Below are 288,358 nucleotides of genomic sequence, written 5' to 3' on the forward strand. Positions count from 1 at the left end.
TGCTATGCTGTGCTAGCGTGCCTGGATAGCCGAGTGGTTACGACGCTCGCGTTCGGATCGTGGGTACGCGGGTCCGAACCCCACCTCGCAAAGAAATTGTTTTCGCCGAAAATTTCTCTCCCTCTCGCTTTCTTTTACACTCTTTCTACTCGTTCTCTCGCCCGTCAGGGTTATGACATCCCACGCCGGACAAGTCGGCGCACGTGTTCCGGGAGCGAAGCAGAAGACGAAGAAGAGCACGCGGAGCGCGCGTGCCGGTTCGCGGCTATGATAGTTTTCTCTTCGCTCTTCACGGACTAACGGTCGGTTTAAGCAGTTCCGCTGTTTAAAAAAAAATTGTTGAAGTTCAGCGCTTGTCCCATGCGCTTCTTCTCTGTCTTCGTTCGTCGCGCTGCTAGCCACAATGAAGAATTATGGCTGAGCCCTTTGTAATGGGTGGGCAGCGTTAAGCCACCCACTCGTTACGCAGTTCGCACTGTGTGGCGTCTGGTGCTATTTTGTTCTTCTACCACGCTGTATTACATCTGTTGACGCGATTCCTCACCCGACATGACGCCTGTTTAGGGTCTTTTTGCGAAGGACTTTTAAGCACCGGCGTGGCAATGTGGTAGATCACTCGACTGCCACGCAGCGGGGCCCGGGCTCAAGTCGGGCTCGATCCTGCATTTTTTTTTTACTATGCGGGGTAGGTTACGGACACTGGCGGCGGCGGACCACTACGCCACCAAAATCGGCTGTTATGACCTCATAACAGCTTTCGCTCTTATGTGCATGGGCTGCTTTTACTGTACTCTTTCTTTTATCCTATAATTTGATGTGTTTGTCCTTAGTATGCAAGGATTGCTGGCACTCATTACAACACTGATGCTGGATGTGGACAGGGGTGTGAAAGCAGCAGAAGAAAAAGAACAAGAACACAAAGTCACAGTGTAGTGATCGGCGTAGCGATGCCACAGGAGACGCTGTAGCTAGTTTTCATTATCCTTGAACATTTGGAACGAAGGGAGTGAACTTTCTCCAACAACTGGAAGCTGCTCGCGCCTGTGAAACTTTTTGTAGCTTCTTACGGTCTGAGATTGGAGGCGTGTTTCAAAGAGTGCGATGACACGACTAGCACGGGTTTTATGCACCCGCCAGCAACAGGTTTTCTGGCTGCCAACCTAGAACGACAATCTTGTTGCTACAGATTTTATTTTGCTTGCACTCGGTTCTGGTATGCAGCTGCTTCGAATTCTCGCAGTACGGGACTGGTTTTTACATAAAACGGCGCGGTGCTTAAACGATGTTGGAAGTGCAACGGGATTAAAAGCGACGACACGAACGCGACTGTATCGTTGTGGAACAACAACAACCGCAACAAATTCGAAGACCCACGCTGAGTGCAGCGCGCGACAGGTACCATTAAACGCGTTCATCACATACGCGTTAAACGTCAGGACGATATCTGGTGCCCCCTGCATTCACAAAGCTTTTCGTTCGTGAGTCCTGCAATCCGCGGGCTGCTTTCGCTGATCACACCTTCAAAGTCACGATTGGCTGACATCTGATCACACACAAATTTCTGGCCTACAAATTTCTTTGTGAATGCGGGGTCTTATTGATTAAATAATCAACGAGAAACTAGAGTGATTTTCATTATCAAGCTCTTGTGTATACGTAGCAAAGATCGCCCTTAGTTCCACAAGGCCCCGACACCCAAAGGCGCTGTCAGTCAAGCAAGAAACAAAGCTCATCAAAGAAAATCAATGCAGCTCCTTGCCACCCTTTCAATGCTTCTTGCTTTCTTGCTCAGGGGGTGTCTTGCTTTCTGGACGTGTGTGCCCGAACAGAAGACGCCCTGAGGCAATGCCTTCCTTGAAACGTTCCTTGAAGTTTTATTCGTTTTGGAAAAACCTCAATATAGCACGTGGAGGTTTTTCCTTTTTTTCTTATGTGGGAATTTCGAGATCCACGGTGCCGGACAACACAGAGGCCTTCGCATGGAATACATATGTTCAAAAAATCGTGCACTTTTACTCACCGTCACGACCTGCACCTGTAACGCGGCGCGTCGCTTGGCCGATAAGCAGGATAGAACGACAGATAATTGGTCAGTACCGAGAAGGTCCGCAAGCCGAACACATATCGCGGGGCTCGTGATATATGCATAATATGAGGTCGGTGATAATATAACTTTATAGACAAAATCGAAAGTGTGAATTTATTGCACGCGTTACCGCCGGCATTGTTCCCGTACAGCTTAACAATATACCATTCTCATCGACTTGAGAATGAATGAAGTTTATGTAATAAAGACAGGCGTGCACGCTGGCGTTCTTAAAACAAAAAAAAATCGACTAGTCCCCACCCTTCTCTTTCTTTCTTCACCACAACCTCTGAGCCTTCGTCGTAATGTAGCATATATACTACCGGACTTTCTGATTGTTGCAGCGACACGTTTTAATTTTTTAGAGCGAATGGAGCTCTGGGTGGCGATCTGTCCTATATTAACGCCCATTTATTTTTAAGTTTGTACACAGATATGTTATTTTAATAAGAAGAGCTATATATGACACACTATTGACACTGATAGCCGTACACGCAAGACTGCTAAGAAATGAACCGTTTACAAAACGTGACTCGCTTAGGGTGGCAAGCCCGCGAATAACATTAATTGCATGTTTGTACTCTTAGTAGATGCGCTCACATCAGCTGGAATTAAATTCAGTTCACACCAGTCTACATCCACGCAAATGTAGACGACACAACTACAAGTAGCAACCCGCTTCTGAGAAATAGCCTTAAATTTGAAACCAGACGCAACGCCTCAGACGGGTAGTTAAATCTACTTAAATGAACTTGCTTTAATAGCATCGTTCCACACAAGATCCGCAACAACAGAACGAGAATAGGAGACTTGGTAAAAATAACTTCAAGACCATTGAAAGCATTTGAGAAGATTGCTGCTTTTCGAATACTTTCAATGATTCGTAAGAACACACATGTGGGGCATCGGAAAAAGGTTACGACTCAGTAAATGGTTACGGCCGAAAAACATCGAGTTAAACCGATCTGTAAGGTTAAATCATTGGCGGGTCAAATTTTATATATATATATATATATATATATATATATATATATATATATATATATATATATATATATATATATATATATATATATATATATATATACGTCAACGAGGGTGTCGTCGCACGAGAACCTGTCCCGTGAAAATAAGCTCATCTGATTGTGGTCATAAGGCGATACGCCACGGGGAGTTGTTTTTTCAAGGTCCTCTCGCCGCTAAGTCATAAAAATATCACAAGTGACTCTTATGTGGTTTTTACCCGCAAACGGAAGGCTCTAAAGCAGAGGTCATCCATTGAATACTGATGGCAGCATAATAAAAAAAAAACATGAAGCCGGTCGTAAGCTTTCTAAAAAATAAAACACCCCACGGGTGCTTTCTACCTCGGAAGATGTTGTCGAAATTAATTCGAGCGGCCAGAATTTTACTGTTTCCTTGCCCGATAAAATATGCTCGCGACGCCGGCCGTCGCGCACTTTTCGCTGCGCGCTCTCAATGTCGAAAGGATCTCTGGCGTAGTATGTCCCACGCACGCGTAGAAAAGTTTGCCGTTGTTCCGGTCCCAGTTGGGACCACGCTCGAGCAACAAACTTCCCGTCATTGCGTGCGCTTTTAGGGCGTTGACGTCGCCAGAAGACTTGATATTATTAATGACATACGGCAGAGAAACATGATCTAGAACAAAGGAAACACAAGCGATGCGGCTCGGTAGCCGCACTCTACCGGAGGAGGCTCTATAGCTTTTATATAAAGACATGAGCGGTCGAGTCAGGCTAACAACTGTCGTAACAATGACATAGTCAAGTCACTAATGAATGTTTTAGCACCACGAAGGAGCTCGTGATGCGAGTTTTATCAAAACGAGGATGCCACGAATGTGTCGGGCGGTGTGTTGACAGATGAAAGAGCCACGTACGCACCTTCTTTTTGTTCTTCAGGATGCCAGCGTCGCGGGCACCCTGGGCGTTGCCAGGTGACTTGCTCTCCTTGAGTTTGAGGCCCATGCGCGCGTACACGAAGCAGATGGTGAGCAGCGGGAAAAAGTACTGCAGACACACGAGCACGTGGTTATAGATGCGCCAGGCCTTGCGCGAGATGCCGACCTCGTGGCAGAACGGCTTGGTCAGGTTGAGCGCATGCGACTCGACCTGCGTCTCGACGCGCAGAGCGAGCGCGCACGGCAGCGCGGCCGCGACCGCGAGCGTCCAGATGCCGCAGATGATGAACTTGGCGCGCAGCTTGGTGGTGCGAGCCTTAAGGGGCGACATGACGGCGCGATAACGGTCCAGCGCGATGGCGGTCAGCGTGAATATGGACACGTTGACCGAGAGAACCTGTACGAAGGGGCAGAAGGCGCACATGAACTCGGGCAGCACCCAGCGCTGCAGCAGGGCCGCCTGGAACTGGAACGGGATGGAGAACAGTCCGATGATGATGTCGGCCACGGCCAGATTGGCGATGAAGAAGTTGGTGACGGTCTGCATGCGCCGCGAGGTGGCCACGATCCACATGACCATAAAGTTGCCGGCGACTGCCACCAGCGATATGATGCCGTAGAAGATGGAGAGGAGCACGATGAAGCCGACGGGAACCTGGTACAACTTGCCCGAGCTGACATTGGCAGCGGGCAACGATGGCAGCAACGACAGGTTGCCATAGTCCGGCGACGCGTACGGGCTGTCGAGCAACAGGGGCGGCGGAGCCGACGGGTCGTGGGTCATGCCGGGCAGCGAGGTCATTGTGGCACCATAGCGGAACGTACGTTCGTGGTGCGCGCGGAGTGCCGAGCGGCGCGCGAATGCTGCCGACCGCGCTTGGCGTGATGTCCCGACTGGCGCGTGCGGAGTGCCGGCTGCCGCCGCGCTTACTACCCTCCTCCCGCGAGGTCCATCCTCCTCCTGCTCCTCTTTCTCCGCCGTCGGATGATCGCCGCTCGACACAGCTGCGTGGCGCGGAGCCGCGGGGCCGCCCTCGGCTTGTTTGCTGCGCGTTCTTTTTTACCACAGGGACCGACGTCATAAATAGCGTACCACCTCAGCCTAGATGATTAAAACAAGAGGCTCGACACGCTCAGAAAGCCGTGCAGGACACAAAGAAACCGTTTGCGTGCGATGTTGCCGCCTTTATGATTGCTGATATAGCCTCTCTTTATTATTATTTTTTATACACTTTTGTGCCATGTTTTCTAGGCGCATGGGATAGAACGGGCTATCCGCGAGTTTTCTTGGCTGTTCGCGTAGTGTACACCCTATAATGGCAGAGCATCTGGCCAGTATTCTTATAGAAAAAAGTTCTTACGCCAGAACGGTTCATAAGTGCTGCAGCAGTCTCTGAAGATGCCGAACGAATAATTACCACAGGTACCCGCGCAGTAGGAAGAAGCATCTACGAACGAAAAACTTTGTGAACTCTGGCACAGTGGGGACGCGTTTTAGGAATTAAGGCCCTTCACAAAAACTTATTACGCTAGAATTGTTCGGGAAAAGAAATTTCAGGTGAATCATGATTCTGGGCATGGAATTAGCGATGCATATTATATATATATATATATATATATACTTTCGGCCCGTATATATATGGGGCGAAAGTCTCTTAAGTTTTCATATTCTGTTTGCACTTATCTAACCAAAAAGTTTTTACGCTATAGAAGTGCAACCGCGGTGGCATTGCATGTTGCTTGCAGCGGCGTGTGAGGGCGTCAAGTTGCGACTACTGGCTTTAAATGTTCAGAATAAACTTTAAAGAGAGAAAGAAGCGCTCTCACGCAGTCACCATATCTCAAGATAGCACAAGGATGCGCCTGTGCGAGAGGCTATATGCTCTGACCACCGATTCCTGTCCTGCACTGGTGACTTCCGTTGCCCTGGAGCTTCTGCAGAGTCGCGGAACACGAGCGTATGTAAATGCATACACTGTCGCCTTCCCTACGCTTTTGCAGCCAAACGCGTAACGCACCTCAACGCGTCTCTGGAGATGTTACAAAACGTGCACGCGTGGGCCGAGCATGCGCATCGATACTGTAACAGCACGACGGCGCCGGCAGCGTCGCCAACGGTGATGAATGTGCATAATCAGTGTCGTAATACGGCTCTTTATGCATTCAACCCATCGCGAGCGCGTTCTGCTACTAAGTTGCACGCATCATGCTAAAAAGGCTCTTTTTGTCAATTTCGTTTTTCGTCACATTTGCGTTGACAGATTCAAAAGGCTGGCTGACAACCGACTCTTAAAGGCACGTGGGCCGAAATAGCAGGGATAAATGTGGCAGCGGGAGCGATACGCGACTTCGTAACGCGCTGTCCGCATTTCCAAGACATAAATGCCGGGCGCGCGCATCTCACCAAAGAACATTATAATGGAGTCGAACATATCTTGTCGCTAAAAATTAGCATTGCAGTTCAAGAACGCGATGTAAACAGTACTTCATTCATGCTCATGCATAAAGATTTGGTTACTACGACCTTAGTGGGCGCTTTCTGTCGTATTGTACACAATGTAGACGCCTCATCAGTGAACACCGTAGCTGGCTTGCACGTAAGTGCATGCGAGGTGCGTCCACATTTCCGCAAGAAACATGAAACGATATCACCGCTGCCGGCCTCACAGTCCCCATTCACGCTCTAGGTTTGTTTCCTAAGCAAGCAGAGATTTATTTATTTATTTATTTATTTATTTATTTATTTATTTATTTATTTATTTATTTATTTATTTATTTATTTGTACGTACATACTGCAGCCCTGTTAGGGCTATGGAAGAAGTGGAGAATTAAGCAGTTTTACAGCATGCAAAAACGCAGATGTAAGCAACGCGAGAGGGAAAACATAAACGAACAAAAATAAATAAGTAGCATTAAAGTTTAAGCAAGAAATCGTCCTACGGAAGAAAACGAATAGTACGAGGCGACGAGTACCAACGTTCAATAGTAAAAGAAAAAAAACGTATGAGTTCGTGACCCCATAAGGTAGAGAGTATCGATATAATGAAACCTCCTTGAGGAGAAAGGCTCCGAAAATTTTAAGGCGGAAGCCTTAAGTGGCTCACGAGACGTTGTGACCATCTGGCGGTGTCCATTGTCGGCATGGGCCGGCAAACTCACTCATGAGTCGACTCACTCAGTCACTCAGACTCAGATTGGGCCGTGAGTCTAAGTCTGAGTGAGTTCGGGTGAGTAATATTAGGGTGAGTTTGAGTCCAAGTGAATCGGGCTGAGGAAAATTTAAGTGAGTCTCAGTTCGAATGAGTCCGGTTGAGGAAAATATTCGTGAGTCTGAGTCCGAGTGAGTCCTAAGCACAAAATATATTTCTTGAGGGAGTCTGAGTCCGAGTGAGTCCGGCTGAGGAAAATTTTGGTGAGTCTGAGTCCGAGTGAGCCCTCACTGCACCTTCTATTGCCGACCGATTTTCCTATCTACACAACTTCAGCATTACTATCGGTCTTACATCGGCTTACTTTTATGCTCAATTCTATTCACACATGTCAACGCACGGGCGTCCATCCGCCACCTCAATATTTATGGATGAAAGGCGTGAATTGAAAGGGCCAAGACCTTTCCCTGCAAACTCTTTCACGGAAAGTTCTTGATAAAATATCTTATGTGAGTCGTGTATTTCATAAATAAATGTCCTTACTGGAGTGAAACTACTGATAACTCATATTTGAAGGTTAAAAATCAAAAGGCGTATCGTAGCACCAATTATGTGAGATATCGGCGTTAAACAGCACTGACACCATGTTCGAAACAGCTAACAGACTCATCAGTCGACTCACTCAGACTCACTCAGACCCACTCAGACCCACTCAGACTCACTCAGACCCAGTTTGAGTGGGTCCGGCTGAGTAATATCTTGGTGAGTCTGAGTCCGAGTGAGTCCGGCTGAGGAAAATTTTGGTGAGTCTGAGTCCGAGTGAGCCCTCAGAGCAAAATATATTTCTTGAGTGAGTCTGAGTAAGCTCCAATTTTTTTTTTTGCCGACCTATGGTTGTCGGCTACAAGATATTCGGTACCAAAAGTAGCACGCGACCCCCGTGGCGCGAGCGGCGCGTTATCTTCGTTCACTTCGTCTTCGCGGCGTGCGCGTGCTTTAAAAAATTAAAAAAAAAACGACACTCGCGTGACATTTCGTCTTTGCGAAAAAGTGACGCCGAGGTGATAAAGAAGGTAAAATGGAGTTTTCGAACATAGGCCCAAAACGCTTTGGGGCCAGAAAGAAATAGCGTCCAGGCCAATGCGCATGCGCACTACCCAAACAACGTTTTGGTTTTGCGTTGGGGCCCAAAAAGTTTTGCCTGAAACAAACATGGCGGCACCCATTGAAGCGACAGCTCTCGGCCAAGAACAAACTGAACCCGATTTTTGAGCAATAGATGACATTATGAATTTAAAAAAATGCTCGCCATAGGCTATCGCTTTCTCGTATATCACACATACACCAAAAATTGGCCGAAAAATAGCGCCTGACTTTAAGATCAGTTGGGAATTTGAGAGCCCGTAGGCTTAATTGCAGCTATGGTGGGTAGAAGTTGGATTGCCTTGGCTGATGACGGCAAGAATGTGGAGCCGCTGAATCGATACAGGTTATCAGCGAATTCATTACCACTGCACCTTGCAAGTAACAACTTTAAGGGGCACGTGTGCCGAGTGCAATTTTCTGTACCAGCTTTTAAGGATTATTCATGGTATTTCGCCTTTCTGGCCGCCGTGGCGCTGCAAGCGCATGACACAAATTCTGAGCGTGAAACCCCATTCGAAAACTCTTACCTCCTGCTTGGCCCAAAGCCAGCTCGCAAAACACCTTGGGGCCCCAAACTTTCGGAGCCCCTATTTGAAAACTCCCTAAAAAAAGATGATCCCCTGCCCAGTGATTTCGCCTTGACGTCTCCTTAGCAAACTGCCCAAGGGACCCCTACGAACTTTCGTGTATGAACTCCGGCAAGCAGAGTTGGATTAGGTAATTAACAAGTGCATCAGATTCAGGGATTCTGTGTTGCGACGGCTGCTAAGAGTCGGTATAGGTTTGATGATGCCGCATGCAATCTTTCCTTAATAGAACTTTTTGTTGGGCTAGTTGGTACATGCTTACTGAAAAACCAAAAAGACGCGTACCATCAAGGAAAAAAGTAAGGACAGGACAGAAAGGGCGTCTTTACTCGCAACTAACTTTATTCCCAGAACATCAGCGTCATATATAACCACAGCGACCCTGCGCGCGCACATCGCCTCACAAGCTCGTCAAAAACCCGCGATAACAAGATTAACTAATCGAAAAATGAATCGATGAAACTAAATTCACCCCCACGCAGAGCAACAGATGTGTCACTAACACAGCATTCTTTCTTCTTTCTAATATAGTAGGCTTCCATAATTTCACGCGCTAAGACATCGTTACTCTTTCCAAGAACGGAAACACTGGCAAACCCAGGCTCACACTTGCAGGAACCACAATGCACAGGCAAATGTGCTGAAATTTTATTTTTCACCGAAAGTTCGTGCTCCCTCATCCTGTCGTTTATGCACCGGCCTGTTTGGCCGATATATACCCTACCGCAACTAAGCGGGATCTCGTACACCACGCCAACCGAGCAGGCGACAAAGGGCCTTGCGTGCCTCTTCCCACACGGGGAGGGCCTCGGTGCAGAAGAAGTTCGTGGGCACAGGCTAGCCAACTTGCGGGGCGCCGAGAACACCAAGGGTACCTTGTACTGTTGGCCACATTCTTAAGGTTGTGAGCAACCTTGTGCACATATGGCATAACCATGGGCCTTTTTTCCATCGGCTGCCTATTTCTTCTCGATCCCTTCAGTTTCTGAAGGAGGGTTTCCGAGACTGCAACAACGACAGAACCAGGGTAGCCGGCTGAATACAGCCTCGTGACCTGATTATTGAAACTTTCCTGCATTCGATGAGGACAAGATTTCACCAGTGCTCCTTCCAGGCACATGGAAGCAACGGCGCTCTTGACAAGTTTCGAATGCGAGGCATCATAAGGAAGAAGTGCCTTGCGTGAACGTGGGCAATATGCCCAACATATGTGCGTCTCCGAGAAAGTGAGACTCAGGTCTAAAAATTGCAGCACACCACCAACAGGAAGCTCATGCGTAAATAAAAGACCCTTGGCGTGTTGTCTAAAAACAGCTAAAACCTCATCCACTGAGTTAGTGGTTGTCAAAGAAGGGTTAGCTTTAAAAATGATTAAAAAGTCATGAACATACCTAAAAATCTTCACTTCAGCATCGTCAATAACCTGAGCCACTTCTCTGTCAAAATCCGCTAAAAATATGTTACATAACACAGGTGCCACGCATGAACCTATGCAGATTCCTTTTCTTTGAAAAGGAATCCCTTTCTGTCCTGTCCTTACTTTTTTCCTTGATGGTACGCGTATTTTTGGTTTTTCAGTAAGCAATCTTTCCTTGCACAGTCCACCATATCGCGGCAAACGCGGTCTATTATAAAAGAAAGCTCGCTGTTCTCGTTCACATCACATGGTTCGCCTCGGACAAGAAATTTGTCCAGTTGCAAAAGAAGAAAAGCCGCGGTATGCTATGTACTGTTTCGCAGCTCGATCGCTGCGCACCAGCGCGTATTGTGTATCTGTGCGGCCAGAAGAATGCTCTTGCTAATTTCATCTAACAACCATGAACGATAGAACGTTTCGCTCTTCATGCTCCAACCATTTATATTTTATTGTATATTAGTTTTCTTTTTAGTAATATTAGTTTTCCGTGCGTAGCGTATATTTCGCTTACTTGTATTACACTGGTACCATAGGTCGGCAAAAAATGTGGAGCTCACTCAGGCTCACCCGAGAAATATATCTTGCGCTTAGGGCTCACTCCGACTCAGACTCACCAACATTTTCCTCGGCCGGATTCACTCGGACTCAGAGTCACTAAAATTTTTCTCAACCGAACTCACTCGGGCTCAGACTGACGGTTCGATCCGAGTCTGAGTGAGTCTGCAGTCGACTCATGAGTGAGTTTGCCCATCTATGGCTGGCACTTCATATACTGTAAGCACTTTTCTTGTTTATGATTATAGCATAGTGTGCGCCGACGTGCGCCATTGCTATGTTGCTAATAATTTGTTAATTACTATATTGTAAATTACTCAAAGTGGGTCCCGCTGACAGCTTTGTAACTTTGGGATCTCTTTCTGTACTAATTGCGAATAATGAGGACTGAATGAATGAATAAATCGTAGCCGCTTTTTCCCAGTTAGACAAGACTCGACGTGGACAAGTGTTGCCACACACGTATACGCGGAACGTTTCGTCGATTTGTACTTTGCGCGACGCGACAACGATGTTTCCCGCGTGTGTGCGATGCGAGAGCTACGGAAAGGGTACGCCCGCATGAGAATAATCCCGATGATTTTAAACGGCGTTCCATTTCAAGCGGGTTGGTTACACATACAGTCCAGCCCGCATAAAAAAAGGCCGCAGTTATCACGAACGCTCTGTACTTAACTAACGAAGGAAGTGCTACAGTCAAAATTTGTATTACGGCGATTGTATACCGTGTTTGCTCTAGAGCGAACGCGAAGGCACCGTAAACTCGATCACGCTGTCTTAAAAAAACCCTAGGGGCTCTTCCCCTATTGGGAAAATGGGGGCAAGTGAAGTTTGGTGTGTGCGTGCCCCACCTGCTACTTTTATTTATTTATTTATTTATTTATTTATTTATTTATTTATTTATTTATTTATTTATTTATTTCTATCGAACTGCGCAATGTTCCCTCCTAACATTTTTCCGTTCTTCATGCCGGTAATCGGACCGTCATCCACGTGCTTATTAGCAGCGCAACACTTCAGTTGCTACAGGCAACAACGACGGTCATGCGTTAATATCCAGGCCACAATGAAATGTGGCAACGTAAAATGACAAGTCACCTCGATAAACGACCAGATTGCCGTATCAGAAACGGCTGATCGCCCACAAGCCCGCGACCGACAGATCATCAGTTATTGGGAAACGGCGCATACACATGCGACCGGCGCACCTTCGAGGGCCGCATTTATGTACTACACTCGCAGACGCCGGTTCTTTTTTTGTTTGTTTTTTTTTTCGCGTACGACGCGGCCACCACCGAAATCTGTAACTCATAACAAGCATCGCTTGATAATTCGCACCCCGCAGGCGCGGCGATCGAAGAGCTTCCCAGCTTCGTGACAGACGAACTCCCACCGGCCTTGATCGAGCAGATGCCGAAGTCCCATGGACTTCCGTTTTCTTTGTTCACCGCTTTGTAAACGCGTAAGGCTGCCTGGATTGAGCCAACTGCGGAGAGCGTAGCGAATTGCTTTCATAAAGCGGGTTCTACGGGCCCGGAAACAACGGACGAGGTTGTCGAACGGCCTCGTGATCCAACACAAGTGGAGCTGCGGCAACGCGTCGTTGACGCGCAACTGGCCGGATATGACTTTGCTCGTAATGACTCCGTGGGTGCGACGTTGACGCCAATGTAGCAGGTCCATGCACTGACGAAGGCATTGCTGGCTTACATGCGAGAAGGGGATTTTCTTATATCTGTCTCACTCTAACGTTATGCTCTCACTCGTTGTTTTTTCGTACTTCATTAATTTAAAATCCATATCTACATATCTTGCAATTCTCCGCCTTTTCTTTTTTCACTTGTACACGCTGTGGACATTGCTTATTTCAACGGCTCATCGCTGATTGCTTTCATCCGCATTGAATCCCAGCGCTGTTGTAAGCTGACGCCCCCCTCCCGCCTCTCAACTTCTAAACTCCATGCTCCTTTGAAATTGCCGCTTTGCTCCAGTTTGTTTTCACATACATATTTATCTTTAATCTAATCTCCCCACTTCGTTGGCACACTTCACAGAACACCTTCTGAAACATTCTGTCGCCCGCTCTCCCCCTATAGATCCCCGGCAATGGCACTGATACAATTGTAGCGCCGTATACTTCTGTTCCGTACTTGCGTCAACAGTAAGCGTAACTCAATTCACAGGACTTAAACGGGCCGTCGTAGCTGCGAAAGTAAGAAGAAAGCTCTACACAGGGGGGGGGGGGGGGTGTAACTAGTAAAAGCGCAGCCTTCATAGCGGCACTGATCGCCATCGGTTGAGCTGCTGGTGGTAAGTGATGGAACACGTCGTCACATGCGATTGGCTGAGTATCCGGGGCTGTTAGTTGAAGACAACAGGCGCTTTCTTGTTGCCGACAGGCGCTCTGTTAGAACCTATAAAAACCTGCAGCGAGCTTTCACAGCATGATTGAATTAGTCAGGATTGCTGGGGAAGGCAGTCTTAACACTCTCTGGGCTGGCAGATTGTTTCAGCTTCAGCTGATGCTCAATGTCACGCAGGCAAGCGTCGTTTGTCCACGTTATCCATACTCTATAGTCTTCTTTTACTCCTTGCGAATACACTCCTTTGCATCGTGCACGCTAGAAATGAAATGACCCCCATGAAGACCACCTAAGCTGGTCAGTGATAAGGCCTGTTTTCTCCACGCCTTGGCTGCGTTGATCGGTTCCATATTTCTTTTTCTTTTTTTGCGCGCTTATGATATTAAGCTTTTTAATCCCGTAAGAAACAGAGAGATGGGCAAAAATTTTTAATTATGAAGAGCTGTCACCGTCGGACGATTTTCTGCAGTTATTTTTTTAATTGAAGTTACTGATATGAGAAAGTGGCTCGTTCAGGGCGGCAGCTGGTTACTCCTTGTCGCTAAGCAAAGTCGCTAAGCAAACTAAATGTAAAAATTCGAAAAGAAAGGTAATATTGCGAGCTGTCATCATGCGACCATTATTATATCACCCGCGTATGCGTTGCAAAATTAATTTAGGCAGGCTTAACACATGGGTAATTTCACCCTAAAAAGACGTAAACGTGTGACCGTTCAAGAGATTGGCGATTATGACAAGGCCAACGGTGACCAAACAAATACGGACCTTGACGTAGCATCGATGATAATTGGATAATTAAAAAAAAAAACAGATACAATATTTAACAAATAAATACGCTCATTTATTCACAATAACTAAGGCTCCGTGTTTTCGAATAAATCCGAAAAAATGGGATAAACACTCGCCGGTAAGATTCTTGGCAATTCGGATTTATCCGATAAACTCCGATTTTAAAAGGGCATTTTCAACGTTCAAAGGGCATTTTCAAAGCTGAGAATCATCAATCGAAAGGAGCGCACCTCCATCAGCAGCAGCAACCTCGTAAAGTATCCTTGCGTCTATTACAGCAAGCTTTAAGGTTGTAGTACGAACAGACGTAGGTGCTTTGCATTCAAGTATTTGTGCTTGCATGTATATGTGCTTGTGCGCTCAAACCTTCCAGACATCTAAAATACACTTAGTGTGTTCGCATGTTTTCGTGTTGAGATATCTAAGATTTCGGTGTAATAATAATAATAATAATAATAATAATAATAATAATAATAATAATAATAATAATAATAATAATAATAATAATAATAATAATAATAATAATAATAATAATATGTCATTTATTTTTGATCAAGAAGATGACGAAGGCTGGGAGAAAAAGCTGAGAAGCAGCTTGACTACCTCCCCCCCCCCCAAGAAAAATAAAGTACACTTTGCCGAGTTTACCGCAGTGCACATCAACAGCCTTATTAACAGGGTATATGAACAGGACGTGAGAAAAAGTGAAAGGATGAAGAAACAGGATTATCAGCAAACATGCGATGCGTTTTAATTGGAAATGAAAATAAGAACATATTGCGACAACTTATTATGCAAAATCAAACACCGAATTTCGGAGAACTGGAGATTTACGTGAAATAAACTCCGATAAACGCCGAATTTCCTCCCAAAAAATAAACTCCGAAAGACAGCCTCCGGTTTTCAAGAAAAAATAAACTCCGAAAACTCGGAGCCCTAACAATAACTAATGCTAAATCTAAACATTGGTTTAAAAAAACCTGTTGGTACAGGGGTATTAACACGAGAAAGAAATCCTCGGGGGATAAAGACGGAGCCTAGTGACGTCAGCTCGCGAGGAGAATTCCCCACAAATGTCCCCCAATCACACGGACGAGGCAAACGGAGAGGGAGACCAGTGTTACCAGACTACTCTGGTGGCTTGTGCCGCACGTTTCGCCAGCTGCTGACGACTAGGTAGGCCAGCTGCAGACTGGACACCCGCTGCCGCTCTCTGCAGGAGCAAGTGCAACAATGTGGCCGAACAAGAGCCCGAAATTCCGCCATATCCCCCACTGCCGGGGGATTGTTTGTCATGTCGGCGAAAAGGTCCCCGTGTCCTCCGAGGAAGCGCGAGGGGGGCGCGGGGGTGGCACGCTTCCTCACTAGTTCGTGACGTCGCGGTCACGTGATCCGCAAGCCCCCCTCCTCGTGTCCCCCGCAGATTTCTCCCTCGTGTGAATACCCCTTATTACACGGTACACGAAAAAAAAGACAGTTACAGGGACTCGCGCAGTGCTAATATATGGGCTGATCATCCAACGTAGAAGAAGCTGGGGAGCTGCACCGATCGAAGCAAAATTGGATGAAAGAAGAGGCTTGGGCTCCCTCGTGACAGAATTGTTCGCAGATTGGAATTCCTTTTTTTCTTTTTTTGCCTCCGTGCAAGGCTCTCGAGTGGGAGACCGAAGCGGTTTCTTCTTTTTTTTTTTTCAAATTTGTGTTGGTAGACGTAGCTCCCAGTTTTTTTTTTTACCTCTAACAATGTTTCCTTCTGACAAGACGGGCTTCCATGAAATTTGAAGGGATGATAGGTTCTTTTTTTATTATTATTGAAATGATGAATAGGAGAGGTATGTGCCATGGTGGTGTCACCATCTACTCTTTCTCGCTTAGCAGAAAAAATATGTAGTAAATAATAATAATAATAATGAGGGCAAAAAGTGTTATACAGTCGAGCATAAGATAAGAAACATGGGAGGGGCTTTTGGCCTGCAGTGGGCGTAGTCAAACTGATGGGGATAATGAAATGAAAATAACTCAAGTGGACTGCACTGATGAAGAGAAGTTCACCCGCAATATTCCTTCTATTCTTACTTCTGGCCCTAAAATCATTGACAAAGAATTCCTCCACCTAGTGACATTCATCACATAGCGCTTCACTTTGGCGGCCAAATGCGCTGCCGGGTCAAGAGAGCTTGTCGGAATTAAATATGTTCTTTTCATCAACATTTACTGCTGAAGATTATTCAAAAGTGCCCGCTGTTTCTGATTACAAATTTCGCTTCACTGAACTAATTTACGTCACACTCGAAGAAATCACATGCCTCATTTTACCTCTGCTGGCCCCGATATGTCCCAAAATGTCTTAAAGTGGCCCTGCAACACCTTTTCTACATGGTTAAAAAACGCTGCCGATCGGTAGTCGAGGCTCCTGAGAACACGTGAGCCAAACAGTATAGCGCAGCACGCGGCCTTGAAATTGCAATTAATTCTCAAAGTCAGCTCGGAATCACTCGCTCTCTTCTCGACAAGTGATGCCATAAACCCAAAGTCTACGGCCATTGGCTGATTTGAGCATCGTGAGCTGCATAATTACCGCGGCCTCCGTGGGATGCCGCCGCGTGCCCGCGCGCGCGCTCGCGATCACACTGAAAGTAAGCCACGCTTTCGAACAAGAAAAATAAAAGAAAGCGCTCAATGTCATGACGCGCGCTGACGAAGGGACGTAGCTTCTTGTCCCATTGTCATCACCCCCCCCCCACCCGCCCCCCTTTGCGTAGCTTTCAGCACGCTCGCTGTTACGAAATGAGAGAGAAAGTGCTTAAAGGGACACTAAAGGCAAATATTAAGTCGACGTTGATTGTTGAAATAACGGTCTAGAAACATCGTAGTGCTACTTTTGCGCAAAGGAAGGGCTTATTTTAAAATAAGATCACGTTTTAGTGGTCCGCATCACGTTAGCGCACTTCAAATAACCCGCCTGAAAGCGGTTTTTTCCACGTCACTGTTGCCATGCCCAACGTTGCCCGCCTTTACTGTGCGGCGGCGTGCACTGGCGGCGTACACCATTCGGGCATCCGGCAACATCACATGCATGAGGCATTTTGTCAAACTTTCTGTCAGAGCGACTTTCCCGAGCGTGCAAAATACACGCGGCAGTACGCGATACCGAAACTACCACTGAGACGCGACCGGGTGAGCGAGGCAGGGCGCCGGGCGAAGCGGCAGTTCGGAGAAAACGGAACTTTTGAACCACGCGCGCCGTTCCCCATGGCAACACCAAATAGGTTCTTTTTTCCACGAATCAAGCAGAAACGAACAAGCAGCATTTTGTTACGTCTCTTGATGCACGGAACGTTCTTTTTTTATTGCAGCTGGTTTGATTCCTAGTGATGAATTGTAGTCGGACTCTCTCACATCATCGGGATCACTTCGAAAATGTTTCACTCGTGGCGCTCATCGTGTGATATATTTAAAGTGATACATTTAGCTTAATTTCCCGGTAAGTAGGGCACTGCTGTTGATAATATTGCCGTTTTAGGCGTTGTCATACATTGAGCTTTCACTCTGACATAAATTGTTATTTGCCTTTAGTGTCCCTTCAAAGCGTGCGACAAATCCCAGTAGTAACTCCGCTCGTACTTGGCGGTTTCTAAAAGTCTTTGCGGCATTTGATTCGTGAGGCAATAAACTCTCTCAGTGATGACATTCGATGATTACTTGGAAAAGTGTTGCAGGGTTCCTTAAAGGTACGCTGCATCCCCCATCCTTATTTTTTAGCCATATTTTTTATTATATCTGCAAACAATCCTTATGAACAATGCATATTTCACTTGACGGAAAAGTAATTGCATTGTTTAAAAGCAGCTTCGTACATTTGGCGGAGAACTATTACATGATTTAGCCAACCTGCAGATGTGAAATGCTCGAACGCATTATGGCATCTAACGTTCATGACCATCTTAAGAGGTCTACGTGGGTTTTTGTTTTAACAGCGGATCTCTTTAAGCTTGAGCTTCGCCCGTGTCTCGTTCGCCTCAGAACTACTCGGGCCAACGTTACTAATTAGGTACCCTAATCTAGTAACGTCGACTCGGGCAGTATGCACCACAGGAATTGGGCAAGCCCTACTACCGAGTACAGCAGGTGCGGGAAAAAGCCATGACATTACAGGGAGACAGCGGAGCGAAGGAGAGTGATGGATAGCGGTGGGGAAGGAGGTTGGAGCCTAGGGTGGGAGAGAGTAAAGCCTAGTAAAGCGAGGAGGGCAGGGGCAAGGAGCCGGGAAGGAGGAGGGAAGAGAGCGTTAAGCGAAAACTCTGCTCGGCGAAGTGGACATGAGGAAGGAAAGGAGGAGGAGAGGAGACAAGAAGTGGAGAGGAGAAGGAGACGAAGTAAGTAAAACGAAATTAAGTTTTTTGGGAAGGCGGCATTCGAACCCGGGTACCCACGGTACGGAGGCGAGCGTCGTAACCACTGGGCTATCCAGACACGGTAGCAAAACAAGCATCTATGGGTGCCATATGAGTGCGTTGTTGCGGGCGAAGAACGAGAAAAGATAGAGAGAAAGAGATAGTAACCCCCGAATGCAGAGGTGTTACTTGCCTCGTGCCTTCGACTTGACTTGAGCAAGTCGGCCCGAAGCAAGCAGCGGACTTGAAAACGCCCAAGTCGGCCTTCGACCAAGTCGGTCTTGCTTGGTCAAGAACGAGCTTCAATGCAGAAACACGTTGCTCGCCTGGTACCGAGGTTAATAATGAAGTAGTTGGCGTAAGGCACGTGTTACAGCAAGAAAAGTTCGTATATTTCAAAAGAACAATCACACCAAAGTGCTACAAGCATATTTTTGTCATTTTACTGCTAACGAGCGGCACGTGGTTCCTGCCGCCGCAGCGATGCGCAGTGTTACTTGTGTAAAGCGTCCGTTGCCCGCTGGTTTCAGTGGCCGCCCAAGCGCGGCGCGTTACTCCAAGCTTGCTTGTTTTGGCCTGCGCGCTAATAGAATTTCCCATAAAGATGCGAAACACGGCATGGTTTGCGTTGTGTTCTTTCATCGTTTTTTTTTTTCTTATCGAACGCGGAGTGTATATGCGCTGCCCTGGCTCGCAAGTTTAAAGCGAGGTATCGCGAATTTTCAAAGTACTAGCCTTTCTACTCGCCTATGGACATGCTTGTAGCGAGCTAGGTCGCAGTTGTATATGAAGAAATAAAAAAGCAACAAGTTCTGGGAACAAAGTGTACAAAGCCCTTGTTCAGGCCCATGTGGGTGCCGCCACCCGACAAAAAAGCTAAAGAATAGAACTGGAAATGTTAATTATTTGTCTACTTTCGTTGAACTTCTGATTCTTGGTAAACAAGACAAGAAGCGGGGGTTGAGATCACGGGCCTCGGCGGAATTTTACCTCGCGGGGTGCAACAATGCCGCGCTGCATGTTGGTGAGGGGGGGGGGGAATCCACATGATCAGGATATGTTATCTGCTGAAAGCTTTGTCGCGAACAACGAAAAAGACACAGGCCTGCCATGTGCGTCCTGCGAGGTGAACGAAGAGCTCATCCACCTGTTTGTACGAGAGCACCTGTTTGTAATACAAAGCTACGAGGAAGTCCCAAGAAATAGCCTTTGCGGTTACGAAACACTTCAGCGTCGTCACCACTGGGGTTATTAATGCGCACGTGTGTGCAGTCGACACATCCTGTAACGCCAGGGAATTCGGCCACTTCGTAAAATTCCCGCATAACTTTAGGAAATCCCGCCGGCTGCGGGAAGCGCACCAGCGAGCTTTGCGTAGGGTCACTTTTCCGACTGCGCGGCACACTGTCGACTGCAGAATGCGGACGAGATCCCCGGTGACTGTCTGGAATGTGCCAGCGCCGTAAAACCTGAGCGCCATCAGTAGCTGCAACATGGGAGGCACATGCTGTCCTCGGTTGTCCCCGCTTTCTTGGAGCGGCAACATAGCCAGAAGCTGCCGCACGGCGTTCTTGGTGAACCTGTAGCGAGCGTGGAAATGTTCCTCGTCGTACAACTCCATCGGATTGCCTCGGTCACGTAAAGCGGGTCGCCGAATCTTCGGCAGGCAAAGTACCTCGGAAATATCTACGCCCATAGCGTGGCAAGCAAACTCAAAAGCAGACAGCCTCCGCGCGACGTCCATTCGAGAGGCGGCCATGTTGGAATAACGCATCAAGACTGCTTCAAGCTAGCCCCGCAGCAGACTTGAAACTTGTCCTGACTTCGACCGAACCAAGTCGCCCGCAAGTCGACCGCAAGTTCGAGAACGATTTATGGCGAGCGGCAAAGCTGACTTGAGTCAAGTACGAGTCAAGTACGAGACAAGTAACATCTCTGCATTCAGGGGTTACTCTTCGTGATTTACGTTAATGGCTTACCTTTTATTATTTACACTTGCATGTGGCTTTTTGCCGACGATCGCATCATATGAAACACTACTAGGAAGTCCTGATGACCACCTCTGCCTTCAAAACGACATTAGTTTTAGCTGTTCTCTGTGTCATGGCTGGTTAATGATGTTTTATTCCCCCCCCTCCTCCCTTTAAATGTACAACAACTTCATTAACTCGTAAATCTAATCTATAACTATAAACCCATAATCTATAAACCACGATTCCTTACCTCCCGCGATCTAATATTAGTACTTGTACTTGCATCTTACATCCAAATTTTTGTGCAAGTTACATATTACTAACACCTGCGCAAAAGCGTCACACACACTGGGTTACCTACGTGGAAACTTAGGTCGATGTGAAGCCGTCGCGGTGGTACGGCAGTTACAGAGCCCCACAGCTTACCCTGTCGCATTTAGAGGCGAAATGCTAGTGACACGTGTGCTTAGATTTAGGTGCACGTTAAAGAACCCCGGGTGGGCTAAATTTTCGAAGCCATCCACAACAGTGTGCCTCAAGATCATATCGCGTTTTTGGCACGTAAAACAACAGAAATTATTATTACGTTGATGTAAGTAACCCGGAAAGAAATTTCCTAGTTTCATTAGGCAAAATAATTCTCTGCTGTCCTCGACTACGCTTCCCTTATCTTGATACATATTCTTTCATACTAATAGATTACCAATTGTCAGTCGTATATGCATCACTATGCCTGCCGAGCTGCATTTTCGTCTCTTCGTATCCACATGAGCATCGGCTACTTTCGTTTGTTCCTCAATCCGCAACGCTGTGACCTTTGACACTTTGACCGTATCTATCTATCTATCTATCTATCTATCTATCTATCTATCTATCTATCTATCTATCTATCTATCTATCTATCTATCTATCTATCTATCTATCTATCTATCTATCTATCTATCTATCTATCTATCTATCTATCTATCTATCTATCTATCTATCTATCTATCTATCTATCTATCTATCTATCTATCTATCTATCTATCTATCTATCTATCTATCTATCTATCTATCTATCTATCTATCTATCTATCTATCTATCTATCTATCTATCTATCTATCTATCTATCTATCTATCTATCTATCTATCTATCCGCCTACGTCTTGTCGCACTAGTGGTCGTCTGCTTAACTTGGCAGATGCCGAAATTGGCAGAAGAGGACTTCCCTGTCGCCCACGTCATGAAACCCTTTCCCCCAGTCACGTGTGGCGCATACCCGTAAACTGCTCCCCGTAGTATGCGGGTGTGCGCCACAGGTGTTTTACACTCCATATCAACCGAGAATTTGAAAATCTTAACACGATAGCGAGAAGGGACCCGTGTAGCGGAAAATGCGGTGCCGGCGTCAGTGGCGTTGTCAATGGGTAAATTTCTCGATGCAAGCAAAGAATAATAATCGAGACTCAGTCAGACAAGTATGCTACCACAGGCAGTCAAGTATACTACCACAGAACCAGGCCAGTGGTCCAAGCTGCTTCGGAAAAAGACCCTAGAGGCGTCGTGTCGGGACAACGCAAATATATGGTTGCAATTTTGGCTATCCGCTATTATAAGAATGTAATAAACATTAAATTTGTACACCTGTGACTCCACAAACTATTGTAAAGCGTTGCTCGAATAGACCGACGACCGCTACTTATGATATGCATATTGTAAAACCGTAGCGTGCACTTCGCTGCGGTAAACCTGACGTCTCTGCTCTAACGTGAGTGGCGACGTTACGTCGGACCATGAGCTACCCTATACTCGCCAGTGTAGTCGTCGTGCCTGGCAAGCCCACGATATGCGCAGTACTCCTTTTACACAAACACCACCTCGTAACGCTTGGTTAAAAACTGTAACGATCCACCTCTCCAAAACCACCACCAAAGCGGTAAGATCCAAAACGCAAAATCCACCAAAACGTAGAGGTCCGCCTCGTAACGCTTAGCTGAAACCAATTAAATACGGCAAAGGCTTCTAGTCGCTAACTGCTTCGTACGAAAGTGAGTCCCATAACACGTGCGATCTGCTGGTTTTTTCAGTTTCATAACGTTACGCCTAAAGTTTTTCATCAAGAGAGAGGGTGGGCGTGCCAACACGGACACAGGAGAAGAAGTTGACGACACAAACGCCTCTTATCAAGAGAAAGGGCGCACAGTGGGCGAAAGGAAATGAAATGCCTAAGCAGTTACCTCTCTCGTAATTCCGCACATGTGCCCGATTGACAGGTGGCGCTCTGTACCTGGGCATGGCCAGATTAGTTTTATGTCTACCTTCTTTTCCGCTATTGTGCGACTGTTGACAGTCTGTATTTACGTTGTCTCGTTCTTCTCCTGTGTTCGAGTTTGAACGCCCACCCTCTTTCGCGATGAATACTTACCAACTAGCGCAACTTGCTGTCGTTCTGAACTTTTCCTTCCTCAGCTCGTTGCATAGTCCTTGAGCTGTGTCGCTAGCTTTTCAGAAATGTCTTCACGTTTTTACCCTAAGCTGATTACCTTGCGTCTGCTTTACGAGTCCAGCTTTAAAACACACTTCAGATGTGTTATCTAGAATAAACTAAAACTCATTGAGACTTAATTACAAATATTATCCGAAATACGTACGCCCATCACGCCAGCAGTCATAACTACGGATCCTATCACACGAAACAAAAATGGCCTGGCAACCCCGTAGGTGCGTATGTAAGCTGTGCAATCAACTGGAATCTTTGCGCTGTCATCGATATTAAGTATCTTGGTGCCCCAAAATTAAAAACGTGTCTCTTTTATGTGGTTGCGTTTCAACTCAAATCCTACAAGATCAAAACTTACTCATCGTTTTTAATTACCCTAGTTCATCGCACAGCTTATGTTTAAGAAAGGAGCGTAAAAATCTTTATTGGAAAATGTTGGTTTATTCAAAAGTTACGAGCTTTCGCGTAAAGAAAAAAACACCCGACATTCGAGCTCCGAGAAAAACGGAAATTAAGATTTTCAAACGTACCGTTTTCGGTTTGAAGGCAGTTATGAAAAAGACCATAACGTTTGAACAGAACCCGATCGAGCCTTAATTTTTTTTTTTGAACCCCAGTTCTGAATGTCTGCACATTCTTAAAATATTAAAAGTAAAGATTCATTTTTTGGGGAAAAAATACGTCGCTACTGTTGCGACATACCTCAACTTCATCTCAAGTTTCTTTGTTAACATCCAAGTTTTCATATCATATATGTCTCATATGTTCCAACCGGTAGATTGTAATGATTGAATTTCCCTTTCTGAGGATAATAGCGGTAAGCTGCCGGTCGCGATTTGCTAATGCATGTACCATGTGTCATAGCCTATTTTTATTCACAAGCGTTTTTAGCTGGGCTAGTTGGTTAGCGTACATAATAGCGGAATAGCGAGGCCAAACGACGGGACGGTGGAATAGCACACAGGACAGGGAGCCGACTATCAACTGGTTCACATCAACAGGTTCACCTCAAATGGTCTACACTCAACTGGTTCAGGGCTATCAGTTGGGTCAAGTTGCCATGTTTACCATTGTCTAAATATTTATCATTCTCGGCCTTACAGTATATGCACTGCCCTTTCCAATGAAGAAACCAGTTGATAGTTAGCTCTTTGTCCTCGATGTTACTCCACTGTCCCGTCGTTCCCGCTGCTCCGCCATTATCTTTTTTTATTCTTCTTAATCTCTCCAATGAATCGAATGTTTTCACTGGGCTATTGCAGAGGCTGTGGAATTCGCTTCAGCGCAGGGCCGCAACGCGTGTCACTTGTCCCTTTAATAGTGTGGCAATCGCCGGGCAGATTCCAAGGGCTGACGTATCGGCCCCCCGAAACGCACCACGAGAGCGCGGACAATTTAGAGTAGGTCCTTTAGTGCGCCAGCAAACGCCGGTCGTGGTCCAGAGACCGAGTCAGAGTCAAGAGTTGATAACACAAACAAAATATATTCTCAGTTAAGGCAGTACAAGCATCACACAAACATGCACACTCGGCTGGTATCAACTAGCTCACAATAGAAATTAGATGTTGTCTGACACAATGGGAACAAACAGATCACGCGCTACAAATGCAATCTCATGCATTACGCAACAGTTCCCCTTCCCCAGCCAGTGCAGGGTAGCCTACCGGGCTCAGCCCTGGTTAACCTCCCCGCCTTTCTTTTATTCTTATTCTCTTTCTCTCTCTCTCTCTCATGCATTACAAACTATTCAAGAACAGTTAAAGTTCTGAATATTCAACAACGTATCCAGTCCACAATTCTTGGACGTAACTTGAATGCTTCTCTTCCAGGAAACACTCACTCAAACTCTAGCGCTGATCGTCGTTGTTCCCTTCCGTCGTCAACCCCGAACGTTTCTATTCCAGGAAACACTCACGTAACTTGTCACTGCTCACACGGCGTCATCATCCGATTCTTCCAGATCGACGATCGACTGACCACACAACATCATAAACACGTCTTCTTTGGCTGGCCGAGCCACAGTCACCATCTCTGGACCGACTGACTGACTGCTCGCTGGTCATCGGTGCACGCTTATATCCCCTCTTCCCCGGGTTCCAGAAGCGTCGGGAGCGTTCTTCGGCGTGTAGCACAGCCAAAGATAGGGAAGGGGCTAGATTCTTCTCGTTCCAATAGCGGCGGCGTCTCTCGGCGTTGCATCATCTTTCCTTCGCGATCTTTCGGGACTTTGCCAGGCGTTTGATGCGAGACTGCTGGTTACCAGCGGCCGTTTCGAGTAGGTGAGAAGGATGCGGCGCGCTAGCGTCTTTTGATACTTGTTTTTTCTGTTGCGCACGCTTGTTGAGAGAACGGCTGGCGCCGTGCTTTCCCGCTGTCGTTCTCTGAGAACGGCCGCGCGCGCCTTTATTAACGCGCTCGTTTGTGACAACGCCGTATTTCACTGGAGATTCAGTCAAATAGAAATAAAGGGCAATGGAGATGCAGACAGACTCGCCAGAAAATACTTGAATGAAGGATGTTGTAGTGAATGAACGAATGTATAAGAGAAAGTGCGTATTTTGTCAACATTCTGTGGAATTTAGAGGACTTTTGTGCGACTATGAAGACGACGGAGAAAAGGTGAGCCAGGGGCAGGCGGCACGCGCGGCGGCGGCACGAGAAGAAAAAGCAAGAAAAGACGACAAGGAAGAGAAGGAAGAGAAGCACGTGTGGAATTCAGGTTCTTCCAGTGGTAGAATATTTCACCGCAATCAGATACAGAAAATTGGCAATTCACACTGATAGGATGGAAACAATAACAACGTGGACGAAATACAAACATCTAAACTTCCCATGGAAGTCTCATTGGAGCCAATCTAGACAATCTGAAGTTACGATCACCAGATTTCGATGCCGTGTCCCCCCATTAAACCTATACTTACACAGAGCTGGTCTGACGATGTCGCCCCTTTGTCAATTCTGCGGAGAATTAGAAAATATTGCACATTTCTTTTTGTCATGCCGCAGATACTCAATTATTAGATCACGACTGCTCATTACTCCGCTGTTAAAAGTAGGCTTAAATTTAACTGAAGAAATTGTACTAAGCTTCGGAGCCTCAGTGTTGGGATACTGCCAAAGGGATGCCTTCAATGCCGTGTGTAATTTCATGCAAATCACTAAACGTGTACCATTTTAATCTTGTCTTCAAAAACGCTCTTTATTAAAATGCTGTTAAATCTATCTAATCTCATCAAAATTGTTCTGATCAGGTTAATACGGCTGTCTGGAATACGAGCTCAATAGCATAATTTTGAAGTCTTAATTTGATGTCTTAGTTATTATTGCCATTTTTACTCTTACTTTTTTTTACCATTTTACATTCTTCGAATGAGATTTTAAGCTTCAACTACATATTCTTGGCCCATCCCCCAGAGTGGGTACGTGAAATAGACCGGAAGGCAAAACAAAACAAAACAAAGAACGCGCAGAGGAACGAGGCTGGCCGAAGGACACGCCGGACCAGGGCGCTTGTCAGTGTAGCTCCTCCTGCATGTTCCTGTTGAGGCCCTGGAACCGAGGTACCTGCCTGGTGTTCCGGATACCGGGCGTGGTTCCTGCTGTGTCGGCGTGCGAGACAGGGACAACCGGTTCCTGATCGCCGCCGCTACCTGGGACGGCGCAAGGCCGTGTTCTGCTCGAGGCCTAACGGAGGCTTTGTCTTCGTGCTGAGGCCGCACGCGGGACGTGTGCAGCCTGCGTGCCTTGGCTCGCCTGCGACAAGGGTCGTCGCAGCACGTGACGATACGCCGCCTCCGGAAGACGTCATAGTCTACGAAATCATGAGACCTCGTTTTTCCTATAGGTCGCACATTCCGCCACTACGACTTTGAGTGTAGTTGTGTGTTTAACTCCGTGTCTGCTTGTTCTCCGTGATTGTCCCTTTAGTGTTTTTGTATTGATAAATGTTTCGAGCTCCTTCGTGCGTCTTCTTTCCTCGTTCACTCCGTTAGCCACGCACACGCACACGTGACGAACCACACTGTCGTTACAGATGTGATTGCGCAATCTCCATGACGAGGGTGCATATTGGAAATACACTCAAACCTCGGTATAACGAAGTAGCACGGGAACCATAAGTTAGTTCGTTATATCCGACATTCGTTGTAACAGTAGAGATATAAATCGGGAATCTGGCTCGCGCGAAAATCCTAGGTGCAAAAACAAATTCTATAAGTCACCTTGAACTCAACATTTTTTTTTTTTTTGCTCTGACCAGAATGGTTTCAGGAAAGGCTTTTCATGTGACATGCAGTCGTTTGAATTCACTACAGATCTACACTAACGCTAACGGCCGAACTGGCTGCCTCTTACTTGATTTCTCAAAAGCTTCCAATATTTTACCTCATTGCAGTTTGATTTGGAAGCTGTCTGTCCTATGCTTATATTGATTAACGCTGTCTTGGCTTAGTTACTTCCTGTCTCTGCTTACAATAGTATGAATTTAAGCTATGTCCGGTATTTCCCAAGGCAGTGTTGTCAGTATATTATTATATTTAATATGCATTAATGACTCAACCACTAGTATCTCATCCTCAGTTAGGTTCTTCTCCGACAACTGCATTATATGCAGGACTCGTAGATGTTTCGATGAACATTCTGCTGTCAAAATTGTCCTTAATATAGCCTATAGATGGTGCAAAATCTGACATGGCCCCTAACGCTTCTAAATGACACCTTTGTTTTTGCCAGAAACGCACTATTCGCTTCGCTATTCAGTTAAAAATACAGTTATTTGTAAATCCTCATCCTACAAATATCTTGCCTTCTACATTACGTCATATCTTTCCTGGGTTGCGCATGTAAAAACAATCTTTTCTAATTTGGGACGTTAAACCCGAGATATTATTATTATTAATCTTTTCTAAAGCTTCTGCGTGTCACAGTTATCTGCGTAGAAATCTGCGTAACAGAACTATATCAGCATGTCTAACCCCTGTCCATCGCAACCAGAATTTATTTCGATGATACGTTCATTTTATCAGGAGTAGCATATTCGCATGTTGGAAGCCGTTCAGAATAGAGCAGCAACATTCATCTCGCGTTACTATACTACAACCTTTCTAGCATCCCACCGACGGAAAGGATGATTTCTCGCCTACTTTAATTCATTTCAATTTAAATCTTTATTACTACACTAAAGTTAGAGACAATAATTAGTGGTCCTTATGCTTTTCCTGGCCTAATGGTCTGTTGGATTAATTTGCTTGTGTCTAACAAAGAAACGAGGCCCTCGCAAATATTCCCTTCTACCCAATAAAACAAGACACTTCACTTCAGTAATTCAAAATTTCTTGCGTCATTGCTCACCTATATCAGTTTCACGAGTACATTTAAATCAATAAATCTTACCATATAGACGTCAGACTCTGCCCAGGCGGCGCTGCGAAAAACACCGCCACCAGCGCCATCATCGCAGCTCTGGCGCTAACTGGGTAGTACAAAGAGAGCCGTTCGCAAGCGAATGTGCATAGGCCACAATATAACGCCCCTCTTTCGTTGGTGTGAAGGCGCGGTTTCGTAAAAATGAAGGACCTGGAAAGCTTCTTCCGCCAATCAATGCTTCAGAAACAAAGTAAGCTGATCAAAGCGAACTGCGAATACAATGCAAAACAAGTTTTAGTAATTCCGGCGCGCTGCAACTCGCAAGTATACAAGCGAGCATCGCACGACATATATATAGAGTTAGAGGCAAGCCATGCGACATCCGTTCTCTAGCGCCTAAATGCGTTAAGCTTAGAAGCACGGAAGCTTGGGCGAGTTTGTAAGACATCATGGAACAACTTCAAAACGTCAAACAAGAAGGACAGACGAAAAAGAGTAGACACAACGAGCGCTCGTTGTGTCCACTCTCTTTCATCTGTCCTTGTTGTTTGGCGCTTTGAAGTTGTTCCATGCGTTAAAATCAGGTATACGTAATGCCAAAGCGATGAAGTACATACACGATCGATTTACTTAACTATGCATCTTACGACCAGTGGTACAAAACTCGCTTTATCAGGGACGAATGGCCCCGGCGATTTTCGCCTTTTCAGTTGCACTCTCCCTTAATGCATCTCTCGCTTCCTGTACATTGGACTGTTTTATTACGCATCCTCAAATGGTGTCTTGATGGTCGTCTTCCGTTTGTATATACTGCAAATGGGGATACGTGCGTGTCGACTTTCGTGGGGCAAAGGCAAATCCGCGGCTTCCGAGATAGCTCCGGCAATTGCAGAGGTCACGGGCAAAACAAACCTGAAGGTGGTCACGACCAACATTTTGCGATTTACTTGTACGACGCACGTGTTAGCTAGTTAGAACCAGAACTCTGAGCCTTCAAAATGTACGTCCGCGATGCTGTGTGGTAACGACCAACTCCGGTTATAGGTTGCCACGGTGTGCGTATCACGCGTCTTCAGTCTGCCTCTAGCTGCTCACTTCGTATTAAACGGCACGCACAGAGGTCAGAGCCTCTGCTGAGCTTCATATTCAAGGTTACCACGGTTCTCCATCAGGGCTACGCAAAACAACAGCAGAGCCACATTATCACACTTTCTCATGCGACCTGCTGTGGAGAACGCGGGTACTTCGCTTACCCAACACGCTCGCAAGGGCCCATATCCAGCGCTCTCTCTTTTCTTCTTCCTACGACAACTGCGGAAATCGGTAAAACTGAACGTTGTTATGCAGTCCTTTAAGTCCGCGGCAATTAACAACGCAACAGTAGCGTCGATTGCAGCGTTTCTTCGTAGCGTGCCGAGCGGTCTCATCCGCTGTTGTTTTCGCCGTCGTTCTGGCGAGTGATCCAGCAAGCACTTCGTGACGGTTTGGTGGCGCGACCGACTACCGGGGAGAAATTCACAGCTCTCGTTCTGAGTGTTAAATGCGCAAAACACACGCGATATTAAGCTCAATCGTTGTTTCGCACTCGCTAGTGGCACCTGGTCCCACAGCAAACTGTGCGAGGGAGTCGGTCTTCGTACTACCCAATACTTCTCCGACAGGTGGCGCCACGCGTCTTGGAAACTCCAGAGTCTGATGACGTGTATGCCGACTCATGTAGTACCTCATATCTGCTTACGTCCCTACGCCTTCGCAGTACCACGGCCGCTCGATGTGTGGCAGTATACGTTGAGTTTCATGCTTATACATACGCAACCGCAAGCATTTAACTCATCATTATTTCCCCGCGCTATTACGCATTGGAACAGTCTTCAAGGGCGCATGACATTGATGTTTAATCGCGAGACTTTGTGATAACCTTAATACACTTTGATAATATTGTATAGTGATGTCTACTGTAGTATAGGAAACATTTGTGTTTTTTTTCTTTTTTTTACCATTTTATTCAATGTCAACTTTTTCCTGCTTTGTCGTAAGTGTCACCACCCTTACTCAATGCCCTTCAATGGGCCTGGAAGGTATTGGAAATAAATAAATAAATAAATAAATAAATAAATAAATAAATAAATAAATAAATACCCTGTAGATCTCAGTGGCCGATTCTCCAGCCTACATTTTGTCACTTTTGCGTTGAGGTCTCCGTGACGGCTAGAAAACATTGAGCCTGAGCCTTTATCATTTCTAAGCCAACATCCACATATAAATGATCCATCCCTTCATCATCACGGCTTTACTCGAAGCGTAGCCTTGTACTGCCTTTATTCTATATTTCCTATACACAGCTTTATTACGACGACCGCTACGTTTCGTCAGTTCAGCCGGTTGCGCCCTTATAGATTAGAAATTCTACCCCTAATTTACCCTCAACGGAAGACCTGGTGAAGTACAGACGTATCCATTAGTCAGCACATGCATAAGCCTCACCAATCCTATACTAACGTCACTAAGGCCAACGACATCTTAAGCAACGCCTGATAAATCTTGAAAGAGCTCTTGGTGCAACAGAGTGTCGTTAGCGTTGTTGGGTTCCGTTTCCACCAAGCGGTCTGCCGCAATGCAGAGATTCTTGAGCACCCTCTTCTGCGTCGCCAATCTCATCGCCGCCTTGGCAAAGTGCGGCCGCAGCCGCTGGGGAAATTCGCAGATCGGCGTTCCAACAGTCCCAAGAGTCGATCGGCAAACACCAAGTGCGCAGCTTTCCTTGATTCACCCTCGCCTATACTTTATCCCAATGGACTCATATCACCTAGATACCTTAAGTGGAACAAGCAGCGTGACCGTTATGACATTAGTAAATGTCACCCAACTCGCTGTTTCGCGCTGTATAACATTCAGCGTTGAATGTGGTGAGCACGAATGACGGCAATATTAGGCTACTTGCAATTGTTTCGATGCCACAAATTAGTGGAACGCGGGTTTTACGACAAAGTTGCTATCACGCGTATAGTCGGATCACGCGGAATGAAAATAGCCGCAAAATCTTCTTCGATCGCTCAACCATAAACAGTATATAACAAGTTCAAGCGTCGTTTCTGGGTCATGCCTGAAAGGAAACCTGAGCGCTTAGTAAGCGACGATGAGTACTAAAACCACTCTTTTTCACTGTTTCGGGCATATGTGCCAGTCTCACCTGTTAATACCTGTAAAGCAACTTATATAGTGCACCACTTGCAAGAAAAAACAAGAACAAAAAAGAACAAGGGCGAGCATGCAACTATCTACCTTACATATTAGCGACATATCCTACTTAGATGCTGGGTAAGTACTTCAAGGACACCACATTATTATTATTATTATTATTATTATTATTATTATTATTATTATTATTATTATTATTATTAATGTAACCATATTGTAACGACGTGGGATCGACAGGACGCGGAGCGCCACAAAGTAACGCACTTTATCAGTCGTCGAAAAGACAATGTCTACTTCGTCCCTGCCCTAGAAAAAATAAAAGAAAGAACACTCGTGCTGCTTTAACGCACAATATAATTGTTGGGGTTTTGCGTCCCAAAACCGTGACATGATTATGAAGGACTCCGCAGTGGAGTGTTCTGGAAATTTTGACATTCTGGTGTTCTTTAACGTGCGCCTAAATTTAAGTAAACATGTCTCTAGCATTTCGCCTCCACGGCCGCCGCGGTCGTGATTCGAACCCGCGACCTTCGGCACAGCAGACGAGCACCATAGCCACTACACCACCGTGGCGGGTGCTGCGACGGCGTCGTCCGGTCATTGCGACAAATGCGCGGCACTTTTCCCCTTTTAAAAAAGTAGCATCGTCCCGATGATAAACTTTTAGGAAGGAACGGGGTAAAAAAAAAAAGAAAGAAAGGACCGCACAGTTGGTCACTCAAAGGTTGTACGGTTTCATCCGAAGCACGTGAACAATTTCTGGCAAATGTCGTCGGCGCTTTGAACCCTGAGAGCAGTCCGGAACGACTTCGTTATTGACGTCACTGATGCGTCGAAGAACTGCGTCAGGTCTGAAGTGGCTTCGCAGGAGCTTTTCAGAGAGCCCGCGCGGACGACTGTCTGGCGTCATAGTCTGGTTGATCGCTGATTAGCAAACGCGCAAGCCGCCGAGCTTCCTTTTCTCGTTGTGGGAACTGTTCAGCGTCCGTCTCGTTGCCACCATTTTCGTAAGCGAGCATTGCGCCCACTGTTTCCTCTCTTCGAGGCCTTAAGCGAGATTGAAGGGTGTCATGAGAGCGGCCTCTTGACGAACCCATGTTCTATGCTCGACAATATAAACCTCTACAAAGAGAGAATGAATGAATGAAAAACTTTATTAGTGCAAAGGAATTCTACCGGCGAAGGTGGCGCCCTCAGTCCAGGGCCCCTGTGGCTTTTGCCATCTTGCGAGCTCTGTCGATCAGCTTGAGCTGTTCTTCAGGCTTCGAGCAGGACAGCACAGCCTCCCACTGCTCCAGTGTTGGTGCGTGGTTTATTGGCACAGCGTTTGAGCGTTGGCAGGCCCATGTAACGTGATAAAGCGTTGCGTGTTCCCCGCATAGCGGGCATTTGTTGTCGAATGTAGACGGATAGATTTTGTTAAGTAGACTGAGATTTGGGTATGCATTAGTCTGCAGCTGTCTCCAGGCAACCGACTGCTCTCTACCGTGGTCTTTGTGGGGAGGGGGTAAATCCTCCTCAGGGCTCTTTGATGTTCTAAAATTGACCCATAGCGTCTAGTGACTGTGTCTGGTTCCCCGTCGTTGTGCGCCCCCCGGTTGGCGTATGCTCGGGCATTGGCGTCAGCACGTTGGTTCCCAGTCGCAGTTTCATGGCCTGGTGTCCACGTAATGCAGCAGCACGAGAAGGTGATTTTTCTCGCCTTGAGTATGCGGATGGCAGCAGTGGATACGCGTCCGCTGCTGTATCGTCTGCACGCTTCTTGCAAGTGGGCTAGCAATTGTCTCCCAAAGAGAACACCATATGTACATCCGCTTGAAGAGAAAGAGAATAATGCATGGAGAGGGACATACGGAAACGAAAGAAGAAGAAAAACGAGAGGAAGTCACACTAAAACCCATCACATCACAGGCAAACGCTGTGCTTAGGTTCTGCAGTGACGAGCGTGTCTGCGAAGCATGGCGTCTATCCGCATAACCCGCCGAAGATTCAAAGGCCGCGGGCCCCTTCTTATGGCTTCCTATTTTCAACAGTGAAACTAAGAAGAAATTCATTGATCCATGGATTTTGTTTCTTGTTGTTGTCCTTTGACGACAATCGCCAGAAACGAAGCGATCCACCATACGCGTATGTAACCTACGAGCAGGGATCTGGGAGAATACACGTAAAAACATGGATGGCACGACGCCAGCGCATGTATAAGAGTGATCGCGTGGCTGCTTAGATTTGTATGCATCAGGCATCGTTCGGGAAACCAGGCTTTCGTGAAACGTTCGTCCTTTCAGCTGATTCGCTTCTAAATCTGATAAACACGCGGCTTGCTTCTGACACACAAAAAAAATGCGTACTCGGAGAACAAAACAAGAAAGAAAGAAAGAAAGAAAGAAAGAAAGAAAGAAAGAAAGAAAGAAAGAAAGAAAGAAAGAAAGAAAGAAAGAAAGAAAGAAAGAAAGAAAGAAAGAAAGAAAGAAAGAAAGAAAGAAAGAAAGAAAGAATCAGTTAAAGCGCGGCAGTCGCAGCGGCATTCAAAGCAACTCTGCAAAAAGAAATAACAGCTTCCTCATTATGCTTCAAAGACACCAAGACCTCTAAATGGCAGAAGATTAAGCTGCGATTACCTGAGAACATCTCGCTGCCTCTCGCGAAGTAGCTGTCACTTTATTTTTAGAAACATGTTCCTTTTTATTATTATTAGAGGCAACCGCTAAAGCGAAAGCAAAAACAGTTTCAAGTGTAATTAGAGGGCGAGGCCTTAGCTATTATCAGAGATGGCAAAATTACTCCTAAAAAGTAATTAAATTACATTGGCAATTATGTTTCAATTTCAAGTAATGAAATTACTTGAAATTATTTAAGAAAAAGTTCACCATTCATGCGCTAACTCGTGCACACTTTATTTACAGCACATATACATGAAAATCTCAAAGGTCTTTGTTCAGTTTCCCACGCTTGAGGTTTCGCACGCAGATTAACCTCTCTTTGTTTTCTTTCTTTCATTTTTTGTCAATTTCTTACGCCCTGAGGGAAGCGGACAGGCTATATTTTAGTCAAAAGTAAATGGAACAGTAATGAGCAATTTTCTTGAAAGCACTTGCCTTAAGTAATTATTTACACTACTAAATTACCAGACCAACGAATTAAATAATTGGATTACTCACTACATCATCACTATCATCATAATCATCATTATCATCAGCCTGTCTACGCCCACTGCAGGGAAAAGGCCTCTTCCATGTTCCGCCAATCAACCCGGTCCTGTGCTTTCTGCTGTCACGTTATGCCTACAAACTTCTTAATCTCATCTACCCACCTAATTTTCTGTCTCCCCCTCACACGTTTGCCATCTTTTGGAATCCAGTCAGTTACCCTTAATGACCACCAGTTATCCTGCCGACGTGCTACGTGCTCGGCCCATATCCATTTCTTCTTCTTGATTTCAACTATGATATCCTTAACCCCCGTTTGTTCCCTGACCCACTCTGCTCTCTTCCTGTCTCTTAAGGTTACACCTATCATTTTCCTCGCTCGCTGCGTCGTCCTCAATTTAAGTTGAACCTTCTTTGTAAGTCTCCAGTTTTCTGCTCCGTAGGTAAGTACCGGTAAGATGCAGCTGCTATATACCTTCCTCTTGAGGGATAGTGGTAGAGACGGTAACTATACATACATACCAACAATGCACATGTCATCGCTTGCCCCGTCTTCTCACCTTTCCTGTCCTTTGCACAATTGTCAGCACTTGATATTCATAGTGCCCCACCTTGACCTCGCCGTTGAGAAAAAGAAAGTGTCACAGTTTCGCCGCAAAGGTGAAGCAATGAATGCGATAGCAACAGATTGGAATGTCACACGAAAAACGCCGAGCAGCTCGAAACTTCCAGCGCACTGCTCAAACGCAAAACAGGACGCACGGAAAGAACACGCAGGTATGCACAGGACGAGTGCGAAATAACAGTCACAGCTGTTACTTCCAAGCCCCTCCTTTGGTTCTTCTAGCAAACGCGGCTGCTGCAGCAAACGAAGGCACCTTCGTGCACTCTGTAACTTCAACGCAAACTTTGCGGTGAAAGTACAAGACGTACAAACCTCCGCCCTCACGAGATAAGCGCGCGAGCACGGCCGACCACGCACTGTAGGTCATAGCACAGGTAGAAGGTGCGCGCGCCTCCCAGCTAGGGCGAAACACGAGTGCGTTGACGAGCTTTAAAGCGCACCCTTCGCGCCATTTGGCGGGGGTAGTGAACACGCCGAAGCACCTCCGACCTCTGCGTACCGCCAACGGTAAATGGTGTACATAAAGAGCTCGCCGTTAGTATTGCCGGAGGACGTATGCTGCATGGCGGAGTTGTCTAACGCGGCGCGCGGCGGAGTGTTAGACGACTTAGACAAACCCCGGTCGTGAGCTTGGGAAAGTAAATCTGATTTTTTTTCTTTATGGTTTACACACACACACACACACACACACACACACACACACACACACATATATATATATATATATATATATATATATATATATATATATATATATATATATATATATATATATATATCGTTTCGTCCACTTTATTTTCTTCACATTTATATTCTAAATACTACAGATAACACCCCCTATACTTTCCTTGGCGTTATTGTCTGTTAGTTCTCATTAATATTGTGTCTAACAAAGAAAAACGAGCCCTTAAGAGTCATCTTTCCTTCATTCATAGCAAGGGTCTCGTCCTGGCAGACTTGATGCCTTCAGGTTGTATGCGAGGGATTATTGGTCAGCTGCCAGCTCGTAAAAAGATCACGTGCTACGTGACGCCAGAAAGGCGGAAAAAGAGTGTTCCACACTCGCCCCCATGGTGCGATTGGCGCTGACTAACACTCCAAGGTTTAAATGCACATATATACCCCATAAAGTGGACGGGAGGATGACCGCCGCCGTAGCTCAGTGGTAGAGCATCGGACGCGTTATTCGAAGGTCGCAGGTTCGGTCCCTGCCGGCGGCAAGTTATCTTTTCGTCCACTTTACTTTCTTCACATTTATATTCTAAATACTACAGATAACACCCCCTATACTTTCCTTGGCGTTATTGTCTGTTAGTTCTCATTAATATTGTGTGTAACAAAGAAAAACGAGCCCTTAAGAGTCATCTTTCCTAAATATATATATATATATATATATATATATATATATATATATATATATATATATATATATATATATATATACAACGCGACGGCGACGGCAAACACCCGCTGCTGGTGCCCATATAATTACTGTCGCAATAAAAAAAAAAGTGGTACGATTATGAGAGCTAAATACGCTCGCTATGCAGTTGGGCGTGTTGGTACAGATCCACAATGAAACTTAAGCCCACAGAAAGGAACAGGGAACAAGACGAGGATATATATTATTGATGAGGGTGTATACCAGCAAGGTTTCTTTTGAATAAAGCTATTTGTTGGAAGTCAGCACACTCTAAGAAAAAAGAGGGTCACGGCACCATGACTCTCTTCGTGTATCCATTTGACCCCTTTTGTAAAGTAGAAGCGGGAAAGGAGAGTTAGCATTTCTGGAGGAGTCACTAGACTCTCATGAAGCGCGTTTCGATTGGCTTCCGTGATGAAGGCGCCGTCGTATACGCCCTACATATCGCGCGTTTGCCGTTCGGCGCCGTTGTGGCGCCATGGCTCACCGACGGAGACAAGCTGGCGCGGCGCCTCCGCCTCCTCTCTCAGTCTCCTCGGTCTTTTGGAATGCGTTGCGTCAGTTGCCTGTCTTGTAGTAGGTGCGGTATGCGTTCGAGCGAACATGCGCATTTTCTGTGGCGGTGACGCCAGGCTCCGTGCTCGAAGTGACGCTTGGAGGGCGAAATATTCACGGAGCTGCAGACACGGGCAACGCGTGCCTGTTAACGGTGAGTGTACTGCTTTCGTAGGTACTAATTATACAGCTTTAGCTGGGCGTTTGCAGCAGCTCTGCGGAAGTACGCTGCCAGCCATTTCCAACAGCAGCCTGCGTCCACGGGTCTGTTGTGGATGCCCAACTAGAACTGTTAGTTAACGAGTTGACACCGTTATGCACGTTGCTGTACAAGCTCCCTTAAAATGAGCGATGCAAACAGTTATCAAGGATCATTGCTTGCTGATCGCACATTGTGTCTGCGCTGCTGAAGGTGCAAGGTGTCGTTCTGAGATGCGCTTTAGTCTACTTCATAATAGCATTTCCATCGACATTAAGTGTGCAGCATGCTTCCGCGCGTGGGAACGTGAAAAAAAATCTGTGTGCGGAAAACTTAGACGCACTATATATAATGGTTTTTGTTGGCTTAAAAACGGTAGTTTAAGATGCATATATAGTACGATGTTTCCAGCGGGTACGCGGTAGTCACTTAGGTTGGACACGCCTCGCCGGTCTCGAGACTTTCGACGGCGCACGCTGTTGCACCGTGCACTCTTTTTCCCTCGTTTCTGTTTGCTGTTTTCGTGGTTTTCCTACATCTGCGATGACGTTTGACGCTATAACAGAATCCAGTGAGTGTACGTGTCTGTGAGAGCTATGTGCGGCAATTCTAGCATATGACATGTCTGATCTCGACGTAGACTGCGTCCGCGCGCGCTGGGTGTCGTTTGGGCGCTCGTACTCGCATGTGTTTACCTTAGTATTTAAGGATCGGTTACCTTTATAAAACACGCGGTCAGTAACCGCTCACGACGTGCACCTGACTGCTGGAGGATGCGCTTGGGTGTCGGAATATGCCGGCGCAAAGCCGGTCTGATTCAGAAAGCAAATTTTGAAGCGATTTCTCAGAAAAGAAGTGCTTTCATTCGTGCATAGCCAGTGGCTATTGCAAAACGAGGCTCCCGCCTTCTTTTACGCAAACATTTGTTTTCGTTACAAAATTATTTAAATTAAGGAAGCACACGTGTCAGATGTGTGTACAGTAACGGGGCATTGAACAAAGGGTGGTTTTAAATACAAATAATCAGTGTGTGTGTGTGTTCATTATTCTCAGAATCCCGGATCGCTTCTCCTGCCTTTTCACTCCAGTTGACAGCCACACTCGGAGAAACGAAGGTGTCGCTATGGTCTGGCGCCTCACCACTCGTGATGGGAAAATCAGCAGTGGCGTACACCCTGTCAACGGGGCAGTCGGTCCTACATTTCTTTTGGTTGGACAACACGACGTAGGAAAAGGAGTGGCACCCACGCAAAGGAGCCTAAACCAATTTCGTTTGTTGTTCAAAAAGAGGCTCACATCATCTTGTACGTGCTGCAAGTTTATCGCCAAGTGACGTGTTACAAAAGCTACTATCTGCAAGTTGTGTTTTACACGATAACGGCGAAAAACTTGGTCCCTTACCATGCCTGTTTGAATTTGTTGTTTTTTCTTTTGTGAGCCTTGTGTGTGTTGTGTGTTGTGTTTCAGTAGATACCAAGCCATTGCGGTATCTCCGGCAACGACCTCGCCGATGAAGCTGCCAGAAAAGCACATGTAGGGACGAACCTTGTTTCTATACCGTTATCTAGGATTGATGCGGCTCGATACCTAAGTAAGCTGGCGCAGAACATGACACTTCAAAAGTGGCAAACATCACAATTCACACACCATCGACTGTATTCTCTCGACCCATCTCTACGACTGCGGCTACTACCTGGTCTTTCCCGGGAGGAAGATACAGTGTTGTGCCGTTTGCGTCTGGGTGTAGCGTTCACCAACGCCTACTCATTTAAGATAGAGATGGCCGACAACGCCGAGTGCAACGACTGTGCCGCTGAGGAAACTATTGAGCACCTTCTGTGTTACTGCCCGACATACGCAAACGAGAGGCTTCATCTCAGCACTGCACTAAATCAAATGGACGGAAGCGCTTTCACTGTCGCGAAAATATTGGGACCATGGGGCTGCCCATCACAGTTCCAAAAGGCAACGAAAGCGCAGTTGCGTTTTCTGAAGGATACTGGACTGATTCGCCGTTTGTGATGTCAAACGCGGAACTGTTACGTCGGCTGAAAGAGTGACTTTTCTCTCCTCCTCTCTATCTTTCCTCCCCCCTCCCCCAGTGCAGGGTAGCCTACCGGGCTCAGCCCTGGTTAACCTCCCCGCCTTTCTTTTATTCTTATTCTCTCTCTCTCTTTGTGAGCCTTCATTATGTCTGTGTAAATCACTTATTGTGAATGGTTTTGCAAACTCTTACTGCAATTCCGTTTTCTCCTCATAATATCACGTTCTGCTTTTCAGTTACAATATTTCATGGCTGCTCCCGCTGAACAGGAGCGACAAATAGGAAGTCACAAGTCTGATGTCTCCAGCCATCACCACTTTTTGATTTAATCATAATCATAAGAATATGGAAACATGATGCCAATTTCTGCAGTTTATTTTGCACCATATAACACTATGCACGTCACAGTCACACATTTTAGTTGGCTGTACTCCTACAAGCATGTAAATAAGGAATACCTGAACTGTGTAATTGGAAATCACGATCGCGCTTTCTAGATTGCTCTGCTGGGTTGTTTTGACGAGTTTCATTAAGGTAATGCTAAAATTGAACTACTCTTTTTTGCAGTCGCTGGGCACAACGGCAAGTATTATTGGGCCTGCTTAAAATGAACACTTCACTATTTCCAACGGTAGACGCGCAAAAGTAGAGCACGGGTAAATTAAGTGACTTAAATAGTCGTGGAGTGGCTTGACGCTTCGGCTTGTGACATTTGACCCGGTGTGGGTTATTTGACCCACGCAGGAGTGTTACCGGCAAGAGTCGTCTGACTCCCTCAGAGTGGTAATGTGATCCTTGGGATTCCTTTCTGTGTGCTGAAGCTTCATTAGGCATCTTATACACGCTGTTCGCTCGCCAACATAACATTACACCGATTTCGTTGCGCTAAGTCCTGCTCAATTATTTCTCTCGTGCCTTATTAATAGCGGCAAAATGTCCGAAAAGTACGGGACACGCTGCTCGCGATTAGCTAAACACCACCGCGAACAGCTTGCGCAATTAGTACGGTCACGGAGCAGGCAATTACCGGAATTTTTCGATACATTTGTCTCACCGTTGGTGTCACGAGCGTGGGAACACAATGAGATGATACCTTTCGGATTTCAGGCGTTAATAGTAAAGAGCGGTAAAAAAAAAAAAAGATTCAGTCAGCTTCGCACTAGTGGTGCCAAGCCTGAAGGAATTGTGGAGCTGGGTGGCTTTCTTTGTTTTAGTTTTGTCTTTCTTTCTTCATTTCTTTCTTTTTTTCTCTCTCTCTTCTCTGTATGTTTTTCTCTGTCGTATTTGTCTCTGGTTATTTCCATTTCTTCATTTCTATTATATATATATATATACATATATATATATATATATATATATATATATATATATATATATATATATATATATATATATATATATATATATATATATTTCTAGGTCCTACTATCTATCTTTCTTCCCTCCCTTACAACAATATATGTAGACAGTCAATGGACTGCCTAAACCTATTTTTAGACAGTCTATAGATGCTTTACATACGTTTTTTGTAACGGCTGTCTCTCCCTCTCTATTTCTCGCGTTCTCTTTTTTTCTGTCTCTTCCTCTTTCTGTTTATACATTTCTTTCTCTTTCTGTTTTCTTCCATTTCTTTCTTCCTATGTATCTCTTTCTTTTTATGCTATACTTTACTCTCTCCACTCTTCCCTTTCCCACCCCCTTGGTATATTATACTGTACAAGGCTATGTTATGCTCTGCTAGCGTGCTAGGATAGCTGAGTGGTTACGACGCTCGCCTTCGGATCGTGGGTACGCAGGTTCGAATCCCATCTCGTCAAAAATTTCTTTCGCCGAGAATTCCGCTCTTTCTCTCTCTGTCGTCGTTCTCTCACCCATCAGAGTTATTCCATCCCACGCCGGACAAATCGGCGTACGTGTTCTGGGAGCGAAGCAGAAGAGAAGGAATATAGCGCGTGCCTGTTCATGGTGATGATAGTTTTCTGTTGGCGGATTACAACCGACGGCTGGCATAAACAGCTCCGCTCCTAATAACAAGTATACGCGGGAAGCGTTATCAAGACAACTGAAAACGGATTGTATTATGTTGCAGTTCATATTCATATCGAAAGTCACCTCCCAGATTATAAGATCAACTGTTGTATAATTTTTCTTGTCTGATTAGCCGAATAATTAGCCCGCTGATGTTATCCGTAGTGGACGAAGACTAACGACAGTCCCTGGGTCTCAGAATCTGATACTTTACCAGTTTTTGCGCAGATTGGCTAACGTTAGCTGTGGCATCCTGTACAATAGGTGTGCAGCCAGCCCAACAAGCGGCTCATCTAACCTCGGTCGCTCAACTTCAATGTTAGCTTTCGAGCGACTACGACGCGCATGCGGAAGCTCTTGTGGCACTGGCATTAAGCGGACTTATACTTCAGGCGCCTCATGTAAATTTAAAACTGGTGGATTGCCACGTAACCTTCATTTCCTTCAGTTGAGCGTCATTCCGTGAGCGAAGCATATTGCAGAATCTGATAAGCCGACCATCACGCGCTAAGGTTTAAGTTGAAGCCGCCGTTGTGCCGTGTCACCGCAGCCGAACAAGTTCCGAAATTTAATTGGTTTTGAATTCTGGCAATCTGACCCCATTAAAAAGGGGCACAGATGAGCGATTTCTGTAAGCAAAGAACTTGGATTCGCTGTTCTGAAGTCGGCATTATGCGGAGATAATGAGTTTCTCTAGCACAATGGTGGCTATAGGTATGTAGATGGAGAGAAAGAGAGAGGGGGGAGGGGTGTAGGCACGCTAGACACATTGTTCACATACCTGAATTTCTGAGGCCGTGCGGAGCGCTCACAGGTACACATGTAACACAATGCGAGTGGCTAAGGCCAGAGAGTGTCGCGTCTCTCGGTAATCCACAGTGCAGACCGTCCGGACTCCCTACCACCGAAAGGCATACATACGTTTCCAGACTGACAGGCGTGGTAGGTCTGAAGCCCGGTGTGAGTCAGGCATGAACAGCTTGGGGGGATCTGCCGGATTTTTGTTATTATTGCGATGGTAACTATATGGACACTCTTGGCGTGTTTTTGCCGTCGCCGTCGGAGTCGCCGTAGCCGTCATGTTCTGTATAAAGTCCAAATTGATAAGATCGCCCCGCGCAACCTATGTTTTATGTATAGAGTAAAAGCGCGCGAGCGCTGGGGACAAACGCGGTTGAAGCAGAGATGAAATCAACCCCCCATCTACGTCGCACTATGGGCGCAAGCGATAACATCGCACTGCGTGCGAGGCCTGCGTCAGTGGTTCCTCAAACAGATAGGAAACGACCCGCCCGTCATTCGTCGGGCGAAGGAGCATGAAGGTGCGCCGGCTTGGGCTGCGTCGCTCGAGCAGAAACTGCGAACGTTGATCAAAAGGTTGCGGTCGCGAGCGCTATCTCGACAGACATCAGTAGATGGCTTGTATAACCTTGTACTTGCTGTGCTCTCCCCGTTTACTTCGCGTTGACACGACAGACAGCAAGAAAATTGCTTCGCTCCCTGTAGCGGCCGTATTCCCTTATACCATGCAGCGTTTTGTAGAGTTAAGCGAGATCGGATCCAAAAGAGTTAGCTGCTAGTCTGGCTTCGTATAGACTTTACCCAAAATTGCTGCCATCTGTAGGAGGTTTCACAAAGCTACCGATCTGGCGCCGTGTTGAAGGCTTGTGTCCGAATCGCATTGCTGTCGCTGCTATAACTTCTTGCTTGTATCTGCTTTGACAGTGGGCAACCGGGGCATAAAAACGTCAGACGAGTGTGTAACGGCATGTATACATGTTACCCGCATTTCCTAGTTATCGTGTCGACGGTTATTACGTGTAAAGAACTGCCTCACAACGAGAACAAGGTACAAATAAGTTTGTCACCGGGTCACATGAAGGCCTGACGTCGTTGAGAATGAAGCTTTGCTCTAGGTTATAAATTTTGTCTGTGTTTTCAGTGTAACGAATAAAGCGTTGTTAGCTACCTGAATACCATGCGTGTAGTGTAGGATGGTTGTGGGGAGGCTTTGGCGCGCGACACAGCTAGGCACAGCGATGGCGTTAAGAAAGTGCTGTTGACCCATTTCAAAGCGGACATGTGCTCGTAAATAACACGATACGCCAAGAATATTCGCGTTCACGTCGTCACTTTCGGGGCCTACTGGCGCCTTACAACTTCAACCCGTTTCCGCAAGGCAGTTTTGCGTCGCCGACTGAACGCTTGAGAAACCACCTCAGAACGTAACCAACAGTAGCGCACACAGGGTCGAGTATAACGCATTTGCCGGAACAGCATTTTTTTTTTCAATTTCATACGAAAAGTTCCACACACAAGCATCTGTTAACATTTCATAGCAGACAGGGGTGGATACAGGATATTTTCGAAGGGGGAGCAGCTTCTGGGAGAGCCTGATATGAGCTCTTATTGGGGTATAAATTAAAGAATAAAGTAGGGGGGGGGGGGGGCGGTCAGGCCCTCCCGGCCGCCCCTGTGAATTTGGTAGTGATAGCACATGAAATGCTTGAAAATACGCATACTGAAGCAATGGGCGCGCAAAGCATCCCACCAAATGCTACCTTGTTAAACTCCACAATCAAAAACCAACTAGAAACAGCACGCTCTAGCACAATCGGTCCGTTCGCTGAGAAACTGTGACGCACACAGCGCCAACAGAAAACTCAGCCCTGCTTGCCTTTGCCGTGTTAAGTGAAGTTAAGCTTTGATGAGGCTAGTTGAGCCATGTATAGCCGACCCTAATTAAAGGGCCCCTCACCAGGCCACATGGCAAATTTTAGTTAGACGCTAGAAGTTGTTGTGTGCCGAATGAAGAACAGCATGCCGCAAGAATTTTTCAAATTGGTTCATTACGAGCTGAGAAAAACAATAATTTGTAGCGGCGCGAAACAATGATGCGAGAAGGCGAGATTCAAACCCTTGCCACTCGCCCCGTGTAGCCTTAGCAAGCCAAATCCCTTCCCTGCCCTCTTCACTTGACACATACGCATGAACACGTCATGCGCATGCATGGTCACGTGCCCGAGCCAGCCCGAGCACGCGAGCGGCGTTGCACGGCCGCTACCTTTGTTTTTATGCAGCGGCCGTGGGCGTTTTGTCGGCGTTCTCTGTGGTGTACTGCCTGTTTCTGCGGGACGGGCATGAAAGTTGAGACATTTGTACGGGCACGAGAGTGGCGGTATCACGAGCCAGTGCCGCATTAACGTTTACTTGGACGCGGTAGAATAAATGAACATAATGAGTGCTCGAACGCGCCAGAACATTACTTTCGTTTCAGGGCTGGCGTCTGCTCGATGCGCTACCCGCGGGGACACGAACGCATGGGAAAGGGAGGCACATGAGCCCCGCATCTCGCTGCAATTCACGAAAAAAAAAATGAAAAAGACGCACACATTCCCTTTGTGTGTCTCATTATTTCGCTGAAGTTTTATTAATATATTCAAGCAACAAATTACACAAACTACACATGTCGTGTCAAATAATTATCGTAGTGTCACGTGCTACTGTTGGCGACGTCAGAGCACAGTCGTCTACGTAGAGGAGCGACGTCACAGCACTACCATCTACGTAGGGCCATTTTCTCATGTACGTCATCCCCTCATTCTCAAAAGCGCGCGCCCGCGAGAGGAAGGGCAAGCAGCGTTCAACTTGAAATTTGACCCATTTCCGCGGCACGTAGCGTTGCAAATTTTGGCAGACGTGATCGTGAACGCCCAGTGTATGCATTGCGCTCGTTAGCTCAAAATTGTCAAACCTGGTGAGTGGCCCTTTAAGCCTAGTTAAGCATGATACCATCTAATAAAGCCAAGCATAAGTAAGTTTAATTAAGCTAATCCTAATCAAGCCTAGCGCAGCTTGCTGTTGCTATGTTAAGATTGGATGAGTTAAGTTGAGTCAAGGTAAGTATACCCAAATCTAATTAGGCATAGTTGAGCATGGTATCTTGTAATTAAGCCGAGCATAATCAAGTCAAAATCAGTCATACCTAACTGTGGCACATTAATCCAAGTTGAATTCCCCATGAGCCGAAGAAGCCAAGCTCAGGTAGACGCTAATTACTTCTGACCTAACTGAATCGAGCATAGTTTTAGCTCAATTAGGCTAATTATTGCTCATTAAGAATAAACCCAATAAGAATTTAATAAGTAGTGTGAGATCGAACGAAACCTACCCGAGATACTTGAGTTTCGTGAGGCATAATTATGCAAGTTAGCCTAATTAACCTAACTAAACTAGTCCGAGGTACGAATAGTTAAATCTGATTAGGCACCGTTGAGAATGGTATCACCTTATTATTCAGAGCATTTAAGCCAAACATAAATAATCCCGATTGCACCAAGAGAATCCCAGTCGAACGTTCAGTGAAGCTACTGAAGCCAAGCCAACGAAGATAATAATTACCACTGACCACGTCGAGCCTAATAAAGCTCAATAAAGTCTAAGTAGCGCGAATTCAGCCAAATTCTACTTAGGTGTGATTAAGTTGTCCGAGATCAAATGAAACACGCCAAAGACACCTGTTTTATGTGACAGACTTAGGCTAAATACACCTAGTGAAGCTAATTAGACGGATCCATGGTAATTACAGATAAATCTAAATAATTATACTTGAGAATAGTATCGCCAATTAATTCGAGCATATATAAAGCAAATTAAGCAAACCCTAAAGCCAATTAGCGCGAGAATAAGGCTTAGTAGCACTAATTAGACTTATTCGAGCTTAATTAGGTTCATCTTGGCCAGTGATAATCAGTATCTTTGCGAGCATGGCTTCACTAGCTTCATTGGGAGTTCGACTTGGATTGCTTGGACTAATTGGGATTAGTTAGGTTTGGCTTAATTAGATATCAATATATTCAGATTATTATATAATACCATACTCAACTATGCTTATCTATACTAAGCATGGCTCTACCTAAATGGCTTATTTGGGAGTAATTAGCATAACTATGCCGCATGAAACACATCCATCACGTGCAATTCCTGCGATATCACACAACTTAATCAGTCCTGATAAGACTGTCTTAATTAGCCAAAATGAAGTTTAATAGAGGCTAATTATGATCGACTCGTTCAGTCGATCATAATTAGCCATAATAATCATATAATAATCAAATCATAATAATCATAATCAAATACGTAAGCTTGGCTTCGCTGGGCTGATGAAGAACTCGACTTGGATTAATTAGCCACCATCAGATCTGGCTTATTTAGACTTAGTTATGCTCAGATTAATTAGGAGATATCATGCTCAACTATGCTTAATTAGATTTGACTATACTTACCTTGACTCAACTAATCCCAGCTTAACATAGCAACGGGAAGCTGGGTTAGGCTTGATTAGGATTAGCTTAATTAAACTTACTCATGCTTGGCTTATTAGGTGACACCATGCTTAACTAGGCTTAATTAGGGTCGGCTATACTTGACTTAACTTTGACTTAACTTGTTCATCTATGCTTAACTTCGCTTAACGCGGCAAAGGTAAGCAGGGCTGAGTTTTCTGGTGACGCCACACGGCGTCATCACAAAACCTAATTAAATATGCTTAGCTTTATTAGACTATAGGATGCTAGCTATGCTTAGTTAGGCTAATTAGCTGGTGTAAAAAAATTGGCCGCGTATCTGCGTGCTTCGCTGCAAATGTCGTGTAAAGACGATAGAAGAGGCGCTGTGTGACATATGGACGCCATCTGGCAATACGTCGGGAAACATGAGTGCTGTGTTGCGTGCTGGTAGTCCAGGCGCAGCAGCAGGCGAAGACCGGCGGTGACCAACGCGACCGGCGGGGACGCCAGCCAGCCCGAAAGCGCGGTTTGGCGCGAAGCGCTGAAGCAGAGAAACGTCCGCACTCAACGAGTACTCTCCACACACTCTTTTATTTACACGTCGCCTGGGTAAAACAGGAACGCCAGAGCGGCGCCCACAACCGGCAGCCTGAAGGCCGCCCACAACGCTGCTTTTTCATTTTTTTAATATTTTTTTTCACCTTCTTGGCCTTCTCAAAACTGAAGTTTTTCAACACCAACCCATGGCATTCGTACAGTGCAATACAGAACCGAAACCGAAACACAACAATGAGCTCGTGCGAAGGGCACGGAGGAAGGCAAATTTCAGCGCAGTCGCATTTTCAGCTTTGTTGAAACAGCGCTCACTAGACGACGACGAAGTAAAAGAAGGCACACGACAGGCAGCGCCTGTCCTGTGCCTTCTTTTACTTCGTCGTCGTCTAGTGAGCGCTGTTTCAACAAAGATGAACGCATACCAACTCGCTCAAGCTTCCATTCTTATGCATTTTCAGCGCAGCTTAAGAAACTAGGGTCCTTAAAATTACGTATGTATGCATTTTCTATTAAAGGAACACGCCACCTAATACTTACCTAGTGATGTTGCACCTCAGATATGCATGATATTTACTTTTTGATCGACAACGTTCACAATTATGAACAGCCATACCAGTTCAAGACGGCTGGCCCTTGGACAAGTGGTTCAACTTTGGCCGAGTGGCTGAATCGAGGGACGTGCCGACAAACAGAAAGACAGAAAGACAGACCAAAATTTCTGCGTTTAAGTTCCCCAAGAAAGACTATCGTCTTTAAAAGCGATGCGCGTCAGGCGCTCGAGCCGGCCCCGCCGCAGCCGCTACGTAAACCAACGGCAAAGATGCGATGGAGCAAGGAAAGAGACAGCCAGTTGATGTTTTGTCTACGAGCACCATAACCACGTCAGACAAAGCGACATGAGAGGCCACCTGATATGACAGGACGCACATGCGCACCGCAACTTTAGTGGTGCTCTCGACAGCATGCCCCGCGTCGGTAGACGGTGCGCACTGCGTTGATCCATCCCGTGGTCCGTACACTTATGCTCACGCCTGTACATACATTTATCAAGAGCTTAGTTTACAATATCAAGAAAGACATCATTCATAGGCCATTACTTTTCTCGAAATACGTTTATTTATTTGTTGTCTTACATCTGTACCACAGAATGTCAACAGCATCCCACAGTAGTGCGATGATCGAACCAACGATGGGTGTTTTGGCGACGTCGTGCGTATTTTTTTCCTTTTTTTTAGATTTTATGTCTTTACTAACAGCTGCGTGTGAATGCACGCCACGTCCTCCAAAATTATAAGGCCACACTTCACTTTGTTTTTAGCGGAAACCGTGTCAAATCTAGGCTGACTTGGGGACGTATTCTTCGAATTTAGTGAAATAAAAACTAAAAACATTTCGATGTGCCAGAAGTAAGCATGAACAAATACACACGTGAACAATTTTATCAAGTCAATCGAGAACGTATCTAAGGAAATGAAGCCTGTATGTCACCAGTGCGTGGCTGGCGAAGCGTCATGAATGAAATCGTAAGGAAATACGAGAATTAAAGGAGCATGAATGAACTGCGCAGGCCGACGATTCGACAGATCCGATGCAGACTGCTCTCACTTCGACAGGCGCAACCATGTCACCCCTCGTACGGCTCCCTTTCCGCACGTTAGCGTTGAAAGCTGAATTTCGTAAATAGCGTACGTACGTAAAGTACGTAAGAGCCCCAGCTGCTTTTACGTGCAGCGCATACAAAATGTGGATCACGCAACGTTAACGCTAAATCGTTGCGCTGGCTGAATTACGATATACTAACTAGATACATTACGAAGCACGCCGTAGTAGCACATACTCTTAGAAAAAGAGATGGCTCATCCCTCTGTCATATGGGAATCGGTATAACACGAAAGTGAAACATGTCGTCAAAGAAGTAGTTGATTTTTTTATAGTGCGTTGATATATGAGAGCTTGTACAATGTCTACTGTTGTTTGGCAGATACAGCACCGCTTGAAGGGGGCGCACCCACGTTGACGCCTAGTGGCACATCTCCATACCGACGACTAACGCCCTTGCGGTAGCTGAAGTTCTTAAGATATACGTGGACACCGCATATGGTGAATCCCTCGCAAAGATGAAATCAACAAGCACATAATAAACACTGATACTCGATATGCACTCCTTCAAAGCGTCGTGAAACGCGAAGAGAAACGCTACGCGCGTCGTGTCTTCCCTCTAGCCTGGCTGGTAATTCTCAGAGGGCGAGTGGGGAACGCGGTGCGACAGCCAGGCGAGTGTCGGAGAGCTATTCTTCGATATGGATGGATGCTATGAGCGAGGCTTGGGCTAAGGCCACTACCTCGCGGTGTGTTAAAGTGTTGACAAAATTACACTTCTATTGGAAACGCGTCGAATGGGACGGTCGTAGCAACGGCTCGTTTTGCTTTTTTTTTTCGAGCCTCATGACACACATGTCACCTCTCCGTTATAAAGGGGACGCTAGCATCAATTCATCCATCCATCCATCCATCCATCCATCCATCCATCCATCCAAGAGCACTGCGAGAGGAAAGTATGAAAGATAAAAGGCGCGTTCATGGTGACTATGTGTTTGGCGGTAACTCAGTTGGCTAAACGCCCGCCAGCCGTGACCGAGAGGTCATGGGTTCAATTCCTGTCAACGGAACTTTTCCTTATAGTTTTTAGGGGCGTAGCTCCTCTTAGTCTAACCTTGTCACGTCTCCGTTGTCCGGCGTAAACGGATCTCCCGTATGATGCAATAGATGGCGCTGTCTCATAGAAGTACATACAAACTGCAGTTCAGGGACGATATTCTAGATGGCGCTGTACACAATCTGTGTCGTCATCACCATTTCTCGTCTCATTTCCTAGATGGCGTTGGTCCAATAGAATTGTGTGCAATATGGCGCTTGTGTGAATCGACACTAGATGGCGCTGGAAGTGCCGCTGCTCTCCGATTGGCTGCTGCGCGGGGAGCGAGCGCCTCTCTCATTCTCCTGGATCGTCGCCGTACGTGTCGGATCGTTGGCGGAGCATGGACGATGCGCAGCGGCGGGCGCTCGCTTGGCGGCAGCCAGGCGGATCCCGTGACGGTGCGCGCCAAGGACGCCGCTGCGAAACGGGCTCAACGAGAAGCGAATCCCGAGACCATAATTGATTCAGGAGCTTCGCCCAAGCTCTTCATCATTCACCCGTGGATATGCTGTAATTTTTTTTGTCAACTGATGGCGCTCATTTTGCTGACGTATTTCCGTGACGGAAATAGGTCATGAACGTCTTGGTGGGCCCCGGCGTAAAACACTTTCGTGTTAAAAAAAGAGTATGTGTGACTCCTTTCGGTTAGTCCTGACTTGCCACGTATATGACTCTCTCTAAAGAGGCGCATGAACTCTCTTGTAGGTCACGCGACTCTCTGAAGAGAGTATAATGACCCCCAAAGAGAGTTGACGTGCCTCTTTAAACAGAGTCATATACGTGGCCAGCCAGAACTCTCCAAAAAGAGTCAAAGGTCTCTTTTTTTAAATGCGAAGCATTTCTTAGCGAACCTCAGGCACTTTGGGCGTTTCTATCTACGTATCTATCTATCTATCTATCTATCTATCTATCTAGCCGCCTACGTCTGGACGTTCTCCCGGTCGTCTCCATAGGGCGTTATATACCGAAATTTGCATAGCATAGGATGAGTGTATGACGATCACGATTCACTGATGTTTACATGAATATCGCAAAACACCTGTCGCGTACGTCATGAAACCCTTTCCCTCAGTCACGTGTGGCTCATACCCGCATACCAGAGTTCATGTTATGCGGGTATGTGCCACAGGTGATAACAGAGTCTCAATCAACGCAGTAACCGAGAACATACAGATTGACACGGAAGGAAAGGGATAATAATAATAATCATTGGGGTTTTACGTCCCAAAACCATTATATGATTATGAGAGACGCCACAGTGAAGGGCTCCGGAAATTTCGACCATCTGGTGTTCTTAAACGTGCACTGACATCGCACAGCACACGGGCCTCTAGCATTTCGCCTCCGCGACCGCCGCGGCCGGAATCGAACCCGCGACCTTCGGGTCAGCAGCCGAGCACTGTAACCACTACACCACAGTAGCCAACACAATGAATGTTAAGGAGCTGAAGACAGAGCACCTCTGGAAGATGCTGGACTATCATTCACTCGTCCACGTGCTCTGCAACGTCGACCACGTGGATTACGCAAAAACTGGGGTCAATGCTTCCTACAATAACACTACCGAGAGGAGGATGTCCCTCATGATTACCGGTGACTTGAATTCATTTATCAAAAGCCAACAACGCCTGGTTCTTAGACGGCATGAAATACGGCTTGGATGAGGACGGGGCATCACTTCGGTGCCACGTCCAGCACAGAAGGCATCATAGAGCATTTCTTCGTAAAAGCCGCGGTTTCCACCAGCTCTACTATACCTCGCACTTCACGTAGACCGTTCGTAGCCACGATCAGGAACAGATCCGATAACAAGTCCTGTCCAGCTGCTGGTGCTCACTGATCACGGTGATGATGACCTTATTCAAGAACTGCCAACAACCCCTCCCACACATGTACACGGGTTCGTGAAACGTGCGTGCGTTCTCCGTCATAACGGATAAGTACAAGCATAACAACTGTAATGCAACTCTAACAAATGCAACTGTGACTGTAACGTACGTTCAGTGCACGTGCCCCTCGGCTGCGTATATATCTAATGAAACTTTTCTGAATAAAGCTTAGTAGCGAGTAGCGCCTGTCCTGTGCATCTGTATTCCTACATTGTCCTATTCGAATTCGCGCTGTTCAGTATTGAAGAATATAAGCATTACACATCAGCTTACTGCGTTTGGTGTTGGTAACACCTATGTTGCTGTTGGCATCGTTAAGCAACTGTACACAACTGGTTACATAATACATGTGTGACTCTTCAAAATATGTGTGTGCGTATAACATTTCCACATTTGTCTCGCTTCATTATGTAAAGTTTCGCTCAATGTGAAAAATTGCGCCACAGTCACCTTCCTGCGCATGCTTCGCATAACATCGATTCCCACGATACGTGGGATCTGCCGAATTTTTTTCTTAGAGCGCACTCCGAATTAATTTGGACTACCTGGGGCTCTAAATATGCACATCAATTTTTGGGTACACTGGTGCTTTTCAATTGCGCCCCTATCTAAATGCAGCCGCCGTGGACGCGTACAGAACTCATGCTCTCAAACTTACCTTGCGCGCCTTTGAGTAAGATACACAGCGGGTGCGCAAAAACAATTCATGTCGCCAGCGTAACTTAGCAAAGCAACGTCGTCACTCATTCGCAGCGTTATTTAACGGCTCGCCCAAAAACGAAAATCGGGTCCAGCTGACGCAGGAGAAGGACGCCCCTAGCACGGCTCGGCGTCTCACCGCACGCGTCCGCCCTGGCGGAAATGCGCATCAAATCATGCGGCCGCGTGTGGCCAATAGCAGACGCAGAATTAGACCCACGCATTGTCGGCGGCATGTCGCAAAAATGCGCAACGCTGTGACATTTCACACTTTGACCGTATCTATCTATCTATCTATCTATCTATCTATCTATCTATCTATCTATCTATCTATCTATCTATCTATCTATCTATCTATCTATCTATCTATCTATCTATCTATCTATCTATCTATCTATCTATCTATCTATCTATCTATCTATCTATCTATCTATCTATCTATCTATCTGACCGCCTATGTGTTGTTAATAATAATAATAATATCTGGTGCTTAACGTCCCAAAACCACGATATGATTATGAGGGACGCCGTAGTGGAGGGCTCCGGAAATTTCAACCACCTGGGGTTCTTAAACGTGCACCTAAATCTAACTACACGGGCCTCAAACATTTTCGCCTCTATCGAATGCATTGTTGCTCTCCTGGTCGTTACATGCACTTCGTATATACCAAAATTTGCACGGCATGATGTCACGGTATGACGCACAAGAATCCCAGCACGGCATGCTTGTCATGTACACCATGACGTAACAACAAGATGCCATCACGATATCATAGCGGTCGTTTCATTGCCTTTCTATATACCAGAATGTGCATCACGTGACGTGCGTGTATGAATTACAGATTATGAATGAGAGCGTGTGTCACGAATGGCTTCACATGCCTGCCATATGTATATCATGAGATGAATGGCACAAATGACGTCATGAATACGTCGGGAAGACGTCGCGGTCGTTTAATTAACAAGGTATATAAAAAAGGCGTACATGCATGAGAAACATGTGGTAATGCATGACATGCCACGACATGAATGGCATGGATGGCATAAGTGACAAGCTGTCATTGCACTCTTTTCTTCAGCTGGGATGTCTCAATACGCAGGAGATAATGTAAAAGCCATGACATTCATATGCCACGACATTTACCATTTACTCACGTAAAACCAACATTGGTTGGCCAACTGTCGGCTAGTGTGGTACCTGGTGTTGGCTAACTGTTGACTAGCACAGGGAAATGTTGGCTGAATTCTGGCTAGTGTCGGTTAATGTTGGCTAGTGGTGCCTAACTGTTGGCTGGTGATGGCAAGTGTGTTCTAACTTTGGCTAGTGGTGGCTTAAGTCGCTTTAAGTCGATTCTCACAGGGAGGCGGACCTGCTGGAATTTCCCCTCTTCCGCGAATTTCTTTAAAATTAGTTAGTGTTCTGCGAGAGAGAGTAAAATATCTTTACTATTACTATTTCAATTGAGTGAAGAGCATTGGAGGAACCCCTAGTCCGGGGTCCCTAGGATGATTCCGGCGATGTGTCGTGCTCGTTGTATTATGGCTTGGAGGGCATCGGGAGGTCCCTCACAGAGGGCATCGTCTCACAGCTCTTTTTCCCGTAGCGGGCGGAGGAAAGTTCGCAATCGTGACATGGAATATTGAGGGCGACCTGCCACAGCCCGAGCAACGGTCAGCGTAACAGTGCGGGTAAAATTGGTTCAGAGAGACAAGATTAGGAAAAGTTACGGTTTGTAACTGACGTAGTGCCACTGCTTCCTCTCTCGTGAAGGAGGGCGGTGGCGCGCGGTGAGTGCAGCGAATGCGAGATATTTTGCAGAGATGCCACCTTTACTCATGGTTCAAAGAAAACCATTTTGATAGCGGAATTCGGGGACCGTTTGCGGACAGTACGCGACTGTGTCAGTGACTCCAGTAAGCGTATCTCTGTTAGCGCGCCTGAACATCGTAGTGCGCGAGCACGGAGGGAGTAATACATAACTCAGTCAACCTTCGCAGGCCAGCGGTCGGTGGAGCAATCGCTTCGCCTTTTGGTTGCGGAACAGTCGGCCCAGTATGTGCAACACAGCGTTGCCCGGACTACGGCCGTATGTGCTTGGTTCTCGGTAACCTTTAGTCAACGCATACTTGTTCGGGTGCTTTGCCAACAGCTCTGTGCAGTCTTTTTCTTTCCTCCGCGGTGCCCATTTTTCACCTGACATGCTTGCCCAAGTTTAGTCGTTTATTACAGCGGATACATTCATCGTATTCGTTACAGCCTGCGCTGTTGTCGTCGCAGCTGCTGTAGCGTGCGCAAGCTCAGCAATACGGAACATCGGCTACTGCAGCGAAGCCGACCATCAAGCGAAGCAGTCTGCGTAATTCTACTGGAAAAATCTTTTTTAAAACAGACTGCTTACCAATTCCCCGCTTTTTCTTTTTTTTCTTTTTTTTTCTTGTTTGGAAATGCGCTTAAAGCACTTAAGCTATAACGCTGTTACGCTATGTATTTCCCGTCTGGTTAAATTCCGCCAGCAAGATCTTTTTTCCTGGGATACATTTGAAGAAACGCTTGAAATGCATGGCGTGATATTTAAAAGTAATTTGCTGCGTCAATGAACATTCATTCGCTAATTGCCCTAAAGCGACATACATTCTAGGGCACTATCTCTCTGTGGGACAAAGTTGGTGTTATTTCAGTGGCTGAATGGTTTTCCTGGGACGCTTTTGTTGTACCACCAATGCGACGAAGCCGCGCTACAGGGGCAAAACCTTCACCTGTCGTTAAATTGACAAGAAGGGACTCGTTGACTACGTTAATGCTCAGGGACAGTATGTAGCATTGATCCAAGCTCGCGCCCTAATGTACAGGGTTTTATTAATCAATAGTAATTATGAATTCAGCTAAATATTTGAAACTAAGCGGTGAAAGTTCTTAGCATTGAAGGACACGTACGGAATATGTAGTGTTTCGATGTATACAGTTACGATACGATGATAGATGAAAGCATTACATCAGAAATGGGGATGGTTATTGTTAATTATTAACCAATCATAATTAGACGATAAAATAATTGCAACATGGGGGCGAGGACCGACAAATGAAAGGTATACAAGAGATGGCGACTATAGTGAGTGAAGACCATTATAGTTAATCAGCAAGTCGCTGAGAATATTCAACTAAAACATTGGTAGGATAAGGTTGTAATACATCACATGAAAGCGTTGAAGGAGAGGCCCCCGTAAATATAGCAACTATTAGCTGATAATTAGCATTAAGGAGTTATTTAGCCTAATGGCATTTTTATCTGGAAAGATGAGTATTTCTTCCACCACACAAAAAGCGCACCAAGCCACAGGCGATGACCCTTAGGATGCTACAAACTAATTGTTATCCGAATCTCGCTTTCATGCACTGTCTATTTCCAAGTGACTTCAGCTCGCAATGCCCTGGCTGCAGGGGAACGTGCGATTTAGAGCACATGCTTTGGCGGTGTCCCTCGTTACGTGGGGATAAGGACCTCACAGAGCAGAAATGGAGCTCGGCCCTCAAGAGCTCGGAATATCAGCATCAACTTTGGGCTGTCCAGAGAGCCTGCGATGCGGCGGTTAGGCTAGGTCTAACTGTCCCCACGTGGGAGCGACCCGCGGTGTCACCTTAAGGGGTGGCACTTCTCCGGATCTTTAAATAATGTTCTTCGTACCGTATGGCAAGTACTACAATAGTGAGAATGACTCAGCTGAATCCAATTGACTAAGAATTGGTCGGCAACTTTAAAAATGACAGCTGTAAAGTACCGCGGAAGTACCCACCCACCTTTCGCTGAAAATTGCGTTAATCTAGGTGTGGGCGCTTCTCCGCTCGAATCAGCGAAAACCAAAATGGCGGCCAACGAAAAGTTTCGAGGCAGCGCTGCGATGGCTACAGAATCGAATAAAGCATGTTTCTTTTGAAATTGTAAATGATGGGGTGCACCAATGCCTACTCACCTTCACTGAACCCAGAGAACGACTCTTACAAGTCGGTGCAAAATATGAGGTCAATGCATTGACCTGCTGATACTCGCGCGACTCAACAGGCCACGGGATCTCCGGTGCCTGCAAGCCGGCTATGCAAGTGACCGTCCTCGCTGATCCCACATCCCTTGAAGGATCGCGCGACCATCTCATCAGACATGGCAGCGCAAGCCGTCGACAACTAAGTTCAGCGCGTCTAGGCGCGAACGTTTTCGGAGATCGCCCCTAGCGGTCTCGTAACGGCCGCAATGGGGTGAATATTTCGGAATTCGGGGGAAAACTATTTCGGCTGATGCTGGAACTTTGGAGGGGTGCGTGCTTAACATGCAATTTTCAAAATTCTGAAGTTTCGGAAATGCTAATACTGGGCGCTTGCGCGAAACTAGGGGCTTCCGCGTTACTTTACGGTAAGAAGAATCGAGATTGACTGACACTTACTCAGGAACTTGAACATCTAGGCGAATTGGAGAACTTCTCGGCGGAAGTTAGATTGACTAAGTATGACTCCGCAACTTCGAGAATGAACAAGCAGAACTCAAGATGACTAAGACTGACTCAATGACACAGCAGATTTGACGATGGCAAAGCAGATATGAAATTGACTACAAGTGACTCACGAACGTCGGAAATGACAGAACAATTTAATCATGACTACACGAGGCAATCAGACTCACTAAGAAGGGCTGAGTAACACTGAGGATGATTAATAAGAATTCAAGGTTGCCAAGAATGACTCAGAAACCTCGAGAATGAATTAGCGTAATTGAGACTGACAATGACGTGGCAACTTTGATAATAACATGACTGGGTAACTGCAATAAATACACGTGGGTAGTGGTTTTTTTCCTTTTTTTTGTTTGTATTTAGTGTTAAGGCGCTGCATGACGCAAGCGAAGCGAGCGGATAGTTGATAGCGCGACCAATAGATAGCGCACTATCGAAATTCCGCACTAAGTTTAAGCTTCTTAGGTTAAGCTTCTTTCGAATCTCAAACTAATCCTTATTACGCGTGTCCTCGGCTCTTTATGAAGGAAAAAAAAAGCACTATACTTTGCGTGGCGCCGTCATTCGATAAATCGAGCTTTTTCACTTGAGTGCTTTTTGCTGGCCCACATCCAGGTGCTTCGATGCGGCAATGATGGCTCCATAGGTTTCTTGCTCACAGTCGTGTGTTAGAGCTGTTTGTTCTTCCTGCCTACTTTGACCGCATACATGTTTACACCGATGGCTCCACTAATTCCAACAGCTCTACTGGAGCGATGGTTGTTCCATACGGTAACGTATTGATACAGTTCAAGTTTTCTCACAACACAACGTGGACAGTAGCAGAACTCGCAGCGCTTCAAGGTGCGGTCAAATACATTCTTCAGCAGCCACCTAATCGATGAGCCATCTTTTGCGACGCGAGGTCAGCCTTACAAACACTACGGTTTGCTTTACGGCATGGATTACACGAACAATCAGTGTATGAGATAAGGCACGGCTAACCCCAAACGCTCGAGGAAGGACCAGATATTATATTTAATAATAATAATATCTGGGGTTTAACGTCCCAAAACCACATGATATTATATTTCAATGATTGCCGAGTCATTGCGGAATCGTTGGCAATGACCGCGCGGATGAAGCCGCACGATCGGCTATTGACCTATGACCAAGACCTGCGGACACCCATACCACTCTTGAGAACGGACGTCGCGCGGCGACTGCAATCACTTACACGCCGTATCACTCTTCTACAGTGAAATACGCAGGGTTTTTCCAACGCGCGCCTCTATTCGATTGACCCAAATTTGCAACTTCGTTTGCCATCCGGGCTCTCACGACGCGATGCAACTTTGCTGTGTCGCATGTGGTTGGGCGTGGCATTTACGAATGCGTATTCATGTCTCATTGGAATGGCCAGCATTGCGGCATGCAACATTTGCGCCTGCGAGGAGACGCTTGAACACATTCTACGCCACTGCCCATCATACCAGGCTCAACGACATAGTATGGAAGTCAAGCTCCGTCACCTGGACTCAAGACCACTGACAGAAAAGAAGCTCCTGGGACCTTGGCCTACGGTCTCGCATATGCACAAGGCCACGAAAGCCCTCTTGTGCTTCTTGAGGACCACCGGACTTCAGGAGCGACTGTGAACTAACAGCGCGAGTTCGTGTTGTGTAGTTTCAAGCTAGCTGTTCATCCATCTCTTTCTTACTCTTCTTCTCTACCCTTTCCTTTCTATTCTTCCCCCTTCCCCCACCCCAAGTGAGGGTAGCCAATCGAGCCAAAGCTTGGTTAACCTCCCTGCCTTTCCTCTTCGTTTCTCTCTCTCTCTCTCTCTCTCTGCAAATTACTTATAGAAGCAGCGGGATGCAGCAGCTTCCAATCTAGAAAGTGTGCATCAGGCCCGTAGCCAGCCCCCCCCCCCCCCGAAATTTTGGTGAAGTAGGTGTTTTTACCAGAAATAAATAATAAAAATAGGTGTTTTTCTCAAAAAGTCCGGGTTTTTAGCAAGTGCCCCCCCCCCCCCCCCCCCCCCGAAAAGAATTCCTGGCTGCGGGCCTGGTGTATATGGTTAGTCGTTAACATATATGGTAGCGTTAGGGCGCACACTGAGGTTATACCTTCCGGCAATCTTCCATCGATATCTATATACTGCTCTATTTTCTGTAGCGTGGGATGCTTAAGTCAGGTGTCGCGAAGGCGAGTATCAGAAGCTTTTGCGCAGTAGTTGTTTTCCTAAGAAACTCGCTTCATTTGATTCCTCTGCGGATGCGGTCGTTAATCGGACGATGTCCGCACTGCCGCTTTGTTATGTACCAAAAAACCGCCCCATTATCCATCAGTGAGTAGGTAGTGCCTTTTTAAGAGCGAGGAAGATTCGGAAACGCAGAGTGTGAGTCCAGCAACTGTTTTTCCTCTTTAGCTCTCAGCGCTTTCTGTTGTTCGAGCCCATGCTGCGGTATAGCAAAGCCGAAAAAATTGTTTATGTTTACAGTAAACATTTGTTTATTGTGAAGCTTTTCACGTTTTCGTCAGGATTCGCCTTGTTCTGCAAAATGAGCGGACAACTCGCATTCGCGCTAAGAAAAGCGCGCGTTCATATTTAAATGAACGGGCGGGTTCGATCCAGAATATTTATCTCACAGCGGTTAGATGAATCCGTGACGCTATTTGTGCGTGTGGCATGCTGCGTCTTAACGACATTTATTTCCATCTACCAGGTATGGCATCATTGCTGAAGTTGGCATATATCTGACCGTAGCTTATGTCATCCTGGCTTTCTATGTTTCTGTAGATTACACAGTCGCCAGCGAACAAGCGTAGCCGAGAAGTTGCGTAAGTTGATATATTATCAATACAGATTAAGAACAATAGGGAGCCTGGAATGGAACGTTCTCGTACTCCGGATATGACTCGTCTGCTTCTGCAAACTAGGCGGTTTATTTTATTTGACTGCGTTCGGTTAGTGACAAGTTCGATCCACTGAGTCGTCTAATCGTCTAACTGTGGAAATTCTGTGTCCTTATTTAGTGGGCGGTTGAGAGGCACACAGTCAAATGCTTTCGAAAAGTCGATGATTATCGCATGAATGGAAACAGACATGTTATTAGCATAACAAAAAAAGAGTCACTGTTTCGGCGCAAGGGCGAAGCAATTAATGCGACAGCAACAAAAATTGGAATGTTATGCGAACTTCAGGCTAGCAGCCAACTCCTTTAGCATTCGACCTGGCGTAACTCAACAAAACGCTTCAGTGAGCGATAAGACCTGCGTGCTGTCTATATCGCTTCAACACAAACAGAGGTGAAAACACAGCACGTACGAGTCGTCTGCTTATCCCTGTCAAGATAGGGTGTGCACGATCGCGCCCGGCTGATGAAATTGCGTAGTTCCTGGCGCAGCAATGCAGCCCCCCCCCCCCCCACCCCACTTCTGGGAACACCCCTGGGCAGTTTGCGCGACGATGCGTTTTTTTTTTTCCGCTTGCACGCTTTCACTCGCGCCTGGAACACACGATGCAGAACCTCATGGCGACCGCCGAAGGCAAAAATGCGCCAAGATTGTCCATATAATTGCTATGGCCAATAATATCCGCGACAAGTTCGAACGGATGTGTGCAATATCACCTCTGGCGCTGCAAACCGCGTTGATTTTCTAGAAGCTACTTTTCATTCACGTGCGTCATTATGTGCGTGTATATTACGCCTTTTAATACTTTACAACTCCTTCATGTTAGCGAAATGGGCCTGCAATTATTTGGATTGTCGCCATCTCCTCCTTAAACCTTTAATTTAAACCTTGATAGGGGTTGGGCCAGTCAATTTAGGGATTATGCCACGTCGATTTCGAACATGGGTCAACTCAATTTTCGAATTGAGCAATGTCAGTTTTTTGTGTGTGGGCCAGGTCAGCTTTCATTGACATTGAAAAGTGACGTCATAGCTTGGTCACGACGGTTTTGTTAACACCGGATGTTAACGCTGGACGCTGGCCGGCTTTACCGCTCCATGCGGCATTTAATGCTTTCGCATTAAAAAGTCATAAATGAAGAAAATGGGGACGCGGAATCAGCTCTTTTAAAGGAGTACTGACAGGAACTTTAAATATTTTCGGGTTGTTGCTCTAAATAAAACACGGGTGTTGAGAACCCTAAAAAGAGTGTCGTAGTGCATGGGAATACAGTGAATATATTTTTAATACCGCTACCTTAAAAAGGCAATTTTGGTTTCGGTATCGACGGGACGGCTTCGCAGTGACGCTTCAACACAAGTATGACGTCACGGGAAAACTGCAACTCGCGACATACTAGCAACAGCTGTCAGTTTGCTGTCAGTTGCACGCGGTTCACGTAAGCAACGACGAGTGAATTGTTGTCCGGAGACCCTTACAGTGATTTCTGCGATTTAGGCTGCGTGAAGGACGCAGATTTTGCAAACCCAGTGGACCGTGTTGACCTGTCCTGATGATGTCTATTGCGGTGGGGCTGGCTTGCAGATGCTGGGAGACGAAAACTTTAAAATCAAAGTAAAATATTTTATACGTGTTGTCTGGCTCCGGTGTGTGGAGAGCGTTGATAGTGCACAGAATGGAAACAAAATGTCCACACAGGTGCAACGTAACAAGAGTAGTGTATTTCAACATCAAAACGGCTCCATCCGTCGGAACAGGCCAGAAGCAGCGTCAGGACGAGCGCTCCACTTGGCTGCAGCTCCGCATGTGGCTCCAGATGTGATCACTGATAAACAAGCGACCAGCAAGCGCGACTCACTTTGCTCGCTGTCTGTCTGTGCTCTTTTCACTTCAGACAGCTGACGAGGTAAAGGAGAAAGTCAAGGTTAACAGAAAAAAAAAAAAACTTCGGGGACGCTTGAGCTTCGCCTTCAAGAGTAGAACGCGACAGCGTAATCGGGCCCTGTGCGCATCACCTTCTCTATTGCTAACCGAGCTTCGGTTCTCAGTGCATGCCTGAACCGTATCCTTAGAAAACGAACGACAGTGCGCGTAACATTGGCCGTTCCGAACTATCCTAGAATGCCTACTACGGGTACAGTTAAGTGCCCACTACGCCACCATTCCTTTTGCGAATCAGCGGATGATCTACTGCGCTTCCGTAAGGCAACACGCGAACCCACGCAGCTTCTCACTTTGTTGATGCTTTTGCAGGTGATGATAATTAAATATTCTGAGTGCTTTGTAATGGGTGGGCCTCTAAGACACCCACTCGTTGCGCAATTCACATGCCTGGTGCAACTCTACGCTTCTGCCACACAATATTACATGCGTTAAGGAGACAACAACATGACACTCATATAGTGTTTTTTTTTTCTTCAAGGCAGTTTCAAGAAATAGCGTGGCTCTGTGGTAGAACACCTGCTTGCCACGCAGAGGCCTGGGTTCGATTCTCACTCCAAACGAAGTTTTTTGCTAATTATTTTACTTGCGTCTTTTTCGATTTTTCGGTCACGGACAAAATGATGATTTTTTGCTCACAACCAACGACACCAACGCCGACACCAACACCGGAATTTCTGCGAAACGCGCTCTTTAACGCTATCGCGTTAAAATTAGCGCAGCTTGCGCAAGGTCGCACAAGGCCGGGTCAGAGCGGAGCTGGTGTACTAGAAGCAGAAGAGGAAGAAGAGGACGACGTTGAAGATAACGAAGAGTGCGTGCGCCGGTTCATGAAGACGATAGTTTTACAGCAGAGCTTGATGTAGTCGGGGTTCTGCCCAGAGGACCGGAGCCAGCCAGAGTCCCAGGGAGATGTCGAGGAGAGGAGCCCGGAGCTGTTAACAGTAACGTTTATTTACAGGTAGCGTGTTGCTACATGATGGGGTTAGCATCATGGAAGCTCTCGGAGCTCGTGAGAGCTTGAGAGAACTTGTGAGAGTTTGTCGGGAGCGCATCGGCGCTCGCATTTTATGTGCTGGCCTTCCCAGGGTTCCCTGTAGGAAAAAACAATGGAGGCCAGGACAGTCCAATGAAAGTTTCCATCTTCACCTCCGCCCCCAAAAGGGGAAGGTGAAACGCCGCCTCCTTCCCAACCCACGAAAGGAGAAAGAGGCACATCCAGTTCGTCCCATGGCGAGGGAAAAACACTGCCCACGGCGCACACACGGCACAGCACGAAGACGTTGAGTCTTACGTGGAAGTCAATTTCGTAGTCTGCTGCAATGATGGGTATGCGGCGCCAGGCAGGCCACGTGGTGGAAACAGCGGCAACAAGGCGCCACGGATAACGTGGGAAATGCATCCGCAGACGGTTCCCAGACGCTGGGTCCTTTGTCCGGGGCACCTTGACGACAAAACAAGCCGCCTCGACGGCCAACAACTCTTCCTAATCTGTCAGTCGGTCAGGCGTGCCCAAAGGGTTTTACGAGGGGCGCAGACAACCTGAGAATATTAGACGAACGACCTTCGTGTTGTCGCCGCTCTTGGGGCATCTCTGGAACCGCTGACCCGGAAGAAATCAGGGTAGTCTTAGCCGCAATGTCTCGCGCGTCAAAGCGGCGCCAAGCCAGGCAGGCCGATCATAACAAGCTGTGAAGGTGGAGGTTGGCCGTCTGTCGTAGATAGAAAATGATCGTCACGAACCGGCACGCGCCATCTTCGTCCTCTTCTTCATCGCGTTCCTCTTCTGCTTCGCAACCAGAAGACGTGCGCCAATTTGTCCGGCGAGGGATGCAATAACTCGATGGGCGAGAGAACGAGCACAGAGAGAGAGAAAGAAAGAAATAGAACGAAAGAGAAAGAGGGAATTGGTTGGCGAAGAAAATGTTTTGCCTAGGAGAGATTCGAACCCGCGTACCCCCAATCCAAATGCCAGCGTCCTAACCACTCGGCTATCCAGGCACGCTGGCAGAGCAAAGCCTTTTTCTCTCTTTCTCTTTCTTTTTGTGTGTTTGTTTCGATATCTCTATCTGTGTGTAGTCGATCTCTCACCTACTATCTTTTTATCTGTTTCTTACATTTGTTATTTCTTTCTCATCTATATCTCTATGTAGTCTGTCTCACGCCTTCCATCTATTTCTCTGTACTATCCGCTGCTTTCTAACTATTTCTTTCTCTGTCTTTTCATCTCTTTCTTTCTCCCTTTTTTTCTACTTCGTTCTGTGTCTTTGTTTCTCTCTCTCTCTCTCTGTAGTCGGTCTATCGCCTTCTATCTCATTCTCTGTTTCTCCCCTATCTTTAGATCACGGTGTAAGAATATACTCAGGTGATGACACTCTTCCCCCAATGCATGGGAAACCGCAATCCACGCGCGTCCAGATAATGTTCTGGTTCTTATCAGATGACTTGCAGAGGGTGCTACGAAAAGCGGGGCAGTCGTCTCCATAGCAACGCGCATGCTGCTGATAACGTGCATTTTTCTGTGCCATTTTGCTGGATAATGTGCATCCGCCAAGCGGCGTCGAGGGGTGAAATCGAGAGAGAAACAGGAGAGGGCACGGCGAGCACGGCGGCGATGACATAGCACCACCGTGATTCGGCCATTCGGCTACTCGCGGGCGCTCTCCGTCTCAAGCCATTAGATGGCGCACCGCTCAACGGGCCGACGACCGAACATTTTCTGGCCGCTTAGGCGAGCGCAGTGTCAACACCTGAATATTCTTACACCGTGCTTTAGATACATTTTTTTGTTCCTATTTCTATCTATCTATCTATCTATCTATCTATCTATCTATCTATCTATCTATCTATCTATCTATCTATCTATCTATCTATCTATCTATCTATCTATCTATCTATCTATCTATCTATCTATCTATCTATCTCCTTCTGTCTCTCTCCCTCTACTCGTTCTCCCCTCCTCCTTTACCTCCTCCTCACCCTCACAATTCCCGTTCCCCCCGCTCGCTGTACTATAGTACTATACACAAGGCCATGCTCTGCGATGCCAGCGTGTCCAGATAGCCGAGTGGTTAGGACGCGAGTTCGAATCCCGTCTTGGCGAAGGAATTTTTTTCGACAACTATTTCTCTTTCTTTCTGTTTATTTCTTTCTCTCTGTCTGTACTTGTTCTCTCGCCCATCAAGTTATTGCATCCCCTCGCCATACAAATCCGCGCACGTCTTCTGGCGGCGAGGAAGCCGAGGAAGCCAGGCGATGAAGAAGTGGACGAAGATGGCGCGTGCCGGTGCGCGATGATGATCATTTTCTATCTACGACGCACGGCCAACCTTCACCTTAACAGCTCTGCTGTAAAAGAACAGACACTCAAGACTTCAGAGCGCCGCAAGTGGTCAGCACTTCGTCAACTTGGTTCCCTCAACGTCACGCGAACACCCGTGTTCTGGGACGCCCCAATTATTATTATTATTATTATTATTATTATTATTATTATTATTATTATTATTATTATTATTATTATTATTATATTGCTGTTGATGACAATCGTTACTGGCACACAGTCAGAAATGCGGCAAGAGAGAAATAGATGAAAAGGAAGAGGCAGGGAGGTTAACCTGGTGCAAGCGACCGGTTTGCTACCCTGCACAGGGGTGGGGATATAGGGGTCGGAAAGAGGACAGAGAGAGAGGGAGATAAATTAAAAACAAAACAAAACATGCACACATGCACACACATGCAGGACGTCCTATCACAGCCGTTCTGATAGCCCGGTTGAACGCAGAAAGCGCATTAGCGCCTGCACAGCCTTCTTCTGAGTCCTGTCCTGTCGGTGGCGCAGGATTCTTTCTTCCGAAAGAGTTCGGTCGTCCAATTTGTCAAGCGCGTTGCAAAGCGACTGTCGCTGCGAACAGTACCGTGGACAGTCGCACAGAATATGCTTAATTGTTTCATCACTTCCGCAGTGGTCACAGGCTGCGGTGTCGGCCATTCCTATGCGGAACGCGTACGCACAGGTAAATGCGACACCCAACCATAACCTGCACAGAAGGGTAGCGTCACCTCGACGAAGTCCTGGGGGAATTTGAAGGCTGAGAGTTGGGTCTAGGGCATACAGTCGTGCGTGCTGGAAGTGTGGCTCGTTCCACTGCGACGTGGTGAGTTGGCGAGCAAGCACGCGGAGCTTCCGTGCAGCGTCAGTTCTGGAGAGCGGTATTAAGAGTTGATCGTTTTCAGTATGGGCGGAACGGGCAGCTTGATCGGCCCGTTCATTGCCGATAATCCCACAGTGACTTGGAAGCCACTGAAAAGTTATTTCATGCCCTTTCTCAGTTATATGGTGCGTCTCTTCTGCAATGTCAAATACAAGTTGTTCGTGCGGGCCGCGTCGTAAAGGTGACAGAAGAGACTGCAGTGCCGCCTTGGAGTCACTGAACATAGTCCATTTTTGTGCCCGTTCATCACTTATGAAATGTAATGCGACACGAAGTGCTGCGAGCTCTGCTGCCGTCGATGTCGTAAGGTGGGAGGTCTTGAATTTGATTGTTGTGGCTTTAATCGGTATCACAACTGCTGCAGTTGAGCTGTTTGGCAAAACGGATCCGTCAGTGTATACGTGTACATAGCCTTGGTACTTCTCATATAGCAGGAGTAAAGCGAGCTGTTTAAGGGCAGGTGACGACATTTCCGCTTTTTTCCGGATGCCAGGTATTGTTAGGCTGATGTTGGGCTGAGTCAGGCACCACGGAAGAATCGAAGGTCTCGCGGCGGGCATGAAGCATGTTGGTAAAGACTCGCGATACGCGGTTACCGTTTGGCAAAAAGATGCGCGTGGTCTGTCTGCTGGTAAAGAGGCTAGGTGGTGGCGGGGAGTCCGAGCCAGATGCCTTATATGTGCCCTGAGTGTTTCAACGTCAATGTGCGTCTTGATGAGACGGTCTCCGGCGATCGCTATAGAAGCCGCCGTCGATGCACTACGAGGCAAGCCTAGGCAAATCCGGAGTGCCTGGGCCTGAACACTTTGTAACGTTCGTAGGCTTGTTTTGCTTGCGTTGGTTAATGCAGGCAAGCTGTACCGCAGGAAGCCGAGAAAAAGTACCCTGTACAGCTGTAGCATGGCACTTGAGGACATTCCCCAAGTCTTCCCAGCGAAAAACTTCAACAGATGACAGATGCCAATCAACCGCTTTTTTTAGGTACGATACGTGATGGCTCCATGATATGTCTCTGTCAATTATGACACCCAGAAACTTGTGTGATCGAATATACGGTATAGCTTCACCATTGATTATTACGCTGTAGTTATTCATAGGCTTGCGCGTAAACGCCACGAGAGCACACTTCTCGGAAGAAATTTCCAAGCCTCTGTTACGGAGGTAATGGGCAGTTTGAGTGGCAGCTCTTTGAATTCTCGCTCGCAACTGTAGGCGTGTTACGGCGGACGTCCAAATGCAGAGATCATCCGCGTACATTGATAGCCTAACTGTGCTTGGCAGGTGCTCAAGGAGGGCAATCAGCGTAAGATTGAACAGCACAGGACTGAGTACGCCGCCCTGAGGTACGCCACGGTAGCTATAATGTGGAGATGTTTCGCCGTCCTCGGTGCTCACAAAAAAGGATCGCATTGAGAGATAGCTACGTATCCAACGTAACATCCGACCGCCTATTCCTACCTCTTCGAGTGCGGTGAGGATGGCTTCATGCGTAACGTTGTCATACGCCCCTTTGACGTCGAGGAACAAAGAAGCGCAGAGACGCTTTCGGCCTTTCTCGTGTTGAACGTAGGTGACCAGGTCGACTACGTTGTCAATCGATGATCGACCACGTCGAAATCCTGCCATGGCATCTGGGTAGGTATTGTTGCACTCCAAGTACCACTCCAGGCGTCCGAGGATCATCCTCTCCATGACTTTGCCTACACAACTGGCCAATGCGATGGGGCGGTAGGACGAGAGCTCCAACGGTGACTTGCCCGGTTTCAGCAGTGGAACCAGGCGACTAGTCTTCCAGCTTGTCGGGAGCGTGTCATCTTGCCAGGATTTGTTGTACAACTCCAGGAGAAGAGTTCTCGCGCGTTCGCCCAGATGACACAGGGCTCTGTACGAAATTCCGTCGGGCCCTGGTGCCGACGCGTGTCCACACAAAGCTAGTGCTGCCTTGAGTTCATGGATGGAAAATGGCAAATCCAAGCGGGGATCTCGTGGTTGTGGACAGATGCTCGAGGGTAATAGGCTGGTTTGTGCTGTGAGTTGCCCAGATAATCTGGCACAAAATTCTTCTGCCACGTCAATATCTGGGCGCTTTTGAGAGAGAGCTAGCGCCTTGAATGGTGACCGCTGAATGGGTTTTGTGCGCAGACCTCGTACCGTCCTCCACAATAGCGATAGAGGTTTACGAGGGTCAAGGGACTCGCAAAAAACAGTCCAACGTTGCGATTCGAGTTTATCTATGCGGCGCTGAATCTTCTTCTGTAGACGTCGAGCGGTCCGTAAGTCTTCCATTGCGGCTATCAGTAGTGACATAGCCTGATTTCTTTTTCTTTTTTTACAATAAGGTGTACTTTCATCTATTGCACACCAGGATTAGTGTCTCTAGTTATTTATTGCTTCTTTCCTGGTACAAGCTTTCGTTTCTATTATGTACTCTTATCGACGCCTTTAAAGAGTCCGGTTGCATCAATCTCCGCCATGATTTCTCTTCCGCCAGTATTCTCAACGTGTTCTGCATTATAAGAACCGCTGGCCATTTAATACTTTCATCCACTTTAGAACGCAGATCCTCTGAAAGATGCAGGCCTTCGACGGTTTTTGTTGGGAGAATACCGTGGTATTTTATTACAATGTATTGAGGAGCTTCCGATCTTGTGTTCCAATAATTGCTCCGGCTTTTTTTTTCTTTTTTCTTATGGGGCAACCAGCTCAAACTTCAAATATAGTGATGCCCCTCCCCCCCCCCCCCCCCTTTGTGTCATACAGATTTTTCCCTACTCCTTTCTCTTTGGCCCCTTTTATAAATTTTCCTATTATTTATCTTTCCATCCTTAATTTTGTCCCCAATTTGACGTCTCTGTCCCTCTTTATTTTTATAACAACGGGTTACCTGTTTACGTTTTAAATTAGCCTGCACTTGGTCGCCAGCTTTTTTTTTATCTTTTCCACTGTTCTGTGTCCACGCTTTTTTAGGTACTGGTATCAACACACCCTAGCCGTCTATTTATTCTCATTCATAATTCTAAGTCTTTCTCCAAAACTAATTTCACTCGGTAAGGGTACCCTTCCTTCAGTCGTCGGTGAATATGCAGTAATGATTTGCCTTTCCTAAATTGTCAAACAAATTTTACTTGGTAATCTTTGTGCACCATTTTCAGCAGTTCTATGAAAGCTTCATCAAAGGTCTCGTGCTTGACGATTTCGCACAGCATTTCCCTCTCCACCGTTCTAGTAAGCTCTCTTTAATATCTAGAGCAACAATATCTACAAATGCCATACATTACTGTCTGCATTAGCGTCTGCCTGGACTTAAACCATTCTGTAGTTCCCCTAAGATACCACGTTTTTTTTTTTTACCCACTTCGACAGTTCTAATTTCATGGCTCGTATTTTCATTCTGTATCCACAGACGTTACTGTAACTGGCATGTGCGAGTTTGTCTTACTCTTATATTCTTTGTCTTCGTAGATAAAATGCATCTTGCTTTTACGCCATTTCCCGGGAAATTTTTTTAATACTTTGCTCCCTATGAGACCATTCGTGATTTCATTTATTGTTGTTTCCATGTCGTTAGGGATATGCAATTCTGTTTTATTCCAGTACAAGTTCTCGATTAATCTTAAACGCTGAGCCCTCAAATTTCCTTGTTGAGGGATCTGGTTAAGTATAGACTACGCTTTTTTTATTACAGATGTTATCGCTCATAACGCCGTTCATGGAACGCTGTGCGTCGTCTCCTTCGAAGATTTTATCCTGTTTATCTCTTACAAAATGTTGCGAATTCGTAGGCACTAATCCTGGTGCTCTTACATTGTTCCAGAATCTTTTTTCGTTCGTCGCTATCCCTTCTGCGAATTCGCTACACTCACCGTTCTCTTGGGTATTTTTCATTTTTTCTTGCGTTAGCTCACTTGCTACTGTTTTCTTCTAGTGGGACTTGTTCCATCTAAGAAGCACCGCTTCTTCCTGTAATCCCCAACTTTTTAGCTCATCTGTGATCCCTGGGCGCTTTGTTGAGAGCTCACCTATAGCTTGCTTCATATCTTTATTCCTGTGTTTGCGTGGTTTTCCGTTTCAACAGCAACTATTCTTTACCTCTACTTCTCTTATCTCCTCCTGCACGACCTTTTTCCGTTTCCTCGTAATCCCAGCCTGCTCAGGAGATGCCTCCATTGCTTTCTCGGTGTATTTTGTGATCTCTGCTGTTTGCCCTTCGTTCAGCTGCAAGTATACTGGTGCGATTACTCGTGTATGGCTCCGGTATTTCTCCCAAAGTATAAGGTTGTAAGTCTTTGATTCCGATCTACCCGAGCTATATTTTCCGTGTTCATCGACCGTCATTTGGTCTATTCGTTCGTGAACCGTTTCTGAGAACAAAAGGCGACTCCTTGTAATCGCATTGCCATGTTATCTTTCCATGCCACCTATTCTCTCTGGTAATTACTACAAGATTGTTCCATCCCTCTCACAGATCCAGATAAGTGAGTCGTTGTAATCATGTATATGCGTCTAGATCCTTCATGTGCGCATTCATATATCCGACTAATATCTCTGGGTCCGACTGTCTGAACGCCTCAGGCGGGTATGCGCCGCAGGATTTGGGCAAGCTTCACTACCGTGTACAAAAGGTGCGAGTGTCAAACGAAAACGAACACGTAAAAAAGAGAGACAGAAAGAAAGCGATAGAAGAAAGAGGAAGCGAAAATAGAGAGAAATAAAAGGAATAAATACATACAAAGCGGAGCGACGGACGCGGCCGAAGCAGATATCAAACGAGCCGGCCCATTTCCGTCGCTCGGAGGGTGCATGCGATAGCATCACCCCGCTCGGGAGGCCTGCCGTCGAAGCAGGCAGGAAACGCCCCGCCCATCTTTAACGACCATGAAAAGACGCGAGGGGGGGGTGTCGCGCGAGCAGCAACTTTGAACTTCGAATCTAAGGGCGCGGTAGCGATCGCTGGCGCGCACGCGATCGACAGCCATCACAGCGGGCAGCTCGTATACCTTTCTACGTGCTGCGCTCTCAAGGCGAAGTAACTATGCGGAGAGCATCTCTCCCTGGAGCGGCCGTATTCTCTTACACCAGCGTTTTGTTGTTACGCGAGATCGGATAAAAAACAGTTAGCTGCCAGCCTCACTTCGTATAACACTACAATTTGTTGCTATCGCATTCATTGCTTCGCCCTTGCAGTGAAACAGTTTTGTTTTAGACGATACAGATTTTTTATAAAAATCCTATGACAGTAAGGCTCCTGCCGTTTGCGCACCCTAACTCCACGTCGAGGCGGAAATACTTTGCCGCCGTTAAAATGGCACTGTTGCGACCAATTGACAAAAACTTCTTAATTAACTTTTTAATTATTGACTTGAAGGCAGGTGTTTATATTACAAAGTTGTAGTGCGTGCCAATTCACGGCATACCTATTTTTTAGAAATCACGAAAGTTGCAAGTAGCCCCGCCACGGTGGTCTAGTGGTTATGGCGCTCGGCTGCTGACCCGAAGGTCGCGGGATCGAATCCCGGCCGCGGCGGCTGCATTTTCGAGGGAGGCGAAAATGTTTGAGGCCCGTGTACTTAGAGTTAGGTGCACGTTAAAGAACCCCAGGTGGTCGAAATTTCCGGAGCCCTCCACTACGGCGTCTCTCAATCATATCGTGGCTTTGGGACGTTAAACCCCAGATATTATTATTATTACTAAAGTTGCAAGTAGTTCGAGATATTCATCGTCGAATTTCAAGATCGAAATCGAAACTGATCGTGCCCGGCGCGCACGAAGCGCGCCTGTTCTGCTACGTCATGCAGACCGGAACTACCCGTCACAAGGGAGTGACGAACTTCGAATGACGGCGCGCCGCGGCCGTATGTTTCCGTGAAAAGCTGCAAAGTCATCTCGCCTATGCCCTCGCATTGCTTTGCTTTTGCGCGTAGTGTTTGGTGCTTATCTGCTTCTTTCGAACTGTGCACAAGAAAGCCGCAATATCAACCTCTTTTTCTGGGAAGCATAAAACTCAGGGGCGGCCACTGCGGCGCTTCTTCCAGAGAGGCAAAATAGTTTTACAGCGAAAGCTGTTATGAGATCATTTCACCGGCCGTTTTTGGCGCCGTAGTTGTCCGCCGCCGCCGCCGCCGCCGGTGTCCGTAACCAGTATCGCTCGAAATAAGAAAAAAAACTAAATAAGAAAAAAATTCCAGGATGGAACGAGGTTCGAACCTGGGCCCTCTGCGTGGGAGCCCAGTATTCAACCTCTGAGCCATGCCGGTGCTTGAAACTGCTTTGCAAAAAGGTCCTATACAGGCTTCATGTCGGGAAGGAACCACATTAGCATATGCAATATAGCGTGGTAGAAGAGTAAAATAAGCACCAAGTGTCGCACAATGCGAATTCTGTAAGCAGGCGTCACACAATGCGAATTGCGCAACGAGTAGGTTGTTGAAAGCTTCCAACCCATTACAAAGGCTTCTGCCATAATTCTTCATCGTCATCAGCCACAGCATCAACAAAGTGCGCATAATGCCTTACATGGGTTTAGCCGGTACCAACGCTCTCCGTAGAATGACGAAAAATGGCACAGTGCCTGCTGCCCTACTTCTCAAAAATTACAATGATTTATAGCGTAGTGGGTCCCTCGCAAGTGCACTTGTATTGGTTGCCAAGGAAGCCGATAAGCGCATGATCCACTTCTTCGGGGTCTCAGTAAAATTACAATGATTTATAGCGCAGTGGGTTCCTCGCAAGTGCACTTGTATTGGTTGTCAAGGAAGCCCATTAGCGCATGATCCATTTCCTCGGGGTCTCAGTAAACTTCTTCGCGCCCCACCCCCCCCGTCTCTTTCCCACGTCAACGTATGTTATACAGCATGACGGGAGAGGGAAATAGCGACCGGGCGTCACTCAATGCAAATTACATAACTGGTGGGCCGTTTAAAGATTCCAACCCATTACAAAGGGCTGAGCCATAATTCTTCATCGTCATCAGTCGTCGCGTCAACAAAGTGCACATAATGCCTTACAGAGCTGGTGCCTCGCTTCTCCGCAGAATGACGAATAATGGCTTAGTAGGTGCTTCCCAACTTCACAAAAATTGTGATTTATGACGTAGTGGGTACCTTTCTAGTGTACTTGTATTGTAGCCCCAAGAGAGCTTAACGGGCTCTAGAAACGCCGCTCTTCCAGCTTTCGCTGTGACTGTGCTGCGGTTTCAGCGCAGGCCTGGCGTTTTTTCGCGACTCTTTATAGTTGAAGAAAGAAACATATAGGCACCACCCATCGCACGCAAACATTAAGCTGTCTACTAGTGTATTTCAGAATGCTTGCCGATTTTTCTGACCAGATTCTGCTTTGGCGCGCCTTCATTCAGCTTTCATCACTTCCCTGTCACGTGTCATTCCAGTGTTCTGCCGCGCTTCGTGCGCGCCGGGTGCGATCAGTTTCGATTTTGCCCTTGAATTTCGATTATGAATATCTCGAACTACGTGCAACTTTTGTGATTTCTGAAAAAGATATATACAATAAATTGGCACGCACTACAACTTTGTGATATAAGCACCTGCCCCCAAGTCAATAATTAAAGAGATAATTAACGATTTTTTGTTAATTAGTCGCGTCAGCCTCCTTTTTGCTGCGGAAAAGTATTTCCGCCTTGACAGAGTCCATGTGCGAAAACGACAGGAGCCGGACTGTCATAGAATTTTTATAAAAAATCTGTATTGTCTAAAAAAAACATAATGGGCAAAAACAGCGCGCAGACGGACGGGACGAAGAAAAGGATGCACAGAACAAGCGCTGTTCTGTGTATCCAGCGGAAAAGGAAGGGTTTTTTTGTGCTCTTGACCGAGGGACAGTTTTCCGAGAAGGCCTCTGCAGCATTGACGAAAAACTTCCGGTTAGCGACAGGAGAGTCAAAAAAGGTTCAGGAAAGAGCAAAGGAATTTTTGCAGGAATTGATCCTGGAACGCCTGTCGAGAAGTGTAGCGAAAGCTCAGTGGTTATGCTTGGAACCGTTCTTCTCGATAAAGACCCACAAACCGGAGCAGCCTTTTCGCACTATCGTCTCTGAGAATGGCACGTGGCAGGTAGTTGATTCAACCTTTCTGCAGAAACAACTAGAAAAATCAGTAGTGCAAGATCCCTTCATAACACATGTCCAGGAATTCGGGACATCAGAGCCATATATACCCTTCGGGAGAGTTTGGCGATTGTTTCATCTCGCCGCTCTCCGAGCTCCGCCCCAGCGCCGCCCTCTTCTCGTGACGTAAACCCTCTCTCCTCGCCGGCGGCGGCGGGCGGCAGTGGCGACAGCGCGGCGCGGAGTCCGGCGCTGCCGCGATGGAGAGACGCTGGCGCGCCGCACATCGCTGAGGAGCGCGCGTAGGTTAAGAAACTCTTGTGCGAAGCCGCGCGTATTCATGGCGACTGCTCCTCGCATTCAAGCGTGAATTTGTTGCTTGAGATGGGCTGCTGTTGCTGCTGTTGCGCGGTTGGCTGTTCAAACAGCAGCGCGCAGGGTTTCCGCCTTTTTAGGCTTCCGATGGAAAAGAAGCGACGACGCCTTTAGATCAGAAACATCAAACGCAGCAAATGCACCCCGACCGACTGCTCCGTGCTATGCGAGATACGTACTTGAGTATTTAGCTTGAATATTGCTGGTATTATAAACAGCGTACCATTAACACAATCTTATTATTGGTTGTGCAATGGGGCCCTTTCAGGCGCACAAACTTTAAAAATAATTTTGTCACGCTGAAAAAAAAAGGAGTTTTATGGTTCGCGTTTCGATCGCTTGGGCAGACTGAAATTTTGCAGCGATCGCGCTATAAGTGTCAAGCGTGATGTGTTGCGTTTACGTAATTTATCGCGCGTTCTGAGCACGAGCTTGGGATGTTACCGTGATGTTGTGAGGGGAAGATTTATTTCGATATCGCAGGTTAGTGCCGCCGCGCGTCAGCTGCGGCGGTTACTTGGCATGTGCTGTGCGTTATGTGGTCTGCGTTTCTGTGGCTGTCAGCCTATGGTGTCATTTACCGCTGTGTTGCCGCTTGTGTACATGCTACCAGTTTCACGTTTAATTCGCGCATGTAAATTAATCTGTGCCTCTGCTAAGCGAATGTGCCTTGCGCTTTTTAGTCATGCACGTATAGTGCACGATGTCTGTGCTCGTGCAGGAAGCTCTTCCATTATAGCAAGGGGCCCTTATGTGCTCGATGAAATTTCGTGATTAGGAAGTATAGAGCGCGAAGAAGTTGAGCAGAAAAAAAGTAAACCAACAGGATGTCCGCTATCAGACTAGCCAAACGAGGTACTGTTTTCATTTAACACGCGCCTACTGGGGGCCCTGCACCTGCTCTGACGAAAACCTTAGATGCCACAGCAAACGCGAAAATTGACCGCCGGCGTCCGCGGCGTCGGCGTCCCGCGTCGGCGGCGTCAACATGAGGGATGTAAAAAATCATCACGTAATGACGTGACCATACGACCAAAGATTGTGACGTCATCATGACGCCGAATAACGTGACTTCACACGATGACGTCAGCCCATGACCAGATGTGGTGTAGAAAGCTTGCAGTGCCTCCGATCTTGGAGGCAGTGCAAAACAATGTTAAGTCACAAAGCTTTCAAGGGGAGGGGGGGAGGCGTGAGGAACAATACATCAACTGAAGAAAAGGAAGACGGCTTTCGCCTTCGAGTGGTCTTAGGCGAATGCATAAGGAACCCTGCGAGTTTTTCTCTCTTACTAGAGAGGTTTAATGCCGGGGACTCCAAGCCGCTTCCTTATTCACCCTCTTACGTTCCCTTGTACTCTCAGCCGCACCCATGACTATACAAAGAAACGTAAGGGGCTTACCTACGCAAGGCACTTTGGGGTCCCGCCACTAAAATTCTCTGAGAGGGAATTTTAGGGCTCGAGATCCCCAAGCCGCTTGTGTACGCCCGCTTTTGCGCTTTTGTGGCCTTAATACAATTACGTGCGCTGGTATCTGTTTCTTTTAAAAGCAGAGCTGTTTAAGCTTGGAGAATCCCCGTTAGTGGCGAATAAAAATTGTCATCATCATGAACCGGCACGCAATCCGTCCTCTTCTTTATCTTCTGCTTTGCTGCCAGAACACGTGCACAGACTTTTCCGGCGTGGTACGCAATGATTCTCACGTAACACTTATCACGTGACATGTTCCAAAAATCACACCTGTTATATATGCTCGTCACAGGGTCACATCACGCAACACCAATTTTTGTGTATATCAATCTGGCGGAACGGCCGCCATCGCACCATGAGCGTGGCACGTAAGTCATGCTGTACATGACACGCGTGTCATGATTTTTTGTCATGATTTTCGTATTAACTCCCTTTATTTATGTTCGTCATACAGTCATGTCACGCAATACCAATTTTGGTGTATATCAAGCTAGCGAAACGTCCGCCAGCGCACCATGAGCGTGGCACGTAAGTCATGCTGTACATGGCACGCGTGTCGTGATTTTCATAATAACTCCTGCTATTTATGTTCGCCATACACTCTTGTCAAGCCATACCAATTTTGGTATATATCAAATTAACGAAACGGCCGCAAGAGCACCAAGACTGTGGCATGTAAATCATGCTGTACATGACATGCATGTCATGATTTTCATGTTATGACCAGTCAATTATGTTTGTCATACAGTCACATTATGCCATACCAATTTTGGCATACACCCCATGAACGAAACGGCCAGGAGAGCACAAAGTCCTAGCCGGCTAGATAGTAGATAGACAGATAAATATGCTCAAAGTCGCAGATGTTCGCTAAGAAATGCTTCGCATTTCAAAAAACCAAGATAGACGCAATCCCAAAGGTCTCCATAGCTCGAAAAGTCACCGATGATCACGATACTCCGTCATACGAACTCTGAGCGCAGCTTTGTGTTGAGGTAACGCGAACTGTGAATTCCTGGCTATGCGCATTGGAACATTCGTTACATATTGCCACAGAAACTGCCAGTGCTCGAGTGCTACGCACGCCACTCTGTGCATTGCAGGCGTCATGCATCAACATCCCCGTCACGAGAAGCAAGACAGTAGCAGCGCACCCACCAGCCCTGCATGCGCACGAGCTCCGACCGAAGGGCCAGCACGCATGACGGAGGAAGAAAGCGATGTTAGAGGCCAGTGGCTCGTGATATCGACAGAATCCACGTTCGCTGTCTTTCGTCCTCGTTCGCTCTATCGGTTACGCCGACTACGCCAACGGCGATGCCGAACAACGCAGGAACAGACGCCTAACCGCTCTAAAGGCACAGTGCGGACTCGAATCGGCGTGCACAACTCGGTTTCACGATGATTTGGACACGTCTAATTCACTCCATATTCTTCATTAAACTTGTATAACAATGTTCTTGCAAAATTTCGCTTTCGCAATTTGTTTAGGAGCGCTAGATTTCACGAATGAACAGCGCGTACATAGCCTCAGCCGTGCGCCCGTCGCGCGGAAAGACTATATATGGCGGACGCCGCCGGAGCGGAGGCGTGGCGGTGACGTGAACAGCGTCATCGCCGCGCCGCGACGTCACTGCCCCGCCCATTCGCCAGACTCTCCCCATCGACGGCTCTGCGGAACATCGACAACTAGCGCCATCTGTTGTGTTGGCTGCTAAGTGGCACCGTCACTTAATGGGAACCGACCTTTGAACATTTATTGTTGTGTAACGCTTCAATGTACGCTTAAATCACTTCGTTCATATAATATGGGAGTCATTATGCCACAGTGCGAGAAGTTTTGCTTTATTCCCATTAACTTCCTGGGTTCGAGAGCCACTTTTATGTGCTATGTGTAACTCCGTAGGAGATAATTTAAAAATTTATGTAAAAACAATGCGCCCTCACCTGCTTAAATCACTGAAGGGACCTAATCTCGATGATTCAATATTCGTACCTGTGAAGTTTGGCGGATGTCGGCGAAGTTTCTGAGGTTCGACGGGAACTTTTGTCTAAGGTGCATTGCAGCGAAACCGCCTTATAGGGGTGCATACGCTTCATAGTGTTTACGGTTGCCCTAAAACAGGTGAAAATGTCAGTGTTTTTATATAACCTTGTTTTTCTTGAAGCTGCTAACGATATGGAGGGTATGAATACTGTGGAGGTCTTAAGTTGTTAATTAGCAATGAGAAGTCTTAGGTTAATTAGAGCAGATGGTAAAAAATGAGAATAGCTCCTCGTAATTCAAAGTAAGTAAGAATTGACAAGATATATTGATACGGATACGAATTTTGCTCCACTGCATGTAAGTAATCAAGGGTACTAATGAATTTAACAATTTACTTAAAACTTATTGGTGAAAGCGGTTAGTATAGAAGGACATGTATATTATATATATATATTTAGATATAGTATTGCAATGCAAGCCATTAATATTAGATGGCTGTCGCATGCAAGTAGCTAGCAGTAGATACTGTTATAGCTAATTAGTAATCAAAGGTATAAGAGATATGGTGATTGTACTCTGTCATTATTAATACTTACACCTTGAAGTAAATAGAAAAGGGGTCAATAAGAATCAACTAATCCGAGGATTGCGTTGTAATGTATCACATGGAAGTGGAGACGAAGAGGATCAAAGATATAAGAATCTTAGCTTGCTAATTAGTGATTAGGGCTCTTTTAGCTTAATTACAATGAAAAATTAACAGAGTTGACAATGACCCCCAAGAATTCACACTGAGTGAGATTTACTTAGCAACATTATGCACATTTGCACCCTGACCATATAAGTAATCACTTGTAATGAATTCACCAATTTTAAGGTTATAATAGAAATCTTTCAGTATATAAGGATATGTACATGATATATATAGGGTATTCAATGTATGAAATTAACATCCGAGATAGATAGTAACATGCAATTATCTTTAGTGATAGTAATCGATAATTAGTAATCAGGGATAATTTGGGGAAAATCTATGGAACCTAGCAATTAAAGATGACGATTATAGTTTATTAGTGATCGTTGTAGGCAGTTGCCAAGTGCGGGTATATGGTCAATAAATTAATAGGTCGACAACATAGTAATGCATCAAATGAAAGCATATAGGAAGAGGCTGAATACACTTGGAATGTGTGCTAATTGGCATTTAGGGGCTCTGGAGCGTAAATAATATTAATATTTTTTACAGCAGAGTTATGCCCACGCTTTGTACTACTCGCGATGTAGACAAAACACAATCATCATTATGCCGGCGCACTCAGCATAGCTGTGCCTAGTTAAGCCATGTTAATCATAGCCAATTGTAATTAAGTTTAGTTGAGCACGATGAAGACTAATTAGCCAAGCATAATACAGCCAGAAGGCTAATTAACCCTAATTAATCTGAGTTGAGATTCTAGTCTGCGTAGTCATGCCAAGCTCGGCAAGAGATGCCGAGTGATACCGATATATTAATTATCAATGAGTCTAATTAGCATTAATTACGTTAATTAACTCATTAGGTCTAGATTGACTTGTGGTGAAAGCTCGTCGAGATGAAGCCTCGAGTATGTAGATTATACTAATTAAGCTCATTAGCGTAATTAAGCTAATCAATATATAATTAATGATAGCTTTACTAGGGATGCAGGTTAAGCTAGACCACGTTCCAAATGTGCAAATTAGACCTATTATGCTAATTATTCCAATTAATCTGACTAAGCTAATTAACCTATTTGGTGTTGTGACTGCCGAGCGATACCCAATCGAACCCGATCAACGCCTAGTCTATACTCGCGATTACCAATGTGACCCCGTGAACACTTCGTGCATCGCCGTGTGAAGGCGCGTGTGTCTAGTCAAGCCAAGACCAGCGAAGTGCCGACCAGCTCTGCTCTAGCCAAGGTTTGCGCGACTCAGTGCAATAATAATACCTGAGGTTTAACGTCCCAAAACCACGATATGATTATGAGAGACGCCGTAGTGGAGGGCTCCGGAAATTTCGACCACCTGGGGTTCTTTAACGTGCACCTAAATCTAAGTACACGAAGCTCAAACATTTTCGCCTCCATCGAAAATGCAGCCGCCGCGGCCGGGATTCGATCCCGCAACCTTCGGGTCAGCAGTCGAGTGCCATAACCACTAGACCACCGTGGCGGGGCGCGCGACTCAGTGCAAGCTGCGCAAATTTTTTAAAATTAGGTCAGCTATGCAGAATTCACGGTAAGAGTATCTTACTAATGTTGATCTACATTCGCACCTTGGTACACAGTGCATTGCTAATGAATGGTGACAATGAATTCAACATATGTTCAATTTAGGGGTGAAAGCTGTCAGTGTAGGACATCAGTAAAATAGATAGATAGTATGTAATCTATGCAGCTATAGATCTCAATGTATGCAGTTACAGTACAGTGGTGGGAAGTAGTAGAATATCATTCATTATTAGCAGTCATAAATATCATTAATTCGTAAACAATTATAATTATTCGTTTAATATAGATACCATCTATCACCGACAAATGTCAAGAGAAATGTTTACGAGAGATAACGATTTAAAGGAGTACTGCGTTGAAAACGGCTCGAAAATTGGACGAAGGCTAAGGAAGAAATAACACAAGCGCTCGCACATTGATGAGTTATGCAAAACACTGGGTGCAAAAGAGCCTGATGTAAGGGAAACAATATGCAGAAGGGTGTCTTCAAGGACCAGTTGCTACATGTTACTGCACTCAAAACCGCGCGAAAACGGCAGGAAGGCTAACGAACAAAGGAACAGCGCTTCTGTTGTTTGTTCCTAAGCCTTCGCCCCGTTTTTGCGCTGTTTGAAACGCAGTAACATCTACCAACTGACCCTTCAAGACACCCTTCTGCAATTTAAAGGAGTAATTAAATCTACTGATAGTTTTAGGAAATTAATAATTAAGTGCAGATTGATAAAAATAAATTGAGGCATATGATTGCAAAGCATCAGATGATAGTCTAAAGAGAGACGGTGAAAAAATTGCGAGATTCTCTTGCTAATGAACCTTTTCAAGCATTCCCAGAAAGCCCCGCGGGAGCGTGGCGCACTATGGGAAAAGTTTGTACATACATCGAGCGAGCCGGCCGTTCGGTCGCCCGCGGCTCGTTGGTGCAGTGGGAGCACGAAACGAAAGGAAGGTACACGTCGCGGCTTGTTGAATATTCTTACATCGTAAAAGACTACACTTATCCAAACGCATCTGCCTGTATATCTACGCATGAAATGTGAAAGGAATAACACAGTCAGTGTAGGTATTACCGAGCGTATGTATATCGGACGTAGCAGTTAATCGATATGTGCGTTATCGCGTGCCGATGCCGTCACGACGTTCGTTTGTCAATAATGTGAGCGGAACACCGAATTCATGTTTAGTGTATGAATACTTGGAAGGTACTAATGCGAATGTGTCGTATTGAAATGCCATAGAATTTTCCGCCTCAGCATTTGGTGTCATGAACACTTTTGCGCTTGCTCACTGCGTTTAGCCGTTATGGCGTATTTCAAAGATAATTTCAGTGTTAGAGACTCATCTTGCGCACGACTACACATATCTACAGCATGCATTCACCTGCGAGCAAACAAAGCAAACACGTGAAAGTACAACCAGCGTTTCTAAAATGCAACAACTGCAGTTAGTATCAACGAAGGGCGCTAGAATCTTATTTTTTATATACATGTATATGCGGTGCGAGCGACGAGCACGCGGTCTAATCAGTCTCTCGAGTACTCTGTAAATATCACAGCCTCACCTTGCGCTCGTCGACAATGCCGATGGACGTTGATTCCAAGTGGATGCGCGAATTCTATAGACCGCTCCTGGACTTCATCTAGGAAGCCACGTTGTATCGTTTTATTTAATTTTTGCTGCAGGGCTGGGGTCTCAAACGTGACTCGCACGTGACTGACTTCGTCCCATCCTTTTATCGGTCATCTCTAGAACGGACGAAGCCTCAAAGGGGTCAAGAGGAAACTGCGCACAGGCAAAAACCGGACGTATGCACTAAGGGATGAGGAAGGCAAAGTCACTGTCAATATGGATAGGAAAGTTAAAATAGCTGATGAGCTTTACAAATATCTGTACAGTAGCCAGGACAACGAGGACGATAACGTAAGAAGTATATTAGTAGGCCAGAGGAATCGGACAACCCACCAGTAATGACATGGGAAGTAAAGAAATCCTTAGAGGGAACGCAAAGAGGCAATTGCCGCTGGTTAGGATCAGGTAACATCAGATCTGTTGAAAGACGGTGGACAGATTGTTTTAGAAAAACTGGCCACCATGTATAGAAGGTGTCTCTTGACGATGAAGGTACGAGAATCTTGGAATAATTTTAAAATCACCTTAATTCATAACAAAGACAACGTCAAGGGCTTGAAATATTACATGCCGATCTGCTTACTGTCCGTTGTCTACAAGCGATTTAAAAATATAGCAAGATTCCGTACAGGCTACTCGACAATAAACAGATTCACACGATCAATCAAGTGATAGAGAAATGCGCGGAATATAACCGACCCCTATATATAGCCGTCAGAGATTACGAGAAGGGATTTGATTCGGTCGAGATGGCAGCAGTCATTCAGGCACAACGGAATCAGGGCGTCGACGAACCGTATATAAAAATACTGGAAGAAATCTTAGATTTAGGTGCACGTTAAAGAACCCTAAGTGGTCAATAATTCTGCAGCACTCCAATACGGCGTCCCACATAATCATATCGTGGTTTTGGGACATTAAACGCCACTAGTACTACTACTACTGATAATAATAACAATTATTATTATTATTAATATTGTTATAATAATAATAATAATAATAATAATAATAATAATAATATAATAATAATAATAATAATAATAATAATAATAATAATAATAATTAGTAGTAGTAGTAGTAGTAGTAGTAGTAGTATTACTAAGGCGTGAAACTGGTAGAGTGTTGGTTTATGTAAATTGAATTACCACAAATGAAAGCTTGAAGCATTTATATTCAACCTGTTTTATTGTTTTCTCCACGGTGCATCGGTTTAAACCGCACTCGTATTAAGCGTCTAGTCGGGTTGTGGATATCACAACTTGCAATCTCACTGCAAAAAATATATATATACAGAGACCAGGAGGAGCCATTTCTTTACTTGTACACCGCCAAAATACAGACACCGCCAAAATACGGACACACTGCGCTGTAGCTTTTCAGATGCGCAGAAGATGGCCTAGCGAATAAAGCAAGCATGACTAGAGGAATATCATAGCCTTCTCCCTTTATATCTCGATTTTTTTTTATCCTGCGGCAAGAGCATGCGTAATTCCGAAGTATCCATGTGCGCATTCACATGGATACTTCCGAATTATTGATAAGCAGATGCTTGTGATGGAACATGCAGAATATTAATTTAGGCAGACCTCTGTGCGTGACACTCCCGCATTAATGATGACGCGTGTGTACGAGGTTGCTTTTCATGCATTATTTTTGTTGCCCCCAAGCGGCCTACGTAAACAATAATACTTTAAGGGTCTTTACGTGCCATAACCCCATTGTCATTATCGCCAAGCCGCAGTGGGAGATTCTGTGATAGGTTTAAACACCCGGGGGTCTAGAACGTGCATCTAACAGACCTAAGTAAGCATGTGTTCTTGCATTTCGTCCCCGCCGGAATACGACCGCCGTGGCAGGGAATAGAACACGCGACCTCGCTACTCAGCAGCGCCACACTTTATCAGCCAATTGCTTCCATAGTGTTGGCGGCGTCAACAAAAAATCATCACGTGATGACATCACGATGGGACGTTATTATGACGTCACACATTCCCAAGATCACGTAATTATGACGGCATGATGACGTCACATAACGTGACTTCATCACATGACATTGTCACATTACACTGCCTCTGTGATCGGTTGGCCAATCACAGAGGCAGTGCAAAACCACGTTAGGTGCAGAAAGCTTTTGCACGGGGGTGGGTCAGAACAGACACATCGAATGACGACAAGAAGAAAACTTTCACCTTCGAGTCGTCTTAGTCTAATGCATAAGGGGCCCAGTGCGTTTTCTTTATACGAATGATAGGCCTTGTCTACGAGAAGTTCTTCTCGCAAACGTAGTCACGAGGCGTGCGCTTTCGATCTTTCCTTAGCATGGCACGAGCCCACGCTTCCAAGCTCACCGGGTCACTAGGAGCTTCGAAAATCACAAGCCATACAACACTGCCCTCTTAATTAATGATATTACTTAGCACCCTCTAGTGTTTATTGGCATTACTGTACGATTGAGACGATGGCAATGAGTAATGCGAGGAAACCGAAGAATTTCATCATATAAGATTCTGACAATTCGGTCCGTCACTTAGCAGGCGAATATCGTGTCTACTAAGTATGAAAATAATCAAAAAGTAGGCCATGCCTTCAAGAGGGGGGTCACACTTTCTGCGAGATGTGAGTCGCGCACTGCAGCACACTGATTTCAGCGTCATTGACTGCAGCACGTGGCTTCAGTTAAGCTCCCATTGGCCGGTATTCGATCCCGCGACCTGCGGGTCAGTAGTTGAGCACCTTATTCACTAGACCACCCTGAAGGGTTGCAGATCAGCATAGGCAGTCAAACAAGAAGGCGGGTTTCACGATACTTTATATCAGTCTAATCTGTTTCATCCCTCTTTCACCAACACTTAGCGGAGAGGAAAACGCGGCCTGGGTAGCATGTCATGAGCATAATGAAGTCGGTGATTTCCGGCGTCTTTAGTTATCGACTAAAACGCGTTCTTGGGCTAGTTGGTGCATGGTCTGACAGAAATTTGGAGGCACAAAGGAACGAGGACAAGAAATGACAGGACTGGTGCCAAACTAAAAACTGTTTTATTGGAAAGAACATTGCATTCCAGGTAGCTTCACGCGCATGGGCGAGTCACATTGACAATCACGGTAACAGAATGACAACCTACTTTGAGTTATCAAGACTTGTCTAAAAATTGCAATTCGTTGCGATATAAATTCAGGGAAGGCACACTAACACATTGGGCACCCTTCTTATTTATGCAAAAAGCCTCCAACAATTCACAGGCCACCTGGTTTCGAATTTTCCCAAGCACCCTGCTTTCGAAAAACCTGGGCGCGCATGCGCAGGACTTGCAGTGCGAAGGCAAGTGTAAACCAGATACATTGTTAAGGGAGGCTTCATGTTCCATTAATCGGATATTTAAACATCGACCAGTGTGGCCGATGTATGTCCTACCACAGCTGAGGGGTATTTCGTAAACCACCCCAATTACGCATGGGAAATACGGTTTTACATGCTGTATGTCACAGGCGGCCTTATTGTTTTTCTCAGACACACGGGCGCATAGCCGCGAGAGCTTGTTAGGGGCGCTGTTGAAACTAAGGTGACTTTATTAAAATGATTCTTTTTAAGAAGATCATTGAACGATATTGTGCTTGCAAAGGTATTGTTGCTTTACCTCTGCTGGTAATTGAGCTTTAAAGAAAAATGACTGTGGGCAGCGAATATAACACGGCAAGACGTCTTGTAAAAGCGCAAAATATTGAATTCATAAATTGAGACCAATTGAAATTAGGGACGGCAAGCGTCTGTCTACACATTTTGAAACCCGCGATCGTCATCACCGCCTCACAAGCTTGTATTATTTTCTGGAAGTTAGGTTTTTTCGCACTACAAAAACAGCAGTGCTAAAGGACGTTCTTGCTTTAGAACTTTTAAGAAACCCGTGGGAGCCAACAACAATATAATCGGACGAAATATATTGAAGAGGCAGGGGATGCGAAGAAGGGCAGCACGCTCTTTCGAGAGCTCGTCGTTATCAAGCGCAGCCAAGCGACACGTAAGCCTCCTTTCATTGCAACAGAACTGCTGATTCATGGTCGAGCAGCCCAACCGGCCGCTCGTTGCATGCGCTGCGGTTATCAGTCGTCGATTTAGGTTCGCGCTCGCTGCTTGTAGCGGATATCGTCGTCGTGCTTTTTTTTATGTATTGTGGTTTTCTCGATTCGCGCGACTACGGCAAGCGTCATCGCGCGAATTTTGAACGTTGAAGGTCCGTACGCCACGTGGTGTGAAAAAAAGTGAACTAAAAGCGATGTCCCGAATTCCTGGGTATGAAGGAACTCGGAAGTAATTGTTGAAGATTTACGCCGTGGAAAGTTTGACGGATGTACTGTATTCAGTGTTGATGTTGTAGATTTGTATTATTCCCTTCCACAGCGGGAGCTACTGAATTGCGTGAAGGAATGCATTACAGAGAACAACGGTGAGCGAAAATTCCAAAGTGAGTGTCGTTTGAACGTGGATACGTTATTAATGTTTTATTTGCAATCGACCTTCATTGTGTGGGAAGGGAAAACGATGGTCCAAAAAACGCCAGGCCTGCGCTGAAACCGCAGCACAGTCACAGCGAAAGCTGGAAGAGCGGCGTTTCTAGAGCCCGTTAAGCTCTCTTGGGGCTACAATACAAGTACACTAGAAAGGTACCCACTACGCCACAAATCAAAATTTTTGTGAAGTTGGGAAGCACCCACTAAGCCATTATTCGTCACTCTATGGAGAAGCGAGGCACCAGCTACACGTCTGTAAGGCATTATGTGCACTTTGTTGACGTGACGACTGATGACGATGAAGAATTATGGCTCAGCCCTTTGTAATTTGTTGGAATCTTTAAACGGCCCACCAGTTATGCAATTTGCATTGGGTGACGCCCGGTCGCTATTTCCCTCTCCCGTCATGCTGTATACGTTGACGTGGAAGAGAGACAGGGAAGGGGGGGGGGGCGAAGAACTTTATTGAGACCCCGAGGTAATGGATCATGCGCTTATGGGCTTCCTTGGCAACCAATACAAGTGCACTTGCGAGGAACCCACTACGCTATAAATCATTGCAATCTTACTGAGACCCCGAGGAAGTGGATCATGCGCTTATGGGCTTCCTTGGCAACCAATACAAGTGCACTTGCGAGGAACCCGCTACGCTATAAATAATTGTAATTTTTTAGAAGTAGGGCAGCAGGCACTGTGCCATTTTTCGTCATTCTAGAGAGAGCGTTGGTACCTGCAAAACGCATGTAAGGGATTATGCGCACTTTGTTGATTCTGCGCCTGATGACGATGAAGAATTATGGCAGAGCCCTTTTGTAATGGGTTGGAAGCATTCAACAACCTACTCGTTGCGCAATTCGCAATTGTTTGACGCCTGGTTACAGAATTCGCGTTGTGCGACGCTTGGTGCTTATTTTAATCTTCTACCACGCTATATTGCATATGCTAATGTGGTTCCTTCCCGACATGAAGCCTGTATAGGACCTTTTTGCAAAGCAGTTTCAAGCACCGGCATGGCTCAGAGGTTGAATATTGGGCTCCCACGCAGAGGGCCCGGGTTCGAACCTCGTTCCATCCTGGAATTTTTTTCTTATTTAGTTTTTTTTTCTTATTTCGAGCGATACTGGTTACGGACACCAGCGGCGGCGGCGGCGGCGGCGGCGGCGGCGGCAGCGGCGGCAGCGGCGGCGGCGGCGGCGGCGGCGGCGGCGGCGGCAGCGGCGGCAGCGGCGACAGCGGCGGCGGACAACTACGGCGCCAAAAACGGCCGGAGAAATGATCTCATAACAGCTTTCGCTGTAAAAGCCGGGGTATGCATTGGGTCCAGGCGGAACCGGTACTGAGCGACATTTTTCTAGGAAAAGTCGACTCAAGCCTAGCAGAGAAGCTTGAAGGGAATGTTGTTGATGTCGCCCGATACGTGGATGATTACTTAATTGTAGTGTCCAAATATGAAGCGTCCCTGAATGTTGATAAGATTCTGGAGGTCTTTCGAAACACTGGAATGGGGCTTAAGTTCAGCACGGAAAAACCTTCACAACACGCAATACAGTTCCTAGACCTAAAGATAACCTTTTCTAACAACCACCCTTGTTGGGCGTATAACCCCAGATCTGTAAGACGACTCCTTAATTATAAGTCGGGCATTCGAAAATAGTGAAGAAGGGCATCGCTACGTCGAGCCCCGGCGCCGCGATTAGGAAGTCGTGTAGGCACCGGGGGGAAAAAAGCTTTTCTGAACAGGTGGGTCGCCTTCAGGCAGCGGGTTTCCCGACCGCTGTAATCACTTCCGTCTGCGAAGGACTGGTGCGTCAGATTAAGAAGGGAGAAAAAATTGTAAGAAAAGAGCGGCCAAAAAACGTGTGCCACCATGCCCTACAAGCACAGAATGGCACATGGGTTAAAAAATGTGGCGTCACGTTACGATGTTCAGGTACTATTTTCAGCCAAAAATAAGTTAGGAAAACTGTGCCCAATAGTGAACAAAAACCATGATAAATTGAGGTCTCGCCAAATTAAATGTGGTGTGAAACACAGGGACGCAGCAATGCCCTGTGCACAAGGGATAGTGTACAAAATACCCTTAACCTGTAAAAAAGTGTACATAGGGCAAACGGGGCGCTGCCTCTATGTACGGCTAAAAGAACAATCCGGAACCTTCGAGTCCTGCACGTATGCCAACCTGCCTTCGCATTGTAACACGTGTGGGTGCAAGCCATTGTTCAGCGATACGACAGTGCTCTTTAGACACAGTGATCAAATGACACGGAAACTTGTGGAATCTTTCTACATTAAAAAAAGACTTCAGGAGAGTTCTGCGTCAGCCAAACATCGGTTTCTTTACAAGAAAAAGAAGTAACCTAATCAGTGGTATGTTTGTTTGATATTTTGTCGCTCCTGCGCACTCTCTTCACGGTATAAAAGCCTTTTCTATTTTCCCTAGTTATGGTCCCTTGCCAGCTCCTCCGCGCATGCTTTTATGCTTATCGTTTGTGTATAAATAATGTGCACATGCCAATAAATCACATTTGAGAACAGCCCTTGTTCTGTTTATCCTTTTCTTCGTCCCGTCCGTCTGAGCGCTGTTTTTGCCCATTATGTACCACCAACTAGCCCAACTTTCAGTTTTGCTAAAAATACACCCTCTATATACCAGGCCTCAACCATTAAACGCGTTTCTTCATTCCTGAACTGGTACAAAATCGCGCATTCGTCGAATTTTGGCGTGCACTTACACTCTCGACAATGTAAAGACAAATTAGATTGTGAGCCTCCCGTTAGCGATCTCTTATGGTCCATTAATCTCTGATTAACACAGCGACCCGTTTGCCCTACGTAAAAGCGGCCTCAGCTAAACGGAATCTTATACCCCACACACGTACGGCAATCAGTAAATTTGTTGGTATGTTTCACAAAACAAATATCAGTCCGCTTCTTGTCTATCACCCGCTCATTCTTTCTCCGTAGTGCGGCACACATCTTACCTAGCTTATTGGCAGCCGTAAAAACAACATTAACGCCGTATCTACCCCCTACTTTCTTTAGCCTATGAGATACGCACTGATTATAAGGAATACCGACGACACGCTTTTTCCTATTGCTTTCTGCAACCATGCTTGGACTTGACAAAATGGATTTCTTCAAGCGTTCAGCGACAGTGGCCACTGCCACGTGAGGATAACGTACAGCTAAAAGACGCGTAACCTGTGCTTTAAAGCTGGCACTCATTTTGTGTTCACATGATTTAGCGAGAGAAGACTTAAGGAGTGACATGGCTAAACCATTTTTTACAATCTTGGAATGTTTCGACGAGAAGTTTAACAGCGGTTTTGAACATCTAGGAGAATATTGTCAGCAGACCTGGTTCTCCTGAAACGTTAAGGAAATGTCTAAAAATTTTATTCCATCATTCTGAGGCAATTCTTTCGTGAAGTTAAGCCCTCTTACGTTTAAGTCAAATTGTTCGCTCACTGATGTAACCACCGATTCAAAGTCACCACCACTACAGAAAATCAAGTAATCGTCCACGTACGGAAAAACCTTAGCAATACCTAAGCCGTCCTCTAAACGTTTGTCGATCTTGCTAAGGTATAAATCACTAAAAATCGGAGCAACCTTAGAGCCAATGAAAAGTCCTGATTTCAGCTAATAAATTCCTTCTTCCAATCTAACAACATCGACTTCAAATACGTGGAAAAGATTTCTAGAAAAGCCTCCGTAGACACACCACACTTATCAGTGAAAACCATTTCCTGCACTTGTTCATAAATACAATCTTAAACACATTTAAATAACCCTTCGTGCGGCAAGGAGTAATAAAGGTTTTCGATAACCATGCTAAAAGCTTTACAACCACCACGGTTCTCCTTTGAGAGGAGCTGAACTAGCACCTGAGAATTACCCATGCGAAAAGGGTATGAGAAACTCAGTAAGGTTAAGCAGTTCTGCAAGTAACTAGAAACAGCGATTTGCCAGATGCCTTTTTCAGAAACAATAGCTCGAAAAGGAATCTTGTTCTTATGTGCTTTCGCTAAAAAAAAAAACAATTCTAAAGTGAGCGATTCTGCCTTCTTGACATTACACGCTATTCTCTCAAGATTATGTCTTAACAAAAGATCAACAGCAAGGTTGCCTAACTACCGATGGTTTAAGTTTTGCCGTCCTAAAATTGTTCTTTATGGCGGTTAACGCTTTTTCTGAGAACATCCCGTCTGGCATAATTACGAAATACCTCCCCTTATCTGAAATTACAGGCCTGAGCTTCTTCTTCCCACAATACTTAACCAAAGGATGAATAGGATCTGGAATGCTAAGTTGCTTATTAGATCCCATGATAGTATAGCAATGCAGTCTGAAATGCAATGCGAGCGCTCTTCTTCCGCGGCTCGTCTAGTGATACTGCGCGGCAGGCTTAAGACGTCTGTTGGTTTTAGATTAGGTTTAAAGGGACACTAAAGAGCAAAACGATTTTTCTCATATTAGTAAAGTCCTCTTTCACGACACCAAAAACACCACGCTTGCTGCGAGAAGACGCTTAGTAAGCGAGAAAACGCGCAAAAACAAAATGTGGGTGGCGACGCCACCTTGGAGTTTCCGCACCATTCGCCGGGACGTCAGATGTTTTGACGGTGCCTACTAGGGACTACGTAGTTCCTAATCGGTAAAAATGAAGTACATTGTCCTCTGAGGGGGCCATAGACTTAACATACCAATTTTGGGGCAATTTTGTTGAGCCGATGGCGCCAAAATACGATGAATACACTTTGAAATTCGTTACGTCAAGCGGGGAGATTTTGGTGCGAAATTTAAAAATGAAACTTTGAACTTGATTTTCTCCTCTATTAATAAACCTATGATGGCGAAATTAACGACATTAGAGTTCTTAGAGCACAGTTTATCGATCTAAACCGATTCATTCTTCCTCTTTAGTGTCCCTTTAAATCAATATTTTGGACCCAAGGCTAGGGTTTTGCAGTGACTATCATCTACGACAGCTCCTCCAAGGACAAGTAAGTTATTTGGCGGTAAAATAGAAAAAAATCTTCCTCTTACATGGTTGAAGCTTCCGAAGTTTCACCCTCAGTTTCTCTTTACTGATTGCCGTACGTGCGTGGCGCATAAAATTCCGTTTAGCTGCGGCCGCTTCTACGTACGGCAAACGGGTCGCTGTGTTAACCGGAGATTAATGGAAGATAAGATATCGCTAACCGGAGGCTCACCATCTAATCTATTTTTACATTCTCGAGAGTGTAAGCGCACGCCAAATTTCGATGAATGTGTGATTTTGTACGGGCACAGGAATGAAGAAACGCGTTTAATGGTTGAGGCCTGGCATATCGATAATAGCGGTAGCGCATGCGTGAGCCAACCATCGATTAGCCTGCACAAAGAAGAAATCAAGTGTCTGAATAGTTATCTCTCACGTAGACCACCACGCGTGCCGGATTGATAGGTTCGCCTATTGCTTGGGCATGCGCAGATAAGTTTTCGTACCTTCTTTCTCTTCCGCCGTTGTGCGCCTTTTCAGTTGATAGTCAGCGTTTGTGGCGTCTTGAGTTCTCTCTTGTGTCCGTGTTTGCACGCCCTGTCTCTTTAACTTGAATACTTACCAACTAGCTCAGCTCTGTTATTCGATTCCTTGCTACCAATATTCCTTCATGTCTGTAATGACTTGGTGGTACTCTTTGGTATTTCGTTCGTGTCATGGACCACGTCACCTTTCCAAAGACCATTGGAGTATCCTCCCAGCTTCCATGCCATATTTCCAGAGACTTGTCCTAATTTATAGCGCTACCTGTCATCTTACAAAACGTTGTGGTCACTTCAACCGCCTTGATAACACTGGGCTTATATTTACAGAAAATGGCAATACTGTCCGCGTACGCCAAGGCCTTTATTTCGCTGTGTCTATCCAAAATCCTCTGATATCATTTCAGATCTCGCTTAGACAAAACCGCTCTAAAAGTACTGCAGAAGAAGAGGTGAAAGAGCAAACCTTTATTTTACACCAGTCATGATGCCATTATACAGGATCAGTGTTTCATTGACCACAATTTGAGTGGAGGCGTTACGGGAGCACATACTTACGCCTTCTAATACTATGAAACATGAATTGGCGTGTTCCCAGACTAGATGCAGAATTTCATGCGACAATGTGTAGAAAGCTTTTCGAGCTGTACCATGGCTACTTTTTTTGAGAAGGCGTCACAGTATTCGACGATTGTCCTTGCAGCACGAATACGTTTACAGGTCTGCGGTCTGCCCTTTATCCATAACGTTAAGCGCAGTACTGAATTGACGAGGACCGGACAGGGAGTGACACACACACAGGGAGTGACTCACTCCCTGTCCCGTCCTCGTCAATTCAGTACTGCGCTTAACGTTATGCATATGTCGCACCAACAAGGCCAAAGATCCACCCTTGCTATGCCCTTTATCCCCCACTTCTTTGGGGTCCTACCAGTTGTCGCACTGTATTTTGCAGCCTACTTGTTTGTAGCTTCGCAAAAATCTTGTAGCCCTTGTTCATCAGGCTGGATCAGGTGATACGTTCGTGCGGGTAATGTTTCAGGGTAGCTCGCCTTTAGGATTGGTACAGTACGATAGTATTGGGGGAAAAAAAGGTGGTAGCAGCTGCTTATCATACGCCGCTTTTATTACGTCCTGCAAGATACCAGCCATTTCTTGCTCGAAAATATTATAAGAGGTTGCTGTAAGACCATTTCGGCCTGGCGATATTCTTTTGCTCAATTTGTCGACTGCTTGTCCTATTTCCACAACACTATAGTGGGGGTCTCCAACTTCCCTCCCTCGACTTCGTCTAGCCTAGGGACTTGCTTGAAGAAATCCTCATTGAACGATTCGCAAACGGATATTACTTCGTAATATTCTTGATAAAGCACGCGCAACAGTTTCTTTCTCCCAAGTGGCATGATTCTGACATGTTGTGGCATTTATCTCGCTTAGTGCAGCAAGACACTTCTCGTCAGAAATTGACCGCTTCGTGGTTACCTCGCCACGCCAGAGCTTTCGCTGCGCGTGCGCGAAAATGGCTCCTTTGAATTTTTCAACGTCATAGCGTTCCATTTCAGCTCTTTCGTGCCGCACTGCTGCCGCTAAACTACCGGGATTGCTGCTTTCCGTGCTCAAAAGAAAATCTGAGCTTGAAGCTACTTGTCTTTTATTTTTTCTTTCTGTCTTAGGGTGCACGATCTCTCGATGGCATCTAACTGGATTGGTTCCTTAGAACATTACCACGCTTCAGCATAACTCGTATTAGGTGTTTCGTGGCATGCCTTCATATCCTCCTTTACTTTGCTAACGAATAATTGATCTTCAAGAAACTTAGAGTTAAGTTTCCATAGCTTCTAGTTAAACCTTGAAGATTTCTTGGGTCGCCTCGAAACTTGAACTACTCTGTGTTTACTAAATGACACACTTGAGACATCATATGCACTGTAATGTCACTGCAATCTGATAATATTTCTGCAAATTGATAAATGCGGTCTAACCTCGCGTGGTTGGCTGGTAGTGTGTAAATTTAGAAACACCAGTCTTTGCAAATACATAACCCAAATCTGCTAGTTATCACTCTTCTGCACTTCTAGAGTGAAACTTGGAACTAGCGTCATAACTAGGTGGCCCCCGCTTTCAATCCTCGACGTTACATACGCAGTTGAAGTCATCCACTATAACAATGCCCCTTCAACCCTTATACGATCCTAAGAGAATACATTTCGTTCATTCATACCATTCAACACGTGCAGGCAAATAATCCGCCAACTCAGGCACGTAGCCAGGATTTTTTTTTTTTCGGGGGAGGGCCCAAGGCCTAATTGTTCGAAAGAAAGTCGTCCCATGGCAAAAAGAAAAAAAAATCACGCCATATTCACGGAATGAATGATGATGAGTGGGGCGAAGCCCGAGAGGGGAGATCATCGGTAAAACCGTAACTCTCCCGTGTAAGTTCGCCCATTACATCATAAAGAAAGACGTAAGACTCGCAAGTTCACTTCATAGAACTCGCAACTCGTAAGACTCGCAAGTGCACTTCATAGAACTAGGCGGTCACGTACCACGAAAGACATGCATGTACAGATCCACGGCTTTAGGAAGTAGAGCGTAGTGGGTTCCTCGCATGTGCACTTAAAATTATGATGATTTATAGCGTAGTGGGTTCCTCGCAAATGCACTTCGCCCCTAAAATTATGATTTATAGCGTAGTGGGTTGCTCGCAAGTGCACTTCATAGAACTAGGCGGTCACGTACCACGAAATACATGCATGTACAGACCCACGGCTTTAGGAGCTTCGCCCCTAAAAAAGTTTCCCGGTAATATAGAAGGCTGAACGAATTTCGGGGGGGGGGGGCCTCTGCCCCTCCCCCCTCCTTGCCTACGTGCCTGCGCCAACTCACTAAGCAAAACATTACATCACGCACAATTACGGCCCCCATGCAATCCGTTGTAGCACTCATCTATTATGCCTAAGCTTTTCCCAATAAAGAGCGCACAACCGCCAGCTCTTCTAGCAGCATGAGACGCGCAAAGAAAATAGCGCGACATGAAAAGCTCTGCCATTCTGCCCGTCTCTCCTTCCTTTCATTCTTCGGTTCCAGCATTTCAGCAATGTCCAAATCTTTATTAATGCTAAGCCCTTGCAGTTGGTATTGCTTCCTACGTCCTGATAAGCCCATGATATTAATAGCGGCAATACGCAAGGCAAGCTGTTTCCGTAGTGATCATTGTCTTGTGACGAATAGACGGGCACAGCAAGACTCACTCACTCACGTTACGCAACAGTTGTACGCAAATTCATTACTCAATCAACAACAAAAAAAGCTATTCCACGCAATATGGCACAAGCTCGTTTGCGCCACCACTCTCAGATAACTTCTGCCACTTTTCCACACGGGCTTAGTGCCGCACAAACTTCCTCGTTATCAACAGGTTGTATAGCAGGAAAAAATGCTTGACGCGAACGCCCGGACTTCCCGAGTCCACCACAAGACGGCGTTGCTCCTTTATCTTGAAATCACCGAGAGACAAAAGTTTTTCCGTGACTTACGCAATTTTAAATGTCGCCAACCACACACGATTCATCTGGAACGCTCCTAGGGCAACGACCTCAGGAAGCAATCTCAGGAGGATCAACAGGTCACGTAAATCCTCCGCGCGGAACGGTCGAGCTTTTAAGACAGCGTGTAGAAAAACCACATCGAAAACACACAAACCAGTAGGCAATCGCGATGGAACGTTCCACTTGGTAATCTTCAAAAGAAGTACCATCCATCCCATTTCCGCGGCTTGGCACAGCCACTGTCACCGTCCCAACGTAGCACATGATAACACGTCCTTTCACTTGCGCGTCGCGAAATGAACGTTTCAATTTCAAGTAACTTTGGCATGTAGTCAGACAATTGTATGTCAACCGCAAAAGCTTCCGGGAGGCGCGAGCATGTGGCAAACAGCCTCTTAGAGACAATTCCGCTGCGTAAGCGGCGATCGACATCAGAGATATACGCTAGATATATCCCCAAGGCGCATCCTGCACTTCATCGAGGGCCTGTCTATTTTTTTCAATGGCAACAAACATTTTCTTGATCTCTTTAACGCGACACGCTCTTCGACAGCCATGGCTACGTGCAGTCTCCAGAGCAGCATTTCAATATAAATGCTTCAGTCGCAACAATTCGCACAAAGGGGGGAGTTATTCCTGAACCAAGGTTGCAATTTGGGCCTGTTGGTTTGCCATTAGTGGGTATACGAAACGTTGCGCATAAAGGACGCGGACACAAGAAGAGACGACGTAACGCACAGGGCGCAGACTTTCAACAATTTAGTTCTGGCATGTAGTCAGGCACTTGTGCATCTAAGCGATTTATTAAGAAAACCTATCAGGATAATTATGCAAAATGAACGACGAGGGTGGGACTCGAACCCACGCGGGTAGAGCCCAATGGATTAGTAGTCCATCGCCTCAACCGCTCAGCCACCTCACCGGTACTTCCATACGTTTTCGCATGTAGTCAGGCATTTGTACATCTAGGAGACTAAATAACAAAACATATCAGGAAAAATTAAGCAAAATGAATGACGAGGGTGGAACTCAAACCCACGTGGGCAGAGCCCAACGGATTAGTAGTCCATCGCCTCAAGCACTCGGCCACCTCACTCTTTTTTTTCTTTATTGCCTGCTTAGCAAACGAACTAGAAATCAACATATAAAAATTATACCATCTCCCGCTAAAGAAGACCATGAGGCGATGCGAAGCCGAAGCACTTGCACGATCGCGTTTCGTTGGCGTTCGTTGGGCATGCTACCGACCTCGCGTCGTGGAACGCGAAGAGGAACGCTACGCGCGTCGTGTCTTCCCTCTAGCCTGGCCCTTAATTCTCACAGGGCGAGCGGGGAACGCGGTCGACAGGCGCGCGAGGGGGGGGGGGGAGCATGGGAGAGGGGAGAGAGAGGGGAGGGGACGCGCATGCGCTGGCACTCATCGCGACGTTGCGCAGGAGATGGGGAGCGGAGATGGGAAGGGGAGAGGGCAGTGGGGAGGAGGTGTGTGGAGAGGGTTATGCGCATGCGCAGTAAGGGTGATCACGCCGCGCACCACCACCACCACCGGATTGAACTCCGCCATAAGATGCTTCGCATCTAAAAATATACTGCAGTGGCACATATAAAAGTGCTGCCCCAACTTTCAGCACATGGGAGTTAAATAGGCAGACGTTTCAGGCCAACCAATTCATCCAAGCAGGGGAACCACTCTGCTTATCATTTTGTGATTGGTATGCAGTCATCAAATATTGTACACTTTCAATAAAATGCTCTGGAGGAGGCCGGGGATTCACGTCTGCGTTTCGCACTGCCATCCGTGTTCTCCACAAGACTTGTGTTTGGGCAAGTTGGTTCATACATGATACGGACATACGAGCGCTATGGGACGGGGACATAGACAAGAGGCACACAGGACAGGCGCTCAACTTTCAACTGAGGTTTATTGAGCAGACATGTAAAATTTATACAAGCAACCAGCAAGGGCGATAACAATTGTGAATCATCCACCCGATAACAAAAGTGCCAAGACCTCACCAAAAAATCGCGTCATGGCCACGCACCACGCCGAATCAAGTTCCTACCGCTCAAAGGCGTTAGAAAACGTCCGATATTGAAGACCGCGACACACTTGCATTTAAAAAATATATACCTGGAAAGGCGCATGCGCACCCAAGAAACCTTAACATCAAAATCAACAAGCCTTAACATCGAAACCCAAAAGGAAGCAAGCGCCATCAAAACCGAACAGGCCGTCAACGAACCAGCCTAGCAATGTGGAAACAAACTACCCCACCATCGGACAAAAAAAAAGGAAATGTGGGCTACAGACTCTGCACATATGCTCAACGGAACTCCTAAAAAACCTAACCACGAGCCGCGTAAGTAAAATAAACAATTTTTCCCTAACACCATAAAAACCAAAAACAAAACTTGAACACATAAGATCCGCGTCAAAAACCATAAGAAAACAATAGGTCATTAACAATGCTTAAACAACAAGGAGCTGCGTCAGAAAACAGTGGTAAACGAAGTATTAAAAAAAAAATTACCCACTCAACCCTATAAACAAATACAACAGCACAAAACATCTACGCCAAAGAATGGAAGCTTATAAATAACCTTCTAGGAAGGCGACTTCCTTGTCACAGAGTGTGATAGAAGGTACACTGACACACTTATCACCAGACTTGTGAATATGGTATGCCTGCCCTGTCCTGGTATGCCTGAGCGCCTGTCCTGTGTGCCTCTTGTCTATGTCCCCGTCCCATAGCGCTCGTATGTCCGTATCGTGTTCTCCACACACTGTGGAGAACCAGTGCCATGAACGTATCGTAGGGCACACCCCTTACGCTTATGACATGCAGAAAACGGATGCCATACCTTTTTTTACAGCGAAAGCTGTTATGAGATCATTTCACCGGCCGTTTTTGGCGCCGTAGTTGTCCGCCGCCGCCGCCGCCGCCGCCGCCGCCGGTGTCCGTAACCAGTATCGCTCGAAATAAGAAAAAAAACTAAATAAGAAAAAATTCCAGGATGGAACGAGGTTCGAACCTGGGCCCTCTGCGTGGGAGCCCAGTATTCAACCTCTGAGCCATGCCGGTGCTTGAAACTGCTTTGCAAAAAGGTCCTATACAGGCTTCATGTCGGGAAGGAACCACATTAGCATATGCAATATAGCGTGGTAGAAGAGTAAAATAAGCACCAAGTGTCGCACAATGCGAATTCTGTAAGCAGGCGTCACACAATGCGAATTGCGCAACGAGTAGGTTGTTGAAAGCTTCCAACCCATTACAAAGGACTCTGCCATAATTCTTCATCGTCATCAGGCACAGCATCAACAAAGTGCGCATAATGCCTTACATGGGTTTAGCCGGTACCAACGCTCTCCGTAGAATGACGAAAAATGGCACAGTGCCTGCTGCCCTACTTCTCAAAAATTACAATGATTTATAGCGTAGTGGGTTCCTCGCAAGTGCACTTGTATTGGTTGCCAAGGAAGCCGATAAGCGCATGATCCACTTCTTCGGGGTCTCAGTAAAATTACAATGATTTATAGCGTAGTGGGTTCCTCGCAAGTGCACTTGTATTGGTTGTCAAGGAAGCCCATTAGCGCATGATCCATTTCCTCGGGGTCTCAGTAAACTTCTTCGCGCCCCACCCCCCCGTCTCTTTCCCACGTCAACGTATGTTATACAGCATGACGGGAGAGGGAAATAGCGACCGGGCGTCACTCAATGCAAATTACATAACTGGTGGGCCGTTTAAAGATTCCAACCCATTACAAAGGGCTGAGCCATAATTCTTGATGATGATATATGGTATTTAATGGCGCAAGGGCCAATGATGGCCAAAGAGCGCCAGGTCATAGGACAGACGATGTGATCAGTGATGGTGTTTAGTGGCTGTATAAGGGCCTAAAATTCTGCGCACTAAAGGTGCGTAAAAATATATAATCGTTAAAATCATGGAAGTGACGTGAAACATGCGTGATTAAGATGAGTGATAAGCGATCATGGTAATAAAGTGACAAAGCGTGGCATTAGCACTGCTACCTCGTCGATACCCTTGACTCCAAGGGCTGGGAGGTCAGTGCTTTCTCAATTTTACATACCGCAGCAGCAGCCTCTGCTGAGAGGCCGTGCTACGGAGTCCCTGGGCATATAACGTTAAAAGTTCCTACATCTTTTAGAAATTCTAATAGAGCTCCATGTTTGAAAAGAGGTTCATTTCCTATTAGCATTGATGGATGAAGTGGTATGCGTTGTTGGTATAATAACGCAAAGTGTTTTTTCCTGTAAGACTCCAGTCCTGAGCATTGTACGAGTATGTGCAGCACAGTTAGTGGCCCACCACATCTATCGCACCTCGGTGGGTCGCCTCCGAAGAGAAGGTGTGCGTGTGTGCTGTGTGTGTGTCCTATTCTAAGTCTGCAAAATGTGACATCTGTACGACGTGTTTTTGATATGGGTGGCCAGTGTCCTAGGTATGGCTTCACCAAGTGCAATTTATTTTGTGTTTCACTGTCCCATAAGCGTTGCCAGTAAGCTCTGAGCTTTCGTTTAGGAACGGTTTTAGGTCTAGAACAGGGACAGCTATAGATGTATCGGCAGCGTTGTCGTGGGCGGATGCAGCTAATTGGTCCGCCAACACGTTTCCTTGAATCTCGCGGTGCCCTGGCACCCAGCACACCACGACGTGCTGTCCGAGTGCATAGACAGTGCATAACAGTGAGAAAAGTGAGACTAGGACAGGATTTTTATGCCTTTTCAATGTTTTCAAAGCCTTTACGACGCTTAGGGAGTCCGTGTATATAACTGCATTTTGTAGTTTTAAATGTCTAATGCGTTTAACAGCCACACATATCGCATAAGCCTCAGCTGTAAAGATACTTGTATTCGGGTGCAAAGCGCCGGCATCCGAAAACGATGGGCCGACCGCTGCATAGGACACACCACTGTGAGACTTCGAAGCATCGGTGAAAAATTCCGGACAAGTGTACTTGTGCTGCAGTTCGAGGAAGTACGTTCGGATATGTGCGATAGGTGCGTGCTTTGTAACTTCCTCGAAGGATGTATCACAATCTAGAACCTGCCACTGCCCCGGCGGGAGATGCACAGCGGGAGCCATCAGACGGTGTTCAAGAAGTGGCACATCAATTTCCTCAGCCAGGCCCCTCACACGAAGTGAGTAGGGATGTCTCACCGCCGGACGATTCTTAAAGAGGGCACAACTGGACAGATCATTGATAGTGGAGTGTGAGGGGTGTTCGTTGTTCGCGTTCACCTTGAGAAAATATGCGAAAGTCATGTAGGATCTCTGCAAGTGGAGTGACCACTCATTGGATTCCACATACAGGCTTTCTACCGGGCTTGTCCGAAAAGCACCCGTCGAAAGGCGAATGCCCAGGTGGTGGACAGGATCAAGCATCTTCAATGCGCTTGGTGTCGCGGAGTGATAAACAACGGCCCCGTAATCGAGGCGCGTGCGGATGAGGCTTCTATAGAGATTCATCAGGCACTTCCTGTCACTACCCCACGCAGTGCGTGACAGTAGTTTTAGGATATTCATTGTTTTTATACATTTGTTTTTTATGTACTTGATGTGTGGTATAAATGTGAGCTTGTAGTCGAGTATTAGTCCTAGAAATTTATGCTCCGCCTCTACAGGTAGCTGTTGACCATGCAGGTCAATTTCGGGATTCGGGTGGAGGCCTCTAATTCTAGAGAAGAGAACACAGGTGCTCTTTTGTGGATTTAAGCGGAATCCGTTCTCATCTGCCCATTTCGACACCTTGTTCAGCCCAAGCTGGACCTGCCGCTCACAAATCGCTAAATTGCATGATCTGAATGCTATCTGGATATCGTCCACATATGTACAATAAAACATGGTTCTTGGGATGGAAAGATGTAACGAGTTCATTTTTATAATGAAAAGCGTACAGCTAAGCACACCACCTTGTGGTACGCCCGTTTCCTGCACGAACGGTCGTGACAGCGCATTGCCCACACGAACACGGAATGTGCGGTTCGACAAATAACTTTCGATTATATTTAACATCCGGCCACGTATGCCTAAGTGTGAGAGGTCTCTCAGTATTCCAAAGCGCCATGTCGTGTCATATGCCTTTTCCATGTCGAGGAATACTGAGAGAAAGAATTGTCTGTGGACAAAAGCCTCGCGAATTTGTGACTCAATACGTACGAGGTGGTCAGTGGTGGATCGACCTTCTCGGAAGCCGCACTGATATGGATCAAGCAGCTTGTTTGATTCTAAGAAATGTGTTAAGCGGCAGTTAATCATATTCTCAAACACTTTGCATAGGCAACTTGTTAATGCTATAGGTCGGTAGCTGGAAACACAGGATGGATCCTTTCCCTGTTTTAGGATTGGAATGACTATGGCCTCCTTCCAAGTAGAGGGCATCTCTCCAGAGGTCCATATAACATTGTATAAGGAAAGGAGGGTTTTCTGTGTTTCGGAGGGCAGGTGTTTCAGCATCTCATATATGACTCGATCGGAACCAGGAGCAGACTTAGTGCAGCTGTTTAGTGATGCCAGAAGTTCTGCTAAGCAGAATGGTTGATTATATGCTTCGTTTTTTGTACATTTTCGTTCTAACTTTTGTTGTTCCATTTGTGCTTTGTACCTTTGGAATGTATCAGAGTAGTGTGATGAACTGGATATGTGTTGGAAGTGTGCGCCCAGAAAATTAGCTTGGTCTTCCAAGCTTTCTCCTTGGGTGTTTACCAGGGGCAGTGAGCATGTTTGTTGGCCTTTAACTCTTTTTACCTTGTTCCATACTTTCCCCTCGTCTGTGTAGGAGTTGATACTTGTTATAAATTTTGCCCAACTCTCTCGCCGTGCTTGTCGGCGCGTTCTCCTTCCCTGTGATTTGACAAGCTTGAAGTGTTCGAGGTTTTCTGCTGTTGGAGATTCGCGTAGCATACCCCATGCTTTGTTTTGCTTTCTTCGCGCTTTTCTGCATTCATCGTTCCACCAAGGAACCCGGCGTCTTGATCCTGCACCGCTCGCTTCAGGAACACACTTGGAAGCGGCATCAACTAAAAAAGCTGTAAAGTACTTTACGGCGTCTTCTATGCTTAGAGCAGATATGTCAGCCCATGACAGGTGCGTCAGGGTTTGGTAAAGTTCCCAATCGGCTGAGTCAGCCTTCCACTGAGGCGCCTGCGGAATAGGTTCGTTTTCAGTTGGTGCACTCAGGATGATCGGGAAATGGTCACTTCCGTAAGGGTTTTTAAAAACATTCCATTTAAAATAGGTTAAAAGCGAGGGCGATGAAATGCTAAGGTCTATGGCGGAGTATGATTTGTTTGCGAGGCTAAAATACGTGGGCTCATTCGTGTTCAAGAGACATAATTTAGAGGTGAAAAGAAGCTGTTCAATAACACGTCCTCGGGCGTCACAGCGAGAGTCGCCCCACAGGACATTGTGTGCATTAAAGTCCCCAAGAATCAAATAGGGCTCTGGTAGCTCACCGATTAATAATTCTAGGTCCTGTTTGTGGAGCGGAAAGTGTGGTGGTATGTAGAGTGAGCAAATGGTCATTAGTTTATTTAAAAGGACGGCTCGGATGGCAACTGCCTCAATGGTTGTTTGAAGCTCTAGTTGTGCACACGCTACACTTCTGTCTACTATAATGGCTACGCCACCTGATGACGCCGCAGCATCATCGCGGTCCTTTCGGAAAATGGTGTAAGGGCGGAGAAAATTAGTGTGCTTAGATTTTAAGTGTGTCTCCTGTACACACAGCACTTTTGGACTAAGGTTGTGGATAAGTTCCTGTATATCATCGAGGTTTTTAAGAAGGCCTCTTATGTTCCATTGTATTATATGTGGCTCCATATTAAATATGAAATGGTGCTGCGTGTACTGTAAGAAAGTGGTGAGTGTTCACGTGCATTGTTTTCTCTTTCAAGAGGCAGGACCGCCGTCCGGCCCCCTGATGAGTTGTTTTGTTTTCTTGGCACGGTCGGAAGAACCGCGCCGTTCTTTAGGCACCTGAGGTGCCGACGTCGTGTCCATTGCCTCTTGCGAGGCACTGGATGCCCGCATCCGCGAGCTGGCAGTTCGGTTTTCGGGCCTCGCCTGGTGAGACGAGGCCTTGAGACCCGATGACCCTGGAGTCGCCGGGCTCTGTTCGCGAGTTGGCGGAGTAGCCTGAGCTACTGCCGCCTTGGGGGCAGGTGCCACAGCCGATGGTCCGCTCAGCGCGGGCAGGGCAAGTGGCGGAGGCCGGTGCGACGCTGCCCCCTGACGCGCCGCATCGGCATAAGTCGTGCCATGGAATGGTAAGCATCTCTTTCTGGCTTCCCTAAAAGAAATATTTTCTCTGACTTTCAATGAAATAATGTCTTTTTCTTTCTTCCACACAGCACAGGACCGTGAGTACGCTGGGTGGTCATCACCGCAGTTCACACAGTGAGCTGCAGCCTCACATTTGTCTGACATGTGGTCTTTAGAGGCACACCTGGCACAAGTGGGTTGTCCTTTGCAGGTTAGAGAGCTATGGCCGTACCTTTGACAGTTAAAACATCTTCGTGGGTTTGGAATGTATGGACGGACTCTCAGTTTTGTGTAGCCTGTTTCTATAGTTTCTGGAAGCTCGCTAGATCCGAATGTTAGTATTAGGTGCTTGGTTACCTTCTCTTGGTTGTCCCTTCTTATTTTAATTCTTTGTACATTGACGACGTTTTGCTGTTTCCATCCTTCAAGAAGTTCAGTTTCGGAGATGTTCAACAGATCCTCATCTGAGACGACACCACGAACGGTGTTCATGGACCTATGTGGGGTGACTGTTACAGGGATACTTCCAAATGATGTGAGCTGAGAGAGGTTTTCATATTGCTTTCTGTCTTTGAGCTCAAGGAGCAGATCGCCACTAGCCATCTTAGATGCCTTGTAACCAGGTCCCAGTTTTTCAGTTAAGCTTCTTGCCACCAAAAAGGGTGAGATCGTTCTCGCTTTTTCGTCTGACTGCTCACTGTGAATAACGTGGTACTTCGGAAAGTGTTCGTGTGTCTTTGAAAAGAGTTGGAGAGGTGCTTCGGTCCGTACCCTTTTCAGGGTACGATCGGATTTCGAAAAAGATGTGCTTAACATAGCATTCGCGTTATGTTTCGGCGGCGGTGCCAACCACCCACCACCGAGCCCAACAAGGGGACGCGACAGGAAATGTGCGAGGACAAGTCTGCCAGCGCCAGCTGTACACCACCGCTATAACCACATATGGTGAGCCAAGACTGGTCATCCACACAAGGTTAACCCTTGCCGCCATGAAAATTTGAAGTAAACAGAAGATAGGAGAGGACAGGACAGATGAAAAGTGTGAGGAAAAGACGAAGATGAGGGGAGAGAGAGACAGGAAAAGGCGACTGCCGATTTCCCCTGGGTGGGTCAGCCCAGGGGTGCCGTCTACGTGAAGCCGGGGCCAAAGGGGTGTGTTGCCTCTGCCGGGGGGCCTTAAAGGTCCAATCACCCGGCGTCGGCTCAACCCCCAGGATCCCCGTTTCCCCGGACACGGCAAAGCCACGCACGGCGAGGCGTGGGAGGGGGTCGAAACCCCCCCGTTAGCTCGGGTCCGTGGTGTCGCTACACACCAAACGCCTGCTTGCGCAGACGCCCCTGCGGGGGAGCCATAATTCTTCATCGTCATCAGTCGTCGCGTCAACAAAGTGCACATAATGCCTTACAGAGCTGGTGCCTCGCTTCTCCGCAGAATGACGAATAATGGCTTAGTAGGTGCTTCCCAACTTCACAAAAATTGTGATTTATGACGTAGTGGGTACCTTTCTAGTGTACTTGTATTGTAGCCCCAAGAGAGCTTAACGGGCTCTAGAAACGCCGCTCTTCCAGCTTTCGCTGTGACTGTGCTGCGGTTTCAGCGCAGGCCTGGCGTTTTTTATTGCCGGATTATCAATAATGCATAAAATTCATCATACTGTGGAGCCAACAGAACTAAGAATAATTAGCCTGCATATACAACCTCTACTTAACCATTAAAAAGGTTGTAACGTTACTAAAATATCCAATACAGGTAGCCAATCTGGTGATTGGCATTGTAATTTATACATATCTCGCTGATTCTCTGGCGGGCCTGGCATCTACATCAACATTTCGTACAGCCATACAAGTTTTCCATAAGCCGTGTAGGGTCGGAGCCATGATCATGTCGTAGCGTGCTCCATTTTCATTTTCTACAGGAAGAAAACGCATGCCGTAGGGCGATACAGGGAGCGCTTTTTTGAGGGCCGTCTGCAAGACATCCCGCAGGAATATTTCATTCCAGCAATCTAAAATAAACACGACCCGAGACATACAATGCACTTGAAGAACATACCAAACTTTAGCTACTAGAAAAACGTTGCAAACTGAAGCCCTAGTGAATAGAGAGAAGTCCCACCCACCCCATTTATCGTTTCATTCCTTAGCACGCTTTGTTTCCTCATTCCAGTGTTGCGTCGTATCACGATAGTGTTCTAAAGGCACGCCTAGATATCTGACCGGTGTGGTAGTACATGTCATCTTTGCATAGTAATGTGGCGTGTTTTCCCACGGTTCATGCCAGAAACCCATTATTTGATCCACTTGATATCACTTCCTGTAACTGTGCAATATAACCCAGCTCCTTTTACGCTTTAATTTATGCTTTCCTTATCGGCACAGAAAACAGCTATGTCATCAGCGTCACATAGCACTTTCACTTCGTTTGTTAACAATTTGAAGCCATGAATTCTCTCATTACCAAGTATTTTGAAACATAATGGCTCGAGAAAGATTTTGAACAATAATGATGACAAACGGCAGCCTCGTCTGATACTGCATTTAATCTTGAAACTTTCGGTAACAATATTGTTTACAATAAGGCTCGCTGAACGTTACTGTCGCACATTTTCACTCCATCGGTTACTACAGATTCCAGATTAAGATGTTCCAGAAGGCTGAAAAAGATTTCATGGGAAACGCGATCAAACGCTTTCTCCAGATCAAGCTGTAACATAGCTCGCCGTTCTGAACAATCATCACAGTATTCTAGTGCACTTCTTGTCACATGAATGTTAGTAAAAATCGAGTGTCCCTTATTTCCACGCGTTTGGTGCGTTCCCACCAAAGCTATGACAACAGTTCGCAATCTTCTGGCCAGCACTTTCATATATATTTTGTAATCGGCATTTCCTAAACATATTGGTCTGTAGAACGCAACTGACAGGAGCTCTGCTGGGTCGTCCGACATCGGGATTAGTACAGTATGCGGAGATTTAAAAGATGGTGGCCCTACATTTTCCTTGTACGCTTCAGTTATCACACGATGCAGGGCCTCTGCAAGTTGCCCTTTAAAGGCCTTATAAAAGGAACTTATCAGACCATCAGGGCCAGGAGATCTCCCTACTTTTAAATCATGGATTGCATCTTCAATTTCACGTACAGTAATAGGTGCGTATAGACAAGTCTTCGCATCATTTTCTAACGTAGGCACTAAATGAAAGTACTCATTTTCAAAGCCTGTTGCAGTGCTAATTTGATTCCCCAACAGGTTTTTGAAGTATTGCACAAAAGCGAGTTCAATTGTCCGTTTGTCGTTTGTAATAGCACCCCCATATTCTATTTCTTTTATTTCATGTTTAACAGCGCAACCCCCAACAAGAATCTTTCACTACGTGTACGAACAATGGCTCCTCTATATCTGTCAACATCTATGGCTTCCAGTTTACTCTTTACATCTTTAGTTTAATTACTTAATGCTCCTGGTTGTGTATCTTGTGAATTCAACAAATAGTCAAATTGTCTTCGAAGTGCGTATTCTTCTTTTCTTTCGTTTCGGCGCATTGTGCATGCTCTTTCGATGCCACATATTTTGGTCTCTTGCTTGAAGACGTCCCATTCAGCGACAAAACGATAGGTTTTAGACAGAAGTGTTTCGATGTTTCCTTTTGCTTTGCTCAGAAAATCATCGTCCTGTAGGAGCTTGCCGTTAAGTTTCCAAAGCGCCCAACTAAACGACGGGTCTTTGTGTTTTACTCCTAAGAAAAACATTACCAAGCTATGATCGCTAAAAGACTCATGCCTTACGTTGTAATCTTGGCACAACGGCACCATATATATTTACAGACACGTATACTCTCTCTAGGGGTGCTTGGCTTGCATCTAGGAAATGCGTGGACTGAGCTCGGCTTCCCTTAGCCAGAATGTCACCAATATCTTCTAAACCCTAAACAATATCTTTAACTATCGCGCTTAGTTTAGTGCTACTGCGGTCATGTACGTACAGGTTCGTTCTGCACTCTATCAGCTGCGGCACGTACACAATTGAAGTCACCAAGAAACAGAATGATTCTTTCACAATCTAAATATGATAAACGCTTTTGAAAAAAAGTAAGCTCTGAGCTTCTCTGTTCGGTGCGTACAAGCATATAGCCCACCACTTCAAATCAGAGTATGAAAAATAGTGCGCAACTAACCACCCACTTTTAAACACAATTACAGTTTCTACTGTTATGAGAAGGCAGCTGCGCAATAACAAGTCATACCCGCCAGATGACCTTACTGCGCGACATAAACATATGCGATATCGTGCGGTAAAGGGTTTCACCATGCGGTTCGTCTGAGCCTGGCTTTCCACTTTGGTTTGTTGAATCGCTAAGATATCAATATAATTTTCCAACAACAGCCTATTTACTTGATATTGTCGGCGTTTTGGAGATAGGCCTCGTACAATTAGCGTGTCTAGTCCTGCGCTGCCATGGTCCTCAAGTGCCGCAATTGCCTCAGGTCCCATGACGCTTCGTCAAATGACTGCCCCAAGAAACAGAAGGAAAAAGAGAACCTAAAACAGGTGGTGTGAGGCCGTTCGTCTCGTCGAGAAGCTGTTACTGTCGTCAGAAAACGACGCTCCCGAAGCCGTTCAAGGAACTCTGTGAAGCGCAGTTCACAGGTGACACCTCCCCCTTTGCTTCCTAGACAAGACACATCCGAGTCGATTCCTACACTGAAGCATGGCCGGCATTACCAAAGCTGCAGCTCTGGCTGCAAGGTTGCAGCCAGAGTCACAGCCAAAGCCCCTTTACAATCCACAGCAACTCCAATGGTCGCAGCAGACATTGACCGAGTCAACGACAGCTCTGGTTCCCCACGACTTGCCTGCGAAAGACTAGGACATTGCTGCAATATTTCGATCTCTTCTGGACACCATACTCATTGTGAAGAATAATTACAAATGTCTGGTCACATGTTTCGCGTTGCCTCTTGTGATTCAAGACAGCTCTGTTTAAAGTGCGGGCAAGGGCCCAGTGACTGTTGTGTGATCGCATTATACAAAGGACTGTGAGATGAACCCTTCGGCAAAGTGCGAACGTTTCTTGTATGTCAACATTGTTGCCGACACGTGGACATTATGCGTGACGTGAGAACATTCCTTAAAAAAAAAACATTGCCGTCAGTGATTTTTACAATACTGTACTCTTATTTATAAGTACGTGACGCTAATTAATAAGTAAGGGAAGAGGAGTAGTCGGAGCCATGTATAGGCGCCATCCTCTCCTTAAACACATTTAAAACACATTTAATAAAAAAAAAACCACCATACTCATGCTTTTGAATAAGCTGAATACTCCGACAGACCCAACAGCCCTACAACTGCTGGAGGTTTTTGATCCAGTGTTTTCAGGGCTTCAGTAATCACCGGCCCTCTCAAAGGCCGCGATTCCCCAATCGAATGTCAGAGCGCTGAAGCCATGCAGGTCAGAGAAGATCCAGCCTCAATAACTGACTGTACCCCTTTGTACGTGCAGTGCTCTCCTTCCGTCTGTTTTTCTCTTTCTAATCTCCACTTTATTGCCATGGTGCAGGGCAGCAAACCGGACGCTCATATGATTAACCTACCTACCTTTCCTCTTCTTGCTTTCTCTCTGTTTATCCTTAGCGTCATGTATAGAGAATAAAAATCGGACCGCATGGGGCTCACCTTGTCACTTAACACTTGGCGAAGAGTACATTGATAGCTGGCCCTTGTGGTTGTCACAGGCGCCTTGGGTTCAACCCAAGGCGCCTGTGACGGGTTCTGTGACGGGTTCTGTGACGCCTGTGAAGGCACTGGGGTTCAACCCCTTCCGCTTGGTCTTGCTCAGCTCTTGCGTGTGCAGCGCCGGCCATAGCACTAAAGGCCCGCTGAACCAGGAGGCTATGAGCCTCCCGAGGTATGGCGGCCCGGTGGTACGTTGGGTTTCGGCTTCAAGGACATGCGGCAGACTTGGGCTGCTTTTGGAGGTGGTTCGCCAGTGATGGACTCAGCTGGGATCCCGTATTCTATTGCTATTTCGTCGCGCGTCTCTTCCACACGGTGGTCTTCAAATCCACCATGTCATCCAAGTGATGATCAGGTTTCTCTGTGGGCGCTTGCCGACAGCTGGCAATGTTTTCCGTTGATTTGATACGCGTATTCTTTGACTGCACAGGAAGCGGAACACATTGTTTAACGAGCTTGCCAACAGGCTCTTCTGTTTTGTTGGTACTGGCCGATGGTATCGGAGGAAATTTAACAGCCTCAAGTTTCTTGACCTTGCAGTTGCAACTAGTACCACGGCTTCTGATTCATTCATTTGCAGCTCTGCTTTATCATCTTAGGCAGAGGGCCCCTTAACCTTCGCGTAGGATCTTACGCACTCCTCCTCAGCATGGGCAAAACATCTACATGATGCGCATCATGGTACTAGACATTCACGTCGGATATGGCCTGTCCGTTTACATCGCAAGCAGAGCAGAGCTATTCCAGGAGGCAGCAACCAAAGTCAGCTCCCCTGCCACACGCAGCTCATGCAGGATGTCTACCTTCGTGTAGCCTGCTTTGAGCTGAAGGCTTATCAGCCGCGTCGTTCACGCTTAATCGGAAACGCCTAGTATGCGGTATCACTGTCACTTCTGTCACGTTGCCGTACGGTGCGAACGCCGTCCGTACATCTTTTTCATCGACATGATGAACAACCCAGTGCATCTTTAGTCTACCCTGGTTGTTCGGATCAACCATGAGGCAACACCACTCCTTCACAGAGTCTTCAGTTGTCGAAAGTAGTTTCTTCTTGGCCTCGTTGTTCTTCAGCGTTGCGGCTGACACATGATTTATTTGGTATGCGCCTAACGCTTCAATGTCAGGTAGCATGCCCAAATATTAAAGTGCGTCACGTATATCCTATACACGATATCGCTTTCCATGAACATTCAAATGAAGAAAAATTACACCATCTCCCACTAAAGGGAACCACGTGTGGATTCGAAGCAGCGGGGAGATGGTTAGCTTGAGCGGGAGATGGTGTAATTTTATTGAGAGGACGAATGAGAATGCATAAGAGAAGAGAGACAACGCCGCTCGACGTTGACGTTTCGATTCGGCTTCGCGTTGCCGCGCCGCCTCGAGATCCGCCGCTCAAAGTTGACGTTTTGATTCGGCTTCCCGAGCCCGGAGTTCAGGGTCCGCTTGCCGCCGTTCACGTTTCCTTTCGGCTTCGCGAGCCCGAAGTTCCAGATCGCCACGTCGCCGCTCCCGTTTCGCGGCAGCGGCCCGAGCGCTCATCGCGGCACTGGACAGCAGAGAGAATGAGGCGCGCGCGCCCCGTCGTTTTCATACCGCGGAACTACCGTGGCACCCCCGGCGGAGTATGCAGCTGTCGCATCACCTGCCGTGCGCGCCGCTCCGTAGAGGATTCCTATAGGAGAGGGGGAAGCGTAGGAGAGGGGAGATGGGGGAGGGAACGCGCGCGCCACTCCGTATTTCATGAGGAGAGAGAGGGAGAGGGGACGCACAAGCGCAGTGGGGGTGGACGCCGCGGGACGCGGGAGTGAGGGACAAAGCCCCCGCCATAATGTGCTTCGCATCTAAAACAATATTTAAAATAATGCGACCAGTTGGAAGCATCCACAAAATAACTTAGCATTCTTGTTTCCACTAGCAGCATTCCGGTTACCGCGGCGGGACATGACCGCCGACGCTACCCCAGACGAGCGTAACATTCCCCAGCCGTTCACGACAGTGTCCAGAAGTAGAATCCCTACTCTGCCACCTGGCCGGTACTTGCAGCAGCATGTAGTCAGGCATTTTGTACATTTCGGCGACGATCTAAGAAAACCTATCCGGAAAAATTATGCAAAATGCACGACGCGGGTGGGACTCGAACCCCCGCGGGCAGAGGCCAATGGATTAGCAGCCCACACCCCCACTGCGCATGCTCGGCTCGTCTCGTCCCGGCAGCAAGCCTCTCCTCTCCCTCCCACCCTCCCCCCCTCCCCTCCTCCCTCCTTCCCTCCCTCCTCTTCCTCGAACGCGGGCGGTGTGTAAATAAGCGGCGGAGCGCGCGTTCGGAATTCAGTCAAGGGCGTCTTTACTTGGCTTTCGCTTGACTTGACGCTTTGCTTGACTCGAGTAGATGCGATGGAAGCAACAGTACCTTCAATCAGCGTCCCACCACTCGTTGAAGACAACGTTACCCCACCCTCAGCGTCGTCGGCGTCAACAACAGCAAGCAACGCACAAGACAAGGCTGCGAAGAGACGAGCATACGACGCTGAACGCAAGCATTTGAAGCGAGCTGCGGACCCGGAACTTCGTGCACGCTGGAGCCGTTCAAGTCGTACTTGGTGTGCGCATCGTGTAACAATTAAGCATTCCTAAACCATACCCAATTACGCAATATTCACGCGATACCCCCACCACTCTGCGACGCATTTACTCGAGTTCCCCCCGTGGGAAGATGCGGGCGACTTTTTGAATCCGCCCACATTAGTTTTTTGAAATGCAAAAAGTGATTGATAGTGTGCAAAAAAGGCGCGTTCGATAGTTTCATTATCGCTCACAGTAAGTGTCCCGTTGCAATAAATCATATTGACATGATTACGTCGACCTTGGGCTTTTTCTAGTCCAAGCGCTCTTTTAGTGGGCGTCTCTCCCGCCACCAGTTCTTTAGCACATGCGCGCACCAAGGCACCTTTGTAGCGCTCCTTGTCGTACTGTTCTAATTTTTCCTTTATATTGCGCACCTCGTCTTTACAGGTCCCCGGCTCATTGCTTTTGAGGGCTATCAGCTGCTGAAGTGTTTTATTCAGGCTTCTCTCTTTTATTTGCCCCTCGAATTTTAGAGTGCTCGATCTGTCCAGCGCTTTCCTTTTAACCGTCTGCTTTAAACATTCCCATTTCTCTGCTACAGTTTCAGTTTCTTCAGTAAGCATTTCCTTAATAGTTCTATGTACTGCTTCTATAAATTGTTCATCATTTAGTAATAAGTCGTTCAGTTTCCATAACTGCCACTTAAAAGACTTTCGCTGTTTCTTCATACCTAAGTGACATACAACCAAGCAATGATCCGAGAAAGACACTGGCACTAGAGTCACTGGAAAATCAGAGTACCGCAAAGGTAGGCTGCACGCGGGCAACATTGGGTGGCGGCGGCCATGTCCCTTCCAGACCGTCCGGCGCGTTGCTAGCGTGTGTTGAGAAGTGACCGATCTTTTAGCCTCAGTGCCGTGTTACGCTCGGCAGAACGGCATTATATGTGTGTGTTTCTTCAAGAGGATATTAGAAGTGATTTCGAGTCATCGACAGGTATGGATCGACTGCGCGGTTAGCGGTGTAACTAATGAAACGTACGGCGAACGTTGCCATGTGCTCGCGAACTCTCTTCATGGCTTCATCGGTCTCTTTTCGTGTCACGCCCGGGCTTGTTCGCTAGAGCTAGGTCTGGATCTGTAAACATCGTTGCATTAGCGCAGTGACATCGTGCGAGATGCCATTTACTTCGACATTTGGTGAATCTTGACTGTTTGCGCTAGCTTTGCAGTCGGTGTTCAGGTTCACTGCACTCGAGAACGTTATCGAACAACATCGAGAACATTCAACATTGCGTCCTTCGACTGATCGCTGACGCATAGCTTGCTTGCGCACCGTGCTTGCTGTTCAACTGGTTGATATGTGTAATAGAAGTTGTGTGTGTACGGTAATTGGAAGTTGTGCGCGACGTCTTGATTCGGCACGCCAGCAGCCGAACCCACGGGCGAATCGGCGTGCGGTAGGTAAGGTGCATCTTATCTTACGATACATAGAAAATAGGCCATCAAAAATGATTGACATCACTACTTTATTGTTTCATTTCCTATTTCTTGTCTCCTCAATATTCCCAACGTTGCAATGAATTTGCAAATATTTTGCTGTTTCCGACAAATAACATTTCTTTTTTTGGCGTTGCCAGTGCGTAAACAGCTGGGGTTCGGTTTCTGCACTGCTACACTTTTTTTTTCATAATGCACTCTTATTAAAACTTCCTCGGCACAGTGCTTTATGTTCTTTTGATCAGAAATAGCGCATCCCGGAATTTTTAAAGCGCATGCTACTGCAACACAGTATGTATATAGACCTAGGGCGCGCATAAAATCGACTCCCTCAATGGGTGGGATCTGATTTTTTTTTTTTTGCTCTGACCATTTCTCACCAACTATACAGTATTTTAAGGGTACGCTCGGTGCAATGCAGCATTAGCGGCATTTTTTTGCAACAAATTTAAAAATACGCTTGATAACATTGCCTTATACCAAGTTTATCAACGGAGTTCCACGCTTCTGTTCTGTGCAATGCCAAATATGCCACAATAGCCTTCAAGGTATACCAGTAAACAGTTATTATTTTATTAAATCTTCGATTTCGCTCTCGTGCGTGGCACGCTTAAAATTCCGATAGCATGCGTAATCCGTTCAACAGATCGAGATATAAACGGCCGAGGAAATAGAAAGGTATGTAGTTTGCAATATCGCTGACCATAGCGAACCGAAAAGGTGAAGTATCCTGTCGCATAAGATCTTTTCCAGCAAAATTAATGTAGTTCACTGCAGGAAGGAGTGTTATTCGAGGGGGGCGAATTCGTTCAGGCCAACTATGCAGCCACGTAGAACGGCGCTTTTTGACATTAACCTTTCCCACACGGCAAACGAGATTCCCAGAGTAGCTCACCAGTAACGTTCGATTGATGGTGAGCTACTCTTTTCTGGCATCTGCATGCAGTGGCGTAGCCAGGGGGTGGCACACCGAGCGGTGCCCCCCCCCCCCCGAAAAAAGTGTCTCCTTACGCCCTTGTCTGCATGATGCGTTTAAAAAAGCGACGAAGTACTTCTGGGGACCGCGGTACTGCTAAATGTCGGGCCACGCTCTGCATTGAACGCGCCTGCACCCAAAGCGCTTGGAAGGGATATGGCGGCGAGAGGTCACGTGATGCGAATAAGCCAATCGCGGCGGCGGCGGCGCGCGGAAAACAGATGCGATACTCTGAAATTTTTCCAGTGACTCTAACTGGCACAACATTGTAACCGTGACACAATGGTATAATGTCTAGCGATAAGTACATGCGGTCTAACCGCGCATGGCTATAGTGCCTTGAAATCGCGTGTCCGCTTCAACGCATTCGTACACATCGTCCAGGTAATTCTCGCTAATTAACTTATACAACACGTCACTCCTTTCGTCGCGAATGCCCATTCTGTTAACTCTATCCCATGCACTTAAAACACAATTGAAGTCTCCTAACAACACAACCCGCTTATCACAATTCGTCCACTGAAAAAGATTCGAAAAAAAAAGAGGGTACGCTCTTCCACACCATTCGGTGCGTATATGCCAATTACTCGGAATTCTGTTTCACAAAACACGAAATCACAATACACAACTCTTCCTGACTGATATGAATATACACTTTGAACAAGAAGGCCTTGCAGTTTTTTTTACAAAAAGAACACATCCCGCGGACGTCCCTATCGCATGGCTCACGACTGCATAGTGTCTGTCAGTGAAACGACACACCATGCTGCCGGTCTCCTCCCCGTCAACCTTAGTTTCCTGGACGGCTAGGACGTCGATACCTTGGTCGGTGACCAACCGTAGGAGCTGACTTTGCCTACGCCTAGCCGCCAACCCTCTCACGTTCAGCGTAGCTATGCTGAGGGGTGGAAATGGTGCCATTGTGACTTCTACGCTAAAAGGAGTAGGCCTGGAGCATGGCGCTTACCTTTCACGTCGAGCCTACGGCTAGCCGCCTCCAGGACCATCCTGCTTGCAGGCGTTCCTTTGCTTTGTCTTGTCCGCCGGTTTCTTGTCAGTTGGGATTTTTGGTTCGGGTCTCAGCGTGAACCGCCTCCCTTGAGTCCTTGCAGGCGGCTCCTCGCTGTTGGTAGACGACGTCTTGTCCATTTTCTCGGTCTCGTCGCGCGAACGCTTTAGTGTGGCAGTGGTGACACTCATCTCGTCCCCGCTTCCGGACGTCTCTCCTTGGAACTCTGCTGCCTCGTCCGCCTCCACTTGCACCGCTTCCTGCTCGACTTTTTCAGGTTCAGCTGCTGACGGGGTCATGACAGGTATGGTTAAATGCTGAGGAGCATCCGCCAACTTGTGTGTGTCTGTCGAGGCCGACTCCCCGGCTGTCGCCAGGACCACTGTGCTGCCGGCTCCTTCAGCGGCCTCCTCCATCTCGGCCGCGTCCATGACGAGCTCGGCAACCACCTCGCTCTTCGCTGGTCCTGTTGCAGAGGCATACGTCCTAACACAGTCGGCTTCCACGTGCCCGAAGCGTCTACAGCGGGAGCAACGTGGCACCTTGCACTCACGGCGGACATTCCCTGTGCCTTCGCAGCGCAAGCACTGCATCGGCCGTCCAGGCAAAACAACCAAGGCTAGGTCACCGTCCACGCGGATCTGGTGTGGAAGGTCTTCAACCATGAGACCACTCTTCAACTTCAGTAAGACTGTCCTTGTGGTTGAGCACTTGTCTGCCATGCCCGGGACCCGCCACCGCTCACGGCTCACTTCCACCACCTTTCCAAATGCTGCCAGTGAAGCCCGCGCATCTTCGTCGCTCACCCCGTGCAGCAGCCAGTGCAGCCTAAGCTTCACCTGCTGGTCCTGCGGGTCGACGACGACGCAACGCCTCCCCTTCACCTGGAGCTCTTTCAGTGCAAGTCGGCGTTTTATAGGAGCACCGTCATTGAAGGTCACCGCCCACAAGCAGTTTATCTGATACGCACCGAGGCTCACCACATCGGGCAGCAGGCCCGTCGGCGTCAGCGCATCCCGAAAATCTTCAACCTTGTAAGGCCTGGCTCTGACATCTCAGTGTAAAAACACGGTGTTATTAAATAAAAAAGTTTTCCTTTTAGCAGCGAAGGCAAAATAAACTGGTATTCCTTGTCATCCGTATTCCTGTTTCTGCGGCCCACAGTGGCCGCTATCGCCGCTCCGCTGGAGCCCATGACACTGCTATCCGATCAGCTCGGCTGCCGGAAGCATAATCCGGCCACCTCGCCGGTACTTCCTGCACCTCTCGCATGTTGTCAGGCATTTGTATACATCTAAGTGCTTATCTAAGAAAACGTATAAGGAAAAATTATGCAAAATAGACGACGAGGGTGGGACTTGAACCCACGCGGGCAGAGCCCAATGGATTAGCTGTCCATCGCCTTAACCACTCGGCCACCTCGCCGGTATATCCTGCAGTTATCGCATGTAGTCAGGCATTTGTACATCTAAGCGATTATCTAAGAAAACGTATAAGGAAAAATTATGCAAAATAACGACGAGGGTGAGACTCGAACCCACGCGGGCAGAGGAGCCCAATGGATTAGCAGTCCATCGCCTTAACCACTCGGCCACCTCGCCGGTACTTCCTGCACTTCTCGCATGTTGTCAGGCATTTGTACATCTAAGCGATTATCTAAGAAAACCTATAAGGAAAAATTATGCAAAATGGGCGACGAGGGTGGGACTCGAACCCACGCGGGCAGAGCCCAATGAATTAGCAGTCGATCGCCTTAGCCACTCGGCCACCTCGCCGGTATATCCTGCAGTTATCGCATGTAGTCAGGCATTTGTACATGTTTGTCGCGTGAAATTCTCGACGTAACACAGCGGCGGCGTTTCATGCGCGCCCGGCGCCCTCAGTTCCGATATCGCCTGGATCAGGACCTTCAATTTTGATTATTAATCTCAAATTACATGTGTCCTTCGGGGATTTCTAAAAAAATGGCATGCCATGGATTGTCATGTCCTACAACTTATCCGTATTAACAAATGCCCTCAAGTTAACCATTAAAAAGTTATTGAACGAGTTTTGTTAATTACGCATTCCAATCTAACTTTAGGTGCGGCAAAGTATTTCCACCTCGACGTAGAATTCACGTGCGAAGACGACATGTGCCTAACTGTTATAGTATTTTATAAAAAATTTGTATTTTCTCAAAAAAAATCCCTGTAGAATAAAAAGTAGGAGGAGTGCTTTACTTCGACCTATGCTCGCGTTGTTTAACTGATCAGTAACTTCTACCGAAACCTCGTGGCCATCTTGTATGGATGGCGCCGGAGGGTACTCGCAAGCGGAATCCCCTGTGACTATTTTCAGTACCTCATCTGTCACCGATGCTTTCGTTCAAGCGATTGCTATAGCGCACGTAACCCATGACAGGCCATCCCGTTCACCTTAAACCAACGTTCCCCTCGCTATCGGGATAATCCACGCGTCTCAACGCAAATTTCCGGGTGGGATTCAAAGGCCCGAAGCAATACACGTGTAACGAGTATGAGAGACGCCTTAGAGAAGGGCGGGGCTATAAGTTTATTAGGACCACCTGAGGTTCTTGAACGTTGATCCAAGGCACATCACACTTTCCTCTTTTTTTGCTTTCTTTTAATTCCGTACTCTTCCGAATCCGAGGGACAACCATGTACTCAGCATCAAAATTCAATAGTCATCAGAGCCTTCCTCAACATGAAGCGGCGCCGTAATCGAACGGATATTTCTCCCACATCTGGTTTACTGCGTGCGAGCTCTGCCAGCGTTGCGGAACCTTTGTCGACCAGTATTGCCTGTCTCAACAAATTCTCAGCCTAACCCTCATCCAGAGACATGCTTTGAACCGTGTTATACCCAATGTTATGTCTAATGTCACGATGTGTCATGTAGTCAAAGTCCATCATAAAATGGGTACGGACCACAAAAATTGGGGAAATCTTACTATATATTCGCCACCGGTCCACTAAAAATGAAGAAGGCAACAGTTAGCCCAACAAATAGCCGACGACGTTAGTGGAGCTGAAACACCCTTCCATGCCGCAAGGAACTGAATTCTGGCATTGTAGGGAAGAGGAAGAAGGATAATAATAATAACAATAATAATAATAATAAGAAGAAGAAGAAGAAGAAGAAGAAGCGCCATAGTGTAAGCTGCATTCCTACGCAGTTTTCCGAAGACGTTAGCGGAGCGGAAAAACCCTTCCCTACATGCCCAGTTTCAGGCTTAGTACCACACATCAAAGAAATCTCTCTCAAAACACTGCATGCTTCGCCTCTCCCCAGGTTGCACGTTAGTAGAGCTGAAACACCCTTGCCTACATGCTTCGCACCTCCCAAGTTTTTTTTCTGTCTTCCTCTTTCATCCCTTTCTTTTGCGCTCCATTAGCCGGTAATTTAAGCACCTGTTGTGTTGTGTCCCACATGTCTCTTCCAACAACACGGTTAAAGGTCATATAGGAATTCATTGTCTTGTTCGCGGTTGCGTGCCCTTTGAAAAAAAGCGAGGTTCTAGTTAAACACTATTCACAACTACCGCGTGAGGTCATTGAGGGAGGTTTCATCAGAAAGTTTGATAGCCTGTGAGTCAGTTCTCCGCCGATCTACAGAAATAGCATATCTAAATCACGTATGAATGGGAAACATTCCATGTGCACTGTCAACGTGTGCCTATTATTATCGCCACTGCGAAATTGTACATGATGTTTTTTTTTGTTTTTTTGTTGTTGACCATTCGTGTGTTTCGCTTGTCAGTGCAGTATATATCAACTTCATTTCATCAGCAATAAATTGTTGCAAGTCAGCGCTCTTTGTGTGTCGGTCTTTCTCTTCTCCCTGTTTATTTCGCGCTGTGCCGGCTTCGTAATGGTTTGCCAACACTCCCAAGCTTCCATGCTAAATTGCTTCATATCAGCACTGGTATCACAGACCGCCCCTCAATCCGCTCGCCTTCAGGAATTTTTGCCACGTATTTGTTGCCTTTTGAAGCAGCGCCATAGGGCGCTATGGCTCGAATATTTTGTTCGAATGTATTGGTTTTCCGTCTCGCATCGTTCAAAGCGGCGCGGAAGGCAATATTTCCATCACGGTGCCTGAAAAATCGATAGGCTGGGTAGTTCTGTCAATGCATGCACAATCCACACATGTACAGGCCGAGTGCCCGTATGCAAACAGGATGAATCCATTGTCGAGCGCGTTTTACCGCGGCCTTATTGTGCACTCCTGTAACAGCGACGCATATTGACAGCAACGCTCCGTGATTGTGTCTGTGGGAACTTCGCTTCTGCATTTCCTCCTCACGCTACCCCACGCGCCTTTCAAGCCATGAGGTACAAGCCATGTGTGCAAAGTTTGTCCAGCTTTGAACGCCAGGAGAGCGCTGGGACACTCCATGTCAGTTGGCGCGGCACGGGCACCGGAACTCGAAGCGGCGGGAAGTGTTAGCGGAAACGTCCTTTGAATGCTTTTCTCCGTTGGCTCTGAAATGTCTGCGCTGAACGACGGGTTATACGCCAAGCTACGTCATAACGTTTCCGCATAATGGTGCGGGGAGCGGGTTCACCAGGCTAAGCGGCCCCGACGATGTACGTGTGCACTCGCGCTGGGACAGCTGTGCGAGCTCCATCCGACTTCGCCTGCGCGTATCGCGATGCGTTGAAACGCGCTGTCCTGTTAGACCTTAACGTAGCCAATGCAAGAGCCATTCGTACTCACCGGCACTGCCTCGCTACTCGTTTCGCAGCTGGGTCAGGCGAGCGTCGCTGATAACATTCTTCGAAGCTGGAAGCATTATATACATCAAGTTTACGCAATGCCCAGCGCGTCCATTTTGGAGCGCGTCTAATCAGAGGCGAGAACGAGGAACAGATGACCTTGGAACAGATTGAAAGAACCACACTCAAACGAGGGACGGTGAAATGGCTCACGGCATGCAGTAACTTTTCAGAAAGCAGGAGAGTTTCAGTGCGAGTGCTCCTGAGGCCCCTTCACGTCCCTCAGTTCTTTCCGTTGTCCGCCGCTTTCGCGCCTGTAGGGAGTACACGTACTCGTCTGGAGCATCGCATGCCACGTGCGCCCGAAAGTAATATATGTATACCTGTATCTTTTAGTGCAGGAGCACGCGGCATCACTAGCGTTTCTCAAGTATAGTGGATACGTGCGCGTGTCGCGCATTCATGTCAGCCTTACAGACAGTACGCCTGTTTCGCAATTGCCTCGCTTTGCGTTAACGTAAATGTCGTAAATGTGATTAAGCTTGTTCCTAAGCGGGAATCTAACATGACCTTGGCGCGGCGCACGAACGTGTTCCTCTAGGGCTATTCTTCTTATGGTTCCCTAAAGCCAAATCTGTACAACGTGCCATGAAATCAACGATTTTCCTCTCGAGCGGCATTGTGAGCTGTATATTGCTTCTCTGTTGCGTATAGTCAGTCTAGTGCTCACATTTGTGACTCAGTTTTTGGTTATCCTCGGTTATTTTCCGCCATTGCAGGCACGTCTCGTCATTTCGTATATGCTTTTTTTTCTTTATTGTTACCTTCATAACTTTTTCTCAACTACCGCAGGATACCTTCTCTTTATGGGATATGCCTCACGTCTGCCTCTATGTACAAGGGGACAGGGTCTGTCTACGCGGTCATTTCTTTTCATCGTTAATGTTACATATGATAATAACGAATCGCAATAAGGCAATAGGTCAAATGAAGCAAATGACAATCATTATCATTTCTTGACAAGAATAACGGTCCGGCTGCACTACTAAAACGCTTTTAACAGTGAGCTTAAATAATATGATTCAGAATGTCAAGACACTGCAACTTCTGAATAATGGCGCCGCAAATGACATAGCTAAGTGTCAGGGATTGCGTATACGATACCTGTCAACGATACCTCGCAAAACCATGGATGCTATACATATCGGTGATGACTTAGCCGAGAATATGCGTCAATAAATCGGCTCTACATAGCCCGACAGGTCAAACGCATACTTTCCGGAGGGTAGCTGGTCACTGATGCACAGCGTTACGCACAGCAGCGATCACCTGCTGCAAAATAAGTAGTTCATGATGAATGAAAATAGCGCGAAAACACGTAGGACGAGACGAAGAAGGCTACAGCATAAACACATGTGCTGTAGCCTTCTGTATGCGCTTGTGCTGTAGCCTTCTTCGCCTCGTCCTACGTTTCTTCGCGCTATTTTCATTCATCATGAATTACCAGCTCGCCCAACAGTCTATTCTTCTAAGATAGAAATTTGTCGATTGAAAAAGCTAGCGTAGAAAATTGGACCATCTCCCCGAAGGGATCCCTGATGGGATGCGAAGCAGCAGCGTTGCGCACGGGTGGCGTCACGGGTTGAACGGCGCTAACGCGGCTGCTGCGGTGAGCGCTGGAAGATTCGTTTGAAGCGAAACTCGGTGTAGCGTTTACTGGTGTAAACGTTTGTTTGAAACGCAGAAACGGGAGGCGAGCGGGAGTTGGAGCCGGCAGCTGCGGGCGCTCCGGCGGGTGAGGGAGAGAGTGACGTACGCGCGCACCTGCGAGGGAAGCGTGCGAGGGGAGCGTGACGTCAACGCCCAGCTGCGGCGTGACCTACTTGGCACCGCTCCAACACCTGCGCCGAGGGAAGCGCGTTGCCTCGCGTTTGTGCGGACGGTGGGACAGCGTTACACAGGCTAGTCAAAGAGCTGCTTCGCATCTAAAAAAATGGTTGTGTTGCCGTAGGAATGTAAGTGATATTACTAAAACCCTGGGTGAACATAGCGAATTGGTCACCGTGTCGGGCGTCTGGAAAGCTCGCCGCTCTTGTGCTATGCAACGAGCAGCGTGAAGTCTGCACTAGGAGAAGTTCGCAGTTATGTATAAAGCTGAAAAGCACAGCACTGCATGACATAGACAGTCACGTGTCCATTGTGAGGTTTACAGCTATGAAGGGTCTCTGCCGTGCTTTCTAGAGCATCGTGTCAGAAATCGAACACCTACGCTATTGTATCGATTTTTAAAATATTTTTCTGCATCGCCGCACATAACTTGTGTACAGGGGCCGAGTACGAGTCTTTGGCAACAAAAACAAGCTGAAAAAAAAAGTCTTAACTTTGTAGAAAATTCTAAGCCTGAGTAGCAGCCATGAAATCTTTCCTCCGAGTTGATGTTGTTTAAAACAACGAAGTCACCGCCATTTCATTGTCTTTTTTGGGACGTTAAACCCCAGATATTATTATTATTATTTCATTGTCTTTACCTCCATAAACTTTAATGTAAGAGCAGACAAATTTGTGTGGCCGTGTTCTTTTTGGGTGGCCTCCTCAGTCCAGGAGGCCATTCGAACTGGCCGTCTGCCTTACCCTGTTCACCAGTTGATGCTCGGGTGACGGTTCGGGTGAGCAGTTGATGCTCGGGTGAGGGCTCGGCTGAGGGTATGGTGCGTTGGGTGTGGGGTTGGTGGGAGGAACAAATATTGTATAAGCTTCGCTTAATGTGTTATTATAGCCTGGTTGGCAATACGCTACCACTTTTATTTTTTTTTAATTTAGTTTTTGTGACACGCATTCTGTTGCTTCCTGCCGCTTTACTTCTCTTCTTCCTTTCTTCAGTTATTATTTCATTCGTTCCCTGCTAAAGAGAAGTGTTGTATGCGTTACCGAAAAAAAGTAAACTAAATACGTTACTCGTTATGCTAACAAAAAAGGAACGCGTTACCGCCCGGCGTTACCCATAAAAAAGTTAACGCGTTACCGTTACCGTTACCGAAAAAAAAGTAACGGGCGTTACTTCTGCCGTTACTCCATAATCAGAAATTTTAATCATTGCATCTTCGCTGCAGGAACACACAGTAAGCATTTTATAAAGCCCAACGTACTGATTTAACGAGAATAATTTGAACAAATGTGCCGTTCCTTGGCAATACTGTATATAGTGGCCTATAGAGTTGCCTGTGTACAGTTATATTTGGTGGCTTCTAACTCTGTGGCACATGGTAAGGCCATTATTCTCAATGTGACATTAAATATAAGACGATCGATGTCACCATCAACGCTCTCCGCAAAGAAAACATCACTGAACAAACTTGCAGTAATTATAACGGCGTGCTTCTACTAACAAAAATAATGCTCAAACTTTTAGCAACAAAAAATGCTTAAATGGCGTAAATCCGGCAAAAAGTACTTGCGCGCAATTTTTTTTAATCATTTTAACCTGCATAATTACTGCAAAAATTGCGACTGTGAATGTGAAGCTGTTCAGGGCCAGCCTCGCTTCCTCGGGAATTCAATAGCCAGAAAGCTAATCGCAGCTACAGATAGCAAGACGCAAAACTAATTTTGGAAACGAAGTTTACAAGCAGTGTCAAACTAATGCACAAGCAACTCCCTAATGTAACTGCAACTTTCTGAATGTAAGAAACAGTTGCATTTCAAAGCTGTTATCGGACAGCTTGCCTCGTTTCTTGGTGGATACGTCCGCACCTACGCTAAACAGGCGCTCGACGGACACGGTTTGTGGTACTCCTGTATTCACTTTAAGAAAAAGCTGGTGAACGGACGGGTTTTCCTTGAATCCACTCATCCTGCTGTAATGATGCACCAAAGGTACCGAGACAGTCGTTCATCGACAGTTGGCGATGTTGAGAATGCAAGTCATCGTTGAGCTAAGGCAGGCCGCTAAACCCATATCCACAAGCCAAGAAAATCTCGACAGCTCGCTTTTGACGGTTACGAGGACCGCATTTCGCTTCGATTCATCGACGATCGACGACAACTTGACTCTCGATAGAATGGTAGCCGAAACTAACATATCCATTTCAGAAATTTCGAAAATTTGCTCCCAAATCCAATCTTCCCCGCGCAACAAAGGACCCCGCGCGTAGTCGCATTGTCAACGGTTGGCGGGCCGACAGCAGTCCGCCACTGCGACGAAATAACATCGTGGAGAGCTCTGGTAAAGTAGCTCCTACGAGACGAAAAAAAGTTTGTCAAAAGTTCTTGTTATCATTGGAATAAAAAGTAATGAGTAACGTCACACCTCGCGTTACCGAAAAATGGTAACTTAAGTACGTTACCCGTTACAGTTCCGAAATAGTAACGAGTACGTTACTATGTTACTGAAAAAGTAACGCGTTACCGGTAACGCCGTTACTTATAACGCGTTACCTCCAACACTGCTAAAGAGTCGAAAGGCGGGATACCCCTCTCGGGGACAGTATTCAGTCGGCTCCCTCCCTATTCCCCTGTTTGTATATGGGCATCTTTGCATTTAATAATAATAATAATAATAATAATAATAATAATAATAATAATAATAATAATAATAATAATAATAATAATAATAATAATAATAATAATAATAATGCACTGTAAACCGCATGAGTCAAACCTTCGAATTAAAGTGTCGGCGTGAGCAACGCTTTCTTACATGAGTTTGTACATGTTAAGTAGCGGTAGCACGGACGATTTTGTTTACACGTGTGCTGTATTCAACAGTGCGATCGGACGTCGGTGTGAAAAACTACGCCATCCTCCTCTCCCTTCAGTGGAGCCCTCTCTCACAACTGGGAAAGGGTGTTGGGAGAAGAAGGAAGCCATTTCTTCCCGAGCTCTTCACCACGGCATCGAAGTTTTCAGACGCCCCAAATCTCTCGCGTGACAGCCCGTGTCGTCTCAATAAGCGATAAATGTATGCGTTCAGGCAACGAATGCACCCTGCCGTAGAGTTTCATAACAGTACAGTGGAGAGAAATCTGGCGCTACTGTCTATGTGGGCTGCAACGCATGGCGCTTCAGCCATCGTGGGAATGATGGGTAGTACATGGATTTACCTAAGCTTCGTTCTTTCGGCTTCGTGTGGCCTGCAGCCGCTTTGTCGCAACAGGACTCTCAGCAAAAGTTCACCACTCCCACTTCACCAGCTTGACTTTTGTAGGCTCACCAATTCAAATCAGCTCACTAGTTTTACAACGAGCCATTCTCTTATCCGAAGCAGAAGCCAGGCCACTACAATAAACAAAGCCACAAGTGCGTTCGAAGTCACAAGTACGAAGAATATAGGCAAATCTATGTACTACCCATCATTCCCATGGTGACTGGATGATCGCAGCGCCGCAGTTCCCTCTAGAAAATACTGTGGTAAATACCCACACCATGCGCCCTGCAGCTCGGTTGCATGGAGGCAGCGCCCTTTCGGAGAGCCACCTTAGTATGGGCAATGAAAGGCGGACCCCCACGAAAGCTTAATGAAAAAAAAACAACAAATAAATAAATTCGCATTAAGAATTGATACGCGTATTTCCCAACCTGGAGCTTGCTTCTAAACTGCGTGCCGAAAAATAAAGCGCTTCTGTCGAGCACTTAGAATAGATAAATAATCCGAAAGCGGGGTGCGGGTGCTACGGCAGCCATATGCTTGCGGCAATTTGCAATGCGATGCCCCTTTAAGTATAAAGATGCACTCGGGTATTGGGACACATTCGTTCTGGCATAAAGGCTTCGGGCTCTGAAAACATTTTAAATGATCCCGACGCATTCTCTTTTCAGCCCACCCGCCTTACCTCATCAAGGCTTATCGGTTTGGTGGTGCAGATTCGGGGCTTCGATCTGGCATCGCAATTCTTTCAAACTCACTCTCGCGTTGTAACGGATGGCGTGGTTAAATCCATCTTTCGATTTACCGTCATATTACCAAGGGCTAGATAAGCAGAAACATAAAAATTCCTTCAACACAACAGGTCCCTGACACTTTATGTCCTTGACTGGCGCTGTGGACCAATAGAGACTTTCGTGTAGTGTCATCCAGCGAACAAGCTTAATGCGATCTTTAGAGAAACGAAGTTTCAGGACAACTTCACCCAACTTAATTCAGACCAACTTAATTCCTTGAGATTTCTCGTCGTTCCTCTAAGTGAAGCAGCAAAGAAAAATAAAGTTGGATTCGGCGTTTCTGCTGCAATATCATTTTTTTAACATTGTTTTTAAGCGTCCGTTGTAAAGCTTATTAAATTTGGTGCGGTCTCACTCATGTCGGAGAAAGATACTGCAATACAGATGTATTTCATCGGCCTTGCAACACCACGAAGAAGCCCGAGGTGTTTCATTTTTTTTTCTGCTTGTCTTGCTTCATGAGCTGACTTACAACTCTCACTTTGAAAGCCCGCTGTTCAAATAACGAATACACCAGCGTAAGATATCAGATTTCAATGTATAGAAGTTGGTTTGATGAAGAAACTATAAGCGTTGCTCACGCTATTTGCTCTCGAAATCGTACGCAGCAGCATGAACCATTTTTAAGTTATGCTGCGCTTCTCTTCTTTACGTATATTACTAATACAGTGAGTTTAAACGCCCTCAGTGAAACGTGCGTTGTACACCGTGAGACAAATGTTTCAGCAGGCAGCTACGAATAATTTCGCCCACGTGAAGTTATTTAAACTGCACCCTTAACGCTGTATACGAAGGCTTTTGTATATTTTCGCTTATCGGAATGCGAACCTCGCACGTCGACGCGGCGTCGCGCTCAACTCGAAACGCGAAAGCCGTGCACTGAGCCGCCGTAAGGTGCCATTCGCGCATATTCCATAAGCTCTTGTATACAGCTGTGTACAGTCCCACCACTATAGTGGGGACCAGTACCTTAGCAAGAAATTTGTTTTACTCTGTCTGCGCTAGTTGTCGTCATGCACGAGGTATGAGACGTCTCGGGTTCGTGTGCGGTATATAGTCATGCACGTTCACACCAACTCCTTATTTTGTGGAACTCCATTCGCAGCTGATACAGCCCCTGGCGATGCCTCATAATCGCTTCATGTGTGAGCGCGACCATGACACCTTCCTGCTTCTTCATAATGAGACATTCCTGGTAGCAATAAGCAAAACGAAAAAGAAAAAAGAAGCCTGAGCTGCTAACTCTAAATGCACTCTAGTGGCACAAAACACAACAGATGTTGCGAGTCGGGGCCTGTCCTGTTTTCTTTTCAACCTATCCCTCGTATTTATGCGCTGTCTTTCTTGATGAATTTGGGTTATGGGCTGCGACTACACGATCAGCTTGTTCGGCGCTGAAGCATTCCTTCTTTGTGACGAAGGCACACCCGCAATCACAGCACATACAGACGCCGTCCTTCTACCAGCTGGTGTGTCTCGACTGGCTGTGCGCATATCCCGCTCCCACCCTCACCTGTATGTAGCGGCACAAGAATGAAGCAGGCCAAAAATAATAAAAAATGCAAGGAAGGCGTTGAGTATTATGCGCTTTTCCATTAAGAGGTCCGTGTGCATTCAAGATACGCGTAAGCGGGGATTATATGCTAAGTTTCGCGCCCTGATTTATTGTCGCCTATGAGCTGACATTATGGGTGCGACTTTTATGTCGGGATTGAGTGTTTCGTTACGCAGAACGTTGCACCCACCGGCACTTTCAGTTCGAAATAATCACGCAATTGTACCATCGACCTGAGTAAAACTTTATATTCAGACGCAACCGTTTTGTGCCATCGACCATTTGGTACGCAGTGGCAGTAGAATCATAGTCTGTTTTGAGGTGCAGTTAGAAAAGCAGTGTGAACAGGAGCACGCTTCTACACCGGAGCTGTTATTGGCCGCGAGATCGACCTATAGGTGACAGCACCGTCGCCGCGTTAGTGTGGAGAGGCCGTCGGCGGCGCGTATACAAATACACACAGCGGCGCTTCGTTGTGAGCGGTTTGAGACGATTGTCGGCGAATTATATGCGTTGATAGCAGCTTACTGGTAATATATACGCTCTTCATTGTTGAATTGATGCACGAATATCATCCAACGTTACTATTACTAGTGAGAGAAGCAAAATCTCCCGATGAAAGGGATGCTCGGCCTGGATGACAGTCTTCGCTTACGCACTATATGACATATTTTGTTGTTTTCTCTGTACGTGTTGGGCTTGTGGTCTGTGTACTACGCACTGCTGTAGCACGACTGAACTACTTAAGTGTTTGCTTCTTGTTCATTTGTATACCAGCCAAGGGCGTAACCAAAAAATTTCTTCGGGGGGTTGAACCATACTTTGTGTGTTCGCGCGTGCGTTTGTATGGTGCGTGTATATATACAAATGCAATATTCCTCAGCGATGTGAACGAGCACTGCTCGCGCGAATACGCATTTTTTCCATGAAATTTAGGCCAGTTGATAAGTTTAGTCAGGAGATCTACGTGATCGACAGCGCTTTAGCGGCACGGAGACGTTCAACGCGTACGCACTTATTCTTGATCTAGTAAAAGAATAAAAAAGTTAAAGTGTTGCTCAGAGCTTTCATCGATTGATTACATGCACGACAGCGATGCAATAAAGGTGCGGTTATTTTATGGAATAAATGTCTTTTTCTTTTTCAAACAAATAATGTCCGCTGCCTTCCATCACTTTATAATAACTCCACACAAACGCTCGAGATAATGTAAAAAAAGGATGAGGTTTTGCGTGAAATTATACGACAGAAATGTAAGGCACGCCGTCGGGAATAATTTTGAACACCTGGGTTCTTCAATGCATACCTAAATCAAAGCACACGGGTGGTTCTGCGTAAATGTCGCCCCAAGTTAAAATTGCGTGCGGCAACTCCGTTTTATCACTGCCGTGTCATTCCATTGTCTATTTTTTTAGGGGACAGTTTGAGTACCAAAGCGTCAGACTTCACTTGATAGAAAATTTCGCTGTAGCGGGACCACGACCGTACAATAAAAGGACAGCTTAAGCACAACTACAGCCCATCGCATAACTGATGAACTACAGTGCCGCAGTTATACACCTTACAACAACGCGAAAGTGCATGGCCTAGAGCCTAGCTTTTGTTTACCAACGAGTCGCTAAAACGCTGCCTTCACACACTATTTAATGCTCCTGATGATTGGGACTATGCCAAGTGCACTTTAGGGCGTGCTTGAACCAGAAAGCAGCACCAACACTGAAATGATCCTGGCGAACGAAGGGTACGACACTAATACACAGCCCTCGCGAAAGTCACACTCACTGATCTTATTACAATGCGCATGCAGCCGACCAAGCCCATTTGCTTCTGTACACCATGTCAGGTATACGTACGAGCAGTTCAACTCGCGCTAACACAACAGAACAAACCGCCCTTTGAGAACGTGCATGACATACGCGCACATGCAAACACGACGTGGCTAGCAGACGACGCAGGGAGCAATCCACACTAGGCGCGCTTCAGCCAGTAGCCGCCAGGAGGCGACTCCGCTCGATCTCGCGGCCAATACGCTGGTTTCTACCGGATCGCTGCGTGCGTAGACAAAAAAAAAATATCACACCATCTCCCGCTAAAGGGGACCATGAGGCGATGCGAAGCAGCGTTTCGGCATGTCGAGCCCGCGTTTCATAGGGGGAGTGGAGAGGGGTAGTGGAGAGGGGAAGTGGAGATGATGATGGGAGGGGAGAGAGGGGGAGGGGAGAGGGAGAATAGGGAGGAGGAGGGAAGAGGGGACTGGAAAGGAGGTGTCTGGAGAGGGTGTTTGCAAATGCGCAGTAAGGGTGGTCACGCCGCACACCACCACCACAACCCCCACCGGTTTGAACTCCGCCATAAGATGCTTCGCATCTAAAACAACATCGGTTGCCGTCTCGTCAGTGGCTGCTGCCGCGGCGCGCCTGTTACGGCTGCGGCCCGTTCTTGTATAGTGCTCTACTGGTGTTGGAATAAAAGCCCTCTCCAGGGTAACATGTAAAGCCGACATGGAGATTTGCACACATCAGGAAAATTCTGGCTTTTCGAAAATTGGGTGCCACACGTGCGTTTCGCCATGCGCTCTTTATGGGGCAGCCCAAGATGCTGACGAACGCTAGAAAAAGCCATTCCCACCCCAAGTAACTGAACGAACTGCGGAGCACTGACTCGCCTTTGTTTACCTTGTGTTTATGTTGTGTTAATCTTCTATTTTCTGTTCTTTTCGCGTGATTATGTGATATTTTCTACCCTTCCCTGTTCTTCTCTAGTGATTATCTGATTTGTTTTGCGATTGTCTATTTTCTGCTCTATCGTCTCCTTTTTACTGTTTTTCTACTGCTTGCGGCCCCAAGCGCGGCGCATATAACTCCCGGCGCTGGCGTTTCACCTCCTCGTCTCTCTTCCGTAGATCTATGTCTAACACCCGACGCTGGCATTTCGCTGACTCGGACCGACGAATTAGCCCTTAGTGAAGCTGGCGTTCCAAACGTGCAGCCTGCTCAACTTATGTCCATCAAACGTGGGACCTGCGTGACGCCAACGCGAGACATGAGACGGCGACAGGGCGGTCCCTTAAACTGCTCCGCAGTTAAGAGGGCTCAATGCCGATGCCTTTCGAAAACAGCGTTTTAGGGAAGGCTGCAGTTTGCAACAACATTTACGCTTGCGCATCCCTTATATAGACAACTACCAAAGGAGATATTACACCCGTCAGCTACGCTGGTCACTCACCTTCACCGAGGGAAATGGTCTCGATTTTTTTTATGCTTCAGACCTTCGACTGTTTAGATTCATACCGTCATTGCATTAATTTATATTCATGCTTTCATTCTTTCTTTCCCTAACCGCTCTTCCTTTTTGCTTGCTTTGAGCTACGGTCGTCAAAGTGCATGAGGGTCGACGACGCGGGCGCGTGGTCTCGTGGTTCCCTTTATTGCCTCACAGCAGTGCTGCGGCTGCAAAATGTCGCCGTCGTAGTCGCAAGCCTTGCAAAAGGCGCCGCGAGCGCACGTGAAAACCAGCGATCGCTTTGATATGAAGACACGAGACGTTTGTATGCAAATCGTGGCCCCAAATTATGGTCTGCGCGTAGCGCATGCATTTGCACGTCATTTTGCGTCGTGTTTTTGACAATACACACGTAAGTGGTCAACAAGCGCTAGACGCGAACCTTGAAACGATAGCAAGAAACTTCCCAGTTGTTCGTTTTTGTTTTCTCTCAGTATTTTTTCAAGACACGTCCATTAGATGAAATAAGTTAACAGAAGGACCTCGAAGAGCACTTGATAGAGCGGGCGCTGCCGGCGCTGTTACATCTTTCCCGGCCACTTAACGGTCGACGATTACGTTGCCTGGAAGCTTCAAAATCCAGCACATGCAGGAGCATTGTTGTATACACTCACGTTTTTTGCAATCACACAATCGGTCAACGTTATGAGTGCACAGGACATATGTACATCTCTATCCATACATTCTATATTATGAAATGCGCTCATAATAAAAATTTGCAGTGGCTTAGCTCGGCTATGCCAGGATATACGTAGCGTTAGCAAAGGTTCAGCTGATTATTCTTAGCTTTCCAGATTATCTAGGATTATTAGCCTTCTTCTGATTAATTCATACGCTGAACCGCTAATTGCCAGGCAACTACTTCGGGATCCGATGAGATAAGCTTCTCGCCTCTTCTGCGCCGTTGAGCAGCATTTGCGCTCTCCTTCTCCATGGCGTTACCCACCTGCAAACGCCAGTCAGAGGCGCTATCACGCGGCTCCAGAGCAGTGTCAGACGGCGACTGCACAGCGAAGGCGAATAGCTGCGCGCGCGCCGGCGCCAGTGTGTCTACCATGGCTACGATGTCACTCCTCTCGAATGCGCAGACCAGCAGCGGCGAGTCGCGCGCGGCGGTGGCGGAGAGCGCGTGAGATCGCGGTGGCAGAGAGAGCGGAGGGCCAGCTGTGTGACATCACTGATCCTTGCGCATGAGCAGCACGGCTCATGAGGATCCACGCGAAATCGGCTCCGGCTAGGCAAGTGTAGCCAACGCTACAAAAACCGAAGCGGTCTTTTCTGATTCGGGGCTGTTGGATTTAACAAAAAGTCACAGTTTCACCGCAAGGGCGAAGCAATGAATGCCATAGCAACAAATTGTAGTGTTACACGAAGTGAGGCTGGCAGCTAACTGTTTTGTATCCGATCACGCGTAACTACAAAACGCTGGTGTAAGAGAATACGGCCGCTCCAGGGAGCGATGCTCTCCGCATAGTCACTTCGCGTTGAGAGCGCAGCACGTAGAAGGGTATACGAGCCGCCCGCTGTGATGGCTTTCGAGAGATCGCGCGCGCCAGCGATCGCGACCGCGCCTTAACATTCAAAGTTCAAAGTTACTCCTCGCGCGACACCCCCCCCCCCTACACACATCGTCTTCGCGTCTTCTAAGGCTCGTTAAAGACGGGCGGTGCGTGTCCTGTCTGCTTCGACGGCAGGCTTCCCGAGCGGGGTGATGTTATCGCATGCACCCTGCGAGCGACTGAAATGGGCCGGCTCGTTTGAACTCTGCTTCGGCAGCATCGTCGCTCCCGCTCGCGCGCTTTTACCCGCGGTAGAACATACAATGCGCGGGGGGATCTAATCAATTTGGACTTCATACCGGAAGGACATGACGGCAACGGCGACGGCAAAAACCCGTCTAGATTGTACATATAATTGCTATCGCATTAAAATGCCACAATTTCGCCGCAAGGGCGAAGCAATGAATGCGGCATCAACAAGTTGGAATGTTATACGAAGTAAGGCTAGAAGTTCACTCCTTAGCATGCGACCTGGCGTAAGGAAACGCGGCCGCTGCGGAGAGCGATGCGTACTTGGTGATGTCTATGGCTTCAACGCGAACTTTGCGATGAGAACACAACACGTAGAAAGGTATCAGCCGCCTGCTGATCCCTCTCAAGATATGCCGCGCGCGACCGCGGGAGACGCCCGGCCAGTCAAAGTACGAAGGTCCTGCCATAGCCAGACAGCATACCCCCCCACCCAACCACTCCATGCACCTTTCTCACGGAGATGGCCGGCGCGTTTCTTCGCCGTTTCAGCCGCGATCGTCGGGAGCCCTCACATGCTTCACTCGCAGAGCATACTATGCGCGCGGGGCGATCTTATTGATTTGGAATTTATAAGGCACCTCACGTCGGCACCGACGCCGACGGCGACGTCAAAAGTGCGCCGGGAGTGTCCATATAATTGATAAAAACACATGTCATCAGCGAAGTAGCGTCCACTCAAGAATGCATGGCAAATAACGCCAGAACGCATCTATATATAATACGCTATTTTAGCATGTTGATGCCATACATTACTTGAGAATAAGCTTGAGTAGGCACCGCATATACAGCCTATAAGATAAATTCTAAACATGAAAATATCTTCGAGTGCAGGAAACGTAGCGGGGACGCACCTACATAAACGCTTGGTTGTTTGCATGCGCTTGCTATTACACAAAAATGTTGTGTTTTAAATGACCGTGGTTAGTGAGCGGAAGAACGTGATCTCAAAGCATCCGGAGTGCATCACACGTGAGCGAACTCAGACACGTGAAAGGAAAACTGCCAGTCAGTGTATAGTGGAATCTCAAGCGGGACTTTGTCAGACTAGATTCATGAAGATTTTTGTTCAGACTGTCGTTGGCTAAACGCTCATAGATTATGGGCATGATTGAGCGAAATCCTATTTCGACACGAACGCATTAATGACGCCACTTCCATTCGTGGGAAGAGAGAGGGTGCGGTGGTCTGAAATTTAAGGAGGACTTCCGCGGCTGCCACTTCATTTTTTTCGCAAAATAATTGACTTGTTTTATGCTAGATACTCCTCATCTGTTAGCTAAACACTACCATGGTAAAATATGTAGAATGCATATAGCAACATTATTATCAATAGCGAAGAACGTCAAAGGTTTATGCTGACGCTGATCGTGACTCTGCGATGTGCAGCCCATCACTTCAGAAGCAGGAAAATGTTCAGCAATTTGCTTCAAGGCGCGAACGACCCATACGCCACCGCAGGGCGTGCACAATGTTTCTAAATGGGCTTCTATGTTCTTCGGCTGACCGTTGCAACATACTAACGATAGTGCCGGCCCTCACATATCGAAATGTGCCCTGATTGAGGCCTGCGTTTTCTACGAATAAATTTCAATTTTCAATCTTGGTTCATCATCACTGTCATCCCTATAGTATAGTGGCCGATCCCGAAGACCACAGCCACGTGCGGTGGCGTCCGAATAATGAGGAAGGGCGAAAATAATGAGAAATGAAATCGGTTGCAACAAATGCAGTGCCTATGTTGGTGTGGCGTATTCCATGGGTTCTTGAAGCAAAAGCGTCGAGTGATAGATGTACGCTGCCTGTACAGCAAATAGGTAAATTCTGACTTGCGCTTATGGGGAGAAAAGGAAAATTCCCTTTCGAAGTTTTTTGTGCGGCATACTGCAGCGTGTCGCGCTTGCTGATTCTGTAAACAAGCCCGTCTGATGAAGCGCGAGCTCTGCCATTATATCCTTCCCGGAATTTTCTCTTTTATTTACTTACTTTATCGCAACTACCCTGCATACGGTTCCGGGGCGCTGCAGATGGTTGTTCGAACGAATCCTGGCTCTAATGAACCGGCATCCTCGTAAATGGAAAGTCCAAGTAGAAGTGTGCAAGTCCTTCTTTCGACTCCTAACTCGACCGTTGGTCTAAAGTTTTGCTCAACGCGCATCGCTTTTATTTGACATGGCAAGACGGTGATCTCAGCAGAAGCCAAGAGCCTTATCAATGCTTTGGGGAGATCAGCAATGCTCGGGAAGAGTTCACGATAGTTGTTTTGAAGCGACTGGGCAACGTTCTGGAATACTCTCTTTCATTTTTAAATATTTCGTGGCTCTTGTAAGCGGTATCGGCCATTTGGCACAACCAATGGCAGCTCCTGGTCAACGTCTCCGGCAAGTATTTCGTTATTATCGTGCTGTGCGTTTAGTGTGCAGCGCTGTAGCGTGACAGTGTATCTATTCGTTGGCATGTAGAATGCGCGTCCTAGCAATATATGGACGACTGTAAAGAGGTGGACTAGCACAGAAGCTCCGACACGGTGTGAACGCTTTGACACTTCTTTGCCAAGGCCTGGGGAGGGGGTTTCCACTCTCGGTAGTAAGGAAAGCTGCATTGCGTTTTCCGTCACGCCCACTGATTTACGAAAGGGTAAAGGTGGTGGCTTCGGAGTGCGAGTTTTTCGGAAAGAGCGTGACGGACAGAGGAGGGGAGGGGCCTTGTGTTGATGAGAGGGCGGCTCAACTCTTCATATACGAAACTTGCGCAAACTTTCTTCGCTTCTGTCACCGCTCTCCCTCGGCAAGCGAGGCAAGCGCGACTTGCAACGCTATCGAGCGCCCCGCCCTCAGGGAGCGGAGCCTAATATAACCCCGGCCAGGGATCACTGTCGTCGCCCCGATGAAGACAAATTGTCACGACAGAACGTTGGCAGAAAGTTTCACGACAGAAAGTTTCCGTCGTGTTATTCTATACGTCTTTTTCCAACGGAACTCCACTCCTTCCGGCGACATATTTGTTTACTCCCAATTTCCCCGGGGTTCCCGATTGGCGCACCTCGTATCGTGGAAAACGTGCGCGATGCCACAGTCAGTATTGCCGGTGGTTGCCGCCTTGCGCCAAATGCTTGAACCTAGATTTTTTTTTCACAGTGGGCGTAAAATAATTCGCAAAAGTTGGTGGCTTTTGAGCCGAGAAACCGACGCTCTATCCTTTCTTGACTGCTTGATGCCGGCGCACATGACTCAACTACGTAGCAGTGCTGAGACCTGTTATGACTGGTTGGTTTTTAAGTGGTAGCGTTCATAACTGTCGTGGGCATGTAGACGTGTACTGCGAACCACTGGCCTAAGCCTCCGTAGTATAAATTGTACCTAAAGCCTTTTGTCATTATGCAACCTACCGACAAGAACATAACGGTACAGAGAAAGAGAGAAAGTGTCTGAATAAAGGAACTTCTGAAAGGGCGATATGCATATATAAAAATGGTTGAACGCAAGGGAATGGAAGATAATTAGTCTGTGATTTATTCAAGCCTCGAGAGGTCAGGCGTCGTGATAGGAGGGCGCACCCGTGAGATTGGCGCCACCGTAATTTGGGTCCCAAGGGAACGAAGGTATCGCCTAATAACGCATTCACGGTGAAAAAGTGGACGTTATACTTAGATAGTACGCCATTAAGCAGGTGAATGAAAGCAAACGCGATTAAATATGCCATAACTGGCGGTAACCTGTTTTAATGCTGAGTATGAAAGATTCGCGGAAAAAGTAATGCGAGCAAGAAGGTAGAAACTGTAGATGAACCAGCCTAGCATGGTACCGTAGGTTAGTAACTTGTAGTATATTTTAAAAAGGATGAAAGCCAGGATGCAGGGAGGTCGTATTCCGTCCATCCATCTTAGGCGCACGAGAATGAGGTAAGGACAATTTTAGATTTGCAACAAAGCTAAAAAAAAAACAATACATGCAAGAAAAAGGAATCTCATTCCTATAGCTGAAGGAAACGACGTTCGGACGGAATTCAGAAACCAACAAATCTCGGCATGTTTTTAGTTTAGATTGCGGAGTAAGCTGGCAGAGCCTCAATATGCCACTGGCGTTAAAAAAAACATGAAACAATGTGCAAATATGTATTGCCGTCCCTATATAAATCCAAACTGCGTTCACCAACTCGACGTGAAAACCTCGTGACCTGATCATTTGAGTGTACATACAGCATACCTCGGCACTAAAAGGTAACCAGGAAATGTATTTATTTATTTATTTATTTATTTATTTATTTATTTATTTATTTACTTATTCGGGGTGAAGCCCCTTAAGGTCTCGGCGTGTCGGCGTGCATCGTCATCTGCTTTCCATTTGCTTGAGTGCAAGAGAGGGCGCGCCACCGCCTCCGCGCTCGCCTTGTGGCGAGAGAGAGCGAACGGCGCGCGTTAACTATGGAAACGCTCTTTCTGCGATGAACGCTGAACTACCAGCTCGCAAGGAACGAGAACGCACCCTCGCCCGCGAGAGACAACGCCGATGCAGGTCGCACCTGCTAGCGAGTTTCTTGATTGAAAAAACCGACTGCTAGCGCTGCACAACCGTTCCCCGGCCACCCCGTATATATATATAAGCACTGGATTTTGACCTGCAATGTAGTGCCGGTGGGAGATATCTCTTGTGCGTAGTTGAATAATAAAGATTCGCAGCGTGCACGTTAACTAAAAGCGTACTGCGGGTCTCTCTGTCGAATCTTTCTTCTGTCGCTCATTGCCCATTAGCAGTGATTTTGCTGTGGGAAACATCGGCGCACACAGCACGCTTCGCCTCTCCGCAGGTTTCACGTTAGTGGAGCTGAAACACCCTCCCCTATGCTTCACCCCTCCCCACTATATTCATTCATTCATTCATTCATTCATTCATTCATTCATTCATTCATTCATTCATTTTGAAGGGCTCTTCTTTGACCACCGTGAGGTGGGTGCTTGGCAATCGGGTGTTGCCGTGTCATTGTATGCTAAGCACATAAGCGTACACACACAGAAAAGATCGAGCAAAATGGGCGCCTTTTTGTCCCACAAAAATAATCGTCATCTGGCTTGCTTGCGTTTCCTTTCTTGAAAACTCGGCGCTGGCCACTTTCCTACCAAGAATGCTGTGTCACGCTGATACCGCACATGCCGTTCGTGATCAGAAAGTGCCGGGCGCGCGGCGATAATGCAAGGAAATAAGGGCGGCAAAATAAATGACGATTATTGTTGTGGGACAAAAAGACGCCCTTTCTACTGCATCTTTTCTGTGAGTGTAGACAAAAATTTGGAGAGGGTCACGTGCCTGGTGTGCCACTCCCTGATTACGCCCTTGCCTATGCAACATGTTTAAGCATCACTGAACGCAGTTATATTCGAAGAGCCTACCTGCCCTCCCAAGTTTAATGCACCCACGGATCCACCCGTAGATCGCTCTATAGATAGGTTCTCTATGTATACTTTGCTGACATATTGGTATCACGGGGGGTGTTACGCACACTTTGTGGAAGCCTCTTGGTCGATGCTTGGAGAATTCGCCTTCCTCCTGGTGCCACGGCGCATACGCACTTCCCCTGGCGGGAAGTCGCGAAACGTTGTGCTTGGGTCTCCGCAAGCCTTTCGATCTCGGAGGCCTTTGTTCTGGCGATTCGGTTGTCCCAGATCAACCCGTGAAGCTCCGCCCCCCTGCCAAGACAGCAGAGGGCAGCACAGGAAAATAAAAAAAGGCGGATTATCGCCAATTGCGCGTGACACGTGGCTTAAGCAACAGCACTGCACGCGGAAGAGTGCCCAGTAATTATATGGCATTAATACCTTTTGTTACTTTGCTAGAGAACAATCTATGTGCCTTGGAATTTTTTGTACAATGAAGGAAAAAAGATATAAATATAAAACGACAATATGCCTATAAAATGAGCCAATTCTATTGTCTTTTTTTTTAAACCAGGAATACCATATACGAAAATACGAGTCCCATCATTGACACTCAAGGTGTTAAACATACATTTCAGTCAAACTAAGGGACTCAGATTGCAAACGTAATGAACTCTGAACACGTGGTTCTGGCAAACACCGCTGTCCGCAGGCTGAATGCGAATAAAGAGAAGCAACAGCAGACATTCAATATGCCCAGCATGCACATATGCAAAAATAACAAGTCCTGAGCTTCATATCTGCCGATTCAACGTTTTGATTATGTAGCTATTAAGGCTTTCCATGTGAATGTGACAAAGGTAACGAGGCATGTGAGGACGAAAAGTGCCCGTATATTAACAAATATGCGTTGCACCTTTTCAGTTGTGTCCTAAAGGAGAACGCTTATGCTCTGTAGCGATAAATTTTCGAGTTTACTAAAAACCAAACATTGAAACAATCCGAAGAAGCAGCAAGGAACACCATAAGTTTATACGGCATACAAAACCAAGAACGCTAAAAGGAGATCTCACGGTACCGTTAACGTTCTCACTTGATTTCACGTTACTATTTCAAATGGACATTGATTTGTTTAACAGATTGTGAGAATTAACTTGATGGACAGCTCCTTTGTCGCCAAAGTGAGTACATCGTAATATTGATTCACACGAGGAGCCATGATCTCTCAGTTCGCAGACGAGCGTTACGCAGATTGAGCGGCACCGAATCGATACAGCCTTCCTGCTTTACATGGCATGTCACAAACCAACATACAAGCGCTGACTGGAGCTCAAGCGAAAGCCCTGAGAGTGTTCCTTGGCCTACCAAAAAACACATCAAGTATTGGAACCCTTGCCGAAAGCAGACGCCTATCAGCTGCAGTGCTTCTGCAGCAGGAGTTTCTTCGAGTTCACTTGCGTTATGCCACCAGGGTGCCGGGTCATCCGCTTGCTTCAGACAGCGGTCTTGTGGTGCGGAGCTTGCTCCCGCTGCATTATCAAAGCGCATCAATGCCTACGGAGCCATCGTGGAAAATTCCTTCGTGGTCAATAATCACTTTTGTGCCTGGGTTCAAGAACAAGAGACGTACACCCGGACCAGCACTAACATATTTCACCCTACAGCACGTGGAAAACAATTACAGGGCTCACCGTCATATTTACACTGATGGCTCTGTTACACCTACATCGTCTGCAATTGGTGTCTGGATTCCATCTGCCAATGTCACCATCTCTGCCACTCTTAGTCACCGTACTTCATCTACAGCGACTGAACTGGCTGCACTACGGGCTGCTTTTAATTACATTGTAGATCAGACAGCTGAGTCTTGGGTCATCTTCACCGACTCAAGAGCGGCGCTGCAGTCTCTGAAGTCTCCACGCCCGCAGGACCAACTCGTCATGGACATCAAATATCTATGCAACAAAGCCTGCGACCTCCATCACCGCATTGCTCTGCAGTGGATACTTGCCCACTGTGGAATACAAGGCAACGTCCAGGCTGATGACGCTGCCAAAGCTGGACATGACGCCTCGATAGAAATCATCGAGATACCTTTCTCGAGAAAAGATGCCGCGACACTCGTATCGGCACACGCTTGGGGGCTCCAGCGATCTCTCTGGACAGATGCTAATCACCAGTATGGACCACTTTACAAGATCGACCCATCGTGTAACTTCGATATGCCGCGAGACCTAAACAGACAAGATGAAAAATGCTTGCACCGCATCAGGCTAAACGTCGCATACACCAACTACTTCAGGAGCAAGATTAAGCTGTCGTACTCACCAATGTGCGTCCAATGTAACGTCCAAGAAGATCTACATCATGTTCGTTGTGAATGCAAGCGATACGCATCAGAGAGACAGTCTCTGAAGGCGGCCTTGCATCTTCAACGGGGATCGTGCTTAGAGTTGCGACATGTTCTGGGACCATGGCAAAGCAGCACCTGTGCGCTACGCGCCACGAAAGCGCTGTTGACTTTCTTGCGGGCCACGAGCCTGAACGAAACTTTGTAAACTTGTGTGACTGTATGTGTTATGTGGTTATCACTGTATATATCATAATCGTCACCCAGCACCTGGAGTAGCATGTCAGGCGAACAGCCAGGCAAACATCTCCAGCTTCATTAAACTGTTTATCTCTCTCTCTCGCACCGGCAGAAAACCTTCGGCCTCATTGTGCGTGGCGTGATTTAGCCGGCACGGAGCCACGTGACGCTCATTCGCATGATTCCGCCCATACAGTGAAACCAGCCTTCAAAATCTATTTCGCGGTCGAAAAAAAAAATACGCGGTAAAAATATATGGCACGTGGCAATCACTACAAAGAGTGATTCACTTGCTGTCCCCAACGATAATGAAGAAAAGAAACAATTTTGAACTCCGTGTATTATACCGCACGACAGGCAAGTCGACAGCGGGAACAAATCTAAGCCGTGTTGCACCGCAGAGTGCAGCGATGGAAAGACGCGGAGCAAGCGCATTTCGACAGATTATAGTTTCACGCTCCACGCTTCGCCGGATTGGCTACCCCGAGAGCCGCCCTTTGGGAACACGATCACCGAATCAAGAGCGGAACGACTTGCGACCATCAAACGAAGCACGTTGCTTCATTTATCCGGCACTTTTGGATTTATATACATTCTTCGCGTGCTCTATCTAGGCCCTCAGGTTTGACTCTAGGTATCGCACATTGTGCGACGGGGACACGAAAAACAAACCAAAGCGAGTGGGCTTCTATGTTTGAAACGAAAGAGTCTCGGTCGTAGAGGAAGGGTTGGAACTTTTTCTTCAGTTACTCCCTCGAAACCGCGTAGACACCGAAGCTCCTTTCAGAGCGATTTTACTGAGTGCCTTTAAACTATGGTCGTGTAGTTTATACGCGAATTTATCATAATGGTCGACTGGCCTGGAGAGTAAACCTCTGAATAACCTAATGGCCCGAGGAGCGCAATGAGAACACGGAAAAATAAAATAAATAAAGAAGACAGGCAAATACCGTTGGGGTCTCGGAGCCACAGACCGGGTCGTTATCTTCTTCGAACGTATTTTAAGAGTCGCAATTTTTTTGCTCGTTAAACACGCATTGACGCTTGTGTCTCGAAAGCTTTTCGGTAGAATCCTGAATAAGCCGTACGAGTTTTATTTTTCGGGGAAAGCCTCTTCACATTCCTAATGGGGCGCATTTTTATTTTTGTTTTCTTTTTCCAATTCATACAATGGCGCTTACAAAAAAAAGCACTGTGACGGTATACGAAGCATGACGTTCACAGTTTCGCAAAAAGGTTTTTAAGGGATCTTGTAGACCACAGCAACAAAAACGCAAGAAAAACCGGTAAGCTGGGTCTCTTCTGAAGACAATTCCTAAGCAATATTGGAGTTGAAAACCGTCCTTGCACAAGAACGAGCCTTACTCTGCTGCCGTCTTACTACACATCATAGGTTATAATTTTGTGCAGTCTTGTTCCACAGGATCACTGAGGGCTCGGAAAAATCTCCTGGAATTGTAAGGTTATGGGATGACATGGTCTTACCAGGTTATTTGAACGTCGAGATTACCCAGACTGCAAGGGGTGTTTTTGTTGGAAATGTCTTGTCCCGTCACAATTGCGAAGCCACCAAGCGCCAGCAGCAGAAATTATTTATACGACAGAGGGCTGAGCGACGGGCCTTTGAACCTAATTGATTATTTCATATATTTCTTTATTTCTCCAAAATTCGGAGTTTAACTTTGCATTATTCTCAATACTCCGAAATCTTAGATGAAATGATACCTGAACACGACGACATCAGAACACACGAAGCGTTTTTTAGATGCCTGGAAGGTTTCTAAAAGCCAAACATATATATAAACCAAACATATACAAATATATATGCACACAAGCAAAAATACTTGGATAGCCCCACCACGGTGGTCTAGTGGCTATGGCACTCGACTGCTGACCCGAAGGTCGCGGGATCGAATCCCGGCAGCGGCGGCTGCATTTTCGATAGAGGCGAAAATGTTTCTGGCCCGTTTACTTATGTTTAGGTGCGTGTTAAAGAACCCCAGATGGTCGAAATTTCCGGAGCCCTCCACTACAGCGTCTCTCATAATCATATCGTGGTTTTGGGACGTTAAGCCCCAGATATTATAATATTATTACCATAGAAATACTTGGATGCAAGACACCCACGTTTGTGCGTATTAGAATCTTAAAGCTTGTTCTAATACACGCAAGCACAATTTACGAAGTTGCTGTCACTGAAGCGCGCCCATTTCGATTGATGATTCTCAGATTTGAAAATGTCCTTTCAACGTTTGCGCTAGAAACAGGGCGAGCTAGAATAAGACTGAGCGCGCAGCGAGAAGGCGCTGGCGACTGGACTGCGCAAAGTATCCCAAAATGACAAGTGTTCAACGATGTTACAGATTTCACGGCTCTGATAGTTCGCAATATCGCTCATGAGCTGGCTAGCGTCGTCAGTTTCCAGAAACACTAACTTCAAAACGGCACATACCTGTAGGTTTCGAATGAGCGGGGTATCTCATGCTTCACCTTTGGATTCTCAATTTGAACGCTGTACCAAAACGAATCACTGGTGTACTGCAGTGCACCGCAAAGGTTCCTCTCTGTCTTCACTTTTCCGCGACAGCTGCGCAGTATACATGAAGGTCGGCGACAGTCGTTGAGCGGTCATTCTCGTCAAGGAGATCCAACAGACTTGCGACATCGGATGTGAAAGCCTCAGATGGGTCACACCACTGACTAAGGAGAGCCTGCAGATGAACCTCCGAGACAGGGTAAACCTGGTGCAACAGGGTACCCTCTGCCTAAAGTTCCTGAATCATTGAGAGCACAGCACAGTACATAGAGCTGTCTAAACGAAACCTCAGCTTAACCAGTATGTCGTGCACAACTTCAGGCGATAAAACAAAAGTTTTGAGCTTCTCACGCTTTCTTCCTTTGACGGCTTCGTTTCTCAAGAAAGACAAAACGGTACGCCAATTGTCCAGAACATCTTGTAAAGCTTCGTAAAAGGAGAACCACCTAGACATGCCCTTGCCCATGGCCATGCACACAAGAGCAAACTTACGGCGCAGCTCCCGGGGACCGCTTTATTCGATTTCGTCTGGCGCGTCCCAGTGCCGCCAGGGGATCGTATATCAAGTGTCGTCTCGCGCTCCCGGGTTCCCTACATACGTTGACGTCTCTCGCTCTGTGCTCGACGAGCCCGTTGTTAAGTGTGCGATGGGTGCGGTCTACGAGATACTGTTGACGTGGGGTAAAGTTTATATCGGCTAAACCGGCCGACGTGTCAGTAACCGCTTAGAACATGCCCTTTCGATAAAGAACAGAAGAGGGTCATATTGGCCGTTAAAATTGGAATTTATCGGATAAATCCGAATTGTCGAAAATTTTCTTGGCGAGTGTTTATCATATTTTTTCGGATTTATCCGAAAATACGGAGTCCTACCGATCGTCCAGTCGTCGCAGTGCATTGGAAAGTACTTGCCTTTCCGACTAACTTGCCTCTCCACGAGTTTGTCACGGCTGAAGATACGAGAGACGCTTGTTCAGGTAGCGCTCGGCTTTTTGTCGTTATTCCAGCCATCTTAATCCAGCTGCAGAACTTTCAGCTTCGCCACGCTAGAGTGTACTAGAACAGGGGAGTTCTCGGAACGAGCTTCGAAAAGTGAAGCCCAAACAGGGTCAATCCGCTTGTGGCGCTGCGATCGGTAGTCTGCAATTTGTCGTCGTTTAAGAGTTGCGCGCGGTTCCGCCGAACTTGTGCAGGGGTAGAATACCCGTTTCCCGCTCAATAGGCCCGGGTTCGAATCACAGCGGTAGATGTTGGGTTTTTATTCTTAGTGTCACCTTCTATAGTTGTATTCGTTTTCCTTTGTTTCTTAAAACTAGCTTCAGTTGCTACGTGTTGCTTGAAATGGTAACGCAGAATGTGACATCAAATAAAAGAAATCTGACAGTGAGCGTAGTTATTTGCAGCGCCACCGCCCGGGATTCAACGAAAACGTAGAGCATGGCGTCCGAGATTTTTGGGAATACGAGACTCGAAACGAGATTTCACATTTTACGTTGCTTTTTGTAGCAACGCGTAGCAACAGAAGCTAGTTTTAAGAAACAAAGGAAAACCAACACGGCTATATCATAATCATCATCATCATCACCATAATCATCAGCCTGTCTACGCCCACTGCAGGGCAAAGGCCTCTCCCATCTTCCGCCAATCAACCCGGTCCTGTGCTTTCTGCTGCCACGTTATACCTGCAAACTTCTTAATCTCATCTACCCACCTAATTTTCTGTCTCCCCCTCACACGTTTGCCATCTCTTGGAATCCAGTCAGTTACCCTTAATGACCACCGGTTATCCTGCCGACGTGCTACGTGCCCGGCCCATATCCATTTCTTCTTCTTGATTTCAACTATGATATCCTTAACCCCCGTTTGTTCCCTGACCCACTCTGCTTTCTTCCTGTCTGTTAAGGTTACACCTATCATTTTCCTTTCCATCGCTCGCTGCGTCGTCTTCAATTTAAGTTGAACCCTCTTTGTAAGTCTCCAGGTTTCTGCTCAGTAGGTAAGTACCGGTAAGATGTAGCTGTTATATACCTTCTTCTTGAGGGACAGTGGTAGACTACCATTTATGATTTGATAATGCTTGCCGAATGAGCCCCATCCCATCCTTATTCTTCTAGTTATTTCACTCTCATGGTTCGGCTCCGCGGTTACTACCTGTCCTAAGTAGACGTACTCCTTTACAACTTCCAGTGTCTCGCCACCTATCGCAAAGCGCTGTTCTCTGCCAAGATTGTTCCACATTACTTTAGTTTTATGCATATTAATTTTCAGACGTACTCTTCTACTTTCCGTATCTAGTTCAGTAATCATGAGCTGTAATTCGTCTCCCGCGTTACTCATCAATGCAATGTCATCAGCGAATCGCAGGTTACTGAGATACTCTCCATTAACTCTTATCCCTAATTCTTGCCAATCTTGGGCCCTGAAAACCTCCTGTAAACACGCGGTGAATAGCATTGGAGAGATCGTGTCTCCCTGCCGTACGCCCTTGTTTATTGGGATTCTGTCGCTTTCTTTATGGGGGACTATAGTGGCTGTGGATCCGCTGTAGATTTCTTCCATTATGTTTATATAGGCTTCGTCGATGCCCTGACTCCGCAGTGCCTGCATGACTACTGATGTCTCCACCGAATCAAATGCCTTCTCGTAATCTATGAAGGCTATGTATAGGGGTTGGTTGTATTCCGCGCATTTCTCTATCACCTGATTAATAGTATGAATATGGTCTATTGTTGAGAAGCCTGTACGAAATCCTGCCTGGTCCTTTGGTTGATTGAACTCTAATGTCGTATTAATTCTGTTAGCAATTTGTAAATAGCTTGTAGACAACGGACAGTAAGCTGAAGGGCCTGTAATTTTTCAGGTCCTTGACGTCCCCTTTCTTATGGATCAAGATGATGTTGGCATTCTTCCAAGATTCTGGTATCCTCCCTGTCGAGAGACACTTCATATACAGGGTGGCCAGTTTTTCTAACATAATCTCTCCACCGTCTTTCAACATGTATGATGTTACCTGATCCTCATCAGCGGCTTTGCCTCTTTGCATTCCCTTTAGGGCTTTCTTTACTTCTCCTGTCAATACTGGTGGGATGTCAGATTCCTCTGGGCTATTACTGTTTCTTACGTTATCATCCTGACTGCCTCGGCTGCTGTACAAATCTCTGTAGAACTCTTCCGCTACCTCAACTATTCTATCCATATTGGTTGTGACCTTGCCTTCCTTGTCCCTTAATGCATACATCTGATTTTTGCCTATGCACAGTTTTGTCTTCATAGCTTTGAGGCTTCTTCGGTTCTTTAGAGCATGCTCAATTCTCTCCATATTATACTTTCTTATGTCGGCTACTTTACACAGCTATATAAGGTGAGACTAAGAATAAAAACCCACCATCTACAGCTGCGATTCGAACCCGGGCCTTTTAAGTGGGAAGTGAGCATTTTACCCTTGCGCCACTTTGGCGGAGCCGCGCGCAACCTTAAACGAAGACACGTTGCAGACTACCGACCACAACGCGACAAGCGGATTGATCCTGTTTGGGCTTCACTTTCTGTACATTGGTGCTGAGGCCGCTCCGAGCACTCCCTTCTTCTAGTACACTTTAGCTACACTTACTTGTGCCTTTGTCACATAAACAACGCTCTCGCGGTTCGGATCAGTGAGCGACGGGAATCTTCCGTCGGAGTGCATCACAGCTTCGCCAAAGGAACCGAAGATGACGTAGGTTTCCACGCCCACACTTTCGGCGTGCTCGCGTGGGGGCAGCAAGACAAACTTTTCGTTCGCGTATTTTCAGAGGCTGTTTAGGGGCCCTTTTCTAAAAAAGTCGGCAGATCCAACGTACCGTGGGAATCGATGTTATGCGAAGCATGTGCAGGAACATGACTGTGTCGCAATTTTTCACATTGAGTGAAACGTTACGGAATAACGCTAGAGAAATGTGCAAATGGTATACGCACACATATGTTGAAGAGTCGCACATGTGTTATATAACCAGTTGTTTACAGTTGCTTAACGATGCCAACAGCAACATAGGTGTTACCAACACCAAACGCAGTAAGCTGATATGTAGTGCTTATATTCTTGAATACTAGATAGCGCGAATTCGAATAGGCCAACGAAGGAACACAGATGCACAGGACAGGCGCTACTCGCAACTAAGCTTTATTCAGAAAAGTTTCCCTAGATATACACAGCCGAGTGGCACGCGCAGGCGCACTGCACGTACGTTACAGTCACAGTCACAGTTGCAGTTGTTAGAGTTGCTTTAATGTTATGCTTATACTTATCCATTATGACGGAGAACGCACGCACGTTTCACAAACCCGTGTGCATATGTGGAAGGGGTTCTTGGTAGTTCTTGAATTAGGTCATCATCACCGTGATCAGTGAGCACCAGCAGCTGGACAGGACTTGTTGTCGGATCCGTTCGTGATCGCGGCTGCAAACGGTTTAAGTGTAGTAAAGTGCGAGGTATAATAGAGCTGGTGGAAACCGCGGATGGCTTCTTCTAAGAAATGATCTATGATGACTTCTGTCCTGGACGTGGCACCGAGGTCTTGTGATGCCCTGTCCACATCCAAGCCGTCTTTCATGCCGACTAAGAACGAGGCGTTGCTGGGTTTTGATAAATCTATGCTGAAGTCACCGGTAAATATGAGGGACATGGTCCTCTCGGCAGAGTTATTGTAGGAAGAATTGACCCTGGTTTTTGCGTAATCCACGTGGTCGACGTTGTGGACCACGTGGACGAGGGGATGGTAGCCCAGCGTCTTCCAGGGATGCTCTGTCTACAGCTCCCTAACTTTCCTTGCGTCGGCCGCTGTGGTGTAGTGGTTACAGTGCTCGGCTGATGATCCGAAGGTCGCAGGTTCAATCCCGGCTGCGGCGGTCGCATTTCGATGGAGGTGAAATGCTAGAGGCCCGTGTACTGTGCGATGTCAGTGCAGGTTAAGGATGCCAGATGGTTCAAATTTCCGGAGCACTTCACTATGGCGTCTCTCACAACCATATCGTAGTTTTGGGACGTAAAACCCCAACAATTACTATTATTATCATTTTCCTTCCGTGTCACTGTGTATCTTCGCGGTTACTGCGTTGATTGATGTCACCTCGCCCTTGACCACATCGCCGCACCGAACCCGCCAGCACATTTAGCGTAATAGAGTGGACGAAATGCACAGAAACCGGAACTTTTCAAGTCTGAATTTGCATATGAATGTGTCCCAGATGTTTGAGAACGATGCAAGGAATGCGTGCCGACCTTAAAGCTGCGTTAGACAGGCGGCCGCATTAAACTTAAATCGATGGCTAACACGATCAAAAGACATGGGCACCGAAAATCGGATCTCTGAGGGCTGCGTTTGTTGCATTGAAGCGCATTCCGTCCCTGTCATTTGTGTCGAGAGTGTTTGAAAGCTTCGTGATGTCATGATGGCGCTGCAGAACAAGAACCGGAAACAGGGGGCGCGCTTCTCGCCGAGCTCCCGCTATTCAGCGGCCGCTGAAATGGACAGTCCATTACATGGACACATCGAGAAGAGCTCCTCCGGCGAAGTGCTGTATTTTATTTACAGATTTCCCACTTGGATTAAAAGTAAAGACTAACGGCGGCGCGCCGCAATTATTGCGCGGCGGCGGCGGCGGCGGCGTGTTCTCTCTTGGGACTTCAACGGCGGTGCGAGCGGCGTGAACAAAAACAGGCGGCGGCGGCGGCGCGGCGCGGCGGCGCACACCTCTTAATGCAGCACCCAGATACTGAGCCTCATATGGTCATTAAAATGTTTCAAAGAAGCAAATTAGTTTGGATACTTCAACGGCGTCTCACGTACCTTCAGTGTTGTTTTGGGCCATTGAAAATGAATGATTGAATGAATCGCACAGATGCACAAGGAGGAGGAGAAGAAAAGCAGAAGGACATGGAGGTTAGCCAGTTCTCAGACCGGCTGGCTACCCTGTGCTGCGGAAAGGGGAAGGGGGAGTGAAAGATGATAGAAAAGAGATGTTACAAAAAAGAAGAAAGGAAAAGCAACAATAATACGACAAACGACACTGCTTAAAGTCTGTCTCTGAGACTAGTTGTGCGCAAAAAGCGCAACAACACTCTCAAAGCTCTCCGTGCCGAGGACTGTTTCGACCAGTGTCCTAAGATCTTTTCCTCCGACAATGGACGATTGTCAAGTCTATATAACACTTTGGACAGTTCTTCTCTTGGTGCACTGAAGCGAGGACACCCACAGAGAAGATGGGCGATTGTCTCCTCGCAGCTACAGCTATCCCATGCTGGCCATTCCAATTCGAAATGAGTAGGCCTTCGTGAAGGCCATCCCAAGCCACAGGCGGCACAGGAGCGTCTCCTCAGCTCTAGATGCACAATCCTGTAACTTGCGTGCATTAGGCTCAGCCACAACAACGTTGCTATTCTCTGGGCACCTTCAGGCATGTGGATTGCTTTGACTCTTTTTCAACGTCTATATCGGTTGGAAATGTCGTTTCGAAGTGTACGCGGTATACCTTCTGCTGTTATGAATCTGTGACAGGTTCCGATTGGGCTACCAGCACTGATTTATGAAGTATATCCAGCACCGAATTGATTTTGAACAAGGCTCCCATATGGAAGCCGGAACTTCAAACATATATTTTTCTTCCTCTTTATTGGTGTCGTTTCTTTTCATATCGTGATTGTATGTACGGTATTTGTAACTGAAAAAATCCTCGATAGTATGTATTTTAAACTAGTCTGCATGCCTGCCACGAAATGCAACGTAGTGAGCTGAAGTGTCGCACAACATGGGAGGCTGATGATGATGATGTGACCACACGGGAGCTTGTAGCCTGAGATCAGGAGTGCTGAACGAACGGACCCGCGGAGCATCCGTCTTCGATGCAGTAAGCCCTCCACTCCGTTGTTTGACTTAGATATCTCCAATGTCACTACACTCTTATTCAAGTCCCGTATAACGTCCGGCACATAAGCGGCCCATTTTTATTCCACCACAAGGTACTCCATATAAGCGGCCCTTCAATCGCCATTAAGCGTGACAAATTCTGCGGTGACGGGCTGGGCCCGCTATATGCGGCCGCGAGCGGACGCAACGCTTATATGGAGCCCGCGGTTTATTGACGCGAAAATTTCTCGAGCGGACGCAACGCTTATACAGGGCCCGCTGTTTTATGCGGGAAATTGAGATCGGCGCCGCGGCGAGAAGCGAGGGAGCGCCGAGCGAGCGTGCTCAAGGCTCGAAGTCCACGTTGACGTCGTGTAGTGTTTCCTGTGTTGGCGCCGGATGCGGCCGGTGAACTCGAGATACAGCATACAGCCAATACAGCCAGCGCCTCCCTGACCTTGGCAATCATATCTGATTTCGTGCGCAACGCAGCGGCCGTGCCGAGTTACGTCAGTCGCCTCATGCTGCCTCGTTCGCCTCGCACCGTTTTTGTTTAATGTATACAAGTTCGTATAGTAGACGTGCCTTTGTTTCTGTTTACTCGTGAATACGCAAAACTGTCACGCAAACAACGCCCGCGACGTCTACAAACTCAACGTGCGAAGGAGGTTTTCACCTTTGATCGCGTTCTCTCCCTGCTCACGCTGCTGACTTATCACCCCTACAGTTCTCTCTCCCATGCGCGTCGAGCGGTGTCCGTCTCTTTTGCGCCCGCTGCTTGCGTGGTCTCTCTGTTTTCGTTGAGAATTCGGTCCCGCGATCGTCTTGGCGTGCTTCAACGTTTCGGCAGTGCCGATCAGGCCGTGCTGCGTGGGATGTACACCTCGACCGACGTCAAAGGCATTCAGAGAGGAGCGTGCAGTTATGATGGCACGTGTGAGTGCAAAGCGTGTCAGTGCGATGTGAGTGTGAGTGCATCAGATTGCTCGCGTACAGCCGCCAGCCAGGGGAACCAGGCGTGCCACATCAAGTTACCTGGTGCTCCTACTGCGGGCACTGCCCCGTGAACCATGCACGACTGCGTGAGTTTATTTCGATGCTCCCAATCTTGTGTTGTGCTGTTAGAAACAAAGCACCGCTCCTAACGAGTCTCTATAGATCTGTGAAACGCGCATCGGAAGAGCCTCTTGCTCGGACCTTTTCTTCGAAATGCATGAAGGTCGCAAATTGTCAGAAAGCGAAACACTGTTGCTCACTATTATGTGGTTCGCGAATCAAGAACGATATCAAGCAGCATCTGCAATTGTGCACCTGAAGCGGATCGATCTCTCATATATTGCTCAAAAACGGAATCAGTATTGTACTTGCATGACTATCGTAAAACGTTCGTAAACAATGTAACTATTTATCTGCGTTAAGGTACTGCAACAGATAAAACTTAGATATTTGTTTCTGGTGGAGAGTTGATAAATTACAATTAAGTCTATGGCTAACTCATTCCATTGAAAAATTTTCTTTCGCATGACAATTCTGTCACAACTATGCACCAATTTTCGGCGCAGCATATGAAATAAAAAAAAAGCTATTCTATGTCTGACCAGACAACAAATACATATGTTTGTCAAGACCACATTTAAAGGAGATATTCAGGGTAATTTTACGCCCAATTATGCTGTATGCAAACACAAAATACTTTTGAATACAAGAATGTTTTTCTGCAAAAGAGCTTTAATTTCAATGAAAGAAAGACAATATTCAATAAGCAGGTGGTTGCACCACTCTCAGACGTGTGCATTGACAGCCGAAATGACCTGCAAAGTTGTGATATTAGTCTATATACAACAGCACCAATCACTGCATGCATCTGTGTACACAAAGTGGGCCCTTTGAGTCTGCTAAAGTACTCTGACATTGACTTTGAATGTAATTTGTATCATTCACTCAACGAAAGATTATATGTCAAATTTCAGTATTGGAACATCCATGTAGATTGAAGTTTGTTTCCTTGGTGCTGCAAAGAATATTGATATTAGCCTATGTGTAGCCACCTTACATGCGTAGCCACCTTACATGATGACCGGGAACTGCTGTGTATCCTAGTGTGGACATGGCCTTTAGTTTTTTCAATGTGGACTCTGTCGCTACGTCCACCTTGTTTGTAGCAGAGTTCCTTTTCTGCCATTGAATAGGGTCCAATCAAATCCTTTGTTTAAAATAGTTTAAGATAGTTCAAGTACATCTGTATGCACAAAGGCGTACACACATAAGCAATCATGTAATTCATTGTAGCACTTGCGCGAAAACAAACGGGGACGAAGAAAGGAGACACACGGACAAGCGCAATCTAACAACTGATTTATTTTTGAAAAAAGCGTTTGCTTAAAAGCCCAACGTGATCTGCGCACTTCCGCCAGAGAGCACACACCATCCGCGCATACAACAATCAATAGACCACAATTCCCGAGATCATCGCGTCCACACAAAATGAAAAGGGAACGTCATTAAAGATACGCGGACAGCAGCGAAATCTCCTTATCTAATAAAGCAACAGACGGATGGCTGATGCACTTGTCTTCTAGTCTATTAATCCAAAGCGCCTCAACTATTTCCCTCGCAGTCTTGTTCCGGTGTTTGAACAGAATGCCAGTGCCTCCAGGCTGAGGTATGCAGCCACATTCTTTACAGTGCATGGCCATATGCGTACTAGGGCGACCTTTGAGGCTGGACAAATGCTCCCTTAGTCTAGTATTGCAGCAACGTCCAGTCTGCCCCACGTACGCATGACCACACGTCAAAGGAATGTTATACACCGCATTAGTCGCGCATTCCACAAACTGGTTCTTGCTCGGATGTTTGATATTGCATTCTTTTTTTGTTCGTTCCTTGCAATCGAACATCTTTTTCACCTTGGCACACACCTTTCCTAATTTGTTATGAGCTGAAAACACCACTTTCACTCCGTAGTTTTCGGCTACCTTTTTAAGTCGGTGTGACACGCCGTGTACATACGGAATAACTGAACCTGTGATGGAACTTACATACAGGCCAAGGGGGTGTGCATTGGTTCTAAGGTGGCTCCTATCCTCAGCAGCATTTTTCTGGGAAGTATTGACAGAGATCTCGAAAATGATTTAGAAGATATAACATACAAGATTACAGGTATGTTGACGACTATTTGATATTGGGCAGACAAGAGGACAAGGAAGGGTTCAAGAATAGGGTGGTTGATGCCTTCAATTCTCGGGGAAAAGGCTTGACATTTACGTCTGAAGTACCTGTAGGCAGCAAATTGCAGTTTCTTGACATCAAGTTAGAATTTCAACCAGGGCATGTGTGCTGGCAGTTCTCGCCTAGAGCGGGGAAGCCGCTTTTGAATTATGCATCTAATCATTCCAGAATTGTTAAGAATGATATTGTAATGTCTTGTTTCATATCAGCGTTAAGAAAGTCATGTTTTCATACTGTGAACACCGTGTTTTTACAGCAAGTTGATCGCTTGCGGGAAGCCGGGTATCCAAACACCATTCTGCAGGCTTCATGCACTAGGCTAATGAAGAAATTAAAACAGGAAGATGACTTAAGCGGTGCTAACCCCAGAAAAAATGAACCATTTTCTAAGGTTTCAGTTATTCCGTATGTACACGGCGTGTCACACCGACTTAAAAAGGTAGCCGAAAACTACGGAGTGAAAGTGGTGTTTTCAGCTCATAACAAATTAGGAAAGGTGTGTGCCAAGGTGAAAAAGATGTTCGAATGCAAGGAACGAACAAAAAAAAGAATGCAATATCAAACATCCGAGCAAGAACCAGTTTGTGGAATGCGCGACTAATGCGGTGTATAACATTCCTTTGACGTGTGGTCATGCGTACGTGGGGCAGACTGGACGTTGCTGCAACACTAGACTAAGGGAGCATTTGTCCAGCCTCAAAGGTCGCCCTAGTACGCATATGGCCATGCACTGTAAATAATGTGGCTGCATACCTCAGCCTGGAGGCACTGGCATTCTGTTCAAACACCGGAACAAGACTGCGAGGGAAATAGTTGAGGCGCTTTGGATTAATAGACTAGAAGACAAGTGCATCAGCCATCCGTCTGTTGCTTTATTAGATAAGGAGATTTCGCTGCTGTCCGCGTATCTTTAATGACGTTCCCTTTTCATTTTGTGTGGACGCGATGACCTCGGGAATTGTGGTCTATTGATTGTTGTATGCGCGGATGGTGTGTGCTTTCTGGCGGAAGCGCGCAGATCACTTTGGGCTTTTAAGCAAACGCTTTTTTCAAAAATAAATCAGTTGTTAGATTGCGCTTGTCCGTGTGTCTCCTTTCTTCGTCCCCGTTTGTTTTCGCGCAAGTGCTAGAATGAATTCGTTCCAACTAGGCCGGCTAGCAGTTTTGCTTCAATCATGTAAGTCAATGTAGGCAATCCATTTGGGCCTTTTTGATTGTCCTGTGGTTCTTCCATTTCCTAACAGAAACAGAAACCAGGTATTTCCAGGTTTGCCCTGTGAGCGTGACACTACAGCACTCAAGTTTAGTGCAAAAGGACATGCCCAACACACATGCCATCTGTCACCACCTATGATATGTCATCACTGAGAGGTGGCTTCAGCCTACTATTGAAGCAAGCCAAGGCTCTGCTTTCCATAACTTGTGGTCTCAGTACACTCATTTGGCTGCTGTTTTTACCCATTTTCATGGAACAGATATATGATATGAACATTGCGTGCGAAACACAAAGAAACGCTTGCTTATACACTTGTGAGATCTGACATTGTACGTGTGGCTGCTTTGAATGCATTAGCAAAATTTCAAGCAGTGGCACCTATAGATGTCTATCGGGGTTGCTGAAACTGCTTTATTTACTGTGGCATAAACCACGCCCATAAAAATCTCAATTTATGCATGGTTTTACATATAAAGCTTGTAATATTTAGTGCTGGCATTCATCCATCCACTACCTCTGAATTGTTAGCTTTTTGTATAAAGATGTGCTGTGCAGAACATAAAACATATATTAGTTTTTATTACTTTTTTCCAGTATCTTGCAGATGTCCATGGGTTGCCAGGGCCCATGATTGTTTGGAGCTCGGCAGCAAAGCTTATTTTTTGTGCTGAGGACGAGCGAGTTACCCTGAAAGATGACTGCACGCTTGAGAAGGCACTTTTCTGGTGTTTGACCGTACATAACATAAAGGATGTTACGTACCCGTCTGCTTTCGCCCAAACGTTGGGACTAATTCAAAGTTTACTCTACAAGGAAGAGAGTTTTCCACGTTGCTGGGCAAGCAGTAATCTGCTGAAGATTCTCGACAAGCTCAAGGACAACGCCTAACTTATGTTCTTCTTTGTGCAGTTTTATTTTGTTTGTGTTTTTTGTTACATTGTTAGGCTGGGTAGATAAGGCTGCTGGCTAGCTGAATTTTCACAAACTTTAGAGACATTTAAATTCGTTTTATGCCCATGCACTTTTCAATGCTCTTTCTTTTGAGAATACCTGAGTAGCAGGTACACTAGCATTGGAATCTGTGGCAGACATCATGTGCAATAATAACTGTATGTGTGTGTGTGTGTATGTGTGTGTGTGTGTTCATATATACATATTCATTGTTCATTTTGTAGTTTTCCTCGAAGTATAACATACACAGTCATCATATTATTTCTGATGCATGTACTATGAAAAGTCCTATTTATTAGGGCATTATATTAGCATATCACTTGTCGTTCATGCACAGCTGATACCTATGCTTTGAAATTTTATTAGCCACTACCTACAGAAAAGCTGCGTCCTCAAACTTCAGGCCTACTAATATAGAGGGTATCTAGTTTAGTCATACATTTGTGATAAATCATAGTACCTACGTGCACTACACAGCTCATGATATAGAACAGAATTTTTTTCACTGTGTATTCTACTCATATATTGCAAATTAAGTGCCAGAAACAGGCAGGAAGCACACCTCAAGCCCTTCGTCTGTTTCCAAGGCTACATATATGACATCGATCAAGGCCCACTTACTTTCAATACTTCTTTGTTACTCTAGTCAATTCTGTGTTATCTTATTGTGTTTAAGTAAAGTTATTATAATTGAAGGCATTTAGGTAGCTCCTGTCATTTATGTGGTGCAATTTTCTATGTATGTATTGACCTGCACTCTGCAATAAAGTAGAGTTTTTTCTACGTATAGGCGTGCTGAAACTCAAGCTAGGTCATTATCAATTCTAGTCAGATGAGAAGGCCTGAAACCCCTAAAGCATAGAAAAACAACAATCGTTCTGTTAAATTATTTGATCACCTCTTTCGCAGTTGTTTTTTTACCTTGTTTCTGTAAAAGTGTAAGATTCACTTATTAGTTTACAAATGCTCTGTTGGTGTATACATTGTTGCTCAGTTTTGTTTGTAATTGAAAGTAAAATATGTCAATTTACACAAGTGTGCACTGTGTGTTCAGGCTTACTGACTGTGCAAATAGAGGTAAGTCATGCTGTTTGGAAAAAAGACTAGTTAAGTTATGCAAAATATTTATAGCTGTTACTGTCTAGAGAAGGACACAGGTGACTTGTGAGATCACAGGGCCAGTGATAAGATGCATGATTAAAGCATTGCAGAATGCATCAATCCATGCATGCAGATGATGGTACCGCGAGTCGCATAGCAATTGTGGTCATGACTGACGGAGAAACTGGTTAGGAATTTCAACTGAAGAGTTTTGAATGCATAAACTATATGTCAGAATGATATATCCATTACAATGCTGCATTACTGAACTTGTAAGGCTGTTCATAAAGAAAATTTTTACTGATAACCGATAGGCCACTGACTGCTTTTGGGACACAACTGCAAGTGCACACGTTCAAGGCCAAATTGCTAAGTAGCTTGCTAGAAAATAACAAGTGGACTACCCCTTATTTGTTTTGAAAGGATAAGTCCATGAGATTCAGTTAGCTTAATCTAATCCAATAACAGCTTTGAAAACTACTTCAGAGAAACTTCTGCCGAGATCCTTTAGGGGGCCATTATGTTCACAGGTGCTGAAGTGGAATACGTGGAGGTTGAGAATTGAGCAATAAGGAATATGGCATATATTTTAGGGTGATTTTATTATTACATTGATTATTTAGTTGACACAATGCCCTATTACTCCAACAATAGAGAATATAGGTGAAGAACCCTTACGATGCATCCTATTGTATATGTATTGACACGTGTGCTCTGCAGGCGAGAAAGACAATGGGGACATCAGTGAACATCAACATCTAGTGGGTCTTCGGGATTTTGCCGAAAACATCATGTTTGTCATTCATGGTGAATCGACACTGCAACCACACACGGACATAGGAAAGAAGGCACACAACAGAGTGCTGTGTTTCGTGTACCTTTCCTCTGTCCGTGTGTGGTTGTGCTGCTGGTTCATCATGGACAACCAACTAGCCCAAGTTTCTGTCTTGTTAGACATGTTTGTGCCTGCCATTTTTTTGTGTCAACAAGCTGTCCTACTCTTGTAGAACTTTTCACTGTCTTGTGTTTGCGTTGTACCGTGACAATGTTCTCTATATTTTCTCTCATGGCTCTGCATCTCATTGTTCTGCTGAGTGTGCAGCTGCGCAGCAACATAACATGTTCCTTCATTCACTTAATGCACTAAATACTGGCATGGGTACTCGAAGAAATGGCACAAAATGTAACAACAATTAGCGTTGCCAGATGAAACACCTAAATTCCACAGTTCTACAGTAATGGGTGAAGGAAAGGGCTTGGAGCACAGAATGGAAATAAGGGACCCATGCATACATAATTAAGTGCCAGGCTGACACAGTGATGGATTTGGACACAATGCCTAACTTACTGCAAAGATATCTCTCAACACTGCAAGGGAAAGGTCATGTTTTGAAATGATGCCAGAAAAAGAACAAATACATTTCAGGTCTCAACATTTAGTGAAGGACAAGTCTAGTACTATATGCGAATACGCTTAATGTGGCACGATGTCTGACAGATGGTGTGCCGTGGTAACTGCCATGGAAGTGGGCTGCATGTAAAGGATAATATCGAAGAATTGATCGCTGGGCAAGTTGGTAATTCATGACTACAATGAACTGCGCAAAATAAACTGGCACAAGGAAGACGCTTGTCCGTGCGTCTCCTTGTGCCAGTTTATTTCGCGCAGTTCTTCGTAAAAAAGAATAATAGCTGCACATTTAGACGTGTATGTCTGCATGCTTATGTGAGCGCTATATGAGCTGCTAATTCTGAAAAAAAGCTGCAACACTTGCGTTTGAACTACTACAGAATGTTATTGTGTATAGCATAGTGTTGGTACTGGCAATAAATCTTGAATTCTCAAGCACAGTTTGTATTAGCTGCTGTACCAGCCAAAGCTAAGGATGTTGCATGACAGCTTATATTAACGCGATAGCGTTAAAGAGCTCGAATCGCAGATATTCCGCCGTCGGCGTCGGCGCCGTTGGTTGTGAGCGAAAAATCATCATCTTGTCCGTGACCGAAAAATCGAAAAAGCTGCAAATAAATAAATAATAAAAAAGTTGGGTCCGAGTGAGAATCGAACCCAGGCCGTCTGCTTGGCAAGCGGGTGTTCTACCACACAGCCACGCCTTTGCTTCGAGCTGCACTTAAAGTAACTTTCATGCTTCCCAAAAATACGCGTCCTGTATACAGGTGTCACAGTACAAGATGTAATATCGCAGTAATATTGCGTGGTACAAGCGTACATTGCCATCGGGCGTCACACCATGCCAATATCATAACGACTTGGTGGTTTAAAGACAGCCACCCACTACAAAAGGCACACACATTACTGCGCGTATTCCCTTAAGACCACGTAGTGGGTGCATCGCAACTTCGAAAAGTTTCTCGCGCATAACTGCTCCTGGTTTAAAGCATGCTACCCATTACATAAGGCACACAGCTTAGTGCGCGCATTCCCTTAAACACTCGTAGTGTTCGAAGTGCCCACTAGGGGCAGGATATCGCTATCGCGTTAAACTCTTAAAGGCGAAGCTTACGTGTCCCCCAATTTTTTAAATAAAGGTGCACGTAAAGCTACATGGTATGGAACAGGAGCGTAGCCAAAGGGGGGGGGGGGCATTCAACTCACCCCCCCCCCGCCGAAAATTTTCAATTTTGCTTGCATATATATATACACACAGACATGCAAACGCATGCACAAATATGCATAAAGCATGAATGACTCCCTCCCCACCCCCCCAACCCTGAAAAAGATTTCTGGCTACGCCCCTGGTATCGAACATGAGGGAGGTTGACTGGGACACGTAAAGCTCAACATTTATGGGTGTGCTATTAGTGTGAAAGCGTGCTTTTTATCTGCAGCTGTTATTTGCAATTATGACACCTACTGAGTATAAGAATTGTTCCTCTATATCTACTATTGCATGTCGTGTCCCATGATCCGAATCAAGCAGGATGCTACTGACTGCACATTTTTAAGACAGGTGAACATTTATTCCTAGAAGTCAAGATTACTGCCCGAGTTCAGCCACTTCTAGCATTTGGCTAGTTTATACGTTAAAGCGTCGTTAAGCTCTAAGCATACTTGACTGGATGACGTGGAGTGAAGTAATACTGGCCCTTGTCGCTGCGATCACATCTCGTAGCCAAGGAAAGAATCACTTTCACTCGTCGACAATGGGTGGAATACGAAAACAACCTTCAACCTGCCATGTTCCCCGACACAGGGCCTCCACCAGATCGCTCTTAGGCGCTGATATGCGGTCAACTGAGGCATGTTATAGAGCTTAACGTTCATGAACCTTCAAGGTGCAAAACAAGTGCATATTTAATTTGGAGTTGTTATTTAGCTTTAACAGCGCCTATTAAATATTAGAATGCTTCAAGTTAATCTTTGCATTATTCAGTATAAATGTTCACATGATCCATCTGAATCCTTCAGGCCACTTCTGACTTTTGAAGAAATAGCATGGTTTTATCCTTGAAAGCTGGATAATATTGTGACTTCATTCGATTTCAAGCATTGCTAGCTTCTTTTGATGCGACGCTTGGCAGGAAACATATGTTCTAAGAGTGATGCAAGCGATTTCATGCGTGCTCTTTCCGCGCCAGTCATGCACTACGTTTCATCGTTTGTGGAAGCCAAGGGGAGCATCACTTCCAACTGTCAACAACGAACGAACCACGAGAACGAACAACCTCAGACCCGCCGTCCTCCCCAGCATGACAATTCCACGGCATCGCTCGTCGGCGCCGTCAGCCTCGAGCTCGGGAGACTGCATTCTTTTTCTGCGAAGGTTCGTTGTTCTTTCGACTCAACAACAACGTTTCTTCATCGTCTATGCTATACTCGGGAGAGAAATGAGCGCGCCCGTTCTGAAAGCTGGTCCGTCGCCTCGTACGCGCTGCACTACACCAAACCCATCTGTTGCGCGAATAAGCGATTATGTGTTTTAATCCGATTCTCTGAGATGAACCTCTACATAATACTGTCCGCATAAACGCACCGACATCAACGCGATGCTCGCGAAGGACGTGGGAGACTGTACTTCGCCAAGTAGAGATGAGATCAGCTGACTTCCACCGCCTGTACTGCGTCAAACATAGCAGAAAACTTTTCTTTGGCAGCTGGTTGCACAACAGGGCACGTTTTGCTGCTTTATGATGCCGGCAAATGGAAATGCACTCGGAAACGCATCGTTCATTGTTCACCTCTGTCTCCGTGCGGGATGCGTAATTATAGCGTTGTAGCCGATCGCAAAATCGTCTAAGATAACGTGAAGTGCATATATAAAGCCGCGGAAGTCCACCCAGATCGTGTGGTGCGGTGGCGTAGTGGTTACAGTGTCTGCTTGTCACGCGGTTGGCCTGGGTTCAAATCCCCGTGGTGGAGTGTGTGTGTTGCTATGGTTTATGACTCTCTGTGCAGTGTTCTTGTGATGTGTAAATGCATATTCATGAGTTGGAAGGCTGAAAAGAACAAAAGAAAAAAAAGGAGGAACACTGCACGATCAACTACAATGTAGAAGAATTTCTTCTTTTCTAAAAAAAAATTTGCGAAAAGTACCGCATATATTTCGACCGCATATTGAGCCGTATATAAGCCGGACAGATTTGACCTGAAATACCGCTTAACCAAATCGACGGTATGCGTTACTTTAAGCGGTCACTTTTAAACGGCCTTCTGGCAACGAGATGGCCTCGCATATGGAAGAGCCGCATAAGAAAGAGCCGCTTAGCCAGAGGCCGTATAAAGAAGGGGCGCATGAAAGAGCCGTATAAGTAGGCCGCTTAGAGAGCCATTTATAAGCGTCGAAAATTTGACCTACTTTCCGCCTTATATGCGTTGTTCTAAGCGGTCGTTTGCTAAGAGTGTACATATACAGAAGGGTTACAGAAAGTATCACGCAGACCGCGGTACTGTAGGCAGGTATTTCGGACCCGACGTACGTTTTAGCACAGTTGATTCCATAAATTATGGCATTGGGGAATAAATTGGGCTAAAACGTGCGTCGTGTATACTATATCCCAGGTGACCCTTTTAAAACTGACCTATTTCATTGGCTGCATTTTTTTTTATAAAGTATCCGATTTTAATGCGGTTTGCGGCAAAACATTCAGAAAGGACAAAAATTTAATGGCATTTCCGTGTTTTGATGTGCAACGCAAAGAAACAAGAATAACTAAGAAATAACGAAGACCACGCGAAATACTATACAGGGAGGGATGTCTTCAGCCTATAAAACGTTAAAAATTCTGATTGAAATGCGGCATGCTAAACGTGACTAGAAAAGGTTTATAAAGGTTATAGAGGTTTATGATCACTTATCCTACAGCAGATGTTGAAATGACCACCCTAAACGTCAAACCCGTCTGACTTCAACAGCGGGCAGTCCCTCACGTATGGAATTGCCGCGGTTTTTGTTATTTCTTATTTATTCTTCTGTTTCTGCATTGCACATCAAAAAAACAGTACGGGCCACTAAATTTTCGTCCTTCGTGAATATTTGGCGGCAGAGCGTAATAAAATGGGATAAACTGTAAACAAGGTACAGTATGTATATATATATATATATATATATATATATATATATATATATATATATATATATATATATATATATATATATATATATATATATATATATAATTTTATTTGCCAACGGTTTCGACCGGAGGACCGGTCTTCGTCAAGTCCTGACGAAGACCGCTCCTCCGGTCGAAACCGTTGGCAAATAAAATTAAGACAACCGCTTAGTTGTGTCTCTTCTCTTCCTATATATATATATATATATATATATATATATATATATATATATATATATATATATATACATAAAAGAAAAGCTCGTTTTTCTTTGTTAGACACAGTATTAATGAGAACTAACAGACAATAATGCCAAGGAAAGTATAGGTGGTGTTATTTGTAATAATTGGGATATAAATGTGAAGAAAGTAAAGTGGATGAATCGATGACTTGCAGCCGGCAGGGACAGAACCTGCGACCTTCGAATAACGCGTCCGATGTTCTACCACTGAGCTACGGCGGCGGTCATCCCCCCGTCCACTTTATAGGGTATAGGGTGTTTCAAGAAATGTGTCCAACCTTCTCAAAAACTCAGGAAAATGCGATATTTGATTGCTGCCTTCAGAAATGGTTTTTCTGTAGTGGCAGGGATTTTAAGATGGTTAAAGAAATTATTTCCGACTGTAATTAAAAAGTTAATATAATTAACTTTTTAATTAGTGGAGGTAGGTGATTGTGTCAAACGGGAGAATTACTTTGACTTTGAGGAGTTACTTTGAGGATGTCCAGACTGGGATAACATTTGGTCTGGAGCATTCCTAATGTGGACGCCTATAGTCTGGACAGGTTTGTGAGTGGGAAAAGATAAATTCTCCTGCCCAAGTAGTAGCGTTTAGTTATTTCACTGAAAGTGAATAAAGTGTCCCGAAACACTCCATCCTAGAGTCGGGAAGTACACTTCCTCCCGGGCGAGGGGTGGTACACCCGGCACCGTTCCCTCCAAAGCGCGCGTACAGTGAAGCTAATGTTTACAAAATCTATAACGATGCTCTACTTCTCCCTCAAGAAATGTTTTAGTGGTAATACCTTAAAGCAGAATCTCTTATCATATTTACAACATGGGAAATTCCACTTAGCAAGTATTCTTCAACGTACAAAAACATTAATTTACTCATTTACTTTCTTAAAGCAGAAATGGAAGCCACGCACCGCTCTGCCTCCCCTGCATCCTGCTCTTTAAGGCTGCAAAGCTGAGAATATCATGGCTCGTCCTTTGTCCAAAAGTACTCCGCATTAACAACATTGTCTAATAAATGAGGTAGACCTCACAAACGGTTATTTGCTATTCACAACATGCTTGAGTCATGAACGGGGCTGAGTGTCCTCAGTTGAATGCAGGAAAATTCTGATGTTTTCATATGATACTTTGCAAAGAGAGGGTGAGATAAATATCCATGTTACTCGGTGTTACGCCATGCACTTGCGATTTTTATATTGTGCACTGTAAACTGCATTTATACTAAATTTTATGTTTGGGCCTTCCGCGCAAGTAAGATTCCACCATGAAAAGTCAAACAGTGCGTGCCGTATTTTATTTTAAAGAAACAGCTGTCGGCGTTCCGACAGCTGTTTCCTTTTTTGTTTTCTTGGAAGTGTTTACTATATAAAACAAATATAAAGGATAGGGACGAGATATTTTTCCTCTCCACTTCAGTCCATCAAACAACATCCCATTTGCAGCGAAACAGAACAACATCTCACTGTCGTAGAGCTGCATTTTAGCTTAAGGGAAGCAGAAACGCACCTGCGACTGAGGACAGCATAATGCGCCCTTGGTTACATGCTTTCGAATGCGGCTACAGCAGTCCGGGTACGTTGCTGCTACGGCATGTTTGCAGCGGACGTGCGATGCCGCATCCAAGTTTTCCAAATGTTCCGCTTTCGCAGCTGTAGCATTGTATGCAGTAGTAAAGCGCATGGCGCACTTGTACTTAAAACAACGAATAAAAATATTTATATGACTCAGCGGCGACAGTGTGTAGAGCTTAGGTCTGGTATTCCGTGCGCTTACTGCAAACCTGAATACTTTCTGAGTTAAGGCTGCGTTTTATGCCGTCATCTTTTAAATGTCTCTATTTCGTTCATGGATGAAGCGTTCACATATACAGCCCGCAAAAGCAACTATAGTCAGGTACACATTTTTCATGCACTGAAAAGAAGGCTATAAACGACTTACGGTTATAAACGTCCTTTCGTTTACGAAATGCAAGCATTTCTTCGCGAACTTCTGTGACTTTGAGCCTATCTATCTATCTATCTATCTATCTATCTATCTATCTATCTATCTATCTATCTATCTATCTATCTATCTATCTATCTATCTATCTATCTATCTATCTATCTATCTATCTATCTATCTATCTATCTATCTATCTATCTATCTATCTATCTAGCCGCCTACGACTTAGTGCTCTTCTGGCCTTTTTGTTAATGAGATGTATACCAAAATTGGTATGGCATAACATGAAAGTCACGACATGCATGTCATGAACGGCATGATTTATATGTCGCGGTTTTTGGTGCTCTTGTGTCCGCTTCGTTAAAGGGACTGTCTGCCGTCCTTCATCGCTTTTCTGCTTTGTATCGCAATAGAAAGCGTACCATCTGAAGTGTCCAACATTGCGGTTTCTCTAGAAGGGGAGTAGAAAATTTTAAAATAGAATTTTTCGATCTGCGTTTGGTCTTCTTCCATTGGTAGGGGGACGCCCACAACGCTGGTTGGTGGACGCGATTACGATTGTAGTGCCGGTGAATGTATAAAACTGGAACCACATGTAGGTTTTGCAGGCTTCATTAGCTTTTGTTTAATAATAAAACAAATTCCATAGTGGTCGTTTAAAGCGCGCAAACTGTCACATAAAGTATTATTACCAGTCTCTCCAGCTTTGTTTAGTGAGGCTGAAAAACCACCGCAGTCGAGCGGAAAACTTGGTCTGTTCCAGCAACGCTGGTACGCCGGCGTTGTGAAACAAACTGTAGTGGTTCCACTCATACCAAACGTGCAACTAAAACAAACATGAGATGTGCTTCACAGAAGAGAATGTCCTTGCTGTTTTTCAGTTATGTTTAGGTGTTCTGTGTTGCATATGCGACATGATAGCCAACACAGGCGCCTTGGTGAAGCGGAACATGAAGGCAAAATATTCTTCAATGTAGAACTGGCGTTTCTCCGCTGTAGGTAGGCGGCCATTTAATTAAAGTGATATATACCTAAATTGGTATGACGAAATATTTCTGTAACGAACATAAATGGCAGGTGGTAAGTTGAAACACATGACATGCATGTGAGGTACGCCATGACATCCTTGCCACACTCATGCGCGCGCGCTCGAGGCCGGTTCGCTAGCTTGAATACACTAAGATTGGTATTACACGACGTGACTATGACGAACAGAAGTTATAGGTGGTAACATGAAAATCATGATATGCATGTCATGTAAGGCATGATTTACATGTCATGCTCATGGTGCGCTCGCGGCCGGTTTGCTAGCTTGATATATACACCAAAGTTGGTATTGCGTGACGTTTCTGTATGACGAACATAAATGAAAGGTGGTTACCCGAAAATAATGTCATGCATGCCATGTATGACATCACTTACATCTATAGAACGGAGCTCTCGATAGAACGGAGCCTATCGATCGATAGAACGGAGCTGGAGACCGTTCTATGACCGTTCTTGCCTATTCTCATATCTTGACCGTCAAACGAGCCTCCACCAATCGTGTGCGGCCCGATGGAACGGACCGCCTCCGTTCTTTGACAGAACGCTTACAAAATAGCCTCCCAGAATTTTAACGGCGAGCTATTTATATACGTCATTTACTGCTGGCTGTACGCAGAGCTCGAAACATAGAGTTTCTTACAATAATACCTAGAGGGGAATCTGGCGCTAGTGTCTACGTGGGCTCCTTGAACGGCGCTTCAACCACCATGGGAATGATGGGAAGTACAGGCTTCAGATTTGCTACGGATGGATTAGGTTCTTGAAATTCGCGACGCTTGTTTGTCAAGTGTAAAACAAAACGATATGATGTTGTTTCCAATTAAAACTTGCTTCATTCTCTTGTACGCAAAGTTTATTGCATAAAGTTTGCGTGACCTTGAGATGGAACTGAAACCTGGACAAATTCAACCACCAGGGTATGCATTGCTCTGCAATTGTGTTCCAGATTTGGCATCACGATATAGTGAATTATTCTTTTTACAACACTTAAAACAAACGCGTTTGTCTTTCCCTCGAAAGTACGCATTATCTATTTATGGAAATAACAGTACCGTATTGAGTGAGAAACACTTAACGTATCATCAGCGGCGATGCCAGATGCGTCTGTCCAAGTAGCTTGGCCCCAACGTATCTCTCGTTTTGTTGTGAAGTCGAGTCAGAGGAGCGTGACGGTGCGTCTACTTAGCTTCGCCGTCATTTTGCAGTCAATTTGAAAGAGTTTTCACAAGTAGCGCTTATCACAAAACATGAACTCTATGCAATTTTCTGCGCTGGCATGGGACGCTACATCTATACGCAGCGGTGAGTGCACGACGCCTTGCTAAAGCTGTCAAATACAACCTGTAGAGCTGCAATGTCGCAGTGAACCAAGAAACCTAGCGGTCTTCAGCCTCTTTGAACAACAAAGGCACTGTTTGAGTGCTTTGCAGCGCACGCGACTGCCCACGCCTCGCAAAGAACGAAACTGAAACTATAGAAAAAGATCCGTAGACAGTTAGCTAGTTAACGCAATGCAATCCGAAGCCTATACTTCCCATCATTCTCATGGTTACAGTGTACTAGAAAGAGGCAGTGGAACGAACGAAGCGGCCTCGCCGCATCTCGGGTGATGCTCCGACGGGCGATCGTAGCGGCGGCGCTGTAGTCACTTTGTACTGAAGCTGTGGAAAGCGTCTGCATTTGGCGCGCGCGCGTCGCAGCCTACGAAAGCGTGTAATTGCGCGTTTTGAGCGCGTTTAATGCATTACTGAGCTTTAATCGGTGTCTCAACACCTGCTACGCGCCATGGTGCACGAGTGAATATGCAGGCGTGCCAAAATTGCGCCGAGATATTTTCTGTTCTTGGAGTCTGCCGATCCCCAAAGAAGGCGACAATCGGATTTTGCGCACATGCCCCTAGCTGCTCACTGATTTCTGTGCGGTTTGCAAGCAACACTTCGAGCCGCAGTACACTATGAGTGACTACGAACACTGACTACGAAGAAATAACAAACCATAGCGACGAAAGCCTACAATTCTTCTGCCGGCAGCCTCTACGATATATCCAACGCGCTCGACTGTTTCATGAGTAACCTGAGTACAAATAACTCTATCACAACATTTATAGTAGTGACGGCTGAGGTCTGCCAGTTTCGCGCATTTCCTTTGATGTCGAAAGGCTACCTTGTTTCAACAGAGTGCTTCGGTGGTTACTATGCATCGGTTATGTGACCTCTGAGGGCTTAAAATACCAGGAAGCCGAGCAAGGTAGCCGAGCCGAAGGCGCGCGTTCACCTCCGAGGCACAAACTTCATGCATCAGGGCTTATCTAAAGCATATTAAAATGCGCAGATGTAAATATAGCCCGTCGGTTATTCTGCCTAAATTCTCTGCAACCAGTTCTCCTCTTCAATGGACAGCTTATATTGCACTTTTCCTGTCTTCTAAACGATGCCATTACAAAAGCTTCTTTTTGGCAATTTTTTGTATTATAATTTCATTGCTTTATTTGTAAAGTGTCAAAAGGGAAGCCAGGAGTGGCGGTGGTGCTCTATGCTTTGCGATATTATGTTTTTATATAGTATATGTGCATATATATATTTACACGCACAAATACGGACAATAAAGTATCCCCTCTCCACCCGGCGCCTAGCAATAACAATATCCGTGCAACGCCCCTGAGGACGACCGTTATTTGTACCGGTCGAGTTACCTTTGAGTTCCAATACCTTTGAGCCCTCGTAATATAGAAAAAGTCACATTTACACAGCACATTTGTAAAGATACACACCGTAAACGCAGCTTCGCCAACGCGCGGTAAATGCTCGGTGTGCTTTCGGCAGAATATCAGCACACAGCTTTCTGAGCACAGTTGAATTCCATTACAGCTGCTCAGTTACTCTGAATAAACTAGACGCCGAACCACCACCAGAAGAAAGCATTAAGACAGAAGAAATTAGAATAAAGGCCTCTGTCTCTTTCTTCTGGCGGTCGTTCGGCGTCTAGTTAATTGAGCGTAATTGTTCTAACTAGCCCAGCAATGAGTTCGGCTCAATTACACAGAGATCGTGAATCTTCGCGGTCGGTGTCAGCCCGTTTTCATTTTTATATTTTGCGTACTTTCCAGCAGTCACTTCGGCTACAAGAACTGACTTGCAGTATCTCTCAAATATATGAAGCAAGCATCCATTAAAAGCTTTAGAGTTTCGTCCATCAAGGCTTGCGACGACAAGTCCCACGCTTAATAATAATAGACACGCAACGAAAGCCGCATCAGTGCCAATCAATGCCGATTAGCCGGGCGCAGCCGACGCATGCTCCCAGTTTCTAGCGCGCGGCGCCGCGCGCCTTCAGTACCGAGCGACTGCAACGCCGCCGCTACGGTCGACGCGGAAGGCATCATGCGGTGAGGCGCGTTCACGCCACTCAACAGTTCTATAGTACACTCTATCATGGTGGTTGAACGATCGCAGCGCCAGTTTCCTCTCTAGGTTATTGTATGAAAATCTATGGCTCGAAGGTGCTTCAGCATATTAAATAGCACCCGCGAGATGGCGCGAAGGGCTCTCTTTAAAGGTCGTCACCCCGCACTAGTCCTCTGTGCGTTCTTTTCGTGCGTCTCTTGTGCTTGAGCAGCGCGCTGCAAGTTTCGAGCTGCTTGCCGTTCTTCGTGATAAATTCCACTTTGTTGTTATCGCATTCATTGCTTCGCCTTTAAGGAGTAACTGTGTCATTTTTTACAAGTTTCTACAGTTTGAGCCACCACCAATGGAAATTTCTTAATGAGCAGCGACGTCACCATGGGAATGCCGCGACATGGAAGCCGTAGCCAGGCAGTAACTCATGTTGATGAACACCAGAAAGCTATGACTGCGTAAGTGACTCGTGCAGAGAACAGTAGCCTGTAAAAAACAGTGTTCGCCGCTCCGTGTCAGTAAGGCGATGACTAGGGCTACTTGGTTCATTTCGAAGTTTTGAACATGCGCTGATTGAAATAGTTACAACGAAGACACACATACGGACCGAAGTTAACGGGACAATGCGCAGATATTGCGCTTTGTCCCGTTGCACCTGAACCTGAACCTGAGTGAATTGCGAGGAGTACAGGTGCATATATTGCACCTGAGCTCCTCGGGACTCGCCACGGTGGTCTAATGGTTATGGTGCTCGGCTGCTGACCCGAAAGTCATGGGATCGAATCACTGCTGCGGCGGCCGTATTTTCGATGCATGCGAAAACGCTTGATGCCCGTGCACTTAGATTTAGGAGCACGTTAAAGAACCCCCAGGTGGGTTTCCGGGCCTTCCACTACGGCGTCCCTCATAATCATATCGTGGTTTTGGGACGTTAAACCCCAGCAATTATTAACTCCGAACTCCTCGGTGTCACGTGACCTGAGCAGGAACGTCACGTATGACGTCGTACCCCCGCCGTACACTTTGAATGAAAGGCAGGGTACTACTTCGTGTTGCATAAGTATCGCTATCTTGCCAGTGTCATTGGTTGACTCGTGTCACTAGATGTCCAGTAACCCATGCCGTGACGCTGCGCGGTTTTCACTATTTTCCCACCATCGCCACTGCCAGACAAGGGTCGACAACGACGTGTCGCTCTACCAATGATGTCAAAGGTGTCGTTTCTGCTCGTGTCATGGGACCCCGAGCTATTGAGTTGCAATTGGACACTCCCGCGCAGATAGAAAGATAGAGAGATCAGCAGCCTGCAAAAACACCTCCTAGATAGCAGGCCTGCGGACTCTGCCTCATCACATCATCCTACTGGGACCGAAATTTTCATTGTCAAGCCCGGCGTGCTGAAATCGATGACGTCAAAACTTCGGTCCAAGTGACATGACGTCAAAAAGCAGATAGCACAGGCCTGCTGCCCAAGACACGATAGTTTAGCTCCGTTGATCAGACACTCGGCTTCTGAGCGTGAGGTCGTAGGTGTGAAACTCGTTATCGCCAACGTTCTTCCCTTGAAATTTATTGTTTTTTATGCGTTAATTTTCTGTACAGTGATTACAGAGGCGAACTTCCTTGTCCGAGAGCTTGTGCGGACAAGCTCTCGCTTTGGTATTGGTACTGGTATTTTCTTTCAACGTCGTAAAATGTCCCTCTACAGCGTTTACAGTATGGAACCTCTTCCTGAACTACAATGTATGTGCTTTGTATGTGTATTTAATACCGAATAAACTTCAAACTTCAAAATCTCTTCATTATTTCACTTCGTGTACTCGTTTATATCGGTTACTGACATGCGATATTTGTTTGTCTGTCTGTCTTTCTGTCTGTCTGTCTGTCTGTCTGTTTGTTTGTTTGTTTGTTTGTTTGTTTGTTTGTTTGTTTGTTTGTTTTTTGTGGTTGTCCAACGTGAACGTTCAACAAGCAGCCATGGTTGTCAATGGCTTTTTATGCTGTCGCACTAAGACGATTAGCGATTTATAATAAAATAAGCCCCGGTACTCAGCAGTTAACTCGCTCTACAATTAGTGAGAGTGGCGGAGCATCTGAAAGTCTAAATAAGCAGCCATTTACATTCAACTTTCTCTGGTCCACAATATTCTGACGTATGTATGAACTACATATAATACATATTGGATTATAGTTTACATCCAAGCGCCAGCGAAGCGGAGCTTTTTTTTTTTTTTAATTAATTGTATATAAGGAGAGGCTGGTGCCAATGCGTGGCGCCGGCTACTCTTTTTCTCATGCACAATGGCTGTCGTCGCGAAGTAGAAAATGAACGGAAGGCTATGGAAAGCTTGTAAGGAACATGCGTTGCACAAAATATTAAGTAACCATAATTTAATTCATACTTACGGGTTCGTGGTATCGGACACTAAAAAACAGTGGCAATGCGTGAAGCCGCACTCGAAAGAAAGAATTTACTTGCGTATAAGCAGGTGACCTTCAGGCGCTTTCGCTAAGCGAACGTATACGCCTGCTCTTCGTTACAGGATTTACAGATCAATACTTTGAAACACTCGTCGTCGCGAAACATCAAGCGCGTAGAATGCACGTACCGCTCGATTAGATTTCTTTCTTGGAAAGAAAGCTACATTGTCACCGCGGCAATGAGTCATGTCCGTTGTTTATCCTTATATTGTGTAAAATGCGTAAATAGAGTGTTTTTTTTTTTTCCTCTATCGGGTTATCGGCGCACCGGACGCGCGTTTGCATCGGAAATGCACCGACATGGCATGCGACTCCGTTTGTACAGTGCCTACGTTCGGAGGCATAAGGCGGCGACCTCTATTACGTCTTTTATAGCGGCGACCTTTATTACGACCTCTATAGCAATTACAGAGATACTCCAAGCGAAAATCCGGCGTCGCCGCGCTTGTGGTCTGTATGAGGTGAAAGCGCGATACACTCCTATCGCGCCGCGTGTGCGGTACAATGAACATGCGAGAGAGCGCGCCGCCTTCACACGCGGGAAGGAGGGTTCGTTGACTGTCTCCCCGGGATGCGCGCGGGCCTAATGTCACGGCTGGCGTTACCTTAGAGAAGCGAACAGCGCCTCTCAGTTGTGCTTGCGCTGTTCCTCACACCAGCGTTGTGAAAAGCCGGTGTTCGGGATTGTCGAGTATAGATCTGTTTGTGTTCGCCAGTGCGCGCAGACACTACTCTGGATAATTTAGTTTGTACGTGAATGTTCACTGCACTTTACCGGGACTATAAATCTACGAACCTTTTTGTAGCTGTTGGATGCATTAATATCAGTACTTCGTAGCCCTCAAGTCGCACTTTCGCCCTTCTAGCGAAAGAGAGACTTGTTTTTCTTTTATGCCAACAACCGCGCAACAACAACGCGAGCATTTGACCAGCAGAACACGTTCACGTTGAATGTATACCGTTTTGTACTTGGGTGTCGGCAAGGTTTTGCCTAGGGGGGGGAGGGGAGCCCCTTGTGCACCCCAGTGCCGACGGCCATATAGGTTGAGACAATGGTGAACACGCACCTTTTCTGCTGAACATGTTACCGATGGGGCCAACTGTGATTTCCCATTCATCTTTTAGTTGGTGCAGCGCTCACATAGAAAAGGACGGAGATTAAGTTTCCTATTCTTCGTGTCCTCATCTTCGTGAGCGCTGCAACAACTAAAAAAATCAATGCCTATACCACCTAGCTCAGTTTTCAGTTCTAATGTAATTTGTTATCACAATTGGCAAAATATATGAAAAGGTTCAAGCTGAACGCCTACAAAGTCCGGGATACATTCTTTGCTCGGCTGTGGTGCCCCCTATTAGTCGCGAGAAATCTCGTATAGTAAGTAAAGAAAGAAAGAAGGGATACGAAGAAAGCTACTGTACAGTAAGCGCAGGCATTGCCGTCATAATATTAAATTTAGCGTACGACGGCGGTACATCTAGCATCCACATCTGTGGCTATATAAGTAAAATAAGTTGTCCGTGCGCCATCGTTCGTAGTCTTCGGGATGGTAGCTTCCTAACTTTGCACCCATAAGTGCGCTTTCGCGGTCTGTCTTTGTTGAAAGCGTGTTGAAAGTTGGTAGCAGGCATCTGCTGCAGCACCTACGGAACCTACAGGGCAGGAACCTGGCTGCTTACGAAGAGTTCAGCTTAAACTAAGGACGACGCAACGAGCCAGGAAAAGAAAAATGGTAGTTGTAACCTTAAGAGAGAAGAAGAGAGCAGAGTGGGTCAGGAAAGAAACGCGTGTTAAGAACGGCTTAGTCGAAGTCAAGTAGAAGAAATTGGCGTGGGCATCGTATGTAGTGAGAACGCAAGATAATGGCTGGTCTTTAATATTAACAGACTGGATTACAAGAGAAGGCAAGAGCGCGAGGCAGAGGCAGAAAGTTAGGTGGGCACATGCGATTAAAGGGACACAAAAGGCAAATAAAAAGTTATGTCAGAGTGAAAGGTCAATGTTTGAGGACGTCTAAAACGTCAATATTATCAATAGCAGTGCTCTAGCAATCGAGAAATTAACGTAAATGCAGGACACTACATGCGCCACAAGTGGGACGTTTTGGAACGAGCCTGATGACGTCGAGAGTACCGAGTACAGATTATCGCTAGTATTCAAGCTACTTATGATAAAAAAGAGCATTCAGAGCATTGCAAGACGTAATAAAATGCTGCTTGTGCGTTTCTGTTTGATTCATGGACAAAAAGAACTTGACGTTACAGTGGAGAACGGCGCGGGTTGTGCACAGGTTCCGTTTTCGCAGGGCTACGCTTAGCTCGCGCGGTCGCGTCTCAGCGGTAGTTTCGTTATCGCGTACTGCCGCGTGTGCCTTGCACGCTCACGAAAGTCGCTCTAACGGAAAGTTCGACAAAATGCCGTGTCCAAGTGATGTTGTGCAGAAACCACAGCGTCGGCTGACGGGTAATAAAGGCGGGCAACATTGGCAAGGCAACTACTACGTCAGGAGGCGTTTTCAGGCGCGCGATTTGAAGTGCGCTAACGCTGTACGGACCGCTAAAAAGTGATTTTCATTCAAAATAAGCATTTCCACGGCACGAAACAAGCCCTACGAGGTTTCTGGAACGCTATTTCAACAATCAACGTCGACTTAACATTTGACTTTAGTGTCCTTTGAAGGAGTTTGCGGGTATAACCTGGCCGCAGCAAGCATATGGCCGGTTTAAATGGAGAAACATGGGAGAGGCTTTTGACATTGCAGTGGGCGTAGTCAGGCTGCCCATTATGATGATGATCTGCTGCAGAGACAACATATTTCACATGTCACTTTCGCAGTTTTTGCATGAAACTGGCCTATGGTTTTATTCAATTTCATTCTGACGTCATGCCACGTCCGAAGCAATCCACGTCTCAGATAGACTCCCATCCACCATTCCTTGACATTTCGAAGCTCTATATGATCGGCTTCGTCCTAACACTGCTTATCAAAGCATTTCGGTGAAGCGGCAAGTCCTCACTGCAACAAATGTGGCTCAATCGAAACTGTCGAGCGTATGCAGATGAGCGTGCGCTCTATGAACATTGTATACTTTCAACTACACCTTTATCACTTCACTGTGCCTTATAGGCCCATTGGCCGCCCTCACACAACTGGGCCGTGCGATGAACTTTCTATTCACATATTTGGACAATATCGGTCAACTCGACGAATTTTAGTTCTACCTGGTTCTACCTTGTCTGCCACCCTCATTCACCTTTCATGCAGCGAAAATACTCACCACAATGTAAGACGATGCACACAATGAAGGACTCTACACCACACGTGCCCGCGCAAGAGTCAGAAAACTCTGGTCGTGTGTGTGTGTGTGTGTGTGTGTGTGTGTGTGTGTGTGTGTGTGTGTGTGTGTGTGTGTGTGTGTGTGTGTGTGTGTGTGTGTGTGTGTGTGTGTGTGTGTGTGTGTGTGTGTGTGTGTGTGTGTGTGTGTGTGTGTGTGTGTGTGTGTGTGTGTGTGTGTGTGTGTGTGTGTGTGTGTGTGTGTGTGTGTGTGTGTGTGTGTGTGTGTGTGTGTGAACATAGGCTCGACCCTTTCAGGCCGAGGCGGGCCGCGCCCACGTTGGCACCGTCAGGCCTATAGCCCTTCAGCGACATCGTGGGCCCTCTGGACAGCCCGCAGGTCCTTAACGTTTTCTTCCAGTAAAGCCATTTTTCTTCATGGTTGGTGAGAGTCACAGAGCATCCTTCCAGCATGTGTCTGATCCCAATGATGCCACTACACGCATTACAGTCTTTCCTGTCCTTCCTTTCTCGATAGATTTTGTCAGTGTCTAAGGTGTGGGGCACTGAGTGCCTGATTTTTATTATATTTTCCTCTTTTAAGGTCTTCTTCATTTTCTCGTGCCTCTCTTCCTGTCTTTCTATTCCCACTTCCCTTCCCCACGCAGAGTAGCACGTCAGCTATTCTATAAGTCGACTAATTTCTCTATCTTGCAAAAAAGGGTTTTACCTCTCTTGAGTAAACAATAACAATAATTATGTAACGTTAATTTTGTCTCTGCAGTGCATATACATACAGACATACTCAATTCCCTGTAACCTATACGCTCAGAGAAGGCCAGAGACGCCCGAAGAGAGCACATCGAAATACTTCAGCAAACTAAATGGTAGCAACAGTGTAAACACAGTTCGCCTCCCCCCCCCCCCCGCTCCCTTCATCTTCGTAGCCGATCTAAGGCACAGCTCACAAACTACGTGGTAGCGTCCCTTTGAGTCCTCTTACCATCACTCTCAGGAATTGTGTAAGCCTTATTGAACAGCCCTCACCAAGCCAGCCAAAGTAACTGCGGTGTACGCCGAGACGAGCCACGTATATAGTAATATAGTATGGCCCGTGTTCCGAGTTGACTCTCGGTCCACCGTTCTAAGCAGAGTACTACTCGCCCTATGTGTAATTACCGTCCCTGGTGATGGCTTCTGCGCACACTCCTGCGCGTTCTTGTATCGCTGGTGGAAATGTTGCCTCCGGGAAAGCGCGGTAGTTATTTCCAGTTCTCGGGGCTGTTTCGCGGCGATATTGCGCGCGTATGTCAACTGATAGTACTGTCGCTGCCAAGGCGTCCCTTTATAGAGGTAGATCGGCGTTTTCTGCCCCCGAGTCAATGAACGCATTAACCTTCTAAGTATATACTGTTGCGCACGTAGCGAACACGTACCTTTTCCTCCGGGCATGCTACAGAAAGGGCCAGCTTTGGATTTCCAACTAAATTAAACCACACCTTTTCCCGCGTAAGCGTGGAGTTTTCTTTACTATAAAGCGAACGCTGATGAACCTGATGTTAAATACAGCGGCCAGCCCAGCGGCTTAAAATCCCTTCTACGTGTGTCATCTCAATACGGAAATTATAAATACTGAGTGTTTGATTTCGTAAATGATGCACGAGTAAAATATGCGTTGAAGTGCTCTTCCTTAAACCAAATGCGGCATTATGAGCAGATGTGCTTAAAGAAATAACAAATCGAGGCGCGTGTGTGTTGCGTAGAAATAGCAGCGCGTTACAATGAGTATTCTTCGTTAAAAACCACTTTTCATTGATGATATGAGAGCGTACACCGAACTACGGTGAAAATGGTGGTGCAGTCCAGTGACGCCAAGAAGCGCTATCATAGGTGAAGTTGACAGAAGTTTGTAAAACATGTGGTGACGCAGCCAGAATGACAAGTGCAGGTCGTATGAAAAATCATCAGGACTTTCTCATGATCTGGTTTCATTTGTCACTTCCTTATTAAGTAAAAATGGTATAAAAACGAAATAAATTATCATATAGGGCGTAGCGTTAACTGTCATAATTTATTGGGCTTATGCTGTTGGTTAACCCAAACACCAACGTTGGAAACAGCAACGCATACATCGGTATGAGGACCGACGTCTTAACGAGAGCTAATTAGCTCAAAGAGTGCCTCGCACGTCCTGGCGGATCTGACTCGGCACTCCGTGGCTTTGTAAAATAGTGTCACATCAGCGCCGTACTTGGGCTAACGAAAGATGGCACGAAGCGTAGAAAAGTTTCTGTATAGTTTTCAGAGACTTGTCCCCTGCGCCTCAACGCCTGTGGGACTCACGTTTGGCAGCGCGCTCTCATTTTTGTCTTTGTCCTCATTTACTGATTCTCATCTCAACGTCCTCTCCTCTTTTTTCTATACACGTTTTCGATCCAGTTTATTTACCCTTTCAACGCCTGCCTACGTGGCCTAATAGGTAAGAAGCTCGGCTGAGCTGAGCGGTCTTCCCCGTTCCATATGCTCCACCACTAAAGAGCGCGATTTCTTTAACTCCAAAAAGGTTCACACGCGTTTTAGGTTTGCGTACTCGAACATAGAGGACGGTCATGTTCCTCAGGTTGAGAGTCTTTTAATAGTTAGAGAACTGCCGCGCGAATGTAGCTATGACGAAATTCTCAGGACTATGCAAAGATTAGTATACGCATTCAAAAACCCGGGAGGCTTTTTTTAAGAATTAGAGGTGCGTGCACATATTCCTTACACTGGCTTCAGTTGCCGGTGTATTCCTGGGCATTTTCCGTGAAAGCCATGGCCTTGTCTGCCTTCATAGTAAATGAATCCGCCGGCCTTCAACCACAAAAGGAAGACGTTCCCTTGATTGCTGCGGTGAGGTCGAATCCAATTATCCGATGTGACCGGCTGGCTTTCTCGCGGCATCCATCATTCATTGCCTCGTGTCGTGGAGAATTCAACATCGTGTCTTTTTTTTAGTGGCCTGTTGCTGGTACCTTGTGGAGATACATGGTTGCATGTTGTGCAGAGACGTTCCTTCTTTTGGCGCGCCACCAAACAAGGGATGTCTTTCGTGTGGAGACAGCCATAATCTGGTTAACCTTTCTGTCCTCCATACATTATTCTCTCTTTCGCTTTTGTTGCCAGCCTTTTCACAAATACTTGTGTTCCCTGTGCATGATAGCCGATTTGACATTTTCGGAAGAAGGACAACGCATTTCGATTCCCTCTGCCCTCTTGTTCTTCGAAGCGCAGCTTGGCAGTCAGCTTTCGTATCAGTGATAGGGACAGGTTATATATTTTGCTAACGGAACAGATGTCCGTCTATGGGACGCTTCCGCCTTGCTGTTTGTCTCTTCATTTCCTTTTTACTCAAGCATTTACTGGCGTCCACCTACTACGAACTTGTCTGCGTACGCTTGCAATCATTCGAGAATTATTTGCTGCAACTACTTAGCAATCCGCATGCGCATTCTTTGTCGCCTTCATCAGCCGTTGTATGCTGCTTGTAAGTAGGTATAAACGTGAATATCGCTCTCGTTAAATAGGAGTGTGCAATGGGAAAAGCACAATAAAACAACGTTTAACTGAGTTTTTAACGATTGCGTTTGTGTCATCTGTTGTCGTACTTTTGTTGCTTTGCTTGTGGCCACGTCCCTTCTATACAATGTGAAATGACACCAACTAGACTAATTCTCGATATTAGTAATTATAGCTCGTTGCATTGCAAGCCTGTGCCTATTTAGCTCCCAAGAACAAAGCTAACAGCTTTGAAAGGGCCAAGACTAATTAAACCTCCTATTCTTTCCGACTAGGCCTATAGATGATGAGGACTGATTAATGCTAAGTATTTCCCTGCTTGATAAGAAATATCAGTCACTCTGTAGTATAAACAAATTACTGTGAATTCTTGATTTTTGTAGCAGATCGCCCACTCATATATACGCTTACGCCTGTCGGTATCTTTCTGCATTTTTCTTTTCGACATTTCTCTGTTCGGGCCCGCCGTCAGTAACGGCTGTTCCAGTGATACAACTAGGAGTTCTGGAATTTGACATTAAGCGCCCAGATAGACAAGTTCGGCGTCCTGTTGAAGTCTCGTGCAAGCGGTAATGAAATTGTGTCTCATGCACTGTGCCGACGATTCCCCTTGGTGAGATTGCTTTGCTGCGTATGTTAAGGTCTCCCAGCTTCGTGTGCGTGGGCAGACCAGTAATGAGCCGAATGCTTCGTGATGTGATCTCGTCGCCTGCACTGCTTGCCTTGATGTCAGGTTGTGATGTAACCACGCAATATATCTGAGGTAATGAGTGCTCGAACGATTCATCAGGTTCCCGATTCTTTCCTGCCCTATCGCAATGTTATACATCGCATTAGGAGAATGAAATGTGATTGCAGTCACGGTTACTATGGACATCCATGTCGTTGCTGTTGTGTCTCGGTCGAATAATTATTCGAGAATAGGGATAAAGGGGAACCGTGCAATCATCCGTTTGTTTCTTTTAACTGATTACGAAACCCTGACGAAATTTTTTTACTGTTGTTTACGGTTCATTAAGACCACGACATATTCTGTTTTCAGCGGATGCTTTGGTGTGCACATCATGTTAATGTACATGTCCTAGTTCTCCCCACTGATCCTGTCGTAGCCTGAACGGTAATGTCATCGCTATATTCTATTACGGCGCACCGCAATACTGACTGTTTCTCCAATCTGTGTGGAAGCCTCGCTAACACAGGATTAAGTAAAGACAACGTCGTCGTTGTCGTGTGTGTGTCCACTTGCTTAGGCCGGAATTTAGTTGCTTTATATTGCATTTATGCATTCACCCTTTACATATGTAGTGGTGTCATCAGCGGGTATTTCTGAGGGGACCAAGAGCGAGCACTGTTGAGCATCTTGAATGACTGTCCGGAATGTTAAGCATGAACCCACAGCACCTGCTGTTTGCGCGCGTTACACAAAGCTTGCCATGCAAGCGTTTTTCGGTTCCACTATAATTAAAATGGGATATGCAAACGAATACGTAAAAATATGTTCAGCAGCTGAACAAAGCCACTGAACAACGCTGGTGGTGTGCTAAATTTTAAAACATAGGACTGTACAATTGCGAAACATGGAACATTTGGCATTAACGCCTCCTTGTTACATTTACTTAAAATGCAAATTGTTGACATTCAGTGACTATTCGCAGGCATGAATTGTACTTTACCTCCTTGCTGGGGGCCACGAAGGCGCCGATGTATCATTGCGTCTACTGGGTACATAGCTGTCCCCTGCAACGGCTGAAAACTTGTTTCATATTTATGAAAGGCTTTTAAATAGGGATGTGCGAATATTCGAAAGTTTCGAATAAAGAATCTAATAGCGTTCTATTCATTTTGGTACTCGAATAAAATAGTGCACATTAGAAATACCAAATACTTTTCGAATATTTTTCGAATAAGCCCCAAAGGGAAAACCTCACAGGAACGAAACCTTGAAACAGAAAGGGGCAACATTTCTTTTTTTTATTCATCTTATTGCCAAGATGCATGCAGCCCAAGGTTTTACTAGACCATCGACGCCATAATGATTACAGAATGAGGGCGTTTTTGCTGAAAACGCCAGTGTTGCCGAACCGACACCTTCATGAATCCACTATCTTGATCCCGACATTCCCGATGCTATAGACTCGTGAATATTGTTTAATATTTATATATGTTTTATTTAAACGCTGTTGACAAACTGCGCGGCGTCTTGGGAGGACTGTGCCTCAGCTGTTCAGCACCGTGTGCTGCCAACGACAGGGGCGATCCCTGCGTCGTCTGCAACCGTGCCCCTGCGAAAGAAACCAACTGGCGAAATCAAGAACAGCGGCGACCGTATTGATGATCGCCTGTCTGCTTCGAGAGTGATCCACAACGGTCCCAACTCTGCAGTCCAGCCACCCGCTGGCCTTTGTTCGTCGCAATGGTGTAAGGAATACTGCTCGGCCACCAAAACGCCACCTTTTACAGCGGACACCGCCACCTGCGTCAGCGGTCCCACTGCAAGTTCTTCCGTCCGCCCGTCCACTCTTGGCCGTTCCTTCCAACGACGTATCGGACGCTTTACAGCCACCCCGGCACCAACTGCTACAGTCGACACTGCTAATAGTCTTAAAGACCCCACTGCGAAAGCGGCTGGTCCTACTGTTCACCCAAGGTACCCACTTCGAACAAAAATATTCTGGTGCTGCAAAAGGCAATTCGGACAATTGACTAGTTTCAGCTTCAATGATAATTGTGCCTCGCACCTCTGTTCTAAGGGATACCAAAAGATAAGAAAGACAGTCGAAAAACGAGTTCATTATAAACTGCACGCTTCCACATTAGAAGCTTACCTTGCCGCATCCATTCCACCTACAGGTCTAAATCTTGTCCTACTCCCTGCCACGCCTAAATTGTGAAACATTGATGCGAAAAGGTGGCGAGAGACCTTACGGAAGGCTTCGGTAGAACTACTATGTACGTATTACTGTCAATCGCTACCGCTTATGTTTGAAGTCCTTAATGAACGAAGAGAAGCAGCTGTGTAGTCAATTCATGCTTACTGCCGCAGATGTTAACTCGCTGTGCACATTTCAGGAAAAGAAACGCAATGAAATATGCGCCGTGAAATGTAAGAAGTTACTCCGGGACGGGGTGATGACTGATAGCACACCCGTGCAACTCCTGAAGTAGGGCGCCCTTCCGTTTCCAAAGTACAGCAAGTTCCACTGATGTCTCAAACGTTGTTAACATGTCGAGCTGTGTTCTGTCCAATGATGAAGCGACCGCATTATCGCGCGGTTTAAATTTTTGTCCCGCAGCGGGTCATTTCGACGAATTCCAGCTACTTACCGACTTTGACAGTATTGCGCGCAACCGGAGGCTGAGGGAGTTCTTTCATGATGGAGGTGCTGCTAGTGTTCGTTCATTGCGATCATCTAAACGCTGAACACCACCCCCGCAGCGTGACAAATAACTTGACTTAAATATTGATGCTATTCAGCGCGATGTCATTCAAGTATACAAGCAGAAAGCTTCGTTCCAACGAAATGAGAAAAGAAATATGTGATAAGACAGCCACAACACTGGTCTCCCTAAGTCCGTCTGCAGCAGGGTTTCCAGATCGAAAAGGCAAAAAACGCCAAGAAATCGGAAGAACTAGCCAAAATGTAGCCAACCTTAGCCAAGGTCTGCAAAAGTAGCCAGAAGTAGCCAGGCGTGTTTGAAAACAACTGCGACGTTTTTACTCAAATGGCTAAATGGAAACGCATTTTAAGAGAAATGTAAATAAGTACAGCAAGAGCCCTTCAAAATCATAATTGCTTAGATTAATGCAATAATAATAATAATAATAATAATAATAATAATAATAATAATAATAATAATAATAATAATATTATTATTATTATTATTATCATTATTATTATTGTTATTATTATTATTATTATTATTATTATTATTATTATTATTATTATTATTATATTATTATTATTATTATTATTATTATTATTATTATTATTATTAATTGTTGGGGTTTAGCGTCCAAAAACCACGCTATGATTATGAGGGATGCCGTATTGGAAGCGCGCTTTAACTGTCACAGCTCGACAGTTAAAGCGCGCTGGTCAAATACAAAGGAGGACGCACGAAACGAACGCACCAGTATAGACAGAACGAGCGCGAAGTGTTACAGTTGTAACTCATTTGCTTGTGATCAGCGCGCTCCTTTCGCAAAAGCGGCCGCTGCAGTGAGCGAAGTGACCTTCGGGCTCTCTCTAACTTCAACGCAAAATTGCGGTGAGAGCGCAAGACGGACAAGATAAGCGCGCGCGCACGAGCGACCACGCCCTGTAGTGACGCACGCTCATCTCAAGGTGTGGGGCGAATACTTTAAAGCGCGCCCTTCGAGCCCTGCGCGCCATCTCGCTAGTGATAACGAAAACACGCCGATGTACCACCGACCTCTGAGTACGGCCACCGGCAAAAGGTGTATATAAATAGCACGCCGTTAGTACGACAAGGAACGGGCTGTCTGTGGCGGAGTCGTATCGCGCTCCGCGCTGGGGATCGAGGGGTCGTAAGTTCGACTCCCGGTGCCGAAACGTTTTCTTCCAGTTTTTTCTTTGCCATATGGTAGTCTTTATATTTTACAACGTCATATCCGTGACGGAAATGCGTCAGTGGAGCCGTGGTGGACCCCGGCATAAAACACTTTCGTATTAAAATTACAAGGGGCTACTCCAGTGTACTGGGAAGAATATGCACTAAGTTTGCTTCGCGTAACGCTGTTCCTCTTTTTTCATCGTGCTGTGGCGTGATAGTTCGAACAACCTATATATATATATATATATATATATAGAGAGAGAGAGAGAGAGAGAGAGCGAGAGAGAGAGAGAGAGAGAGAGAGAGAGAGAGAAAGTCACAGTGAAAAGTATAAACACATTTACTCTGAGCTTTCGGCCGGGGAAAGGCCGGTCCCCGGCCGAAAGCTCAGAGTAAATGTGTTTATACTTTTCACTGTGACTTTCTCTTATATATTTTAACTGAGAGCCATGAATATTCTTCTGAAAACAAAATATATATGTGTGTGTGTGTGTGTGTGTGTGTGTGTGTGTGTGTGTGTGTGTGTGTGTGTGTGTGTGTGTGTGTGTGTGTGTGTGTGTGTGTGTGTGTGTGTGTGTGTGTGTGTGTGTGTGTGTGTGTGTGTGTGTGTGCGTGTGTGTGTGTGTGTGTGTGTGTGTGTGTTTTCCTTTGCCCTTTACGCAACGAGCAGCTGCAGGGCGATGCGCTTCGCGGCGGACCTCACGAGGCCCTCCGAGTCATGGTACAGCGGGGCCGACTCGTTGCAGGAGTCATCCTAGGGAACCCAGACTAGGGGTTCCATCCATCTCCATTCAAACAATAACAAAGACGTTTTACCCTCTCCCTGCCTCCCTGTTCCTCTCTCGAACAAGAACGTTAACCATCCTACTGCAACTGGCGCGGCACGAACTCATACAAACGCCGGTATTGCTTGCGCGTGAACTTCCCTTCGTGTAGCTGTATGGCACTAAATGGCACAGCTCTGAAAAACTGGGGCGACAGCTTCACCATAAAAGAAAAGAGGCTATAGCGTCGGTGCTGGAATATTATAACTTAATGACGGTATTTTCCCATTCAGACCTGGTGTTTTTATCTATTTTTTTCTTCCTTTAAAAGAAGGCAAATTGGCTGTATACAACATGTAGAGCTTCGCTTACACGTAGGCAGATAGCAGGGATGTGTGCCGCTTTATCCTTCTGCTAGTTTCCATGTAACGCGCTAATTAACGTACTCTTAGTTAATGTATAAAATCATTAGCGTTCATCGTCCCCAACAGCTTTTCACTGCATTAAATGACAATGAAAGAAGTTTCGCTTTTTCGACGTGTTGGCGGAATCCTCGATGCGATTTTGCCATCGCTGTTGGCATATTGCAGGGTATTTGACGCCAGCTGCCAAACAGGAGTGTTCCACACTAACCGTCGTGGCCGCGAGCGGCGCTGGCCAACAGCCCCAGGATTACACACAAACATAAATACCTAATAAAGTGGATGGGAAAGCGACCTGCGCTGCAGCTCAATCGGTACAGCATTGGACGCGTTATCCGAAGTTTGTAGGTTCGGTCCCTGCAAGCGGCAGGCTGATTTTTCATCCATTTTTAATTCCTTTTCATTTATGTCATAATTACTACACTACAGGTAAAACCTACAAATAATGTCCCACATACGTTCCTTTTCTTCACTGTCCGTTGGCCTCATTAGGTTGTCGTTGCATGCACTGTGTTTGGCGAGAGTACCACGTCGGTCTGTCTGTTTTTTAACACGAAAGTGTTTTATGCCAGGGTCCACCACGGCTCCACTGGCGCATTTCCGTCACGAATATGACGTTGTAAAATACAAAGACTAACATATGGCAAAGAAAAAACTATAAGAAAAGGTTCCATCACTGGGATTCGAACTTACGACCTCCCGATCGCCAGCGCGCAGCGCGACACGACTCCGCCACAGACGGCATGTACTCTGCTTTGCTAACGGCGAGCTATTTATGTACACCTAAAGTCCCTAGATATTTCCCTGTTAAAAGGAAAAATCTAGGGACTTTATGTACACCATTTGCCGGTTGGGGTACTCAGAGATCGGCGGTACAGCGTGTTTTCGTTATCACTAGCGAGATGGCGCGAAGGGCTCGAAGAGCGTGCTTTAAAAGTCGTCCCAATTTTTGTGACAGCCTGATGGTTCCGTTTGAATCGAAAAAGGTCCCACTTGGTAACGAATGGACAACGCAGCTCCTCCAGGACGCCGAAGAGTTCACGACCGACGCGCTCGCCGAAGAGGATGGCCCCAGACCTGACGCTAAGCTGATAACGCTTTTGGAAAACCAGCAAACTCTCCAAGCGGAATGGCTGAAGCGCAAACATGACCGTCAACTTAAACTAGCCCTGGCTCAAGCTGAAACGGAAGTACAAAAATACTCTCAAGAGTTACGTTCGGCTCAGTGGATGCAGCTGTGCAACAGGCTAAACGGTCAGCTCGGCTCGAAGAACCCCTGGTTCTTGTTTCGTCATTTGCTGGATCCCGACAACAGCAAAGGGGCAACTGCCAAAAAGGTCAGCCAGCTTCTCCGGATGCATCCGGCGTCGGATCAAGAGATCATACAAGAGCTCACTAGCCGCTATTTTAATACGGAAACAGATGATCTTGCGTACGCAGAATACAGTGGCGAAGCAAATGAGAACATAGATGCTGATATCACCGAGGCTGAGGTCAGAGCTGCGCTCGCCGATCTAAAAACCACCTCGGCGGCTGGGCCGGACGGCATTACTAATAAAATGCTGCGCAACCTCGACGACCAGTCGATAAAAAACCTAACCGACCCATTCAATCATGTTTGGCGCACCGGTGAACTTCCACAGACGTGGAAAGAAGCCGCCGTAGTCTTCATTCCAAAACCAGGGAAAAAGCTGCAACTTGAGAATCTGCGTCCAATCTCGCTGACGTCGTGCCTGGGCAAAGCACTAGAACATGTGGTTCTGACACGCCTCATCGAGCATGTTGATGAACACCAGCTATTTCCGCCCACCCTGTTTGGCTTTCGGCAAGCTATGTCCACGCAAGATATTATGTGGATGCTCAAAAGGGACGTGGTGGACGCAGGCATTCCAGGAGCAGTACGCACAATACTCGGGCTCGACGTGCACAGGGCGTTCGATAACGTCAAACACGAGGCCATACTCAGAAACCTATCGAATATGAACGTTGGGGCACGAGCGCACAAGTACATTATCGCATTCCTTAGGGACCGGACTGCCACCTTCAGCATCGGAGGCATCAACAGCCCCCTGCTCAATCTTGGCGCTAGAGGTACGCCCCAAGGTGCTGTACTATCCCCATTTCTTTTCAACTGTGCAATGAGGAATCTACCCAAAGGACTTGACAAGATCTCGCTCATCCGCCATGCCATCTACGCGGACGATGTGACTATTTGGACAAGGCAAGGCAATGCCGAAGCCGTCAGAGGAGCATTGCAAGAAGCGGCCAACACTGTACAAGCCTATGTGGACGGCAATGGACTAAAATGCTCCTCCGCCAAGTCAGAACTGTTTATTGCTGGCAAAACAACACCGGCAGTCAGAAGTGCACTACAGATCATAGTCAACAGAGAAGTAGTACCCCAGGTCCAGACCATCAGGGTATTGGGACTCTTCCTAGAAGAGAAGAACAGTTGCAAAGAAACATTGAAAAGACTGGAAAGCACATCTCGCCAGGTCACGGGCCTGCTGCGACGCATTAGTGGCCGCAAGTTCGGACTCAAAGAGAAAGAAGCATGCAAGCTAATAATGGCATACTTTGTTTGTAGGATCGCATACACTTGTCCTTTCCTTCAGCTACGAAAGACGGACATCGCAAAGGTAGACTCTCTTTTGCGTTCAGTCTACAGAGTGGCCACCGGACTCCCTACATGGGCGAGCAACGAAAGAATGATGCAATTAGGCCTCCAAAACACCGTCAGCGAAATCATTGAAGCGCAACGAGCTGCGCAATGGTGGAGGCTGTCATGCACGCAACAAGGGCACGACATCTTGCAACTGATGAATCTTCCGCCCCTCACAGGGACCACAAAGAGAGTGAAAATAGTAAAAGCGATAAGGAACAAACTGATAATTCAACCGCTGCCAAAGAACATGGGAGAGCACAACAAAGAACGCCGACGCGCGCGCGCTGAGTCCCTATGGAAGACTCTGGCAGACAAACCGGCCGCGTATGTGGACGCCTCCCCTATAGGACACGACAAATACGCGATAGCTGCTGTGGACGGAACGGGAAGAATCCTGAGCACCGAGGAAATCACAGCTACGTCTGTCCTGGAGGCGGAGGAGGCCGCCATCGCCATGGCAACGGCTATCGGAGGGACGCTCTTCATCGTGTCTGACTCCATGTCAGCGATTAGAAGCTTTAGGTCAGGACAAGTGAGCGAAACCGCGGCAAGAAAACTCCAAGAGCCAGCGGTGAGCATTAGGCTTCTCTGGGTCCCCAGCCATGAGGGAAACCCCGGCAACGAAGCTGCCCACCTCGCAGCCCGCGCAAATACAAACCGGGCAGAGGTGCAGCTTCATCCGGCAAACCCTGAAGAGGCATCAACAAGTTATGGAGATCGCCTCCGTCGACAAAGAGAGGAGCGACAAATCTATCCTCCTCCATGTGGAGGCCTAGAAAGACACCAGGCCGTGGCCTTGCGCAGAGTTCAAACGCGCAGTGTGCTCAGCCCCAGGAGACTGGCGGCCATCCTGAGGGATGACAGCGTCTCGTCGTGTACGTATTGCGGCCTAGCTCAGGCGGGACAGGACCACATTCTATGGGGATGCGACCGCCACCCGCCCCCTAAAGAGCTCCTGCAACTGCCCCCCTCACCCGAAGAGTGGGAAAAAATGTTGCGATGTCCAGAGCAGGCCACTCAGTCCAGGCTGGCGGAATGGACGGCGACAGCCGCGGCCCCTTGGGCCCCGACCTAGCATCCCCCCATGTCCTGGCTCCCTTTCCCCCTTCCCTACTACTCAATAAAGTTGTTTCCTCCTCCTAAAGGTCGTCCCCCACGCGGATTAGCGCGCGCCTCAACAGGGCGTGGTCGCTCGTGCGGCCGCTTATCTCGTGACCTCTGTGGTTTGTACGTCTTGCGCTCTGCCTGCAAGTTTCCGTTGAGAGCACGAAGGTCACCTCGCTCACTGCAGCGGCCGCTTTTGCGAAAGGAGCGCGCTGCTCACACAGAAATAAGTTACAACTGTGACAGTTCGCGCTCATCCTGTGCATGTTCGTTCTGCGCGTCCTTTCTGCTTGAGCAGCGCATTGCAAGTTTCGAGCGGCTTGCAGTTCTTCGCGTAACATTACAATTTGATGCTGTAGCATTCATTCCTTGGAGCTTGGGGCGAAAGAATGCACAACAAACGCTCAACTACGTCTGTGAAGACACGTTTCACTTTCGTGTTATACCGATTCCTATGACAGAGGAATCGGCCATGTTTTTTTTTTTTCTGCGCATCAAAGCGCAGGAATATCGCCGCTTTAACCGTTTAGGTAGCCTGAAGAATTCTTCGAGACAGCTTAAAGACAGAAAACTACACGCCTCATTAAATTGCACACGGCCCTGCACTTATTGAGCGCATTCTTTCCGACCTGTGAGATGTGATGGCGTTGTGGGCTCAGGCCTCACACACGCATGCATGGATGGTTCAGTGGGCACAAAGAGGCTGTAATGCAAAAAAGGACTAACTGGGGTGCACGTTACACACACACAGATACATTCTGGTCCGATGCCTAGCTGCTCGTGCACAGCGTGGCTTTCGCTGTGAACGTTTATGTCACCGGCACTCGGCCGCGCACTTCAAATAGGATAACTTCCTATCACTGAGAGGCACTATATCATCGCAACAGTTGCTCACATTATGTGTACCCGTAATGGCCTCGATAGCGCTTCGGCCCGTAAATGAAAGACTACCTGTTCAGTCTCTGGAAGAACATCTCTCCTGTTAGGTTTGAGGTTTCCTTCCTCCTGATGTTGTGTTTGATTTTGCTATACAACAGTGCGTTATTACTTATTATGCAGTTATAGTTGGTTTTTTTCAATCCTTATTGTGCTGTATACCACATTGTGATCTAATATTTGACTAGTGTTCCATTGTATGCACCAAGATATATCCTTGTCTTTATTTACGTGTACAGCCCCTCCTGCTCGGGCTACGTTGGCCGGCAGCATTTTCAAATAAACAAATGAAGCTGTAGCGAGAAACAACGAGGAGACAGGACTGAAGCAAGAAAACAAACGCTGAGCTCGTTTTCTCGCTTAATTCTTGTCCCTTCATTGTTTGGCGCAGTAGTGTTAGTATGTCTAACCAACTAGCCCACTGCAAAATTTTGTTCTATATGACAAACTAACAAAAGTTCGGGCGAATATATACGTACACTGTAAACCATATTACACCCATATAGGTGTTTTGGTGTCTATAACTCACATCCACACACCCCACGTAAAGGGTGTAAGAGGCAGGATTACACCCTTCTTATGGGCGTACTTCACGGACTTGTACCCTTTATGCATCGATTTTCAAGGGTGTAATATGAAAACTACACCCTTATGACAAAAGTGGAATGGGGTGTTTAAGCAAACATACAACCTAACACCCTTCCAAAAATAATTTAATAATAATGATTGTGGGGATTTAACGTCCCAAAACCACGATATGATTATGAGAGACGCCGTAGTGGAGGGCTCCGGAAATTTGGACCACCTCGGGTGCACCTAAATCTAAGTACACGGGCCTCAAGCATCTTCGCCTTCGTCGAAAATGCGGCCCCCGCGGCCGGAATTCGATCCCGCGACCTGCGGGTCAGCAGTCGAGCACCATAACTAGGCCACCGTGGCGGGTCGCTTTCAAAAATATAAATAAAGCGGTTACACCCGCCCCCTTTCCTCCCTTCCTTCTGAAGCACTATAAATCAAATCACATAGCTAGTTCTTCCAGGGTAGAACTATATAGCTACAATTCACACTCTTCAAAAAAATCGGGTAACCCTCGCTTCATTCGGAGAGAAACGGCGAAAACGGAAGGCTGATGCAGATGATTTACATACATTATATTGATAGCGCACGCTATCTGGTATGCGAGACACATAGTACACACACTCACTGAATTCAATACACAATTGACTCATACGTATACAACCCATAGTACACACTCACTCAATTCAATACAGAATTCACTCATACGCATACAACCCATAACATGAACAAGTCACTACAGCCGCGTATATACTATACAGACCCGTTAACACATACCCTAATACAAAGCACAGACGCTTATATCACTGAATTACGAACGACCCTGGTGGGTCAAGCGATGCGTCATTTTTCTTCAACTCTTTACATTTTATGGCTGCATCACAAGGTACGCAGACATTATCATATTGTAGCTATCACTTGGCCAAGCACATTTTTTAGTCTAAGTTGCATAGTAATGAATGTTATAATTACAGATTTGATTAAGTTCATGTGAAAACGATCACCTTCACAAGGCTGTATAGATGTAACATTTCAAGAAACACCCCCACACCCTACCAGTTATTTAGGGTGTTATATTTGAACACATGCCCTTCATGCACCCTTATTTCAAATGAGGGTGTGCAATGGGCGTTTGTGTTGTATTTACACCCTTTGAATAAAAAATGGTCAGATATAAGGGTGTACCAAGGGTGTTTCAGTGATTTAAACACCCTTATGGGTGTGAAAAGGTTTACAGTGTAGAACAAGCTCGAAAAAAAAATGTACTTCAGTTCGATCGTAATAGGCAATCAGTAACGATTAGTGTCCTGACCATAAGTATCATTTTCGCAGAGTACAGTCAGTCTTTGCGTTTCGACGACGCTGAGCTAAAGGTCAAGGGTGAAGGAAATTAAAATACAGAGTAGAATGAAAAACTACGCACTGAAAACCACTTACTTTCTCTGAACGCACTTCTTTCTCCGCTTGCTCCGACAACAACCTGCACAACATTTAGTCATCGAACAAATATTTATCCTATCACTCTGTGTGTCCGGTCGCTGGTGAACGTTCCAACACAGTAAATAGGGCATAAAAAGCGGAATACTTGCAGATGAACATGATGAGCATACTGTAGCAGGAAAAGCCACTCCCATCGCGTCATAAATATTTACCATCGTCTGCAGCTATATGTTCGCTCCACCCTACTATAGGAAAATGGCTTATCCGTCTACCAATAAATGTCTCTCTCTCGCTCTCTGAAGACAAGATGACTTTGCGTGTACGGTCTTTTTGTTTCAATTTTCCTTTCCCTTTCTTTGTACCTCACTTCACTGCGAATAATCAATGGCGCTAATTAATTTGCAGTACTTTACTAGCCGCACCCACGACATAATTACGAGTCACACCGTAATGGGGGATCACCTGGGCTTTGCATTTCGCTCCCATCCAAATACGGCCGCCGAGGGCGGAAATCGAACTCGTGCTCGAGCTTAACGGCGCGAGCCTATGCAATGACAATGTGGGCATCTGCACGTCCGAGTTTAAAACTAAGTTTTGCTCACCAACGTAAAACAAAAAAAAGAGAGAATTGACTTCGCAGCTAAGTCACGGGGACCTTTCGAGTTCTACGACAATCTGTGATTGATTGATGAAGGCTGTAATGTATGCGTGTGCATCACTCTTTCCTCCTCCCTTTCTTTATTCTTCACCTTCCGCCCGTTTTCTTCTCCCTCAGTGTAAGGTAGCAAGCCAGTAAGCTTAGAGACTCTCTTAACGTCATTAACGTGCTATAAGAGAGAAAGCAACAGCCAACTTATCACGCCTCACTCTAGCACGGCTGTTATCCCCTACGTGCATGAGGTGTCGCACAGGGTAAAGAAGGTGGCTGGCAAAATAGGTGTGAGAGTGGCGTTCTGCGCACGCGGCAAGCTTGCTGGGCTGTGCCGCAGGGTCAACAATGAAGGACCTAAAAAGCAAGAATGTGTCAAGAGACACGCTATAAGCACCACGATGAACGTGTATCAGCGATTGTTTACAAGACACCATTTACTTGTGGGCGCTGTTACACCGGCCAAACAGGCCGATACATAAATGATCGGCTGAGGGAGCACGCTTACTCTCTAAAAGGCTCTTCCCAGCCATTTGGCTGACCAGTGGAAAAAGTGCGGATGTCAGCCAATTCTCGATAAGTGCGTGGTCATTGGGCGCTATAACTAGCAGCGCGCACGCGAGATTGGTCAAGTCTTCCACATTCAACAGCATGGTGTTTCTTGTGTATGCGTGCCCTCAATTTCCCTTCACTGCAGTAAAATTAGACATCTAGGGGGTACTACTGTGACAGCTTCTCGATAATGTGCTCGAGCTGATTATTTTTGTCGTATGCGCTTTATATCGTGTATATGCTTTTCTGCCTATGTTTCGTTGTTCAGCGCAGATACCCGCTTCCTGTATATTACAGTTGTTTTGCAATAAACATTGGTTGTTATTTCAGCGCCTTGCCCGTATCTTCATCTTGTCCCGTCTTAAGCGCTGTTTTATTCTTCATCTAATATGCACCAACCGACCCAATCAAGCACACTGCTCATGTCTTAAGGAAAATTATAAGGAAAAGGCACAAAAGACAAAGACAATGAAATTTAGGAAATCGCCTGGAAAGCAATGATTGGAACATCTCTATATAGTCAGTTTCGATAGTGTGTGTATTTAAGGCATTGCACTCAATAATCGTTCGAGAAAATAAATAGCGCTCAAAAACATTGTTAGTCGGCTGAAGTGGAGCGATTGAAAAACTACGCCGGCGGCAAGTTGTCTTTTCGTCCACTTTACTTTCTTCAAATCTATCTAATAATTACTACAATACACTTAAAAAACAGTACAGTTAACGGCGTCCCCTGTATCTTCCTTGGCTTATTATTTGTTGGTTTTCGTTAATGTCGTCCTCTAGTAATACAACCTGTTGAAAGATGCACTTCACTGGATATACTGCCATTGAGGTGTTTTTTAACTATTTTAAACATGAAACGTAATCGTGAAATTTTATTCCTCTCCGAGGCGTGCTTTAGATTAGCTTTCGCCACTAATCTCGAGACCGACACCCTGCCTTAGCCATTAAACATTAATCCCACTGCTTTGTTTTGACCTCTTTCTAATTCAGTAATATAAATTTCTAATTACCGTGAGTAAAGGGGACCGAAACAATACTAGCGTACTCAAGAATGGGGAAGACAAGAGTTTTGTATGCTATAACTTTTGTGTCACATGAGGACTGGCGAAGGGAGCGTTTCAAGTAATGTAGTTTAGACATTGCTTTGTTAGTGATTTCGGTTATGTGATCATTCCAGCGCAGATCACTTCAAATGTGAAGACCAAGGTATTTATAGCTCTCGACGCGACATAGGATAGGATAGCGCAGCCTAAATACAAGGTGTAGATAATTATTAGCTTGTTGTAACAACACCATACATCACCATGCAAAAAAAGAAAGAAAGGAAAAAGATTTTCCCAATTCACGAACTTCAATAACATTTGCTGGCAGGCTAGTTGGTGATGCATAGTTCATGGGTAAAATAGGCAAGCTCGTAAAATAGGCAATAATAGGCAATAATAGGGTAAAATAGGCAATAAATAGGCAAGCTCGCCCAAGAATAAACTGTTAGTTGAAGTCAGCACTCTGTCCCGTGTCTTCCTTGTGTTGATCGTCTGGTTTGTGCTGTATTTTACCCATGAACTACCCAATTCACGACCTACGCGAAACGCGATTCAGTCGCTATCTGGAGGTGCAGCGCAAGGCCTTCCGTTTCCCGCGACAAAGGAGTTGTCGGCTACGTAGCGCTCGGCCATTTCCACGTACGCGTATAGGGTGTTCGCGTCACGCCGCGGTCTTTGTTGAACGTTCGTTTTTACGATCGCCGCAATGACGCACGGTTCACCTAAATATTAAGAGGGGCCCTAAGCTACCCAGTCTGGTTCATACATATATCATTGCATGGAGGCTATGTAGTTTGTATGCCGCAAACAACGTAACGCGGGACAAGAGAGACCTGGCTGGCCCTTCGACGACACGCAAGCGTTTAATGTTTCGCGAGGTTCGCAACACGTGCACGCTGTTTTAGCGCGGAGTCACACTATTATGTCATTTTTTAACGAGGGCGAGTTTTGCGCTGTCAACACAAGAAACAAGGCGTTTCACGAACTGCATTGCAGCCTTTAGGATCACAATATATCTTGGAAGCTTGGGCCAGTTTGTACACGATTTCACGTCGTAAGTGCACAGCGCGAAACATACGTGGACGCTATCGGAAGGATGGACAGGACTAGCGCTGTGAGCGCATGTGCCAGCTCGTGCATTCTTGTTATGCTTCATATCATACGCGCCGTCGCGGGGGGAGAGGGTGGTTCAACCCCCTCCATGTTTTTACAGTTTGGCTGTATGTATTCACCGCATATACGCAGGAACACTCATAGAGGGGGTATCGGATCGCCCCACCCTACTCCATCAGTCGCGAACAAAAGTCCCGGCGAAGCGCCCGTAATCTTTGTTTTACTTTCCCGTGCTTGTGTATATATAATAAATTTCAGCTTGACGACCGCGTTCTTCTTGCCCTTCCTCCTCCTGCAGAGTCTACACCTCCTTCGCGCAGATCAGCTCTGATACATTGCAGCAGCACGTGGCTTTGGTGTGAGCGGTATTTAGGTGCCTCAATGTTGGTCGTAATCCACCTATCCCCTGAGTATCTCTCTCTCTAGTCCTCTTCTATAAGTGTGCGCTATTTATTGATTTCATAGCATGAACGAAGGATTAGAGTCGGAAAGTATGTGAGGGTGAGGGAGGGCAGACGTCGTGGCCTGAGGACAATAGAGAGTGAAGCGAAGTTCAACGGTTAAAGGGGCCGTGCAACACTTTTTCAGCGTGGTCAGAAAACGCTGCCCATCGGTAGTCGAGGCTCCTGAGAACACGCGAGCCAAACATTGTAGCTAAGCACGCGGCAGCTACAAATCGCTCGCTCTTCTCTCGACAAATGATGCAGTACACCGAAATGACCGCGCCATAAGCCCAATGTCCACGGCCGTTGGCTGATCTAGGCATCGTGTTCGACTGCTGACGCGAAGGTCGCGGGAACGAATCCCGACCGCAGCGGCCGCAATTTCGATGCTTGAGGCCGGTGTATATACTTAGATTTACGTTAAAAAAAAAACCAGGTAGTCGAAATTTCTGGAGCCCTCCCCTACAGCGTCCCTCATAATCATATGGTGGTGTTGGAACGTTAAACCCCAACAATTACTATCTAGGCAATGTAAGCTGCATAGTGACCTCGGTCGCCTCTGGATACCGCCACGTGCCTGCGCTCGCGATCACACTGAATGTAGGCCGCGCGTTCGAAGAAAAAAAAATTGCTCGAGGTCACGACGCGCGCTGACGAACGGATATAGCTCCTTGCAAAGTTGACCGTCCCCCCCTTCTTCCCCCCTTCCCCCGCCCCCCTGCGTCGCTTTCAGTGCGCTCGCAGGTACGAAAGGAGAGAGAAAGCTCTTAAAGCATGCGACAAATCCCTGTAACTCCTCTCGTACTAGACGGATTCTAAAAATGCTTGCGGCAATCGATTCATGAGACATTAAACTCCTTTACTGAAGTCATTCAGTCATTACTTGTAAAGGTGCTGCGGGGCCCCTTAAGTCACGATTCAAGCCACGACAGTTATCGCACCTGCGTTATGCAATCCCTTTCGATATGACAATGAATAAGGGCCACGGCATAGGGCGACGACCCACCGATTTCTGTACACCATTTTCTGGCTACAGTAGTCTCCATCACGTCAGCGCTCCTGCCAAAATTGACGACGCCATTAGTATATGCCGACTCTGCCGACGGCCGTGTCGGCACCACATCATACACAACGACCGAACGACGTGAAACTTGCGAGTATTGTAAGAATCGCCTAACTGTTATGAGCTCTTCAATTCTGTGTCACTCGTAGAAAATGTAACATAGCACGCCATGTCTACATGTTACTGCCAGGGCCTAAGTTTAAATACCGAAAATAAATTTCAGTTATGCTTATTATTTAGCAGCTAAACGTATAGTATCTGTTTTCACTACAGGTGCACTGTTTAATGCGGGGAATCGACTGCGCGTAACAGCGGGCAACACATAGTCGATAACTGAGGGCGAGGGAAGGCAGGTAAATTTTTAATTATGTGGATGATCCTTCTCTGTTTAGGATAAGGGCGCAAAAAATAGAGCATCTGTCCACTATCTTTATGAAGTAGTCATTCGCGACGCTTTCGCGCGAGGTTTCCTAATCGGCAGCACTCGGACTCTCCACTAAAATAGCTGGACCCGAGGCGCGAGCTTGTGCAGCCACCGGAAGTTCCATCGCTCGTTACGGAAGCTGCTGTCGGCTGCGCTGCTCAATACGCGCTAAAGCTGCTTTGTGATCACATTTTCTTAGGTTTTTTTTTTTTCGATATCACTTTCTTGAGGTCATAGAGCAACACAAGAGAGCATGCGACAGCCACAGATACAAATAAATTTTGGCTAAATGCACTTTCGAATACGAAAATATATGCACATCAGTTGGACGTCTTTCTCGAAATGCGCCATTCTGTCAGAGACATCTAGCGATTTTGCGCTGTACTTATGTTTCTTTCTTTGAAATGTGCGCAGTCATCATACGTTTACGACGCCTGGATTCGCCTATTCCTTCTACCTTACATTTGGGGCACTGTGTACCGAGTTCCTACGGTGGAAAGGTTTCAGAAATGCCGCTTTGTCTGTCCTCAAGCGCACATGCCTGTGTAAAGCGCGAAATATAAATAGGAGAGTCGCGATTAACCAAGAAATGCTTCTACGGGATCACCGTTCAGCTTGTCTTTCTAGACAAAGTGTACAACACTCCGGTCGAAGGCACGCGCGTACTGCCGCCCTTCAGGCGCGTCACTCCGATCGCCCCGGCGTATTTTATGTAGACGTCTCGGGCCCTTCCCCCTCGGGTCACTACACGGCCGCTGTGATCACAGAAGGTCACCACGTCAACGGCCTCTCATTTAGAGCCGACAGTGCAACTCATGCAGAGGAGGTTGCCATCGCTTTGGCCGCCTCCCACCCCGCCACTCACACTATCTGGACAGACTCGCGCTCAGCCTGTTCTCGATATATCCAGGGTTCCATCACCCCATTGGCTGCTCGTCTCCTTCAAGCCTCCTCCTGGTGCTTTAGTTCTCACTCCGTAAGAATAGTCTGGACTCAATGCCACACAGGACTTCCCGGCAAGGAGGCGGCCAATGCCGCTGCCCGCGCTTCTCTCCTCCGGGCCGCTGCCCTTTTATGTCCTGAGTCTGATCCTGGAAACTCGAGTCTCACACGCTACCGTGATATTCTGGATTACTATCGCACTTCGCGCCGACTTTACCCTGGCTCTGCTCGCGGTCTGGCTAAAGCGGGCGAACGAATACTACGCCGCTTTCAGACTAATACTTTCCTTAGTCCGGCGGTCGCCCGGCACTTCATCCCGGAAATCTCTGGACTTGTCAGGTCCTCGCCGACACCTTTCACGTCGTGGCTTCGTCTCCTGCAACTCCTCTCTCTTTCTCATCCCCCTTCCCCATCCCAACTAGAGAGGCTTGGGAGGAGTACCTGCTCGGCTGCTCTACCTTGGATGCGCAAAGCTCCTTGGTGGCGCGCGCCCGGGCAGCGGCCATCTCCAATGGCGTCCCGGACTAGGGACTGCCACTCAGGCACACAGCAGCCCTCTTGCGAGTTTCTGGAATAAAATGTTTACCACCACCACCAACAAATTCACTACCGTTATAACTACCATAAACAGGTAGACGAGCCTGTTCATGCTGTGTGCCTCAATAGCCTCTCTCGTAGTCTGATTTCCGTGTGTGCAAAGGATTATGGTATCAGCAAAAACCCGCGTGCACCCGTGTTCTGAACAGTGCTTCCCAATATGCGAGATCCGTTTAGTGAGCGCTTACGTTCTGATAATCCAATATTTACGCAGCGACCCACTCGTCCTGTGCACATGCATGCCGGTCTTTGCTGATACAATAATCCTTTACACACCCGGAAATCAGACTACGAGGGAGATTATTGATGCATACAATATGAATCGATGAGAAACTCTGCGTGTTAGCGATACCCTCATTGGCTTTACATCGCAGCGAAATGGCTTTTTCGGAACCGCTACCTATCATAATATAGCAGTTAAGCATTTCGAATTTTTTGTTCTTTTTTGGCATATATGAATGCGCATTGTCGTCACCGTTGTGCGTGGGTGCATAAATTATAGTATAAATTGATGGCTGTTCTCTCCAATAAATTTAGTTGTGAATAAGCGCCGCCCTGTGTTCCTTCTTGCTTGTACTTTTCAATTTCCTTTTGTTCAGTCAATGCCAAATTGCCCAAATATCAATTCTCCTGCAATAAAAACATGCCAGAAATGGTCCGCAAATGAAGCTTGTATAGTTTCCCAGAAATATAAAAACATACCAACGAAAATCAATTTCACTTTTAAAAATTTTTTATAATAAATAAGCCTTCGCAGAAAGATAGCTTCCAAATTTCTTTGCTCTGTCGGGTCTCCTTAAAGAGACAGTAAGATGATGTAGCAGCGCTGGTGGGGGGGGGGGGGGGGGGGGGCTAGGGTCCCGGGTGCCCCCCGAAGTTTTGGTGAAGTAGGTGTTCTTACCAAAAATAAAGAAAAGATGTATTTTTCTCAAATACTCAAGGTTTTCAGCAAGTGCCCCCCCCCCCCCCCCACCCCCCGAAAAATATTCCTGGCTACGGGCGTGGTGACACGTGATGTAGATGTCTGCGTATACCTGAGAGTATTCCATGTCATTGGTGAAACACATGGAATTTAGGAATCTACACGATATGGGAAACCCAGCATTTCCGCAGCAGATGCGCAGCTATCGTAAAGCGGAGTAAAAAAAAGTCAAATAAGGGCATTTTCTGAGTTAACAAAATGGCCCTCCTAGCTACATTAGTTGTCTATACGTTGAAATGACTCGTCAGCAAACGCAAGATTTATCGTAAGCAGCTACACAATCCTGTGACGACACACCTTGAGGCAACTTCTGTGATAACTCCCAAGTGCCAAACATTGTGACAACGTTGATTCAGTGCAAATAAAACAGACCCATAAAGACGAGGCCGACAAGCACGAACGCTCAGGGCCGAACAAGTGACATCTTCTTGTGTGCTCATCGTTTCTTACGAAGCGCGGTGTGTATTGTTCTTCTTTTCTTTCTTTTTTATTATGTATTTTTTAATATGGGCGGAGAGGCGCTTAAGTGGGCAGCGCTTGCTTTATCAGAACGAAATGACGGCAAGTGGAGGCACGCATAGAAGCTTAAAAGAGCGTGAGAGAAAAAAAAAATGAAGGAAATTTAACCAGGGTTACGGGATAACGACTACTCTGGGCAGTAAAGTACGGAGCGCACAGTAGTGTACATTCATACAAAAGGCGCATTTATTGCTCCGTTTACGCATGAATGCCACCTAGACTGAATGTATACAAGTAAGTGTTCATCGATAAAACACAGATAGGAATCGTGTAAGCTCGATTCGCAACGCGTGGTTACCGAACGACTGTTCACACATTCATGATGTGGATTGTGCAGCCCCCACAAAAGGACGAAGGTCGAAAATGAAACCCGAGGATGACGATGATGCTCCCGGGATGATTGGCACCTACCAACTCGGGGGTATCGGGCACAGCGTCTGTACCCGTGTATTTCTCTTTCGTCCTTCGTCCTTTTGCGAGCGCTGCACAAGAACCACATCGTGAACGCAAGCCAACTAGCTCAGTTTTCTATACAATCGATGTTCACACATGCCAGGTATTTATAGGTGTGGTTCCGTGAACAGAGGCGCATTTGCCCGATAGTGTTCGCCATGCGGAAATACTCTCTGAAACTATACTGAAGGTCTTCTGTTTGTTTTCTTTCTTTCTTTCTTTTTCTTTTTTTTTTTTTCCTGCGGAGCGCGCCGACTACAGCTCGGCCGGTTTTCGCGTGCCACAGTCCCGCAGCTGAAAAAAAAAAAATGAAAGCAAGTTCTTTTGTCCGCGTTAACCACGCCGTGAAGTGACACACGCATCGGAACGCCATCTCGCACCTCCTCGCCTTCTACAAGTATCTGTGCGTCACGCAGGTAAACCGAACGATAGGATATGAGAGAGCTGAGTGCGAACGATAAAGGTCCAGGGAGCGCGAGAGGCTCGAGCTTCCATACGGGCTGTGTCTGGTTTGTTACCCTACACTGGGCAAGAGAGAAGACGGAATAAAATTAAGAAAGAGGGCGGACAAATGGTGACACGCTCGCTCAGTCGACGGTGTTAACTGCCCATTCAAAGTCGACTGCAGAGACTGGTCGTGCTTATAAAGCGCAGTATACTTTCTGTACCGATGGCCGATGGGGTCCAGGGTCCTAATATATAAGCTTACTTCAATACACTGCCTTCCTGTATGGCACGCGGATACTGCCTTTGTTGAACAAAAGAAGGGAAGTGCTCGCATATTTGGTCTATGATCTCGTCGAAATCGCAAAGATTGCAGGTCACAATGTCCATCATGCATATATTTACCACCGATGTCACTCCTCAAGACTCACTTAGGAAGCTGTGCGAGATTATGCGCCCTACACTGTTTCCAAGTGTGGCAAAGTCACGTTAGAAATACAAGAGCGCTCGCGGGATCGAATCCCGGGCGCGGCGGCCGCATTTCGGTGAGGGCGATACACTAGAGGCCCGTGTACTTAGATTTAGGTGCACGTTAAAGAACCCCAGGTGGTCGGAATTTCTGGAGTCCTCCACTACAGCGTCCCTCATAATCATACCGTAGTTTTGGGACGTGAAACCAGACAATTATTATTATTATACATACAATAGCGCGAGAGACAGAGACTAACGATGAAAGACACACACAGACACAGCGCTGTCTTCCAGCAGCATTCAGAGTGAAACTCGCTTAAGTAGTTGAACAACATGCGGTGAGTGGTTGCAGGTCGTTGGAAGTCAGTGTTGCGTGCATCTTTCTTCTTTGTCCCTTTCTCTCGCGCTGCTCTTATGTTTGTAACAACAACTGCCAACATGCCCAAGCCTCTAACGTTCAGTGCACATATATATATTCTGGTGGCCACGGTAGGAAACAGCGTAGCAGATGAGCGCATGGGGAGTTGTGTTCATTGTCAAGAAGCTGCTCTTCGTTATTTAGATGACCCTGTTAGCTATGGCATTCCGCGGCTATCGAGTTAAGTTCGGCGCCAGAGAAATCGCTGATGTCTGCTCATTTTTTTACGTTGTGTTCAGTCTCCCGAAATGAAACTCGTGCACTTATCCCTTGGTATTGCGTTGACGAACATTCAAGGTATCTGTTCTGCTTCAGTTAATTACAGCAGCTAACCAATCCGAGTAAGTAATCTTGCAAAGCATGCGCGCAATGTCTAACAGATATATTCCTAATTCTACTTAGTTGATGAATGCAACACAACTTCACCACACGCGTGTAGCTTTTCTTACTGCGCCTGTATCGTGGGCAGCATATACGCTCGTCGCGAGTCTAGCTTGCCTCACGAAGGCTATACATCGCCATGCTCTACACCATAACAACTGAACGTTTTCTTCTGTTCATGCGGTTGCAAGTGCTTCAAATGCATGTACACGAATCATAAAATAAGCACAGCGCTATTTCAGGCGGTTGCGTTCGCGCAGACTCGTATTTTTCGATCGGAACTGATATGAGCATTGTTCGATGTCGGTGTGCGCTGTCATTGCCGGCGGTTTCAAGGCTCGGTGCCGTTGCAGCACTTGCGCCGCCACCTGCGCACTTGCAACGGGACTCATAAAACTGTGCCGTTATTTTGCTTTTGTTTTTCGGCAGAGTGTCGTTGCGCAGCAGTATGCGCCGTGTTACGAAATGGCCCGTTAGGTCGTCTTCGTTCAGAGACGCAATTATTGCCACTCGCTCAGGGGACATTTCTATTCAAATCGAAGGTTGATCAGCAAGATCGCCTCAATGAAAGCGCTCATTTGACCATACCGTTAATTAGCTTATATATCAGTAATAGAATCAGGCAGTTGTCTATACACGGCGTTCTGTAGAGACAGTGTTCGGGAGAAGTATCCAGCAAATGCTCTTTTTTTTCATTATTTCACTTGAAGTTCGTCCACGTGGAGAGTTTGCCAGTTGAGCAGCGGAATTTGTAATGCATATTATTGAACGTCACCGCGTTAACAGAAACGTTCTAGGTAAGCCGCTTGCTCCTTGGCTCTTAGATCTCTCGCGGAGCACGCAAAGAACGAAAGAGATGGAGCTTTATGCATTTGCGCAATCAGCAGCACCTAAAATCTGAAAATGCCTCGCGACCATGCCCTTTACAGGAACACTGTCGGTTAAGTGCAAAGAAGCCCCGGGCAGAGGGAGAAGAAAGACCCTTGCGAAGCACTTTACGAAATACCTTTTTTAAAGAAAACAGAGCGAAGCACTTTTGTGAAAGGCACTAAGTTTGACGATGTTCTAGATAGTTTCAATAAAAGTAAGAAATGTTTTTTTAGATGTCTTCTCAGGTGCGAAGGCTCCACAGTCTCAACTAGTGCCCTTAAGAGTTTTCGAGGCAGCCACATGGCAAAAAGGCAGTGGCGGGGTTCCTGCAGTACAACCTTGACCGTCTGGCTGTTATTGACCCCTATCACGACGTCCTTAAGTTCGTGCAATCATTCAGTAGCACAGCCATTTCCACTTTATCGGTGAACATCAAAGACGAGCATTTTTCCCTTCCACATGGTTCACTGTTGACTATACCATCAAAGAAAGCATTGCAATATTTGGATAGATCTATTTGAAAGATTCTTCTGGGTGCTCCCGCAAGGAGTTCCTTAGAACATTTAGATTTTTACTTTAAATCGACGTGCTTCCAAAAGGACAGGAAGGCCCATATTGATCGAGAAGGAGGGCGCTTGCATTGGTTCTTCGATCGCTCCCATCCTGAGTGACTTTTATTTAGAGAAACTTCACTAGGACCTTTCTGGCCGCCTTGAAAACCGTAACGTACTAAAAATGTTTAGAACCGTAAGACGGCGACCAGATTTTTATTAAATTCGACAAAGATTCTTTTCGATCCGCAATGACCTGTCACATAAACAATAGTATAAGAAAGGCTGCAGTCACTGGTGGTGACGCACGAAATGCTATAATCAGACCGTTCGCTCAGGCGCCCGGGTATTTTGTTTCATTTTCTGGCTGACTGTGCCTGTTGGCGCTAAGCACCTAGAGCGAACAAGCAACTACTTCCCTATAACTCGGCTCACTCGAAGTTTGTGCAGCAGATCGGCCGCCGCGGTGGTACAGTGGTAACGGTGCTTGACTGCTGACCCGAAAGACGTGAGTTCCATCCAGGTCACGGCGGTTACATTCGATGAAGGCGAAACGCTAGAGGACCGTGTACTGCGCGATGTCAGTGTCCGTTAAAGAGTTCCAGTTGGCCGAAATTTCGGAGCCCTCGGCGTGGCTCATCATCGTACCGTGGTATTGGCAAGTAAAAACCCAGAACTGAACTGTACAGCAAGGTATTGTTAGTGGTGCATCACAGCCTCTGCTGATTTTGCGCCATAGTACCCAAAGTAGCCAACTAACTAACTAACAAAGCATCGTTAAATTGTGCTTCTATACCACCCTAAGGAGGTCCTGCTGTCACTGTATAGCTGGCAGCTTGTTCGTGCAATGTAATCGCCTCTTGGATTATGCTTATCATCTGCACACTCAAGAGCCCATCGCCGAATCACTGCTGAAGCATTCGCTCATGCATGAACACGCGAATGCTGCAAACTGCTCCTGCGAACGCTGATGAGCTAAATTAGCAATCCATGCGGTGGCAATAGGCAAAGTTGCAACAAAGGCCACAACAATCGATGTGAGCCTTGTAAAAAGGGGATGTATATCAAATTGCTATCGTATGTAGGAAATATCTTGCGTTGAAGGCGGGTGGATGCCTTAATGAAAGGTTCTGAGAGGAGAACAATGTATAAAGTGGTTGTCAAGGGTGGCTAGCGTTACGCTACAGCACGTGCGGGTGTGTGCGTGCCTCTCATCCGTAGAAGCGCCTCGCTGGACAAAAATAAAGGCACCTTAAGAAGACTGATCGTTGAATCTACAAAAAGCGATAGCGTTGGGCCTCAGTGAGTAAACATTCCTTCCCTGTCCTTATCAAAGAAATAATTAGCATTATTTCATTTCATTTATTTTTACCCTCAGAGCCATTCGGCATTACAGAGGGGCCAACACATGCGATAACTTCATCATATGATGCCATTTGAAGATGGGCAACAGTATATATGCATCTAAAAACGCGCTAAATTGGTTTCCGTGTCATGCGCACGCTAATCAGCCTTCAATAATCGCATGCCGCTGCTCTCCTCCCTCCCCTGATAAAACTACTGCCAGCTCCCTCGGACGAAGCCGGGGAGGCCATTTTAAGGGGAGACGACAAGACCATCCGAAAGGATCTCATGATGGGCTCGGCAGGTCACCTCAACCGAGGCCACCTGGAGGACCCAGGCTTTTCAGACCTTCCAGCCTGAAATTTCCTAATAAAGTTAATCGTTTCCTCCTCCTTCTTTCGGACAAAATACGACTGAGAAACTGCAGCGCAAGAAACACACGGACGAAACAGAAACGTCAAAGACGAGCGCTCTTCCGTCCTTGTGTTTCTTGAGCTGCAGTTTCTCAAAACTATGTACCAGCTCGCCCGATTCGACAACTCAAATCAATACTACATGGAGATTTTGGATAAACTAAGGCACCAAAGTCTTGATATTTTACCTGTTTAAAGATCGCGTAGTCATCATGGCCGTCTAAGGTTGCACGTCGGCCTTGTTGGTGCGTCGTATTAAACGACATGGGCGTAGCGTATCCAAGACGGGACGAAGAGCGACACAAAGTATCCGTGTGCGTGCGTGCGTGCGTGCGTGCATGCGTGCGTGCGTACGTACGTGCGTGCGTGCGTGCGTGTGGGGGGCATTTAATACGACATACAAATTTACTGCGCCGTGTCAACAACTTGCGACCGAGCGTGTGTCGCAGAAGTTAGAGCTGCTTTCACGAGCGACGCCTGAAGTATCATGCCGGGGTAAATTTGATGACACTGCTGCCTTTTAATCTGGAAAAATATAGTTTCTTGCGCGTGTTTTTTTTTCGTGTTGTTTTTTTAACGTTTTACAATCTGAAGCGGAGATGGCCTGACAGCCATCTCCGCTTAGGAAACCGACGACTTTCCTAATAAAGTTGTTTACTACTACTACAATCTGAATAAAAATTCCCAAATTCATCTGTGACCATCCGCTGTTACGAAAACAATCAGTAATGTGAAAGCCATTTAGACTCTGTGAGTGAAATATTTGCTCACTTGTCCCCTGCATGAACACCGGAGAAACGTAAAACAGGTTGGTAGGTGATTTCTTCTACGTTAAGTTATGAAATGGTGCGTCAGATACGCCTACGTCACTTAACGTTTCCTTGACAGCATTAGCGACCATACTAGTGACTTTGATCCAGAATGTTGTGCAAATATTGCAATATTTTATCTCAGTTTATCGACGCGCATCAGAAGATGTATAGATATATGGCAACAGTGCTTCACAGCAGAGAGTAGGTGTTTGTTTGTTTGCTTGTTTGCTTGCTTGCTTGCTTGCTTGCTTGCTTGCTTGCTTGTTCTCTCCAGAGCATGGAAGTTATTGACGCGTAAGCTCTTTCACTTTCTTGATAGTCCACCGCTTAATACATAAAGACACGTGGAGCACGTTCGCGGGCCACTCCACCCGAGAAAAAGAACTTCGAAAGGACAAAACTTAATCGGTGATAGCTGCCATATCTGAACGTGGAGCGCTATAGCGATCACACGTTAACGGGAGAAAAGGCCTAAGGCAACGAGGGCAAAAAAAAAGTGTTTGAACGTTTGCATTGTCGTCGGCGCCGCGTGCACACGCTCTGCGTTCTATTACTACAGGCATAATCGCCGTCATTTAGTCAGAAGCAAGTGGCACATCGATGGGTAGACATCGCTTGAGGCACTTCGTTAACACATACGCCGTGCTGTTGTTTTGGCTCATATAGGCCAACGTGTCACTCACCATCAGCCCAACTCGTGACTGTGTCGGGCGCCACAAAAGCCAGTGCAAGCCCCGAGGGCTCGGTCGCTACTGGCACTTGTATCCCGGGAGAGCGCTCTTTCTGTTCCCGTGTCAAGTAGTTGTAAGCCTGCTCCCTCCCTACCTCCCTCATTGTCCTTTGGATATTTGTGTTTTCGTATCGTATAATAACAACAGTAATAACACTTTCGTCCTTTTTAGTGTGTATTTTTTTATATATTCGTGCATATATGTGAGCTGACTAAATGCGTGCGTGTTTGCGCAGTAGCTTAGATCTAATACGAGCTTTCGAAGCTCCGAAAGCAAGTTGATGGGAGAATAGACGAAGCAAGCTAAAAGTCCCTGATAAGCCGCCCAATACACGTACAGTGTCTTGTCTACTGCAAAGTTACAGAGCAAATGCAAACAGTTTTTTTTTTCCTGTTTATTTTCCGTCCCGTAGAGAGAGACAAAAAAAGGAAGGAATGAGCTATGCATAAACTAATTTTATGACATGCCTGTTTCGAAGGCTTGAACAAGAATAATGTGGGTGTGCCTTGCAAGACTTGCCGCAATCGTGCGCTTCTCTTCGCTATGTCCGTGTTTGGCGGGATGCGAATTCCGCATACACGCGGAGCGCATCTGACAGCGCCTAAACTGTCAGGCCAGTTGTCACGCTTGTTGAGAGGATCGTGGCTCGCAGAGTAAATCGAACACCCAAGAAGCGATTGCTGCTTACACGGCTTCAATTCACGCATTTATCGTGCTGGCAAGAGAGTTCGTAGCATGAAATCGAGACGTAGATTCAACACATACGTTGGAAGCTATGTGAAGCAAAGCTCTCGCTAAGAAATTAATTGAGTGATTTTAACTCTGCGGTAATTGAACACGAGACTAAACACGGTTCAAGGACGCGGCTGATACGTTCAGCAAACATGACTCTACGTTGAGCCTCCTAACTTGAACGGCCCAAGTAGGGCCGTTTATGGATACACAACTTCTTTTTTAAACAGAAAAGTGTTACATGTCGGGGTCCACGATGAAATAAGTGCTGTCATTTTTGTCAGGAAAATGACATCAAAAAAGGGGAATGCGAATAGGTCTCGAAGAAAAATAGTCCAGACGAAAATTTTGACCTAGGCGAACGTTCGCGGAATCCAACCTTCGACTCCTCTGACTCTCAACGCGGAAGCCCGATGCGTTAACCAATTCAATACGACACTGAAGCACGCATACTTCTCTGCCCGAACAAGAGCTAGTATCCTTCCTCCCCCATTGATATACGTATGTGGCGACGCCTCATATAAGGGAGCGCTCCAGCAACGTTCTGCATCATGGCACTAAGGAACGCTCTCAGCGCGGCGGAGATTTGTTTTCCAATCTGTGCTTTCTGCTCGGACGGTGCGATGTCGACGCAGTTTCGTTGCGAGGATTCGCTTCCGGATCGTATAAGCTTACGACGCCTCTTTTGCCCCGGAGTGCAGTTTAAACACGCAGCAGCAGCGTTTACACGGCGCCTATTGTTTCGCGTGCAATGGCGCCAAAAAAAAAAAAAAAAAGCTGCTACGTTAAGTGCTGCAGAAACATGGACGTCGACAAGCGAATCTCTTGAAAGGGGTCGCGTTTGATCAGAGAGAGATACACTCAGGCGGGAAGCAAAACGCATTAGCGCGTATCGGGTGCACACTAAGAACTTTATACCACTCACACTCGTGATTCTGGGCGCATCGCAAGTTACCGGGCTGCCGAAGACACTTGCAAGCCGAACCAAAATGCTGGTATCTTCGGCGAAGTCGCTCGCCAACAGGACACCACGTGCCAAGCGAAGTCGCAAGAAGATTGTGTGAAACAGAACAGCGAGCCGCCAAACCGAACATTGTGTCAACGAACGCATACGAGAACACGCGCAAAAAAAAATAATAAGACAGCACTTTAGCACGACTGGTAAACCACGATGACTAGTAATCGCTGCACCTTAAAATTCCCATAAAATATCACCACTTGACGTTGTGTGTTTTTCAGACTCGCTTCGCGTGGACAACCATTGCACAGTCAGGGGATGAAATATTGCTTCAAACTTGCTTTGAAAGCCCATATTATCAACAATAATCCAGGCTACTGCGTAAGTGGATAATCTGTTACATTACACGCTCCTGAATATGAATTCTTGAGCACGTATATGTGCATGCGCGATTGTTTGGTATTACTTGTAGCCATGTATATAACAGCTCAATATATCAACAAACTGAAGTACTTATGTCTTATCTTTTCCACATCAGACGACGACTGCCAAGACGAAAAAATATGCCAACCTTTAAGAGTGTATGTGACGAACGTTACCTCCCATGTTTAGGAAATAATCGCGGCAAGTCATTTACGAGTTATCCAGGCTTTGCTCGGTGCCATTACGTTCGGACGGACACGCAACGGCAGCATTCGACATGGCTTCATCCCATTAACACTAAATTGCTTGGTGTTGTGAAACCAGACCGTAACCCGAATAAGCACGCGCCCGTATTCGCAAAAACGCTCTTACGCTACAATTGTTCTTATGAGGGACTTTCCGCCAATCTTGCTGCCGGACATATTATTAGCGAAGGTGGCCAGTCGACAGCAAAGAGCCCTTACGAACTAAAAGATTCGTCAATTCGACCTAGTTCAGTGCAAATGCTCAATGTGAAAGAACCTTCACGAAACGAAAAAAAACAAAAGTTTAATTTTTGAGTGCTGATGAAAAAATATTGACATTTTCTTAACCATGGCAAGTGAACCTACAGTGCTGCTCGCAGTGGAATGCAAACATCGTATTGATAAGAACCTTCGCCTAAGAAGAGTCCTTGGAGACCTCGCCAGATAAGCCAGTTTTAGCCCCAAGTTCGGCGATCCATCGAATGCGTGGTCATGTAACCCTGGTGCTTGCTACAAAACTCACTCTCAGGCGCGCAGTACGTTTACGACTTCTGATGATGTCGCTTTTTCGAGTTGTTTTGCTATACGCTTGCTTCTCGGTAAAGAAAAAAAAATCAACGCACGCAGATGGGAACGACTGCTTCCGTTTCCACTGCCCTTGTTATCTGATACGCTCGCCTTTTTTTTCTTTTTCTATAGGCTTGTTCAAAAAGTGGCACGCCTAGTATTATTGGTCGCAAAGGGCGATACAGTATTGACCGAATGCCATTTTTAGTATCGAGCGCCGCACTGCCAGCGGTCACCGACGACATTTTTTTTTTCGGCGTTGTTATAAGACGGCAGCGGTGACGTGTCTCGGGTGTACCCTTAATTGTCCTTCTTGACTGATGCTTACTTAGAGAGAAAAATGGCCGACCGCGCGTCCTCCGAAGCGACGTGCGTTTTCCGCTTCGAAGATCGCGCGCTGCTTTTTCCTCGTTTGTTTGGCGTCGCGCGGCGTCGTTTGCTTTTCGCGGACAAATCTCGAAAGCCGTTTATTTAGCGCCCTTCTTTTCTTTTTTTTTTTGCGCTCGGGCTAATGACGCTACTGGCCAGTATGGCGACGTGTTCATTAAGAGTGCCCAGGAAAATAGGACCGAAGATAAGCAGTTTTATCACGTCGCGTTACTCGGCATGATTCATTTCCTCCGAGTTACTTCTTTGGTAGGGCTATCACTGTACTTGCGCAGTTATGTTTTGCGCTGTGTGGAAGTAAAAAAAAAAAGCCAAAAAAAACAGAGAATGATGACGATGACGCCGAGGAAGTGAATTACGGTACTGGTTATGTGTTTGAGAATAACGATAGATAAAATTCAGTCTGGCCGGAGCAACAGCTATAAGCTCCTCGGCGTGCTTTGCCATTGCTGTACGCTCGATAAATGCGTCAGGGCCTTAATACGCCTACACTATAGAAAAAAAAACGAAAAAAAAAAAAAACACGGAGCAGTTGATAGTATACCGTGACTTGTGTAGACAAAACATGACTGAACAAAAAATAAAATGATATAACAAGAAAAGAAAACAGGCCCTGCTTTTTGTTTCTTGGCCTATTTTAGACTTATACCGCTCTTTTTTGAGAGCAAAAAGAAGGGCATTATTAATGATCTTTTCCTCAATATAAAAAAAATGCCCCGAAACCAGACGCAACGAAGCCCAAGAACAAGGGACCTGAAAAATTTTTGTCGTCAGGTCATCTGTCAAAGTGTATTATGCTCGCGTGCAGTAATTGAAAATGTCGCAGCAAGATGTACCACGTGGGTTTAAAAAGCGAACTATTGAACATTTTAAGTTTTCATCCTAAAACAAAGGCAGCCTTAAACCAATCTCATTAGTAATTCTGTTAACGTTCACTGATATATGCTGTCCTATTTAAACTCCTATAGCAACCAGGGAAGATTAAATCTTTGAGGAAATAGTAAGTGTCCTCTCAAATCCGCATGTTCGCCGACGGTTGTGTCATCTACCATACTATTTTTACTAACGACTCTGACCGTAGTGTTTTAAAAGATGACCTTAGTGTAGTGAAAGGATGGTATAACCACTGGCTAACGACTTTTCGCCCCAACAAGTGTAATGCGTTCCACTCGTCGCCATCAGCCTTTATATGTGCCCTGTAGTATTACTAACACCTCCCTAGCAAAAAGCGGGCACATTGAAGTATTTCAAGGTCACTCTTTCATATGACTTGTCTGCTCGTGCAACAATTATTACTGTCTCCTCTAATCCAACATTCGGTTTCTTAAAACACCACGTACGTCATGCGCCTCATCGGGTTAAACTACTCTTATTCAAAACACGTCCAAAAAGTTGAATGCGCTTTCCCCATATGGCGCGACCACATCAAACATATCTCACCAATGCACTCGAAGCAATTCAAAATCGCCCGGCGAAGTTCGTTCATTCATGGTATTATTATCACACCAGCGTATCACTATACTAAAGGCGCATTCCGGTTTAAATAGGCTATTATCCAGGCTTCGCGTTGATTCGCCAGTCCTTTTTGGCATATTCTACTGCAGTTTGCTTCACTACGCACCGTGTGTCTGGACCACCCTTCGTATATATAGTGTATCACTTCCAAGAAACGCGTTCTGCACCGTTCTTTTGGCGGTCACCGATCGACTTCCTGCCCCGTCACATCACCGTATTCATCTGCTCACGAACATTTGCTGAGAATCTAGGGCCAAAGCTTTCAGTTCGTAAGTGTCTCTTGCCATTGACTCGCTAGTGATACCACCGAGCATCATGATTGGCTGAGTTTCTCTCACGAACGATTTCAGCATAAGACGTTTTTGTGAACACGCACCCTCACTACAAATGCTCTCCATTGAATAAAGGTGGTGGCCAATTTAAAACGTTCTCGTTCTTAAAGCCACCCCCTTATGTAATACCGCCAAATGAGGGTCATTTAAGGATATAAAGTGGATAAGCGAAATGCTTATGCTGTACAGAACGAAAAATAAATACCGAGCTTACAATTTACTGATTTTCGCGTCAGCTGAGTCTTTTGCTCACCTTTTTAAGCCACAACGCATTGTTTGACATTATTATTATTTCATTACCGAGATAATTCTAATGCGGGATGTTTATGAAATTGATACCTTGAAGCACTCCATCTGAGGTTCGCGCGTCTGAACTCCGAAACCACAATGTCTACCGCGTAGGTCGGGTCCTTGTGAAGCTCTCTTTCGATGTCGCAAAATAACACTGCAAAAATATCCGCCGCGGTGGTTTAGTGGTAGGGTGCTCGACTTCTGACCCGAAGGTCGCGGGATCGAATCCCAGCCGCGGCGGTCGCATTTCGATGGAGGCGAAATGCTAGAGGCCCGTGACTTAGATTTAGCTGTGCGTTAGAGAACACCAGATGGTCAAAATTTCCGGAGCCCTCCACTACGGCGTCCCTCGTAATCATGTCGTTGTTTTTTGGGACGTAAATTCTTAACTATTATTAACTGACATTGCAAAAATATATCACGAAAAAATTGTCGCATTGGGTTCTGCGCATCCACGAGACAGAAATTAAAAGCCGTGAGATTATCGTTCCAGCATGCTCATGAGGTCAACGATGGTTGCGCGGAATTTCCGTTACTACTTAACAGAACGTACTTGATCGCGTACTTATTTTCTTGAGGACGAATTGCTTTAACTAAATCGGATAAGCACCTGAGACTCCTCATTACATTGTTTCGCACAATAGACGCGGAGGTGCGTCATGGTGAGTAGCTCAGGATTAATTTTGACCGACCGTCGTTGTTTAACATGCAGCTAATTTTAAAAACATGAACGTTACTGCATTAACCCCTATCGAAATGAGCCAGGATCGACACCGCATATTCAAAGTCAGTAGCACGACGATGCGGTCCTGCGTTTATAAGCGCCGTAAAGACGCCGTAGCCGTATATGTGCATCATATGCAGAAGGTTATCGCACACCGATAAGTGTGCTAGATGAAGTAGACATCCGTCGCCGTAGCTACAAGGGTTTAATAAAAGGTTTCAAGCGTAACGAATGAATTTTCTGCGATGTGAGATGCAAATTGATACAATGTATATATTTTTTCCCTAAATTAAAGCACCTCAACGACAGAAAACCTTTTGTTTTAGAAAAACTAAGGGAGATCATGAATCGTGATCATATTGCCGATTATTGCACAACGCCAATGAATTTATACATTTTCTCTGGTCTCTATTTTTTTTTTCTAAGTAGCCACACCTTATAACTTCAAGACTGCTTTGGTACTTCTGTACAAAAGCAATTTATGACCCGCAATCATATTCACCCATGTTACGTTTCCAGCCCTTTATGTTATAAAAATGAATTATGAAAATGTTTCGCTGGGATCGGGCCGCGCTGAAGACGCACGGAGACAGCTCGCGAGTTTCGAAACAAGTTATATGTACAGCTATCAACATTAAGATAGCGGCAAACCGTCCGTTGAGCGGCGTTGGTGTTTCTGGCTGCCACGTGCTCGAATTCACATTTGGGCATTTCACTGGCTATCTCCGGATGACAAGTTCTGTTCTTTTTGGTGTTGTGTACAGCGTACTTTTAAATAAGTAGTGCGGTGCCCGTCCACCTTCATCTCTCATTTAGCTTCTATTTCGACCAAACCCCCATCCTGAAATGCGTTAATCGCAAAACTCCTTTTTCGGCTCCTGGCATGTCGTGACGAAGATGTCAGCCATGAAACCAACCAAAAGCAGTTAGGATGTAAAGATGTGTTCCATGTTGCCAAGCGTCAAAGTGCGTCAATTTTGCGGTTGTTTATCATACATATGTGTTAGTTATCACCGTCACATGAGGTGCGTAATAGTATAACCTCAAAACACCATCCCGCAGCATCCATGGTTCTGCAAGCGACTACTGAGAATTTTCTACAAAAATGGATCCCTGCAACACTTTTTCAAGTAACCATCGAATGGCTTCACTAAAGGAGTTCATTGCCTCACGAATCGACCGCCGCAAAAATTTTTAGAATCCGTCAACTACGAGGAGAGTTAAGATATTTGTCGCATGCTGTCATTGCTTTCTCTCTTCTCTCGTCCCGACGACCGCGCTGGAAGCTAAGCAGGGAGGGATGGCACGGGGGAAAGAAGCTACGTCACGCGCGCGTCATGACCTTGAGCACTTTTTTTCATTTTTTTTCTTCGAACGCGCGCCTTATTTTCAGCGTGATCGCTAGCGCGCGCGCGGGCACGCGGCGGCCGCAGTAACTATGCAGCCCAAATCAGCCAATGGCCGTCAATTTGGATATATGGGTATATGGCATCATTTGTAGAAAGAAGATGGAACGATTTCTAGCTGATTTTAAAATTTAATTATAAATTCCAGGAAGCGTGCTGGGCTATAATGTTTCGCTCGCGTGTTCTCCGAAGCCTCGACTACCGATCGGCAGCGTTTTCTGACCATGCTGAAAAAGTGTTGCCGGGCCCCTTTAAAGAAATAATCAAGTCGGAATCCAGCAAATTAGAATGTTCAGAAGTCGTTATTGGCGAGCATTTCATCTAGTGGTATATATACGCCTAGAATATGAAAGTCAAAGCTGGTAATCAGCGCAAATTATCCAGTCTGCTTGAGATTGTATGGCTTAACAGGACTGCACCACAGCACTTGGAGTTCATGGAAGGAAGCGCCTGGTCTTGCATACTGAATAAACTGCGCAGAAAACAGCGCCCGTGTGTGTGGTCTTGTCGCGCACTGTTGCCCGCGCACTGTTTATTCAGTATCGGTTCACGTTCAACAAACCAGTTCAAGTTAGCTCTCTTGTGCATGACCTTGCCTTCATTCCTCGTAATCATCGTCCTCCTCCTCATCATCAGCAGCAGCAGCAGCAGCCTATCTTACGTCCACCGCAGGACGCAATACTCCCCCAATGACCTCCAATTGATCCTATCTTGAGCTAGCTGATTCCATTTTGTGCCTGCGAACTTCTTAGTTTCGAGAGGAAGAAGAAGTGCGTTCGGGCATAGTTGAGCCTTGAACTGCTCTCATATTTTCTCGCAATTCTGAGAATTCCTGACGACCACAGATCAAGCGAGACGGAGGACGTCGTCCCTCGAGATGGGGGACCATCACCCCGACGAGACCGCGGGCCCCAGCCGTCTGCCGACTGATGGACCGAAGATGGGTGACCGTGTCGTCGCAGCCGCTCGTTGCGATTCCAGCGACAGCTCTTCCGTTGAAGAAATGGAGTCGGAAGCCGATTTCACGACATTCACCACCCGGCGGTTGAAAAGAAAGCTTCGAAGAACATCAAGTTCGAGGGACTTGCAACCATCGACAGATCATGGCAAGCAGTCTTTCACAATTTCATACGTGCCTACCTCTACGACAGACAACTTGAACTCGCTTAACAGGCAGTCCTTAACGGAATATTTCGAGCGGGTCGCACCAGCGCAAGTGACTGAAATCCGCATCAATAGTAGGAAGAATATATTGTCAGTCGATGTGACAAACAAAACCATCCTCGAGAGACTGAAGGCCGTCACGCACCTGGGAAGTATCTCAGTGCGCTCGTTCCTTGCTCACGGGAAAGGAACAACGATTGGAGTCATAAATGACGTGGACATTGACATCACCGACGCTGATCTTCAGAGGCTTGTAACGTCAACAGTCAGAATCGCGACCGTCCGCCGCTTCGGGCAATCTCGATGCATTAAAATAGTCTTTGATTCTGAGTCTCTGCCTGCAAGCGTCAAGGTTGGATACGTCAGACATCCCGTGCGCCCTTTCGTGCCACGGCCCTTGCAGTGCCACAAGTGCTGCAAGTTAGGACACGTCAGCGCCGTGTGCAAAAGTGTGATAACTTGCCAGCGGTGCGGAGGACCTCATAAGATTGACGACTGTGACGCTGCAGCTCCCTTCAAGTGCCCGAACTGCTCCGGTCCGCATGACGCGACATCGAAAGATTGCCCGAAGATAAAAGAAGAAATACGCATACTGAGGAAGATGGTGAGGGACAACTCGACACACAGAGAGGCTGTCTCATCTATTCGTCGTCAGAGACGCCGTTCAAAACGCCGACGCCAACAGAACCACAGCGGCCACCGGAGTGATAGATCGACTGCAGCACAAGATAAACAAATGACTACGCAGTGTAAAGCCTCTACTCCCGTCTGGAGTGCACCCCGACCGAGTGATGCACAAAAGGGGGCCGAGCCAGCGATGCAGGAAGATGCTTCAGATGCAGAGTGGCCTTCACTACCGTCTGGAGCAATAAGGACGACCACATCATGGGTTGCAACTCCAAAGGTGGATGAAAAGGATAGGCAAAACTTTGACAAGACGCAGGCTACACTGAAGAACCTGCTAAATTCCCTACGTGCCATTCTCTGCGAGCTACAGACGCCGGGCGCGAAGGCAGCAGTGCAGATCCTCAACGTGTTGGAACCGCTCCTAGTAGCGCTTCCATAGAACAACATGGCGACTTCATTCGAAGAGAGAGTACATGCATCTGCTATAATGCAGTGGAACGCAAGAGGTTTGCGAAGTAGGCTGTCTGACTTTCGGCAATGGATGCTTAAATATCAGTTTCCTGTGGTTGTTATATGTGAGCCAAACATGGTATCACCTTTTCGGATATCCGGATACGCGATACTATGGTCTCGCGACGACCGAAGTACGAGCAAAGTGATTATATGTATACGTAGTGATTTGACATACGTGAGGCATGACGTCGCTCCTCATGCTTCAAATGATTATATATGCCTGACTATGAAGCACAAGCGACGTTCGATATCTCTCATAGGTGGATATATTCCTCCCAGAAGCCGCGTTGACTGTTCTCACCTCTCGGCTGTGTTCCAAGCTTGCCCAAGCCCGCACGTTCTAGTAGGAGATTTCAATGCGCACCATCCAATGTGGGGCTCTGCTTCGATGAACACCCGCGGCAGGGACATGGCTGATTTTGTGCTAAATCGGGGCCTCATGACCATCAACAATGGATCCCCCACTTTCCTTCGCGGCACATCATACAGCAGCTGCCTGGACGTTTGTTTTGTGACTAGAAATCTGCTGTCTACAACCTCTTGGTGTGTAGATGTAGAAACGCACGGAAGTGACCACCTCCCGACGTATATACAACTAAAAGGATTCCGCCGTTCATCTCCCCGTTCTGTACGAAGCGTAGACTGGCAAGGCTTCCAAGCATCTGTGGATATTCACTGTGGCAACATTCAATGTATTTCTGAAATAGAAGGCGTTATAGCGTCAGCCTTGACAGCAAATACCAGACTCATCAGTGTGTCGAAACCCAGATCGCAGGTTGACGCACAATACGAGCACCTGCGTGCAATCCGTCGCCGCGCTGAAAGAAAGTACAGGAGGACGAGATCGCCATCAGACCTGTCTACATCTCGACAAGCACAGCGACATGTACTCCGACACCTCGATAAGCTCGACAGGCAACGGTGGAGAAAGTTTTGTGGTTCTCTGGATCCCAGGAAACCCCTATCACGAATATGGCAGGTTGTACGAAGCCTTCGGGCACCTACGCCGCAGTTGTTCCCTTTCCGAGGTGTGGCCCTAAAGCAAGGCCGGAGCGAAGTGGAAATTGCAGAAGAATAATGCCGATTGCTCGTAGGCTCGTCCTTCTCAACGGGATCGCCGTCATATTATGCCTCACCACCATCCTGTGACGAACGTCTCGACTTGCCGTTCACTTTGCACGAGCTCGACGCTGCGATCTCAGCCTCCCGACACTCCTCCGCGCCAGGACCTGATGGCATCACTTATTCGGCTCTCTCCCATCTCAGCCAAGAAGCACGGAAAGCTCTTTTGTCGTTCTACAATGCTACGTGGGACACGGCGAGAGTGCCGGATAATTGGAAGTGCAGCCGCATAGTGGCCCTATTGAAACCAGGCAAGTGCTCCAACGAGCTCTCTTCCTACAGACCAATCGCCTTAGCCAGTTGCGTCGGCAAGGTAATGGAACGTATGGTGCTTACAAGACTGGAATGGCTCTTGGAGAATACTTTCACCTTGCCAGATTTCATGAATGGTTTCCGCAGGGGTCGTTCATCTATAGACGGAGTTATAGACCTAGTTTCCTCTGTGGAGCAGGAAAGACAACGTCGGAGAATAGTGGGCGCAATTTTTTTGGACATAAAAGGGGCCTACGATAACGTCCTTCATGAGGCCATTCTCGACGCGCTTGAAGACGTTGGCGTAGGGGGTCGACTTCACGCATGGATTGTCAGCTATCTCAGCGAACGTACAATTTTCATGTCGACGGCTGATGGTGACACCGGCAGGCACTACGTCAACCGTGGTGTTCCACAAGGCGCGGTCCTCAGCCCCACGTTGTTCAACATCACGCTCATTGGTCTTGGAGCGGAGCTCCCTGACAATGTTAAAATCAGCGTATATGCAGACGATATTTGCATATGGGCCTCTGGAGTAACGCGTCCACAAATGCGAGCAAGACTACAACAGGCTACGACAATAACAGCCAAGTACTTGCGCCGTCAAGGCCTGCAACTTTCAACGGCAAAGTGTGCAGCATTGGCGTTCACAAGAAAGTCAATGATGCGGTATCCCATCTTCGCTGACGGAGCAGCGATTCCTGCTGTCACACATTACAGATATTTAGGTGTTGTTATTGACCGCAACCTATCTTGGTCGAAGCATATCACGGCGCTACGGACCAAACTGGTCAGCTTTATAGACGTGCTTCGTGTTGTAGCGGGACTAAGATGGGGCCCCTCTGAGAAAAGCCTCCTGCAGCTATACCAGGCATTGTTTGTGGGATATCTACGCTACAGCTCACCTGTGCTTTCACGTATGCGTACAACGTGCATTCGTACGTTAAAGAGCCTTCAAGCGCGAGCACTCCGGACATGCCTAGGCCTCCCGCGATGCACTACAACATCAGGCACCATTGAAGAGTCACGCACTCACCCTATAGAGACTTACACGTCTTGTGAACCTCTTCGAGTTCACCTTCGGCTGCTGACCCGGCATGCGCACCACCACCTGTCTTCACTGCAGACAAACCGACCAGGCTGCGCCTACTCAGAATGCATCAATACTCACAGGAGTATCATTCCTGTAGGTTTTGCACCAACCGTCATCCCTGAAGTGCCACTGTGGACACTGCGTAAACCACTGGTGCACCTTCAAGTACCTGGGATTCCGAAGAAATCACGTGTTCCTTGTGTTGGCCTCAAGCAACTCACCTTGGCTTACTTGACTGAGCGATACAACGACACTATACACGTATACACTGATGGATCTGTGACTCCGCGCGTTTCGACTGCCGCTTTTGTGATCCCTCAACTGGATATTTCCCGGCCGTACAGGTTAGACCATAAGTCCTCATCAACGGCAGCAGAATTGGTTGCTATACGAGAAGCTGTTCGATTTGTATCCGACCAAGCTCCACGCAAATGGACAATACTCTCTGATGCGAAATCCGCATTACAAGCCCTTCATTCATGCTCAAGAAAAGGACAACATTACGTATTGGCTTCCGAAATCATACAAGCATTCGATATCACGCAACGGAATGGTCACTCTATCATCTTCCAATGGGTACCTGGACACTGTGGCTTGGCAGGCAACGTGCTAGCTGATGCTGCAGCAAAAGCCGCTGCTGATAACAGCGCCGTTCTCGTAAAAATTCCGTATTCGCGATGTGACGTGAACTCTTTGTTAAGATCGCTTATGCGAGAGTTCACGACAACTTACTGGTCTAACCCAGACCATCGGCATAGGCGTTTGCGGGAAACAGACCCTCACATGACCTTTCGACTCCCGGCTAAAATTAAGCGCCGCCACGCCAGTCTGCTGCACCGGATTCGACTAGGCGTCGCCTTCACTCGACGATACGCGCACCTTATCGGCAGTGCGGACAGCCCGAACTGTCAGCGCTGCCAAGTAGATGAAACTTTAGCCCATATATTGTGCGACTGCCCTCTGTACGTGTCCGAACGGAAGACGCTGGCTTTAACGTTGGCCGGCATCGGTGTGAACACTCTAAGTGAGACTAATCTGTTGTCCGCAATGTCCGACCAGACAGCATCACCGACTGCTACAAGAGCGTTCATAGATTTTATCAAGAGTACAGGACTTGACGATAGACTTTAAGAAGACCACTGTGTTTCGTGGTTATTGTACATACGCATTACCTCTTCCTGTCCCCATCATCATCTTCATTACTCTTTTTTCCCCTTCCCCTTTTCCCCTGTGCAGAGTAGCAGGCTAGAGCGCTCAAGCTCAGGCCGACCTCTCTGCCTTCTAATAAATTTGCTCTATATATATATCTTAGTTTCATCACCACATCCAACCTCCTGCCGCCTTCTGCTACGTTTCCCATCCCTTGGTGTCCATTACTGACCGTCGGTTGTACCACGCGCGCCTCTTTTTCTATACTTTCTAGTAACCAACCCGTTACACGTGTAACCTCTGCCTTGCGCGCGCCGCGCCGGCATGTCGAACATTCCCCATCATTTTAGATCGCTCCGATAAGCTGGAGCGCGCAACGGGAACAATCGGGTTTATTCTGGAACTAACGCGGGCAGGGGCGTAGCCAGAAAATTTTTTCGGGGGGGGAGGGGGGGTTGACCCCCCCCCCCCCTGGCTACGCCCCTGAACGCGGGCACCAACGGTAAGGCTGGAATCTTCGACGCCACATATTTAAATGCCGACGCGCCTTACCGCTGATGAGATTACCGACGATTGCGCTCGAGGCAATCGTAGCACTGAGTGTGTCACTTGTTTTCTTTCTTGGCACAAGTTCGCCCAATAAAGTGTTTCATACTCACCTGCTGGAGTTATGCTTGCTTCACCGTCACTACCACGTGACAATATGTCCTGCGCATGTAGTGATCCACCCAGGTTCACTTTTTTCTTCGCTTAATGACAACGAAGATACCAGGTACGCCCCTGTTTGTCCTCTGATCCACCCTGCTGTCTTACTATCTCTTAATGTTACGCCTGTCATTTTTCGTTTCATTGCACGCTGACTGGTCCTTAAGTTCTTCACTCATGCTCATCCTTATTATTCTATGAATTTATTTTCCATGAGAAAGATCACCTGTAAGTAATTGACCTAAATATACGTACTGTTGCACAGATTCTGAAGTCCGGTTGCCAATCATGAACTCTCGTTCTTTCACCGGGCCACCGAACATTATCTTCCGTATGTTTATCCTCAATCCTATGTTAGCATTTTATCGGTTAAGGTCTTCAATAATTCTTTTTTTTTAACACGAAAGTGTTTTATCCCGGGGTCCACCACGGCTCCACTGAGGCATTTCCGTCACGGATATGACGTTGTAAAATATAAAGACTAACCATATGGCAAAGAAAAAACTCTTCAGAAAAAGTTCCGTCACCGGGAGCTGAACTTACGACCTCTCGATCGCCAGCGCGCAGCGCGAAACGACTCCGCCACAGACGGCATGCACTCTGCTTTGCTAACGGCGAGCTATTTATGTACACCATTTGCCGGTTGGGGTACTCAGAGATCGGCGGTACAGCGTGTTTTCGTTATCACTAGCGAGATGGCGCGAAGGGCTTGAAGAGCGTGCTTTAAAAGTCGTCCCCCACGCGGATTAGCGCGCGCCTCGACAGGGCGTAGTCGCTCGTACGGGCGCTTATCTCGTGACCTGTGTGGTTTGTACGTCTTGCGCTCTGCCTGCAAGTTTCCGTTGAGAGCACGAAGGTCACCTCACTCACTGCAGCGGCCGCTTTTGCGAAAGGAGCGCGCTTCTCACACAGAAATAAGTTACAACTGTGACAGTTCGCGCTCATCCTGTGTATGTTCGTTCCGTGCGTCGTTTCTGCTTGAGCAGCGCATTGCAAGTTTCGAGCGGTTTGCCGTTCTTCGCGTAACATTACAATTTGATGCTGTAGCATTCATTCCTTCGCGCTTGGGACGACAGAATGCACAACAAACGCTCAACTACGTCTGTGAAGACACGTTTCACTTTCGTGTTATACCGATTCCTATGACAGAGGGATCAGCCATGTTTTTTACTATTCGTAGCTCTCATCGCCAAAGAGCACGACGTCAACAGCACATCGCATGCATAGGCTGCTGAGATATTTTCGGTTAATATTTGTGTCTTCCCAATCTAATTGTTTAAGTACTTCTTCGAAACATGCACTGAATCTGCTTTGCTGGTAGCCATTTCATGCTTGCATCTACTCTCGATTAGGGGACGGCCAGCCATTTTTTTCTGTGCCTCGTCGCGATAATTTCGCTTTAGTGCATGATGTAGTTACTAACGATGTATTTAGCATCTCTTTCACGGTGCCTCAGAATGTCTGTCCGTTTCATTGGCATAAAAGTACTTGTGCACCGGCATGGCTCTGAGGTAGAATACTGGGCTCCCACGCATAAAAGTACTTTTCTGTTTTGTGCTCGTGCGTAAAACCGCACCTGAAGTTTGCTTTTCATGCCGGTGTATTCACCCGCCACGGTGGTCTAGTGGTTATGATGCTCGACCGCTGACCCGAAGGTCGCGGGATCGAATCTGGGCCACGGCGGCCGCGTTTTCTGTGCCAGGCGAAAATGCTTGAGGCCCGTTCACTTAGATTTCAGTGCTCGATAAAGAACCCCAGGTGGTCAAAATTTCCGGAGCCCTCCACCACGGCGTCCCTCATAATCATATCGCGGTTTTGGGACGCAAAACAATTATTATTATATCTCGGTGTATTTCTTTGTTTGTTTTTTACCCGCAAATCAAGAAGGTTCTGACTTTGACTCACCGCGTGCATCATTGCATGAACGGTTCTTATATTTCGGGGTCTAACGTGCTTGCCTCATTTTCCGTACCGAGCCGTGCGCGTGGCTATCTGAGCAAGCTCACGCCTTTCCTCCTGCTAGTTCCCTGCTTTTACGCTCATTATTTCGCGGTAAACGTTGCTTGAATTTTATCGTACGACCACGCGGCCGCCAGCTTTATCACGGGCCTCACCGCGTTAGTTCCGGTCAGTGACAGCGCCATGGAAGCTGTGTGTCCTAACTTAAGGCACAGCTTGACCATTGATATAAACCGGATATTACGACATCAAAGATATACTTATTTGTAGTCTTTTTGTCCATCCTCACGCGTCCGCGCAGTACGCACTCTTTCCCTATTTGATTCTGACTTTCCTTGTTCCACGCGTAGTGCAGCAAAACTGAACGTTCCGCTGGCTTGCACTCCCCATACTTTTTCTATGCTTACTTTCACTGTCTCTCTCTCTCATCTACGCGCGGATAAAAAAAAAACTGAACATCGTAAGTGGATATCGCACTGGTGCCACCTGTCTGAATAGGCAGGACTCGATTTCTTTTATTCTTCCTTTTCCTGCTCTGATGTTTCTTCGGCATTCTGCCCCTGCAGGCAAAACGCATGAAAGCTACAGAGTAACTTAACAGGCAACTTGATCTAGCTAGTTCCTACGAATCCATAGCGGTAGGTGGCGAAATATACAGAGTCTAGGACAACAAGCGCTTATGGCTTGTCGTTCTGCAGTTTGTACTTACATTCGTAGAGAATTTGCGCTACCTCTTATTACGGCCAGAGCAACTCAACCAAGTTAAGTGGTGGTCATTACGGGAAGCAAATCTTAGTTCTGTCTCTCTTATTTATTTATTTATTTATTTATTTATTTATTTATTTATTTATTTATTTATTTATTTATTTATTTATTTATTTTTACACAACGTAGCCCTACTGGGCAGTAGCACGAGTGGAAATGAAAACAGACACTGAGAAGCTTTTAACGTAGAAGAAGCAAGGTGAGACATGACGCTGATGACGTCATTAGAACAAGACCTGATATAGCTCTTACAAATGTGCAACCGAGGAAAAAAAAAACAAGTGCGGGGTGTGTCCAGATAAGATCGAACACGAGGTCCCGGTCACCATTCCCGATATTGATGAAATTTACTCTAGGTCTAGGCATTACACCCAGATCAATGGTTTCGAAGTTAGTCTTGCGGAAGGCCCCGCCACGGTGGTCTAGTGGTTATGGCGCTCGACTGCTGACCCGAAGGTCGCGGGATCGAATCCCGGCCGCGGCGGCTGCATTTTCGATGGAGGCGAAAATGTTTGAGGCCCGTGTACTTAGATTTAGGTGCACGTTAAAGAACCCCAGGAGGTCGAAATTTCCGGAGCCCTCCACTACGGCGTCTCTCATAATCATATCGTGGTTTTGGGACGTTAAACCCCAGATATTATTATTATTATTATTAGTCTTGCGGAAAAAAATTTGTTCGCCTGAAAAAAAATATACAAATTCTGGCCGCAAAAAACACTTTTCCGCCAATATTGCGATTTCTGAATTTTGAGCGCACTTAGGGAAAAAACGGTGCACTTCTCGGTCACAATATTTATTCCCCTTAAAGAACAAGTGAAATACAATCTTATGAGTCTATTACTTTGCTTGCTTGTCGAAGCACTTTTGAAGAAAAAAATCACAAACATAGCAAATTGCACAAAACGCCTGTATTTGAGGAATTTATTGCTGCAAGCAAGTTAAAGTGAGGATAATAAGAAATGGGTAGATATTAATTTTGATACTTTCACTCTCTTTTAAAATAATTTGCCTGGTTTTATCGTGCTCCGTTTCACTCGATAATTGGGCTGAAACGTAAGTTATTTACCAAAAACGCCGAGCTTTGAAAATAGTTTTCTCAAAAAGGCCATTTTTAATTTTGTTTTTCAAGTCCCTCTGACTGAAGTCAAGGACGTCATCTACCATTGTGCAGAAAAAAAACGTTGCATTATTTTGGTTGCTAACAAGTTATAGTGCGTCAAATGTGACCATGCCAGCCTAGCGGCCGCGTCGTTCCTTATGGGCTGAAACTCGCATATCAGTTGGTAAAAATACTTGTGCGTGCCATAATCACAAATCAGCGGCTCCACAGCAACAAATGCGCAGCCAGGTGTCATGGTTCAGCAAGCTTTGTCTTGTGATCAGCCGCTTGACAAAGCCGCAGCAGCGGCCGCTCGGAGCTGCTGGCGCTTACAGTACATGAGTGCCGCTTCGACTGCGGATGAGCTCCGCTTGCGCGCCAAACTACGCTCAGAGGACGAACGAGAGAAGGAATGCATCACTGTGAAAGTTAAAGGCTGTTAAGTGCCAACAAATGTCATAATATGCAACGAAAACTCTGCCGGCAATTTCGAGCGCCTCCAGCAGTGCGCCCCTGTGTTGCTGTCTCTCTTCTGATGGCCTAAAGATAATTAGGTTCATCCTGTGAGCAACATATGACACAAAAGAAAGCCATTGACATCTGAAAAAAGCTGTCATACGTGCTTCCGGTGGTCGACTAACTCAAACTGCAGTTGCTCTCCATCTCGTGCCAGAACACTTGTGTCAGCCGGCTGTGAAAATAAGTGGGTCCAAGTCCTTTGCTTCATTAAAGAACCGCTTTTACAATGCTGTATTGTTGTGCGTCCGCAGATAGAATATTCAGCGCAAGTCGAGCGTTTATCACGACATTTTGCGGCTGCGGGCATAACAGCAAGGGAAAAAAATACATGCGTGCTGTAGTGAAGGCGCTCACAGCGAAATTGCCGGCAGAGTTTTCGTAGCATATTATGACATTTGTTGGCACTTAACGGCCTTTAACTTTCACAGTGATGCATTCCTTCTCTCCTTCGTCCTCTGAGCGTAGTTTGGCGCGCAAGCGGAGCTCATCCGCAGTCGAAGCGGTACTCATGTAATGTGAGTGCCCGCAGCATCGAGCGGCCGCTGCTGCGGGTTTGTCAAGCGGCTGATCCCAAGACAAAGCTTGCTGAACCATGACACCTGGCTGCGCATTTGTTGGTGTAGAGCCGCTGATTTGTGATTATGTCACGTACAAGTATTTTTAACAACTGGTATCCGAGTTTTAGCACATAACGGACGACGTAGCCGTTAGGCTGGCATGGTCACATTTGACGCACTATAACTTGTTGCAACCAAAATAATGCAACTTTTTTTTTGTGCAGAATGGTAGACGACGTTCTTGACTTCAATCAGAGGCAGTTTAAAAATATTAAAAATGTCATTTTTGAGAAAACTATTTTCAAAGCTCGGCGTTTTTGGTAAATAACTTACGTTTCAGCCCAATTATCGAGTGAAACGGAGCACGATAAAACCAGGCAAATTATTTTAAAAGAGAGTGAAAGTATCAAAATTAATATCTACCCATTTCTTATTATCCTCACTTTAACTTGCTTGCAGCAATAAATTCCTCAAATACAGGCGTTTTGTGCAATTTGCTATGTTTGTGATTTTTTTCTTCAAAAGTGCTTCGACAAGCAAGCAAAGTAATAGATTCATAAGATTGTATTTCACTTGTTCTTTAAGGGGAATAAATATTGTGACCAAGAAGTGCACCGTTTTTTTCCCTAAGTGCGCTCAAAATTCAGAAATTGCAATATTGGCGGGAAAGTGTTTTTGCGGCCAGAATTTGTATATTTTTTTCAGGCGAACATTTTTTTTTTCGCAAAACTAACTTCAAAACCATTGTTCTGGATGTGATGCCTAGACCTACAGTAAATTTCATCAAAATCGGGAATGGTGACCGGGACCTCGTGTTCGATCTTATCTGGACACACCCTGCGGCGAAATGGCCGTGAAAACGTTAACAATTACTCTGCTTTTTTAATAAATTGGCAATGAAAGAGAATGATTGGAGCTTGGGAGTGAGTTCCAACTATCCTTGGAGCGAGGAAAAAGCTCTAAGTGGGTCAGTGTGATTATAGAAAGTAGTGATGCCAAGTTCATGATAGCGACGAGTACAAGAATTGATTGCAAAACCTGTTTATTTGCTATAAGGTAGGGGAGACAGCTTAAAATGCGAATTATTTCTTAGCGAACTCAAGGCACTTCAGGCGTTTCTATCTATCTATCTATCTATCTATCTATCTATCTATCTATCTATCTATCTATCTATCTATCTATCTATCTATCTATCTATCTATCTATCTATCTATCTATCTATCTATCTATCTATCTATCTAGCCGCCTACGTCTGGGTGCTCTCGTTATTGCCTCCTTAACTTGGTGTTGACCAAAATTGTTATAGGAGGGTAAGAGGGTTTGATGAATATGACTGTCTGGTCAAGACATGAATAAAGTGAAAATGCAGTCGTGTACGTCGTCAAACCCTTTCCTCCAGGCACGTGTGGCACATACCCGTATACCACGGCCGCTGTATGCGGGTATGCGCCACAGGTTATTGACAATTTATATCTACCCGGAACGGCGAGAACAGACTGTAATTAAATGTAATTTAAATGCGATCAGTAATTTAAATGCGAGAGCTTTAAGAAAAACCGACATCGGCAGCGTTTACCCGACGAATGTAAAGGATAAAAATTCGGCAGATCCGACGTACCGTGGGAGTCGATGTTATGCGAAGCATGCGGCGGGTAGGTGACTGTGGCGTAACTTTTTTTACTGAGTGACACGTTACAAAATGACGCTAAAGATTTGTATAAATTTTATACGCACACCTATATATGTTGAACAGCCGCATATGTGTTATATAACCAGTTGTTTACGGTTGGGTAATGCTGCCAATGGAAATGTGGGTATTACCAACACCAGAAGCGGTAAGCTGATATGTAGTGCTTACACGTGTCCCGAGAACGCACGCACGTTTCCCGAACCCGTGTGCATGTGTGCAAGAAGTGCTTGACAGTTCTTGAACAAGGGCATCATCACGGGGATCAGTGAGCACCAGCAGCTGGTCATGATTTGTTATAGGATCCGGTCGTGATCGTGGTGACGAGGGGTCCATGTGTAGTGAAGTATGTGGTATAGTAGAGCTGTTGGAATTCGTGGATGCCTCATTCATTTCGTCGACAAATTGTGAGTCGATAGAGCCGGCGACATGTCGGAACCTGAAGCCACCCTTCGCGTTGGTGACGTATAGGCCATCGAGGTTGGTAGGCCTGGATAACGCTACGTAGACCAACATCAGTGGATGGTGTTTGTCGTATTCGTAGACTACCTGGGCGTAGTGGCCTACGTAGCCTAGTCTACAAAGCGGCTGTCAATCAATCTGGCATCATCCTCGGTCAACATGAGGCCATCGCCCAGCCTCGTAAGAAATGAAGAGGACACTGCGTCGTTCTGGTGGACGAAGTGCACTTTACGGTTCGGTGATGTGGATATCATACGTAACTTTCGTTAATGTATTCCTCCGGGGTCGAGCAATGCTTCAATATAGCTTGCTTAATCATAGAAATACAAACGTAATGTTTATTACATTGCTGTAAAAGCAGTTCCAACACTGGAACTACAGACGTTAAAGGGGTCATGAAGCACCCCTTGGGCTGATTGAAAAAACACATCCTGCGGAAAGCTGACACGGCTATGAACTGCTCTGCCAAATATTACAGTCGTGCGCGCCGCGTAATGGCCACAAGCGGAGTGCGAAGTTGCCGTTTCCCCAGGCACCCTCTTTTCAAACAGAGGCCGGTTCTCACTCTCGTCGGTGGGCGGGGCGTCTGTCCGCTGTACGTCGCAAGAGACATAGCATGCTTATTGGCCGATAGCCGACGTAAATCGAGAGCGGCGTTCGGATCAGATGCGCTTCTTGCCGCGGGGTGCCGCCACTTGCCGGCGCCGCACTCCTCAGTACACGGTAGCCGCACTCGCGCAAGCGAATCACAGCGGGAGAGCGATCGCGTTTCATGACGCGCGCTGGCGTAACTTCTTTCCCCCATGCCATCCCTCCCTGTCTAGCTTTCAGTGCGCTCGCCGGCACGAGAAAAGAGAGAAAGCGCTGGGAGCGTGCGCCAAACCCCCGTAACTCCGCTGATTCTTGACGGATTCGAGAAATTTTTGCGGCAATCGATTCGGGAGGCAGTACACTCCGATACTGAGGCCATTAGATCATTACTTGGAAAAGTGGTTCATGACCCCTTTAATCTGATATGACGCCTGTATCGTAGGAGTACACATCGTAGGAGTATCATGTAGTGTTTATTGCTTTCTTGTCAAATTAGATAGCCAGCACCACAACCACAATTGACGTTGCACCGATATTACGCCTGCGTAGGATATTTTTCCAAACAAGTTTATAGACCTGGCGTGGCTCAGTGGTAGAATACCTGATTGCCACGCAGAATGCTTGGGTTCGATTCCTGCTGGGACCCTAATTTTCATTCTTTCCATTCGTTGAGTCAACGCTGCTGATATCGCTTTTCCTTAACGCTCTCGCATTTAAGTTACCAATGTCTGTTCTCGCGATTCCTGGGTCGATATAAACTGTCAATCACCTGTGGCGCATACCCGTACACTGCGGCCCGTGGTAAACGGGTATGTGCTAACCGTGTCTAGTAGACAGGGTTTGACGACGTACGCGACAGGATTTAAACGTTATTCATGTCATGACCCGGCAATCATATTCGTCAAATCCTCTTACCCTCCCATGCAAATTTTGGTCTACACCAAGTTAAGGAGGCGATCATGAGAGCACCCACACGTAGGCGGCTAGATAGATAGATAGATAGATAGATACGTAGATAGAAACGCTCAAAGTGCCAGAGGTTCGCTAAGAAATGCTTCGCATTTAAAAATCAGGATCCGAGAAGGAATCGAACCTAAGCATTCTGCGTGGCAGTAAGGTATTCTACCACAGAGCCACGCCAGGCATTGAGGGTGCTTTGGAAAAAGACCCTATCCAGGCGTAATGTCAGTGCAACGTGAATAGTGGTTGCAGTGCTGGCTATCTAAATTTATAACAAAACAATAATTACATATTTACTCCTATCATACAGGCTTCATGACGAGTTAACGTCAGTTGTGGTTCCAGGGTTGAATCCGCTTTTGTAGCAGTCTAATAAACATTACGTTTTATTCCTATGATTCAGCAAGCTATATTCAAGCGTTGCCCTACCTCGGAGGAATACGCTAACGAAAGTTACGTATGATATTCGCATCATCGCACCGTAAAGTGGACTTCGTTTCGATAATACTGACGTATGTACTCTAACATGAGTTCTGACGTTATGTCAGACTATAACTTGCCCTTTAAACGTCAGTGTACTCGACGCTCCTGGTAAGCCCACGATGTGCACAAAACCATTACACTTACAAAAACACGTCGATCCACCTCCTAACGCTTGGCTCAAAGCCAAAAAATGCAGCTTATACAATCACTGGCCGGCTGCTTCGCATGAAACCGATTCCCACAAGGCGTGGGATCCGCCGAATTTTTTTTAAATATAATGTACTAATAATGCGAGAGAGAGAGAGAAATAGATGGAAAGGAAACGCAGGGAGGTTAACCTGGCGCGAGTGACCGGTTTGCTACCCTCTCTGACTGGAACGTCTTGCGTGTGTGTGTACTACTTATGCGAAATTTATAACGAGTAACGCACTAGAAATAAGTCAGGGGTAAGTTACAAAAAAAGTTATGCGTTATGCTTAGAACCTTCCACGTTTGTAGACTTGCTAACCGGTGGTCGCTGTTCTTGTATCACGACTTTTTACAGGCAAGACATTTCACTAGAAACAATGAATAGGGGCCCGGAGCTTCGCGGGGGTTAAGGTTTGCCTGTGATACCAGGCTGCAATATGACGGTAAAGTCATCTGTTATTTTCTAAGAAACAGCTATGGGACAGCAGAAAATGCGAGGCGCAGTCAGCCGCATCAGTACCATCAGTGCAGCCTTTATCTTGTCTTTCTCCTGCAGCTAATCTCAAATGACATATTATGAGTGGTCCAATTTGACGTCGTACGGCGATCCTTCTTTTGCCCACGGAGTCCATTAGGGATGTTTCATTGTGCTGTTGTTACTCGTCTGCAAGATTTCTTTTTAGGGCGGCACAGTGGCTTTTGTATACGCAGGCACCTTATGCTGAACACCATTGTGGCATGGCTTATGCTGCACACAAGGGAAATAGTGCAAGAGACGACGGTCAAGGTGAAAACATAACAGGGCGATTGAGCCTGTTTCTTCCTTTTTCTTTTCACCTTGTCTGTCGTTCCTGCGCCGTTGCCATTACGAGCGTACACCATCTCGCCCAACATTACACCTTGGGCCTTATGCTTTTTGCAGAAGTATATCGTTTACGCAGCTTTCTCTGTGGCCGCGTCAATATCAAAGGTTGGGTTACGGCTGAAACTCTAAGTGAAAGCGCGCAACCTGAAATCTGGAACATCCTGTAAGTCGAGGAAAACGTTGCTTTTTTTTAACCGAGGGGCTATGTTGAAAAGACTGAAGGGCTTATAAATAAGCTTCTTGGGTATTGTAAGCTGTAAACATCGTACTTCGAAGAATCTCGCGAAGTAAAGTTGCTGGAGAATAATCTGAAGGAACGACAGATGGTCTGTGTATAAGGCCAACAAACACTTAAACGTATACTAACACGGGGTTTATTTAAATTTTTGTTCACTTATATATACGCCGAAAGGCCCCGGAACGAATGGATAATATATAAAATGAGAATGGGGAAGAAGGCGGGACAAACACCAAATGCGATGAGCTTACGGTATAAAAGCAGCATGCAGGAAAACCAAGAACACAAAAAAGAAAAGCCCATTGACAAGCGAAGGTAAGCTGTAAGAAGCAAAAATAGACATAACTGCAGCGCAATTAAAAACAAACTAAATACATTGAGAAAGATGTGAACAAACGTTCACCAGGGTCCGGGTACCGCAAAACTATTACGCCCTTGTTTCTTTTCCGTTCTGCCTAACGTCAAATCTTCGTCTGCGCCAACGGAATCGCGGGTGGGAACCAGCAACCCCCCCCCCCCCTTAGTCGGAAGAACCCCGTTAAAACGTTCTTCATGTTTGCCGGCAATCCCCCTTTTTTTCCTTGCTTCGAAAACGTACAGAACTGCTTGTTCTGACACGATTTATATTCTACCCGGTTCACATGGCCCGATAAGCGCACGGAACTACAGAGGGTTCAGTTGTGCTGAGCTGTCAGAACTATGCGGTGGATGAGGGTCCCGCTTTCGTCTCCGACTGGTTCGCTTCCCGACTGGTTCGAGGCGGCTTGCAAGGATCATGACAGCTTGCAGCAATGCGTTTAAAAAGCACATCCTCGGAAAAGAATAGTTCGCGGAGAGATGTCGTAATGCGCAAGGATGACAGAATCACTAAAAAAAAATTGGCAGATCCCACGCAGTGTGGGAATCGTGGTAATGCGAAGCAGCCAGCAAAGAGTTGCATACATCGTCTTGTTTGTCATTGAGGCTTATAAAGTCATTCATGTCGTGACATCTACTTCGCTATATATCGCGAGATTGTCATACATGCATGCGTGTATAATCTGGTATATGCCATGCTAATGAAACATATAGTCTGCTACATATATACGATGCGTGACCTGCTATTTATGTTCGTCACGCGCTCTTGTCATGCCATACCAATTTAGCTATATATCCGGTAAACAAAATGGCCGGGAGTGCACCATGAGCGTAGCATCTAAATCATACCCTGCATGACATGCATGTCATGATTTTCGTGTTACCACCTGTTATTTATGTTTGTCACACAGTCACGTCGCGACATACCAATTTTTGGTGTATATCAAGCTAGCGAAACGGCCGCCAGCGCACCATGAGCGTGGCACGTAAGTCATGGTGTACATGGCATGTGTGTCATGATTTTCATATTAACTCCTGTTATTTATATTCGTCACACAGTCACGTCACGCGATACCAATTTTGGTGTATGTCAAGCTAGCAAAACGGCCGCGAGCGCTCCATGAGAGTGGCACTTAAGTAATGTTGTGCATGACCAGCGCCTAGGAGGCGCTGGAATGACATGCGTGTCATGATTTTCATGGTACCACCTGTTATTTGTGTAGGGATCCTGCGGCTGAAGAACCGACGGAGAAGAGAAGAGAAAGATGAGGTCTGCAATGGCTGAAAACTGTGTCTATTAAACAGTGAACGTTCCTTTCTCCTGTTGGAACTTTATATTTGGCGCAGTCGTCGACAGCAACCTGATGTGGATACTTCTACCTCGCTAGACGGGACGGTCGCCACATCATCACGGGCTATGCGCTGGACGGTGAGGACTTTGTTGAGGCATCGCAGCATCTGACCACAACTGCAATGACAGATACCATCACCAGCACAGCATACGCACCGATGAGCGACGTCACCGAAAGAGGTACTGTAACAAGCGACGTGAAAGCGGAAGAGTTTGAATTATGGAAGGGACTAAGCATTGCGAGCAACACGGAAAGAGATGCAGATGCGAGGCAATCGCCGTCGATGAGAGCCATAGTAAAAGCATTAGACCAGCTAACTGATATAAAGCGCCACTATATGGAGCAACAACAAACAATTTTGAAGACAATAACAGCTAAGGCACTACGTCAAGATATAGTGAAGCCAGATGTGTTCGATGGTAGTACTGCTGGCGCGGATGTGTGGCTGGAATTTTATCAGTCTGCCTGCTAACAGAATAGCTGGGTAAATGACTCAGATCGTATAACAAACATGCGATCATACCTGGCTAGGAACGCTAAGAAGTGGTATGACCTACGTGCCCTGCACCACCTTGAAGATTCGTGCATGGGAAACATGGAAAGAGAGTTTTTTGCAAGCCTTCCAAAGGAACCCAGTTCATTTATGGGATCAAGCTATCTCTTACAAGCAGGGAGATAGCAATTTGCTGGACTACTATTTTGAGAAGAGGCGCTTACTGCAACTAGCGGATCACACGCTCCCCGATTCATGCATCGTGCCACTAGTTATACAAAGAATGACAAAAGGATGCCGGAGACAAGTACAGAACATGTCACCGTCAACTTCAGATGAGCTTCTTCACTGCTTAAAATACGTCTCATGTGAGACCTGGTCCGATGTGACTCCAATACATGAGGCGACACATAAATCGAGGCCACATGACGAATACGGCAACTACACTACTAGCGTGGCATCTTGCATACCAGGCGAATGTGAACCAGCCAACAGCATGACATGGAAATTTACTAGCAAGGAAACCCCGATTCTGCAGGAGATGGTGTTTCTTATGAAATCAAACATTTTGTCCGTACCCATGACTGTAAATAATTGCAAGGTGTCAGCGATCGTGGACACTGGAGCATCAGTGAGCTTGATCAACGAGCAGCGAGTGGACAAAAATCTCATTTTCACAGGAAGAGTTGTTAGAGTCCAAAGTTACGACGGAACATGCCGAGAGCTAGCAAAATGGACGGACGTAAAAGTGCATTTCAGAGGTCAAGAGCATATGGTGAAAAGCCTTGTCATTACAGGAGTTGAGTTTGATTTCCTTTTGTCAAGGCCTGACATGAAGCTATTTAAAATGAATATTCTTTGGAATGACGCCATCACCACCGAGCATTCTAACCTCGTACATACATCTCAAGACAGGAAAGTCACGTGCTCAGAAGAAGTTGTGTCAACATTTCCTGAGCTTTTGTGTGTTCGGAACTATCCACCAGCAACTACAGTAATTGAAGTACCTTTCGAGCTTCGAGATAAAAGTGTCGTGCGAAAGAAACCATATGGACTAAGCCACGAAAAGAAAGCATGGCTTAAGCAAGAGCTCCAAGGAATGTTAGATTCCGGCATTATCAGACCATCAACCTCTACATTTGCTTCACCGATTACCATTGTGCCAAAAGAAGACGGGTCTTATCGATTGTGCACAGACTATAGACTTGTTAACAAGCAAACTGACTTGTTCCCGTTCCCCATGCCCCGAATCGACGAAATAATTGACGAGACGGGAGGATGCAAGTGGTTCTCCAGGATTGATTTATGTAAGGGTTACTGGCAAGTACCACTGAAAGAAGAAACCAAGATGTTCACCGCTTTTGTCACGCCTTTCGACGTCTACGAGTACAGCCGGCTTCCATTTGGGTGGAAAAATTCTGGCGCATGGTTCCAGAAAATGATGAACATGGTGCTCAAAGATTTTCTTGGAAAATTCTGCAACGTGTATGTTGACGATATACTGCTCTATTCAAGATCAAGAGAAGACCACATTGCCCACCTGTCAATGGTTCTAGGAGCGCTAAGTAAAGCACAACTTAAAATCAACGTTAAGAAGAGCGATTTCTTTTGTCGGACGGTTGTGTTCTTAGGCAGGTCCTTTGACGGAAAGACTAAAAGCACCAAGGAAGAGAGCATTCAGCGGATAAAAACACTAGTCAAGCCGTTCGATTTGCACTCTCTTCGCGTCTTCTTGGGCCTTGCCGGACACTTCCGGGGGTTTATAAAGGATTATGCCACAAAGACTAAGTGTTTGACAGCCCTTACGCAAAAGGACACCCCGTTCGTGTGGTCGGAAGATTGCGAGCGTTGCTACAACGAACTCGTCGAAATTATTTCGGCAGATCCTGTACTTACGCTGCCGGATTTTAACTTGCCGTTTGAGTTGTGCACAGATGCCTCTCATTATGGTACTGGAGCCGTCCTTTATCAAAGAGACACCAATAAGCCCGTCGCACAAATGCTACAAGTGATTGGATATTTCTGCTATACCTTGACGAAGGCTCAAGTAAATTATTCTACCACAGAAAAAGAAGCCTTGGCAGTTGTTATGGCACTCAAATATTTTAGGAGCTATCTTGAGGGAAGAAACTTTATACTATACACAGATAACCAAGCATTGACATATATATTGCAATTAACACAACCAAAAGGCCGGCTTGCCAGATGGGTCAGTGAGATTCAGCAGTCCACGTTTGAAGTGGCCCATCGCCCAGGACAAAAGCACCAGGACGCAGACGCTCTATCAAGACTCCATGTACCCAGGGACAATAAACTTGAAGAAGTCAACCTAATCAAATTGTGGGAAGGCTCCGAAGACCTCAAGATAGAAGATGGCAAGGTACTGGTGCCCGAAACGGCAGTACCTACAATACTGCGACTATACCATGACAGCCCCGAGTCTGGAAGTCACGATGGGTTCAAAAGAACGTACAGAAAATTAACCCGAAGATTTACTTGGAAGGGCATGAAGGACGACGTGGCTAAATATGTAAAGACATGCCACAACTGTCAAATTTGCAAAGCAAAGTTTAAGCCACGTGGAAACAAAATGGTAACTCCACAGTATTCTGACACACCATTTGAAATACTGCACCTTGATTTTGCAGAACTGAAAAAGAGGGGTGAGGGTGTCAAGAAGACCCAAGCTTTTCTGGTCGCAGTGGACGAATGCACGCGGTTTGTGGCTGCCAAAGCTGGAAGGGAGGATGCGAACTGCGTCATCTCTTTTCTAGAGAAGGACATGTTCTGCAACGTCAAGGTTATTGTTGCAGACAACGGACCGGCGTTCCGAAGCGAGAAACTTCAGCATTGGGCTACCGCAAGAGGTATCGAGCTGCGTTTTCCTGCACCATATCACCCGGAAGCGAACTCTCTAGCTGAGAGAATTATTCGAGATGTGAAGATGTTCATAGCCCTGTACCCCAACTTCAAAGGCGGGTGGAAGTGCGCGTTGGAAGCTGCTGTCAACCATCATAACCGGTCGCACACTGCTGCCTTAGGATGTAGCCCCTATTTCGCCGTTTTCAAGAAACCACCTTGGCTTCCTGCGGACAAAGAACTGTATATATTTGAGAAAATCACGCTGAAGGAAAAGCCTTTGGATGTGCAACAGAAAGAGAAATATAGGAAAACGTTGAAGGCGAACTTTGACAAACGTCACCAGTCAGCCATGCCCAAAATTGAACCTGGAGACATGGTACTGGTTCGAAAGGGTCTGGACTCAAAGTGTCCATTTGTAGGTCCTTACCTGGTCGTGAAAACAGCGAGGCAACAAGGAATTCTCAAGACTATATATTATCAAGGACCACGAAGCAAAGTTGAAGAGGCGTCGGTTGGGAATACACTGCTGTACCATCCACGGAGGGATGAGAATAAAAGCCCGGGAGGACGTAGGGATCCTGCGGCTGAAGAACCGACTGAGAAGAGAAGAGAAAGATGAGGTCTGCAATGGCTGAAAACTGTGTCTATTAAACAGTGAACGTTCCTTTCTCCTGTTGGAACTTTATAATTTGTTTTCGTCACACAGTCACGTCACGCGATACCAAGTTTGGTGTATATCAAGCTAGCGAAACGGCCGCCAGCGCGCCATGAGCGTGGCACGTAAGTCATACTGTGCATGACATGCGTGTCATGATTTTCATGTTACCAGCTGTTATTTGTGTTCTTCACACAGGTACGTCCCGAGATACCAATTTTGGTATGTATCAAGGTAGCGAAACGGCCGCCAGCGCGCCATGAGAGTGGCACGTAAGTCATGCTGTGCATGACATGCGTGTCATGATTTTCATAGTACCACCTGTTATTTGTTTTCGTCACACAGTCACGTCGCGCGACACCAATTTTGGGGTATATCAAGCTAGCGAAACGGCCGCCAGCGCGCCATGAGCGTCGCACGTAAGTCATGCTGTGCATGACATGCGTGTCATGATTTTCATGGTACCACCTGTTATTTGTGTTCGTCACACAGTCACGTCGCGCGACACCAATTTTGGGGTATATCAAGCTAGCGAAACGGCCGCCAGCGCGCCATGAGCGTCGCACGTAAGTCATGCTGTGCATGACATGCGTGCCATGATTTTCATGGTACCACCTGTTATTTGTGTTCGTCACACAGTCACGTCGCGCGATACCAATTTTGGGGTATATCAAGCTAGCGAAACGGCCGCCAGCGCGCCATGAGCGTGGCACGTAAGTCATGCTGTGCATGACATGCGTGCCATGATTTTCATGGTACCACCTGTTATTTGTGTTCGTCACACAGTCACGTCGCGCGACACCAATTTTGGGGTATATCAAGCTAGCGAAACGGCCGCCAGCGCGCCATGAGCGTGGCACGTAAGTCATGCTGTGCATGACATGCGTGCCATGATTTTCATGGTACCACCTGTTATTTGTGTTCGTCACACAGTCACGTCGCGCGATACCAATTTTGGGGTATATCAAGCTAGCGAAACGGCCGCCAGCGCGCCATGAGCATGGCACGTAAGTCATACTGTGCATGACATGCGTGTCATGATTTTCATGGTACCACCTGTTATTTGTGTTCGTCACACAGTCACGTCGCGCGACACCAATTTTGGTGTATATCAAGCTAGTGAAACGGCCGCCAGCGCGCCATGAGCGTGGCACGTAAGTCATGCTGTGCATGACATGCGTGTCATGATTTTCATGGTACCACCTGTTATTTGTGTTCGTCACACAGTCACGTCGCGCGATACCAATTTTGGGGTATATCAAGCTAGCGAAACGGCCGCCAGCGCGCCATGAGCGTGGCACGTAAGTCATGCTGTGCATGACATGCGTGTCATGATTTTCATGGTACCACCTGTTATTTGTGTTCGTCACACAGTCACGTCGCGCGATACCAATTTTGGTGTATATCAAGCTAGCGAAACGGCCGCCAGCGCGCCATGAGCGTCGCACGTAAGTCATGCTGTGCATGACATGCGTGTCATGATTTTCATGGTACCACCTGTTATTTGTGTTCGTCACACAGTCACGTCGCGCGACACCAATTTTGGGGTATATCAAGCTAGCGAAACGGCCGCCAGCGCGCCATGAGCGTCGCACGTAAGTCATGCTGTGCATGACATGCGTGCCATGATTTTCATGGTACCACCTGTTATTTGTGTTCGTCACACAGTCACGTCGCGCGATACCAATTTTGGGGTATATCAAGCTAGCGAAACGGCCGCCAGCGCGCCATGAGCGTCGCACGTAAGTCATGCTGTGCATGACATGCGTGTCATGATTTTCATGGTACCACCTGTTATTTGTGTTCGTCACACAGTCACGTCGCGCGACACCAATTTTGGGGTATATCAAGCTAGCGAAACGGCCGCCAGCGCGCCATGAGCGTGGCACGTAAGTCATGCTGTGCATGACATGCGTGCCATGATTTTCATGGTACCACCTGTTATTTGTGTTCGTCACACAGTCACGTCGCGCGACACCAATTTTGGGGTATATCAAGCTAGCGAAACGGCCGCCAGCGCGCCATGAGCGTGGCACGTAAGTCATGCTGTGCATGACATGCGTGCCATGATTTTCATGGTACCACCTGTTATTTGTGTTCGTCACACAGTCACGTCGCGCGATACCAATTTTGGGGTATATCAAGCTAGCGAAACGGCCGCCAGCGCGCCATGAGCATGGCACGTAAGTCATGCTGTGCATGACATGCGTGTCATGATTTTCATGGTACCACCTGTTATTTGTGTTCGTCACACAGTCACGTCGCGCGACACCAATTTTGGTGTATATCAAGCTAGTGAAACGGCCGCCAGCGCGCCATGAGCGTGGCACGTAAGTCATGCTGTGCATGACATGCGTGTCATGATTTTCATGGTACCACCTGTTATTTGTGTTCGTCACACAGTCACGTCACGCGATACCTATTTTGGTGTATATCAAGCTAGCGAAACGGCCGCCAGCGCGCCATGAGCATGGCACGTAAGTCATGCTGTGCATGACATGCGTGCCATGATTTTCATGGTACCACCTGTTATTTGTGTTCGTCACACAGTCACGTCGCGCGACACCAATTTTGGTGTATATCAAGCTAGCGAAACGGCCGCCAGCGCGCCATGAGCGTGGCACGTAAGTCATGCTGTGCATGACATGCGTGTCATGATTTTCATAGTACCACCTGTTATTTGTTTTCGTCACACAGTCACGTCACGCGATACCTATTTTGGTATATATCAAGCTAGCGAAACGGCCGCCAGCGCGCCATGAGCATGGCACGTAAGTCATGCTGTGCATGACATGCGTGTCATGATTTTCATGGTACCACCTGTTATTTGTGTTCGTCACACAGTCACGTCGCGCGACACCAATTTTGGTGTATATCAAGCTAGCGAAACGGCCGCCAGCGCGCCATGAGCGTCGCACGTAAGTCATGCTGTGCATGACATGCGTGTCATGATTTTCATGGTACCACCTGTTATTTGTGTTCGTCACACAGTCACGTCGCGCGACACCAATTTTGGGGTATATCAAGCTAGCGAAACGGCCGCCAGCGCGCCATGAGCGTGGCACGTAAGTCATGCTGTGCATGACATGCGTGTCATGATTTTGATAGTACCACCTGTTATTTGTTTTCGTCACACAGTCACGTCACGCGATACCTATTTTGGTGTATATCAAGCTAGCGAAACGGCCGCCAGCGCGCCATGAGCATGGCACGTAAGTCATGCTGTGCATGACATGCGTTTCATGATTTTCATAGTACCACCTGTTATTTGTTTTCGTCACACAGTCACGTCACGCGATACCTATTTTGGTGTATATCAAGCTAGCGAACGGCCGCCAGCGCGCCATGAGCGTGGCACGTAAGTCATGCTGTGCATGACATGCGTGTCATGATTTTCATAGTACCACCTGTTATTTGTTTTCGTCACACAGTCACGTCACGCGATACCTATTTTGGTGTATATCAAGCTAGCGAAACGGCCGCCAGCGCGCCATGAGCATGGCACGTAAGTCATGCTGTGCATGACATGCGTGTCATGATTTTCATGGTACCACCTGTTATTTGTGTTCGTCACACAGTCACGTCACGCGATACCTATTTTGGTGTATATCAAGCTAGCGAAACGGCCGCCAGCGCGCCATGAGCATGGCACGTAAGTCATGCTGTGCATGACATGCGTGCCATGATTTTCATGGTACCACCTGTTATTTGTGTTCGTCACACAGTCACGTCGCGCGACACCAATTTTGGTGTATATCAAGCTAGCGAAACGGCCGCCAGCGCGCCATGAGCGTGGCACGTAAGTCATGCTGTGCATGACATGCGTGTCATGATTTTCATAGTACCACCTGTTATTTGTTTTCGTCACACAGTCACGTCACGCGATACCTATTTTGGTGTATATCAAGCTAGCGAAACGGCCGCCAGCGCGCCATGAGCATGGCACGTAAGTCATGCTGTGCATGACATGCGTGTCATGATTTTCATGGTACCACCTGTTATTTGTGTTCGTCACACAGTCACGTCGCGCGACACCAATTTTGGTGTATATCAAGCTAGCGAAACGGCCGCCAGCGCGCCATGAGCGTGGCACGTAAGTCATGCTGTGCATGACATGCGTGCCATGATTTTCATGGTACCACCTGTTATTTGTGTTCGTCACACAGTCACGTCGCGCGACACCAATTTTGGTGTATATCAAGCTTGCCAAACGGCCGCCAGCGCGCCATGAGCGTGGCACGTAAGTCATGCTGTGCATGACATGCGTGCCATGATTTTCATGGTACCACCTGTTATTTGTTATTGCGATAGCAATTATATGGACAGTCTCGGCTGGATTTTGCCGTCGCCGTCGCCGCCGTCATGCACCGTATATGTATAAGTATGTATATATATATAAAGGCCCCAAAGAAAAATAACTCAGAAAAATGCTTCCGAAGCGCGGAATCGAACCAGAGACCTCTTGCTCCCCAGCGAGCGGCGCTATCCACTACGCCACGAAACGCAGATCCTCCACGTAGCTAACGGCGAGCGTTATATACACACCATTTAGCGCTGGACGGACTCAGAGACAGCAGGCGATAATAAACGTTTCTTCATTACCAGCGAGATGGCGCTAGGAGCCCGACGGGCGCATTTAAAAGTCGTCGGCGAGCTCGCTCGCTTCTTCTTATATTTGCGCATGGGAGAAGCTTGCCCTTCCGCTGTCTGCTCGCGCGGTTTTCTCGTGGCGAGGGGTAGAGGAATGTTTCACGCTTTCACCGTGATGTCCGCGCTCATGTTACGGCGCGTACGAATGTCACTCGAGCTCAGGGACGCCGCCAAATGAATAAACAGAAGATGAGCGCGAACTATCAAGTGTCACAGCTCGGCACTTGAAGCACGCCAGTTTCCTTCGCTGCTTCGGCCGCCTTTGCAACAGAAGCGCTGTTCAAACTGAGAGTATCCATTGGCGAGCCTCACTTCGTATAGAATTAGTTCCTTGCTATCGCATTCATTGCTTCGCCCTTGCGGCGAAACTGTGACTTTTTTCGTCACACAGTCACGTCACGCGATACCTATTTTGGTGTATATCAAGCTAGCGAAACGGCCGCCAGCGCGCCATGAGCATGGCACGTAAGTCATGCTGTGCATGACATGCGTGTCATGATTTTCATGTTACCACCTGTTATTTGTGTTCGCCACACAGTCACGTCGCGCGACACCAATTTTGGTGTATATCAAGCTAGCGAAACGGCCGCCAGCGCGCCATGAGTGTGGCACGTAAGTCATACTGTGCATGATATGCGTGTCATGATTTTCATGTTACCAGCTGTTATTTGTGTTCGTCACACAGTCACGTCGCACGATACCAATTTTGGTGTATATCAAGCTAGCGAAACGGCTGCGAGCGCACCATGAGCGTGGAATGTAAATCATGCTGTACATGATATGCGTGTCATGATTTGCATGTTAGGACCTGTCACTTGTGTTCGTCATACACTATTGTCACGCCATACCAATTTTGGTATATATCAAACTAACGTAACGGCCGCAAGAGCACCAAAACAGTGGCATGCAAATCATGTCGTTCATGACATCGATATCATGATTTTCATGTTATGACCTGTCATTTATGGTCATAAAGTCACGTTACGCCATACCACTTTTGGTGTATATCCTATTAACGAAACGGCCAGGAGAGCCCAAAGTCGTAGGCGGCTAGATAGATAGATAGATAGATAGATAGATAGATAGATAGATAGATAGATAGATAGATAGATAGATAGATAGATAGATAGATAGATAGATAGATAGATAGATAGATAGATAGATAGATAGATAGATAGATAGATAGATAGATAGATAGATACGCTCAAACTCGCAGAAGTTCGCTAAGAAATGCTTCGCATTTAAAAGTCACAGTATCGCCGCAAGGGCGAAACAATGAATGCGATAGAATTTTATACGGAGGTAAGGCTAGCAGCTAACTCCTTCAGCATCCGACCTGACGTAACTGAACAAAACGATGGCGTAAGGAAACGCAGCCGCTGCAGCGAGCGAAGCGACCTTCGTGCTGTTAATGACTTCAACGCAACCTGAGCGGTGAGCTGATCTGCTGATCCCTATCAAGATAGGGCGCGCGCGACTGCGCCTTGCCGATCAAAACATGCAGTTCCTGCCGGAGCCACGCAGCCCCCTCTCCGGGACCCCCTCCATGAGCCTTTCCTGCGATGGAGGACGTTAGGTGCGCGTCATCCCCGCTTGAGCCGTGATCGTCGTCTGCCCTCGCGCGCTTTCACTCGCACAGAGAACACACGACGCGCGGGGCGATGTTATCGCCTTTGAACTTTATGCAGAACCTAACGGAGACGATAATAAGGTGCCTGAAGGGTCCGCATAATTTATGTCGCAATAATATTAGTTATACACAAGCAAATTCATTTTTGCGCGCAACTACGAGTAACCGCTGCCAAAATGATCGGCAGGCAGTCATTCTCTATTCCGTTTGGAAGGGGGGCCACTGTCGGCTGTTCCGTGAAAGTTTAGGTTTTGTTAGTCCTATAAATGCGCTGTTTAATGCGTACATGTCATTTCGAAGTATTAAGTCTTCATGGTTTTGTGAAGCCGTGTGACAAGCAGGCGATTTTAGCGCAGACCAAAGATTTCTTACCAATAGCTAAGGACTAATAGCTAGTAAGGCGCAATAATCATAATAATTTATTATCTTATGTTCCAGCTAATCGTCCATATGCAATCGTTATTTGATGGGTTGTTTTCGTGGATTTTATTGCACCGCGTGACACACAAGCGCTGCGGACCCAGATTTCGTCCAGTCATTGAGAGTTAGTAAGGAATACGGAATAGTTCTACGTCATTCCGTCCCATTGTGTATCCCCTGTCGTCGCAAATGGGTTTGATCGTCACATATGACACAAACGTAGACGCAATATAAGATTCTAGCATGGTTAAGAAATAATCTGCGGACATTCATATGCAATATTGGATTATTAACAATCTGTATGTGTCATTTTCGCAGACGTCTTCTTGATGCTAAGTCTATTATTAATACTGATTATGCACCAGCTATAGCCCGACAGCAAGTACTAAAGTAGAGTGTCACCGGCAGGGTGTCGGAACGGAACGAAAACCGAAAACGAAAAACGAAAAAAACGATATTTTTGACCGGAACGAAAACGTAGCGAAACTTTATATATTATTTCGTTCCGGAGTGAAACAGAAATTTTTTCTATCGTTTTTCGGTTCACGAGAAAACTTCGCGATCCGGAACAACTAAGCTCGTGCAATGTGAGCATATCTCAGGGCACAGTACTAGTGCGTACCTCAGGCAGGAATTTCAAAGCAAAGATATGTTGAAATTGTGCGAAAAACGAAAACAGTGGCAACCAGAGATGTTTATATTAACGCAAGTGGACTTTTGCGCGCCTGTCACGCAGGCCAAAGTGGAGAGGGCATTGTCGGCGCTGAAGTTTGTTGCAGCGAAAGCTGTTATGAGATCACAACAGCTGATATTGGGGCCATAGTTGTCCGCCGCCGCCGGTGTCCGTGACCGCTATCGCGTGAAATAAGAAAAATATTGAATGAGAAACATATTTCTAGGGTTGGATGGGATTTTAACCCGCGCCCTCGGCGTGGCAGTCGGGTCTTTCACCACAGTGCCACGCTGGTGCTTGTAACTCCTTCGCAAAAATACTCTATCGAGGCGTCATGTCGGGTGGGGAATCGTGTCAACATATGTAATATAGCGTGGAAGAAGAGTAAAATAACAACCAGTCATCACACAATGCTAATAGCACAAATTGTGTGGTTTAATGCTTCCCACCCGTGTTGCAGAGTTGCCACTCCAGAAGTGAAATGACTCCGAAATCATTCTACATTTTTGCAACCCCGGAATGGAATGGGGGCAACGCTTGGAGGAATGGAATGAGAATGGAATTAAGCGCCTTTTTCACGCAATGGAATGGGAATGGAATTACATCTTTTTCCGAAAATAGAGCACGTTTTCTTCTACGTGCTTTTTCAAACTTCAAACATTAGTAAGTCAGAGCCTCGAATTTAACAATAAAGCAGTATTTTTAAAATGCCTTCGCTGATTACAAGCATGGTACATTTATAAGCAACGCGCCTACTACAAACAGAGGCATAAGTTAGTGTACAAACAAATTAATTATCCCAGCAGCTACTGAAGAGAAAAACAAACTACCCCTGCGCGTTTGTTCGCATTGATAGCCCCACACGAAAGTGGCGAATACTCTATGCACAGCCTGATCTGTGTTTCACGAGCAGTTTAGTACCTGACACACGTGAATAACCTTTGCAACAACGAAGACACTGCATACCTGCGCACAGGCGAACACAGAAAGCTCTCCTTACCACGTCCATGCTTGCGAGGCGCATTTGACAACCATGAGTGCTGACGAGCAGTGCGGCCCAGTGTTCCGTATTCGATGCAAAGGCACAAGGTGCCCGAGAGGTGCACTGTTCCAACTAATACCAGCAAATCAAGAGCGTTTTGTTCCCCATGTTAACCAAATCTTAGTTTTCTCCATATTCACGACCGCTCCAGACGCGTGGTAAAACGGCTTAGTCTTCTTGAATACTACTTTCTTCAGCATAAAAATACGCTATGTCGTCATTTTAGCATTGGCACGTTTAAGCTTAAACATTATTAAAACACCATTCGTTAAAACATTCTGACCATGCAAATACTATAGGTAGCGGAAGAACTGTCCCTATGGTAATTAGTACGGTGGTTGTACTGCACGAGATGTCACCAAGCTATCCCTCGACCTTGGTAACGGGTTTGCGTACTTCTGCAGTTCTTAATACATCTGATGGCATCAGCTTTATGGGGCGTTCATTCTCGACTCGATAAAACTATCAGGATGCCTTTCCTACTTTGAGGAATTACAGGAATGGAATTGAACTGCCCGGCCATTCCCGGAATGGGAATGGGCTAAGTTTTTTTCATTCCGAGGAATTGAAAGGAATGGAATTGCGGCAAGTCCTAATGCCCCGGAATGCAACTGGAATGGTATGGAGGCTCCCATTCCGCAACACTGCAAGTTCCCACCCACTGCAAAGTGCTCGGCCATAATTCCTCATCATCATCAGCTACAGCACAAAGTGCACTGACTTATACAGATGTGTAGCGGGTACCACGTTTCTCCAAAAAAATGACGAAAAATTGCATAGTAGGAACTACGATACTTGAGGAAAATTACGATGATTTATGGTGTAGTGGGTACCTTGCATGTGTACTTGTATTAGTTGCCCCGAGAGAATCTACAACGGGCTCTACAAAGTCTGCTCTTCCAACTTTCGCTGTGACTGTGCTGCGTGTTCCCCGCAGGCCTGGCGATCCTTTTATCAGAACAGCGGTCTCGGACATCAGAGAGTACACTCAGTGACGTGCTGCTTCTGAGGTCGTGCTCACTCCCTTGACACAAAGCACTGAGCCCACTAAAAAAATCGTATTTGTCTTTTGAGAAAATAAATGCTATGACTGAAATTAATACTGCTTTGTGCAAGCTGGTAGGAATTCGTGGTAGAGTTGCTTCCGCTCCTCTGAAGAACGTGTTTTACCCTTGTCCCACTTTCCAAAGAGAAGGGCAAGTCACTACATCACAAATCCAATGTTCTTTATGATTACCTTAACTTCATATTTTTGCGCAAAAAAACGTTACGAACCGTTACGGAACATTTTTTTTTTCGTTCCGGAACAGAAACGGAACGGAACTTTTTGCGGTGGAACGAAACTAAAACCGAAACGAAAAAGATTTCGTTCCGACACCCTGGTCACCGGTCGTTGAAAACCTCCACTTGTGCACTGTGTCTCGGTATAGCCGGTTCCAATATAGACCTTTAACTCTCTCAGAGCACTTTTGTAGTTTACCTGCAGTTAAAAATAATAAAGAAACCAGAAGCTGCCTTCCTCGGCGTGTTTCACGGAGAATTTATCATTTAAACGTCATTACCTCCGTTTGCTACATCGCTGGCAAACACATTCCACAACTGCTGCGTGACAACAGAACTGATGGAAAAGTGAACGAGCGGAACTTCTACTACAACACATTGCGTTTCGTGTTGACGCGCAAAAACTTGTCCGGTGTTATTTATTGCCATGCTTGGGAGGCCAGAGGTTCTGTTCCAGATATCGAAACAACTCTTTTCTTCTATTTGCGTCAGTATATGTCCTGCGCTGTAATTTAAATGAAGAGTTAGAGGCCTGCTTCCTGGATAAAGTTCAGCAGAGGGCCATGCGTCCGGTGCAGAGGAGCATGCGTCCAACGCCTCAGGTCAGGTGGTCGCACAGTTACGAAGCTCAATGGCTATTACAAAATGTCCTTATCGATCTCCCATTGCACTTTTGATAACCGTTCCTGAGCAGTAGAGCGTATTTTGATATTTGAAAGAAAGAAATGCTGCAACCAGCATTTTAACTTTCGTAAAGCGCATTCTTGCCCGAAGTCGATATTAAGGTCGCTCCTGTCGCTAGCCGAGCACGACGTATAGCTGCCTCAATACGGTAGCGTTCGGTTTTAAAAGGAACATATCATTGGTGTCATCGTCGAGGCGTTATTGCGGGCGATAGAATACTTTGCACGCGTATAGCGCGGCGAAACGATGCGATCTAGATTTTGTCATATTGCTCAGCATTGCGGAAGTCGCGAACAGAACAGTATCCCGTCTGTAAAGTCCTCCTCTGTGCTCTAAACACGGCCAAAGCCAATCGGAAGTGAGTTTGAAACATTGACTTATTTGTCGCCTTCGGCTGCGTTTGATACTTCACCTCACACGTTCCTCCCGCGAATCCTACTCCTGATTTCTAAATTGAGGGAGAGAATTAGAGTATGGGATAGTTGTTTTGGCGATTCTGTGAGACCGGTCACTTAAACGTCATTCTAAGTACTGCGAAGCAGAATCTCCGACACTGACTCAGAGGTGCAAAGATTTTGTCTTCAATTGAAACAAACTCTTCACGTGGGCGAATGCGGAAGCATTTATGCTATAGATGTTCTTCGGTATTTCATTTTCAGTCGCGTTTCAATTGCGCAGTCTACGCTGAGTAAGTGCACCTCACTAGTCACCATCAGAAGCTTTATTTATACACTAAATGTTGCAATATCGCGATCCAGAGATCTTCCTTTCAGAGATCGAAATAATTTTTAGCAATAGTTTAGTATAGTAGCTTAGATAGAAGAGAATGAAGTATCGTGCGAGTAATGAGCCGATCTCCCCGTTGTCTCGAAAAGAGTGGCGTGCGGTTAGGAAAGACGCGTGTCTCCGCGTCCTATATGAATGAAAGAGGAGGCGAATGGTCGAGGGTTCGTTTCTTTTGTTAGACATAGCCCAGTGAAGCCAGCAGACCATGAAGATAGGGAAGGTATAGGGGACATTACTTGTGTGTTTTTAATTGTAGTATATTTGTAATTATGGGTGTGTTTGAGCAAATAAACTCCAATGCAGCGTACGGGGTATTTTTTGAGAAACTTGGAGCGTGTTACAATCAAGTATTTCCAATGACCTTGCGAAATCGGAAACCCAAACGTGCAAGGAAGCCGTGGATTGATGGAAGGCTACTGAAAATGATTAATACAAAAAAATAAAATCTACCCCGTTTTTGTTCAGTCAAATAACTTAAAGACCTTGTCGGCGTTTAAAAAATACCGAAATGGGTTGACCAGCGACTTAAAGCGCGCGAGGGAAACATATTATGAAAAGCTGTTCTCGAAAATAAAAATAAACGACTCTAGGAAGGTGCGAGACGAGGTTGAGAATCTAATGTCGGAAAAAAAACAAGCACCACCATCATGCATTCACACTAATGCAGGCACCTTATCTGATAGTGAAGCAGCGAATAAGATGAATGAGTATTTTGTGACTAGTGCAGAATACAAAAACGACAGCAATATAGTTCCATGTATTACACTAAAAGAATACAGCCTTACAAACTCTGCGACCCTATCCCCAGTCACATCAGAGGAAGTAATACAATTAATAAAACGTAGCAGCTGGTTTTGACGAGATACAGGCAACTCCGTTAAAATAGGTAGCTGATATGTTAGCCCCAATAATCGCTCATGTATAATAAACAGAATGTTCGAAACTGGCATTTTTCTAGACCGCCTCAAAATAGCGAGAGTATGCCCCGTCTTTAAGGGTGGGAGAATTCTCAAGGATAATTCACCAACTACAGGCCAATATCCGTACTTCCTGTTTTATCTAAAGTATTTGAGAATGCAATAAATATACAGTTTGTACAAATTCTTTAACAAGTATGATGTGATCAGTAAGGCTCAATATGGTTTTCAAAAAAATAAATATTGGAAGCAGCTCTGCTTAATATTAAACATGAGTTAATTACAAACATCGAACATAGGTTGTACTCGCTCGGTATGTTCATTGATCTTAGGAAGGCGTTTGATTCTGTATGCCATGAAGTACTAACGTCTAAACTTAGCAAGTACGGCGTACGTCGTGTGGTTCTTGAGTTAATGAAAAACTACTTAACAAACCGCCATTCGTATGTTTGCATAAACAACAGTACATCCACTTACATAAACATAAGAGGAGTACCACAAGGGTCAATTCTTGGCCTTCTATTGTTCATGCTATATGTAAACGACCTATGTGGTATTCCATGTTCTCTCAAGCTAATAATGTGTGCAGATGACACTAACATATTCTTCAGCGGCACATCCATTGTAGAGCTTGAACATCAGGTTAATAACTACATACATAAGTTGTCCAGTTATCTTAGTTTAAATAAACTGCAACTAAATGTTAGTAAAACGAAATACATTGTATTTGCCCCACCTAATAAGCCGCGTAACTATGGTTCGATTGTTCTATTTGAGGGCAACGAGATAGAGCAGATCATTAGTCAGAAGCTTCTAGGCGTGTGGTTCACTGAAGGCTTGGCATAGAATACACATGTAGGAAAACTAACGATGGAACTCAGTAAAACCGTTGGATATTTATACGAGTTCAGCCCAGTCTTACCAAAACGGTTACAAATAGAATTATATTGTGCGCTTTTTTTATTCTAAAATGACATACTGTATCTTGGTACGGGGTACTGCCACCCAAACAAACTCTCAAAAATTGCTAGTTCTCCAAAAAAGAGTTTTGCGAGCATTCTAGCAATACCATGGCATTATCGGGGACTTGAAGACTAAACCACTCTTTGAAAAATGTGCAATACTAAAGGTAACACAACTGTATCACTTCAGACTTCTGCAATGGGTTAAACAAAACAAGCCTCAGTTTCTTCAGAATACGTCTGAATATACTCATTATGACATGTGTCAGCTACGCCGGAAAATCCCATCACTGAGGACAAATTATGGCAACACATTCGATATCAAACACCTACAATGTTAAACCGTTTACACGGTCTCATAGATTTCAATTCCATACCCTCTAACACCGTTATCAAGTCCATCCTAACGCACCATGATAGTGAGTATGCTTACTAAAGTTTCTGTGTTTGATTTCTGACATCTTATTTACCGATTTGAGTTATGTGATGAAGTTCTTCTCTTATGTTTTATTTCAAATTGTGTAACAATGAAGTTCTTTTGAAATGAAGTTTTGTGATGAAGATTTTTTACATTTTGTAAGAGGACCATTCTAATTTTTGTTGTGTTCTTGTGTTATTTTTGGAAACATATCTGTCATATATTCGGTATGCTCGGCGGCCTGCGTGCCAAACTGTATTTAGGATTAGAGGTCCCTTGTCAGGCTATACTATAGCCTTTAGCCTCTGCTCCCGATCCTGTAAGAATTCAAGACAAATAAACTTCAATTCAATGACATACGTATAAGTACCCACACACTATGATATACGGTATGAGTACCCGCACCTCCGAACACCAGGCCAGGGTACCTTTTTCTCCCATAGGGTTAATATACTATGCTCTCTCCATTAGAAAAACTAATGGGCGCCCGGAGGCACTGCGAATCGAACCCAGTGCCTCCCACATTGGAGGCGGACGCTTTAACCACTTGGCTACCAACACCCACAAGAGACACTCATCTACCGCTTGCTCCCATATCGATGACGAAGGCCTACACCGTCATTTGCTTTCATTCATGGAAATCCGACCGGAGCTGTTGCGTGCTGCCGTCCCCCAAGTTCTTCCGCCTAGAAAATCGGACAGCTAGAAAATTGTTGTCAGTCAGTTTCATGCATGTGACATGCATTAATGATGATACCAATAAACCTTCGCGCACGAAAGGGGTATTCAAAATCGAGCTCTCTTGATCAGTGTAGGTTCGCCACGATGCACATCAATATAGCGGCAACAATTCCAAATTTTCAGTTGCCCATGACTATTCAACACCAACGGAACCAGCAACAAATAGGGGGATTAACCAGACGTACGTCCGGTTCGCTGCCCCACACGGAGGTTAGGGGATAAGATGGTGAACGAAGGAGAGAGAGGAGGCAACTGGCCTGCACACTAAAAGGTGAGCAGGTGAGCAGCCACGCGTGTTTCAAGGCGATGCATTTTGCACCGCATCGCAACACGTGTGGCTGCTCACCTGTTTTTTTTTCTTTATTTATTTTTTTGCCGGTGCAGAGATATTGTCAAGACATAGTTGCCAGACAACTAGAGAGGTTACAGAGGCCTTCCACATTAATCGATTGGTTGACGCATCGTTGTCTCGTACGGACAAGGAATTTGTCTATCTGCTCAGCACGTGTGCTGTTAGGTGATACGAACTGTTTCTTTTCCCAGCCTGTTTAACCCTTTTGTGCACGTTGACACACACACACTTTCTCACTCACTCACTCACTCACTCACTCGCTCACACACACAAACACACACACACACACACACACACACACACACACACACACACACACACACACACACGCACACACGAACGCGCGCGCGCGCAAGTGTCATACGTGTTTAACAAGGCGGGCCGCTCGTAGAAACTTCAGCAACGCCGTCATGGCTTTCTGGTGTGAAGCTCGAGCATTCCGGCATTCCAAGACGGGTTGCTTTGAAAACGGCTGGTCGTCGAGGCGCGCAAACATTGCTGAGAGGGAGTGTCTTTGGGAGCTGTATTGAGGGCAATGACAAAGGATATGCTGAATGGTTTCTTCGCTGCCACAATGGTCACAGGCAGCACTGTCTGCCGTTCCGATGCGGCAAGCAAGGACATACCCCAGCACAGGGTAGCCAGCCGGTCTAAGAAGTGGCTAACCTCCCTGTCTTTCCGCTTGTTTCTTCCTTCCTTCCTTCCTTCCTTCCTTCCTTCCTTCCTTCCTTTGTAAAGGACACTCCAAGCCACATGCGGCAGAGAATGTTCGTCTCGGTCGGGGTAGTCCGGATGGAACTTGAAGTCGGAGGCCCGGGTCCAGGCAGTGAATACGATTGCGGAGTAAACCGGGTGTGTTCCACATAGATCTTGCGACATCACGCGCGAGCGTACGAACCTTTGCTGCTGTGTCACTTCTTGACAGTGGAAAGGGTGCCATCACGCAATTTTCGTGAGCTTTATTAGCCGTATCATCGGCATGCTGGTTACCGATGATGGCGCAGTGGCCTGGTTACCACTGGAAAGTTATATCATGCCTTTTGTCTATTACCCGACGGTTCAGTTGTCTTACTTCCAGCACTGATTGGTCATGTGGTCCACGACATAGAAGCAGTTAGAATACAGTGCAGAGCTGACTTCGAATCTGTAAATGCGCTCCGCTTTATTGGTGCGTCTCGTTCAATCCTGCGAAGTGCGCTACGGTGTGCCGCGAGCTTCGCATCTGTCGATGTCCTGTGAAGCGTTCGAAACTGAATGTTTTCTGCTCTTGCTGGGAAGATAACAGCTCCTGCAGATCTTCCAACAGTTGCCGAGCCATCCGTGTGCAGTTTAACATGGCATTTGTATTCCTCATGCAGCATGAGTAGAGACAGCTGCTTTAAAGCTGGCGACGAGAGCTCCGCTTTCTTACGAATCCCTGGCACTGTCAGACGAAGTTTCGGTTGGTCCGAACATCAAGGGGGTGTCAGGATTCTTTCAGAAGGCGTGTAGTCTGTTGGGAGGCACTCTCGGTAATTCTAAATCATCTTTTTTTTTCTCTCTCTCTCTAAATCATCTTACAAAAGGAGGCACCGGGCCGCTCTTCTGACCCGGTGTGAATTGTGGCCTCCAGAGTAATGTGAATTGTGGCCAGGTCATCTCTGGCAATTGCGATTTTATCCCCTGTTGATGTGCAGCGGGGCAATCCAAGACAAGCTCTGAGTGCCTAGCCCTGTGCGTTTTCGATTGTGTTTGTATTACTTTTGCAGGTATTCGTCAATAACGGTAAGCTCTACCGCAGGTACCCCAGAGACAGCGTCCTGTATAATTGCAACATCACGTGCACTGACGTACCCCATGTTTTCTCTCCGAGCAACTTAAAGCGTTGCGTGATGGCCGTTAGGCGCATCTTTAGAGCGCTCACGTGATGACTCCAGTAGAGATCTCGATCGACGATGACCCCCAACAACCTGTGCATTTTGGCTTAAGCGGACATTTTGTCCATTCCTGGAGATGGGATACAACGTCATTGCTTGATGCGGGTATTTGAAGCGGCAATCTACAATGCTCCTGAGATAACTGCAAAGGAAAATAAACACAAATTGAATAAGCGAAGCGATGCTCGGCGTCAACGAGAGGGCGTCATCGTATCGGAGAAACATTCGTTCAGGTGGGGATAAAAAGAAGGGGAAAAAGAAAGCAAAGAAAAAAAATAAAATGTTAGAGGAACAAGAAGCAACGTTTCAACAACGACACCAGTCTCTGCAGCAACATGCTGACGTCAAGACCGCAGAGGAACGAGTAAATAAAAAAAGCCGGCAGATCCCACGCATTGTGGGAATCGATGTAATGCGATGCAGCCAGCAAAGAGCTGCATACATCGTCTTGTATGTCATTGAGGAAAATGCGTGTCATGGTTTTCATGTTAACTCCTATTAATTATGTTCGTCACACAGTAACGTCGCGCAATACCAACTTCGGGGTAGATCAAGCTAGCGAAGCAGCCGCCAGCGCACCATAAGCGTGGCACGTAAGTCATGCTGTACATGACATGTGTGTCATGACTTTCATGTTAACTCGTGTTATTTATGTTCGTCACACAGTCACATCGCAAGAAACCAATTTCGGTGTATATCAAGCTAGCGAAACGGCCGCCAGCGCACCATGAGCGTGGCACGTAAGTCATGCTGTACATGACATGCGTGTCATAATTTTCATGTTAACTCTTGTTATTTATATTCGTCGCGCAGTCACGTCGGAAGATACCAATTTCGGGGTAGATCAAGCTAGCGAAACGGCCGCCAGCGCACCATGAACGTGGCAAGTAAGTCATGCTGTACATGACATGCGTGTCATGATTTTCTTGTTAACTCGTGTTTTTATGTTCGTCACACAGTCACGTCACGCAATACCAATTTCGGGGTAGATCAAGCTAGCGAAACGGCCGCCAGCGCCCCATGAGCGTGGCACGTAAGTCATGCAGTACATGACATGCGTGTCATGATTTTCATGTCAACTCGTGTTATTTATGTTCGTTACACAGTCACGTCGCAAGATACCAATTTTGGTGTATATAAAGCTAGTGAAACGGCCGCCAGCGCACCATGAGCGTGGCACGTAAGTCATACTGTACATGACATGCGTGTGATAATTTTCATGTTAACTCCTGTTATTTATATTCGCCACACAGTCACGTCGGAAGATACCAATTTCGGGGTAGATCAAGCTAACGAAACCGCCGCCAGCGCAGCATGAGCGTGGCACGTAAGTCATGCTGTACATGACAAGCGTGTCATGATTTTCATGTTAACTCGTGTTTTTATTGCGATAGCAATTATATGGACAGTCTCGGCTGGATTTTGCCGTCGCCGCCGTCATGCACCGTATATGTATAAGTATGTATATATATCTAAAAGACCCAAAGAAAAGAATTCAGAAAAATGCTTCCGAAGCGCGGAATCGAACCAGGGACCTCTTGGTCCGCAGCGAGTGGCGCTATCCACTACGCCACGAAACGCAGATCCTCCACGCAGCTAACGGCGAGCGTTATATACGCACCCGTTACCGCTGGACGGACTCGGAGACGGCTGCACTTATAAGCGTTTCTTCATTACCAGCGAGATGGCGTTAGGAGCACGACGGGCGCATTTAAAAGTCGTCGGCGAGCTCGCTCGCTTCTTCTTATATTTGCGCATGGGCGAAGCTTGCGCTTCCGCTGTCTGCTCGCGCGGTTTTCTCGTGCTGAGGGGAAGAGGGTTGTTTCACGCTTTCACCGTGATGTCCGCGCTCATGTTACGGAGCGTACGAAAGCCACTCGCGCTCAAGGGACGCCGCTAAACGAACAAACAGAAGATGAGCGCGAACTATCAAGTGTCACAGCTCGACACTTGAAGCACGCTAGTTTCCTTTGCTGCTTGGGCCGCCTTTGCAACAGGAACGCTGTTCAAACTGAGAGTATCCATTGGCGAGCCTCACTTCGTATAGCATTAATTTCTTGCTATCGCATTCATTGCTTCGCCCTTGCGGCGAAACTGTGACTATTTTTATGTTCGTCACACAGTCAGGTCGCGCAATACCGATTCCGGGGTAGATCAAGCTAGCAAAACGGCCGCCAGCGCCCCATGAGCGTGGCACGTAAGTCATGCTGTACATGACATGCGTGTCATGATTTTCGTGTTAACTCGTGTGTTATTTATGTTCGTCACACAGTAACGTCGCGCAATACCAACTTCGGGGTAGATCAAGCTAGCGAAACGGACGCCAGTGCACCATAAGCGTGGCACGTAAGTCATGCTGTACATGACATGCGTGCCATGATTTTCATGTTAACTCGTGTTATTTATGTTTGTCACACAGTCACGTCGCAAGATACCAATTTTGGTGTATATCAAGCTAGCGAAACGGCCGCGAGCGCACCATGAGCATGGCATGTAAATCATGCTGCACATGACATGCGTGTCATGATTTTCATGTTATGACTTGTCATTAATGTTCGTCATACAGTCATGTTACGTCATATCAATTTTGGTGTACATTCGATTAACCAAGCGACCAGGAGAGCACAAAGTCGTAGGCGGCTAGATAGATAGATAGATAGATAGATAGATAGATAGATAGATAGATAGATAGATAGATAGATAGATAGATAGATAGATAGATAGATAGATAGATAGATAGATAGATAGATAGATAGATAGATAGATAGATAGATAGATACGCTCAAAGTCGCAGAAGTTCGCTAAGAAATGCTTAGCATTTAAAAGCAGTGCGCCGACGACTCTTGAGATAACTCAGCGGATTCATAAAGCTGTTCGCTTATTTTCAGAACCGCCTTCAACAGTTTCCGCATCATTTTTCTAATCTGGATCATTTTCCTGCACTCTTCTTAATTTTTTTCTCTCTCTCTGTCTTTGACGTCCTATTCGGTGCAGATTGATGATATTGCGATTTATTTGTTGGAAAGTTGAATTGCGTTAATGTTCATCTAGATCATACAACACTACGCAGCACGCATTGGTTTGGCGGCGCTGAGTTTCGAAACACTGGCTTTTGAATCTGACTACCTGCATCAGACAGCCGCGCTCGAATCTAATGGTAAATTGCGACACCAGGTGAGTGGGTACCGAAGAAGCCTCTGAAGGGTTTAATGTTCAGCACACATTGAATATCCCACGCATTCTGCATTTTCGCGAGATTTCACTTGCGGAATGATGAATAGGTTCACCAAAATGGAACAACCCTGAGAGACTATGATCCCTTATTACTTTTTTTAGTGCGCGCGTGTATGTTTGCGCATGATTGGAGCTTGCCCTTATAGGGCGACCTAAATCTGACGCTGCTCGTCATCCTCCCCGGAAAAGTGACAAAAACAGCACTCACAAGTGCGCCAGATCTGCTTTGTACGAAGCGGAAAATAAACTCGCTTCGTTTCTTACTTGGATTCTGAATTCTTCGGCGAAACTTTGAGAGGTGTCACCTGGTGGCATGGTTCGTAAGCACAAAATCATACATCACCCGCCATACCCGCATGACGTCGGGCTTGGTATATTCTTCTGCGAGGTATCGTTCGTTTTGCTTCTTTACTGGCGTGGACGGCACTCCTACAAATAAAGCCAATAGCAAAACTTGCCTGAAAAGACTCGTATAAACTCTGAGCTTACGCTTGAGATCGATAAATGTTACTCTGCGTTGTTGTTGTTGTCAACTTAATCATTTTTCTACGAACGTTGAAAAACGATGAGTTTTTGTTGTGGTATGTCTTTTTTTTTTTTTTGTCGCTGCAATGTGCACTTGTTTACCGCGTACGTCGCATAGAGCGCGTGGGAAAAAAAAGCATTTTAGATATTACAATCTCATGAGCCGCCCGTTGAAAAGTATGAGCTCAGGGATCGATGAGCGCCTGAAAATAGCGTTCGACGTATAGCGAATGGTTTTCTGAAGAGCATGAAATGGAACCGTTGACGCCTTTTTTTTTTTTTTTCCTGGGGGAGCAACAGCTTGTTTGCGTATTTCGGAAGGCTCGTCCTGGAAGGCGAAAATACAGAAAAGAAAAAAAAAACATATGTGGCAAATCTTACTTGGCATGAATCCATTAGAATCCATGAATCTATTAGAATCCGGTGGACCTCACGATATGCGCTCACACTGACACATATGAAGATGCATCATAAATTCGGTGAAATGAATGCAAAATACGTATAAATATAAGTGTGGTATAAATATAAATGTGTTCTTAAGTATACGTTAGACACGAGGCGTAAAAAAGATCCTGTCATTACGTTAGGGGGTTTAGGTAATGACACCATCTGCTTAATGTCGCCGCATGGCCTCCCGACGTTGACAGTTTTCTGGCTTGCGCTACACGGAACATCACTTTCAGTCTGATCAGAAAGAGTAAAATCATTCTGTTATCGAGTAGAATGAACAAGTTGCTGTTTTTAGTATTGCATTTTGGCAAATCCATATTGGCAATTCCGATCATTACCCTTCCTGCACATTTAGTTTCGATCGTTACATGCGAGCCGATAAAAAAAACGCTGTCACTTCGTAGCCCAACTAATTCTGCCACTATCAGCGTGTATACTGAATGAAAGGCCACTATTAAATTTTATAGCTCTGTCGCTTCGCAGAATAAAAAGGGGTATATCGGAAACGATTCCGCAGCACATATCAAGCAGGAGGAGGATAGTGTATACAATGTGCCAACATTGTCAAAACAAGCGCGACACCGTAATTTCTTGGCATATAGTTTAACGCGTTGACTGACACGTGCAATGACATTGGTGTCACTTGCCCGATTTGAGCTTGTTAAGATGTTTTTCCGTTCTCAAAAGCTAACCCCTCTGATATGACAGGATCCTGCGACGCTCCTAATAACGTCTTTGCGAAACTTCGCAAATTACTTGTGTCGACATTGGTATTCGAAGAGAAGCAAGGTATCACGATGATGATGACTATGATTATGCTGCTGCTGATGAAGATGATGATGTTACGTGGTGCTCTGTAGCGCAAGGGCTCGTTATCGCCAAAGAGGGCCGAGAAATGGAATGTTGCGTAAAAAGTGGTGTGGACAACTGCAACGGTTAGCTATAAGGTAGTACAAAGGCCTAAAAAAAGATGCTCTGTAAAAGTGTTCAAAATAAAAATAATATTTGTACAGCAGCTGATGTCCAGCGTTTGCGTGTGTGGCTTCCTTGTGTGCCCGTTTCCATTCCCAAAATACGCAAAAAGTCTGACCAGCCTGTTTCGGCACTATTTCAGGTGGACCAGTCGCACCTATTTCAAAAGTTTGACGATTATCTTCGAGTACTTATGGGTGCATCTGTACGCAGCGACGGCGAAGGCACATCTGCAGCTTTCTTTTGCCCTTCGACTCATATCAGACGGGTGTTTTGAATACCTCATCCATCTTCATCAACAACTGCGGAACTAGCAGCGATCGATGTTGCTCTGAAACATGTTCAAGAACTAGGAGCGTCGAAGGTTGTCATATTCACGGACTCCCGTGCAGCCCATGAGCAGATCGTTCAGAAAAGGTATACTACTAGCACTGAAGATATCAGTGCTAGCAGTTCTACTGCCTCGTCCAAACTCTTGAAAACAAGAGCCTAGAGGCGTGTGCGTGTTACACAGAGACGTGGTACCCTCTCAGCAGCATTTCGCTGAGAGGATATGCCACGAGTCTCTTGCGCTTTAAAGCCGATCGATGATTTTAAAAAATGGTCTTTGCGTAGAAAACACTGCTACATGAAACAGAATGCATCGTTTTTAATGCTTTAGAAATGCTTTTTTTATAGTTGTTGTTGTTTCACGTCCTGCTTCCCGGCACCACACCATGACGTAAAGCGCGGTCAAAGTCTCTCCACATCTACTACTCTGCCAGTCAACTAGTAATGCTGTGTGCTCTTTTTGTGGATCACACTGAGTCAACAAAAGATTACGTCGGTTCGAAGGCAACATAAATCGTGTGACTATGTACTTAGAGTGACTGCCTGTTGTGTCACTTGAACACAAGCTGAACACAAGCTGCGTACTTACTGAGGTGGTGTCTTCTTTTTTTACATGTTTGAGAAAACAACATTTCTGACATCACCTCGTTTTTTCTGTGTTCTGTAGCACGCCGCCCATCGCCACGTTTAAAAGCCTTAGTGGCTTTCCTTAGGCCGTTGTTCAGTTCTGTGTCATAGGCGCTGGCGCAGCCGTCCGCAGCGCAGACCTTGGCCTCGCGCCAAAAAGTGCTTCCACTGGTAGAAGCGCACGTGGCGTCGCGTGCGCTTCTCTTATTGAGAGAGGAAAGTTCGCTGACCGTTCCCCGCAGCAACACAAGATAGTGCTTCACTCTGCGCATCCCGGATTGGAGAAACATGCCTAGGCATTGATTTTAGTGCACATAAATTAGTAATAAGGATTTTAACGATGAAATGAGTTCTGATTTCACGTAATTTCAACAGATGCAATAGCCATAGTCAAGCAGTACAAGTACCCGTGCGTATGTACAAACGACGAAGAAAACCTTATCAAATATCCGCTAATAAAACACAGTGAAATCTCACTTGAGTGAAATGTAAGGTGCCTAAGGAAATAGTTCACATTGAGGGGCCAAGGAAAAGTTCGCTAAACTGAATATCCTCTGGAATATGGAAGAGCATAGAGCACAGCATACACTGAGTCAAAAGTGTGAAATTCAATTTATGGAGTTACGTACATCAATATAAACGAAGTGCATGAGAGTATACGAAGTACATGACAGTTACGTTGCTGCCTCTCATTTTGAAAAAAAAAATTCATTTTCACATTGCGATTAAAGCGCCGCAAGTGACAAAGCTGTCCAGGGAGGGTTTTTTTTTTTCTTGCATTTCGCCTAGCATAGCTTGTCGCTGAGGCACGAAGTCTCGCAACTTTTCAAGGTATCCTATACAGCTGTGGCTAGAGTCACAAAATATGAATCTGCCGCTGCATTTTTCTTGTTTCCGATGTGCGCAAAGCTTTTTAGAACTGATTTGAAAAATGAGCCTGGGTCCACTGATCAAATTCGTTAAACTGAAATAATCGCTATTCAAGAATTCGTTTAACTGGATGCGGTTTTTTCCTTGAATGCAGAGGAAAACTGGCGGGAACTTTATAAAAGTTCGTTATTCTGGAATACTCGATGAACCGACGTTCGTACAACTGAGAATTTACTGTATAACGATGATGGGGAAGTGGAATGCAGCAGCAGCGACTCCAAGAGCACTTTGTGACTACATCAATTATGAGGTGCATCGAGGAATTTGGAAAGAAGCAACGGCACCAGCGCCAGCGTTCGCGAATGCAATTCTGTGCTTCAAATCAAGGTCTTAGCGGGGTTGAAAATTTCCCAAAGGTTTGTGGTACGATTGGCGTTAGGGACCCGCAGTATGGTAGCCACCTGTCCTGTTTTAGAACGGCCCGGTTGCCGGTCGGCACCTAAAACCGGCCTCCAATGGCCGGCTTTTTTGTCATAATTTTCCAATTATTTTCTTTCTGGGGCGTTTTATAAGCGTCAGTTCAACTACGACGGCAACTATTTATCGTCAATCACCAAAACTCGTACGCGATTAGTCAGCCCCTCTTTAAGATTTCAAGTGTCACGATCACGTAGAAAGAGCACGTTTTTGTGGTTGCTGGATGCGTCTTACGTGGGGCCGTTCCAGACGTTGAGAAACGCTAGAAAGTAGGGGTGTGCGAATAGTGAAGATTAAAACCGAATCGAATGCGAATGCTATAGGAATAGTTTTAGAATAGTGAGGCAACCATATGCAAGACAGCCCTAGAATTCCACAGCATTTTATTTGAAACAAATATTCAAAGATTTTAGAGAGTTTTAGAATTGGGAAACCAAGACACTTGTTCCCCAAGCTGTGTTGGGTTTAGGTTGCTCTTGAGTTCAGACAAGTAGCAGAGATCGAGAGTTAGGTCAAACGCAGGCGGCATTGGGTCAAACGCAGGAACGCCACACTAGGGAAATTCATAATATGCTTGATAGCAAGAACGAAGAAAACAGTTTTTTGCAAATGAAAACGAAAAGAATGCATTTTTGAGGAACGAAGGCAAGCAATAAAATGCAATAAACGAAATCCTTGTTCTACTGCAAATTGAGTAAGCCGCTTTAAAGGGGTCATGAAGCACCCCTTGGGCTTGTTGAAAAAACACATCCTGTGGAAAGCTGACACGGCTATGAACTGCTCTGCCAAATATTACATTCGTGCGCGCCGCGTAAAGGCCACAAGCGGAGCGCGAAGTTGCCGTTTCCTCAGGCGCCCTCTTTTCAAACAGAGGCCGGTTCTCACTCTCGTCGGTGGGCGGGGCGTCTGCACGTTGACGTCGCGGATCTGCCAGTTTACGTCGCAAGAGACATAGCATGCTTACTGGCCGATAGCCGACGTAAATCGAAAGCGGCGTTCGGATCAGATGCGCTTCTTGCCACGGGGTGCCGCCACTTGCCGGCGCCGCACTCCTCAGTACATGGTAGCCGCACTCGCGCACGCGAATCACAGCGGGAGAGTGATCGCGTTTCATGACGCGCGCTGACGTAACTTCTTTGCCCCGCGCCATCCCTCCCTGTGTAGCTTCCAGTGCGCTCGTCGGCACGAGAAAAGAGAGAAAGCGCTGAGAGCGTGCGCCAAACCCCCGTAACTCCGCTCATTCTTGACGGATTCGAGAAATTTTTGCGGCAATCGATTCGGGAGGCAGTAAACTCCGATACTGAGGTCATTAGATCATTACTTGGAAAAGTGGTTCATGACCCCTTTAAGCCAAGCAAAGCCAATCGAAGCCAAGTGTTCTCATTTGGCGTTTGGCCACGGCTTTCAATACGACGAGTTTACCTATTTCGCTTGTGTAAAATGCCAGAAATCAGCCGAAGGACAGTAAGTTTACACGGTGGCCATCTTCTGTACGCTAAGTTGAGTTGAGCTGACATTGAAGATTTCTTTCTACTTTTGACAAAAGCGATTTACAGAGAGCGTGGCCGGCGGCGCAAGACGGGGGCCACACTGCATTGTGACCCACGCTTCGTCTGCGTCGTCTCGCAGGCGATGCAAGACGTCTTGGGGACCCACGCTTGTTTTAGATTTTTGGATCTTGGGTCAACGCGAACGCAAGAACTCAAGACTCGATTAGTTCCTGCGCATGCGCACATGCGGCTTGCAAATTTATTGGGCCCCCAAGCCTCCTGGGTCCCCAATTCTCAAACTCTATTTTAACAAAGGAACATTACGAGTACTGTTAACTCACAAAAAAAACACCGAAGTTATGTAAATTAAGGTAAGCTCGTATGCATCAGTGACTATAGAGCCTTCGAGATATATTGTAACTGTAGGTTGGCATACAGCGGTGACTACAGTATTAAGGGTACTTTTTCACCAGCTTTTAAATAATAATGCGACATAATAATTAAGCAATGTCGTACCGTGCATCATACATACAGCTAAATATGTAATAAAACAGATACACCTGTTATCACAGCATGGGCCTCAATACCAAAAGCAGGTGAACATCAGTCTCATATACTGTATCTGCAAGAACGATTTATACAAACACAACACTTGCATGTGTTATTATTCATGTAAATGTATACAGCGAGAGCGTTTGAGAAATGGTTTCGACGTATCGCTACGAGCCCGCCCATCATAAACCCGAACCTCAAGATGACGATCGCGAATGGATGTCGATGGTCTCGTAAAAGCTTGGGATGCGTGCATTTTGGTAATTCAATGATTAAAACAAGAAAAAACGACCGCTAGCTCACTTTTCCAACGTTTCGTTCCATTTAGGTTTTCCCGTTGGTGCTGATTATTCGAAAAGAATTCCGTACTTTGAATATGCACAATTTGATTCGATTACCAATAATTATTATAAATGTTGGGACTGTACGTCCTAAAACCGCGATATGATTATGAGGGACGCCGTAGTGAAGGGCTTTGGAAATTTCGACCACCTGGGGCTCTTTAACGCGCACCTAAATCTAAGTACACGGGCCTCTAGCATTTCGCCTCCTTCGAAATGTGGTCGCCGCGACCGAGATTCGATCCCGTGACCTCCGAGTCAGCAGTCGAGAACCATAACCACAAGACCACCGCGGCGGGTCGATTCGATTACCAAATTGAATAGAACGCTATTCGATCCGCTATTCAAAATTTTCGCATATTCTCACTTCCCCTAATAGAAAGAGGATGAAAGACTCCCAACAACAACTTTCCAGGGAAGGCCGCAACCACAAACTTTCCTGCAATAAAACTCCGCGCTTACGCATAACTTAAACAACTCCCAAAGAAGATTCTGCGGGGTGTTTTTTTTTTTTTTTTTCAGAAAGAAATGGTGGTATTAGCAAACGTAACGCGGAGCGAACCTTGCAGAGCTTGCCGGCAAGTGCCTTCAACAGAGCGCCGCCTTATGCATGCGACAGCTGCAGGTCAACGACCAAGTTGTAAGCAGTGCAATACGGCGAGCAGAGGGCACGAGGGCGCCGCGAAGAAGACTCGCGGAAAAAAATGAAACGAAGCGAAACGGAAAGAACAGGGCGTTAGTTCGCGCTCCGTCAAATCCATACCGTTTCCACCATTTAGCGAGCGTTCCACCCAAAATGTCAGATGGTTCGCATCACTTCGATTTGAGGATCCAAGCGGCTCCCAGTTCAAGGTAAAACCCTTGCCCCGAAAGGGAGCGAAAAAAAAGCAATTTCAAATACTTCGTGCTCTCCGTATAACAAAATTAAGAGATCCCTCTGGCTGTCGCGAAAATCTGGCGCCGCGTTCTGCCTCGCCTCTTGCTATAATCGTTTCCACGAAGGCAATGTTACATAGGTCAAAGTGACATGCCATCATTCGTTCAGCCGTATGGATTTGTCATCATGTAAGAGGAAAGAGAGAACTTCCATTGACAATAAGGGGCAGAGCGGCCGTCACAGCCATCGTGCTGTAACATTCCACTGCGCGCAACCTATAGGTGAAAATGTGGAAAGGGGGGGGGGGGTCAGTATTGATAAATGAGCATAAGGACCATTTTTCAAGTGATACTTTTCCAGTAATGAACGAAGACGAACTACAGAACGACATTTCAGGAGGAATTTAGGTGCCCAAAAGGCTGACAGCTTCGTAATTGAAGGGGAAAAGAGATGGAAAGAGAACTCGTGCCTTTTTGTCTGTAAGTCATCAAACGATGGCTCCTTGGTGCCTCGACGTAGTACAGCCTAATACTACTCTCGTTGCGTACACTGTTGCGGCGAAACCTTACCTCGCGACAGCAGTTTCGTACGAGTAGCGTTTGTTTGCTTAAAGCGAGGCCTTAGTAACCAGCGTTATCATGATGGAAATTCTAGTGCAGCTAACTGAATTCACCAGCTTTTGTTAGCCGCAGAAGTTTCTAAAGCCAGCAGTAAAAAAAATAACTTGATGAGAATTTTTAAACATTTGGGAAAACTTGAATGGACTGAAATCAGCGTTGATCTTCAGAGTAATTTGGCGAAAACGAAGGTCCATACCACACACGATCGGCTATGAAGGGAACCGTGCAACTAGTAGGACGTGAGAATTTCTCGCATGGCCATATCACGAGGTTTTTTGTTGTTTTTCATTCATATTGAATAGATACATCGCCCGCAAGGTGTTGCAGTAAAGGAGTTCATAACACAAAGGTAAAAGAACAGAGGCCGAAGCAGACGCACCAATGGAAGTCAAACACGACGACTATTGACCTCGAGATCAAACAGAGTCGGTACCTAGCGGGGAACGGACGAAGCCCCGAAGTGTGGAAGATGCGGATGCCGACGGCCCGTCGCCGCTCCAGCAGCAGTGTGTGTTGTGTTTATTGTTCGAGAATTCGCGATGGATGTTGACGGGGATGATTTCGTTGACGATAAGTAAACTCATTCTTTCCTTCTTGTAATGAAAGTTCGTAAAGTCTGTCGCTTTTTATTTATTGCGATAGCAATTATATGGACAGTCTCAGCTGGAAAATGTCCGTCCCCGTCGCCGTCATTCACCGTATATGTATAAGTATTTATATATATAGAAACGCCGCAAAGAAAAATAATTCAGAAATTCTTTCCGACGCGCGGAATCGAACGGGCGACCTCTCGCTTTGCAGCCTGCCGCGTTAGACGTTAGGCCACGACAGCACCGTCTTTCAGCCTGCTAACGGCGAGCTATTTATATGCACCATGTAATTCAGCATGCTTTCTTAGTGGCCACATAGATGGCGCGACGTGCGCGCGTGTGGCGCGCTCTAAAGATCGTCGCCCCGCTTCTGCGAACGCCGTTGATCTTCGCTCTACAGGGCGTGGTCGCTTTCGTGCGCTTATGTCGAGGAAAGAAGGGGCGGCCGGTGGGGTGCTTCGCTTCGCTCGCTGCAGCGGCCGCGTTTGCGAAAGGAGCGCGCTGTTCAAACAGAAATAAGTAACAACTGTGACAATTAGTTCGCGCCCGTCTTGTGTGTACCTGTTCGTTCGTTTTGTGCGTCCTGCTTTATGTTTGAACAGTGCGCTTCAAGTGTCGAGCTGTGACGCATTAGTTCGCGCTCGTCCTGTGTGCGTTCTTTTCGTGCGTCCTTTGGGCTCGAGCGACGCGCTGGCAATTTCGAGCTGCTTTCCGTTCTTCGCGTTACATTACAATTTATTGCTATCGCATTCATTGCTTCGCCGTTGCGGCGAAACTGTGACTTTTTTTTTTAGTATAGCGATGCGAAAAGCATTTATTTAATGCGACCGCACCACATACGCTTGTCGCTTTTCAACATGTTGTGAGGCTAACTTTTGTAATTCCGTCAAACAGTACCCCTGCCTTTGAGCACAATTCTGACTCATGTTGGGTACTGTATCACGTTTATCGTCGATGGCGACAAAGCTGTCGCGGCGGGCCGCATCATTGAATTCAGTGTTATCTCTTCTACGTGCTGCTCTGACGATGCCGTGCACATTATTGCATTCGTGCTCCAGCCTTCCGGGCTTAGCAAAGCCCCCCCCCCCCTCCAAAAAAAAATCTACGTCAACAGTAGCCGAATCGAACTGCTCATGACCTGCAAGATGCTAATGTTTTATTAGCATCCTGCAGGGCATGAGCAGTTCAATTCTGGTCAAGTTTTTCGGATATGGTTGGGCGCGACGCGTACCGCAATTCGTTGCATCGCACCTTGCGAGGCAGCTTCGGCTAAATAAGCTACGGTAACTTCAACTTTGTTAGTGTATCAGGACTCAATCATTTTTGGAAGATTCAATTAAAATATTCAGAGAGCAAATATATCAGCATGACCTGTGGCGATGAACTCGCTCGCGCATGTTCATTCATCGCTTACATGGTCCGTCCGTTTCTGGCTCGCGAAGCGACATCTTTTACTCTGTACGAGATCATGCCCAAACTGGACGAGTTTGCCCCGCCACGGTGGTCTAGTGATTATGGCGCTCGACTGCTGACCCGAAGGTCGCGGGATCGAATCCCGGCAGCGGCGGCTGCATTTTCTATGAAGGCGAGAATGTTTGAGGCCCGCGTACTTAAGATTTAGGTGCATGCACGTCAAAGAACCCCAGGTGGTCGAAATTTCCGGAGCCCTCCACTACGGCGTCTCTCATAATCATATCGTGGTCTTGGGACGTTAAGCCCCTGATATTATTATTAAACTGGACGAGTTTCGGCGCTCATATTTATAGTTCGGAACACTGAGAACGCTTCTCGTAGTTGAGTAAGCGCGACGGAAAACGCGCAAATCATAGTAAGGTTCGGTGACGCTCGCTTAAAAGGACTCGCAGCTAGCGCGAACAAACCTGCGATGGTGGCGCACGAATTATGTAGAACAAATTGCATATTTGGCGACTCGATTCATTTACTTGCGGAAGTACACAAAAGCGCAAGCAAATCATGACTGGCAGTCTTGGCCAAACCGCCACGGCCTTTCGTGGACTGCAACGGCGCGCAGGAACTACGCATACAATAAGTATGAATGCACAGACTGCAGACTAACACTGAGAAACGTGTTAGCGTATTTGGCTGAGCATCAACACTTCTCGTCAGTTAACGCTTCAACCCTTTGTGATCGAAGTGCCTTGCCGTTCCGACGCCTGACCAGCCACTCTCGGCGATGTTGCGAGTCGACGAGATCGGTATGACAGCTTATCTCTAGTTCTGTGCAATATATGCGGCACTGCGGAACCAAACGAAAGCTCCCCGCAGAAATTGAATCGTTTTCGACAGCTCGGAGCGCAAAAAGGCGATATGGAAACAGCAGCTCCGTGCACTTCCACACACCACCGCACGGGCGACGTATCCACACTAGTGCATCGACGGTGCTGCCACCTATAGGTCGATCGGGGTCGATCTCGCGGCCATACAACCTAAGATAAAATACAAGTTCCGCCACACAGAACGGCGGCGCACCTGCCATTGATCTGTGCGGGAGAGCCGTGCTAAGTAGTTTTCGGTGTAAACATATGTACTTTTTCGCAGCTAATATAAGTACTACGCATATAATTAATTAAAAGTGTGTCGTCCCTACTTGAAATATTGCGCTTCCCCGAGCAGTGATGTCGGAGTCTTTGCTGAAATTTTCCGGGAACTTCAAGTTTTTCGATCAAGAACCTGCGACACGACCATCTTTCTGTATGAAAAAATCACCTACCTGAAGGTCCCTCAAGGTTCTTGCTGTCAAGGAAGTGAGCGAATCCATTTGAATGGGGCATCTATGCAAATTTTCTCTGGGTGGTACAGCGACAGCTGTGGGCGGAGGTTACATATATTCTTATGTTGCAACCGACTATAAATCGGAACACAATTGCGCTAGGCAAGTGTAATAGCAGATTATATTAGCATAGCAGCTGGGCGTAGTAGCAGGCTAATAAGTAACATTTAACAGCATAGTCGGTTTCAGGCGCACTATAAACTATCAATGTCGTCGAAGAAGTCAGGCACACATATGGTATCAACAGATAGCTCATCACATTCGTGAATTGTGCGGTGATAAAACGAATACTTCAAAATGCATTAATGGGCTATTTGTGTTCTCTCACTTCTTTACTATTATCCATACGTTGCGACTTTTATTGCCGAGGTAGAATAAGCTGATATTCATTTATACCTGTGCGATTGTTCGAATATATTGTAAAAAAATTTTTTGTTCTAATGCATTTCTCCTCAAAGTCAGCGCTCTCCGGCCATGAATCAGAACTTCTGACGAAGGAATTTAAATTTCCACTTAGAGACCTTGTCGTGTGTTTCTGCACGCTTTTCAATCAATCTTTCGATTTGCTATGAAGGGACCGCTGGTAACGCCCGAATACACGATAATGGGTTTTATATATTGGTAAAATAAATACTTTCTTTCAGGACACAAGGGTGTTCTTCAAGTGTATCTGAAGGAAGTATAGTATGATGCGGTAGGCCGTTTTCTGTGATCGCATCTATCTGATGCGATTATTGCATGGTTCACGCGACCGTCTGCGACATAATCACAGCTGTATACGTGTTTTATACGTGGCATGGCCGACAGATCCATCTGCTGCGATTCAATTGGGAAGTTAGGAAGGAGCCTAGCATTTACTTGTTATCCAGAAAGCATTGCGCTGAAACACCAAGTTCGCTCAATAATTGCGCGCTACGATCTCCAAAACTTTATCTTGGGCAAAGTTCTAGAAAAAAAAGCCTGAATTTAAATTATACTTGTCTTACCTTAGTTATTTCTTTCTTTTTTTTCAGTTGCAGTACTTGCGTTAAGTTGAGCAGAAAAGCCGATTAATGAAACTTTGAAAGTAAGCGATTGCGATTTGTGATGTCACTGAACGAGTCGTCTTTATTCTGAGAATAAATAAAACGCGCGCTGTCGCTTCTTTTGTTCGTCCTCGTTCTTTGACGCGTTTTATTTATTCAAGATGGAATCACACCAACTTGCCCAGTTAAACGTTCTAATGCAATACATTTATCCTGAGATGCCTAACTGCTCCCACATGGGCCACTTAAGACATGTCCAAAAAAAAAAAATCAGTGCCCTTCCACTACGTGAAGATGGAACAGCAGCGAAGCTGTTTGTTTTGTTTAGATATATTTAAAATCTTCTCTCTTGATATAGCCATTTCCCTAGCAACGACACCACGTGCCCCTTGATACCATACTGGCCACTGCCGTGGGACAAGCGACGTACGCACATGAAGGGAAGGCGCAGCGACATCAGCCGACGGCACCAGCTCGGCGACATTTATTTTTGGGAGGTGCTTCGGTATGGGGACGGGAGGGGGGTGTACACGTAGCCGTTAGTGATTGCGAACCGGGGCACAACTCCCTTAAAGGTGCTTTGCAAAACTTTTTTAGCATGGTCAGAAAACGCTGCCGATCGGTACTCGAGGCTCCTGAGAACACGCGAGCCGAACATTATAGCGCAGCCCTCGGCCTGGAATTTTAACACGGAAGTGTTTTATGCCGGGGTCCACCAAGACTTCAGTGACGTATTTCCGTCACGGAAATGACGTCGAAAAAATATACACAATCAGATGGCAAAGAAAAAAAATGCCGTCAACGGGCATCGAACCCACGACTACTTGGTCCGCAACAACAGATGCCGGGCACGCTACCCACTGCGCCACGGTCACAGACTCCGGAAGCTTTACGAACGCGCCTTTTGTATCTACCATTCTCCCGGTCGGCTGGGTGGTGTTGACCTCTGGGAGTGGTAAGGTAAAGTAATTCGTCATTGCTGTGGCCTTCGCGACTAGCACCTGCAACGCGTTACGCGTCCGTCCCATTCGGCGCGTTTCCAATAGAAGTTGAATTTTTGTCAATGCCTTAACACACCGCGAGGTGGCGACCTTTGCCCAAGCGTCGAAAAGCGTCGGCCTCACTCAGCATCACGCTAATACAAACCAAAAATAGCTCTGCGACGCGCGCCTGCCTCACCTGGCTGTAACACCGCGTTCCATGCTCACGCGCTCGCCCCGAGAAAAATCGCGGCCGGGCTACCGGTGCGGCACGACGCGCTTTGCGTTTCCCTCTAGTCCGGCCGTGGTGTTCAATCACATTTTAACATGCCGCGGGATGGCGACCAAGTTTTGCGTCCAATATGCGACGCTCTTCTGGCTATCGCACCTCGTTCTCTGATTACGTTTTCACCGTTAACTACTACAGCTACCACAAGGGTTTGTTTAATCATTTAACATGGACGTTAGTCGTTGGGATGGAGATGTACCACCAATTATCAATATGGGTGCATACACGTTAAACGGCGCCATTAGCCGACAGGCATCAATATACATTGTGCAAACTATCTTACATCAATGCACAGTAAGCATTCAGTTACTTCTGTAAGGGCACGCTTTACTTTCGTGTTATTCCGATTCCTATGGCGGAGGGATCAACCGTGTTTTTCTATTAATTCTCAAAGTCAGCTATAGCAATCGCTGCCTCTTCTCTCTACAAATGATGCCATATGCCCAAATTACTGCTCCATATTCCCAAAGTCCACGGCCTTTGGCTGACCTGAGCATCGTGAGCTGCATAGTTACCTTGGCCGCCGCGGGATGCCGCCCCGTGTGCGCGTGCGCGATCACACTGAAAGTAAGCCGTGCGTTTGAAGAAAGAAAAGAAAAGGAGACGCTCAAGGTCATGGTCATCCCCCTCCCTGCGTAGCTTTCAGCGCGCTCGCTAGTACGAGAGGACAGAGAGAAAACGCTTGAAGCGTGCGACAAACTCCTGCAACTCCGCTCGTATCTTGACGGATTCTACAAATTTTTCGCGGCAATCGATTCATGCGGCAATAAGCTCTTTTAATGAAGCCATTAGACGATTACTTGGAAAAGTGTGTTGCAGGCAAGGAGGTTATATACTATTTCTTCTGGAGTGGAGGTGGCGCCCCCGTAAGTGAAGCCGGTCGCCGCCATATTGCAAGAGGAAAAACTCGGAAGCAGACGACGGAGTGCGCTCCGTTGCCCCGCCGTCGCAGTTGTCTTTGGGGACGGGGGCATGCTTTTGTAAAGCAGTTAAACATTTTACGAGGCCATGGTGACTTCGTGCGTCGCCCATGGCTGCACAAATCGCAATAAGAAGACGCCTGGGATCACTATTCACGTGTAAGTGTCCTCACTTCGTTCGCTGACGATTGTCTGTTTTTCGTGTATGCTGTTAAACTGGAAACAATTTGAAAGGTGCGCATACATGTAATACATGCGTTCAGTTGTGGCGACGAAAATTTTACGCTTTAAAGGTTCGCTGACACGACGTTGTACGGGATTTTTAAGTGTATACACGAAGTGGGTGCAGTCTAGCTGGACGTACCGAGTAGGAAGTCTGAACGCCCTTAGAATTCCGAGCTTTCTGGTGTTTTCTTGCAAGTCAAGACTGGCGGCGTGCATGCATATTTATCCGGTGCATGAATATCGAATTTGATGCATGTTTATCGAGGAATTGGCAAACGCAACATTCCATGACGTGATTATCCGTGTTACATATGTTTCCAAAAGACTGCGCGCAGCGTTCTACCTGGGAACGTGCCGGTCGAAGAAGTGGTTAGAGAGCTAAGGACGGTGACCAGGTCGACCAGCTCTGCTCCATGTAAAACAATTTTATCTCTAAAATAAGGTGCCGCCCGTTTCAAGGCCGATATCCCCCGCTACCCCCGCGGTGGGTTGCGCCAGGTTGCCAAGGAACAACCAACCAACCAACCACCTCTGCTCTATTCACTTCGCAGAATGCTGCTTCGACAGAACGGGGCAGGCGGCCTGGCAGTGGACCTACAATTTTTCCTGCTTTCCCAGCGTATCTACAAAAGCCTGTTAGTTTCTACCTCCTTGATGTAGCTTCAACACAAATAGTTACGAAAAGAAGAAATTGCGGCAAAAGCAAGATGTAACTCTTTTGAAATCCGACCAAACCGGAACCGAAACACCGAAGGACGCGGCTGCTTTACTTTTTCATGCGTCTAGTCTGATAGGGCGAGAGCTACTTCGTTTCGAGGCTGTGCGCACTGCGCTTGCCGTGATGGCACACGTCGCCCACGTAGGTTAATGCTTGCGAATGCTCCTTCTGGCCAAATGTTCGCGTGATGGATATGTGTGCTTATGTAAAGAGAATAAGTGCGTTCCACGTGAGCTTGTGGTTACCCCTTGAACACTGACGCCGTTACATCACAAAAACTAGTTCCTAGTAACACATATGTAATTACAGTGCGCCAGCGCGCTTGATATACGAAGCGCCCCTTCGACAATACAGATTATTCTGAAAGTCTGCAACTGACAATGGGTGTATGACATAATTTGTTTCATAAACGAGAAGAGGCAACTGTTCGTGGGTGTAACTTTAAAGCAGTTTCCATCTCATTTTTTGATTGTGGGGCTGCAAACCAACGCGCGCGCCGCGCGTATTCCATTGCCGTCCATGGCGGTCGCGCCCTGTTTTTCCTCTAGCTACATGGCCGCCGGCGGCTTCACTTGCTCCCGTTGGCGGCGGCCGGGACTGCCACTCGAGGGCCCCTTTAATTACCTAGGCATATATATATATATATATATATATATATATATATATATATATATATATATATAATATAATAAAGAAAAAGGCTATGCCAGCATCCACCAACAAAATGTGAGTATAAGAGCAAAATGAGTACATCGGTAATGAAACACACATCGCATTGGTTTGCAATAAGCACGAGGTGGTGCGTGGAATTTGAAAAAGAGTGATGGTGTCTCTGGGAATACAGTTCTGTGTTTATAATCGGAGGTTCTGTCGCGGTTCGAAATTAGCTGAACATAAGTTGACCGATCGGAATTAGTGGCCCGCGGAAAAACCACAAATAAGGCAGTGCAGGGAGCGTCAGAAGCGCCGAGTAAAATAAATTTTGAAGGAATATTTAGCAATACGGATGAAAAGAAATGGGCGGCTAGAGTTCATAAATACCTATGCATCGTTATGAAATACCTGGGAACATGCGAGCCTGCAGTGACAGGAAGCCTCGTACCGCACATCTGGCGCGGCGCAGTTGCAACATGTGAAAAATGAAAAGAAAGAGTGGTGCCGTTCCTTTCGCAGCCTCCACTACAGACACGAAAGTGCCTTTTTTTTTATTTTTCATCGTCTACCAAATTCTAACCACACGTTTGTTCCTGCGTTTCGCCCCATCGAAGTGCGGCCGCCGTGGTCGGGAATCGAACCAGAGTCCTAGAACTTAGCAGCGCGACATCTTACCTGCTAAGCAACTGTGGCCGGTGTTGCTGTGATGTAGCGACCGTTTGCAGAGCACCAGTTACCACTAAAGGTAGTTTACAGCCACTGAGCTGTGCGCACCCTGTGACGAGAGACCCTGTGACTGCATTACACGCAGTCACTTTACTTACAGGGTATACTCGGAGGGCCTCGTGCGCAAACAAGCAGCTTCCGGGCCATCAGTCACGCAACTAAATTCGAAACGTACAGTCCTCTAAACTACTTCGTTACATTAAAAATGCCCCTAGAGCTTTTTGCGGAGCTGGTTTTGCTGGGTATTTGCGGCACACGCCCTCACATTGGAACACAACTTTGCTCTGATTACGCGATTTACAACTCACCCCTGATCAAGACAGAAATAACGCCACTACTGTCTTGTGACGTTGTAGGCAGTGGACGAAACGGCACTGACGTTATATAGTGAAGATGGAAACGTAAGAGGCGGCTAATCGTATTCCACGTGCTTCCTATAGAAGCTCCCGAACCACAGTATACATAAAAGTTAGTGCTTTGCCAATGTGGAGTGCATATCGTCTTCATAAGGCGCATATCTGCTGCTTTGTGCCGGAAATAAAACGCAAATATATACGGTGCTCGGCAAACGAAACGCTCCGCGCTTCTCATGACAATCCGTCAGGCCACCCTGGGAGAAAGAGGAACACTGCCCTGTATTCTTCTACAATGAGAGGTGGAACGTCGATTGCCAGAAACTTTTTCAACCTTGTTTCAGCCAGAATGTACAGCAGCACGTGTGAACGCGATATACCCCGACATGGCCGAAAAAGAAGTGCGACATATGCGTTTGCCACATTGAAGTAAGCAGCTCAGGAGTTTCACTCAAGGTCTAAGGAGTAGCCGGCGCCGTAATTGTGCGCCAACATCTCCTTCTATATCATATCAATAAAAAAAAAAGGCCGCTGAAAAAATCCCAGATGTGACTCATTCCAGTCACAACTACTCGATCGCCGTGTTCGGCGGTGGATCGAACGACGACGAGAGATTTGTACACAAAATGTTTATTTACAAAAGCCCGGCACCGATTTCAATTGCGACCAGAAAGCGGTCGTTGTCTGAAGTCCTGCTAGCCACGACACTCATTTTCCGTTAACTCTGCAAATGCTGAGAATCAAGCTAAAGATAGTCCTCGGATAAAATAAAAGCATCGCACAACGCTAAAACCACGCTACGAAAGCCACATCGTCGGGTACAAACCGCACGAATAATTACCGAATTAATTTTATACTGCTAATAGTAAAATAAGGAAATTGCATAAGCCGCGTGCAAAAAAAAAAGTGATCGTAAACTCTAGCCTATGGGCGCACCTGAAGATGACTGGTCCGGGTGTCTACGCCTTTGTCATAGTATATTGTTGGTTTGCGTTCTCGCAGTTGCTCGGGACCCTGTACCCAAGATTGCCTCGCTTGCCTGGTCGCCTCTATATGAGCAGAGTTTAGGTCGTCGGAGGTACCGCAATGGCACTCGTCCAACCTGCCCAGAACAAAGGATAGAGCGGACCGGTAGTTGGCTTGGTTTCCAGTCATTCCCGAAGTATGGACGGCCACAAAGGGCAGTCCACGCCATAGGGAAAAACATATGGGCGCGCTCCCTGGCTCACGGCAGGCTTCGTCCACCACCAAAAGAGTCAAGCACAGAGCGGCTCCAGTGTCCACAAAACCGTGCCCCAAAAGGCCCGTAGGTGTGAAGGCATTCACAAAGCTCGAATAAGTATAGGTCCTATCCACCTTGGCTAATACGTCGGGGAGGCGGTAGAGGAACCACGGGCGGTAGATGCGTCGTGGTATAAGCCAAGCGTGAATTTTCGCGATGCGCTCGAAGCGTTGCTGCTCGTCATTGACGGCCATGATACTCCGATGGACGCTGTCGACGGTGGGTGTCAAACTCAGCCCTATCAGCGGCATGAGCCACGGAAAGTTACAGTTCTCCAGGGCGTACAGTTCTTCAAACGGTAGACAGTAAAGTGTGGCGCACAGTTTCTCGGCAGCGTCGGACGACATCGCAGAAGCCTGCGGCGGTATCTTCTCACTCTCGGCTCCGGTTTGGTCCTGTCGGTACGAAGATGTAAGGCTGCGTCCCGTCAACCGTCGAAGCAGCAAACAAAATCCGAATTTTGCGGTGAGTGGGAGCTGTGCCGGGGCTTATATGGGCAGCACACGCGAAAAAAATTGTCGATAATAGCGCTAGCAACGCCTCCGTCAGATTAGCGTGGTATTAAATATCTTATCGCCAGGGGACCTTTCATCGACTCTCTTCTGAAGAAGCCACAGCAAAGTGAGATTAGTTAAACATGCGCAAATCAATCAATGTGCATTCCTGGCTTGTTCAGCTACGGTCGCTCTGGAGAACAGTGCGCGCTCTTTCCTTACAGACTCAGCGATTACAGTTGGCCCATTTCCATACAACCATGACAGCGTCGTCCACTTCAGGGCATCGCCAGCCAACCCGCGCTAGATTCACCAGAAGAATTTTCAAAGAACCGCGGAGGTACAGTGTTCGGCGATCGAAACTCGATACTCAGAGCACGTGCCTTCTGGCGCTGAGGGTGACGATGTGGGCGAGAGATTCGTGATGCGTGGTGACTGCATCCGGTAAACAGTCGTTCAGTCTGTGGTTCTCGGTGGCGCCGGTGGAGCACTGCAATCCTTCATAATGCACGGCGCGGCACGTGAGCGCAGTGTTTTGAAGCAGTGGCAAGCAGCGCTCCGCCGGCGCCACCACGGACCACCGACTGAACGGCTGTCTACCGCATGCAGTCACCATGCGTCACGAACGCTCTCACCCTCGCCGTCACCGCCAGAAGGCACGTGCTCCGAGTATGGCGTTTCAGTCGGCGGTCATATCCCTTCCAGACCACCCGACGCATTGATGGCGTGTACAGTGCTCGTCAAATGAAACCCGAACACCGGCAAGCCTTCGCAGTGGTATAGTGCGCGCCGTCCAGTTATCACCGTTGACAGGCGCGCGCATCCGGTTTGACCGCACTGCGCATATGCGCGCCTGTCCATGGTGATAACTGAAGGCTTGCCGGTGTTCGGGTGTCATTTGACGAGCACTGTACGTTGAAAAGAGACATAGATTTCCCCCTTGATGGATATCAGAAGTGGTTCCGATATATCGATGGTTATTGAAGGAACGGGGCGGTAAGCGTCGTAACTGTGTATGAAATGTGGCGAAATGGTTGCGGCAACTGACGCAAAAACTTGGAGGACGCTCGAGCTTCGTTTTCAAGAGTAGAACGCGACAGCGTAATTGGACCGTGTTCGTATCGCCTTCCCAATCGCTAGCCTAGCTTCGCTTCTCGGTGGACACCTAAAAAGTGCCGTAAGGAAAGCCAAAGTGCGGACGCACTCCGGCTCCTTTATCCATGCATGCGGCGCGCCGAAACACGGCGACACGATGCCGTTTAAAAGCGCGCCCATGGGCCCTTAGCGCCATTTCGCGCGTGATAGTCAGGTCGCTGAAGAACCTCCGAGATGTGCGTACCACCAACGGTAACTGGTGTACATAAATAGCTCGCCGTTAGTATAATAGAGGACGTATGCGTGGTGGCCGAGCGGCTATAAACGCATCGCGCCACGGGGCAAAGGGTCGCAGGTTTGTATAGAATCCCAGGTCTCACTCGAACCGTAGGTTTTTATTATTTCTTTATTTGCACGTATACCTCAAATTTTCGCTCACGGACAGCGCTGCCTTTTCGCTCACAACTAAAGACGCCGACACCGGAAGATCTGCGAAACGAGCTCTTTAACGCCATCGCGTTAAAACGATACCGAAGAAGCGATGAATACAGTCGCGTGTAAACAGCTGGTGAATACCCTACCCTAATGAATCTATATCCGCAAAGTGAACCGTCTTTAGTGGATGTATTTTTTTTTCGTGTTCAGCTGGACTCAACGAGAGGAATGACATTGTTTTTCCCGCGACGGAACAGTTCACTGACGTCTATTAGTTCACTAAGTCTCAAGATTTTAACGAAACCGCTGTTTTACATGCTTTACACAAAAACAAGGCTGGCTACCTCCTGCCTTTATGCGTTACTAAAGCTGAACTCTCTTGTAATCAAGGCATGCTTGCGGAGGCATAAGGAATAAGCAAATGATGCGAAGCCACGCCTTCGGTTATTACACCAGGGCTTTGGGAGCATGGCTGCGCGCTTGCGTTTTCACCCTGACTGGGTTCATAGCTGTACATGCGCTCAGAAAATTCGTGTAAAACACCGTTTGCTTCCACAATGGGCGATTCTTGAGCTCACACTCGCGGTCTTGAACTAGCTCAATTTTTGTTATTTATGGTTCATAAAATATATTGGCTTAGCTTTGCTATGAACCCAAATAAGGAAAAGGTGAGACAGTTGCGCCAAACAACGCTTGTCACCGATTAATGGAGTAACAAAGGCTATTAAAAATATATACGTATACATGGCGAAAACGGGAATGGCACTGCCTGATAATGAGTTGGAGCTTCTACATACTGGGTTATGAAACAGGGAGGGAGAGAGAGGAAAAACTCACAGGGTTCCTTATGCCACGGCCGCCTGGATCATCGGCGCGCGGCGGTGTTGCTCCGGCCGTCCCATTCGGCGCGCGCCCCTTTGAAAAACTGTAATTGAGGTAGTTTGGCCACGCGCCGCGACGCGGCGCTCTCCTCCCACCCCTTTGCGGATGATGCCGCGCTGGCCGCGCCGTGGACAGCCGCAGATGTGTTTGGAAAAATGCACACTGGACATCGTGCACGTGGTGACTGGAATCAAGGTACGCTGTTATGTATTCTTAATCGGGCTTTACACAGTGAGTGTTGTTCTCTGTAGCATATTACCATCGAGATAGAGCCAAGCAGCGTGCTTAGGAGACTTCCTGTGGCACGGCGCGTACATATATGCCATGACCACGGCCGCTACATAAGTGTCATGATACATGTATTGTGCCGAGTACGTGATTTGCCGTGCTTCACATTCTTTGTTTTGGCGCTCGTTTCTCCCACGGCAGCCTGGACCGGCGCGCGCCATGCTTCTTTTTAAAGGAAATACATTTCGTCGTCGTCGGCACTGCATAGCTATCTTCTGCGGTCGAGCGCTGTCTTAAGAGCATCGCGTTGCAGGAAAACTAAACTGTGCTAATGCTAATGCTGTAGTCGTTTTCACCTTGCCGATGACAGGCAACATTTTGTTGTGGGAACGTCTCTGCATTCTGAAGTTCCCACGATACGACAGTGATGTGAATTCGACGTTCTTATTTAAGCGCAAGCCGCATGCAGGCGAATTTGAACGCGAAAGCGATGAGCGACGCTTGTCGCCTGCGAATCAGCTAAGGGTCGGTCGCGCAATGGCCACTTTCTTTGGTATCGCTTGTCGTTTTAACGCGACAGCATGAAAGAGCCCGTTTCGCAGTAATTCCGGTGTCGGCGGCCGTGTGTGTGTGTACGTACAGCGGTGAGCACTGTTAGGGTGAACACGCGAGCGCGTGGCCGACGGCACTATCAGCGCCGCGTAACAGCCATCGTTGGAAACATTGCACATGCGCAGCATGTGCTTTGCGATACACTCTTTCCACCACGCGGCCTGCGTCATAGATATGCTTGTCGGGGATACGCTTGCGTGCGCGCGGTGGAAAGAGTATTTCGAAGAAGGCATGATGCGCATGCGCAATGTTTCCACCGATGACCGTTACGCGGCGCAGACAGAGCCGTCGGCCACGCGCTCGCGTGTTCACCCTAAGAGTGCTCACCGCTGTACGTGTGCGTATGCGCGCAGATATTGCTGTCGCGTTTAACTCTTAAAGGCGAAGCTTAAGGGTCCCCTAATTTCCACCTCCATTATTGCGTGCATGCGGTTTGCCCTTTAAGATTCGAACTAATCTACCGGTTCGTTGGCTGAGCGGCTGCTGATAAGACTTTCTGCGACTAGCATATATGTTTTCATATATATTTTCACATTGTCATACCACACTGACTTCAGGCAAGTAATTTGTTTTTTTTTTGTCAGCGTTGGGATTCCGTGTGTATTTTACCGTGTTCTTCAGAAACGTGCCGTACTGCTGCGTGCCTTACTGTAAGTCAAGCACCAAGAAAGATTACGTTGCCTCGACGCCAAAGTGGCATTCCTTCCAGCAGGTAAAGCTCGCGCACTCAAGGCCGCAGCATCCCAAGGGAAATCCGCCAACCTCCTTTAAGCAGCGGAACCAACCTTCGGATCGTTTCCCCTATTCTGGAAGCACTCAGAAAAAAAGGAGTTCTTAATAAATCTCGTGCTTTCCTTCGCATGTATACTTTTTACTGATATGCTGCTCTTAAGAACACCAAAAGAATTTTCTTGAAAAGTGACTCACGTAAGGGTGTTTTCGCTTCGGTCACCATAATCACGACAAGGACTGGCGCACACACACAAAAAAAATAAAGAATATAGCGACAGCCGCCATCCATCCTTTTATGTGCTTTTTGTGAGGGTGGGGCAAGTGCTATGCTAATCCACGGTTACCCTACAGCTATATCTTCAAGGCGCCGCAAACCTTCCCGCATATATAGCAAAGGAATGGAGGGGTTAGAGTTACTGTATATGCTATATACAGTAACTCTAGGAGGGGTAGTAGGCGCGCGCCGCGGTGCGGCGAAAGGAGCGGTCACGCCTCTCCTTCGTTCGAATGGGACGTCCGGAGCAACACCGCCGCGCGCCCCGATCCAGGCGGCCGTGCTTATGCATTCGCCTAAGACGACTCGAAGGCGAAAGCCATCTTCTTCTTCTTTTGAGTCCATGTATATTGATCCTCCCCCGACCCCCTCCGAAAGCTTTCTGCACCGCACCTGGTTGTGCCCTGCCTCCGTGATCGGCCCACCTTTGGTCGAGCGTCGATGTCGTGTGATGACGTCATCATTACGTCGCAAATTTTAGCATCTGCGACGTCATCATGACATCATATGGTGGCGTCATAACGTGATGATGATGATATTTTGCATCACTCGATCGTGTTAACGCTGCCGACGCGGGACGCCGACGGTCAATTTTCGAGTGCCCTGATCCTGAGAGCAGGGCGTGCTCATCCCCCTCACCTCGACATCTTTTCGTGCTGTAACTGTTTGAGAGATACTAAAATATTTGCACGCCTTCACAGCGACCACCGGTCGCAAAGAGTTATAAAACTAATTTAAAACAACTAACTTAAAATAATTTTCTCATTATTGTGTGTAAGCGGTTGACTCCAACACGAAAATAAGCCAGTATAAACCTTTTCAACATGGCAACCCTTCTGCACGCCCCTCCCCCACCCCTCCCTTATGCAATTAAAATTTCTGGGTACGGCCCTGGCAGGCAAGTGTGCGTAGTAACAGATGCAACACAGTAATGTTGCGTCGCAGTTGGAGAGGTGCGGTAACAACTGCAGCTTCAAGGAAATATCCGATCTGTAAATGCGGCAATTCGAGATATTTGGTGTGTTTCCAGCGCGCTTGAGTGATGCAGGAAGGATATACTATATGTAGCAGCGAGATCAGCTCACGGGTTAGCGTCCCGATGTTACTGCCCCCCCCCCCACCCTCCCCCGCTGTATCCCGCTGACCTCTTCCGCGTTTCATGCGGTCATCTTCGCAATTTTCGCTAAGTGCTGTTCTTTACAAAGCGTCGGCGCATTAACAACCGGATCTGCGCTTGGCGTACAGAAAAAAAAATAGGCGAGCACTCCCATCGAGGCTTAGCAAACTCAACTAGCGCACAACGCCGTCCACGCGTCAAGCTCTCGTCCAAATTGGTATCAAGGAGAAACGCGCACGTGTGCACGGCCATCCATGGCTAATGCCCGCCGAAGACGAAGGGTGCGTCGGCGCACGCCATCTCCGTTCTCCCAGTGCGGAAGCGGTGGCGCATCGGTGGCTGTCCGTTGTGTAAATCCGATCAGTGGGATGCAAGAGCCAAGGGTTAATTCGCCGTCTTGGATATCCGGCATCGTACACGCTCTGCTGCTGCCTGTCGTTCCGCAGACGGCGTAGGGCGTAAACAACTCGCGTTCCGGCCCCGGCCTACGGCCATATAGCAGCCGTGCTCCGGGGCGAACGGCCTTTGACCACTCCGGGTTAATGCCCCCAGTGTCTGGAAAGAAACGGGCAAGAGATCGAAAACAGTGCACTACGCATCGGTGGGATCAGGCATCGTCGACTATACTATGGCGCTTGCCGTTCGCCCGCTCCTTTGAAACTCGATGATATGTGCGCGTGCCCTCATGCGCTTGACTTCTGTTCTCTGAAAGCGAAACGAGCTCACATCTTAGCGAAGCAGTAGGCAGCCCTTTGTAACGCAGAAGCTTTTGAGAACGTTGCAGGTCACTGGCGGACGCGTGCCTTTAATACTGCTTCATCGTCTGAGATGAATCAGCCGTCCGCAGCTATGTGTGTCTACGATAATATGTGTGTCTACGATCCCAATAAGCATAAGTTTGGCGTGAAGAAAAATAAGCACCATATTGTAGGAAGGAAAGAAGGAAACAGAAAAGCAGAAGGCAGGGAGGTTAGCCAAAAAATCTTCCGGTTGGCTAACTGCAAGTAACCCTTCGTGCTTCAATCGTTTCGAAATTTTGGTGCATGCGCTGGTTTTAGTACATACAGTAAGGTCTGTCCTAAAAGTTTATGCATTGAGTCAGATAGAAAGTGCTAGCGGGTGTGGTGACACTGCTATTCCTTACTCTCCACTTTGAAAGGAACCAGCTGAGCTCTAGTGCGAGCCGTACCGCTGTATGAGAAGGCAGAATATTATGCAGGAATCTTTTGTGCAACTTATCTTTAGCCTATATATGTCGAAATGAAGATCGACGAACGGACGGATCAAAGGACTATAGTATCAACTTTCTGGGTGAAGTGCGCAGACATGATAAAGTAATTCATGAAATGCTAAGAAAGGCCCATGGAAAGCAAGCCCTAAAGGAAAGAACTGTGTTCAAGGCAGTCCAGCTTTTTAGGCTGCTATAAACCCCAAGGACCGTATACAAGATGACGCCGCTTCTCGACCTCGTGCGAACATGAGAACATGAAACGTGTGCACTCTATTGCTCTACGCGTGGCCACTGAATTACTGTGAGAACGATAGTAAAATCATTTGGTTTGGGAGAGACGCCCGTTCACTGAAGCTTTGCTGAAAAGTTGGAAATGGGAAAGGTTTGCTTCAAGATGGTGTCGAAACTTCCGGCTCCTGAGCAAAGCTTGCGACGGGACAAGATTTCGCCACCGTTGATTGATAAACTTGGGACGACAGCATTGAATATTTTTCTCAAGGTCGTCGCTCTCGACGAACTCGCATTTTACATCAAGATAAAATTGTAAACCAAAGAGCGAAACAAGAAAAAAACGAGCGAAATCCAAAAGAGCGCGGTAGAACAAAGCGTGTTGATCTTTTCGCTCTCTCTCTCTCTCTCTCACTTTCTTTTTTTTTTACTGCTAAGGAATTGTGCGTCACGAATTCATTATAATAATTGTTGGGGTTTTACGTCCCAACACCACGATATGATTACGAGGCCGCCGTATGGAGGGCTCCGGAATTTTCGACCACCTGCGCTTCCTCAACGTGCACCCAGACGGGCCTCTAGCATTTTACCTCCATCTAAATTCGGCCGCCACGGCCGCGAAATCGCTCCCGCGACATTTGGGTCAGCAGTCGAGCACCATAACGGGTGTGACGGGTGGGATGATGGTGCGGGTGTGACGAATTCATGCCCGAGTATCAAACTTATAATATAACTTTCTTTATGAAGGTCCTGAAGCGTCTAAAAAATTGTGTGTGCCGCGTGCGACAAAATCTCGGAAGAGGGACTCTGGGTTATGCATCACGATAATGCCCCTGGCAGTCTTCATTGATAGTGCGTGAATTTATGGCACTCGATTACATCACTGCCTTGGAACACGCCGTTTATTCACCGGATTTTGCACCTTGCAATTTATTTATTTATTTATTTATTTATTTATTTATTTATTTATTTATTTATTTATTTATTTATTTATTTATTTGTAGGGCTCACATCAGTGCGTCGAAGAGAGGAAAATACCGGTTCACTTCAGGTTTGGTATCAACGCGCTGCAGTTTCGTTCCACTTTCAGGCACGGTTGGAAGAAATAAAATTTTACAGGGGAAGCCGTTCCGCAGTGCAGTGTACACATTATCCTGCCTTCTGTTGACACGACGACATTGGCGAGCTAGAGCGACTGCGAGTGGTCGTCTCTGCGCTGCGTAGTGAGGGGAATCGCAGAAGATGCGCTGCAAAGCCTCCTCGATACCACAGACGTCGCAAAGAGCGTCGACGGCTATTCGTATACGAACAGAAAATGGCTTCGTGACAGCCACGCTTAGCCATAACCGGCCTAGCCGGGTGGCTTTCTTCGGAGGAGTCCATGCAGTTGGCTTTCGAACATGTAGCAAAGCGTTCAGGTGGCGTTGCCGATAGTTTTGGCTACGTGTTGTATTCCGCGTAGAGTGCGTAATTCGAAAGCGACGAAGACCTTGCTAAAATTGCTAAGGACAACAGATTTGCACGAGCGGCTATAGACTGATAGTGATGCGTATACCGCACAAGACTGACGGACTGTGACGCTGTGTGTGACGCTGTGCGTGTGCGCTCTCTCTCTCTCTCATTTTAAGGCGAAAGCGTTAAATGCCTCATCAAACGCGAAAATTGACCGGCGTCCCGCGTCGGCGTTCCACGTCGGCGGCGTCAACAACAGTCATGCAAAAAATCATCAGCGCGCGATGACGTCACCGTATGACGTCATCCCGACGTCACAGATCGCCAGAATTTGTGACGTCACCATTACGCCACTGGGAGATCACGGAACGTGACGTCACATGGTGACGTCATCACATGACATGTTTGCTTGATCAAAGGTGGCCCGATCCCGGAGGGCAGTGCAAAACAAGGCGAGGTGCAGAAAGCTTACAATGCCTCCGATCCTGGAGGCATTGCAAAACCCCGTTAGTTGCAGAAAGCTTTCAACAGGTTCCATAGATCGACTTGGAAGAAAAAGAAAAAGATGGCTTTTGCCTTCGAGTCGACTGAGGCGGATACATAAGGGACCCTGTGAGTTCTTTTTATTTACTCTCAGTATAACTTTCAAACCTTTCAAACTTCTCCACCCCTTTTCCCTGTGCAGGGTCGCATACCGGTTATGCCAAACTGGTTAACATCCCTGCCTTTGCCCTTTCTCTCCGGTTTTCCTTCCTTGGTGAGTCGGCTGCAAAGTGCTATCGGATTGTGCTCATGACGAATGCGTAGGCTCGATCACAAGGAGAAGATATGGGCTCTCTAACACGTCGGAAAAAGAAACTCGTTTATCTACATTAAGACCAATAGATGTAGGTTTAACGTTATACCGCAACACAACAGCAGACATAAGCAAAATTTAGCTACATCGGGCAGAAGCGTTGCAAGAGTGCGCGGCGCCTCAACATCGCTCGAGCGGCAACTGCGAGCTGTGTTCGCAGGTCGCGAGCACTGGCGCGCGTGTTGTCTCGACAGGCATCTATAGACAGCTCGTATACCTTCATGTATACCCTTGTACGTGTTATGCTCTCATCGCTTACTTCGCGTTGAGACGACAGGCAGCACGAAAACCGCTTGGCTCCCTGGAGCGGCCCTTACACCAGCATCTTGTGGAGGTATGCGAGATCGCACTCAAAAGAGTTAGCCGCTGGCCTTCGTATAACATTCCAATTTGTTGCTATTGCATTCATTGTTTTCGCCCTTGCGACGAAACTGTGTTTTTTTATTGCGATAGCAATTATATGGGTACCCTCGGCTGGCTCTTGCCGTCGCCGTTGCCGTCAGGGCGTATATATATATATATATATATATATATATATATATATATATATATATATATATATATATATATATATATATATATATATATATAGATATCTTGTTCCTTATTCTACCGGGACCAACGTGACTTCCTTGCTGCAACTATATATATATACATATATATATATATATATATATATATATATATATATATATATATATATATAGTTGCAGCAAGGAAGTCACGTATATATGTATATATATATATATATATATATATATATATATATATATATATATATATATATATATATATATATATATCAAAGAAATATTACTCAGAAAGTTTTTCCGCAGCGCGGAATCTAACGGGCGACCTTTCGCGCGCGGCGTTAGAAGGATAGGCCACGAGACATACGTCTTTCAGCATGCTAACGGCGAGCGATTTATATAGGCCATTTACTTCAGCGTGCTTTTTTGGTCACCAGCGAGATGGCACGAAAAGCGCAAGGGGCACGCTTTAAAGGTCGTCGCCCGGTTCGTTGCGATGCGCTCGCGCCTCCTGCGTCGCCAAGCGCACTTTTCCCTACAGGGCGTGGTCGCCTGCGCGGGCGCTTATCTCTTGAGGGGAGTGGTTAGAATTGTATGTCTTATGCTTTCGTCGCGATGTCCGCGCTGAAGTTACAGAGCGTACGAGGGTCGCTTCGCTCGCTGCAGCGGCCGCGTTTGCGAAAGGAGCGCGCTGTTCGAACACAAAGAAGTAACAACTGTGACAGTGGTTAGTTCGCGATCATCTTGTGTATACCTGTGCGTTCGTTTCGCGCGTCCTTTATGTTTGAGCAGCGCGCTTTTAGTGTGGATCTGTGACGCTTGATAGTTCGCTCTCGTCCTGTGTGTGTTCTTTTCGTGAGTCCTTTGCGCTTGGGCGACGTGCTGGAAATTTCGAGCTGCTTTCCGTTATTCGCGTTACATTCCAATTTGTTGCTTTCGCATTCATTGCTTCGCTGTTGCGGCGAAACTGACTTTTTACTCAGGCGAACGGCGCAGAGACGAAGTGGAGGCGCAGCTCGAGCCCTCGCGTGATATTTTCTGTACCTCACACGACCTTGAAACGTAGAGATCGAAGGCCTTAAAAAACAACACATAAATATAGTTGTTCCCTGAATTTCTTGCTAATGGTGCACGGCATACTCGCCAAGATTTCCTCGTAAGCGAAATAGTATGCCGCCTGAATTATGCGTTTTAAAAGAAGCCTAGAATAACACGATGCCTAACTTAACTACGACACACGAGAGCGGTGCTGAAAATCCGGCTTACCTCAGCGTTCTCGATATAGCGCTTGGCCCTGCCACTTGGAAGATCTGGTTTCTTATATCGCATCGGAAAATGTATTGACAGAGCTCAAGTTGAGCGTCGACTGAATTCATCATCTTGCCGTGATCTTTGCTTGACGACGAGGGCCCCCTTCAAAGCCGGGACGATCGTGATCGAAGCAGTAGTGTTTTTGTTTGTTTGTTTCTTTTGTTCCGGATTAGGACGGGTGCAGGCATGTTCCAAGAATATCGGCAATATCGGTTCCGCGGAAGGATTCAGTTCCCAATAAAATTCTAGGTCGGGCCCGGTCTTCGGTTTCCGTTACAGCGCCCTGGTTTATATAACGCTCTTGTTTAGAAACAGGTCAAACACGCGCTTAGGTCGAGCCTTATGATTCAACTCGCCAAGAAAAAAAAAAGACAAAATAAAAATAATCCGGGTATTGTTCGATTCGTATCTTTTTAGAAAAATTAAAAAAAAAAATTCAACGTGACGCGCGTTTTCAAGCGTCGTCAGTCGGAGGCATTACGACTTTTTCATTGCTAATGTTTTGCTTTGTTTTGTTTATTTTTTTTTCTTTTTTTATCTGTACATTTGCCAACAGTATACGTAATATACAGTACTCACGGATTGAAAAGCGAAAATTTAGGGCTATAAGTAATGCACGTACTTTCGTTTCCAGCTTTTATAGCGATCGCCAGAGACCACCTCGTCATGACACACATTGACGTTGAAACACTCAGTACACATATAAGGCATCTTGCCCGGGCTCCCTGCCACCGCGTAGCCTCGTTACCAGCAGACAGACCACGCGCCTCTTTTTGCCAAACGGTAACCGCGTGTCGGGAGTCTTTATCACCATGCTTCACGCCAGCCGCGAGACCTTCAATTCCTCCGTGGTGCCTGACTCAGCCTAACGTATATCAGCCTGACAATGCCTGGCATCCGGAAAAAAAAGCAGATATGTCGTCACCTGCTCTTAAACAGCTCGCTTTTGTCCTGCTATATGAGAAGTACCAAGGCTAAGTACACGTATACACTGACGGCTCCGTTTTGCCGAACAGCTCAAACGCAGCTGTCGTGATACCGATAAAGGGCAGAACACTCAAATTCAAGACCTCCCACACCTTACGATATCGACGGCAGCAGAGCTCGCAGCGCTTCGTGTCGCATTACATTTAGTGAGGAACGGTCACAAAAAGGGACCATGTTTCAGTGACTCCAAGGCGGCACTGCAGTCTCTTCTGTGACCTTTACGCCGCGGCCTGCACGAGTAACTAACTTACCGGTATTTGAGATTGTAGAAGAGAGGCACCACTTAACTGAGAAAGGATATAAAATAACTTTTTAATGCCTTCCAAGTCACTGTGGGATTATCTGCAATGAACGGGCCCATCGAGCAGCCTATTCGGCCCATAGAGAAAACAATCGAATATTAATATCGCTCTCCATGGGACTGACGCTGCGAGGAAGCTCCGCGTGCTTGCTCGCAAATGCACCACGTCGCAACAGAACGAGCCGCATTTCAAGCACGTACGACTATATTCCCTAGACCCAACTCTCAGCCTTCGAATTCCTCCAAGACTTCGCCGAGGTGACGCTACCCTTCTGTGCAAGTTATGGTTGGGTGTCCCATTTACCTATGCGTACGCGTTCCGCATAGGAATGGCCGACACCGCAGCCTGTGACCACCGCGGCAGTGATGAAACGATTCAACATATTCTGCGCAACTGCCCACAAAGACTGTTCACAGAGACAGTCGCTTTGCAACGCGCTCGATAAATTGGACGACCAAACTCTTTCGGAAGATAAAAGAATCCAGCGCCATGGCCAGGACTTAACGTCACATAAGGCTGTGTAAGCGCTACTGCCCTTTCTGCGTTCAACCAGTCTATGAGAACGGCTCTGATAGGAAAGTCCTGCATATGTGTGCATGTGTGTGCAGTGTGCATTTTTTATCGTTTTTATTTTATCTCTCTCTCTCTCTCTGTCCTCTTTCCGGCCCTTATTTCCCCACCCCTGTGCAGGGTAGCAAACCGCTTACTAGTACCAGGTTAACCTCGCTGCCTTTTCCTTTTAATCTCTCTCTCTCTCTCTCTCTCTCTCTCTCTCTCTCTCTCTCTCTCTCTCTCTCTCTCTCTCTCTCTCTTCATTTTCAGCGTCAACAGCTTGGGTCATGTATAGCGTAATTTTGACTCGAACACTTGCATCAGAGCCAACGTTATTTTTAACGGCGAGATTGGCGGCGGCGTGACGTGGTTATCACGAGCAAATGCTCATAGCAGTCGTTATACTAAAAAATAAGATGACGTCGT

The 288,358-nt window shown here is 46.5% G+C and overlaps 1 protein-coding gene, 1 long non-coding RNA gene and 4 other non-coding genes across 7 annotated transcripts in view; 1 reads left to right on the plus strand and 5 right to left on the minus strand.

Annotated features, from left to right (window-relative positions):
• Positions 1-4,889, minus strand: part of LOC119395837 (RYamide receptor) — a 297,967-nt gene extending 293,078 nt beyond the window's left edge. For both annotated transcript variants that reach the window (XM_037662848.2, XM_049415783.1), the window contains exon 1: positions 3,991-4,889. In XM_037662848.2, coding sequence (XP_037518776.1) covers positions 3,991-4,809 — 819 coding nt within the window. In that variant the 5' untranslated portion in view covers positions 4,810-4,889. The remainder of the gene's footprint in view (positions 1-3,990) is intronic.
• A 66,684-nt stretch (positions 4,890-71,573) lies between these two features.
• Positions 71,574-223,499, plus strand: LOC125758476 (uncharacterized). The gene is made up of 2 exons (XR_007416113.1): positions 71,574-71,618; positions 223,312-223,499. It is a non-coding gene; the product is annotated as an uncharacterized LOC125758476 (long non-coding RNA).
• Trnas-acu (transfer RNA serine (anticodon ACU)) lies at positions 96,313-96,394 on the minus strand. The gene has a single exon. It is a non-coding gene; the product is annotated as a tRNA-Ser (tRNA).
• Positions 116,888-116,969, minus strand: Trnas-gcu (transfer RNA serine (anticodon GCU)). The gene has a single exon. It is a non-coding gene; the product is annotated as a tRNA-Ser (tRNA).
• Positions 117,061-117,145, minus strand: Trnas-gcu (transfer RNA serine (anticodon GCU)). Its single transcript has one exon. It is a non-coding gene; the product is annotated as a tRNA-Ser (tRNA).
• Trnas-gcu (transfer RNA serine (anticodon GCU)) lies at positions 117,238-117,319 on the minus strand. Its single transcript has one exon. It is a non-coding gene; the product is annotated as a tRNA-Ser (tRNA).
• Positions 223,500-288,358: the final 64,859 nt, after the last annotated feature.

Source organism: Rhipicephalus sanguineus, chromosome 1 (genome assembly GCF_013339695.2).
Source record: "Rhipicephalus sanguineus isolate Rsan-2018 chromosome 1, BIME_Rsan_1.4, whole genome shotgun sequence".
Classification (NCBI taxonomy): domain Eukaryota; kingdom Metazoa; phylum Arthropoda; class Arachnida; order Ixodida; family Ixodidae; genus Rhipicephalus; species Rhipicephalus sanguineus.